The 288,358-nt window shown below is 42.0% G+C and overlaps 11 protein-coding genes, 1 long non-coding RNA gene and 8 other non-coding genes across 28 annotated transcripts in view; 2 read left to right on the top strand and 18 right to left on the bottom strand.

Moving 5' to 3' along the window:
• Positions 1-4,397: 4,397 nt before the first annotated feature.
• LOC115358191 (uncharacterized) lies at positions 4,398-5,545 on the top strand. The gene is made up of 2 exons (XM_030050054.1): positions 4,398-5,295; positions 5,443-5,545. The coding sequence occupies exons 1-2, from the start codon at positions 4,432-4,434 to the stop codon at positions 5,530-5,532; spliced, it is 954 nt and encodes a 317-aa protein (XP_029905914.1). The 5' UTR covers positions 4,398-4,431; the 3' UTR covers positions 5,533-5,545.
• Positions 5,546-15,777: 10,232 nt separating this feature from the next.
• Positions 15,778-20,478, top strand: rsph4a (radial spoke head component 4A). The gene is made up of 7 exons (XM_030049375.1): positions 15,778-16,034; positions 16,206-16,428; positions 17,258-17,560; positions 18,605-19,054; positions 19,303-19,447; positions 19,525-19,642; positions 19,739-20,478. Exons 1-7 carry the CDS (start codon positions 15,928-15,930, stop codon positions 19,971-19,973), a joined length of 1,581 nt encoding a protein of 526 aa, XP_029905235.1. The 5' UTR covers positions 15,778-15,927; the 3' UTR covers positions 19,974-20,478.
• Positions 20,479-23,127: 2,649 nt separating this feature from the next.
• rnf11b (ring finger protein 11b) lies at positions 23,128-39,023 on the bottom strand. The gene is made up of 3 exons (XM_030049374.1): positions 38,441-39,023; positions 25,779-25,948; positions 23,128-24,299 (listed from the first exon to the last, which is right to left on the bottom strand). The coding sequence occupies exons 1-3, from the start codon at positions 38,552-38,554 to the stop codon at positions 24,128-24,130; spliced, it is 456 nt and encodes a 151-aa protein (XP_029905234.1). The 5' UTR covers positions 38,555-39,023; the 3' UTR covers positions 23,128-24,127.
• A 745-nt stretch (positions 39,024-39,768) lies between these two features.
• ttc39a (tetratricopeptide repeat domain 39A) lies at positions 39,769-67,563 on the bottom strand. Of its 2 annotated transcripts, XM_030048866.1 has the most exons (21): positions 67,292-67,563; positions 65,915-65,965; positions 65,643-65,693; positions 64,657-64,710; positions 55,104-55,208; positions 48,577-48,708; positions 47,514-47,557; positions 47,091-47,158; positions 46,856-46,920; positions 46,571-46,670; positions 46,062-46,127; positions 45,532-45,640; positions 45,304-45,371; positions 45,153-45,212; positions 44,008-44,169; positions 43,296-43,387; positions 42,767-42,887; positions 42,404-42,515; positions 42,043-42,157; positions 41,747-41,863; positions 39,769-41,357 (listed from the first exon to the last, which is right to left on the bottom strand). In XM_030048866.1, exons 1-21 carry the CDS (start codon positions 67,342-67,344, stop codon positions 41,243-41,245), a joined length of 1,860 nt encoding a protein of 619 aa, XP_029904726.1. In that variant the 5' UTR covers positions 67,345-67,563; the 3' UTR covers positions 39,769-41,242. The 2 variants fall into 2 exon arrangements, with proteins under 2 accessions (XP_029904726.1, XP_029904727.1); XM_030048867.1 differs by lacking the exons at positions 64,657-64,710; positions 65,643-65,693; positions 65,915-65,965; positions 67,292-67,563 and adding an exon at positions 61,132-61,377.
• Positions 67,564-68,475: 912 nt separating this feature from the next.
• On the bottom strand, positions 68,476-96,605 carry eps15 (epidermal growth factor receptor pathway substrate 15). 4 transcript variants are annotated; one of them, XM_030048862.1, is made up of 25 exons: positions 96,539-96,605; positions 93,619-93,660; positions 92,603-92,692; positions 92,427-92,474; positions 92,231-92,326; positions 91,743-91,805; positions 91,348-91,473; positions 90,778-90,837; positions 90,076-90,306; positions 89,604-89,749; positions 88,864-89,020; positions 86,997-87,079; positions 82,918-82,990; positions 81,680-81,841; positions 80,001-80,198; positions 79,416-79,841; positions 78,994-79,062; positions 78,514-78,649; positions 78,083-78,127; positions 77,452-77,855; positions 76,988-77,057; positions 76,755-76,825; positions 75,910-76,045; positions 74,707-74,915; positions 68,476-71,304 (listed from the first exon to the last, which is right to left on the bottom strand). In XM_030048862.1, the coding sequence occupies exons 1-25, from the start codon at positions 96,563-96,565 to the stop codon at positions 71,164-71,166; spliced, it is 3,309 nt and encodes a 1,102-aa protein (XP_029904722.1). In that variant the 5' UTR covers positions 96,566-96,605; the 3' UTR covers positions 68,476-71,163. The 4 variants fall into 4 exon arrangements, with proteins under 4 accessions (XP_029904722.1, XP_029904721.1, XP_029904723.1 ...); XM_030048861.1 differs by having other exon boundaries at positions 78,514-78,652; XM_030048863.1 differs by lacking the exon at positions 68,476-71,304 and adding an exon at positions 72,561-72,694 and having other exon boundaries at positions 78,514-78,652.
• Positions 96,606-96,989: 384 nt separating this feature from the next.
• Positions 96,990-104,124, bottom strand: calr (calreticulin). 2 transcript variants are annotated; one of them, XM_030050258.1, is made up of 10 exons: positions 104,043-104,124; positions 103,833-103,945; positions 103,156-103,257; positions 102,045-102,248; positions 101,671-101,765; positions 101,252-101,461; positions 101,059-101,172; positions 99,109-99,252; positions 98,634-98,726; positions 96,990-98,386 (listed from the first exon to the last, which is right to left on the bottom strand). In XM_030050258.1, the coding sequence occupies exons 2-10, from the start codon at positions 103,924-103,926 to the stop codon at positions 98,162-98,164; spliced, it is 1,281 nt and encodes a 426-aa protein (XP_029906118.1). In that variant the 5' UTR covers positions 103,927-103,945; positions 104,043-104,124; the 3' UTR covers positions 96,990-98,161. The 2 variants fall into 2 exon arrangements, with proteins under 2 accessions (XP_029906118.1, XP_029906117.1); XM_030050257.1 differs by having other exon boundaries at positions 96,990-98,055; positions 98,115-98,386; positions 103,833-104,093.
• A 745-nt stretch (positions 104,125-104,869) lies between these two features.
• On the bottom strand, positions 104,870-111,832 carry tor3a (torsin family 3, member A). Its single transcript, XM_030050269.1, has 6 exons — positions 111,539-111,832; positions 111,088-111,210; positions 109,137-109,402; positions 107,582-107,757; positions 106,750-106,874; positions 104,870-106,109 (listed from the first exon to the last, which is right to left on the bottom strand). Exons 1-6 carry the CDS (start codon positions 111,702-111,704, stop codon positions 105,862-105,864), a joined length of 1,104 nt encoding a protein of 367 aa, XP_029906129.1. The 5' UTR covers positions 111,705-111,832; the 3' UTR covers positions 104,870-105,861.
• Positions 111,833-112,232: 400 nt separating this feature from the next.
• Positions 112,233-116,524, bottom strand: LOC115357370 (uncharacterized). Its single transcript, XR_003928105.1, has 15 exons — positions 116,467-116,524; positions 115,981-116,028; positions 115,765-115,809; positions 115,563-115,596; positions 115,119-115,161; positions 114,958-115,006; positions 114,743-114,769; positions 114,507-114,538; positions 114,279-114,320; positions 114,042-114,093; positions 113,793-113,843; positions 113,304-113,357; positions 113,100-113,127; positions 112,718-112,777; positions 112,233-112,375 (listed from the first exon to the last, which is right to left on the bottom strand). It is a non-coding gene; the product is annotated as an uncharacterized LOC115357370 (long non-coding RNA).
• On the bottom strand, positions 112,851-112,923 carry LOC115358540 (small nucleolar RNA SNORD47). Its single transcript, XR_003928186.1, has one exon. It is a non-coding gene; the product is annotated as a small nucleolar RNA SNORD47 (small nucleolar RNA).
• On the bottom strand, positions 113,199-113,263 carry LOC115358549 (small nucleolar RNA SNORD78). Its single transcript, XR_003928194.1, has one exon. It is a non-coding gene; the product is annotated as a small nucleolar RNA SNORD78 (small nucleolar RNA).
• LOC115358545 (small nucleolar RNA snR60/Z15/Z230/Z193/J17) lies at positions 114,164-114,244 on the bottom strand. Its single transcript, XR_003928190.1, has one exon. It is a non-coding gene; the product is annotated as a small nucleolar RNA snR60/Z15/Z230/Z193/J17 (small nucleolar RNA).
• Positions 114,386-114,467, bottom strand: LOC115358543 (small nucleolar RNA snR60/Z15/Z230/Z193/J17). Its single transcript, XR_003928189.1, has one exon. It is a non-coding gene; the product is annotated as a small nucleolar RNA snR60/Z15/Z230/Z193/J17 (small nucleolar RNA).
• LOC115358542 (small nucleolar RNA snR60/Z15/Z230/Z193/J17) lies at positions 114,612-114,692 on the bottom strand. The gene has a single exon (XR_003928188.1). It is a non-coding gene; the product is annotated as a small nucleolar RNA snR60/Z15/Z230/Z193/J17 (small nucleolar RNA).
• LOC115358552 (small nucleolar RNA SNORD79) lies at positions 114,837-114,919 on the bottom strand. Its single transcript, XR_003928197.1, has one exon. It is a non-coding gene; the product is annotated as a small nucleolar RNA SNORD79 (small nucleolar RNA).
• On the bottom strand, positions 115,660-115,724 carry LOC115358550 (small nucleolar RNA SNORD75). The gene has a single exon (XR_003928195.1). It is a non-coding gene; the product is annotated as a small nucleolar RNA SNORD75 (small nucleolar RNA).
• On the bottom strand, positions 116,112-116,193 carry LOC115358541 (small nucleolar RNA SNORD74). The gene has a single exon (XR_003928187.1). It is a non-coding gene; the product is annotated as a small nucleolar RNA SNORD74 (small nucleolar RNA).
• Positions 116,525-117,101: 577 nt separating the features above from the next.
• osbpl9 (oxysterol binding protein-like 9) lies at positions 117,102-152,789 on the bottom strand. 3 transcript variants are annotated; one of them, XM_030050348.1, is made up of 24 exons: positions 152,639-152,789; positions 151,189-151,239; positions 147,517-147,595; positions 138,078-138,154; positions 132,836-132,931; positions 132,102-132,149; positions 130,928-130,957; positions 130,772-130,822; positions 130,162-130,200; positions 126,191-126,284; positions 125,019-125,123; positions 124,006-124,165; positions 123,598-123,710; positions 123,028-123,146; positions 122,749-122,834; positions 122,213-122,393; positions 121,642-121,726; positions 121,041-121,151; positions 120,878-120,941; positions 120,637-120,777; positions 120,333-120,411; positions 120,018-120,109; positions 119,626-119,761; positions 117,102-119,350 (listed from the first exon to the last, which is right to left on the bottom strand). In XM_030050348.1, the coding sequence occupies exons 1-24, from the start codon at positions 152,747-152,749 to the stop codon at positions 119,276-119,278; spliced, it is 2,223 nt and encodes a 740-aa protein (XP_029906208.1). In that variant the 5' UTR covers positions 152,750-152,789; the 3' UTR covers positions 117,102-119,275. The 3 variants fall into 3 exon arrangements, with proteins under 3 accessions (XP_029906208.1, XP_029906209.1, XP_029906210.1); XM_030050349.1 differs by lacking the exon at positions 130,162-130,200; XM_030050350.1 differs by lacking the exons at positions 138,078-138,154; positions 147,517-147,595; positions 151,189-151,239; positions 152,639-152,789 and adding an exon at positions 136,289-136,867.
• A 1,719-nt stretch (positions 152,790-154,508) lies between these two features.
• On the bottom strand, positions 154,509-181,899 carry abl2 (c-abl oncogene 2, non-receptor tyrosine kinase). 2 transcript variants are annotated; one of them, XM_030050346.1, is made up of 11 exons: positions 181,509-181,899; positions 168,504-168,668; positions 165,083-165,378; positions 164,700-164,972; positions 164,353-164,437; positions 162,999-163,176; positions 162,686-162,870; positions 162,351-162,503; positions 161,773-161,862; positions 160,978-161,160; positions 154,509-159,485 (listed from the first exon to the last, which is right to left on the bottom strand). In XM_030050346.1, exons 1-11 carry the CDS (start codon positions 181,720-181,722, stop codon positions 157,645-157,647), a joined length of 3,663 nt encoding a protein of 1,220 aa, XP_029906206.1. In that variant the 5' UTR covers positions 181,723-181,899; the 3' UTR covers positions 154,509-157,644. The 2 variants fall into 2 exon arrangements, with proteins under 2 accessions (XP_029906206.1, XP_029906207.1); XM_030050347.1 differs by lacking the exon at positions 181,509-181,899 and adding an exon at positions 169,661-169,840.
• A 2,152-nt stretch (positions 181,900-184,051) lies between these two features.
• Positions 184,052-193,430, bottom strand: soat1 (sterol O-acyltransferase 1). Its single transcript, XM_030050517.1, is given in 16 exon segments — positions 184,052-185,165; positions 185,314-185,459; positions 186,262-186,397; positions 186,730-186,828; positions 186,948-187,045; positions 187,418-187,547; positions 187,658-187,703; positions 187,836-187,920; positions 188,077-188,155; positions 188,649-188,831; positions 188,833-188,929; positions 189,159-189,266; positions 189,678-189,737; positions 189,941-190,090; positions 191,617-191,675; positions 193,351-193,430. Coding segments are annotated over 14 exon segments (1,482 nt in total). The 5' UTR covers positions 190,072-190,090; positions 191,617-191,675; positions 193,351-193,430; the 3' UTR covers positions 184,052-185,081.
• A 42,540-nt stretch (positions 193,431-235,970) lies between these two features.
• The window catches only part of cacna1ea (calcium channel, voltage-dependent, R type, alpha 1E subunit a), a 95,582-nt gene continuing 43,194 nt past the window's right edge, over positions 235,971-288,358 (bottom strand). Inside the window, 44 exon segments of the mRNA XM_030049210.1 lie at positions 235,971-236,586; positions 236,894-237,075; positions 238,388-238,535; positions 238,783-238,911; positions 239,753-239,918; positions 240,107-240,213; positions 240,319-240,419; positions 240,623-240,730; positions 240,836-240,941; positions 241,740-241,836; positions 244,544-244,671; positions 245,804-245,978; positions 246,895-246,986; positions 247,928-248,110; positions 248,414-248,494; positions 248,596-248,706; positions 249,608-249,772; positions 250,511-250,712; positions 251,385-251,522; positions 252,561-252,721; positions 253,771-253,867; positions 254,105-254,116; positions 254,416-254,522; positions 255,166-255,225; positions 255,845-255,974; positions 256,302-256,413; positions 257,949-258,188; positions 259,182-260,122; positions 263,014-263,105; positions 263,324-263,391; positions 263,836-263,953; positions 264,193-264,262; positions 264,972-265,103; positions 265,330-265,442; positions 265,719-265,831; positions 266,055-266,264; positions 266,556-266,651; positions 268,013-268,054; positions 269,030-269,083; positions 269,356-269,471; positions 270,108-270,211; positions 272,812-273,002; positions 275,037-275,195; positions 276,056-276,159. Of these exon segments, the coding sequence (XP_029905070.1) occupies positions 236,023-236,586; positions 236,894-237,075; positions 238,388-238,535; positions 238,783-238,911; positions 239,753-239,918; positions 240,107-240,213; positions 240,319-240,419; positions 240,623-240,730; positions 240,836-240,941; positions 241,740-241,836; positions 244,544-244,671; positions 245,804-245,978; positions 246,895-246,986; positions 247,928-248,110; positions 248,414-248,494; positions 248,596-248,706; positions 249,608-249,772; positions 250,511-250,712; positions 251,385-251,522; positions 252,561-252,721; positions 253,771-253,867; positions 254,105-254,116; positions 254,416-254,522; positions 255,166-255,225; positions 255,845-255,974; positions 256,302-256,413; positions 257,949-258,188; positions 259,182-260,122; positions 263,014-263,105; positions 263,324-263,391; positions 263,836-263,953; positions 264,193-264,262; positions 264,972-265,103; positions 265,330-265,442; positions 265,719-265,831; positions 266,055-266,264; positions 266,556-266,651; positions 268,013-268,054; positions 269,030-269,083; positions 269,356-269,471; positions 270,108-270,211; positions 272,812-273,002; positions 275,037-275,195; positions 276,056-276,159 (6,625 nt within the window). The 3' untranslated portion in view covers positions 235,971-236,022.

Here is a 288,358-nt window from a genome sequence, read left to right on the forward strand (position 1 = left end):
ACTGCTATTGGCCTTGTGCCTTTGCATATGAATTTTGGCATTTGTAATTTTATTTTAGCATATTTACCACTGTATTGTCTGCAGTATTTGTTGATGATGACGATAATGCCAATTTCTCAGCAGGAATTAAAGGGGCCCCACCCTTTTCATTCATTCTTATCATAGTAACCTAAATAAGAGAACAAACAATATTCCTGAAAGTAAGATTTTGACACAGTATACTTTCAGTTGTGGAAACCACCCACTGCTTTCACGCTGTGGTGATTTTAGTGCATTGAGAGAGTCTCCTGCAACCCAGCTTTCAAAACTGCTCATTAACACAATATCAGCTCAGTCAGCAAAGTTATCATCGCAGCAGGGCCTGCTCTCAGTGATTTATCAACAGCCAAGCTGTTCGCACGGGGAAAAATGTGGTTGCAAACTGTTCATATAGCACCGAAAGTGAAAGTGGTACCAAGCCAACAGTTTATTTTAAAAATAGGTCAGGATGGCAACTGTCCCGCTCGGTTTGCCATAGCTCATGGTACAGATCTTAAATGCAGTGTGGCCCTTCGATTCGTTTGTGTCTATGAGAGACTATCCATCGTGTTCACTTTATAGAGCCACCATATGTGTTTCCCATCTGCTTTGAAAGATATTTGTTCACACAAAGAAATAGTTCACATTTTTTTCTCTCATTTTAAAATGGTCCGGTGGTGGAAATGTAATCCCTCTGTCACTTTCACTTCTCCAAGGCCGACATCTTTGGGAACATTTAATAACACAAAATCTGAGCCAGGGTATTTCATTATTTCAGATCAGGGAAGTCCCCTGACCTCATGGTAACCTCAGAGCTGCAGACTGTTATTTGTAGGCAGAATTGTATAGGCTACCCATTCGAAATGAAACAGATCAAAGTGCATCAGTGTGACTGTAACCTATTATTTTGATCTGTGCAGAGCCTAGGCGACTTCCAGGTTTTAAAAGTTTCGGTTTAAGTTTTTACAGCAGTGCATAGCACTAAAATCCTCAACTGGTAGACTCTATTCAGTCTATTTTGTAGCAAGAGTGAGGCGGGCCATGCATGCTGTTGTGTACTGTATTTATAAAAAAAAAAAAAAAAAATGTTTCACAACAAACAAACAAACAAAACAAAACAAAAAAAATCAACCAATAGCCTACATGTTTATTATAATGACAGTGATTCTGATTATTCATTCGGGCCAGTGATGGTGGAAAAAAACAAAATGATCCTTGCGGAGAAAGTCATAAAGTAAACAAATCGAAATATAAAAATAATAAATTACGATTAGTGGAAAAACTAATGCATGAAGTTTTATGTAATATACGAATATATTCTAAGATATTATGTGCTTTGACTTTATAAAGATGCGTGCCACCCAGCACAGGAGGATAAAGTGAGCTTTAATCACTCTTCATTCTGGGCAGCTGAAGTTTAGATCTTGACTTGTGCTAAAATGGCACTTGGTGAGTTGCGTGTAAAGGCACCTTTTAGGGAGGTGAAATACTAGCGTCACTGTGGTATAACGTCTCTTAGTGTAGGCCTGTGGGCGAGGCTGAGGAAGCGGGGCCTTAGCCGTGCAGGCAGTTCAGTTATAACGGGATGGGCTGTATGTTTAAAAAAACGAGAAGAGGAGAAGAAACGAACTTATATGGACTTCCATCCGGGAATCGGCTCACGTGACTTTACTGTATAGAGAGATGATTGGATATGACTGTGGGAGGAGGCCGCTTCACAGAGGACCCTGGGTAAGGCAAGTCCGCAGCCGTCAGCCCTGCAAGACGGAATGAAAAATATCTGGAATAACACAACTGTATAATTGTGACAACAATTACACCAATTATCTTAATTTCAGGAGATTTTTTGGTGTTGCAAGATTGCATCACCAGAGAGCTGCATGTCTTTGCAAAGGCCTACAGTTATAGAGGAGGTGTGTGTGTGTGTGTGTGTGTGTGTGTGTGTGTGTGTGTGTGTGTGTGTGTGTGTGTGTGTGTGTGTGTGTGTGTGTAGGGGGGTGGGGGGTGTGAATGTGCAAGCCTGAGATTATTTGCTCATACACCCTGTCATTCTGCGCCTGCTATTTCTAAGAAGATAATCAATACTGAAATCAAACCAGCCGTGATGTATAGCCTAGCCCACAGACTGCCAGAGATGAGAGCTCTCTCCCTCTGTCTCCCTCATTTCATCTGGTTTTAAATAAACAGGACGATAAAATAGAGTTTTAAACGTGTAATGACAATTGTGTATCCTCAGTTTAACGGCCAGTTTAACTTCTATGCTGTCAAAACATAGCCTTGTGGTTTTATATTGGGTAGCCTAGTCATGCAAGGCAATCGACGACGGCGCAGGAGCAGGTTGGATTTCCATTTGTGTCACAGATGTCTAAAATGCCTACCATTCAGGCCACATTTCACAATTTACAAAATTGCATTTATATTTTAGACATTTGATGCTCTAACTCAGAGTGGCTTACAATGCTGTGCAACAGTAGAGTGCAGGCCGAATTATAGCCTTGTAAGGAGTGGCTAAAGGAGGCACCTCAGTCGACTGTATGAACAGTAAAGAAGCATGTAAGTTTCCTGGATTCTGAGAAAGAAAAATAATAATGAAACAGTGTACATGTGCAACTTGAGGATATATACTCAGTGGCCACTTTATTTGTGGCAGCTCTGCCATAAATTTTACCCTTTAAGAAAGTTTATAATGTTCAGTTTTTGTTGACATTGTGGATAATGTGTAAATTTAATATGTTTAGTACACTGTAAAAACGAACTTTGTGGTCTAGTAAAATATATCAACCAAATGGTCATAATATCTTCATTGTAATATTAGGTTTCGATGAAAACTTAATACAATTGTGTAAATATTACACAATTCATTCATCCAATAAATAAACAGCAATACAAGAGTAACATTTACTTTAAATTCACTCATAATATTTACACAATTAATAGACACGGCGCAAAAACTAAAAATTCTAAATAAATTTTAATCCAAATGGGAGCCTGTTTGAATGTGCGCATGCTCACTGGACAATACACAGCAGCAGTCCGATGACAGATGCTTGGGACTGTTCTGGGCAGAGGCACTTTGGTCGGGTAAGTGTAACTAATCATTGAATTACTTGGTTATACATAGCTGCATTTACCCTGCCGGATCAACATTTCAGTTCCACATTCGTTCACCAATGTAGCTAGCTACAGCAGCGAGCTGGCTGGCAGCACAACGTTTAGCCGTCAGAGGAATTTCGTCTTCGTCTTATTTTCGTCCTCGTTAGCTAGCTGGGTAGTTAGCTAGCTAACGTTATCAGCAGTGGAGTGGCGTGACGTTAGCTAGTAGTGCTAGCTAGCTGTCTTACCACCACTGCTGCCACATATCTATCTATCTAACGTGTCGCCACCCAGTTAGCTAATGAAATGAGGGTGAACAAAGACGAAATTCCACTGACGGCTAAACGTTGTGCTGCCAGCCAGCTCGCTGCTGTAGCTAGCTAGACTAGCCAGTGCTAGCTAACTAGCTAACGCTAGTGCTAGCTTTGTGCTGACGAGCTCTAGTTTATCTGTCCACCTTTCAAGCTCGCTAATGTTGTTAATTTGCCAGTGAGCCAATTTGACTAAGCTGACTTTACAACCAGTATAGAATGTAAGGGAACCAGTTATGCTATTGACATGATGGTGGCATATGGCTCCACTGGGGGCTTGCCTGACTTTGCTGAAATACTGCAAATCCTCATTATTCATGACAGAGTGGTGTTTGTTCTGAAACTGCAGAGTGCATGGTACTTGGAGCATTTTAGATGTTACAAGTTGGAGTCCACTAGCACAGTCAAAGTATTGGAGCAGTCGCAACTCACTGACACATACCCCTTGGCTGCTTATGCAGTGGGAGGCAATCGAATGGTTTCTCTGAAACACCACATCATCTCAAACTAGGTGAGGTACGATTTTAAAAGCTTGAAACAATCCCCCCCCCCCCCCCCCCCTCCCCCCCTCCCTCCCTCCCTCCCTCTCTCTCTCAAATTCAAATTCAAATTTGCTTTATTGGCATGCATGTTTGAAAAAAAAAAAAAAACACAGTTGCCAAAGCATCAATCAATAAAATAAACACAAGCAAAACAAATACGTTTCATAGGTTCAATCCTCTCTCTCTCTCCCTCCCTCCCTCTCTCTCTCTCTCTCTCTCTCTCTCTCTCACACACACACACACTCTCTCTCTCTGCCCGCCTCTTTGCTTTTCTGTCTTTGCTTGTCTTTTCTCCATGCCTGCTTGTTTGTTAATGTTACTTGGTGGTTCCAAATAGCTAAATTGTTGCTGTTGTCGGAAACACTGCCATTAGCATAGCCTTTTGTGAGGAAAAATATTTGCTCTACCTATTTCTAATGAATTCATTTTTTTTTCTCCTGCAGTTCTGCTTGCCCAAGCCTGTGAAGATGTCTGCCCCCACTCAACTGCGTGTTATCATTGATGAGACTAAAGTCTACAAGTTGACCCTACCCATTGGAATCCCTAGCACTGTTGACGAACTTTTGATGGCAGCACAGGAAAACTTTGAACTCCAAGGCAGTTTCACTGTGATGTACATGGACACAGGATTTAATGACCAATTCTTCACTCTAGAGTCAACCGACTGGATCAAGGACAAAGACACAATCAAGCTAGTTAAAAAAGAACCTACTCCTGTTTTTGTTTTTGTCAGTGTTAATGAGGTGGCTGCCTCCTTCCCACCAGAGCCACAGGAAACCTCTTCCCAGGATGACAGTTCCTCAGCTTGTTCATCCGCTAGCACAATCATTTTACAGAAGTCACCGGGGTATCGAGATCAGCCATGGCCGACTGACTTTGTGATACCCACCTTCTCTGATCATGTTGAGGGGTACCTTCAAGATGGAAATAAGGCTTACGAAAGGGATGGCTCCCTGCTTCTGGATCCAAGTTTGAAGTCTGGTGTACTCGACAAGCTTGCTGAAAAAATCGTCCGCTACACGCCTTATCCGTCTGGTCTTCAAATTGATGCAGCTGCAGAAGCCCTGGTGACCAAGTACCCCTGCCTAAGGGAGCCTGGGACATCGTCTTCCGGCATGTATGGGTGGACGCAGCGACTCAAATACAAGATGGCCAACTACCGGTCCAAAATCAGAAGGTCTAATGTGCCTTGCCCAGAGCTGGAGATAAACTCTATGAGGAGGAAGCCAACAGGAGAGAAGTATCCTGCGAAGAACTGCAAGAGGCCAAAGAGAGCTGAGGTCAACTACCTGCCTCCACATCCAAGTGGAGAAACTGGCGACAGTCTGGAGGTATGTTGGTTTGGGTGTGTGGGTGCCAGTGTGTAGATGTGCGGGTATTGGTCTTGTGGGTGTTGGTCTGGATGTCTGGATATTGGTCTAAGTCTGGATGTGGATGTTGGTGTGGTGATCTGTAGGTCTGCCCTTGTTCAATTGGAGGTGGAGAGACAGGAGCTTCTCAGTTACATAAAGAAGAAGGACAACACAAAAGTCATCCAAGAGAAAATGGCCAAAACCTTCTCCTGTTGACGGCTAGAGGTTGTGAGCGGTACCCCATCTGCAGTTGTTTTCAAAGAGAGATGGCCTGCTTTGTTTTGTGAAGATGAGGTAGGCAGATATTTTAAAAGTATTTATCTCTTGGGAAGGGCGGCACGGTGGTGCAGTGGTTAGCACTGTCACCTGTTCTCCCCGTGTTTGCGTGGGTTTCCTCCGGGCACTCCGGTTTCCTCCCACTGTCCAAAGACATGCAGGTTAGGTGAATTGGAGAAGCTAAATTGCCCCTAGGTATGACTGTGTGTGTGAATGTCAGTGTTTGTCTGTCTGCCCTGCGATGGACTGGCGACCTGTCCAGGGTGTCTCACTGCCTTCGCCCTATGAGCGCTGGGATAGGCTCCAGCACCCCCCCGCGACCCTAGTGAGGATAAGCGGTTTAGAAGATGAATGAATGAATGAATCTCTTGGGAATTAGCCATTTGTTTTCAGAATGTGTATTGAGTATCGTTCAGGATTAATCACATTAACACATTAAAAGTATTATAATTTATCATTAATTAAAACCTACACCGTCTATAGCTGCTGGTATAAAGTCATAAATGGGCATAATGTGTGGACGCTATGTGAGTGATCTGTAGGGGGTGACAGACAGCTGGGTCAATATGCACAAATTGCACCTGGTTGAGTTAAATCATTTTAAAGGATACCTCCTCCACTGATACAAGTTTATTTCTAATAATTCCTCATCCCAAGTGTATCTCATTCTCGTATCTACTTGCTACCTAGCTAGCTGTAGCCATTTTAGATAATTTTGGTTATTTCTTTAAAAATTCATTTAAAATCATATGACTGAGTTGGTTCTAGTTCCTGTTTTTGAAAAGTTATTTTACTCGTGTTTCTGCATAATTTTCTGAGCAAAAAAGTCTCTCGGAGTAAGTCTCTAACTCATCCCTGTGATTTCTAATGAATTTTTAACAAAATAACTGAATTGATCTTAAATGGCCACAGCTAGCTAGGTAGTAAGTAGATATGAGAATGAATGCTGCTTCAGAGATACATTTGGGGTGAGGAATTATTAGAAATATACTTGTATCAATGGAGGAGGTATCCTTTTAAATGTTTTAACTCACCCAGGTGCAAATTGGGCATAGTGACATGGCGGGCTGGTGCCTCCTATGGGTCACTCTCATAGTGTGTGAATGTCTCACACGTTTGAGTGATCTCCTTTATTTGGCACCTTTGGCTCTCTAATATCTACATGGTTCAACATGATTAGAGTGACATACAGAAATTGCCCTCCAGTTCCTGATCATATTCTTCAATCCTGTAAATAATGTCTCAGCCTTTTCTCATAATGTAAATCCTATTTCATTTCAGAACAAGGAGGAGTTCAGGAGAATTACTACAATTCCCCTGATGCAGAGATTCCTGTCCAAACTGGACCTGTACACAACAAAGCTCATTGCCTACAAAAAAGACCTCTCCTGAGCAATCTGAGTCAGGTGTGCTTGGTTAAAAATTTTCAAGGAGACAACAGTGTCATCCTCACAACACACTGCTTCATATGTACAGTATTCATTCATAGCAAATGCTGTTGCACATTATAGGGGTATTTCTCTTTGAATGTCCATAGCATACCACCTAATAGAACCAAACATCATTCAACTAACCACAGTGTTTTTCTGTCTGAACTTAATGTATTAGCACAGTGTGTACTCCAGTGCTTGCAATGATGATGTCATATAATGTAGGTCAATGGCGCCAAGATTAAAGTATCCAAAAGACACATAAGGAAACCACTAGATATCACCGTACTGCTCCGTACATACTTTTTGCTTTGTAAAAACAACATTGGAACCCTGTTTTTAGCCTAATTTGAGCCTTTTTTTGTAGGCAACGCTTAAAAGTCTAGGCAAGCCAGAGGCTACAGTAAAGTTCAAAAAGTTCCAATCATGGTAATTAAAGTATTTTATGTTGGGGCTTCAAGACATTTGGTTCACAATGGACAAGCACTATGGTGATATCTGGTGGTTTCATTATGTCTTTTAGATGCTTGAATTTTGGCCCCATTGACTACCATTATATGACATCATCACTGCTAGCACTAGGGTAGGAGGTACATAATATGGTGAGATCAGATGGAAAAACACTGTGGCTATTTGAATGTCTATAGCATACCACCTGACCTAATAGAATCAAACATCATTCAAAGTGAAATATCCCTTTAACTTCAGTGGCCTGTATGTTCCCATATTCCACTTATGGCTCTGCAAATCGTGGCACATACTACTGTATGTTCTCACCCGAACAGTTCATTGTATTGACACAATATCAATCTGTTCACAGAACCTAAGCACTGAAGCAAGACGTGAAGCAGTTATTCGTGCTCTCATACTGTACCTTGGGGAGAAGGAGGAGGACCTTTTCGAATATTGCTGGGTAAAGCATGATTTTATTTTAACAGGCTAAAAGTACGAGTACATTTGGAACATTTGGTACATTTGACTTCATCAAACTGACTTTGACCTACGTGGTCCTTTTCAGTATATTGAAGGAATATTATATATTGAATGAATTGATGAATGGGACTTGCATTGAATATGAACATTGCAATTGCATTGGAATAGTCAGTAAACTGACCAGATGCATTGCATAACTTTACATTGTACACATGCTTATTTGACATTAGTCCATGATTTGTGCGCTGATGATGAAAGATGACAGCAACTTCAAATGATTGAAACAGTTCTATTTGTTTTTCTTGTTGATTGCATGTAGCAGGACAACCACAGTGATGCAGCTGAGCATACCCTCAAGGTCCTGGTGGTCCATGGGGCTCAGGGAGAGGATCCGGTCAATGTCTCCATCCTCCTAGAAGGACAGGATACACTACCTGCATGTGGCGACACCACTAAAGCCTGCATGCTGCTGATGGGGCTGATCTGTGCCTACCCCACTACACTGCGCTACACTTTTGAGGCATTTCAAAAACTTTTCCTCGAACTGGATGCGGTCAAGCTCTCCCCAAAACTTCAAACTTTGAAGGTGAAGTTACTGTCGTGAAGCAACATGATACACACACACACACACAAACCCTCATACAGACTGACCCAGCCCCTCATCTGTTCATTCTTTCCTGTCTTTTTTGACACCTGTTGGCTGATGTTCCTAAAGTAAATGCGTTGTTTGGAAAACATGCATTATAGAATACATTATGCTTTTAATAGTGCAGTAGTTCAGAACCCAGAGTGACTGTTGAATGTTGCAAATGTTCAGTTTCACAGTAATAGCACACAAACATTCCACACACAACACTCATGCTCTTGCACACACACATACTGTTGGCACACAGTATTCACACAAGCACATAAATATCATGGACTGGTGGTACACCTCACATTGGACTATTGCCCCAGCAACTTCAAATGATTGAAACAGTTGGACTACTGCCCCTCATGTTTCAGACAGACAAAACACACACAGTCACCCCAGTCACCCCAGTCACAGACATAAAGCTAAATGGCACATATTTACACATACAGACATGCATTATAATGGTTTTAGTAGTGCACGAGTTCAGAATCCAGAGCGACTGTTCAAATGTTGCAGTTGCACTGTTTCACATTGATGGCACACAAACATCCCACACAGGCAATGCTCTTGCGCACACACACTTGCATATTGGTAGCACACAATATTCATGCACACACAATATCATTGACTGTTGACACACCTCACTTTTCACACAAACAACACAGACACCCCTCATACACCCATACACACGTCTCCCATCTACTGTGAAAAGTTACACATTCTTACTTGAAATGCCTTTGAACTGTGAGCCACTGGTTGGTTTTAATTTTCACTGTTTTAGGACAAAAAATGCATGGTTTAAAAGTTATCTACCCAAGTCTCAAAATACGATTGCACAATTTGAGTGATTTGTGTTTTAAATAGATTCTACATTTTAAATGGTTTGCAATTATAATGGTGAATATTTTTTTTTTATACTGGACAGAAGGTATGTTTTTTAATTTATGTATTTTCATTTCTATATACATGCCTTATTGATGTATGCCAGGGATTGATACATAACATTTTTAATAAACCATTGCATTGAAAAAGTGAATATTTATCGGAACATTTATTTCAACAAATTTAGTAACAAGTACTTAGATCTATTGGGTTAAGAGTTCAGTGTAATTAAGTAAAGTCAAATAGAAAAAGTTAATACAATTACTTATTTCTTTCATATTGGTAATGATTTCATGTTTTTAAGATTTACTTAATTATTAATGGGTGTAACCTGATTACAATAACTAAATCTTACTACATTACAGTAAGAAACTTTATAATTAAGTTTAGTAAGAGTTACTTAATATTTTCCTACATGTAATCTTTAGTTGCATGTAAATGTTACTTAATTCTGGTGAGTAGGATATACTTGATATTGGAGCAGTAAAATTTACTTACTTGGAGTGAGTGCAAATACTTGCGAGAATTTTTTAAAGTAAATCTTACAAGTTGTTTTTTACAGTGATGTAGCCTATAGCCTGGCCCACAGACTGCCAGAGATGAGAGCTCTCTCCTTCTGTCTCCCTCATTTCATCTGGTTTTAAATAAACAGGACGATAAAATAGAGTTTTAAACGTGTAATGACAATTATGTATCCTCAGTTTAACGGCCAGCTTAACATCTATGCTGTTAAAACATAGCCTTGTGGTTTTATATTGGGTAGCCTAGTCATGCAAGGCAATCAACGACAGCGCAGGAGCAGGTTGGATTTCCATTGGTGTCACAGATGTCTAAAATGCCTACCATTCAGGCCACATTTCACAATTTACAAAATTGCATTTATATTTTAGACATTTGATGCTCTAACTCAGAGTGGCTTACAATGTGCAACAGCAGAGTGCAGGCCGAATTATAGCCTTGTAAGGAGTGGCTAAAGGAGGCTCCTCAGTCGACTGTACGAACAGTAAAGAAGCATATAAGCTTCCTGGATTCTGAGAAAGAAAAATAATAATGAAACAGTGTACATGTGCAACTTGAGGATATATACTCAGTGGCCACTTTATTTGTGGCAGCTCTGCCATAAATTTTACCCGTTAAGAAGGTTTATAATGTTCAGTTTTTGTCAGTCTTGTCCTGGACTACATTATATTGAGAGGTGTTCCTAATTTTTTTGTCTTCCCTGTTTATATACATGAGGGGGACAGAATAGTAGAAACACCTCTCAATAAAATACAGTCCAGTACAACAGCAGCACCAACTTTGAGCTCAATGAAAAAATATAGAATTGAGTGAACACCTCTATTACTGTGACTAAAAGAAAACCTGAGCATTAAAGGCAGCAAAAAAGTAAACAGAACAATTGGATCGGATTGGATTAGATTGTGCAGGTGGAACTAATAAAGTGGCCACTGAGTGTATATGTTCATATAAAGCACTGTGGGCACAAACTGGGCATTATATCTGAAGATGTAGGCTACATAATACTGTATACAGCATGCTAATCTGGCAACACACCTTTTTTTCTCAGCATCCCTGCTCCACTGCGTGTTTATCATTTCTAGATCATCATTTCTAGATCAAGCAGCTATGAGAGAGTGCAAAGGTCAGGGCCTTTGGTGCCCAACCAACTGTGACAGTGTGAGAGAAATGCCATGTAAGGGGATAAATGAGAAATCGAACAGAAGTAAAGGGGTGAGAAAGTTTGTTTTGGTTTTTACCACGTGCAGTAGATTTCTGTGCACGACTTCCACCTTTCTCAGAATCCTAAACCAACTGCTGTTTGTTTGTGTGTGTGTAGGCAGCTTGCTTCAGTGCTGGGCTCCCTCCGCTGGTTATATGTCAGCTGCCACTATAATAAGGCCTGTAGCTTCTCTCCTCTTACAGTTAGGCTATGGCAGACTCTGTGAGCAATATAGTGGCCTAATGTGAACACTGCTCTCACCTGGCCTCGTTAGTGATGTAGTATAGTATAATACAGTGTGAGACAAGTATCCAAAATGGTACCTTGAGGCGGACTCGTTTTCTTTCCCTTTTTTGTTTATTTGTTTGTTTTATGCTACTTATTATAAATCTACTTGTTCCTCCCATTATTAATTAACTTAATTAACTCCGCCCGAATCCAATCCTCCTCTCGGAGGGGGCGAGGCACAAGGTGTGCCGCGGCTGTTTGCAGCGAGACCAACCAAGCGTGTTCACTCTGGGAACGTGTTAACTCACATTAATTGCAAAATTTAGTGATGACTGTGTGCATTAGTGTGTTTTGCTAGGAATTAACCCCTGCACTTCTGGTGATAACTGGGAAATAGCAGTGAGGAGATCAGGGTGGCCGAATATTATTTGTCAAGACGAACTTCAGTAATCGCATCCAAAAATCGCACTCTTTTACCTCCTTGATTTGTCGTTCCTAGTGCCAGTGACATAGAGTGGGTCTCACAATTGCCCAAATATATCTATTATTTATATTGGAACTGTATAAGGGGAATTGCAAACGAGTGTATAATACAACTATTATTTTATTTTGCAAAGTGGCTGGATCAAGAGTAAAAGGGCAAATATTACAAAAGCCCATGCAGTTGGCCTTAGTGTTCACTGACACTCACAATGGTCAAGAGTAGATCTAACCTGTGAGTTAAACAACAATACACATATTTAAATGTTATAAATAGCTAAGCTATAAGCCTGTGTAGGCCTGGCATATTTAATTTTCCTTCGTAGCCTACTTAGATTTGCCGCTTGCTGCTTGCATTTTACCTAACTTAGCTTCATCTGTTTTGATATTGTAGTAAAACAGACTATAAGTTGGTATTGAAATATTTTCCACAAATATTATAAATGTTTTCATGACACAGTAAATAATTCAATAGACACCACTTTCATATAGGTTGGGCTTGTCCACAGCTTCTAACTGGGTAAAGATCAGAGTCTTGAATCTGCCGTTAACCTCCATAGCTTATAACGACGATTTAAAAATACATAAATAAATAAATCATGATCTGGCCTGTTGCTGTGCAGTTTAGCCTGTGCACATCAAAAGTGATTCGTCAACAGAATAGACGTTTCAGCCCTTGTTCCTCTGTTCAAAGATTAGCCACAGGACATTCATTTCCTTTTTAACGCTGCGCGTTATGGCCCATGGCGCAGCACATCTAAAATTAAGCTGATAGCCTCCTTCAACATTGTGCAGTCACAGCCCGGGTATCTGTATCCATGGGCTCATTAGTGGAGACTGCAAAGCGGATTTATCTATATGCATATAGCACCAAGTAGACCAGGGATGCACTGTATTGTTAACAAGGGGCTATACTCGTAAAAACTTTATGAATATCTATATTGTTTAACCCTGCTGTGTTGTTTTTCGCTATTATTATTATTATTGTTGTTGTTGTTGTTGTTGTTGTTGCTGCTGCTGCTGTTATTGTGTAGGTGGAGTAGCCTATCTTGTAAAGCACTTCTCAGTCCACACGTGGATGCAAATGACTAACTGCAATTAACCTTGTAGACCGTCAGTGGCAGGTCATTAGGTCCAGAGGATAAGTCATTACTTCATCCATAACAGTTTCACGTTATATATACACCTGTAGCCTACATTCTAATCCAATCCAATACAACTGTTCTGCCATAAAGTTTCCTTTTATGACGCCTATAATGCTCAGTTTTTCTTTTAGTCACAGTAATAGAGGTGTTCATTCAATTATATGTTTGGCACTGTACTGGACTGTACTGGATATTCTGTCCCCCTCATGTATATAAATGGGGAGGACAAAAATTAGAAACACCTCTCTATATAATGTAGTCCAGTACAAGACCTCTGCAAACTACAAGCTCAAAATAAACACAGAATTGAATTTACACATTTTCCACAATGGACAGTTAAAATGAAACTGCCTCTGATCATGGTATTGAGGAGTAGGCTATATAGGCTAAGTAGTGGTTGCCACTCCTTTCATGTTATATAAACAAACAATGGTCTACCAATGTAGGTTACAAGCAAATTTTATTTAAAGAGGTATAGAAAAACATATGTTCAGTACATGTTATACTCATAAATAATGGCACAAAAAGACATGCATAGGCTACATCAGAAATGTCTCCTTCTTTAACATGGCAGGCTATAAATAGTTTACAGAAAAGGCGACATGATGGTGTCCTCATTTAACCTTCGGGAACTATAGCCTAATGTTTTCAGTTCGTAAATCCATTTTGCCTCCGTTTGAAGCAAAGCTCTGTAGATCAGCGCCTTTCTGTTTTCACATGACTATTCTCCACAGTTACAGAATGGCGATTTTGTTTCTTTTTTCGGGGAAATGCTCTGTCACAGGACTCGAGTCTTCGGCCACTCTCGCAGGTCGAGTAGTGTGTATAAAAAAACTTATTGAATGAAAGACTGTCTTTCACTTTGGGGTCAACGACATGCCAGTGTTTCCTGGTGTTTGGCTCGTGTAACGCTGTTGTCCTTTTCTCTGACATACAGAGGCATTCATCTTGTGTGACTTTTCGGGTATTTCCACGGATCGTCTCTATTTTAATCTCTTGGGCACGTCAGTAAACTGAGTGAGAGGCGGCCCATCCTCGTCGTCGCCGCAGATCCTGGATGATCCTCGCTGATGGTTAGTTTTAGTGAAACTGCACGGTGCGAATCCGCGCTTAGTATTATTATTTTTTTTTTTTTTGATTACGTTTTCTTTGTAAGTTTGCACCAATCAGTCGCTTGCTCTGAAAATGGAAACCTCTCAAAAGTCCACACTAGGCTACTTTTTCACATGTGCGGGGACGTTTTTATACTTTTATTGTGTTTATTTGAGTCTTATCTGGTCCCCGCTTAAAAAAAAAAAAGAAAAAAAGAAAAAAAAAAAAGAAAAAGAAAAAAATAATACGCGGTCCACAAACCTGTGACTCTCTGCAGCAGATTATCTCTTCCTCAAACAGTCCCACGCAGCCCGGAGGAGCTGCAGCTCATCGGTGCACCCCTGCAGCAGGGCGCCTCCAACCTGCAGATGTCCGCAACTGTGGGACAGGGAACCATTTTGGTGAGTCGGCAATAATTCCTGTCTGTGTCTTGATGCGCCTCGTGTTTGGTTTCTGCACAAAGTGTGGTGGGCAACTATCCACCGGTACCTCAATTTAACCGAATAATTTCAACACTTGGTCTAGTTTTACACCCTGTAGCTATATTCAGTGAAATTACAGTGGCTTACCCTAGCAGCTGTTTCCAGTGATTATAACATGGTGGTAAAGGGGAGGAGTAGTGGTTGCCAGTTCCTCTTCTCCTTTCATAGCCAAACAATACTAAAAACTGTAAATTTTAATGAAATCATAGGTAAGATTACATCATACAAAATATGCAGTGTAGGTCTGTGTATATACCCATCACAACGCAAAATAAGGCAAAAAGTCAGCCATATAGGCTATGTAGGCCCGTCAGTATGTAGCCTAATAGATGCACGCATTAAGACCCTCTTGTTATACCACCACGTCCATGTAATTTCCTCTTCGCTCATCTGGAGGGACGTGGGTGTTAATAGGATCTATAGTCAAGACAATTACTGCAGGTTAGTTCCCCGTGGCTTCAAAATCAACCCTTTAATACAGCACCGCACTCTCCGCCCTCATCCCATCACCCACAGGGATCCTCCTGAGTCACTCCTGAGACCTCAGATGTCCCACAAGACGCGGGTCCCGGAGCGGCGTCCTGTTTCCTCAGTGAAATTATGTAGCCTAGTCCTTGGCTGGCATGACAATGGGATAGAGACCGCTCTTGCCTCCACTGTCTGCAGAACATGGTAACTCATCCCTGCTTGATCATCTGGCCCGCAGAGGCTCAGCAGTAAACCCACTTAGCCCTGCGTGGCCCCTGGCCTGGGTCTGGAAATTGACCCAATGTTAGGACCGGTTCGCCTGTCAAACTAATTGTGATGATATAATGTGTCAGCTTGAAACTTAGGAGAGCAAAGGGCGATTTGAAATGAATAGCCTATGTTTCCATTTAAGTTTTTTTATTTTTTTATTTATTTTTTTTTTTAATAAACGAACTTAGAACAAATTATTATTGTTGTTGTTGTTGTTGTTCTTATTATTATTGTTATTATTGTTATTATTATTATTATTATTATTATTATTATTATTGATCTAGGGCGCCCGTTATCCAGCTGAACCGTTTCCCCGGTTTGTTTTTTTTTCTGTAAATCTCGTTGGCTCACGAGCCTAGCAACCGTTCTGTTTACCGTAGCAACCGGACAACCCTGTCTGTGTTTCCACCTGTCCGTCGGCTTCACTCGATGCTAACACTGACGGTATTAACTCAAACCAGCATCCTAACGTTTTAATCTATCTGAACTTGTGTTTGTGTCTCCGGTAGTCGCCTTTTAGCCTCTTTCCCCTCTCGGACTGGCTGGATAAAATAGACCGAAGCGAGGCGCGATGGAGGCGCGGGGTGGAAAGCAGGACATGGAGCAGCAGAAGCTGCACACAGCGGCCTGCCTTAAAGCTTTCATGCTGACAAACAGCACAAAAACCAACCTGAACCTGTGAGTAGCCTATCACCTGATAACGCAGGCTAATGTTGCCTAGCCGTGCTAAAAAATCTTTGAATTCATGTAGGCTATGAGCAGTGGTGAGTGAAATGCTAAGCCGTGTGTGTGTGTGTGTGTGTGTGTGTGTGTGTGTGTGTGTGTGTGTGTGTGTGTGTGTGTGTCCAGCTATGACCATCTGACACGATTACTGATGCGGCTGATGGATGAGCGCCCACCGGATGCGGTGGATGTGATCGAGGACATGAGTCGGGATGTGAAGCGGGCTCTGTTTGTGGAGCGGCAGAGCACCCTGCGAGCCGCGCCGCACACCGCCGCCACCCAGCGCCTGGCGGAGCGGCAGCGGCTGCTCTTCACCCGGGGAGAGGAGGGCGACCAAGAGGACGAGCTGGTAGCTACTGCAGACACCCCGGGCCACCCGCACACACCCTGGCGCCCGGGGCAAACATCTCCGGGGGGCCCCTTAGGCTGGCCATAAATTAATCAATGCAGCTCCAAAACATAAACAAAAATGAAAGTTTTTATTTAATCCTTTGAACAAAATTCACTTTAGTTTTCTTTTCTTTTCTTTTTTCTTTCCTTTCCTTTCATTTATTTTCTTGTAATATATTTTATTTTATTATATTATATTTTCTTTAAATTACTATTATTATTATTATTATTATTATTATAGTTTTTCCGCCCTTTTAACCTTTTGCTAATTTTGTGTTATTTCTTGTTAATTTGCTCATCATCTTTGCCCCATGTTTTTGAAAGACATGAGGTGAATTTGTCTAGGGTTCAAAGGGTTAAATGTTTGTGAAAGCTGCATCCACACACCTTTCACACACACATCTTCGATTGACGTTTAGATATGTGATTTTAATAATCACTAAGTTGTTGTTTTTTTTTTCTATTTAGTTATGTTGTGCTTTTTTTTGTAATTTTCTGGTAATTTTTTGTATTTTTTTTTTTTTTTTTTAAATAATGCTCATTATCCTTTCCCCATGTTTTTGAAAGAAAGCAAATGAAAAGAAAAAAAATCTTTGGTTGCAGGGGACCTATACTGAGGGAGGTAGGGCTAGGCACTGTGCCAGATCTGCCTAGTAGGAATGACCGCTCTGGCCACCCTCACTCACACACACACACACACACACACACACACACAAACACACACTGTTTGACACTGTATAGAGAGCCAAATTGACATTATGTAACACTGATGGCCTATCTCTCCCCAGATTGAAACAGCTCTGCCTAATGTAAGTGAGGTAGGCTTCTACCTGGAGCAGGCCGGGGTGGGCTTGGGCAGAGAGGAGATGCAGAGGATCTTCCTTGCACTGAAGCAGCTCGTTGAGTCTCAGCCACTGCAGCATTGCCGACTATGGGGCAAGATTCTAGGAATAGAAAGCAATTATGTTATTGCTGAGGCCGAGTACAGGGAAGGGGAAGAGGAGGAAGAACAGAGTACAGAAGAAACAGCTGAGGAGGAGAGAGAGGCAGAGACCCGGGATGACGAGGAGGAGAGTGAAGCAAAGGAAGTGGTAAGTCCTCCATTAATATACCAGATAGGCTCATCATTGATCCCCCTAACATACCAAACATATCATAACATATACAAACAGAACATAACATACATATATAACACACCTGAACATACGTAATTTCTTACAGATAATCTGTCATAACAGACCCATTAATCACATTAATGAATACAACCTGTCATTGTAAAGTGATAGCAAAATCATTAACCATGTGCAGCTGCTGTCCTTTCGCAGGGCAGTTGTCCCCACTATTTGCCAAATGACACAGTGAAATATTCTTTGTGGTTAATGCAGGCAGCATAATCGTAGGCCATGGTCTACCTTAGATGACTCACAGGCTCACCTCTCTTGAGATTGCTCTATTACATGAATGATGAGTTGACAATTATGTCAACATTTAATTTCAGCCGTATTCTAATATGCAAAACAGAAACAATAAAAGTGCAAATCAGCAAACCCTCCATAGGCATTACAGGCGACAGGCTCAGGATGATTCCAACCACAAGGCAACAATTAATGAAACGCAGTGGGGCAGCACTCTGAATGCAGATGGATAATCTGTGAATGCAGATGGATAATCTTGGGATATACACTACCAGTCAAAAGTTTGGACAAACCTTCTCATTTAATGTTTTTTCTTTATTTTCATGACTATTTACATTGTAGATTCTCACTGAAGGCATCAAAACTATGAATGAAAACATATGGAATTATGTAGTAAACAATAAAGTGCAAAATAACTCAAAACATGTTTTATATTTTAGATTCTTCAAAATAGCCACCCTTTGCTTTGATTACTGCTTTGCACACTCTTGGCATTCTCTCGATGAGCTTCATGAGGTAGTCACCTGAAATGGTTTTCCAACAGTCTTGAAGGAGTTCCCAGAGATTTGCGTAATACAAGTTTACACTGAGAGTTCAAAAGAACCAAAGATAGCAGTGCGACATAGTTTTCCCTCAACAACTGTTTTCCATGTAAAGCACTGAGATAAATAGTTTAAGAGCACACCAGTCACTCTCTCTTATGACCTCTTTATTTTGTAGAGCAATCCACTTCCACAGTCAACCTATAAACCCCCACCTGTGGTGCCAAAGGAGGCCAACCGAACCGGCGTCAATAAGTTTGTTTACTATGTCTGCAAAGAGCCTGGTCTTCCCTGGGTCAAACTTCCTTCAGTCACTCCTGCGCAGATCACCGCCGCTCGCCAGATCCGCAAATTCTTCACAGGACGACTGGATGCCCCAATCGCCAGCTATCCTCCTTTCCCCGGCAATGAAGCCAACTATCTCAGAGCGCAGATTGCCCGTATTTCTGCTGGCACGCATGTCAGCCCCCAGGGGTTCTACCAATTTGGAGAGGAGGAAGGCGATGAAGAGGAGGCGATACCCCGTGACAGCTATGAAGTGAATCCTGACTTTGAGGGCATTCCGGTCCCCGAAATGGTGGAGTCTTTGTCCACCTGGGTGCATCATGTTCAGCACATCCTGCAGCAGGTAGGTTAGAGCTGAGGCTGGAGATCGGCAAGGACCTCACGCCACATGGGTCACCATACAATTTGTACAATACAATACAATATACTGCAATACTCTACAAAATTGACTGAAAATGTATAAATAGAACTTAAAATACAATCTACTGCATAACATCTAGGGTAGATAAAATCTACAAGATATTGTATGATAAATCAGGTGTGGGTAATGTATGTGTGTGCATGGCTGATGGTAAATCTGGACTCCTGCAGGGCCGCTGTACTTGGGTTAACCTAGCTGCCAAACCAGAAGAGGAGTCTTATGAGGAAGGAGATGCAGAGGAAAAGGAGGAGGAGCCCGATGAGCCCGAGCCAGAAGTGGGACCCTCACTCCTCACTCCCCTCTCTGAAGATGCAGGTCAGTCTTTGGACATTTTTGTGCCATAATGGTGACAAGGCATATTCTCAGTGGTGTTTAATATTTGTGCCTTTCAGAACTGTTCCATACCCCTCCCTGGAGCACCAGGATATCCTCCACGCTCACCTCTCAGTATGCTGTTGCTGTTCTCCGCTCAAACCTCTGGCCCGGGGCACATGCATACGTTTGCGGAAAGTATGGGAAAATATAGGAATTCTTGATTTTCTGAAATCATTTTGGTTTCACAGGGCAAAATTTACAATTAAACTCATCACCATTTTTTTAATTTAGGAAGTTCGAGAACATATACATCGGGTGGGGGCTGAAGTTTGCAGGGGACAGTTACAACCCGTCTGTCCCACCAGTGCCCCAGAAAGAATACCCTAGTGGTCCAGAGATAACGGAGGCCCTGGACCCGACGCTGGAGGAGGAGGAGATGCTGAATGCAGCCTTAGAGGAGCAGCAAGCTGCCCAAGAGGAGTTGGATGACATGGATGAGGAAGAGGAGGAGGGGGATGATGATTGAGTTAAAAAAAAATCCATACAAGAGAATTTAAATATTTGCAAGTATCTTCTTTGTTCACTGAAGTATTTATTTGTAAGAGAAGACCAAATAAACCCATTTACTCAGCAATGCGATCTGTCATTATGAGATTAAGTAATGTTGCTAAATATTTGCAGAGGGCAGGTGTTGTAAACATGGGGGAAGGCATTTTGGTTGCAGTGATGAAGGGCTTGCATTCTTTAAATATTTAAGACTTACTGTATATGCATGTGAAATAAAAGCCAAGAGGGACAAGTAGTAATCAAAGGATCAGTCTGAAAGTCACTTTTATCCTGTCAGTTGCCTCAAATAAAGTAGAGCTATAGCTTGTATGCATTCATACTAGATCCTTGAAATACAACACTTCTTTTGTTATGAAGTGATTGGAAAGTCTTTGAGACTCCAGCCGGGAACCACAAATTAGGCCAACTGGTCTTTATTTGGAAGCCTTTATGAGCAAACTTAGTAACATTAAGCAAATCACTGATTAAACAGTTAGGAAATTTAAGCATTTCTATAAATTGATGCCAAATTTCTATTTTTTTTTTTTAAACTGCTACTAGTGCCAAGGATCTTTTATTGAATTTGCACTGATTCATAACTGAAAAACAACCCTGTAATATGAAACACTGATTTTTACAGTGAAAAATGAAACTAACACTCTTCCTCTTCTTTTTAGTGTTGACGGGAAATAAATCACACTGACTAAAATTAAGTTTTCCGTTGCATTATCTATTTATTATTTGCCTGTAGTACATATCATATGCATATGTATGCTTACAAACAAGGAAAGTCTAACAAGCATCCATACACAAACATATCAACACACATACCCCATACACGTATCAGCAACCCTTGCTGTTCAGTCCTGTAATTAAAGGAAAAATGCACCCTAAAACAGCATTCACATGTCATTCCTGTGAATGTGGACATGTCAGTCTAGATTTTATTTTATAAATGTCCCTTCTAAAGCTTAAAGAAAGAGCCAGGACTTGGGCTGTGGTCAGACAATTTGTAGAGCTTTTTCATTGTCACTGTACATTGTTAAGCCTATTTGCCTATGAAAGTGCAAACAGTATGACTTCACAAAGTGCCTATTCATTTGTACAGAGGAGCTGCAGAAAATTGTCTTAATCAGGTGGGAAAAGGTTGTAATTTCTGGATTCTAGCTTCAGGAAGGATATGCATGCTAATTCCATTTTAAGGTACACTTTCTTTCTTTTTTTTTTTTTTTTTTTTTAATTTTGGGGCTGTGAAAGACACATACACAATCACATTGTTTAACTTTCACAATCCCTACAATCCCTCAATTTCTGAGCCCAGCCCAGCCTTTATTGGGTCCAGACTGAGATCAAAACCTCCTTCACTCAACAAAGAAGTTTGGCCTTCTGCCCTTGTATCCAAAGCTGTCATCCATCGCCCATGCTTGTGGTTACTTGGTCAGCTGTCATACCAGAGGTTTGGTGCAGGATGCAGATGAAACCAGCAGGAACCAGTTGCAAAATCCCAGTCAATTTCAGGGAGAAAGGCAGATGATCTGACAGAAATCCATTCCAAACATCATGATACACTGACAGTTTATTTATTTGTTCTGTGACAATGTAATTGGACACTTTTCAGCACAAACCTATTCTTCACAATATGACATGTACAATGATTGTGTAATTATCCAGCACTATTGCATATTGCCGGCTTGCCAGCAGCATTTGCAAACAAAATTGTCTGTGTATCATACGGCATTTTTTTTTTCTTTTTCTATAGTTAGCTGGGCTCTTCTCCACACATTAGCAGCCGATAACAACCCTCATTCACATGTAACCTAAGGCAATGAAGCTCCACCTCGATGATGGAGAAAATGTACAACATAGAGAAAGAAGAGTAGAGAAAAGTACTGTGCAAAAACCAAGGTGCTTACTGCCACCTCCACCCCCGCCTATCTCTCCTAAACATGCACACTTACAGAGGCAATAAGGCCTACTACAAAGACACACATGTACGCGTGCACGCCCCACACGCGCGCGCGCGCGCGCGCACGCACACACACACACACACACACACACACACACACACACATCACTAAAGGCGTGTTTTCACACTCAGTGTCATATCTGTATCATGCCCTCTATAAAGGGGGAGCTAAGATGAGTAATATTTGTACTACAATATGTCCTGCATAATTCAGTCTTAAATGTCAAAGCTACCAGGGAGAAAGAAAATATAAATGCATGTCTTTGTGCTTTTATAGTAAACTGGGTGAACTGGGCTATAGACATTTTAGAGTGTGACAAGAAAACCATGTAGATTGAGGCCTCCAGTTCAATGTGTAATGTAGCATAAAATAATTTTCAACCCCTTTCAAAAAATGATAGTATCTCCTTTATGAAAAACTTTCTAAACAGGGGGGAGCATATCATCAGCAATGTATAATCACATTGTGTAAATGTACATCCTCACTTGTACACACAGGCTCACTCAACATCATGTCAAACCTATCTCATATCTTCTCAACCCATGACCAATGTCTCTGTTTCTTACTTATATCCTCATAATAGCAGGTGCCAGCATTAACCGTTGCTTCCATGGGTGTTTGTTTTAGGACTGGTTTTGGGGTTGAGCCAACTGCCTCCTTCCACAGGGCAGGATGCTTCCTGAAGCGACGCTTTATGAATGCAAGCACCTCTGCCTCTTCGAAGCTCTTCTAGAGTCAAACACTCGTCCTTAGAATTTGTAGGATTCGTAGTTTATATATCAGGGGTCCCAACTGTGGAGTTCAGTCAGTAGTTTAGTTCACAACACCAGTTACAACTTCCACGAGCCACTCTTGGGGACACTGTGAGAGACTGTGGCTATCATTGCTGAGGTTTGAAAAACACTGCACTGATAATGGGCATGTGGCTGAAACAAACCACACAAAAGAAAAAACTGAACTGAATGCATATGCTGAACTCTTCTCATGAGTCCAATGAAGAAGTGCAAATATCTCTCCCGTCTGCATGAACGGCAAGCATGCCGCTCAGTTGATAGCTGATCTACAAAACTGCTTGTGCTTTGGCCATTAATTTGAGAACTCGCTGTGACTCAGCAGGTCATGAAGAGCACGTAGCTCGATAGCAACAGTATGCCAGCTATACATCACATTAGTGACTAAAGCACGCACTTCCTTTTGAAAGGTCTGCTGTTTTTTTATTTTATTTATTTTTTTTTTTTTACTGTGTTGTTGGTAAATATTGGTTTGACAGAGCCCTTATGACGACTCACAAAACAAATACAAAACAGACTTCACAAAGCCACAGGACAGTGAAATCAACCAATCAATCTTATATTTCTCACACAAGATCTATACAGACAGACAGCTTGTAGCCTGTGTGTAGAAGACAAGAGGAGGCCTATCATAACGTCTGCAGAAGACATCTGCTTGTTCGAGGCAGAGCTCTGACGGCTGTCTCTTTAGCTGTCTTTAAATCAGAGATCTGCGTCTCTGGCAGTCTTTGCAGCAGATAGGAGTATGTAGCAGGCAGATCAAAATGTCTGGAGCATCCTAGGATACCAGGAGAGGCATTCCTCATGCCTCCCACCCCTTTTCTTGCTCTGTGGACTTCCAGTAATCAGGCTTGAGTGGTCCAAGAAACACAATATGCAGCCTGACGATGAATCCACCTCAGTGAGTAAATAAAGGAAGTGTGGGAGTGTGTGTGCATGTATAAAAGCGGATGTTGAAAATGTTCATAAGAATTAACAGTCATTCCATTTCTGATGACTTCTGCCCTTGAAACTTGTCCTCACACATTTGCTGTTTTTTTTCTCCCTCCCTCCCACAGCTTCCTGCTTGTCCTTTCTTTCTTGCCCTTTCTATTCATCCCTTGACTCCTTTCCACACATGCAATCCTGTCCAGCAGGCCTAACAAAGAGCGCAGACGCACACACCCACACACCCGTCTTCATCATGCCTCCTTACCTCATCGCTTTGATTTAGCGTCTTACATCACCAACTCTGACCAAAGCCAGTCTATTGAGCGTTTCTGCTGAACAGGCTGGAGGGTGTGTGCATGTCCGTCTGTGAGAGTACATTTGTGTGTGCGTCCACTCTGCATCTGTGGGCATGTGTGTGTCTGTGGGCGTGTGTGTGTGTGTGTGTGTCAGTTGGTCTCATAGGAAGAGAGCAGTGCGGCGTCCACAGGCTCCATGCAGGAGGGGCAGGTGAAGGACCTCATCAGCCAGTCGTCTATACAGTCCATGTGGTAGATGTGCATGCAGGGCAGGAACCGGATGGGGTCTCCGTATACAAAGTCCATCATGCAAATCACACACCTGCACAGGGGGACACAGAGACATTCAGCTCAACAAAAAAACACTCTTGATCTCAGCTCTCTGGTCTCCTGGTTGAGAAGCCTGATTATCTTCTATGGAGAATACAGTTTCAGTAAGGCAACCTGGCTTGTCATTGAATGAGAAAATACATTTAGATTTTGACTGGCCCCCAGCACAAAATGACTGTAACATCATTGCAGTGGGGGCTGGCAGGATTGTTGATGAATGCCAGTGACTCAACGATTACTTTGCCAAATCTGTGCTCAGATGTATTGCTCAAAACTCTCTTTCTGGCCTGTCTCTGTCTCTGATTGGAACAAAAAACCCCATTTGGAATTTAAACCCTCCACCCATCCACCCACACAGACACACACACACACATACACACACACATTCAACTGCTACATGATGGGGACAGTGCTATGAGCTGGCAACCACTGCTGCAAGGCTATTCAGCTTCCAAGGCTAAAAGGTCTTGTGCTCAAGCCAGAAAAAAACAAAAAACAAAACACACACACACACACACACACAAAGCTAGATCTGCAACGATTAGTTGAATAATAAATTAATCACCGACAATTTTGATCATCAATGTTTGTTAATTTTTTGGTCATTTAAAGAAGAAAATTTCCAAATTCTCTTGATTCCAGCTTCTGAAATGTGAATATTTCAAGGATTACTTGGTGTTATGGACTATTGGTTGGGACAAAAACAAAACAAAACAAAACAAAAAAATCTATGTGAAACTGTGAACTTCATTTTTCACCATTTACTAACATATTATGAACCAAACAATTTGTTTTTTGAGAAAATAATCAACAGATGAATGTTGATTGATGACAGATGAATCAATAATGAAAGTAATCATTAGTTACAGCTCTACCAAAAGCAATAACACAAATGCTGAATTATTCTCTATACTCTCTATACTGATTTTATAGTAGAATTAGTTAATAGTTTGTAGTTTTTATATATTGCATTGGTGATCAGTCTCTTCACGAAATGTTTCTGTTGGATCTCTTCTGTAATTAGCTAAAAGTTTTCTCTCGCCAATTACAGGTTACTCTGGCTAAAGAGGACAGGGTCATGTAAAAGTTATAATATTACGCAGCACCCCAATGAAATGAGTAATTTCACTGTTTGCACACTATTTAGGTGCACGCACCGCATGCGATGACATCATGTGAATATATATGCATATAAGAGCATGACATAAAGTTGTGAGGAAGTTTCATAACAATACAAATTGTACTTTCTTTCAGCAAAAGTTCACAAGTAAAGAAGAGATGAGATGTGAAGAAAATTATTTTATTGATTGTGACAGGGATCGAACTAAGTCCTTGAATTTAGATAATTCAACTTCAGACTTTCAACTTCAGACCAAACTTCAATAAGCATCACCCAGCTGAGGCACCCTCCCAGCTGCTATAAGATGAAAACTGTCAGAACTGGGTCTGCCAGCCGAGTGTTTCTACTCACTCTCTGATCTTCTTTTCAGAGCCATCCCGTCCCGGGTCATACACGCCTTTGGGGAGGTGCTGGATGAGTCCAATGCGCTGAGCGATGCGGACCTGCTCCTCTTCTGTCAGCTGGGTGGCAAGCCGGGCCTGGCTGGGTGTCGGGTGGTACACAGGCACGCGGATCTGCTCCTGCAAGCAGCCAGAGGTTAGGGCTCTTACCAGTAATCAAGTCAACCTTGATCAAATTCTTTGACATGATTTTGTTTGGTAAATAAATATGCATACAGAGAGAAGTACTACAAATGATTTACACACACACACACACACACACACACACACACACACACACACACACACACACACACCCCTCTGGAGCAAACCTGTTTTACAGACTCAGCAGCTCTCACATATATCAATGAAATTCATGCTGAGTGAAGAGTAAATCAGTATACAGATCCAGTGAGCAAAACTGGAGAGAGAACTGGGATGTAAAACCGTAGAGATGATTGTGAAGAAACACTTTGTCTTGCTTATAGGCTAGAATTCCTCTTTCCTAAACAGCAGACTTACCCAACCTATCTCCACCCTTTATTCTAACAATATAAAATGTTATTTTGAAACAGAAAAACCACGCCCTTGTTTACATTGGAGCTCTTCAATTGACAGTAAACAGACAGACAGAACCACCATCTAGCACTGGCAGAATAAATTACCACCTTAACATGAAAATTTCCCTTTGGTTTGCTGCATATTTAACCTAAGGACAAGCTGTCTGAACTAGGATATAAGCAGTTTGTTTCAACACTGAGAAGAAGAATGCCACGGCACACCAATGCAGCAGTGATAAGCTTCACTGTGTCAATAATCGCTCACCCTAAAGGGGAGCTTTCACCTCAGCTTATTACACACTGAAACTACTCAGTTGACTGCGAGGCGGTTTCACAATTCACAATTTTTCAGCTTGCACATAAATATAATTAGCTGTCTCTAAGAGAAGGCTTGCATGACCGAAATACTCATAATGACTATTTGTCAATGAGTAATGTAATCGATGGTGACATAATCAAAAACAAACAACTCCTGACAGTGTTTTGTGGGGAGAATGTCAGCCAGTAGGTGGCAGTATCTCCCCATGCCCATCCATTTGGTAGAGCAGAAAGCTACATGGGCATTTTGAATTGGCTTGCCTGGAGATGGGAAATGCCTGTTACTGACACCATTAGAAGCATAAGTGAGAAGTTGGATAGTTGGCTTGACCTGACTTGAATTTGATCACCACGGGACGGGAACAGCTCTGGGGAATCTCTATAGCAGAATCAGACACCCTGCTAACTTTCACTTTCACCTTCCCTGGGAGAGCTTCACCTTATTAGAAAATCAACCGTTAATATGATCAATCAAGCCTAAAATTTCACTTTGTGGTACGGTTAGTAGAATACTCCGGAAGCTGCTGTGCACTAAACTTCAAAGAAGCCAGTTTCCCCTGTTCCTCCATGCTCTGGTTAACAGGAAACTCCCTTTGATTTACACAAACTAAGACTGAATGTGAAGAGTGACAAGTCTAAAGGCTTTCACTGTGTTTGTCAGCAGTGGTTGTTTTAAATAATAAATATAACAATAAAACTTATTTTATGTAGCACTTTTTCCAAAACAGTCTACAAAGTGCTTCACAGTACCAAAAGAAGTCAAGGCAATGAAACAGAAGGCAAGGCCAAAGCAATACACTTGCTCTAATAAAAACAAGTATTCAAGTAAAAGAGGAGTTGAAAATTTCACACACACACACACACACACACACACACACACACACACAGAAGATGATGATGATAGCCTATGTTCTTAGGTCTTTAATGCACATCAAAGATTGCTGGACAGTCACAAGAGCCCTGCCTGAGGATCTCATGCTGGTCTCCACCTCATAGGGGATTAAAGGTTCAGTAATGCAGCTTGGTGCCAGACTTGGCATAACGTGACGTGATAAGTAAATTTTTAAAATCAAGCCTAAACCTGACAGGGAGCCGTCGGCTGTGTTGTGTATGAGCTGAAAATGAGCCAGAGGCAGGAGCGTAGAGAATCAGACAGGAAGATAGCCAGTAAAAAGGGCTCGATGAGTTGGTGTTCAAAAACTCCAAGTGTAATGAAAGCAATAGAATCAGAACGTAACCAACAAGGTTTCAGTGTCAGATTGTAGTGAGTCACACATAAAACATACCTCACTGCACCCCGACTTAAGTCATAATATCATCACACTATACTGAATCACATGAAAGTGAAACAAAGATATAGAAGCAACAAATCACAATACTTAAAATGGCTTCAAAGCAACAATTACACTAGTTAACTCTGATTTAGATGTTTTCAAAAGCCATGCATAGTAAGTCCGAAACAGGGTAGCGGAGCTTACAAAGAGTTAAAAATATGACATTTTGCTGACTCAGTCTTGAAACATATTTTGCTGACACACTCTTCATATTCCAGCACAGACAGAAAACAGCAAAGTCATCAAAGCAAAGCAAATGATTAGGCTAAATGATTCTGGGGGGAAATGCATGACATACATGATCTGAACATAGATTTACATTTGTAAGATTTGCATTTATAAGTGAGCTTGACCTTTCGTTTTTGCAGTTTTGACATTTGATTAAATTACATTAATATGAAAGTTAATATACAACAAATAGTTCATGCAAATGCAGGGAAGATTAGGCAGTGATCACTGTGGCTCTCTCTCATCTCCTCATCCTCCTCTCTCAGGCCCAATCCCAATGTCCACCATCACAGACTCACAGACTTTGAGGTGTGCTCCCGCTAAGTCCGTGAGGGATTTGGGGTGTCCCACTGTCAAATCGTCAAGTGCATGAGGGCTCACATTTTGAGCCCTTATTGCACACTTTACATAAGTCTGCATCTGCCTGGGGGAAATACCCACAGTTCATTGTGGTGTGATGTGAAACATGGGGAAGCCAGGGGAAGCCCAAAATCGTTAAAAAAAAAAAAAAAAAGAAAAAAGAAGAAGATAGAGAAGCGGTAAACAAACAAGCATGGAAGAACCAACCAACCCTATTACAAGAAAAAAAAGAAGTTTTCATATCTGCCTAAATTTACAAAGAAACACTACATTAACAAGGATTTAAGATGTTACATAAAAAACGCATGAAATCAGAGAAAAGCAAACATATCCTATATTAGACTCCTAAGTTTATTCATCACTCGTTTCCTCGTCAAGATAACGTGATATGTGGAAATGTGATGTCCCATTCCTGTTCATCTGGAGCCCTTGCAGCCTCTGGCACTCAGTCACTCACCAGGTGATGTCAGTTAAGTCTGTGAGGGTTCAGGGCTTAGGCCTTAGGGGGGGACACTGGGATTGGGCCTAAACCACACTCGCCCCTCTTACTTTGAGTTCTATCACAGTGCTTCTGCCCCATCGTCTCCCTTCCCTCCTCCCTCAGTTCAACCTCACATTCGCATATCTCTTGCTCCATGGCGTGGACTTCCTCCTTTCCCTCCATCATTCAGTGCATTAACTCCCCCCTCTTCCTCCCCCCCCTCTCATACCTTCAGCTCAGGCAACTGAGAGGAAAAAACAACCAACCAGGTCGTAGATCAAGCCAGTCTACTGTTAACCACTGAGCTCCTTCATTATCTGAAGTGTGTAGGCTCTGACTGTATGACAAGAAGGAACACTGCCACACGAAAATACAAAAATAATAATAACAATAACAATAAAATAAAAGTCATTGCTCACTCACTGTCATTTCAGCCAAAAAAAAGTATGTATGTTTACATAAGACACAGCGAGTTAGCTAGCACAGCTCCATGTCAGCCTTCTCAAAAAGAACTGAGCTGAACATGGACTGCTTCTTTAGGGCTCCAAAAGACACAAACACAAAAATACAAACTTCAGTGTTTTCACTGACATGTGGGTGATCAGAAAAGGCAGTGGAAAAAAACTACCTCGGAGACAACTGACATCGACAGACAGAAGATGAAAGATAGGCCTAACCAGGTTAGTTTCTACGTATTGTAAAATGGTAACCTCTGAGTCTACTGAAAAGGATGTGTTTTATTCCTAATACACCTGACTATATATATTTGTATAGGTAAGATTAAGCTTTTTTTAAGAACAGAAATTTATGGCTTAAGACAGTAGTCACAGATAGCACTTTTCACCTCTGTAGCCTGATTACTGTAGGTTGATTGAGTGACTTTTCTCTTAATGCTCTGGTACACTTACACAGATACACCTATGAACTGGCAGCAGCATGGTATAACTACAGCCTTCTGCAGCTGGCTACGCTCTAACTCCATTAGCATCATACGGGCATAACAGTATTGATGATGAAAAGAATAACATGGGAAAACCTCATGCCATTTTGTCTTTTGTTTTACTTTAAGTAAAGCATGATACATAGTTTTCATTTCTACACAGCATAAGCCATGGCCCATTTATTATTATTTAGCTCTTGTTTTTTAGCACTAGTTATATAGATTATATTGCACTAGTTATATAGGCTATATTTTAATTATTTAAACTGCCCCACAATTCCATCTCGGTTGTAAACTCTAATGTATAGAAAATCAACTGTATTATCTTAAGTTCATGTGCAATCGAAGTGCATGTCATTATTTGAACATGGGTCTGTTTTTAGTCCCTGAAAAGTTTCTGAACTCAAAAGATTTTTATCTGAGATTAGTGGTGAAAAGCAACACTCATTTTCCGTGTTTTTCTCTTGCTGGAGAACTTGTGGCATTCAGACGTACTGCCCTAGCTGGCTGGGTCACCACTCAAAGTCCATGAACAACAATGGTGACTGGGCCAGCTAGCAGCCAGCCTCTCAGCACAGCAGCATTCAAAGCCATGAGTCAGCATGGTTTTAGCAGCTGAGGCTTTGTCAAAGGGCTGGGCCAGTCTGCCCCTGACAGACACACCCCTTGTCTGTGTCAAAAACAGACAGCAGCCAGGCAGTGCGAATAAAGCTGCAGACAGGGGCTGCAGGGAGTGGGGGCGGCAGCTGTAGTGTGTGTCTGTGTGTGTGTGTGTGTGTGTGTGTGTGTGTGTGTGTGTGTGCGCGCGCGCACCAGGGTGGCCAACTGTGCAGCAGTCAGCAGTGTTTTTGTTGTCATATGCCTTTCCCTGCTCCCATCAGCTGGGATGTAACAACTGCTCATTAGGTGACCTTGAGTTGACCAGAAGGACAGCAGGAAGAGACAGTGAGAGAGTGGATAAGAGCAGGGGGTGGCAGGGTGATAAGGCAGGCAGGAGGGACAGAGTAGGGAGCCTGATGAGCTGAAGAACTGTCCTCGGTCTCCTCTGCCGAGCATGCTGCAGGCAGTCGAGCCAGGCACACAGCAGCAGAGACTGTCAGCCTGCTTGTGGAGAAAAGGAAGGGAGAGGAAGACAGAATGAGTAGTGCACACAGACAGAGAGAGTGAGAGAGTGAGTGAGAGAGAGATTAGTGAAGGGAGATAGTTACCCTATCTACTCTCATCACTAATTGAAATACAGCAAAAGAAGAGAAGAAAAGTAGAAGACAAATGCAGTCTCAGCCACAAGCTCAATAACAAGCACAACAGCTCTGGTCACCACAGACACACACACTTACAGACACACACCATCACTCGCTTCACAATGAAGCTTTCTCTACCAGTGTTGTAAAGGGAAAGCCTGATCAACAAAGCCCAACATCCGTATGTGTGAATGTGTGTGTGTGTGTGTGTGTGTGTGTGTGTGTGTGTGTGTGTGTGTGTGGTGTCGGAGATGGTCTCATAAAAAAAAAATGGAAACCATGCCAGATCCACACAGTCAGCGTGATGAGATTTTTTTTAATCTCAAAAAATTTGTAATGGCTATTTTCCTTGGTGAATCCACCAAAAATCATCCATACCCATTGCAGGAAACATCTCTGTGCCCTACTTGACGACTTTAGCGCAACCTAAGCAGCATCAGTGTCCACTTATTGGGAAACAACACCAGAAACCGAAGCGCTTGCAGGGTCTGAAATCTTAACCCTGTGACTCCAGAGTAACAAAAAACTGCAGACACCTGCACACAATACAGCAGGCATGCACCACACACACACACACACACACACACACAGCTGAGCAAGCCAACAACATCAGGAGGAGGATGGACATTAGTATCACAGGATGTGTTTGTTGATGTGATAAAAGGAAAGGCTGACACTGTAACGGTATGTGTGTGTGAATTACATTAGGCTATTTCATCAGTCTGATAAAAGCATTAAGTCAATGCCTCTGTAAAGGCTCAGAATATAAACCATAGCACGGAGACACAAACGCATAAAGAAGCAAGAAGCAGTCTAGTTTCACGTGTACAGCAACTACTTTAAGGTTCTGATCGATAAAATTTCTTGGTGGAAATAAAACAAACAGGTGCAGTTTTTTTTTTGGCATTTCTGCTTTATTTGACAGTCACAGTAGAGAGAGACAGGAGAGATGGAGAGAGGGAGGGGATGACATGCAGCAAATGGCCTGATTTTGATCTCGAACCCAGGACGCTGCGATCAGGACTCAACCTTAATACATAGTGCACGCTCTTATCCGGTGAGCTACTGGGGCACCCCAAACAAGTGCGGTTTGAGTGTAAAAACAAATAAATAGACATAAACAATGCTGAACTCCTACCGCCTTTTTGCTATCAGCCAATAGGAAACTGTGCCTCAGTAGTGGCAGCCAATGAAAATGAGCTACAATGAGCAGTGACAGCCTGCACCAGGCTCCATAGACTCATACAAACACCAAAAGCCTTTTATTGGTTTTATTTCTTGAAAATATTAACAAAAACAACACATGCTGATCCCTCTGATCCGCTCCGGTAACTTTATGACAGGCAAGGACTTGGAGTCTGTGAAAAGTCAAGGAGAGGAGAGAAGAGGAGGATTCAGTGGCAGTCATTTGAGTCTTGGCCTTGGTGGGGAACGTTCAGGAACAGCAGCCTCTGTGTGGCCGACTAGCACCAAGTGTCAGCCAGCGCCAGCAGACTGTGTCACTGACCTGCAGCACAATAGCTTGTTTGTCCCCCTGTGTTCCAGTTACCATATCAGGACTAAGCAGTAGGTAATTCGTCATAAGGGCTCCCTGTTGGGGTGGAGCGCTGCCTTACATGGCTAAAAGCGAGACCACTTCTGATCTCAATGACTCACTCGTGCCTGATGGGAAAACAGAGAGCTTCAGTCTGAACTGATCTGTCCAACACATTACTGTTATCTGAACAAAATGAGGAAGTCTCTCAGTCTTCCTGCTGCCCCCCACCCCTCCAAACACCTGAACAGAAGCTGTGAAACCCCCAGTAGACCACAGCAGCGTTTACAATTAATAAAACACATCTGTGATCGGACACATTTTGTTACTTTTGTATATACATGCTCTGTATGGCTCTCCCTAGCTAAAGATTTCTTTGGTTGACCGAATCCCATATTTTACCACTGAAGAACTGACTGATCACCCCCTCATACCTAGGTATGTTTAGTTAAGAATTCTCACGTCAACCAACTGCAAAACTTTAAAGGGGTGGTAACATAAAAATATGTAATTTTTCATTAAAATCTTTTTGCTGCCGTAATAAAAACAAATAACATGATAAAGCTACGAGCATCTGTCCTTAATAAAACAGCTCTATCAGCTGATTTCTCCTGAATTTAACCATTGGTTTTGCAGGGGATTAAAAGCTACTTCCACATGTAAGAGTGGAGCGATCCCATCACAACATGGCCTCAGTTTTTATTCGTCCCAACCTTGTTTGATTGACTCTGCAACTGCACTTGTTATTTTCCACTCGTCTCAACAAACAGTACCTGTTGGCACACCAATTTTGTGCTGTTGCTGGACATAAATCCACCATTATCTAGGATTACTTTTCCAATCTACTGTTATCAGTAAAGGTTAGAGCTAGCAAAGCGCTTCAGTCTGATATGGAGCTTTAACTAGCAATGGCGTCACTATCTCACACCATCTCTACTACTACAAGCCTCCAAAGTGTGTTCAGCAAGTGAGCTCAACTGAAATTTTAGCTATGAAAACATTTCCACATATTGTTGCAGTGATAGCAGGATATTTCACTTTGCTGGACAGTTGGTTGGTCTTACCAAGGTCCAGACAATATTATTACCCAACAAGGTGAATTAAAGCCCATCTAGTGCTGCTGAAATGGACTACTGTAGAAAATGCAGCCCTTAAAACTCCATTTTGACTTTGAGAACTCTCAAATTGTGGTGGATGATATTGATACGACTGAAAATGCTAAATAAGAAAATGTTTGTTTTTAACTGGGTTTATCAACCTTTTACAATCAGGATACTGTTTCTTTTCTTTTGTGCAGACATTCGCCATCCAGCAACAGGGGTTACTGGTCCACCAGCTACAATCTTGGTCAACCAAGACTGCTCCCTGTCTGGCTAATTGAGTGATCGACCAAAAGGGGTCAGCCCTAGTGTGTTGTCCCTAGCTGCACTCATGTAAGTGTCCCGAAACAGACCCATGCTTAGGGTCAGTGCAGGCTCACCCACTCAGAAAACCACTCTAGTTTAATTTTTCATCTTTTCTCCTCCCTCACTCCCATGCTTTCTCGCTTCTCCTCTGCTCTCCAGGTTTGACAGCTAATTAGAAAGCACCTCCAAAGTAAACTTGCCTCAGTTCTTCTTACTGAGTTGGCTGGGCTCAAAGCAAACTGCTGACAACTAGCCTTCTCATCTTCACGGCAGCCTGTCTGGGTGATAGACTCTCTGCTATGCAACACTGTGTTTGTGTGTGAGTGTCTGTGTGTGTGTGTGTGTGTGTGTGTATTCCCCAGGACTGCTAACCCCTCTGAAGGGAGATTTAGTCTTGACTTCGACTAAAGAAGCAGCCGCTGCCTTGCTGTGTCTTAGATCACTTTCTACCCTTCAGTCGTTATGCCCACACAAAGTAAGTGTGAGAAACACCGAAAGGGGGCTGTATTAAGAAAGAAGAAAGTGTAGATACATGAAAACACACACAAAAACACACACCAAGTGGGTCTTTTCATGTCTACAAGGTGTTTGGGCCAATGAAGTCAGGTCATAAAGCAAGCTGACAACAGCATAATGGCATCTGCGCCAGACTGAGTGTGATCAATAAAAACTCCGGCCATTGCTCCCATCTCTTAGTGGGACGAGGGACATTTCTAGTCATACCAGGGGGCCATACACACACACACACACACACACACACCAACTCCCTCCCTCTCAAATACAAACACACAAGGGTGCCTTATCTCCTGTAGCCCAGTCCCTCAGCGATGAGTCAGCACTCTTCTCACCAGCTGCTTTCCAAATCACCACACACAACACACAACTCCGCTGTAAGCAACGCTCACACACATCTGTGCACACAGATACATACAGGCACACCAACTCCCTTCACGGCATCTGAACCACAAACAGAGCTGCACTTCCCTCCACTTTGTAGCTTCCTAAAGTGAAGGGAGACAAGAGACGTATACAGACGCACACACACACACACACACACACACACACACACACACACACACACACACACACACACACACACACACACACACACACACACACACTTTGAAATCATTTTGACAAGACGTTAAATGGTCTGCTAGCCTAAGTGGTGGGCTCGGAGGACTGATCTCATCCACTTAGCTTATCACCATCCGTCCATCTGTCCGTCCATCCGTAAGGCCAGCGTGCCTCATTTTTGGGAACCGGGGTCCTTGTATGACCCTTTCTTTGTTAGACCTATGACTCAAACAAGCCTTTTAGTACAGAAAAAGCCTGTCTGTGCACCACATCTTTTCAGGCAGGAAATTACACAACGGCACCACATGCAGCCCCCAGCCCAATGAGGGCAGCTCAGCTCCAGATGCTGGAATTCCACCTCCTCTGAATCACCGCTGATGCCAGATTCCCAGGAAACACAGTCTGATGGGAGGCAGCCGGCCAGACAGGCTCAGGGAGGAGCTGACATTTATGAGTGTCTGACCAGGGGCATGCAAAGTGTTTCATGTACACTGTAAGGGCAAAATTAATATCAACTGACAGTCTGCATTGGAAAAAAAAAAAGTGTGCGATTATGTGTGTCACTGCATTCTTTTAAACTTTTGACAATAGAAAAGCACTAAGTTAACATGGTCCTATGCTAACCTAAGATTTGAAATGTAGTGCTACTACTCTACTTTTGGAACTTAAGCAGAAACTGGGTTATTCAAGCCTCAGGGTGCGGCCAGACAGAAATGGATGAAATGAACTCAGTCTGTATACGGAGTGGATCTGTCATTCTCTGTTGTTTGTCCAACTGGAATGTGAAACAGAGACAGGGCGTTTTTGAAAACAGGCAGGTAGAGCGTCTCTAAAGCAGCAGCCTTCATGGTCTCTGAAGAGACAATGAACAGTTGATGAGTATACTTCTGTACAAAAAAAAGTTCAAATGGTTTCAACTTGTAACATGTTAAAATTATTATCATTTGTCAACATATCAGGCCCACAGTGAATACATTGGCTCAGTGTGTTTTTGACAAGCTTTTAACCCGCATTCCCCTAACCTCCGTCCCATTTAGTCCCTCTTTAAATACACCAAGGACTTTCAAAGTGAACTGAGCTGAGCTGTGCCTCAGGTCCAAAAAATGTCTCCTGTGTTCTCAGACTGGGTTGAGATATGAAAGGTGCTGATCACTGTGGTCACTGATCTAAAATGAAAGGATTGTTTTTTTTTTTTTTTTTTTTTTTTTTTTTTTAGAACTGACAGGTCTGAAAGAGACCTTTATAGGCAGGCTCTAACTAGTTGGTTGCATTAAGACTCTCTAAACAGCTGAAAGTTTCCTCAGAGTTCTTCTCAACAAGCGAATCAGTGTCTTCAGCAAGTTTAGGTTCATGTGTCATTTATCATTCTGTCTCCTTTCTATTATACAAGGGCTGGATGGCTTAGCCTAATTACACAGCGCTGTCACACCAGACATGACATAGTCTTAGCAAGACCTAGAAATAAATGTTTAACAAGGAATCATGGCCCCAATTAAGCTGTTATCTCTAACTGTTCCCTGATGCATCCCTTCTGTGTATTACACTCCATTCTGATAATCACTGACAGTGACGGTCAGAGTAACAAATTGACAGCGACTGATAGTCATTACCTGTAGAGAAATTACCAAGGGAACACTTCTGATGACCAAATCAATAATGGTACCTCATGTTAAAGGCTAAAACAGACTATCCACACCACCACTGGTGACTGGTCAAGATGTACTAGTGGCTAATGGTCAGAGCTGGGCAGAGCAAGCCAATCATCAGTGATTTTAATGTCTTCAACATGCAGTTAGCAAAATCAAGTCTGCTTTGCAAATGATTGTTGAGTGTTCACATTTCACCATTCATTTCACGTTAAACATATGTAAAAAATCTCCTTCAGTTTCTTGATTTTGCCAAAGATTTCCCATCACTGTGCTTTGAGTAAGAAAGTACATAACAAGTGTGTAGATATACAAGTGAAGATATTCATTTATGCCAGCAGCTTTGGAGTGAGTAGCTAGTTATTAGCTTTACACCATGCTCTCCACAAACCGTTTCCCAAAATGGCTGCACATCAGATCATGAGGCTTGAAGACCAGCAGACAACAAAGGCTGACATTCCTCACTTCGAGCAGACTGGCAGACCTGTTTTCAGCTCTGCTGTAACTAAAACTTCCTGAGCTTTTGCACTTGGTAAATTCAATCTGATGGATCTAGTAGGCTTAGGCCATGACTGTAACTATTAGGTGCCTTCTCCAATAAGCCAAGACAGAGCGCTCTTGCTATGCTGAGACTGCCTTCAGTTTCCCAAGCTTTAAAAAAAACACATATCTTTAATCTACAGATAAGGCTTTACTTAACCCACTAACAAACAAACTCTGTGCCAAGGCCTTATGTAAGCATGCCAGCCACTTCTTAACACAGAAAAACATACAGGGCCAGAGTAACACCAGTCATCATACTGAAGGTTACAGCATGGTCTGTGGATGAGGTCATTTTGGAAATATGTAATCTACAAACAAAATTGTTGCCCTGGGGAGATCACTGAAACAGCCAGCTGACAAAGTTGTGACAGCCCTCCCTTTACAAGACTATAAAAATCCCATTTCTAAAAAACACATTTCCTTCATGGCTCTGTGAATAAATAGAGCTGAGTTGAACTCAACTATAATATTTACATGTGCTTTTATTTCATACTCAATTAAAGCCAGAACAGAAACTTGCATTGCGGTAAATGAAGACAAAGATACTATGCTGCGATCATATCAATGAGAGATGAATCATTTAATGACTGCGGTGAAATAACACACAGAGACAGGACTTTCGGACATAACAAAGGGGATTAGTGTCAAAACCAGTAGTGAACGGGGTCAATGGGCTGGGTTTGCTGGTGCTGGACAAGGGGGATGTTGGATCTGTAAACAGCAGGCCTACCTTCTCATATCTCCTCGGCATGCATGTCCTGTCCTCTCCTTCTCTATTAAGTTACCTATATCCTGCTAAAAGCCGGTCATGGCCTAAAAATTGGTGAACTGGGCCAGAGCTGCCACATACCAACAAATTACCCAAGCATCTCAAGCCCAGACGGTTTCCTGAATGCTGTTAGCTTTGTGAATAAAATAAAAACAATAGCCAGCTGGTCATTCCGTTCACAGTTGACCAAAGTTACCTGATAGGGGGGCGGTGGCTCCTGGTCGGGGTCCCCGTAGCTGGCCCGGTCCGACTGAGATTCGTGCAGCAAAGAAATATCATCCGAGGTCGGAGATTTCAGACAGTTTCCCATCTCAGTCCTCTTCAAACTCTCCTCTCTGTGGGTCGCTTCACTACAAAGTGGGTTTCACGGGCCACCTTCACTGATATTTCAGTGAATACGCGCGACGTGAAGAGAGCCGAGTGGGTTTTTTGCCCATGCACAGCTGATAAATCTCCTCTCCCAGACGACGGGAGGGCTGCTCAGCTCAACAAAAACAAAACATCCTTCAGCTATCAGCTAGCAACACAAAGAGCTAGCCTGCTAACACTGGCTAGCATTCGTAAAAACGCCTAACGCTGCTCGTCAGCTAAAGCGACGGCTGAGACGGGTTCACATGGACGTGTGCCCCCCGAGGCGCTGCGCTGGCGGAATTGTTGGTATCCCGCACTTAAAATGACAAACCTAATTCCCGAAGTGGTGAGCTGGAGATACCTTGACAGGGACTTTCCACTTTGCAGCTCCCGAACAACGATAGAAGGTGGTGATGTAGCAACACGAAGCACCGCCCCCCTCACGGAACCGACCAATGAGCTCCCTGCTACATCAAGGAAGCTCCAATCAGATTGGTGATCACATTGCCTTCGCTAAAAACATAAACACAGTGAGCTAAAATCGATAATTATATGTCTCTGTATTTGAAATTTCTCTGCAATCCTGCTGTTACTGATATGGCTTAAAAAATATCACCCGCTCATCCCCTCCTTATTGCTTTCCGTGCTCCCCTCGAAGCCCCGTTTGTCTTCATTGAGAATCTGTAATGAGGTGTGATGGGTTGTACTATCCTCTAATGCCCCTGTCTTTTTTTCTCCCTGGCTGCCATTGGCGTGCATGTCAGCAAAATGAGATAACTTCACTGTATTCTTGTCTGGTGGATTAGATCACACAGCAGAGATCGATGAGTGCAGGTGTTTGCCTAGCAGTGCCACCTTTTGTTCCACAAAAACACTGTATTTTCGTGCACATGAGGAAGAAAACCCACACAAAGAGAGATGCTTTCAAGTTACTTATTTGATCTTCTCATCTTAAATTACAAAAGAAACATTCAGTATGTACAGGAATGTCGTTCTGCTCAGCGGTAGTCATGCCCCATAGAATATGCTGATCGTAAACATCACAGTGCCACTAATTTTGGTTGGAATTTCTTTGTACCACTAAAATTAAAGAAAAGGAGAAAAAAGCTTAATAGAATATTACAGGAAAATAAAACTGATTTGTCACTGGAGTATTTTAGACAGAGACAGCTGATAAAACAATATTAAGTATACATTTCCTCCACCAGTTAAGAAAAAAAAAAAAGTCTAAATTGACTCCTGGTCAATTTCTTTAATCCCAAACCCAATCATGAATAAATCAACAGTGCTCTAGTTCCACTTGAGACACCAACTTGAGACATCAGCTGAACTCCCAGCTTTTAGATATGCCGCTCTTGGACAGAGATACTCTGTTGTTGAACTCTGGGGGAAAAAAAAAAAAAAAAAACACCAGGAAAGGCAATCCTATTTTATCTTATCATTTCAGTTATTACATATAAACACTGGTCATATACAAATTATTATCAGACACACAAGATCATAACTATGATGTACAAGTCCTTCTGTAGGGGGTTCTAGTCTAGCATGGCTGACACAGGAGTAGCAGAAGATGTTTATAAAGCAGGAAGACTAGTGGTTGTCGCTCAAAGCTTCTTCTCACACTAAAGATGCAACAGGCAGACAAGCAAGCAGGCCTTCCTCGGTCCGCCTGAATGGCCCGTTTGTTCAAACTCAAGTACTGTTGGAGCCTGTCCCACACACCAGCAGAAGAAAAGGGGGGAGTCTGCCTTTCTAAAAGACACGTTCATCTGTCCTCTTAAAACAGGACAATTCTTGTAAAAGGTGTCATTTGCACTTAATATATAAAACATAAAGAAGAACCCTAACCCTAAGTCAGGTAGACATTTTTGGACTCAGGAGAGTTTGCATGGTTAGCTCTGTGCAGAAGCCAGTACTTGGGACCATGAATTTGAATACACCAGGATATAATGGTGGTGGTGGAGATTTAGTCATTTCTTCACAGAGAGACTGTACAAAATATACCACATTACTAAGTTTGTGTCTCCAGAATGTTCCAACGGGGCTTCAGGGAAAGGGAGAAGGATTCAAACTGAATAAAGATTGTGCACTGTAAAACACAGTGACTCCAAGACTTTAACAGAAGTCATATCTTAGTTGGACACATAGCATTTGATTTAAAAAAAACAAAAACAAAAACTTCAAACAAAGATGATAACTAACAAACATGTCAATCAAAACTTTGTCCAATGGCACAGGACAGAGTAAAGTAAAGGTCACATTATAGGCAATACGTTGGGTTTTGTTAAATTGGATCATATGACACAAACATATCTGGTTTTATGATATGTCAGTATGTAACTTCATTCTAATTTGTGTCATCTGACTTCAAATTGAGTCATTTCATTGTCTTATCTCTGATATCTACTGAGGTGAAGAAGGGGACACTGGCTGAGAACTTGATGCCAGCCTTGCTGAATGTGGCTGCTGGTTGGGTGGAGTTGGTGTCAGTAATTTAGAGGAGGGTTTGTTTAGTGATCTGGCTCTGTCAGGTCCATCCCCGCTGCCCTGTGCTGCGCTGCGTTGGGCTGGGCTGGACTGAGTGGTGCATTGTGGGATTGCAGGAACAGGAAGCTGTCTCTGGGTCTGGTGTGCCCTCGTCTGGCCATTAAGGGCTGGAGGGCACAAGGATCCCGTTCTCCCCCGTGCCCTTGGCCTTGTGCAGAGCTGCCTGGATGCGGAAGTGTGTTCGTGATTCCATGGAGTAGTTTTTGTAATTTTGCCTGAAACGGAGAACCAGAACGATGTGAAATCACAACTGGGGTTAACCTTCACAACTACAGTGTACATACACATTTATCTTTAATGCAGGAGCTCTGTGACAAACCAATGCATCTCAACGCATGCCTCACAAACAGTTTGCTTTGTCTTTTATTTGAATTCCAGCTCCAAGTTTAAACATACTGCCCCTGAATTACAGGAGATGAATTACACTCAGACATTTCAGCAAAAAAATTCAGCCAATGTGATGTCTGATAAGCACACACTATGTACATAAAGGACAAGTCCTAATTATAATTTCTTCAAAACAGAACCAGAAAGCAGACTCCCATCTGAGATACTCTGAGATACTAGGGTAACTTGAACATGGCGTGCTGCTTGCAACACTTACTTTGCTGCCTCTAGGAGTTTAACAGCCTCATCATTTCTGCCTTGCTCCAGACACAGCAGACCATGCTCCAGCAGGGCATTAGGAACCAGGTAGTGGTCGTACTTGATCTGGGACTCACTGTGGATAACATCAAACAAAACGGTGGATATGTATGTATTTTCAAGATCAGAAACAGAACTGCACAGGGAATTTTACCAGGCTAAATGCTGCTTCACTGTTGGAACGATGTGAATATGTGTCTAATTTTAGGTTTATGCATACATATGTGTCTGTGGACATTTGTCTGAGTGGCTTACTTGCAGAGGACGAGGGTGAAGTAGTGTTCGGCCTCCTCGCGGTGCCCCAGGTGTTTGAGACACAATCCCCTCAGGAGACTCACCAGACACTGGTCGTCTATGGAGAACTCAGTTCCTAGCGAGCACACAGAACCACATCAGGCATCTCATTCAAGGTACTATACATTTAATATTGTACAAACATCCACATTTATAATTATAACAATACTGTACTCGGACACTGAATCAGATTAAAGCAAATATCAGTATAATAACAGAAACATGCCACATAGAATCATCTTTGGTAGATTAATAAACAGAATGAGATTTTTAATGTGAGCGAGCGATCCTCTTGGATATGATAATAATTGATGTTGTTTACTTGGGCTGCTGTCGAGTTTAGCCTGTGCCTCGTCTAGTGTTTTCAGCATGCCTTCTGTCAGGTCTCTGTGTTTGCCAATGACTGTGTAGCCGTTCCAAATGTACATCATTTCCTGGACAACAGGCAACACACACACACACACACACACACACACACACACACACACACAATGAACATACAGGCACAAATAGTACAATACCAATAATCAGTTATTTTTTTCATTTAATCACATGAATCAGTGATCTCTCTGAATGAGGTGTTTCAAAGAAATATTACTGCAGTAGCTGAATCGAGTGCAGCAGCAGTGTGAAAATACAGTCATTGCACAGTATGGCATGGCAGGCAGCTTCGTCCAGCACTGACCAGAGGAGGAGCAGGAAGAGGAATGGGGTTTTCTGCTAGGTAGCGGCGGGCTTTCCTAATCGCAAACTTCTCTGTTGGCAGAGACTTGCCTGCTATTTTCTGCTTCAGTCCCGGGACCTGCCTGTAATATATATGATGCAACTGATAAACGTGAATGTTAACCACATGGGAAAAATATCCAAGAGACAGACAGTTTCTACTATCTATCTACATAAGGAGATAGAACAAAAAACAAAGGTCTAACTGGTTGTAGGAGTTATTGGAACACTAATGCATTGGTTGGCATCAGTAGATGCACTTGCAATAGATTCCACTCAAACAAAATGTCAAGGTGACACTTTTGGTAAACGAGTCCCCTCTTATTTTAGTTCATGCTCCCCACCCAACGCTTCCAAACAATCAGGTCTCTTCCCGCAACAGCTGGGAACTGGAGATTATGTCACATTATATGTTACAGATGCAGAGAGTCATGTCTGTTCATGTCTGGTAGGTTCTGCACTTTCTCAGATGTTCCACTTTCATTTCGTACCTGAAAAGAGTGAGCTCGGTCTCCCCAAACGTTAGGCAGTCATCCTTAGTCAGCATGCTGAGGTAGGCTGCTTTCATATATGCATAGGTAGCCTGAGGGAGAGGAGGGAGAGATGTTACTACTGCAGTCCCGCCTTTCGTTCTTCACATGAGCTGAGGACAGACACGCACCACAGTGGTGTGGAGTTTGGAGACCCAGCCGGGGATGTGGGACTGGGGGTCCAGACTCAGTGTTGAGTCAGTCTTGTGCCTATTTTGACTTGGACTATTAATCTCAGTCTGGCTGTTGACTTATGATTTTCCTATCTAAAAGTTTAAAATGCAGTTCATCATTCTTCTGTTTGCAGTTGAAGAATTACATGTTCCTCTATAGATTGAGAACAGTCGGCAACTTTTGGGTTTATGAAACCTTTTCATAACCGGTTAAATAACCTGCTAATTTACAATTTGACTATGATGCTAAAAATAAATCAAAGTTTCAGAGGTATGATATAGTCTTCAAATTGCTGTGCATTGATTATTCAGTTCCTATAGAACTAGTTCCTTGACCACTGAAGGATATAGTACTGCATCTATGTTCATCCTTAATTTCTTAATTATCATTTTTGCATTTGGAGGAACTTGTAAACATTTAACATGAGTTCACTGTACACATATATTGTTCTCGTTTGGTACTGTTATCCTCCTACACGTCACACAGAGTCACGGCCCACCTTGGACCAGGCGTTCTCCTTGCTGAGCAGGTCAGCGTAGAAGTAAGCCATCTTCCAGTGCCTCTTGTATGTGAAGCACCACATCAGCTCCCAGTAGCACATGTGGTGAAACTGCTTCCACTGCTGCTGGGCCTCACAGCATTCCTCGAAACGGTTGATAGCCTGGAAGAAACACAGACAGTCACTGGGGCACCTCAAAAATGTCCACAATAACTAGTTATTGCATCTGGCATCTACTGTTCAAAACTGAGTTTTCTTAAATGAGAAAATCTGCCAGTGGGCTGAAAGTAGCAATTTAGCTATGGAAAACATTTAACCCACTGCTAAAAATATGAAAATCATCCATTCCACAAATAAAATTAAAAAATAATTAAGGTAAAATTCAAGAAGTGTTGTGATAATGATAGGAAGTGTTTCAGTAAATATAATAACAATAACAATAATAATGTTCTTATTGTGTGCAAATGCATCATTCAGTAGCCCGTATGTCAATGCTGAGCATAATTATCCAAGTCTACAGAGAAAAAAAGTCTAGAGATTGAATTTGATTGAATTTTCTTTGAATGCATGAAAATATGCTACCCGCCGTGTTCACCAAGGGGTGCTGGGGGGTAATTCCACAAGGAAGGATTTGCAAGTTAGCTGGCTAACTTTAAAAAGTGTCACTGAATATGTTTTTGAATTTTTTTTTCTCTTATTAGCTGCTGACAGGAAAGACTGATATATCCTAACATTCAGCCTTTGTTTTATAGATTTAAATCACAATCACCAGGATATAGCATCATTTTTTGATGCTATATCCTACGTGACATGGAGGGAGAAAGACGGCTCCAAAGGAAATCAGTGAAATCAGTATTCATAGTTTTGACTGTTGAATTGTGTTTCCTGGTTAAAAAAAACAAAAAAAAAAGACAGCCCGTACAATTGAATCATTGCTCTGCTGACAGATCCATGTACACACACACATTCCCACACACAGGCACACAAAGCAAACCCAAACTCAAACTGACAGAGAGACACTCACACAAGCAAAACACATCAACAAATAAAAGCATAAAAGCGCGGTGTATAAAAAGCCAGCTCTTCCCACATGAAGAACGTGCTAGTGGGTTCTTTGTGCGGCGGCACAAACGACTGGCACTCACAGCATCAAGGTTGCCTTTGATCTCCTCTATTCGACCAGCGAAGAACAAGAAGATGGATCCCTGCGAGAGAGGCACGAGACACGGTGTGGTTTAAAATCACAACACAGCGCGTCATCACTTTCATAAGCCGCTGTGTTAAATGTCGGCAAACCTTAGGATACTTTTTGAGATACGGCTGCAGCAGTTTCTCTGCATCCTCCACGTCGCCCTCTCCAGTGCCTGCGAGGGGACACACACACACACACACACACAGAACAAAGCCAGCTATGAACTCCCTGGCTGTTTTTGTGGTTGGCTGCAATTATTTTCCTGTGGGTGAGTGTGTGTGTGTGTATGCATGTCTGTGTGTGTATGTGTGTGTGTGTGTGTTGTTTCTCACCCAGTATGAAGCTCATGAAGGTGTGATAGCAGAGCAGCAGCATGTTACACAGGAAAGACCTAAATGTGTTTTCTGCAGAACCCTCTTGGAGCTGCTGGAGCCCGAACTCCTGCAGGTGCGCGCACACACACACACACACACACACACACACACACACACACACATTTTTAGATGTGAAGGTCATGGTTAACTGTAGTCATTCTCTTCAGTGAAATTCTCTTGATCAAATGCAGCAAGTGCAGATAATACAATAGGGCATTAATCTGCACACAGCGTCACAATTCATAAGTCATCCACATACTTATCAGTGTATGCCGCAAGCATCTCACACACACACACACACACACACACACACACAAGACTGAGTTATTACACAGGAGGGACCCATAGCCTCACACAGCACAGAGCAATCCATCCGCTGTCAGACATCTCTAACTAGAGCCTTCACACCGGCCATTACAGCTCCAGAGCTCCTGTCAGTTCCTCCTTGTGTCAGCCATAACTAGCTCTCACTTGTCAGGAGAACTCACCTTATTACCAGAGAAGCCAACAAACTCCAGCAGTTTGAGCGTCCGCGTGGGCAACATGGAAATCATCTGCAGGGAGACAGGAAGCAGAGGGGAATGGCCGGCAGCAGATTCACATTTTTGGCTTCCTTTTTTTTTTTTTTTTTTTTTGTTATCATCAATATTTAAACATCTCATATGGTTGATTTATTTATTTATTTATTTTACATCTGGGCTAATCTTAGTTATAGCTCTGCAAGAGGTTCTTCACATAAAACCACATTACATTGTTTTTGCAAAGAGTTGTTAGTCCCAGATGGGTGAAATGAGTCAACAATGACAGGAAAATATGTGAAAGTCTAGTTAATATAATTTCCTCCCACTCACAATTAATCTGGCATTATCTATACTGCAGCTCTTGATGTGGTCCCACCTATGCTGCACCAAGCAGGATAATACAAACACCGCACATTGTTCCCAACAATTTGGTCTGGACTGATTACACACACTAAGCACTTCAGCCTTCGCCTTACCAGGTTAAAAGCACCCACTCCCAGTTTGACGCCGCCCTCAAAGTGGCCGTGGTTGTCGCCATGAGTGTAGCTGGTGGACTGGAGGACGGTGTGAAGCTCTCTGGAAGGCAAACATTAAGAGAAGAAGAGGGAAACACAGTGATTAATGACATAAAGAGGAGCAGTGTGTGTGTGTGTGTGTGTGTGTGTGTGTGTGTGTGAAAGTCAGTGGAGGATGGAGGAGGCTTGACAAGCCTGACGGGAGGAAAGGAGGAAATTGAGGAGTTCAGATTCTCGGATTCTTACTTGTATGTCTGGTAGCTATTCCTCACTTTGATCCCCCCTTTGATGAAACTGATCATGTTTTCATCCTGAAGGGAAAAAGAGAGACAGGAGCAAGAGGTGGGAGAGAAAGAAGAGAGAGAGAGAGAGAGAGAGAGAGAGAGAGAGAGAGAGGGTTAATTAAGCAAATCATGAGATTATGACTACAGGCAGACTGCATTGGGAGTCTACAAGTGTTTGACAAAAGCCCAGCTCTGACCTGAAGGAAGGTGAGTGCTGCCCTCTGCAGGAGACACTCCGCATAGCACACTTCAGCGTGGAGTTCCTCTGAGGTGAAAATGATTACATCACAGTTATCTTCACTCAGACTGCCTGAAAGCACTGGCTCAGCAGAGCTCGAGGGCTGCAGCCTCACACACACACACACACACATATATATACATAAACACACGCACGCGCTCACACACACACACACAAGAGGCATAGATTCAAACTGCTGGTCATTAGTGGTGACACATGCATACAAGCACGCATACATAAACGCATTCAAGCACACGCAGCACAATGTGAAACTGCTGCCTAGACACTGACATCTATTGGCAGTGAAAGTGAATTATGGTGACACACAGGGTATGGTGTCTGAAACATTCACTCATCGTGACATTGTGGGATCTATACTGACCTTCTGTGAAGTTTTTGCTGGTGAAAGTCGACTTCTTGCGGTGACTGAAGAGAGCAAACACAAAAATAATCATTAACTGCTGCTGGCTTTGTTCCGGTGGGAAATGTTCGGGGTTATTTTCCAGCAGCATCGCGCCGCTTTGTATTCGCCCGGTTATTTTCTTTCTATGCAAATCAGTCAACCCAGGCTCATTCCAGTAGAGACAGGATGCTGAGTTGCAGCAGGGTGAAGTTACCTCAAGGTGCTGACCAAGGACTTTCCCTTCGACCAACAATCCTAACCTTGAAAAGGAAAATTGCTGCTCTGACCTCCAATCAATTCCCTTTTTTTGCCTATGGCCCCTGAAGATGCATTTTTTTTAATCTATCTATATCTTATCTATACCTATATATGTATATGTGTGTATATTTATGTACGTATGTATGTATGTGTATAGATAGATAGATACATAGATAGATAGAGATATCTGTCTTAGCATTTTTTGAGTTTGTGTTTTCCAACCCAAAACCCCCACAAAGCATTTTTATAAAAAGCAATAATAGTTTAACGGAATGTAATGTTAGTCTTTAGGGAGAGGAGTGGTTCTGTATACAAGACATTTTCACACAGCAGTTAGAGAAAAAGCTGTGGGGGGCGGTTGTGAAATTCCTGCGGACAATGAGCTGGGACGATCCCAGCATGCTCCCTGCCCTTTGGTGTGATGTTACCGATGGGACCCACAGCTCAGCAGACACAGAATTATGTGCTGCGTCACTGCACGTCTGCTGAATCAATAAACCTTATTAATTAATTCATAAATCGTATTACTGGTACTTAGCCTCACAAAATCAGATAAGGAGATAACTTGACCCCAAAATCCATGGGTCACCTCATCCTAGGAATGCGCTGAATTTGAATATGGGTTTATTTGTTGTAATTGGCAGAAAGCTACGGGCCACAGTGGCTGGAAAGTCCCAAGATTCACCAGTCACTTTCACTCCTCCACCAGACAAAAAGGCTTTTGAGCTCAACCTCATTTGGCTGGTGTTTACTTTTTCACCCTGATACTGTGCGAACGTCTCACCGCTGACACACAGCCTGGGCCTCCTTCATGGTGTTCCCTGCTGCCAGGATGTGCTCCGGGTCAAAGGTCATCATGGCCTGCATCTCCAGGATGGTGGCGTAGGTCAGAGCGTGGTACATGCTGTCTTTGGTCCTGCGAAAAGACAGCGTTCGCTATTTGATTTCAGTTGCGCCGCCTTTGGCTTCGAAGAAGAAAGGGGAAGTGAGACATTAGACAATCTACTGAGTCAGCGAGATACTGCTGCAGCTCTGGTGTGGTGACAGAAATGACGGGGGGGCGGATTTCACATTGTTTCACACAGATAAGATGGATTTTGGAGGCAGGCTTTTTGCAAGTGGACGAAATGAGAGAGGAGCAATGTGGAGCAGAGGACGCTGGTGAGCTGTGATTGGACACCGGGAAGACACACCTCCACAAACACAGGAAAACGGTTAATATCTATTTATAACTGTGGTGGTTGGTGCATCATGTCACACCATGTGACTAAAAACAAAAAAAAACAAACAAAAAAAAAAAAAAAGAGAAGCTTGCCCTTAGAGAATCTAAAGTGAAAGTTTCTTGCGACACAAATATTTTACCAGTAGATGTACTTGTTGTTCCAGTTATGAACTGTTATTATTTCTATTTGTTCTCTGTGGTGTTTCTGTTGTGTTAAAATGATCACAAAAAAAGCGTGTCACTGCTGTGCACTGCACTTACAGTCGGTGGTAAAACTAGATTTTTGTAAGTTTTGTATTCCTTTCACCCTGTCTGTCGCTGTTGAAGAACGGGTCACACACATACACCTCTAGAGGCCGACACACACAAACACACACACGCACACACACCCGCACACAAACATGTGGAAATGCCAGAACAATACTGGTAAAACAGACAGAGGAGTGTGCAGAGGAATGCTGTGTGTCTGCATTATTGACATTTCACTGCCATTTAGCACAGACGGTCTCATGTGACTGGCTTCTGTGAAGTTACTGTGAGCTCCAACCAATCAACTGGCTCGTCTTTTGCCTGCTTTTTTTTTTTTTTTTTTTTTTTTTTTAATTCTTAGCTCTTAAGCCTTTATCATCTTAGGTCTATTTGGAACGGACACATATATAGATACATTAATTAAGAGATCTGAGTGAGAACAGAAGTGACAAACAGCAACGGATAGAGAAGAAATCGAGAGGGAGAGAGAGAAGCTGTGTCAACCACAGATACATGTGACTTCAGATGCAAAATGGCTCCTGGCCTGTAGGGGAGAATCTGGGTTTTTGTTTGCTGAGGTGTGGTGAGACTTCAGCTCTTTGCTTGAAGGAATCGGTATTATTAAATGTAATGCAGCGGGCAACCAGGAAGTAAGACAGAAAGGGGAGGTATAGACTTAAAGACAGAGAGAGAAAGAAAGAAAGAGAGAGAGAGAGAGAGCTGTGCCTGCCTCACATTTCCACTCTGTTATATAACAAGACAGCCTGAGCTCAATTTGAGAAATCCTTTTAAGATGGAGCTGTGAGGTAAATTGAATTGCTTGTAGGCGTGCTGAAAACAGCTGAGAATCCCAAATATTTGACGGCACTTGGAGAGTTTTCAGTCAACTCAGGCCAACAAAGGCCCTCGTCCATCTGACGCCACTGAAGCCCGCTCTCCTGCGTATTTTTAGCTTGGCGTTCCATGACGTGAGGGAGGGAGTTGCCCTGTACTTTCTAAGGGAGCATGTGTACCTTCGCCATGTGTTTGGGTTGGTAACAATCAGGAAGTGCGGCAAAGCATCGCTAGAGGCTGATCGTTCTAGCTTCTGTCCAAACACGCACTTGTTTTGACGAGGACAGTGTTATGGACATTAGGATTGCTGGAGGCAGCAGCTTAGTTCATAAAGCAATGATGATTATAATGAGCTTTACTGGTATAGCACTTTCCAAAACAAGGTTACAAAGTGCTTCATAATGAGTGTTAAAATTAAAAGAATCAAGCACATAAGCAGGAGAATAAAACAGACATAAAAGTTGTGAGATGAATAAAGCATCATGAACCAAGCAGAGTAGCAAAGGAATACGGTGAGAGTGGGCATCACGGTTTCCAAGTTTTCCTCTTGGATAGAAAAGTTTTTAATCAATGCAGTTTTTCTAAGTTGGAAGAGGCGTGACTGCACTGCTGAGATTTCTACCCGATGGGGAAAAAAACGTCACAATTTGACAAAGTGTCTGATAAAACCTGTGCAAATTGGATGCTGTATATTTTATGGATACTGAATGGTTGGTTATAATATAGCTCTTCCTATAAGTGCTGCCTGTAGGAGCAGGCCATAGCCAGGAGGGGTATGACATAACTGATCTGTACATGGTGTCAACATCCAGCCGAGCAGCCTTTCCCTCGACTATTGGTGTGCTGCGTATCATCACCTGTACACCTACAGCTCTATGTCTGTGTGGAACGGGGAGGGACAGCAGGGTGGGAGAATGAGCGTGTACCTTTAAAGCTGTGCCTGAGCCTGCTGGCGTGTTTGAACAAGGAGCCGGAGTGTGCAGGCGAAAAAAAAAAAAAAAAAAACAAAGCCCTCTGTCAGATACCGCTGATCCACTAAAACTGAAATAAATTAGATGAGGCTGCCTGTTCCCATAAAAATGTTTACTGTTTACAGTGTTTGTATGGAGGTTCACTGGGAGTGTTTCGACAGGAAATTAAACTTATGGAAAACTTATGATCCTGGACTGCTGGACTGTGACACACAGGAGAGGAACGAGGAAAAAGACAGCCTCATAAATCTGAGCTCTTTAGAGATGAAGGTCATCAGGCTGAGGGAAAACCCGCTCAAGGGCAGCAGCAGGGTGGCTCAGCAGCAACACAGATCTGGGTTTGATTCCCAGCTTTCAGTGCAGAATCTGCATCTTCTCTTTCTGTTAGTGTGGATTTCCTCCCACGTTCCAAAAACATGCAAGTCATGTAGACCAGACACACTAAAGGCATTCATACTAGTTATACGCAAGAGTGTGAGTGACTGTCAGTCTCTTTTTTATTTGCTCTGTGCATGATGGGATAGGCTCTCACCATCCATGAGCTTGAAAAGAAACAAAGGGGTTGAGAACATGAATAAAGGAGTGAATGAATGATTTTCATCACTGGCATTCAGATAAGCATAGCTCTCATGGCCAGGGACTTTCAGAAGGGGCTAAACGTTTTGGTGAAGAGGCAGAGCATGACACTGCACGTGTGTGTGTGTGTGTGTGTGTGTGTGTGTGTGTGTGAAGGTGCTTTTGGGCACGTGTGCATGCTTCAGAGATTCAGGCCCACTTATGCACCGGCTGTGTCAGAACACAGCCGGAGGAAGAGCAGGGAGGGAGAGACAGATAGAGGGAGAGGAAAGGGGGCAGCTGAAAAGGAGAAAAGGCAGATATGAAGTGAATCAGATGATAGAGAGGACACACTGAGTCCATGCAGGAGGAGAGGAGAGCCGCTGCTGCCTCTGCTGCTGCTGCTCTGACAACTTCAGACCCTTTTGTCTGGGTTGCCTGTCCCCTATAGATCGGTTGTTCTCTCTCACAGTGCAGTGTCATCATACCTTACATAACATTACAGATTAGGAGTCTAAAGCCCCGAGCGCACTGACATGCTCACAAAGTTTTTATTTTTTTTTTTCTGAGCAGCAGACAGGAAAATTCAAGTGAGGCTGTGGCTGTTTCTCAGTCTCGGTCTCATATAAACCCAACCTCCTACAACCCCCAAGGCCAGGTATCAAGTCAAAGCGAGTGCTGCATCCAAATGTCCCTGTATTCATGATATTTTTGCGTTCACTGATTTTTCTAGCAAGAAAACTGTAAGGGAATTTTTGAGGGAAGGTGAAAGTAAAAGGGACTGTTCAGAAATTTCTATGGAAATCCTGGGCATTTTGCAACTATCAGTAAAAAAACAACAACTGTTAAATAGCTAAATGAGACTGATAAAATACAGATAACATACTGTGTGTATTTGGCTATTCTGGCTTAGTTATGTCTCCATAGATCTGATATTCCAATTATTCTAAGTAAAACCTGGCTCAAACATAGATATGATGACATAGACATGCTATACACAAGTGAGATGTTTAAATGCATCAGGGAAATGGTGCTCTTGTGGCATTCTGCACAGTCAAAATGATAGACATCAAATGTATCATACTGACTCATGCTGTGACTGTATATTGTGCACATCATATATTGTGTCTTTGTTGTCGTATCGTGCATGTCTTTAGCTTTTTTAGTCTATGGTGGGGATTAATAAAGTTCATCCTATCCTATCCTAAACTATGGCTGTAAACTATTCTTATCCCTGGATTGCTTGGAGTATTTACTGAGTTGCAGGCATCAAGAAAAATTGTCAGTCACAGACAAGTATTCTAAAATCACTTTCACATAACATTAGTTTCCTGCGCCTGTCTAAAATATCTGGTCTGTTGTATGAGGCGAAAACCAACCATCTGGGAGCCAACAGCGAGATAAGGATTCAGGTGCAGTTAAGCCACTGAAAGAGGAAGAGAAAGAACACAAAGGACTGCAGGAAGCACTCGGAGACAGAAATGAGGACACGTAATGTCTTGACAGAATTCTGAGCAGCTAGAGGTGTTGCCAGAGCACATTCATAACACTTCCTTCTCTTCACAAATGCTAAACCACATTGCCGCACCAGGACACAGCTCCTTGTCAATAGATTAATTAAGTTAAGTATCAGCAATTTCTGTATCCAAAAAAATCTCCATAATCAGGTTAAAAAATGAACAAATTTCCTCACTCAGTGCTTTCTGGACACGCTGAGCATCATCAACACATTATGTTTATGACAAGGTCTGTCAGTCTAGCCAAAGTACAAAACCACAGGGAGAATGGAAGGGCGTATGAAAGCCTAATCCTGTCTTTTTTGCAAACGGGCCCTAAGGAGAGGAGCTTGGATGAAAAACTGGGGCTAAGGAGTGGCTGGCAACCCTGGAGAAAAGATACACGGTGCAGGATAATAGCAATAGAGTGATAAAGATCCTGGAAACAGGGGAAAGAATGAACAGCGAACAATGAGGTAACCCGATGACACAGTGTTGGAATACAAAACCAGAGTCAGGGCGTGAGCCTGGACAGCATGGAGTTTGTGATTGTGAACATAACTCTGATGCGAGCAGGGCAGCACCTCGATCAAAGAAACACCGCTGCTACAAAATGATCCAACCAGCATCAGCAGGGTCTTTCTCTCCTCTGCTTCTTCATCGCTTGGCCTTGGCACAGCCATGAAGTATCTCTGTGAGTAACAGTTTCCACACTAGTGCTCTGACTCACAGCTACTACTGTGCCAATGGCCGAGCACTGAAAACTCAGGCCTGCTGGTGCTTCACTGATATTGACAATAGTACCAGCTGGTATCTAAATGTACCAAAAATATTGTTGCACTCAAAAGGCTGGATTCTTACAATAAAAAGCCAGGTTTTACACTTGTTTTGACATTTTGATCGATGAAATCCACCCTGCATGTTCTAATTCTACATAGAAAAGCAGGTAGTTGTGTGAAAACCGTAAAGGAACAGTTCACCCAAAATACAAAAACAGAGATTTTCTCACTAACCTCCAGTACAAGCTTTCCATGCAGGTAGTTTCTGTGTGATTTGATGAGGTTTCCACTGTTCTGTGACCTTCCCCAGTACAGTGGGGCTGGGAGGGGGATTGTTTTGTGGTGCTCAAAAACCGTCAAACATTTTCATGTGAAAAGTTCAATGGCAACAGTTCTTTGATGAGTTTCTTTGGGAACTACGTCCTGCCAAAGAACACAGGCAAACTGTACATCCATCCATTCATCTTCTAAACCACTTATCCTCACAAGGGTCGCGGGGGGTTGCTGGAGCCTATCCCAGCGCACATAGGGCAGAGCAAACTGTACATCTGTCCAGAATTTGTAATCACTGGGAGAAGGCAGGGAAGGCAGGTAGGGAAAGACTGGAAACCTCACCAAATCACACAGAAACTATCTGGGTGAACAGACTGCACTAGAAGTAAGAGGGAGAATACTGTATTTTGAGTAAGCTGTTCCTTTAAACAGAAAGTAATGAAATGCATCAAATGTGCATTAAGAAATGGTATGAAATTTGTCCTGCATTTTTTTTTTAAATGTACATAAATGACCAAAGGAATGCACTGAATAAAGGTTTGCAATCAAACTAGACCTGGTGCTCAAAACTCTGGAGTGAAAACAACTAGAAAATCCCCCGTGTATCTCCTGTGCATGCTGTAAGAGACAGTTACCCGCTGAATATCTTGACTCTCTGAGCCTGGAGTATGCCAAATTGCTCAAACGTGCAACTGCATGAATGCGGAAAGGCAGCACAGTTGGATCTAATTCATTATGTTTGCCCATGATGGTTTAAGCCGGGCAGGTCAGTGCTTCACCACAGCTGCGAACGAGAGCAATCCTGCCCTGCTCCGACAAAGACGGCCTGCCCTTCAAGATGCCGGCACGCCCAATAAATCTTAGGCAAGCCTATGGGTGTGCAGCTACGCCCCACAAAACCACCCCCACCCCGTCCCCAAGCTCGCTCCTACCTGCATCTAAGCCGGACCTGCGCCTCCTCAAAGTCGTTTCTGAGGAACAGATCCAGAGCAGCCATGCAGTCCTCCAGAGCTATGGACAGGTCTGACCGTGGGCACCTGCAGAAACCAAGCACATAAACGGGACAAATAAGAGCAGGAAAAGGTAAAAAAACAGCCAAAAACAACCTTACTGAAACAATACACTGTTTTTAAACTTACTGCACACTTGACAAATACTCAAAAAGTCCCACCATAAAAAGGAAACTCAAATAAATTAATTAGTTTTTCACAATCAAGCAATAAAAATGTCCCAAAAAAAAAAATCCTCTTGACCCAAATGCATTCCATTATTTACCATGAGAAGATGGGCTTGCTCAACAACAAGAAAAAGCTTCACACTAAATAACACATTTGGTTTGAATATGTGAGCTTGACCATTTTCAAACTCAGAGGGTCCTATTGCACAGGGGGCATGACAGCAGGAACTTTGGTACTTTGGTGGCAAGATATGCCGGATGCATTTGGGAATGGGATGGGATTAATATGGATATAATCTCAGCGGGTGTCTTAAGAGCTGGGATTGAATTAACCAAACAGTTATCCTGTGATCCGTCCCTTTGTAGAGAGTGCCCTCTGTGCCGAGGTGCAGTGCCATGTTCTTGATGAGTGACACAGACACACACACATACACACACACACAAATTAATGTACATATTATTTTTGGAGTAAAAAAGTGAGATAAGGCTGCAAACGCTTTGTCTCCCTTCATTAATTTCTTCAATAAATGAATACATGCATGTATAAGTACAAAAACAACAGGGCTCAGAGGCAGATTCAGTTGCAAGGTTATCAGAAAGACCTACGTTACCTCCCCCCGCCCCCCCCACAACTTTCTGTCTCTCCCCCCCTCCCTCTTTCCCTCCCTCCAGCTCTGCTGCAGTGGCCCTGTTCTCATTTTGACGGAGGACAGTCGCAAAGACAATCTCCAAACCCGACCTACAGGACAGGAAGCAGGATCGTGATATTGTCCCAGTTTGTCTTGCGTATTCCTGCCCTCCATCCAATCCTTTCACTCCACAAAAACCTCACAAGAGCTCCAGAAACACGGCCACAAAATCAAAACCCTGCCAGCAACAGAGATAAACAAAACCTGGTGAAACTGGCAGCACTTAAAAATGAAGGGCAAATTCTGATGTCCTGAATGATTTAGTGCACAATCTGTTTAAAAAAAAAAAAAAAAAAGCTCAGCCCATATCCTATCCCTGTGGAAATGAGCAGTTACAATAAAGTTGCTGTGTATTGTGACTTCAGTTTATTACATGGTGCACATGACCCTCACGTGTTGTGTGGTGTCAGGGAGCTGCTTTATGTGAGGTGAGGGCAAAAGACGTACAAACTGAGGTCCAGCCTATGTTTGCAGGGCCTCATGTTCCCTCCTTGTGAGGATTTTATTCTTTAAAAAAATAATAATAATAAAATAAATAAATAAATAAATAAATAAATAAATAATTCTGGCAATGTATTTTTTTCAAACTGAAAATGATGTAATTTGTTTCCTAAATGCTATGTTTTGGCAACACAAAAAAGGACACATAAATACTTTTTATTTAAATAAAAAATGCATAATCTCATTATTTGTGTTGAGTAAATAATATATGAAATGGTGTTTACAGACAAGCCGCTTCCAAAGATACTGTCTTGTCCAAATGCAGATTTTATTAACATTATACATTATGATGATCTATTACATATGGAGTAGCAAAATACCCCTATCATAAATCTTAAATATCACTATACAAACTGCTGCTAATGCTTAAACTAAAAAACTGAACCAATGGTAACATGCTAATGCTAACACTATATTTACTTTGTCAGATACATGTGACACTAATACAGGCAAGCTCAGCTATTAGCATAATGCTAATGTTAAACTTTAATACTATAGCTCATGTTAGTGCTAATATAATAATGCTAATAGGCTAATGTTGACAGGCCTAGTAAAACACTAATGTGTTGACACAGAGCCTTTTCAAGTAAGCATTAATGACTTGCTACATGTAATGTAATTTGTTTAATTGTAGCCTACAGCAATTTGTTAGTTTAATTTGTTTTCTTGAATGCAGTTATACTTTGTTTCATTGACAAATAATTTGTTTTATGAAGTGTAATCATGTTTTAAACATTTTTTATTTATTTTGTGGCTTGCTCAAGTTTTGTGAACTGTGAACACTGTTCTCCATTTTATTCATTAATTTTATGAAATACAGTTGTGTTTTGCACTCCGAGCCCACCAGACCACTGGTCATTGATCACAGTGTTATCCCGTTTCCATGGCTTCCTAAACAGCTGATGCCCAGCCGAGTACTCCAACAACGTGATGTTGGCTACATGGAAAAATCAAGAATAATGTCCGATCAGAGGGCAACACAACAACATGGGTGACTCGCACACAGTGCTGTGTTGTGTTGTGTTGTGTTGTGTTGGCTGGATGTTAGTGACATAGATAAGGGCAGAGCAGAGAGCCACACTGACTAATCTTTTAACAGGGGTGACTAACAGAGTTCACTTTACATTCCTGGCCACCAGAAACACAGAACAATTCTTTATGCTGCACTACGCCTCTAAAGCCGTCCCACACACACACACACACACACACACACACACACACATACACACACACACAGATATATGCACAGATGATGTATCTGATATACTGAGGCCCACACAGAGACACATGCACATACTCCAGGTTAAAAAAAAATCCTGGTGCAGCTTTGGCTAATGACATGCGGATGACCGTAAGCTCCACCCTGTGACCTGTGGCAGGGTGTACTTCCTGCTCACCGTGCACAAACACACACTCGCTGCATTAACATGGATCCTAATAGTCCACTAATGATCAGAATAATAGCCCAATCCGAATAAAAATGCCTCATGTAATCACTCAATTGGAAGAAAGTGGCCCAATCTGAGGAAATGTTCAGTTGATATAACCCTTTGACAATCCACCATTCAACAGGAAAATATTAAAGCCTACTAATCATATAAACACTTAATCTGATTGTTTCTCTGTGATCGGAATGAATGTATTACGGCGCATGTTTGCCTCACATGGGGGGAACATCAGGTGATTGCGGGAGGGACAGAGACATGACAGTAACAACACACAACTGGTCTGTGGCTGATTTACAACATTTTGGTTGTAAATATTAGATTTTTGAAGGATTGTTGGACGCCTCCATGGATGAAAGCCTTGAACAAAGCCAGAATGCACCTATTCATCGACCAAATCAAAAACTGCTGGAAAAGTTTAAAGGCTGCCTGTTACAAGGCTAAAAGTCAAAATGCTACAAGTGACTCCCATCCTGCCAGTTTTAATTTCTACACTCTTATGGACGACCTGACGAGAGAACCATCATCGATGAACATGACAAAGCCTGTATTATAATTATATTCCAGGGTTATAAAACACTTCCCGGCTGGCGGAACCACTTTGCGCAGGTAAAAAAAGTTATAATTACTGAAAACTTACATCAGAGCAACATAAAATACATACGTTTATTATAGTAGTGAGGCACTAAAGTGGAAATCCCTGCCAAAGCATATGAAAAAACATATAATAAACCAGGTGCTGAAAAGGAAAGGGGTTGCAAAGCTGACTGTTGTGAGTCTGTGTTTTTGGACATATGGACTCGACTTTTTGAACTTTTCATGTTTTTGACTCTGTTGGATCCATATTTTTTGTTTCCCTGGTGTTTGTCATATCTTAGTTTTCTGTGCTCTTTGGTCGCTCATGTTGTCCCACAGGCTTGTTAACTTGTTGTCGCCTCTTCACCTGCCCTGCATCCTCTCATCAGCCCTGCCCTCATGCTGCCTGTCCTCAGCCGGTCCTCCTGTTCCCTCCAGTTGTATTTAGGTTTTGCTTTCCCGTCTGCTCCTTGTCCCGTCACTGTGTTTGCCAGTCTGCTGCGTTACCTGTTCCTGTTTCCCGGCTTTAGTTTGTATTAAAAATGTCTTCACTTGGAGCCCAGCAATGCTCACTTGTGACACTAATAACTGATACTACTGATACTACTGCACTTTCCATAACCCAGCGCCTATAGACGATAAATGAATCAGACATGACAAGGTCAGTAATACAGATATTAGAAATGGCAGGAAGGAATTAAAATGAGGTTGCGTGTGCGCGGTTACATAGCCATGATTATAAGGTTATATAGTCACATGTCCTTTCCCCCATTGGCCAGGCACTGAATCTCCAGTTTCTCTCCTGTGTCTTAAACACTCCCATTGCTTCAGAGCTAGAAGCAATGGGAGCTAGAGAAGTAGTAAAAGATGCCTAATGTCCTTGGTTATTATAACAAAACAAGATTATGCATGAGTAAAAAATGTGCCATGAAAAGTGATTTAAAAGATGAGATGAAGCCATGAGGATCAGTTTTGTCCTTGGATGCCTAAACCAGCACACACACACACACACACACACACGCATGTAGGCACACACACACACAGGTACCCAAGAGTCAAGCTGCGCAACAAACACACTTATTAGCCATTATTCAGTCCCACTGAAGTACAAGCATAAGCTAATTGAGTAAAGAGATCCAGATGACCCAGATTAAAAGTGTCATGTGACTGCAGTATGTTGGACAGTTGGTTTGCTTATCTGACAAAAACAAGATTCTGTGATCACCGGGTCCATCTGAACGTCACATACAGGCTGTGACAGGAAGCCAACGCACTTCAAGAGAATTTCTGCTTCTGAATGAGTTTCCATATCCAAGACCACTTTATTCATGAACTAAAGGCTGTGAAGGCTGAAATAGCCAGTAACATGACAGTAACATAAAAATCATTAAGCAGCAAAGCTTTTTGTCTAGTTTTGTCTCTGGTGTCAATTCTTGAGAGATGTTTACTATATTATATCAGACAGAATACAGAAAGGAGGAAGCAAGACAGCCGTCAGGGAAAACAGTAAAAGTCTCATATTAAATGGCACAAGTGCCGGGAAAGGAGGAGACAAGCTTTAGTAAAAGCTGATGGGTCAATCTGAAGGCGTGTTCAACTTGATTTACCCAAGAGACTCGTGTTATTTGGTTACATAAATGATATCCCAAACCTTTTATGACTGCTGTAAACAGCATGTGATAACCTCTTTTCTCACTCATCCCGTCGCTCCTGACTGACTGGAAACCAGGATGCTACGATTAAACAGCAGTTTCACACATCCTCAAAACGAAAGAAACTATTCTATTAATGACTTGAGAGATCCAGCTCTCAGCGGAGCCACGCAGCAACTCACTCAGATCCATGAGGAGGAGCCTGATTATTGCACAGTGCAGGACACTGTCCTTTCATTTAAGAGAATAATTGACAATTGAGTGAATAAAAGAAAAGGCATGATGGCCAGCACAATGAGGCGGGTCTGTTGGCTTCAAAATGTGCATACCATACATTGTCCCAATAATTAATTTAATTTCAAGTCAGCAAGTCTGAAATTGAGCTGATTTCTCTAGAGAGCAGCCTCGCACAATAACGATTACCACAGATTACCACAGAGGCAAATGCGCACACATACACGCTCACAAACACACATAAATCCCTGAGGCGCACACACAACCTCTATTCATTACATTAACACACATGCACAGCCTGAGAGTGACAAAGCATTAGTTTATCTACTTTGGCTCCCTAGATATCATCACACTGCTGGTGTCAGATGCTCCAAGGCCTCGCTGCATCTCGGCACACAATCTCTAACACAAAAGGGCCGAGCTGCTGTTGTCACAAAGCAATCCTGTTTGTCCACATGCCTCGGTCTCACAGCTAAAACACAGCCAGTTCCCTTCACACTGTTCACAGCTTGATAATGGCAGCAGTAATGTACTGGAGGGCGAACACACACATGCACACTCACATAGGCAGAATACTGCCTATGTGAGTTACTGAGAATCAAAAGACAGACAAAATGCTAACCACACACACACACACACACACACACACCATCCACTTTCTGACATGCAGCAGTGAAGTATCTTACCCGTTTGACAAAGTCTCTTCCGCTCCTGACATTAACATGTCGCTGAGTGTGTGTGTGAGTGTGTATGTGTGTGTGTGTGTGTGTGTGTGTATGTGTGTGAGGTGTGAGTGTGAGACAGAGACAGAGAGAGGAGAGACAAATAAAAAGAACTGCAGAAGTGAACGTGTGCCTCGGGCCTTTCCAGCAGCGCAGTCTAATGTACTGTATCTCCTCTACAGCAGCAGCAGCAGCAACAGCAGCAGCAGAAGGGCAGGCGGGCGAGAGAGAGAGAGAGAGAGAGAGAGAGAGGGAGAGAGAGAAGGAGGAGGAGGAGAGGAGGAAGAACGCAGCAGCAGCCCTTAATGAGATTGGGATGACTATCACACATGGGGAGAGAAACATTCTCTCTGTGCTGGAGCCTTCCGCCTGTTGTTGTGCACACACACACACAAACACACACACATAAGTAGACACACACACACACACACACACACACACACAAACACACAGAAGTACACACAGGGACAGTCCCTTACCATCCCACCTCTTTCCACCATCACCCTCACGCTACACTCTGCAGGCTCTGCTCTGATTGGTTAATGCAAAATCAGGGGCGTGGCTAAATGCCCACAACTCCTGACTCTGGGTTTTTCATATAAGATGCAAAAACAAGTAAAATACACACACACACACACACACACACACACACACACACACACACACACACGCATCCACGCACGCACGCACACGCGCACGCACACGTACGCACCCACACACCCACACACACACACACACACACACACATAAACAGAGGTGTGAGGGAGAAACAGTATGTTCGTAATGACTCAGTGCACTTGAGACTAAGTCAGTCAAGGCTGTAAGCATGACTCGGCCCTCTGTGCGCTTAGAGTCACAATGACGTCATCAAAACTTTGCAGTTGCACGTGACAGGTCCTTCGTTTCCTGACACAGAAAGACGTGGTGGTGACGGCTGCTTTAAGCACCGCAGCTAGGTGAGAGAGAAAGAGAGGGGAGGGCAGGAGGCAGGGTAAAAAGAGAGGAAATGAATGAGTGTCGGTATATTGAGCGTCTCAGCTGGTCCAGTGCACTGCAGTGGCGGAGACTGAGCACTGCAGCGACCAGACAGTCCAGAAATAGAATACATAGATCCAGATTGGAGCTGGTGCACAGGACAAAATGTGAATTCATGATGCAAATATAGCTGCAGATCCCATAGAGAGAAGAGAGCCAGGGACCGTTTCCGATGACGGATGCTATTAACCTGCAGGAGCCACAGCTTCAGGGAGCACGTTTGTTCGCATGTGCGTGTGTGTGTGTGATCTAGGTACACATGAGAGGGAGGCATCAGACAGCAGCATGGGGTTAAGGAGGGCTGGATGACCCACATCTCACACCACAAGTGCAGCTCAGATCTGACGCGTTCAGATCTGCGTAGAAACAGTCACTGCAAACAAATAAAATGTGTCATCCCTCACGAATGACGCAGGCATCCCTTTGGCCAGTTCCTCCTCCTGCAAAGAGAGCAGGGAGCACTTCAGCTTTCTCACTGCCACAGGTGCTCTTGGGGGAGAATCACAGCAAGAAAAAAAGAGGAATTATGATGTATGTGGCATACAAAAAATCGAAGTCCAGTCCAAATATAAGGTAACCCAGATGTGAACAAAGCCTGTGTCAAAGCTGAAAGCTGAACAGGAGTGGCTGCATCATTTCTAAACCTAACAAATGCAATCAGCTAGGTTTCAATGTTATTTTTTTATCATTACTATTATAACCTCGTACACAACTCATGCTTTTTTGCTCAAAAATCTACTATGTTTTGTGTTTTTCCTATTTTCAAGGACTAAAAATCACTTCTCATTTCATAGGAATGTTAGATTATTCCACAGTCCTATTATTGCTCAATCAGACCTGAGTGAAAATTTTGTTGAACGTCGTTTTTAAATATTGTGTTTGATTTATTCTGTTGGACACCTACACATTCTCAAAAGGAAACAAATCACCTGAAAGGAAGTTTAAACCCAGCACTGTATGTTTTTTTCTCCCTATGAATTCAAAATGTATTGATTTATTGTGCAGAGGTTTGCGGACTGCATGTGCATCTGTGGGGCAAACACACACAGATACAAAGGAACAGCTCCCTCATGGAGTTTGGTTTGATTTGTGAGTGGGCACACAGGATATTCATCTTAAAACACTCATGCTGAACTTTTTTTTTTTTTTTTTTTCTCTGTGGAGCCTGGGTAAAACTTCCTAAAACACAGCCTGTCTCTACAGAACCAATAACACACACAATTAGTCAAATTACAAACATAAAGAAATCAGAAAGATGACCCAAAATTAGGACCTTTTGCAAATGCGTTTCTTCCATCTTGTCTCTTATTTTGCGTGCTGTCCAGATGACGGAGTGAGGTCATGGGTCACGTGGAGAGAACTGGATCTGTGCCGGCCTCTTGAATGAAGACTCAGTACAAACCCAGTGCATAATAACTTCAACAATTTTTTTGTAAACAGGTTTCCCTTTAGGTGTGGTGGGTTATTTCCATGTAATTTCCTGCAGCACACAGGAAGTGATGTATTTTAATGTACAGCAGGTGTGTTTGTGATAATCTAGGTGATAGGACAGGGTTGTGTGGATGTTTGGGTGTTTTAAACTGCAGCATGCTATGTGTAATGTACGCTGGTTGTATGTTTCACTGATTCAGCTTCTTCATTTTACTCATTACAACTTCTACTCTTATACTGTGTTGTGTTATTATGTTATTATGTTACCTATGCACTCATGTTTATGCTTGTATTTTGTGGTATATTTTAAAAAAAAATGCAATAAAAAGAAGTACTGGGTAGTTTGTATGAGCAGCCACCATGACTGGGCACACAAAGAGAAAAGCACCACCTACGCAACGGACAGTCCTAGGACAGATCACACCGGCCACGCCATCCTCACACAGCAGTTCCCATTGTAGATGTCAACAAAATCAAAATGAGAAATGTCTGCATTTCTTGTAGCATTTCGCGTTTCTCAAAATAAGGATCGGATGTCCTGTGAGCTCCCTGTGACAAATCTTTGTTTATCCAGCGGGGTTTTCTGGCCACTCATGCTCTTCTGCAGTAATGTCACATACATTTGCTGAGCTTTAGGCTCCCACTTCCCCACTGAACACATTACAGACTCTGTGCTGTAAGTGCCCGCCAACAGATGGATTACGCTGTGGCATAAGCGAGTGCAGCTCAGTCCAGCTCACCAGTCATAACTTAGAGGAGTGGTGTTATTCACAGCTCCTTCTCTGCCTGAATTATTGATAGTGTGAGCAGCAGGGAGAAGCTGTGCTGATGCCCGCGCCCTTCAGGTGACCTTTACCTCACAGTTTCACTGATATGCCCGGCACACAGCAACATACAAACATGCCGGATGTCACAGTGGGGAAAAACCACAACTTTCCAAAACAATATTGTCCACATCAGCCAGAAAGAGGAATTTATGATCGGACACTGCCGTTTGAGAGCGTTTCCACTGCGCAGACTCACCCATTAGATGGTTTTGTTGACTCCAGAGCATCTTTGTCGTCTGGTAACTGTAACCTGAAACAGAGGCACAAAATAGAGGCTGTTTAGAGGGAGAAAGAGGGAGATCTCCAGGGATGGAAACCAGCTGAAAAGGAGGCTATTGTCTGAGGAACATGATCGTGAGAGCCACGGAAACATGGACACACACATAAACCTCTTCAGATTCTTATTTCTTTTTTAGCATGTATTTGGGGAATTACTCTGGGCTTTAACCTTTTGGTACAGTGAACACACCTATTTAATCAAACCAAACCGGAAACTGCAAATATGGAGAGTTTCTTTCAGATTTATTTGTTTAATTACTTAAATTTTATTTAACTGGATTTATTATTATTATATTTATTCTGCCACTTGGTCTCATGGGTTCACACTAACCCTGAACCTCCGTCGGAGTGTGTTGTCCCCCAGGTTTTAGGTTATTTTTCTTCTATTGTTTAAATTATTCATATAGTATTTTTCTACATTCCTTGTTTATAATGATTATATTGCTCTGTTGGTACTTACTATCTGTATATACTGTTTATAGTGTAAATTATGCTTCATATCTTGCTATCCACTTTGCTGCTGTAATACGTGAAATTTCCCCACCGTGGGACTAATAAAGGAATATCTTATCTTATCTTATGTTATCTTATTAATTTATTTTTTACTTTTGTTTTTTTTTCCTGGTTAACAAAAATGAATAAATGAATAAATTAAATTGAATTAAATTAAATTATCAATAAGAAGTAGAGAGAAAAAAAAATCTGTTATCCTCAAAAACAGAACTTATTTTGAGTAAACATTTAAGACATCTCAAAACTTTAATGGTGACCCAAAATATAATATTTAATTTGAATCATTTTAACTGAAAAATGGACGCGAATGCATGACTCTCTATGGAGAGAAATGCCTCGAAAAAATGATTGTAATGTCCTTGAGTGTAATTCAGTTTTGAAAAGACTTACTTGAAATCTGTGATGATGGGATCCAGGTCTGGACAGTCTATGACCGACAACCTGGGACACAAAGACCAAAAAAAGAAAAGAAATCAGTCCATGTCTGTGGGAGTTTCTACACACCATGATGTTCAGCTGTGTTATTACAGTGTACATGTGTGCGTGTGTGTGTGTGTGTGTGTGTGTCAACACGTGTCGTGTCATGTTGTTGTTCTCTAGGTTGTGTCACTGCTGATGGTTTCTGTCAGTCAGTGTGTTTGAAGTGAAGGATGTGCACCTACCGGCTCGGGGAGCTGGGGCCATTGGAGATTTCTTGTGCCTGCACGGCGTCCCTGAGGAGAGGTCAAAGGTCAACTTAGAGGGGACATAGGAATGGCTCTCACCTTGGTGTGATATGAGGATACTGGAAACCCCGTTCAGGGGCGGCAGGTGGGATTACACAGCATAACTAGATGAAGTGAAAAACCTTTCAACAAAACAATGCTGAGTAAGAAGAAGCGTGATGTCAAAGGATTACTAAAGAGAAAGAAAGAAAGTGGCGTCACTAAAGTATAAATAGAAACAACTGCAGGCAGTCGCTGGTGGAGGTGAACCGGTTCTTCTCTCAGGCATGCAGGTTCACTGAGGACCAGGCAGTGGCAACACGGCAGCAGCTTTGGGCTTCAATACAAAGCCCGGTGGACTCCATTTCTTCACTGCCTGCGCACAAAGTAACTGGGTCAAACTAAAAGATCATACTTCACTGAGAGGAAGAGCCGTATGAATTGAATGAAGTATTACACAAACTCCAGGATTTAACCAAGCTGGGTTTGTGGAAGCCAAATACTGTATCTTTTTGGACCAAAGCCTGATTGATGGCTGATATTTAGTGTGCCATTTCCAAAAGGCACACAGAATCAAAGCTTCTCCATGAATTTCATTCTTGTCAAGGTGGAAAATCATCTGAAACCACCTTTTGATCATCACAAGACACTAAACCCAGTGAAATCCATGCTTATGAAATTTTTAGGTTGGTCATTACAACGCTAATCTGTCTCTGTGATACATATGCAGAGGATCTTTTCTTCTCTTATTTCTTCTCTTATTCAACCCTAACCTGATTTGTCAGCCTATAGTGCATTGTGAACCTGCTGGATGACAGTGTGTTATGCAGTCTGGCAGGCTGGAGATTAGATGCAGGAACTCATCTGAGACCTTCAGTAACCCACACAGTTTGTAGGAGTCAAAGAGCAGGAGAAGAGAGACAAAAGGCTCTAAAACAAGGGACAGCAGCTGAGAACATAACGTTAATGCACACCTTTAGTGCGGCGGCGGCCCACATCAGGCAGAAATCTGTGAACAAGCTGATTATGAGCAGGTTTCCACTTGCCTGTCAAGCTTGTGAAATCTCACCACTGTTTTTGCCTTTAGTAGCCGGCACAGAGAGGGCATGAACAGGAATACTGGAGTCATGTGATACAGGAATGAGTGTTATGATCCGAGATCCCACTCTGCCTACAGCAGCTGTCCTAACTGAGGCTCTTGGGACAAAACTTGATCAGATGTGAGCCTGTGGGTTACAGCGGCTCTCCACTGAAACCACACCAGTGTAGTTTCACTGGGAGCCACACTAGTTTAAACACCTCTTCAGGATCAGGAGCTGACTCGAGGCTACTCACTTTTTGTTGTCATTTTTCTTCACGCTTCGCCTCCAGTTGGTGATAAAACTCATTCCACAGCGCTCGGATGAGGCAGATCAGCAGGATCTCCCTCACGGACGGACGGACGGACGGACGGACAGGCGGACAGACAGACGGAGCAGGGCTGCTAACTTTGCGCTGCTGGCATGTGGAGGAGAGGCGGCGGACAGGTGAGCTGCTCCGGGGACAAGTGACAGCGGGGACGTCGGGCTTCTACACGAGCGTCTTCCTCCTCCCCCGGCTGGAAAGGTGTGGGCCGCAGCCGCTCATCACCATGATAATAACTTTCCCATTTAAATACATCGGAATGTGGCCTGGGTAGGTGTGCGCTTCCTGGTCTTAGAGCACGCCATTTTAGTTCATGGGTGTAGCGCACATAGGTGACAGGGGCTTTCTGAGCCTCACACACCGCCCACAAACAAAACAAAGTGAAAATAAATAAATAAATAAATAAATAAATAACTTGGGGGTGCAAGTAGGTGACAGTGGGATTAAATAAGAAATTAAAAAAAAAAAAAAAAATTTCAACAAATGAATAAATAACGAATAGTCTGTGTGTGTGTGTGTGTGTGTGGGGGGGGGGGGGGGGGGGGGGGGGGGGGGTTAAAATAGGTCTCACACAAATCCTTGATTAAAATAAATATAAATAAAATAAATAACAACAATATCAATAAATGTAAATAATTAAATTAAAATTGTATGTGAATAATTTGCAAAAGTTGCAAAGGGGGTGCAAAGTTTGGTGTACATTTGCTAAAGGGGTATTTGTTAGTTTCGGTTTCAGCTTATTTAGTTATAAAAACAACAGACTATACTTTTAAAGTTTTACTAATGTAAAAATATATTCCAACTTAAAAGTTTGATTTGTAATTCATCATCCGTCTAGAATGGATGTCATCTACCATGTAAATTTTGTAGAAACTTCTACATATTTTAATTTTTTTATTATTTAAAAGGCATATTAATGTTAGATTTGTGTGTTTCATGTGTAAAAGTCAAAATCATTCATTCATTCATCTTCTAAACCGCTTATCCTCACAAGGGTCGCGGGGGATTGCTGGAGCCTATCCCAGTGCTAAAGTCACAATCACTAAACAGAATTATAACAGTATATTAACATGATTCAATAACAATAAAAAACACACACACAGAGAACCAAGCTATACTGTTTTATATTTATTCTGTTTTCAATTGAATGCATAACATATCTGACCAAACCTTCCAATAATGATTCTTCTTACACGTTAGAAAATACAAAATAAAATACAATTAGCTAGATTAAAAAAAAAAAAAAAAAGCCTTTATGGGTAAGCCTAGAGACATAAGTGGTTCTTGATTTTGTAAAATAGAGGCGTCTATACAAGTGACATGATAGTGCCTGCTGGCCTTTAAATACAAGAACATGGTGCTGGGACCACGAGAGTGAGCTGTCAAAGTGAGGAGCGGAGAACAGCTGACTGCTGCCCCCTCGTATTTACAAAGGATGGGGTGTGTGTGGATGACTGACAGCAGGAGGAAGTGCTGAACTGACCACACTGACAGCACACCACTCACATATGAGACAAACATGGCATGATGGTGCTACATCTAAGCAAGCCTGAATAACAACAACAAAAAAAGAAGTTGTCCATGAAGTTGTGCATTGTTTGGTCAGAAATTAGTGAAAAAAGGCCTCTTGCTTTTTAAATCAAGTCTTCCCTTGTCAAAAACCTTCTGTCACAGTTTAACACTCTTTATTAAGTAACTTAGTTTATGTATCGTTTCCTGGGAGAAACACTAAATCAATGCAAGGAGAAGGAGAACAGAACCAGCGCCAGGTGGATGGTGGATGTTACCAACCCAGTGGACACAGTGCAATGTGCAGTCGCCTCACCCTCCCTCGCCTCCCTGTCTTCTCTCTGGCAGCGCCGCAGGGTTTTGCAAGTTAAATCCCCACCGAGCCTGAGAGAGACAACAGAGGCCTTTCTGCAAAACACCGGGGACGCCAATCATCTTTTCCTCGTTTGTGTAAGACTTTGAAATGCAGTCAGCCACCCTGGGGAGGAAGCACCTCAGTGAAACACAAAACATTCTGGGAAAAAAAAAAAAAAATTCATGCAAATGCTAATACAAGCAGCAGCAACAATGACTTTGCAATGGGATGCCCCAAAATCCCCAGGCCTGCCCCTCAGAACTGGTGTGAACCTCATCTAAACGGTTATTTACACTGTAATATCTGACAGGCTTACTTCTTTGAATCCTATTTGTTTAACCGTGTGTTGTCCATCCCTGACCTCTGACCTTCCAGAGAAGCAGGGCGGGGGCAAGCCAAGAGGGAACTTCCCGGCATGAATCAATAAAGTTCACAACGTTATTAACAAACAGTAAAGGATACAGTTTTCCAAGCACAGCCTTTTCCGCTTTTACAATCCCCTTTTTAGTTCAGAGCGTATCTGTGTCTTGAAATGTCCCAAGTATATATCCTTTTCTGTACAAGACAATCAAACAGTGCCACCATACTTCTGCATTTCATTCTTCACGTCTTAAACATTATTTCAGCGACCCTGAAGCCATTTATTCAGTTAGTATTGCTATTATTACCATTGCCTCAGCTACTGTAGTGGGTTTAGGCAAATTCATTACAGGCTGAATTAATAAAATGTCTCGGAAAACTGCCCGGAAGTGAACAATTTCATTTTGAACAAGAGACAGCAAATTATCCAACTTTTGAATAGACAGTAAGATAAGTCTTTGGTTGGAAAAATAATATTTTTAACAGTGGATCATCTATATTTTCAAGAAATTGAGTGTTTAACTCAAGGCAGTGCTTTTTTTTTTTTTGGAAAATGGTTATATCTGAATGAATCTGTAAATGAACCAGCAAAGTGAAGAGTAAGCTGAGCAACCCACAGTAGTGTGCCCTGAAATATAAAGCAGAAACAGTGATTACATGTCACGAATGTAGTTTCATTCCTTTCAACGTCCCCGTCATACATAGTGCTCACACTGGGCGAAGCAAGGCATTAATACTATCAAGAGGGAAATTAAAGTATCAAGAGGTTAAGTCAGAGTTACTGTGGTTATGACAAATTTGTTCATCTGTAGTATAAACCTGCACAAGGGTTTCACATCTCAGAGGACGAGTAGCTTCCAGTTAAACATCTACACATGTTGAATACTACGACCCTGTCCTGAAAAATAAAACAAAGCAATCCCATAGCCTCGTCTCCACTGTACCGGACTGCACTTTACCAATGGGAAATAAAACTGGCAGGTGGTCGCTCCGCTCCAAGGGGACTCATACGTACACAATCCTGTCATATACAGGCGGAAGCTAGTGATGTCATCGAGGATTTAGTATAAATGGAGCCAGGTTGGAATTGCTAGACTGTATATAGTATGGTTAGTGGATAGGGAGATGAATCTTAATCTAGTTTAAATAAGTTATGTTGTAGAGATATAATGCGACATTGTGGTAACCTGATGCTGAAACCCAGGGAACATGACAATCTCTAGATCTGTGTTCACTGCATACCAAATTCAAGAAAAAAAAGTCCTTTTAACATCCATCTTAATGCTCTCCTGCAAGAGGATGGAATAACACGATACTGCAATGCCAGTGAGAAGTGAAAACTGTCCGAGGAGGACGAGTCGGAGGAGGAGGAGGAGGAGGAGGAAGAATCAAAGGTGGGTTTTGTTTCAGAAAGTCTCTTCATGGGGTCATCAGGCGTTGCTGACTCAGTCCTATAAAGTCCCCACTTTGCTTTGGTGCTCGCTGGACTGGGCCAGGCTGTGCTGTGCTGTGCCGTGCCAGGCCACTTGGGGTGGGGTGGGGTCGGGGTGGGGAGGTCGGGGGTGGGGGGAGTGGCTCCTCAGGAGAGTTCAGACTTGCTGAGGGCGATGGCCAGCTCCAGGTCCTCTTGTTCCTGCTGGGTGAGCCGGGCGAGACGCTCCTTTTCCTCTCGCTCGCTCTCTCGCTTTGCCCACTCTATCATGTCTTCCTCCGTTGGGTACTGCTCCATAAACACAGAGTGAACACACAGACACACACACACACACACACACACCATAGAAGCACATACATATGCAGAAAGGCATGACAAAAGAGTACAGACACAGAGAGACAGACAGACAAACACTTCTTTAAGCGATTCTCAAAGATGAAAAAGTGTGCTCAGAGCCGGCTAATGGCTTCCATGACGTATATATAACATCTATAATGAAAGCAGTCAAACGTCACTGATGTATGTGATATAGTAGAGTAGGTATGAAATGAGCTGCACTGTCAGCGTCATTTCAGCAGCAGGCGTCACAGTACAGATCCTTAAATGTACTGTGGCAGTTATTCAACAGTACAGTTTTATTCCTCTCTCATTAAAAAAGTCAATAAAGAATCTAGAGGTTTCCATAGAAGACTGCCACCACCTCAAAAACAGGCATGATATGCTCATGTGCAGAAAAAAAATATGATCACATGCTTAAGAATAACAAGCCATCCAAATTGTTTTCACTGGATCAAAGATCGTCATGGAAAGATTGACAGTCACTACCAGGATAAAGTCTTTTTCTGCTGACATGTGATCCAGATAATAAGCACGGAGGCTGGAATCTCCAGCTTGAGGAATAAATGGGAGATGTGTGACCAAAGAAGCCGATCTGGCCAAAAACAGTTCATTAAACCACCCCGGGTTTGGAGGTTAACATGGCAACAGGAAGCAGAGGCAGGGAGCTTTCAGATACACAGAGCACAAACACAGGTCAAGTCAGTAAACAATCATCACCACAGGCAGGAGGCAGACCCGTGTCACCACGCACATTATTGTCAATGAAGGAGAGACAGAGACATCACAGGTTATCCAGAGTGCATCCACCCATGCAAAGGAAAGTGAGCAGCGACGAGATGATGTTCAGCAGCAGGTATTTTAGAGTTGTGAGCTCGGTGGGAAGTAGTGCAAGAACATGCATGATTAGAACATGAAGGTGTGTTATGGATCTAGAGAACATGCATTCATCCCAACAGGAGTCATTTGCAGTTTACATAACGTTCCACTGCCACTCTCAAATCTGAATCAAGTCAACTCAAAGTGTGAGGCAAAAGAAAAGTTTTTTTTTTTTATTTATTCTATATTTAAGAAAGCCCCTCATATGTTTGTTTTCTGGTTTCTATTCTTGTACTGCGGCAATATGATGGGATTCGAGCAAACATATGAGACCGAGCCAGTTGCTGATGAAAATGTCACGGACGCAAATAGAAGCCAGAGAAGGTGCCCTTGATTCAACTCTTTATTCAACTTGTTTGACAGAGGAGAGAAGACGAGATGTGTAAAGACAGAGAGAGAGAGAGAGAGAATACAGGCAGTCTGTTTCTCCACATTGCAGTGCTGACCAGCAAATAGGAACAAACTGATGGATGAATGAGTGGATGGATAGATCGATGCATGAGTAAAAACAGATGGCAGCATGTGGAGGGAAAAAAAAATAAAATAAAACAACAGTGATTCCAGGAGTGGCAGAGACAGCTGTCAGAGTCAACGGGAGGCAGCCAATCAAACACAGAGACACGGTTAGTGCGTGCAGGTCGGGGTTCAGACGGACATGCGGGGTGCGGTCGGGTGACGGGGGCTAAATCAATCCTCCTCCCTGTCTTGTGCTAAAGCTGTTGTCCATCCTAAATCCACAGCCTGATACTGTAATTCTATGCACTATTATGAAGGGAAGATCTGAGAGCATTTCACTAGTGGTGTTTCATTTTCCTTCACATATTCACAAGGATTCAACCATTTTCCTCTTCCAACATAATTCCTTAAGAGTGCTTTCCTTGCTTGGTTACTTTCTGGCAGCACATTTATATTCATCAACTATGGTTGCTGTTAGTTTTATTTTATATTTATTTTTTGTTATATTTTTCATGTTCTTGGATCAAATGTTTCTATTTACATTTTTCAGAAGTGCGACAAGAGGAAAAGACTCAACATCGTATGTCCTCTGTCTCAATGAAAACAATACGATTATTAGAGCAAACCAATTTCTGCCAAAAAAACTGTTACTAAATGTCTCAGTATTTCTTTAAAAAACAAAGTGCAGTTAGGCTGCTAATTCTTTCACCTGTACAGACGACACAGTTGCCATGAAACACAGCCCAGCTGAAACTCTTGCTGACTCTGGTTTTTAAACTAGAACGCTGTGTACTGCATGTCGTCAGTGTCTAAGTTTGTAAAACAGCGATGGCTTCATCAAAGAGCTCATCTGAGGGCTGATGTGGTCTGACATGTAGCTTGTACTGCTCTACATGCACCCTGTTAAGGATGGTAAATCAATGTAATGCCTTTACACCAGTGTTGCGCAAAGTCAGAGACATCTGATCCCACTGACTGAGCTGAGTCAGCAGACCCAGGATAACACATTTCCACCAGTGGCACACCTGAGATTAATCTCAGGCGCAATTTCTGTGTAAAAAGGTGCATACAATAGACAAGAGGTCTTCCCTTTTTTCCCTTTGAAAAATATCATAATATAGTGACAAAATTTAAAAAACATTATAGATCAGTTTTTTAAAAAACTTTGAGAATCCTGTCTGCAAAACAAAGCGCACATCAACATAATTAAATCTATCAGTGGTTTTTCATAAGGTAAATTTCTCATTTGTGAGTTAGACTTTTAAGTACAAATATTCTGCAATCAAAGACCTTCCCAAGTGCATGGGATATAGTATCAGCGAGCTGAGGTGGGATGGCAAACACCAGCCAATGGTAAGCAGCCTCTCATCTCTCCATTCACTGCCAATCACTAACTCAGAGTTACGCAGACAGCAGGTGTGTGCATTTAAATTGTGTGGTAGCTTATGTCTGCAACTAGAAAGATGTTGCCTGAAAGTGAGTATTAATTAGAAGCTATCAAGACACTTTTGTACAATTGCTCATAAAGTAAGGCAAGTGCATCTTCAATCAAAGAGCTCAACTCAAGTGCAATTCCAAAATAAATCAGTAACATAAAATAAGTACAGGTATAAATAATCTTTACATAAAGCAATATCCCATTCACAATAAAGATATAAGATATACACAAGCAGCAGGTAGGATGCAAGAAAAAAAACAAATACAAAAATAGAAAATTTAATTGATTAAAGTCACCTTTGCTCAAGAAAATAAACTCATCAAATAAACATAAATGTGACAATCAAGCACCCGTGGTGTGTTGGCACTTCAGTTAGGCTAATTAGCTGAAACCTACAGGGAATTTTACTGGCAGTGGATGGAGCGATATACACAGCTGACCTGATTTGGTAGGTGGCTGTGGCTTCTTCGGACAAGTGGATGTGATTTATGAGCAAAGAAATAAAATGGAATGAAGAGAGGAGGGTGTGACTACTGAGAGCTGGGTGGAGGCGAGGGAGAGGGCGAGAGGGAGGTGCTCACTTTGTCAAAGCTGGCAAATCGGTCAGCTTCCCGTGCGTTGTGGCGAGGAGGGGAGGAAGGGGCGAAGGGGTCGGCTGAGGGATCCTTGGCAGGTAGGGAAGAAGAGGAGGAAGAGGATGAGGAGAAGTCGCCCGCAGTCTGGGAGAGGAAGTGCCCTCGTCGGTGGAAGGAGTCAGAGGAGTCTGTTCTGGTGATGGAGGATCTCTTACCTGGAATGGATGAGGCACAGACAGGCAGAGGTACACAGACACATTAAAATGAAAATAGAAAATGTGAGAACATACAGATAAGAGACAGGAGGTTATGCCTCCTTTACATATGATCTGTCTTTTACAAATATTAAACGTTCTAATACTGTGTATTTACTTAAAGACCAAACCAGTGATTTTGCATGATTAGCATTCTATGTAAAAGAATGTCCCGAAGCGAGCAGTCATTTCTCTGCCCTTTTATCCACCCATTGGGTTCCATTCATTCCACTATGATATGAAAATGAACTTTCAGAGACTTCAAACTTTCTTCACACCAGTATTCCATCACCACAATAAAGTCGTCCACATTAGTTTTCCTAAAAGCAGCAGCACTGATGTGTATTGATGACTTGAAATTGGGCGTAGTGAAATGGTTCCTCCGCCAGGGAAAATAGTCCCTGGGGCAACATTTGGTTTACACAGACAATTATCAGGTGTGTGGTTTATGAATGGCGATGACTTTGTTTGCAGCAGAAGCAGATTATACTAATTTGAAAAAGGAGGGATTCTGATTATATGTTATGAAATCTTTAGAATTCCCACAAGTCACAAAATGGTTTGTTGCATTCTCAAATGTTAATTATTATTATTATTATGTGAAATGTAATTTCATATTCGTCTAATTTCATATCTCTTCTGTGGTTCCTCGGAGGTGGAACGAGCTACCAAACTCCACTCGATCTGCAGAGTCCCTCTCAATCTTTAAGGAAAGGCTAAAAACCCAGCTCTTTGGGGAATACCTGCTCACCTAATGGATTGTGTAATCCAAAAACGAAAAAAAAAATCTGCCTCTATGCTTTCCTCCTTCCTCCATGCACTCTATATATTCCCTGTTTAACAGGCAAAACATTTAAAATAATTGGTATGGTCCCTTAAATGACAGGAAACTGAAAAAAGTGACAACAGAAACAAGGTCTTTTTCAGTTTCGTGCCAATCAGTTCCAACACTGACCTGGAGGGGGAGGTGGGGGTCTAGTTGGTGTGCCTGTTTTCGGCGGCAGGGCTGGGGGAACGTCGGGGCTGGCAGGCTGGCTGTCGTCATGGAACAGGTTCTTGTTGTTGGTACCAAATGCATCCGCACCATTAGACTGGAACAGAAGGATAAAATAAGTGACATGTCAACAATATACATAGGTATAACCACAATACAGAGATAGGCCTTAAAATACCCCAACCCCCCGAGAAAAAAAAAAAAAAATGAATAAGTGACAATATATTTGATGAGGTTTAAAAATGTACTGTAATATCAATCAAATTCATAATCAGCTATAACTGACTACACTATAAAACTCTCATTTTCAAAGAGCAACAAAGTTAGACCTCTACTATAATGCAGCTTTGCTTCAATTTCCAATAACTTCTGACAGTGGGAAGAAAGTACTGTAGTGTGTGTTGAAGGGGAAAAAACAGAGCCTCAAGTACCTCTTTCCTAGAGAGCACTACTTAAAGCGGTTTCCTCGGTTTCCTGGCCAAGCCGCAACTTAGTCACTAACTCTGCCTTCTTGGAGGTGTTGGTTTTGCTGCTGTAGCCTTATGCACTACAAGAGAGTTCACTGTGGTAGAGCAACTACTTCCACTATCTCAGATTGCCAGTCATTATTGATGAGTGAGTAGTCACTCCTGCCTACATGAACTCAGGTTTCACTCCGTCTGTCTCTCGTTCTCTCTGTCTGCCTCACAGATAAACTGACTGATGTGTAAGCATGCATGTGAAAGCTGACTGTCACTGCCACCCTATTCATTCTTAACTACCTCAAGTGCAGGGACATCATCTGTACAATTACATCTGAAAATTACCTTTGACAAGGCACTGAAATCAGCGAAGCCCCCACTGAATGATTCATTACCAAAAACAGCAGCAAATGGATCTGAAAGACACATGGCAAAGGGAGTAAATAAGATTCATTTGTAACTCTCACACTTGTCATATCTGTACCCACTATACGTACTATGCTATGTAATTGTTAAGGTATTTTAAGAGCTGCAGTGGCATTTGTCCCCAGAGGGTGGCGCCATGCTACAAGTCATACCTGGGTCTGAGCCAGCACTCACTGTAGTACCTCCTGGAGCAAATGGATCATTGCCTGCTGTGGTGTCCTTCTAAGAGCACATACAATTTAAACATATATGCAAATATGTTAAACTCAGAGTGAACATACATATTGTCAAACTTACTGTGACCAACTGTAAGTACAAGTAATCTAATTCAACAACAGAAAATTAATAATAATAAAAAAAAAGAATAAATTTACTATGCTGTCAGTCCCAGCCGCATATTTTGGTGAATCTACATAAATCGCGACGCCATGATGAGATATCACCAAGCATAAATTGACAATATTGCAAATTATCTATCTATCTAATTTTACAGATGTATCAAAATAAAACCTATGATTGAAAACAAACCTACATGAATGGTGCAAAAGGCTTCTAAAGAATACTTTTAGGGACATGTATGAAATCTTAATCGCTGTACAGTGACCATTTCACTCACCACTGCCATTTCATAGCTGGGCGGAGAGCAGTTGAAGGGATCTGCACCTCCTCTGCTGCCTTGAGATCCAAAAGGATCTGCCTCCCCCAGAGCGTTCATTTTGGCTCCAAACGGATCAGAATCAGCCGTACTGTCCCCTGTGGAGCTGAACGGATCCTTGGTTGCTGAACCTGTACTGGTAGTTTTGGAGGTGAAGGGGTCCGCACCTGAGGCTGCTGCTGTGGCTGTGTTGTTCAGCTTAGCTGCGAACAGGTCTGGCTCTGCCGCGCCAGGAGTGGTACCGAATGGATCAGCTGAGGCATTGAAAAGGTTTTCCGAGGGAAAGGGGGCACCGGAGGATTGTTTGAAGAAAGAGTCTGCAGCGAAGGGGTCTGTGCCTTTGAATGGATCTCCCCCAAATGGATCTGATTTAACAAGAACAGAGGGAGGCATTTATGATTTTGACATGGCAGAATCAGACTTCCTTTGTCATACATTTGTCAAATAATCAGACACAATATAAATAATAAAATAATAATCGAAATAAATAATTCTGGTTATCAAAACCAAAGGAAAAGTTGTTTTAACAGTTTTAGAGGAAATGGATTAGTTTGCTTGTGCATCAGTTGGGGTTTAAACTTAGAGGTCTCACCTGCTGCATCTGCTTTTCCAAATGGATCATCTTTGAATGGATCATCTATAAAGGAAATGCCATAATCAGTCTGACTCTATACAGACACATTATTCAGCATGAACAATATTTTGACAAATTCAATAAAAATCCATTATATCATGTGTTGGCAACAAGCTTCAACAATGATTGGTTGCTTAGAACTAGGGACTGGCCTTTGGGCTAATTTTAGTACCTGTGTAGACTCACTGGGATGGTTAATGGGTTAACTATGGCATTTTAATCATAAAGACTTACTAAATAAAAATCTAACACAATAACTCATTGTTGAATTAAACACTTAAATTAACTGCTTTATTGCTTATTGTTCTTATTTTTAACAACAAAGTATCTCAATTTGGAGAAGCACTCTTCATTTGAAAGCTGTATTTGAGAAGTCTGAGGTGACTCACGGTCAGTGAAGGGGTCTGACTGGAAGAAGTCCATGTCAGGCAGGGTCGGGGGGCTGGTCTGGGGTGGTAACAAAGTCGGGTTGGTTTCTGGGGACTCTGCAGAGTCCTGTTTGCTCTCTGGGTCTGGTGATGCAACCTGCTGGACAAAAACAGGGCTGCGCTGAGTGGCCTGAATGTTACAGACACAGGGTTGAAAAATCTTGGAGGGGGAAGTGAACACCCCCACCTCCCTCAGTAACTACAGTGATATGTGAGTGAGGCACTCAAAGTCAAAATGTGTCTGACCCCCTCCACTGTTGCTATAAATAATGAAGTGTTCTTAGAAAACTTGCATCTGAGTCAAGTAGCAGAAAACAGGAGGCAGCAATGTTATGCCACCAAGTCAAACACACACCGACTCTGTGATTTAGGAAAGTAAGAGTAGGCCAAAGTTGTTCACATTGTACTCGGGTTGTACGTGGAGTGAGTGAGGACCTTTACCTTTGGTGGACTGGCCTTCGGTGACTCCTGAGCCTCGTCTACAGCCTCTGGAGCAGGGCTGGCGCGTTCCTGGGGACACAAGAGGACATTACAGCACAGACTAACAGGGACACAGTATAACAAGTAGCATCACACCAGTCTCATATTCTTTTTAAATTTTGTTCAACACTGACACCAGATGAATGACTACATTGCTGTCCAGAGTTTAGAGCTCATAACTGATTGAAACCTGCAGGTACTGCACCCACATTGGCAGTTTTTTAATTCTATGTTTTAAGAAGCCTTGCTTCAATCAAATCAACAGTTTCCATCATTTTTGAGCAAACCGTATACATTGTTTTCACAATAGCATAGTGATCTCCTAGGCTTCAAAGTGGCTTCTTTTTATTTACACAAAGATTGACAGTGAGTGAGTTTATTACCGTAACAGTGTTTTCTCGTGGTTTGGTTAAGGTGGATAGATTGCCGTACATCTCATTGGAGGCTAGACTAGTGTACAGATCATCCAAGGCATCAGACTTTGTCTTTTCCTCCTCTGGCGTCTTTGGACTCTCTTCCTCCTTCTCTTCTTCCTCCTCTTCTCTCTCATCCACAGTTTCTTTCTGTTCTGGTTCAGACTGTTCTGTCTGTGGATGGGAGACAGTGGCCGGTTCCTCCTCCTTCAGCTCTTTAGGTTGGTCCTCCTGGTAGAGGTCTTGCTGGAAGAGATCTCCCTGACTCAGCTCTGCCATGGGGCCTGCTGAACCGTTGACCATGACAGGAGAGCTGTCCTCCAGGGCTCGCTTCCAGCTGAGCTGAGCCGTCACAGACCGCTCCTCCACCTGAAGGTCATTGAGCTTCTGCTGCACCTGGATGGGAGGATGAAAGGAGGGTGAAAGAGAAAGGGGAGAACGAGACAGAAAAAAGAAAGAAATGGGTTAAAATATGGGTCCTACAAAATCTGCACAGCAAGGAAATCTTATGGGATGCAGACACCAGGTGTTCTCTGAAGACACATGCAAACTGACCTGTGCTACCTGTGTGTACGAGTCACGTACAGACTCCTGCAGTGGTGTAAGCTGCTCTTGTGCAGCCTGAACCTTCTCCTCCAGCCTCCTGGTCTCCTCCTGCAGGTTGAGCAGCTCCTCTCGTGCCTGGACCAGCTCCTCCTCATACTGGCTTATCCTCTGCTCCTGCTCTTCATGCTCCAACTGCAGTGATGAGATCTGACATAGACAGAGGCATCCCTTAAGACACATGGACGAGCATGAACAAAACTGCCAGTCACATTGCTACAACAAACTACTTTCACTTATGTTTTTTTAAACCCTACTGATTCCTATTTAGTGGTGCTGGAGCATATCCCAGCATGCACTGTGAAGAAGTCAGTGCAAAACCCTGGACAGGAGTCCAGTGTATCAGAGGGCAGCACCAACATGATTCTGACTTGTGGGAAATGGATCTTTGCAGAGCTATTTATCATACTCTGTTGGGGTTTTATAATTATTATATGTATTGTTTTACATCTGAAGGGCACTCTAAACCTGTTTAATAAGGGTTCTGTGTAAATAAAAATGTTATTATACTCATTTAAATAATTTATCTACATGTTTTCTTTCATTTTCTGTGTATTTGTGTACTATAGTGACTCCAGCCTACTTGAATTCCTGCTTGCAATAGAAATTGCTGATGTGCTTCACCATTACTGTAATTAGTCTGTCAGTATTGATATGAATAGAGCAGGGAAGAATTCTGCTCTAACAGGAATAATAAAGCAGGAGCAAAAATTGCCACCCAGTGTACAAAAAGATAACTGCTGCATGATTGAACACCACATTAATGAGAGGGGTGAATAATACACATCATCATGGATCCAATGATGTGTGAGCATGCATGTGAAAGCTGCTATCAGCCGTCGTTCAATAGCTGTGTTTTGCACCACTCGGGCCGCTGTGGTGATCAGTGCATGTTCTCCACACACATCACTTGAACAACATCAGATGGTATGACTTCTTCCTGCAGCCAGATAAGGAGCTGCACTTAACGTACAAGACAGTCAGAGGCGTTTCACACCCAGGACGCCCTCTCTCTCCTTTAAGACGCCACACCCAGCAGATTCATTCACATCACTGAGCACACCACACTCAGAAAACTGATAACAGAATTTCTCACATGAAGACTACAATATACTTTTTGGAATTTTAAAAACAGGCCACTTTAGCAAAAAACTGCCCATTTACTCTTGGTTACATACATCATTTATTGCCTTTTTAATAAGGCTGTTAATAAATGATCAAAATCAGGTCTATCTGTCAGATATATTCTACATCTAGATTCACAGTATATTTCTAATGTTGGCATTAACACAAACAAACCATAATTTTAAAGTCAAATCCTTTACTAAGTGACTGTTAAGATGTTTTTTTTTTTTTTTTGCAGTGTGTGCTTGTTTGTGGGCGGGTGCCTATCAGTTGGTTCCAGACATGAGTCACAGAGCAGCTTCAAATAATTCTTTGTGTTTTTCTCCACAAATTGGTTTAGAAAATGGGTGGGGTTTATCTCATTGGGGAAAAGGGCATTCTTGTGCCTGGTCATATGCATTAGCCTCTGTTAAGACTTTCTTCCAGTAAACTACACCAGGGGCTCTTTTGGACTCACACGCAGATCACACAGAACACATTATAGTCTGATTAAGGCAGTGACATACCAGTTGGTTCTCATGGCTCGTCTGCTGGCGAATATGAGCCAGCTGCTCCTCCAGCGTGTTCCTCTGCTCATCCAGCTCCTCCAAGGCTTCCTGGACTCTCTGACGCTCAGATTGTAGCCTCTGAAGCTCTGTGCCCTCCCTCGCCACCTCATCTTGCAAGTCCTGTTGACATAGACAAGACGGAAGAAGAGAGTTAAGACTATGTCCCTTTGCAGACAGATTTAGGGGAGAGCAGCTTTGGGGATACAATGTGCAATACTCAACTTGACAACACTTGATGGAGGAACAGCACAGTAACTGTAATGATTACTTGATTTATATGTATTTATATGTTATGATGTGTGGTACAGAGGGAGCAAGCAAAAAACAGGTGTATGTGGAACAGGATATCAGAAAAAAGAGAGGTATTTTGTTGAAAGGAAGCTGTTGTTTGAGGAAGAAGAGGGGGTGGACAGGTGGGTTTGAGGCATAAAAAGAGGAGGAGGTCTGTGCAAGGAACCACAACAGCTGAAGCACACAGTACCTGACTCACTATAAGGAAACGCCTTATACACAACAAAAAGCACTCAGCCTTGAGGCTATGCAGAAATTCAGCTCTGTCAAACATGAGACTGCCCTGAGACCCCACCATCACACTCTGACGTCAGATATGGCTTCCAAAAGTGGAGTGGACTAGCCCTTTAAGCCATCAGCTCCCAAAATAGAGCTCATCTGTCAGGTTCAGAGCCGGCAGCCAGGCAGACACTCCTACACAAGGACACCAGCATCTCTTCCTTTCCCTGTCTCTATCTCTCTCTTTCTCTCCCTACACCTTATTAACTGCGAGTCTGACCGAGCATCCAAGCACTGCTGGCCTAATAGATTATTGATCGGCTTCTGTGTTCATCACGTTAAAATATTAATCACAGCAAAATTGACTTAACGGCTACTATACATTCCATCTGTTTGAAAGGGATGCGCAGACATGCACAGCTATGTGAGTACAGCTGCAACTATTTTCCAGCACCAGTCAATGTGCAACAACAAAAAGGGAATAGAGAAGCAGTGTTTCCATTCAACATCTTTACCCTTATCTCCTCCACTGCCTCTATGTTTCTCTCTGTCGGTAAACTCTTCTTGCTTTGTTTCCCTCCCTCTTCTCCTGTGGCTACTCTAACTAAAGGAACAGGGACAAATTCACAGAGGGAATAGGAGGTGGCAGAGAGAGATGGACAGATGCAGGGACAGCAAAGCCTTACCTGCACTTCGCTTGTGCGCTGCTGGATGGCCTCCTCCTTCTCTTTGATCTCCTGTTCCACACCGCTCTTCTCCCTGGGGGTCCAGCACAACAGACAGGAGTATTTAGCCACCGAAGCCAGCGAAGGGAGCCCCAGCCCACCCAACCCCAGCCAGCCCTCCGCTGAGCCTCGTCTGCTGAGCCCCTCAGCCACCACCTCCTCTCCCTGGGCCACCATGATCCCGGCGTGAAACCACAACACCACAACACAGACAGCCGGGCAGACGCCTACAGCTAGAGCAGAAAGTAAGTGTGTGACGCAAGCTGGAGAGAGGAGAGAGTGTGTGTGGTTTTTGTGAGGCTTCCAAGATAGGAAAAACTGAGGATGTGCTACAGAGCTGTATGTGTGATGAGTGTGTGTGTGTGTGTGCATGAGAGACAATGAGAGAGAATGAGCATGTGTTTGCTCAGTCAAATGTGTGGGAGAAGAGGAGTGAGGAGCAGATGGCTGCCTGGAGGAAGGGGGGAGGAGGAAAAGGAGGAAGGGAGGGAGGATGAGCTACACTTGATGTTGCAGCCAAGATGTTAATTGAAGTTACCTGCACTTTGCCAGTGTATTGCTGTATGGATACATAATTAGTGGCGTACAATAAAGAATTATTATTTGTGGATGTTGTAGTCAAGATGTGGTTTGAAGATACCAAAAGCACAGAAAACTAATTTTGCTGCTCAGATGCCCTGTTTCCCCTAAAAGAGTCATTATTTATGTGTGGTGAGACTGGGAAGGGGGTTAGTGGTGATGATGAAGTGTTTTCTGAGGTAGGGGAGCAAGAACGTGCAACACAAAACAAAAGTTGCTCTGAATTCTGAATTTCTAACATTTACTTTCCCACCTTACACATAAACAGAAATAACTACAACAAATCAGTCCAAATATAGTAGTAATACATCAGTAGGAAAGTTGGTTAGGTGGGTAGGTGGGTGATCGTATTTTCTATGATAGGACAATCATTGGATCATCAAGGCTGATCATTAATCGTGATGATATTCAGGATTTCAACAGCAAAAGAACTAACATGATCATTTTAGCCATAATCGTGAGGCTCAAGGGGCAAAGCGAGGCTAAATTTTGCATTGGCTGCATAGCTTCTTTGTAAATATCCATTTTTTACATGCCTTTTTTACAATATTTTCAGTTCAATATCATATAACATCATGCACACAGTACAAAAGAGCATTATATTAAGTGACCAAAACACACATCACCAAAAAGTAGCATTTAGTAAATATGTTGTGGAAAAAATGGATCCATTAAAACCACAAGAAAGTTCCTAACAACAAATATGAATCCAAAAATCTGGCCATTTATTCTAAGATCCTCAAGTTTACTCCTGAAGACATAATCAGATCAGTTTAATCACAAAATTAACTATCTCAATTGGCCTTCAAGATATTCATAGGACATTTACATGATTACATGGCACCACAAGTATGAAACAGGACTGCATCAGGAGAACCAAAACAGACTCTGTTTAGAGGACTAGCAAAAAAGACATCAAGGATAGCCTTCACAAAGCACTTATCCTTTGCTTTCCCAATCAATAACGGCCAAAAATAACACTGGAGAAGTTTCTAATGCAGCATCCCTTTTGGTATTCTGTCCTTCTCTCCCCTCAGCAAAAAGAACATTTTCCCTTGGGAATAGTTACATCTTCCTCCAGCAACCCTAAAGCCAACTCAGTCTGAGTGTAACTGTCAAATCTCCTCTTACCAATCATTGGCATCATCATCATCATCCTCATCACCATCAGGAACTGAGGGCTGTTGCCATGTTCTGAAGCAGTCACAAACACGTATCATCTTAGCAAGCTCTTCCTCGACTCAATCTGCTGCCATTCACAGCCACAAAACAATCAGTCTCTCGTATTTTCCTTTCCTACCCATCTTGCTTAGCTCTCCTCTCTGCCCTGAACAGCTGTCACCTTGCATCTGCGTGTGTATATAAATATATGAAAGAGGTGGAGGGGATGTACGGCTACTTCCTCACTCTCACCTTCCAAAAAAAAAGGGAAGCTAAAGCAGTGAGTTTTGAAACAAGTAACCCTCCCTCTCTCTCTTCTCTTACTGCACACACACAGATCCAGCCATCTGATTGGTAATCACTGCGGTATACCTATTTTGTGAAATACCCAGTTGTGATTGGTCAATTGGAACATTCTGCAATTCAATATTTCTGAATCATTACAAAAACCGACCTTTACTGTAGACGGTAACTTCAAGCAGAGTTGATTAAGGCTCTCACTTCATCGCAGAGAGCCTGGCTCATTTATTACTGATAAGGCTAGCAGGCAACTAAAACATTGTTACAACATGAGCATCTCTTTTAATTTATTTGGGGATAATCACAGATTTGATTCATGGTTGGAGACTGAACTACCAGCAGGAAAAAAGAAGAAAACAACACAAACAGCAAGGAAGAGGGCAGACTATACATCCTTGACGCTAACATGTAAAAGTAAGTTCATACTAATTATGTGGCTGAAGTGCTGCAGAGCTTTTTAACAGCAGTCACTTGGACATGAAACAGCAGGTGAACACAAGTGTTAGTGATGACACTAATTAAGGTTGTGTTATATTTAAATGTAGCAGAGTTTTTGCAGTGAGCCAGCAGGAACAGCAGCAGGAACCTGGCTCTGTCAGAACTACATGGACCACAACCTTATTTAATGTCATTGGCAACACCTGTGTTCACCTGCAATTTTGTGGCAAAATGACTGCTGTGTAAAAGGTTTATTAACAGGCTTAGTTATCCAGGGCTAGTTCACGTAGATGCTAATAGAATTTATTTATCTTTTTGTTCTAGCAAGTCTCGAACGGTACATTTTGTGTCAAATTATTGCATTTTTTCCCCACAAGCAGCAAGGGAATAAAGAAAACAATAGCCTGTAACACCAAGTGGCCATTATAGCAAAGTTATTTCCCTTATATGGCTCACACAGACTATTCAAAATTCCACGTTATGTTTCTGTAAATAAAAGCATGGCAAATCTGCAGATAGTTATCCTATGATAAAACAACACTGTCACCAGCTTGATTATTTAACTAGCTAGCTATCGCAGGTCAGCAACAGAGCATGGATGGATAATCTTTTTAAGCAGATAATTTATGTATCTACTAGATGCCCAGCAGACTGGCATGAGAATGGCATAAAGAGAATTTCACCATTAATTAAAAGTTTAAAATTTAAGTGTTAACAGTCTGACTCTTAATTATACTGATCAATCATAAGGCCAGTCAGTGTAATATGTAGGATGTGTACAGAAACTGTTGAGTTAATGGGGCTTGAAGTGTAGGCAGTTAGAAATGTGACAGACTAATCAGTCAGATGTCAGTTTCAAAATGTATTATCCCTCCAGTTTTAATCATAATCAGACCATTTGTGTCTGACATGCCACTGAAACATAAACTTCAGAGGTTTATAGGGTTAACCTTGATCATCTTTATATTCACATTTGAATATATCCTTTATATTTTGGGGGCATTTATCAAGTAAAATTGAACGGTTAAGCCTTTGTGAAACACTCTTCAGCTCACTCATTCTCACATCCTTCTACCTTTTGGTGTCCATATCACATTCACAAAGCAGCTACACTCTACAGCCATCTGCTCTCTTAAGACACCCTGCAGCAAAAACAAAGGTGTGTTTTTGTTCCTGAAATGTGGGGGAGTGAGTTTGACAGAGAAAATGCAGAGAAAGATACAGATCTTGTGCATGTGATTTTTTTTCCCCCACCTCTGCATGGCCTGCACCCATCTTTGCTGACTCAATATTAAACCTGTTCTTCCATGCTGGTTCACAAATATCAACGTTATTGAAAAGAGAACAAATTCATGGAAAAACACTAAGAAAAATGTTAAGCCCACACCCAAGTTAATCTTTTGCTTTGATAACACTTTGCCGCACACAGTCAGGAACAGACCAAAAAACCACAACCTTATCGTGTCTGCACAGTTTAAACGAGTAGGCCTACTTTTGTCACAATAAGCCAAACTGAACCGATGTGGTCACAGATTATAAGCTTTTTCTGAGTGACAGCTTACCGTTGTAGATCCACAATCTCGTTACTGAGAGAGTCCAGTTCCTTGATGGCAGAGAAGTCGGCTGCTAGGTTGGCAATGTTATTCTGGAGACGAAACAAGACAAAAAAACAAGTTAAAGGTGAATGTAAAGTCACTATTACATGCCAAACACCACAACTACAATGAAACCTCGTCATGAGGGTAAGATTTCATCACAGATTAATCTAGATTGTGTCTAAACTCATTTTGTGGAGCTAGAAAGATCCTGAATCAAATGAATCAAAATGGGATACTGAAGACACATTACACAACACATTCATAGCAAAGCATAAGCAAACAAATGACATAACTACATTAATGGTGTTTACAAAAACAATACAGAGCCACTAATGGAGACACAAAGGGTAGTCAAGTGGTAGTGATGTGGGGAGGGTCTGGATAGTGGGGTCCTACAGAACCTCTGGCTCTGACAGTTTCTTCTAACTATTAGTCAAGTTGACGGAAACTGAAACTACCTCCTGCTGTACTATTTATAGATTAATGAAGCAGACCTTGATTTCTTTCTTTGAAAGAAACAAATCACATCTACAACCAAGATGTGGTAGACTGGGTGGATCTCAAAACATAAAGAACAGCATCCTCTCCTCTTGTCTCCCTCCAAAACATCACCCATTGGACAAATACTGATGATGTTGTGTAGTGCAAAAGTAAATTTGATTTCATGAAGTACAAACATGAAATCAGAAAAAATTCCAGTGTGATTAATGGCAGAAGAGACACTGAGGAAAGGCAGCCACTTTAGAGACCTGAGATCTGACAGTTAGCTGGCACACACTCACTCAGCAGTGTCCCGTTAGAGGCAGATCCCAACGTGTTAAGTGGACACAGAGTTAATGTGTAAAGAGCAGACACAGAAGGAAGATGAACATGCAGTGCCAGATGAAACAGAAAGAGGAACAGAAAGACACACAGCTGCAAGCCAAAAGAAAAAAGAAAAAACAAAAAATGCAGAACACAAACAACAGGAGAAGGAACGGATGAGTCAAAAAACAAATCAAGTTTTAGTTTATCAAAATAATATGAAAAATGAGCAAAACATTATGCTAATGATAATATGTTAATGCATCAAAGTCAAACACGGCACTGAGGATGAACATGCCCACAAGGCAGAGATAAAATCATAAGTATATAGACAGATACATGTTAATGGGAAAATATACGTCAACATGCAAAAAGCAGCTAGTGCACGATTAGAGTGAAGGAAACCTCTACTCATCTGGGAAAATCTTCAAACCATATATACAACTATGCCATGTGAATGGACAATGTTTGGTAGCAGTGATCAAGAGATACGTCTCTGTCAGCACTACAGCAGGGCAGTATTATCAATACTGTATCAACATAGTGATCACAATATCAAGACAATACTGACATTGTGATATGTGACTAGATACAGTCTAGGATTTGGGATGTTGTTATATCATGACCTGACATGAGTGCTGCCTTGTCCTGGTCTGAAAGGCTGCGTTACAATAAAGACATCCAATTTCCTGAATTTATTAGACAGGTGCAGCTGATCTGTTATTTGCCTCTACCTGCCTAACATCCACATTGCCAATAACTGTTTATCAAAAATCTCTTGTGTTTAAATATCTTATGAAAGCACGAATAGTCATCCCTATTGAAATTGTGATGTATCGCCATATTTGATTTTGTCCATATCGCGCAGCTCCAGTCAACACTGTTTTCATCAACATTGTTTTGGTTGCATTAATAAGTAATTTGGCTTACTCTTAGGTTTGTTATTGCCAAAACCAATACTGTCATTACTTTGTTCTCCTGCTCAGCACCACTGGCCTGATGGATGGGTGCTCAGACGGTGACTCACCTGTTTGATGTTGTGTCTGTCAGAAGGGGGGATCATCTCAGGGGAGAGGGTCTGCGGGGGGTCCAGGCCTTTGGTCAGCTTCTGGTTGATCAGATGGAGCGCCAGAGCAAACTGCTCACGGGTCAGCTTCCCTATGTCTCCAATGTCACAAAGCTCCCTGACACCCACACACACACAAACACGCACAGACACACACACAACCATGCACAGACACGTTGCATAACAGAGTAATGATTTCCACCTCAGGCAAAGACTATTTTTGATAATCTGACTGGACATCAAGTTCAATGGTTATGGAAGCCGATATACAGACAGTCAGGACAGAAGCTAATCAGCCATGCAGAGATAAAAATCCATGTGATATGAGGATATGATGTGTTCTTATGGCATGATATGCTGTGCTGCTATGAAAACTGCACCAATGCCAGCTAGTTTTTGGTGTATATTGTTGATTATGATTATTAATCATGACCATTAGTTGTGATGATATGAGAAAACTGTTTTTCTACTTTTTTCTTTATGCACCTTACATTAACATTTCTGTTATTCTGAATTCCAAGTCAAAATAAGATGAAACATTCTATAATTATTACTTGTGGACACTAAAAACATGTCAAGTAATCAATTTTGCAGATTTATAATATCAAGAAATATTCATGCAAACTTATTGTGCTGATTATTTTAAAATTGCCTCAAATTCAGGCAGAGGAACTGATGGAGAACTTTCCCGCCCTGCTTACCAGATGCGTGCCAGTGTGGCAGAGGGAAGGCCCGTCTTGAGGAAAATATCTCTGACCTCGGGTCCGGACACCAGGCCGTCCATGTCGCCGTCCGTCTTGCTGAACAGCTCGTCGTACTTGGCTTTGTCTGCCGGGGAAACCACCCACTGAACAGAAGAGAAGAAAAAAGTTAAATAAGACCTTAACTACAACTGAGTAACTACCACTAATGTTTACTTTTATATCTACGGTTGGGATTTAGGAGATGAAATGACACTAACTCAATCTCAGAATCTCACTTACCTTCTCGTTCTCTTTCCTCTCATTCTTTGGAAACACACACTGAACAAGCCAATTTGAAATCATTTTGAGGATTTCGTTTCACCGTTTTCAAAAGTAAAATACAAATTGCCTAATAACACCTAATGGCTTTATACATATCCGACAGTTTTTCATATAGTTGATGCCCAGGAGTGATGAGTCCAGTACTCACAGGGGCGGCTGCTGGTGTTGGGGCGGGTGCCGGGGCTGGTTTAGGGGGATGGGGTATGGTTTTAGTCCCAGTGTGGGAGGAGCGACTGTCTTTGACGGACGGGGGTGAGGGTAACAAGGGCATCACAGGAGGCACAGAGGATTTTTTCCTCTTAGAGGGTGGAACCAGGGGAGGTGGTAGAGACATGGGAACAGGCTCACCCTCCAGAGCTCTGTAGACTAGATACATTGCCTGGGGAGAGGGGCAAAAATCAATGATTAGAGACCATTACCAAAAACCTGTCCTGTGTTTATCTAGTCCTCACACCTCTACACATCTTATATTCACATTTTCCACTGGAGAATTTGTTCCACTCCGGCCTAAAGGCATCATCCTCACAGCCTGTAACAGCTGCAACCATCTGGCTATTACATAAGCAATAAACACACACACACACACACACACACACACACACACACACAAACAAACACATACACTGGTGTAAAAATCCTCATAGACTGACAGCTAAAACGTTACTACTGTGAAAACCCCAAAAAACAGCATTTGAAATTCTGCAATATAACAGGGGCAATAGCACCGTATACAAAGTTGAATGTATCAGTTTAACTGTGTTAAACTGAAAGTAATGGGTTACATTTACAATGTATGAAGGTGTTTATTTCTGACTAAAGTTCCTTTTTGGGTCCTTAGCCCATTTCTTACCACAGCAAATTCATCTTTGTCCAACATGCCATCTCTGTCAAGGTCACTGAGCTCCCACACCTTCAACACACACAAACAGTTTTGTAAGGCATTATTCAATAGGCAAACACAGACCACATATTAGCACGTGTCCCTGAAAGCGCCAAGTCACTGCCAAACTCTCACTTCCTCATTGACTTCATTTTCCACAACAATGCTTTTAAAAATTTCACATCCCTTTGTACTTTCCACATTTTGTTTTCCAACTAAATGATTTGCCGTTGTGTAGATTCTGTTACAGGTGGCATTTTATTCTGCTAAATTTATTTATTATGTTTGCCTAATTCAGCCATTTTTGGTTCTCAAGCCAATTGTCTTTTGTTTGTTTTGAAGAGAGATGTGTTCGTAGTGAGCTCTTTGAGTTTTTTAATGCCAACTGTACAATTTTTAAAATCCTCTTTTCATGCTGTGCATATAAAAAGTACTGTATTTTCACTCTGATTTCATGACTTTGCCTCCATTTTTAGTCACTATGTAAATAAACTAAGCTGAACGAAGAATCGTCCTCTCTCTAAGTCGGGGGGGTCATACCCTGCCCAGGACGTCCACTGGCAGCTTGGAGTTGAGCAGGACAGGCTTGACCTTCTCTCCTGTTAGCATCCCTCCCACTGGACCCAGACTGTCGAAGATGGCATCAAACTTCATTTTCTCCTCAGCCTGAGGAATAAACAGACACATGCTGATTACAGCCTGAAGACTTCTACTTGTCTTCATCAAAATTCAAACATGTGCTGTTGAAAATTTACAAAAAGATACAGGACAGAAATTCAGGACCATCAACTGTGAAAATCGTTAAAAATATCCTTATGATTTTGCATTTCTAGTTGTACACTTGCTCCCTTTCCTCCTTTTTTGTTAGCATTTGAATTCTACAAATTATAAATATAATAACACAGATACTGAAGGAAAGCGTGTGATTGCCTCACCTTGACTACCCAGGGGATGTCGATGGCCACTCCACCTGGTAACAGTGGGCTGCTTGTGTCATGCTGGGGATTCACACAGTTCACTTAAACTCAGTGCAAACATGTACACGTGTTTATGAACTAAAGCCACAGAAATACGTTGATATAACAACAATATGTTTCAAAAATGTATTATTCCCCTGTCTCAATGCAAAATAAAACATTCAGTACAAAGGTAATGTAAGGTAAGGTAATGTAATCATTGTTTCAGTGAGCCAAAGTCCTTTTAATGTAACATGCAAGGAAACTGAGTCAAAAGAGCAGACTGTCAGCTTTTGCTTATGGGATTTCTTTCAGCTCCATGTTAAGTAACGTTTCAACAATGGCAACAGCAAAACAAGGACAATTTTAGTTCATTGTCCCAGCACTGTGCAGTCTGTTAAGAAGGAGCTGTGAATTATCAACAGTACTGTGTATGGACAGAGCAGAAGGAAATATATTGAACTTACAAACTTGGGGGGAGGAACAGCCAGATTGAGGCTTTTAAGCGCCACCTCCAGGCCATTCTGTGCACAGGCCACCAACCGCAACGCTATGAAGAATTGCTGAGGGTACAGAGGTATGATAAGTGATGTGAGCTTACTGATCATAACCATTTAAAGGGCTGCAAATCTATGATGTTGTAAATTCACAAGGCATTTGTACCTGTTTGTTGAGGCACCCTTTGCGTTCAGAGTCTGCCAAATCCCAGATCTACAAAGACAGATGCATTTTAAATTCTGGGAACTGCAAAAAGTGACTTAAAATCAAAATCTGTTTATCATCATCAAAATAAATAATAAAAACAACAGTGATGCGCTGCTGCTGTGTCTTCTGCTTACTTTGCCCAAAACAAGGTCAGCCAAACCCGACCTCTTCAGAAACAGAGCGGCATCAGCGGCTGCCACCCGCCCGCTGCCAGTCGGATCAACCTGCACATAAACACACGTTCAACAGAGCTCACTCCATTCCAGAAACATCTTTGGTACAGCTGTGCTGCTGGCAAACACTCTAAATTTCTGATTGGTCATGTGCTGCAGACTGGTATGGGTTTAAGCATTTGAACAGGTGCCGTTGTTGAATTCTTCACACTAAAAGTCGGGTCTGTCCATGTAAGGAAGGCAGAGAAAGAACAAGTCAAAAATTGTGACGAAGTCTCTGAGTCATCTAAATCAATAGTGATAATGTACCGAATTGATTTTCTCAGCCGTTTGTTTGCTTGGTACTGGGTGTAGGCTAACTGCAACACTTAGTACTCTTAGGCTGCCAGCTTGCTTCTCACACAGGTTCGGCAAAGAGGGGCATTATTTATTCATGGACAAGCTTCCCTCACTGAACACGAAGACTAGATCTGAGAGAAGAGAGATCACTGTTCACAACAGTGCCACGCAACAGTGGATTGGGATAGGTGACGCTATATGCAGCGCGCCTCTGGGTTCAGGCATTTCTCAGCAGCATGTTGTATTCTAGGCATTTAGCTGCATTCTCTAATCCAGGGCGATTTACAGTACAATGAACAGTGCAATAAGATTAACATTCCTTGACTGCTGACATTACAAGCCAGCAATAGTGAGGAGTTCAAGAGTCAAAGTCAAGCATTCACACAGTAAATTTAGCAAATATTTCTGTATCTGTCAAATAACACTGTTTGATAGGGATTGTGAGAAAATCACACTGTCACATATAGCTCTGTTTGAATTGAATCACTCCTTGATGGGTATTAAAAGTCAAACACACTTCTTACACTATTACTGATACAGACACCATTTCATCAGCGTGTGAGAACTAATATTTTGTGAGCTAATATAGCATAATCTGAAACAATTAATTATGTTGTAGTGAAGGTGTATTTGCCTACCTGTCGATAGTATTTGTCATAGATAGGATTTCCACTGGAGAGCTGTAAGGGAGGACAAAAACATTAAACACAGGTTCCTGAATAAAACAATCAACTTTATTTTCAACACATTTATCAAACTCCAACAACTGAACTTGTTTCTGCTGTAATGCTCTCATTTAGGTTTAGACATAAGGATCAAGAAATCACTAAGCTGGCCCTTAACTTTATTCAGATACAAAACAAACTTGGGTCAAGTACGTAAAAAGCGTTGCAACTTCTGCAGATCCAGACTACCCAGCTCAAATGATCAACAAGTGTTTGTTTGACTGCTGGCCAAGTGTGTCATCCGCTGTGCCAAGGCAGCTGCCAAAAACAAGGCTGATCCGTTACAGAAAGGGGAGCCAATCACACAGACATCATCCAATATGTTAAATATTGTCCCTATTTTCCATAATCTGGTTCATGTCAGTGACTTGATGTTAATCACCATGTGCGTTTGCCTGATGAACACGAACACAGTCTCCCTGATAGCTGCTAAGACAAAAAGATCAAAAGCAAAACAAACACAATTTTCAGCTTGCTGTGCAAAAGAAGAGCGCCCATAAAACCTGTTCCGCTGTATGAATGTCAAAAAGCAGCAGGAGCCAGCATTCCAGTTTTCCCACAACATATACAAATCATGAAGGGCAGCTTACAGGTCTGGGTAGGACAAGGCAAATAATGACACCAGGCATGACAGCATTATCTTAAGTAATTCCACTAATAGTTGTTTGAGAGAGGCACTCCTTATTCTGCAATACTGTTCAAACTCCAGATGTAATAGAGTGTGTCTCATAACGAATATGGTCCTTGTATGGGACTGCAAAAGGCTTCTGCTGACATGCAAGCACAGGGACCATGACTTGTGAGCTTCCTCTGACAACATGATATAGGTTACACTTCCTGAGGCTCTGGACAGTCACAGCAGAGCAACAGCAGGTTCTCCCTCCACAGACACCAGCTCATTTAGCCATTTGTCATTTCCTGCTTCCCGCTCCATTTCCTCTTTTAACTCAATTGAAGGTCTACGGCTGGTCTGCACAGGAGAACAATCACTGTGATTTTTTTGTTATGCTTGCAAATGGACAGGCAAAGATAGGTGAAGCGAGGGAAGAATGCCAGCAAATTCAACTGTGTTTACTCGCCATTCAGCCAACTGGTAAACCCTTTGTCTCAGAAGCACTCTTCCTTATTGTGCCGCCGTAAACCAAACCAAACCAAACCAAACCAAAACTAAGCACAGGCTTAAATAAAAGCAACAGAAAAGATCTTCCTGGATATCACTCTTGTTAAAAATTGAACTCAGACTCAGAAGGTGAGACTTGCAAGAAAAACATAGCCTACGCACAGCATGGATGCCTGTCAGCTATGTCAATTGCCAATTCATAATCTGATGACTATTCACACACACACACACACACACACACACACACACACACTTATCTTTCTCTGGCCAATGCCACTTTTTCTATGACACACAATGGTGTGCCTGGAACTGTTGGCGGCTGCAACACTGTGGTCATTGTGCTGGTGACTCTTTAATTGAGCATTGAAAAAACACCCCTCAATCATTCTCTAGCTAGCCTATACAAAACTGCAGCAGATAGCAAGATAGTTTACAGTGCAGGAGTTGACAGGCCAGTCTAGTTTGCTCTAGAAATTTCTACTCCCTGATCCACCAACAGCAAGGATACAAAAACATAATGTTAGTACCAACACTCTACAAGAGGACTTTATATTTTGAGGATAGACATTATCATCAGGTAGAAAAACTATGAGAATGAGATATAAATATATTTATTACTGCCTGAAAAAACAAAGACTCTTTTTTAAGCTTGTTGCAACTTCAGATATTGACTAAGTCTGGGAGGGTTTTAGTGAGTCATAGCCAATGTGGCAAAACTGCTTTGTTCACACTGCATTTCCCTACAAGTTTAAGGTTGCTGGCACAGTTGTTTTCTCTGTTGTCAGAGGTAACATTGGCCAAGGTAACAAGTCTGGCACTGTCAACCACTTATTACACCTGGGTGCCTACGGCGAAATCATGTAGTTTCTGCATTGTGCAAACCCACTAACTTCCACTCACTGTTTTTGAAGACAGCAACAAATTTGCGACGACAGATGTGAAGTTCACTGAAGTGCACTTCCTCTTAACCAGAAGCAAAACAGCTAGCACTAGCTAAAAATGGATGTTTTCTACTTTCTGTTCTGGCTGGACACAGGGCAAACCTCGCAGCCAACCACAGCAAATAAAGGCTAGTTGGTTTCCAAAGGTCACGGGCAGCACTGGTGAAGACTGTGCTCTTCTAATAATAGCGAGAAATAGCCTGTTTGGACCTAGCAATTTAAATAAGCAGCGAGGAGATGTCGACATGGACTGTGCAGCCTGTGAAGCTAACGCCAGAGCATTGCTGGTGGCAGGCGAGAGATAGCACTGGAATAGAAATTTTGACAGTAGAGCCACAACAAAACAACACATGGGGAGCTCGTATAACCTCCCCTCTGACCAAGACCCAGCCTGCAGCAAACTAAGACACCACAAAACACGACTAACGTTATTCACATGCGCCGGTCGAGTCGACACGGAGCGGCGTTTTGCTTGGTGTAAGTTTGATGAAGCGGCTCTGAAAACAGTCCCGTATCTAAGTACACACAAACTAGCAGTTAGCTAGCGGGCTAGCTAGCTAGCTACGCCCTTACGCAGTCCCCAAAGAGATTAGGCAGAAACTTTTCCCAGTCACAGCAAGAGGAAAACTTCCAGAAAGAAACGCAGGGGTCGCAGTACGCCCGCCTTTCTAGCGACCCGAATTAACTAACATTGTTGAAATGTTTGCGAGCGGTAGATGAGAGGACACGAAACCTCTCTGATGGTTATATTTGAGTTGTAAGACAGTGTTACCTGAGTAAGAGACAGAGTGGCAGCCATAGTGTTTCTGTTCCCACTGCTTTCATTCTGCGCTGCTGCCAGACACACACAGGGCCCGCTGGAAAACCCGGCACTGGACTTTAACAACAGGAATGACCCTGATACACCACTGGAATGCAGCCTGTGTGTCTGCGGTGGACTTTACTCATAAACTGTTTATATATTATTTAGTTAGAGATATATTCCCCCATGTGCAGTTCCAGCACAGAGCAGACTATATGGCGAAAAGCCTGCTGAATGTGAGAAATGTGGAAAAAGCTAAACACTACTTGAGTAAGAAATATATCAAAATGCCCTAAAGGCCTGTTGTATCCCTCTAAATTTGTTATGTGGCCGGCAATGCAAGCCAAAGCAAATAAAAGTCACCTTGTAATATGTATATATATATATAGATAAATAAAAGACTTACAGAAAGGACTTCTACTCATTTCCTTCTGGTTGTATTTATTGGACTGAATTCCTCTCTTTTTACAGCAAAAAATGAAAACATCCTCCCACTTTGATTACTAGCATTAGTACAAAAATGTGTCTTTACAAAAAGGACCGGCTTTCAGTCTGTTTTAGGACAGTGTGTTGGAGTACAGCAGTGCAGAGAAGATGACATCAGAAATGAAGGATTTCAATGTCTATCCACTAGGACAGGCCACTACTAAATTAAATGGATCTATGTACCGACGGACAGAAGCTGTTTGCTGCTACCCAAGCGCTATTAAGTCTCAGTGTGTGTACAGTGAATGCAGGATTAATTTAGACACATAAATATATCCGCACTGAAGAGAAGAAATGTTTAAAGTATACAGTACAAAACTATGCAGAGGTTTCCATCTCAAGGAAGCCCATGTCACCTTCCTATTGGCAATGGCAGTGTTTTTAAACAGGCCATCGCATGTCCTATTCACTTGTGTGAATCAGAGAGGATTGGGATAAGAGTAGGCAGGATAGCAGGATGACTCCATGTTATATCTAACCCTAATAAAACCCTCTGAGGTTTGCATGATGTGTGCAGAGGGCAAAGAGGGGTGTCTTGAGACAGGAAAAAAAAACCCACAGGACACACATTAAGACAAACAGAACACATGATGAGGTAAAATAAAACATTTCCAAGGTATGGTTCATTACCCAAACAAACAAACAAAAAAAATCATGTTACAAAGATGACAAAATACTTAATAAAAACTCAACTCTGTGCAGAACAACTGACAAGTTATTTTTTCTCTATTGCATATTAACAACAACAAAAAAAGTATGGGTATTGTTCTGGTGGTCTTCACAACATCTTCATTGTTTGCGCTACCATTACAACCTCCTTCTTTACTGACAGTTATAGCATATGTAAACGTGAAAAACAAAACAGTTGATGCCCTTTTTTCCCCCATCAGTTCCCTCGTCTTGTAAACAAATGAAGAGCCCACCCCACTCCACCCTAACCCACCCCACGGTGTCACACATGAAGGTCTTTCAGTCTCCAGCCTTGTTCCAGTGGCTCATTTCACACACACACGCACGCACACATACACGCACACGCACACACACACACACACACACACACACACACACACACTCAGGTTCTTTCCTAGCATGTTCCTGTTGAGAAGTTTATAACTCATCCTTGAGTTTAGAGTCTGTGCCGTCCTCTTCCTCCTCCTCCTGTTCGTCGTCCTCCTCCTCCTCCTCCTCTTCCTCCTCCTCCTCCTCTTCATCTTTCTCCTCCTCCTCCTCCTCCTCCTCGTCCTTTGCATCGTCTTTCCTCTTCTTGTCCTCCTCCTCACGCTTCTTTCTCTCCTCCTCCTCTTGGCTCTCCTTCATCTTCTTCTCAGGGTCCTGGAGAGAGGGCAGATAAAAAATAATTACCTGACAGCAATAATGCATCAGTTCAAAAAGTCATGTTTTAATAAGATTAACACTTGGAATAAGTGGGACAATGTGAGAAATGCATTAGCTTTCCTCCATCACATAAATACTGAAATTATAATGGGGCATCCTCATAAGTGTTACAGATATGAGCTTATTTCCTGGGAAAAAGCCAGTGCAGTTTGAAAACCGGTGAAGATGGAAGCTATGGACCGACCTTGGTTTGTCCCCATGTGTCTATGCCTACTTCCTCTGCCAGGTTCGGGTCGTTGGTGATGAGGAAATTGTCAAAGATGGTACCAGACTTCACCTACATCAAAAGCAAAAGAAACAGAACTGATATTTTACCAGCTGCTAATGCATACAAATCAAATACAAGAATCATTATCATGCTAAAAGACAAATCTAACCATAGATGGACTTCCAGGGTTTTGGGCATCAGCTTAAAATGTTTTTGTGTCAGACTAGCTCACATTTGAATTTGGCCAACGGCAAATACAATTTTACATAAGCTTTGACTGATAGAATATTAGCCACAGGGTACAGAGCTAGAAAAAAATATTACAATGTATAAATAAAACCAATTAAGAAATGCCACGTATAAATACTGGGCTTTTTGCTAACAACATAAATAGTAAGACAACACTGTACAGACTTGTTTTGCTTGATAAGTGATCAGCTGGCCGTTTTACCTGCCACAGGTCAAGTCCCATAACACCGATGCTACTGTATTTGTAGATCTCAGAATCCGGTGTGTACTCAGGGTTATCAATCTCAGGGTGGACCCACTTGCCCTTGTAGGCAGGGTTGTCAATCTCCCTGGGTTTCCATTCACCCTATGCAAAGGAAATGGACACACATCATGGTTCATTTAGAGAAATCACCGGAGCAAATGAATCTCCAGCAACAGTGTTGGACAGAGGTTATGTTTTCACCCTGTTCCATCTGTGAGCCTGTCAGTGGGGTGTCTCCAAAAAAGCTACAAATGGATTTGCATGAAATATATTCATGCAACACCATGAAACTGTGTGCCAGTGAGCAGACATTAGAGGCAAACCTTCAATTACTGGCCTCATCTAACAGCACAAGGGCACTGTGGAGCTTCTTTCCAGTTTAAATATAACTTCTGTGTCTTTTTTTCTCCAAAACTTGGCACAGTGGTAGAAGGGCAGCCCCAATGGCCACTGAAGAAATATCCTGCAGACTGGCCACAATAATCAGCTAATGCTTGAAAGTGGCTGCAATGTGAACAGGTGCATCTCATGTGAGTGCCTCCTAGTGCCTACTAGTTGCGCAGTCTATTTGAGAAATTATGTCATGACAGCTTCTTCATGCCAGGGGAAAAAAAACATCCCTGACACATGTATGTAATTGAAAATTAGCAACAGCACTGTAAATGTGACCAAAACATGTAAGGATGAAAACATGAAAACAGCTACAGAAGAGTATCACGTTAATGTCAAAGATTCCGATGCTCCTTAAATCTGACAAATTCAGAGTCCCTATAATAGGGCTGTGAAAGATGACCCAAATCTCATATCCCGATATTTGCCATTCCATATCCTGATAATGATATATATCACAATATAGCACATTTTCTGTAAGTTATATCAATAAATGCTATATTTAAAATGACCACATGGAAAAGCCTATTTCCAATTATACACTTGACAAATAAAAAAGGCACTTAATCATATTTGATTATTTTTCTCCTTTAATAATTTTCAATTAAGCAGTAAAAAAAAAAAAAATAACCCTATGTGAAATATGGGTGTACTGACTGAGATAATCTGTGCATGTCTCCCAGCCAAGTATTTCTGTGTTTAAGGCCACCACAGCTACAGCACAAGTGTGTGTGTGTGGCCCCTGCAGAGGCTGCCGCCAGGCCTTCCTGCACCTCTCCAAAACTCAACTGTATGTAGGGCGATTCAGGACCGCTTAGGTTTGTTACACCCCTCTGCGCTACTTCCTTGTTTTGTGCCGGCTGACTGCCACCGAATGAAAACAACATGATGCCGGTTGTCATGTCTCGTCAAACGGCTGGAACTGAGGAGGGTTTGCGTATCTGTTGTGATGCTGCCAGCTCTTCCCCAAACTCTACACAATGCAAGGCGTCACTAAAGTCACAGTGAGAAGTAAATCAAGATGTTGCTTTGGAGTGAACGTTTTGATTCAGTGAATGCAGCCATGACGTCTGCTGTCCTTATCTAACCATTACGGCATAGCTGCGGCAATACATAGACACAGGATTTAAATTAAGCTGCGTTGTTATGTATGCTATGCAGTTAGTTTATGTTGCCTCTGCAGAGGAAAACCTAAAGCATTGTCCAAATTACAAAAAAATTGTGACACAACAAAATAAACGATAGAGCATAATGAAATGACAGATATTTTTCTACCATCACACTATACATATATATATCATCGTATCGCACAGCTCTACCCTCAAAAAGATGAGACGTGGTTGGCAGAACATGCAATATACAAATAATTAATTCCATATTATTATTTTATCACGGCAAAGATCTTTGACATGTTGAATTTTCTGTGCAAACAAACACAAGCTGGGTTGTACTCAGGTTAGGAGGTGGTGCATGAGACTGACTATGTACTGATGTGCAGTGATAGTAACAGTGAGTTACCTTGTAGTCAGGGTTGGTGACCATGGGCGGCTCCCACTCTCCGTCCATCTCATCGTCCCAGTCATCAGGCTTCTTAGCATCAGGATCTGGGATGTTCTCAGGCTTGTCCCAGTCCTACCAGAGAGGCACAGAGGACAAGTGAGTGGGGGAATGACAATTAATATGATAAAAAACTAGACTAGAGCAGACGGACCTCTGGTTTCTTATCATCAGGGTCAGGAATCTTCTCCCTCTCGTCCCAGTCGTCTGGCTTCTTGGCCTCGGGATCCTTGATTTTCTTGGGAGGCAGGAAGTCCCAGTCGTCTTCCAGACTGCCAGACTCAACCTTCTTGTTGTCAATCTTCACCTCATATGTATTGTCAGGGTTGACAATCAGTGTATACAAGTGAGTGTACTCATCATCCTGCATGATATAAAAGACAGATGACGGAAGCCATGAGCAGTCAAAAATAAAAACAAATACAACATATCACAAAACTTAAACTGGAACAAGCTCCAGCAACTAATAATCAAAATGAGAATCAATTTCCTCGTGCAACAGGATATCTTTAAGTGGACAATTTGTCAGTGTTTTCTGTAGAAATGACAAGTGGTTCTGCATGTGAATCTCACCTTGCATCGGATGTCCTTGTTGATCAGATGGTTCTTTCCTTTGTAGTTGAAGATGACATGAACTTTCTTTGTGCCGGGGCCGCATATGTCAGGACCTGAGACGAGCACACAAACCACCACGGGAATTCGAAAACTGGGCAAAGCAAACTCTTAAGAAATATGTAAATCATCTGAGATACAGATATTCAATCTGCTATGTCAGCCAAAATGTGCACATATTTGAAAGTGCCTGAGGATTATAATAAATCTGTTTATCAAAATGAACCACGGTCATTTGTGGAAATCTTTTTTTTTCCTCCGGCATAAATTACATCTTACATTTCCATTTAACGCTACATGTGAGCTTGTTTCAGGAGTCAACGAGCCACACTGACCAAACATGATGTTGTAGTTGGAGTCTCCGTGCATGTCCTCCTGGTTGAGGTCGGAGGGGAACAGCTTGATGTAGCCTCCACCGCAGTCGATGCTCTGCTCATGCTTCACAGTGAACTGGATGACAAGAGGCTGGCCCTGGTTGCTGAAGTCCTCAAAACGGGATGACAGGGAGTAGAAGCGGGCGTCCTGGCTGGTCTGAAGACCTGCATGAGGAATAATGTCACCGGACTGAGTCGTTCATACAGATGCCTTTCTATTCTGTCTTAAAATAGTCACATTAAAACGGCAGGAAGATTTGGACGACTTTCCTCTTAACCATCCTGTTACCTTCAAATTTACTAACATTTTTTTTAGCAGTTGAGGTCAATTTGACCCCAGCTGGAAAATTATTAAATAAAAATTGTTTAAAATAGTTTAAAATAGTTTATGTGTCTTGTTGACTACCTGAATAGCCCTTTAAATAAAACATCACCTCCCCCTCTCACCCCTCCTTATACATCACAGTTCTTGTGGGAGTCATGTTTTTCCCTCCCAAATGTCACATTAACTATCAGTGGGTTGTCACACAACTACAGTGTGGTTCTGTTAGGTGAGGTTTTTTTTCCACGATTATAAATGGTATGTTATAGTTCGTCAGTGTCATCCAAAACAACTAAAGCAAATGTGTGTAAAATGTTGCTATTTCTTGTATGTTTTCTACAGCTAAAACAGAGACACACTGCTGACTACAAAATGTGTCCAGGACATTGAAAATATATCATGTTCATTTCATTCGTATCCACTTGTCACCATTAAATTAGGAGAAGTCATTAAATATTAAACAGAAGTGTTAAAACACTGAATGAAGTCAAACTGACCCCAAATATAATAGGAGGGTTAAATCTTAATTTAGGATGAATGTTTTATCAAAGTATACAAAAACAATAGGGTCAAGTTCCAGTCTGCACAAAGTCTCAGAGATCACACTGATTAGGAAGCATCATTCTGAAGCAGATACACACCTATGCAACACACACACACACTGACAATGCAAACGGTGTCAGCTGCGTTACACAAGAGCAAAAGGGTGACAGTGGGAGGACAAGCCTGGTTTTTCATCCCTCCCCTCACCTTTGTCTTTCTCCGCATCACCGTAGAACTTCCCTGCAGTCAGGATGAACTTGCCATAGTCCGACTTGTGTTTGGATTCCACCCAGCGACTCTTCCAGGCGTCTGCAAAAAAAGAAAAGAAAAGAAAAAAAAAAAACAGTTTGCACATAAGTGATGAGCTGGGTCACAGCCTGGCAGCCTTGATGTGTAGCTGCAGCTGAGATGGGTCTGGGCTGCAGGTGGTGGTGGGACACAGCAGTATGCACATGCCAGCTAGGTGCCAGGGGTGGCGGTGTGAGGGAGCAGGGGAGGTGTGCAGGAGGGGGAGGGGTATGGGAGGGGGGGATGCCAGGCGCGGTTAAATGATGCCCCGAGGGAAAAGGAGGGGATGGGGGGGGGTCAAAAGATGGACGATGCCCACTTTAGCTATATGCATCTCAGGAAGAGCAGTCTGCAGACAATACATCCCACCTCTAGCAGTGAAATAATAACAAGCATAAGCTGTCACGTCAAAGAGTCATTCCTCTGGGTGATGTGGATAAGGTAAGGTTACTAAATGATGCCGCAGGGCAGGCTGCTTTCACCTACTCAAGTCGGCATGCATGCATTTAATACGCCAATACGACAAGAAGCCTGAAATTATTACACTATCAACAAAAACAATGAATGAAAACATGAGTTTCTTTGAAGGTTCTCACCCCCGTCTTCAAATTGCTCTTGGAAATATACAGTGGACTCGGCCAGTGCAGCTGCGGCCGATACGGCCATCAGAAGCAGCGACAGGGCTGTCATTCCTGCGAGCTGAGGCGCCCTTTCAGATAGAAAAAAATAATACACAGGAAAACAAATGCAAATAAGTGAAAATACACGGTGGAGCACGCGTTATTCCCCCCTGCAGCCTCACATACAGTAACGATACAGTGGAGACGCTGAGGAGCCGCCGATGCTCTCCTCTCGGCTCGGAACAGATGTCTGGATTTGATTGGACGCCGGCTTCCAGCCTCATTCAGGAAGCGTTGACGCTCTCAGCCAATCAGATGAGTTGAAAGCTGAACGGACTGATCCCCGCGGCCAATGGAAGGAGACCACGCGTTGGCTTGATACACGCCCCGGGATGGATGATGCGCGGTGGGATAAATCTCCATGAACGGAATGAATCACAGTCACAAATTGCTAATTTGCAAGCAAACACTGTATGAAAACCATTACACATCCACTAATAGAAAAACAATTTATTGAAATATATTTATTTATTTTACAACACCCATGGCACAAGAGTCGGGCTTTATTAAACCTGCAAAAATAAACAGATCGGTGTTATGATGGAGGTCAGCCCGGACAACAATAAACACGATATTTCAATTGATGAAATATATTTGCTGAAACGAGTCCACAGAAATAATTTCATAGAGAATGTCACAAGTCATGTCAGTTCAATGGGAATTTCTATTTTCTTAAAATATACTCACTACTGTAATGAGACTTCTTCACAACTATTTTATGATTTGATGCCTGCCTGACCTTACAGGGCAGTGATGCAGACTTCTGTGTGTGAGTGTGTGTGCGCACATGAGTGGGTTAAATAAAGCAAGTCTAAATTTGATCACTTGCATGTATATAAAAAGTGAACATATGGCAAATGTGAAAGGAATGTATAATGGAGTTAACCATATGTTATATTCATGTGACAGTACTTGCAGTATTGATATTAAGCACAAAAAACTTACACCACACAGCCGACTTCCACATAGATTTATTGCTCTCAACATGTCGTTTGAATTCTTCTCTCCTGACTGTTTTCCAGTGACAGGTTCATCACACACCGTCACTGTACTGCATGTCAGCCCTGTTGCACATTTTGCACCTCAGTTCCTTTAAATATGTGTATGATGCCGAGTTAAAAACACCTAGTGTGCATTGAAACAACTCCACAAAAATGACCTCACTGAAAAATGTTTACGATCTAAGGTAACAGTAAAATAATCTTGGTACAGTAATAATGCTAAAATATGGTAATAAACAAATAATCACTGCCAACGAAGCACAAGTTCTGACATGCAAATGGGGTAAGGTGAAGTTGCCCTTGAGCCCTGTTCACATATCAGGTTTTTTCCCCCACATTAAAACAGTGTTGACTTAGTCCCTTTTCAAATTAATGGTTACGGTTTGTGTTAGCCAGGCGAGTGAGACAGTTTGGTTAAGATTAGGGTAAGATGAAAATCTGATTTGGGATCAGTGCAGATCGGGCAACTTTACCCAGGAGCCATGCAAATACTAAAATATCACTTTTGACCTGATACAAACTTAAAAACAGTGCATCTTAGAAACAGCGAGGTGACAGACATAAATACAGTGTGACCTAACAAAAATGACACAAGCACTTCCTTCTGTGCACAACCACAAGCACCGTCCTCAGCTCTCTGTCTTGGCAGCGTGTGGGGTCAAACCAGACAGGTGGGGACCTTCCGGCACGTAGATGCCCCCCTGCAACAGCATCCATGTGTGCAGAGTGGGACGCGCCGCTTTGCCCTGTGAGACTGGAACTGCCCTGCTGTCTGGCCTGCTCTGAGGGACCTGGACAGACACGTGTTGTATCTGAGGGGGGGAAGCACAGCGGAGAGGAGAGGACACGTCTCCACTGTGGCTCTGTATGCAGATGGGCTGGTAAGGAACCTCACACCTCCTCCAGGTCTCTCTCTCTCTCTCCCTCTCTCTCTTTTTCTCTCTCTACGGGAGAAAGAAGTTGATCCTCTGGGGTATGGACTTGCAGCCCTGCGCCGAGAACAGTCTCTCCTCTTTGGGAACGTACAGCATTGCCTTGGCCACCTCGTCCAGGGTGCCCTCGTCGGGCTCCAGGCCTCGTGCTGCGTAGGCGTCGCGGGCACAGAGCTTGACGTGGCGATACTCCAGGGGCAGGAAGGGCACAAAGAAGTCGATCAGGTGACCAGACATCAGCTCGCTCTGGGCAAAGCCACCTGCGAAAGGTATTCACACGGGAAAATGGTTAAGAAGCTCTCAGTCCCAATTAAGTTTGACTTTATTTGTACAGTGATAAAAAACACATGCTGAGAAAATAAAATGATAAAAAGCACAGAGAGAGAGGATAAAAACAACTAAAAGGGCTTGTAAAATCCTCTCACTGATTTGAACAGACAAGTAAAGTCAACTTTAGATGTTTTACTCGCTAGAAAATATTGAAATAAAAAAGAACATTTTTTTATAAGCAGTGATGCAAAAAGAAAAAAAAAAGGCTCTGTGTCTCACGTGAAAACAACACACCTTGGTTGTGGTCTTGTAGTCCACTTCAATAAAGAATTTTCATCTTTTTTCACGTGAGACACTATTTCTTTTTACATCAGTTTTTCCAGTAGGAAGAGAAGGATCCCATGTTTTGTAGTATCAGATTAATTATTTAGTTTGTCGTGCTTGTAAATAATGGGTTGCAACACATCAGTTGCAACACATCAGTGATGGCTGCAGGATTTTCACATCAGTTGGCAGAATGTTGTCTTGCACACACACAGGCAATGTCAGAGGCAACTTGTCTGCACAGCAAACTACAGGGCATCGATTGTTGTGTAGTTTAGATCCTGATAAAAATGCACCGTTGCACACCTTGAGACTCCATTGCTTCCGCGCGTAGCCGATGCTCGAGGTCCTCCATCCCGATATCTTCACGGTTCTGACCGGAGTGCCAGAAGTCCAGCGCTACATCGTTAATCGTTGCTCCACCTATATTACTGCAAAACAGAGCGGGCATGGCAACACTGAGCGATGAAAAAATCTCTGCATCTGTCCAAATCTCAGAGCCTCCTTCTTACTTGGGAATAATTAGTGGGTTGGTGACATGAGGGTTTGTCAGTCTAAATCATGTGTTTTATATGTATAATGTGTAAATATACATTCCACTTACATAAATGACCTTATATTAAGGCTGTGAAGTAAGTCAGTAGAAGTGTGACATGATTGAATAATGATGTTGAGCTATTATCATAAATAATTCTGGTGTCTAGATTTGTGATTAAAAGCAAATACCTAAGACCAAGACTAAACTTTAAGTTATATATAAGCACTTGTGATTATTGTGATATGAATTTTCTACATTTCACCCAGCCCTATCCTACATCATGTTACTGTTCCACAATGTTCTGGCAATAAATTTGTTTCTATATCTGACTCATTAGATCGCTCTTCAGTTGAAACCTGACATGAGTGACTGAGAACATGAAAAATCCATAAAGCAGGACTGATGGAGACAGAGGAAGAAACATCCGTCACTACAAGCGAGCTGTCAGAGTATCAGGACCGATGGTGTTTGGGCCTTGTTGAAATGATGGGTGGGGTTCAGCGCTGGGACGTTTTGATTGGCTGCCTGCCAAGTTCAGTCAGTTTCGACTCAAATACAGTAGGAGCGAATGTGAAGCTGGAAGTGCCTGGAGAGTCTAACCTGAGGAAGAGGAAGATGGCTCTGCGGTAGCTGACCCCGTCTACGTTGTCATAGTGATCCATGTAAGGTTTGATGGCATCGATGAGCCCCGGGTGGAGCTTCTCAGCCTCGTCGAAGATGAACAGAGTCTGAGGGCAGCGCAGCACCATGTCCCGGATCGCCTCTCTCAGCTGGCCCTGGAAAAACAAACACCAAGACCCACGGTCAAAAATCTCCCTGTGTTTGCACATCTGGGCACATTTCTTCACATGGATTACCTATATCTGTAATTTTGATTATGTGAATCAGACAAAAAGATTTTGCTTTAAACATTTCTGGATATGAGTTTTTTTATTTTTAGATCTGTGAATAGCAGTGATGGGGAAGCTATTCTGAAAGCTATCAGTTATTGCACTTTGGCAGAAGTCTGTAGTAGAGGAAATACATTTTTGAGCTCCTCAGAAAAAGTAGTTCAAACTAAATGTAAAAAAAAAAACAAAAAAAACATAATATCAGCTTCGGCAATGTCCTATACTATAAAATCACAAGTGCAGAAATGCAAATAGAAATAGAAAATAGAGGAAAAAGTTCACATTTTAACTTCATACAAACTTAAAACAAATAAAGGGTCTTTCCAGCAGCTTATATATTCATTTTTTTCAAGCCAAACCTATTAGTTGCAGTAGTAAAGTATATTTAAATATATATATATATATATATATCAAAATCTTAATTTAGTTGAACTACCATCACTGTTTCTACAAAATGGAGTGAAACCGCAGGCTTGATTGTGTGTAGTTAAACTGCTTCCCGACAAGGCTGAACAGTTAATGAAGCACACATGCACATCTGCTCTGTAGATCTAAAATTATGGACTAACCACTGATGCACATTTGCACACCCTGCACCATGTTGTAAATGCATTGATATGTAAACTGCAAACATCTGCTAAACTCTATATCTGTCCACAGTTAACAAAGCAGGGTTCCTTTCAAGACAATAGTTAACATCTTCAAGCTCTATATACCCTTTTACCCAATTCTCTAACACATTTTCTTTTAACTATTCTTGTCTATGTCCTATTCCTTCCTGCTGCAATGACCCAATTTTCCCCAAGAGATCATGAATGTTTGATCTAATCTGGGGAACCGACAGGGGAGGCTGAGATGTGTAATTCCTAAGGCCATGTTTGCAGTTTCTGATCATGTCAAGTTCTCCTGTCTACTATAACCTGTTAGTTCTCGGTCCATTTGTGTAACAATGTTGTGTCAACAGAATTTTGAAACCCAATGCAGAGATTATGTAAAAATTTATTTAGAAAAGGACCACGCTGGCAACCTGTGTCCTGGTTGGCAGACCTCCAGAAAACATACACACTGCCAATACATGTAGGGCGAGTGTTTGATGTGAAGCATTAATCCAAACAAGGCCAAAATCTGGGGCCATCACAAACCACACACATAATTGCACAACACTATGAAAGTTCCAACTAAGGACTCCGCAAATGGGGGCCCCATGAACACACTGTCTGCATGTTGCTGGCATGGAACAGCTCCATGCATGCCAAGTGTCTTACCTTGTACGTGTCCACCAGTCTGGCGTGTGGGAAGTGGAAAGGGGCGATGAACAGACGGACACACTCACTCTTGACCCCGTCCCGGTACAGATTATCGGCTACAATGCGGGCCACAAAATTCTTGCCAGTGCCAGACCAGCCGTGGAAGGAGAGGGTCAGCGGCTTGTTGGATTCCGGGTTGTTGATAAAACCCTGGATGGCCTTGAGAACCACAGACTGGGCCAAGTGCTGTCCATGCAGCTTCATCTGCAGGTCTCTGGCCAGGCCTGCATGGATGTGCATATAACACAAGACACACTTCAAAATGACAGAGTCAGATAAAAGATCCTCCCTGTGACAGTAAACTATTCCCACAATATATGAATGGCTTTTTCAAAACATGTGATGCATGCATGACCCATTTAAGTATGAGTTAGGAGGACAATTGTTAGGAGTGTTATAGAACTTCGCCTACAGAAGTGACTGTAACCCATCTTCTGTTCCTGCCCAGTCTGTGTTGTTCAACTAATGTCAACTGGACTGCCTTGCATGTCTTACAATGTCTGTTGTAGCCTTTACCCTCCTTATAACTGTAACCTCAGGAACAATATTCAAACATAAGGCTCACAAATTACGCTTGCATGCATTGCATCTTTCTTGTTTTAGTATTTTCCTTTTAGTATTATGTTATAGGGTCTGGTAATACAGTTTTCTTAAAAATTATTCTAGACTGAGGTTACTGTATTTTTTTTCTAAGATTTCTAAGCTCTTTTAGAGCAATGAGGAAAAAACAAATCCAAGGCACCTTTCTTCTTGGAAAAAAAGCTATAAGACTTTATTTTAGTGGCTAAAGCAGGCCACATGCTGCCTTCTTCAAATGCAAACTCCGTCCTGAGGGAGGCCAGTATAAGTGCTGCTGGAACTTTTAATCAGTAATGTCATGCATTATCTACTACCAGAAAGTCTGTTTAGCATGTTATCCAACAGCAGTGTGTCTTGGACTTGTTTTTGCTCATTGTCTTCTCATGTCTGAGCACCCCAACTTCAAATGAGCACCTCTAGTCTTCAGTGAGCTGTGGGGAGGGACACTAAAGGATCCCAGATATTCAATGGTAGTGGAAAGTCTGGGACAGACATGGTAGGCTGATTCCATTAAAATCATAATAATAAGTGAACAATTGACATGTTTACAATAAACAAACTGGATGTTTTTATGTAGTTGCACACAGTGCAGAACCTCAGTTATATTGGCTATGGACAACATGACTGGCAGGCATTTGATATTTACAAAAGACAAATATCACTACACTGGCAAACCAGGATATTGGCGTTACCCGGTGTAACCCATTTCACTGCTGGCTGCAACCTGCTGCATGCAACGTGGCATAATGCCCTCGGTGATGAGATCGGATTTGAAAATATTTACAGTGACATAACAGCTGTACATCTAGTCCTCTTTTGCAGTGGTTTTCAAAGTGTGGGCCAGGGGACCCACGGGGGTCCTAGAGGGCTTCCAGGTGGTCTTCAGCAAAATGAGGAATAGTTTAATTTCACTATAATTTAATCAAGTAGAAATTGATACAAAAAATTGTTTAATTTAATACATAACACAAGTCAAAATATATCTTCATATCAGGGTCTCTAGGGCAAAACCACTTCAAATGAGGGGCAGCCGTTTAATGAAAGAGCATGAAAAAGTTTGAAAAGCCCTACTCTACTGTATGTCCTACCCTGAATGTACCCCATCATTCTTGCATCAGTGCTGTCACTATTACAAGTATTACTGTTAGCTGGCTGCCTATCACCACTATCACTGTAAGAAATTTCTGCAGGTAAGAAAATCAGGGGGTTATGATATAGAGTTAGGGTTAGGATTAGTGTTTTCTGGCTCACTAGACTGACCAGCACAGTCAACGCACATGCACTGGAGCAGTACAAGACAAATGCAGAGCAACACAGTGGAGCCTGGTACCTGTGATGTTGTTGGTTATTCTGCAGTCCCCAGACTCACAGCACTGGCCCAGGCTACAGTACCACTGATGCAGCAGGCTGATGTAGTCCTGGGGGAAGCCTGTCCAGAGGTCCCTGGTTGGAACTGACATTTTAAGCACAAGTTGATATATCGTCAATTTGTCCGGGTGATTTAGCAAAATTATAATTCTAATACACCTAAGATTAATAAGGCTAGTACAACAGCGTTTATAAATGGGTAAATACTTTCATTACTTAATAAATACTTTCATTTTCATTTCATTACTGAGGATATATGTGATGCGGATGATAACCTCCATTCATTACATAAATCGCCGGACCTCTCCGCTAGGTGTCGATTATCGCTCTGATTCCTAACCTAAATGCTGATGATTAATAAAGCCCCGAAATGAGGTACAGTCTTGTTTATTCCGCTCAGATTAGCCTCTTACCTTGCTGGGTGGCATCGTCTTGATTTGGCTGACACTCCCCCTCCCAGATGTTGCAGTAAATATAATTAAAATAGTACGTGGAGGCGTTTGAGATGCTGTCGAACTGGAAGAAGTCTGCCTTGGCGGACAAAGCCCACAGGACAGGCAGGAGCGAGAGGACAAACATCGAAGCGGCTGGTGTCAGGTCTCAGAGCACACAGAGAGCGCCTCGTCCCGTCGCCGAGCCATTTAAACGCTGCCAGCCTGCCGGCCTGCAGCCGCTGTCGCTCAAGGGCCGTGAGCAGGAAGTGCCGCACACACACACACACACACACACACACACCCCACACATCTATTACGCCACTTCCCGTTGTTGCTACTGGACGGACGTACGTGACGCACGACCAGACTGCCAGGACAACAACAGGCACCCGGTGTTCATACACAAGCCACGCACTGTCCCATTTTTTTTTTTTTTTAAGTTTCATCTCGTAATTCAGTAGAAAGGTGTGTGACGCTGAGGGCATAGACCATTAAAAAATAAATAAACCTCAATATAGTACATTACTGCCAAGTGCTGCTCGGGTTGGCTGCAGCGAGCCCTGGGTGTTTAGTCCTTTATATAGTGCATGATTTAACCATTCTGATCGACTTTAAGTCAGACAATTTGATCATTAATCTCAAAGGCAGCTGTAAAAAAATGAGAACCACAGAATTGCTGTTAAGTATCTTTATTTTCACACAATCTTTCAAGTTACATTTCAAAAACTCCACTTTTCAGCAGTCTGACAATCTCAGACATCTTCAGTCTTCATCCCACAGATCTTGGGCAGCCGTCCGCAGAGCAGAGACCGGGTCCTGAAGAGTGAACAGATCACGATTAGAAACTTGGGTAGAGAACATTCACACCTTTGTCAATTCTTCCATTTAGACCCAGATCAGTGTTTTACAGCAGATCCTGAGATTTGGCCCTACTGTAGGTGGGACAGTTAAACCATTCACCTTAATTCACGCACCCTAAACATGTATCAGCTTCCAGTGAACAAAGGAAATTTTAACTATCCCTCCTCTAGTTGGAAAAGCTCCTTGAACTGGCAACCACTTGTCTACCCAACCTCAGAGAGGTATTCAGATGAAACTTGATTATTGCCAAAATCAGAACTACAATCATTAGAGTGAGCTACCAGTCAGAAAACTCACCCAGGAACCAGGTCTCTCCTCGCTCATCATGCCTGAGAGCTGCATCCCAGCACACCCATCCTTCAAAGAAAATGAACAGCTACTTTAGGGAACCCAATATTTGAAAATGAAAAATAACCGTTTTACTACTTCCAACCTCAGTCAAAATGGAACGGTAAGGAGTATAATCAAAGGAATCATTTGGCAGAATCTTTTCATCACAGGTTGAGAAGGTTTATTCAGGAAGTCACACCCAGAAGCCCATTATGGCAACTAGCAGTCAAAATTACTGCTGACTTTTATAAGACAAAGCCAGTGGCACTTTGTGCATTTTTATAAGTCCAGTTATTTTTCTACAGATGGGCAAGCTCCTGGATGCTGTCTTGTTTGTAGAACTGCTTACCAGGTAAATCTCAAGCCCCAGTTGTCACCTGAAGAGAGGGGAGAAAAATAAAGTCATAAGGAGTTTCTTACCAACCTGAAATAGATCTGATTTACAAGGTTGCTCAGTAATAAATTTGTCCACATTAATGTTCAGGTCAGACATTTGTAGAGACATCACTGAACCTCAGACAGACCCGATGTTGTACCAGTCTCTCATTCTCACCTTTTAAGATTCTGTCTTCTTCAGTCCAGTAGGTCTCGATGAATCAAGTCATACCTGAGGAGACAAAATTACATAAGACTAAACATGCACGCACTCATTAGGATGAAAAGTTAAACACTGACCAGTTCAGCTAGAGCTAATATTACAGACTCCATGGTATTAGTCAGTCTTTACTCAGTCATCACACAGGCCAGACTACAGGGATCTAACACCAAAATCCCAATTAATGACCATGAAGCACTTGAGACCCAGACATGAGTGTAGTGCTAGTATCTAGACAAATATCTGGTATTTTAGAGTGCAAGTTTTGTGTAGTGAATTCAGAATTTCCAGATCTTTTGACACAAGGATGGTTCATGTCCTTCTAGCAGACTGAGACAGGTTCTTGGTGATCTTCTGAACCAGTAGTAAGAGAAAGTGAGAGGTTCCAGCTGTACTAGTGATCTGGGTCTCAAGTGCTTGCACGGTCAGTCAAGTTTTGATACTCACCGATTCTGGGGACGACCTGTGTACGTCATTGGAAACAGATTTCCAGTCCCCCTGCAAAGACAACAAAACTCAGTTCCATCTTAAGCATTAACACAATTCCTGTTATTTGACTGCTTGACAATCGAGATCAGAATGAATGACTTGATTTCCTCAACTGGATCAGCGACCTGATTCAACAGCATCACATCTGACTGTCCATGAAAGTGATGTGTAGTGGTGTTAGTGTGTGTGGGGGGCCATGATACCCACCTAAAATCAACGACATCGTGACTCTCTCATCCATGTTCGTCATGTTGAAATCCTGCATTAGAAAATAAAGTCAGACGATGAGGATGGACACATTGGGAAGAGAGCTGTCTGCAGTGTCAAGACAGATACATCAACTAGGAGCGAAAGACAATTCATCTTCTTCATGGTTTGTCTGCTGAACTATGCAGTCATCATTGTATCGAGTGTTAATGAAGACTTCAATATGCCAAGTCTTACCATTTAAGGATGGCTGATTCTCAGTCAGAAGGCTGAACATATCTAAGAAAAAAGAAAAGGAAATTTAGTTTCCATGTTGTAACGTGAGGGCCAGAGGACAGTGGAGGACGATACATCAGCTAGGAGCGAAAGACAATTCATCTTCTTCACTGTTTAGTCTGCTGAACTATGCAGTCATCATTGTACCATGTATCAAGACCTTGCATTGCACTTCAAATGTTCACTCACCTTCATTTTGCCCTTCTACCGGCCAGCCATCACTGTTTGACACAGAACAGGGGAAAAAGGTTAGTGATCTTTCCACAGTCCTAGTGGTCTCACATTTCATTTAATTTGATACATCAGTTAGGAGCGAAAGACATTTTTCTTCTTCACTGAACAATCTGCTGAACTATGCAATCATCACTGTATCAAGAGGCTATTATAACAGACTGGCAAACTCATTGCTAAATGTTGCAGCTCACCTTTAACTGATCCAAAGACTTGTAGATCTGCAATAGTCAATATGTACTGTTAGTCTGGAGCAAATACATGCAACCGCAGAAATACTGCAGTATACACTGTTATCAGAAAAAAGGTATCTTTCACACTTTTTCAGAGAGATTCCCAATGTTTTAAAAACAAGATCATCATTAACAGTCCGGTTGTGTACAAGAGGTCAAATTTCTAGGTGATTTACCTGTCCTGGATGTAGAGGGCAACAGCTGATTCCTGTAATGTGACCACATCTGTGGAAATTAACATGAGGAATCAAGTCAGTCCAATGGAACAAACTACACAAGCAACACATCACTAAAAGCCTTTATTCCTGTGGTACTTTGAAAAGGTGCAGTTTCTTACATGGGAAGCAGTCAGTGCTGCGCCTGAAGGACGATCTCACCAACTGCGCGAGAAACAAAAACATTGGTGAAGCAGTCATTTCATACCTGAGGACGCCATTTCTAGTATCATCAGTGCCTCAGAAAAATGCATATGGTGGTTGCAGTTTCGTCATCCTGTCTTTGTCAAGAGTAGCAAATAAGAGTCATCACAGAAGCACGGGTACCATATTGGGATAATCTGCATGTTAGAAGGAGTTGCCTCATTTTAAACTTTCACATGAGCTATTAATGTGTCCCAGGACCCTCAAGTCAACCCAAAATGAGTTCATCTAAGAGCTGGAAACTCAAGGCACTGCCTGAACAGGACTGAGGTTAAGACTGAAATGTCCTGGTACATTAATATTCTGTGAATCCTTTAAAATGGGTAGATCTCCCCTTAAGGCAAAACTCAACAGGGTCTTACCTCATCAAGTTTCATTTTTCACCCCTTCAGATACCTGTTGAGAGACTCATGTCAGTACAAGGACACAAGTGTGTAAAATCCATTGTTTGAATACACAAGTCTCATTGTAGAATTCCTCAGAAATCACTTCTGTCCACTACTCTTATTTATGAATAATCGACTTCCAGCTAATAAACCAGGATGCACTGGTCAATCATCTTACCAGACAGTTTCTGATGACTCTCCTGAGCTGGAGACAAAGTCAAATCTGATGAAAAGGAGATGCTTTGTCAGTCATAACTCCTGCACATCATGCATTGATTATTATGACTTTGCATCACAACTTTCAGCTTCAACATTTTAGTTCAGGCACACGTGCAAGTTTCAGAAACCTCCAATACATTTTAAATCAGGTATAAACTCAAGTCTGGCTCCTTACCAGGTTATAGTCCCTTCTGGCTTTTATTTTGGAGTTACGTCGACGGCCCTAAAACAAATGAAAAAAAAAATTAGTTTGTTCATGCTCTCACCGGGTGAGTTGAATGTCTTTCAGGCTAAAAGCAACGTTTTCCCGTGTAGTCAGAAAAGTTGGCATTTCCTCAACTTGACTCAGATGTCCCTACCAACATTTTTTTCATCATTTAGACACGGGTTAACACGCAAAGCACTGAATTCTTGTGTTTGAAGAGGCCGGTTCGTTAGCTTAGCGGCTAACAGGTTAGCATGTGTGCGCGTGCGGCAGGGCACGTGGTGCGCAGGCCCGCCGCTAACAGAGCTGCTCTCCTCCAGCAGAGAAACACGCTAACAAACAACTGCACGTATACGGCACAGGACACAAGTAAACTACAAGTGAAAACCAAAACTAACACTTGTGTATCACTTACTAACATGCGGCACGCTACAGACAAAACTGTGAGGTCTTTACCTGCTGCAAGCGACGAGGGAGTGAGGGAAGAGGAAAGGGTGGAGGCTGTTTTATATAGTATGTCGCACAGGCTTGTGGGAAAAAATAGCAACTAGCGCCCCTGCAGGTTGCCTTTGTTCCTACAACAAGATTTGCATTTTTCAATCCAACAGTGATTTCATGGTTTGACATGAATATATGACTTTCCCAGAACATGTTTTGTCCTTGCATGAGCAATAAATGATAATAACATCCACTGCAAAGAAACTGATGCAAAGCACACATCTGTCTTATGTTGCAGCTGTGGTTCACCTATACAGAAATGTCACTGCTGTCATATTTTATTCAGTGTATGCTGCTGTGATACACATTCCCCATGAATATGTATGGTATTTAACCTTAAACAAACAAGATGTATACTCCGCATTATGAAATGGTTCTATTGAAAAGATAAATAATCATATGGAGCCCTTTCTCTAAATTGTTCTCTGCTCAAAATGCCAGGTTATCAGTCGACCAAAACTATGTCTCAGTTATTTGGGCCACACTGAAATCAGTGAGCAGTTCCTATTCCCAGCATTCCCAGCAAGAAGCCCTTCTTTTACAATCTGAGAACGCACCTCTGAAATGATGATCACAAAAAAATCACTCAGGAATAAACTCATGGAGATTTAATACTATGCATCAATAAACAGGAGAGTCTGATACAATCAATGGTTATGATCAGAATGAAATAAAAAATACATTTGTCTTGATTGTTCTCTATTAAGCGATACTGTATGATAATGAAATGTATGGCAAGGCCTCAATTCAATATAATTTACAAAGACATGACATGGAGGAAAAAAAAAACCCAACAAAACGTAATGGCTTTGAGTTTTTGTATAACCTCTGCAAATTTCAATTGCCTTGAAACAGTTACCTACCGTAAGAGAAGGGTGACATTCAACTTTTGCAACTGAGTACAAGCATGTTGTGATTTTCACCAAAGGTTTACGACCGGGTGTGCATGCAGCAACAGTAATATGCATCTGTCTGTCTTTATGGATCCTTTCACCGGGTCAAACACTTTGAAGATATTCTTTTCATTTAAAATTTTTCACATTGGCCAAATATATAAGTGTGGCAATGAACAAATCTGCGGCAACTCAAAAATAACAGGACACTCTGAAGTGAGCTTAGCACAGTGCTGTGAAATATCTTTCTTGGCAATCATCAGGTGAAAAATATTAACATTTCTTTTAGTAGCTCATCCCAGTAACTTTAACATTGAACCTATGCAGCAGTGAACAAGAGAATGAACAATGGTTTAAACAGACAGAGGCGTACAGCGGGCTAAATATCGCCCTCTATGTTTCTTATATTGAAAACCATTACTGGACACAGGCTAACATGGCAGCAGTCTGGACCGACCAAACAAATTTAGACTCTAGCAGCACTCTTCCAAACAGCAGCTGCGCCTCGCAAGTCTCCCCTTGGCTTCTTGTTTCCTCTCTCAACACAAGAGTGAACATCAGCCGAGGCGACCCCTTCTGGCTTCAAGGATTTTTGAGACAGACAACATGTAGAGCAAAAGGGAGACTCGGGAGACTCACTGCTGCTGTGACATCCTTGCCATACAATGATCCAGTAAAGACAAAAATAAGTAAACAATCGTTTGTTCATAAATGCCTTCAGCTGAAATAGAAAGCGTTCCATACTACTTGTCCTTGACGATAAGGACCCTGTCCAGATCAAAAACCCTTCAGCCTTCTCTTTACACCATTTAATCTTATTTAAAAGCATAGTGGATACCAAAATTTGACAGGCAATGTAAAAATCATCTCTATATTGCATATATTAAATAAATCTATAACAACTCTCCCAATCTATGTGTTTGAATGCTATGGCTCATGTAGGGCTTGCTTCTGGACAGCATCTTGGACACAAAAAGGATGGTGAAGGATCAAACAGGTGGCAGAGGCAATGTCAATGAACTTGAAATAAGAACACAATGTCCTAAAAGGGTAAATGGAATGATTCCTAAAGAAGTGAAGCCATCAAGTTCATATCATCAAATATTTTAAACTATTGCCAGAATGAAAAAATAAACAAAACAAAAAAAGAGCAATGAAAATAAAAAAGAGAATATATATTTATATATCCATCATATGTATATCTATATATAAACAACAGTTGTAACTAGTTGTAGGCAAGTCGAGAGTTTCTCCCCCCCGCCCCTTTTGTGATTCTTCCGTTCCACCGTTATAAGGCTGTCAGACTCTTGGAGGGGACAGCAGCTTTTCTTCCTCAGTCACCAGGTTCCCTGAGATGTAGAGCGCTGTTTCGTTTGTCAAGATTTATTTGCTCTGAACACCATCACCCCACCACCCCCGCCCCAAAGAGGACACAAAAGAACTCTGTGAATTAAGAAACGAGAGCTGCTTGGGGTCGTCCTGCGAAGCAGCTGGAGGGCGTGGTCGTGAAGCCGATGGACAGAGCTGAGAGCCGAGACGCATCGACATCTGCGCTCTCTGCTGCTGAGTCTTCTGGAGGGGGGTGGAGGGGCGTCGTTGGTGGTGGAAGTGAGGTTGGCCAAGTAAGGGGAGGAGCTTAGCTAATCTTCATTTTACATCTTAGACGTTTTTTCATGGATTTCATTCAATTCAATATTGTTTTACTGTCAAATGCAAAGCTGTGTACATATTCAATCACCAGTCAGTCATTCCAAGGCTTGAATAGGAAGTGGTTTTGCAAAAGAGTTCTTATGAAGACTCTTGTGTTGTGTGTGTGTGTGCATTTATTTATGCATATGTGTATGTGTGTGTATATCAGAGTGCGCACAGTCTCCTCAGTGCCTCTGTGAAACTATTCTCTTTAATAGTGGCTCATCGTAGACCCAGCACTCTCCATCCTCGTGGAACAGCTGGAGAAAGACACAAAGTAATGGTCACTTTTACAGAAAAGCCAAAATTATATCCTATTTATTTAAGGTGAACAAGTATATTCAGACTGCACTTTGCTAGCAACACAGTAGTCTGCTTTCACACTCGTTATGAAGAAAATAAATGACACAGTGACAATGAGGGTTGAGTACCTATGCTGAACTTGATTTTACATTCAGAAAATAAGAATACAAACATGTTAACGTCGACATACTTATGAAGCATGCAATGTTATGTTCTTTCCAGACAGCCTCACCCTAGTCTCCCACTGCCGCTCATTTTCCTTCCTCTCTCGGGCTTCGGCTCTTTGTTTCTCCTCCAGCCGGTGTTTGGCTTCTGTTGCTGCATCAATGTCTTTCAGCTTCAGGTTCAGTGTCACATCCTTCCATAGTCTGATGGGTCAAGGATCGAAGGTCACACACACACACACACACACACACACACACACAGGCAAAGAGAGAGACATTCCTTTCAGGGATGTGGGCCAGTACATGAATAAAAGATGTCTAGGGGTCCAGTATGGTTACGTCACACTATTTTTTGTGAAATGAGTTATGTGGCAAAATCAGCAGGTTGTGTTTCATTTCTGATTCAGAAGGACTGCAGTGGAGAAGTGTGTGTGCTATGGTCATGACACTTCTCTCTCACCTGCGGGACTCATACTCCAGCTGGTCTTCCAGCTTCCTAACCTTCTTCTTAATGATTCCCATCTTCTTTGTGTCAATGAACAGTGTGTTTTCCTGCCAGGTAAAGAAATGCATCATTATTATCACACAGCACAACATGAGCAGATTGCAAAGACTTTCTTCTCAAGGCTCCATGCACTAAATGCCAACAATTTTATTTTAGTTCAATCAAGTAAATAAATTATGATAAGTTAGCCCTCAGTGTGGATGCTTTAATTTGATTTGTGCCCAAAACAATCTCCTGCATTACATCCTGTCAGTTTAAAACTGAACTTACTCCAGTAGCCCACTTGGCATACATCACTCCGTTCCATTCCCCTTCAATGGAGCAGAAAGACTTCTTATCATTAGGTGCACTGCAAAAGAAAAGAAAAGTAGTGATGCATCAATAAAAAGACTAAAAAAAGAAAAGAAAAAAGAAACAGTGATTCACAGTGGGCTGAGCCTGGATTAGGCCTCCCTTTGTAGCACCAAGATCATTCTTTGCCCACTTGGGCACAGCAGGGACTTTTATCATGACCAAGCCTTTAAAAGTTTATCAACTATATTGAATTATGCAACAACAATTATTTTCCTCTTACAAAATCTCAGCGGTGATCCTGTGCTTTTTGCCTCCATAGAAAGGCTTGGTGTGGAACACGATGTTGGCACTGTAGCCCGACTTGGAGCAGGAGATGCTACACTCCCCGCCCAGCTCCACCCACGGCACAGTCAGGATTGACCTGGACATACAAACTCATGTCTAAGTAAGGGATGTTATGATGACCACACAGACGCAAACAGTGATGACAGAGAGACACAAGGGCACACAGTAACACGTACCTGCCATATCCATTAGGGAAAGTGAGGATGTAATGTTCGTCGTGCTCCAAACACGACACACAGCCTAAATCACAACCAGTGAACAATTATTAGAACGACATGCAACCGTGACTAATTAGTGTGCAAAAATGTCAAATCTGGAGTGTGTAAGGCAGTTCTTTACCTTGGCCGATATTATGAACACCTATGGACATCCCTAGGAACTTGGACTTTGTCCAAATGTGAGCGTTGAATTGGATCTTCTTACTTAAACACTCTGCATAGAATGCAGAAACTAGAGAGGGAAGACAAGAAATAATGAGGAGTTGTTCTCAGTGATAGCCCAAACAATGAATTAAGCAAGCTACTTTAAGAATAACAGCTAGAATCCTAAAAAAAAAAAAAAAAAAAAAAAAAAAATCAGTCAACCCAATGATTTCAGATGCTGTTTGTAAGACAACAATATTGTAATCCATGGCTATCCAAAATAAGATTTTTTTTTTTTTTTTTTTTTTTTTTACCTTTGAAATGTTTTAATTTGAGATATATTTGAGGAGTATTTGAGATAACCTGCTTATTAGGCTATTAACACTGTGGTGACAACAGACCACAGAGAAATTAAAGCCCCTTTGTTACATTTCTAAAACAATCAATGCCCAGTTCACTTCTCTTGACCCACCATCCTCAACGCCTTTCAGCCCTTGGCCCTCCGTGTCAAAAAGTTTCGCCGCCCCCTGCCTAATCCCTCAGCTGCTGCTAAAAGATAAAGACAGTCGGACACTCACTGGGTGGGTGATGAGAGACCTGCTCTGCTACAAAACACACACTGTTGGGTGAAGACCATGGAACTGGACCCTCTGATACTGTCTCCTGGAGGGGCACAACAAAGGAAAGATACTTAAATGGTGGCTCCAAGAGAACGGATGAAGGTTACAGTTTTGCATAACAACCCAGCACAACAAAATGTGCACTGACATGTTTTGTTATTATCATAGCATTTTAGCTGTGAATGGTGTAGAAAAGGGTAAAAGTTTCCCCAAAAGGCAAGATACTTAAAAAATATATAGAGAAACACTTCTAAAACAACAAAAGTGTTTCCAACACAACCATACTTACTGTACCAAAGTCAAAATACTACAAGGAACTTAATATTAGAGATTATTAGCTTGAATAATAAAAGTGTTCTTTTGGTATTACAAGTGGTTTTCTCTTCTTATTTTCCAAAATTAATACTTCATAGTGTGGCATGAAGTAAACAATTTGACATTGTGCTGACTATATATAAACTGGAGATGCATGAATCATCTGAATCCAGCAGGCCAGACAAGTCTCCACCACAGTGGCCTGTCGTCTCACCGTGTGAGGGGGAGGCTCCTCTGCCTCATTGGGCAGATCCCAGTGGCAGTAGAAGACTTCTCCCAGGATGGGGTTGTAGGGTTTCTTGGCAACTGAGCCTTTCCTCCCTGCATGAAAGGCTGACAGGTACCACTTCACCACCTGAACCATGCGCTCCCGGGGCTCTGGCTGCTCTGCGATGCTGCAGGAAGTCATACCACTGAGTCACACACCCTATGGTTTCTCACTTTCAGTCTTAAAATATTGGTCAAAACCCAGCTGCAAATATTTCTCAGTATTTGTGTTAAGTTGTCGGGGGTACTAGATAGGTACGATATGCTGTTATTGTTAGGCACTCAGTGTACAGCGTATGGTAAATCAAACATATCAGGCACCTGGGCAAAACAAATCTTGGAAGGTCTATGCAAAAACCAGCCAGGGTAATGCGGGTTGGTCAACACTTAATCTAGTCAAAGCAAAGCATTAAGTACGGCTCAAAGCATATACGCAGCTCAGATAATTAAGCAGAACGAAAAAGTTGTTTAAACAGCAAGTACCTGACAAACAAGTCGGGATGTGCAAAGAAGTCTGCATACATTTCTAACAAAGACCTCCGCTCTAGGATGAAGGTAGGCAGGACCACCTGTGAAATTTGATGAGAGAAAAACAACTAAGTCATGTTTGTGTGGATTCAAAAGACACTGCTCATATAAACATAGCTATTGAGTAAAAAAAAGAAGACAGAAATGGTGAGAAAGAGCGAAGAGCAGAGATAGCAATCAAAGAACAGAGACATTCAGCTTGCAGTCCTGCATAGCGACAGAAGGAGTTTTTACCTTAGTGAGGTCCATGCCCAGCCGGACCTGGGACAGCAGATGCATGATAACACTCTTGTGCTCCTCTACTGACTCCCCTTCTCCTTCATCGTCCCGATCATCATGGCTATCAAATAAGTCTGATAACAACAGCAGAGAGCACTCACATGAGCATTACAGTATTACAATACATTCACAACCCACCTTTTCCATTAGTTTGTTATCACTTTTTCGCATGCTTTAACTCTTGGTAAGCTTTAATTTTTGTAATCTTGAAGAATAAGGACAAACACCCAAACAGCTTCAAAAGAGGTGTGTGATTTTCTCATTGCTTTTTGAAGACTTTCCATCTATGCAAAATATATCCATACAGTATATATCTTTGTGATGGAGGCATCTCCAATAATAAAGGTGGTGCAGCACAGTTGGTGCACCTTTTGATGCAAGCTTTAGGAGGGTTATGTTAACTTTAAGAAGAGCAGAAAGCACCTCCACCTTAGTATGTGTTTGTTACAATTATCAATAGGCAGAGTGACGGTTTAAGGTCGAAAGGTCACAACAAACCAAAAATGTTGAGATGTTTTTGTGCACCTGCATCAGTAGTGCCATTGGACATGGAGGAGTTGAGGGACTCATTGGTGTCGGGCCGTTTCAGTGCTGTTTCTTCATCACCAAGAGGCAAGGCAGCTGCAGGCCCTGAAGGACTAGGGGGAGAAAAGGAACAAGCATGAGGAAAAGGAGTGGAGGCAGGAAGCAAGCATGACATAGGGGGAAAAAACAATTTCATAAGCAGTTTTGTTGTGAACTTATCATGGAGCAAAGCAGCTTATCCAGCTTTTTTTTTTTGTTCGCTCTATGCAGCACTTTCCTGCTGCTGCTGCTGCTGAACACTGTAATTACAAAGTGCTGCTTTCAAGCTGTAGATTCATTCTATGCGGCGTTGGAGGGAAGGCATACTATAAGCAGTGTGCAGTGTGAGGGGGATGATCCTGTACTCACTCTATGCAGTGTTTGGGGGAAGTGCTGCTCTGGTAGAACTCGTCAGCGTCATAGAACTCGTCCTCGCTGGAGGAATAGGAAAAGTCTGGCACCGAGTGGGAGGGGAGGGGGATGTGGGCTGGGGAGGTGACGCCACTACTGGGGCCTGACGGACCACTCCCTGACAGAGGGGCCGAGACAAGAGAGCCAGGGTTATTAAAAAAAAAAAAGCACTGATATTGCACTGCTTTACAGTAGTGATGCACAATTTACACAGTAGAGCTCGGGCTTCCTTATTCATTAAGCATAAAAGACATCCTGAACCAAATCAAACAGAGAACTCTGATTACTCCCATTTCTAAGAGCTCTTTCCAGCAAACTCCTCTCACACAGAGACATTAAACCGTCTTTAACATGGTGTCGGGCTCCTCTGCAGTGCATATTGACAGTGTTGCCCGACCTGGCAGTCAGCTCGCCTCCTTAGTGCACAGCACAGCATTTTAATAGTGCTGCCTCAGCAGATAGACAAACAAGCAGGAATCTCAGCCCTGCCTTGCTTTTTACTCGGCTTTTGTATTTACATTGTTTTTATGGACACTCCCCTCTGAGCCGGAGGAGTGCTATAGAAATTAAATTATTGCTGTTGTACTTTTCTTTTTGCTGTTAGGTTGATATTCCCTTTGCATCATGTTGCTTTTAAATAAGAATATCAATGGATAAAGACATGATGGCAAAGACAACAGCACTCTTTCACTAAGTTATCGATTTTCACTGCTGTTAATAAAATGATGAGAAAAAAGTTAACCTTCCGTCAAGACTTCAGTTGGGGCTCAACTAAAATATTTGTTTCATTTACAATCAAAGTACCACATTTTGCACAAACCTAAAAGAGAAAGATATTCAGTTATTGGGCAACAGTGCCAGAATGCCAAATTATTAATAGTTAAAATGTTGTTGCAGCGGAAGGTTGAAATTAACACGCTATCCATGCTCAATGCCACAGTGTGATTGACTGCTGGAGTGTGACCTTTCACCTGTGCTGTTGGGTGTTGGGGTCTGCAGGCTGCCCATCACCGTGACGACAGGACCCACCGGTAGCGTGGAGGGTCGTTGGTCTGATTTACACACCTGAGATCCGTCTGTAGCAGAGAGGGAGAGAGAAAACGAGTCAGCTCTAAAGAAGGGAAAACGACATTTAATCACGTTAAAGCAGCGCGGCGGCCTGAGTTCCATGAAACAGAGCCTGAGAAAGTGAAGGCGAATATTAGACGGTGCAGACAGAAGCCTGGACTGTGAATTGGATTACACAGTCCATTAAGAGAGGCTCTGAAATTAGACTGGCCTAATTTGCAGTGTTAATTTTCACAGTAGTTTTAAATATAGTCATAGCCTTTTGACCAAAATAGATTTTAAATTTAGTGAGATTTTAGTCATGGCACATTGATTAAATTCAGACAATTATTTTCTGATTAACATGGTCTAAGATAATTACATCATGTTTGAAGAAAATACATCAGCAATTCAATCTGAGAATTAAAAAAAAGCACCATTCTTTAAGTGTAGATTACATTGCAACTGCAACATTTTCCCATTTTTATGATTTTACCTTTATAAAACTTAACAGTTTCTTCTTTGAGAATAATGTCAGAAATACTAAATTTAATCAGACAAGCACAGATACTAAAAAAGTTGGTGACTGTGCTAAATCGTACACCTAAACTTTACTTATCTACACTATAAACAAGAAACATTCAAGCACTGAGAGATTTCTCAAAACCTTGCGGAAAAAAAAAAAAAAAAAAACATTTTCAAAGCAGTTTCACAGATACTGATAATATTCATAATGCCATCACTATGATATAGAATCACGGCCAGAGTGACTTTCAAAAAACATATTAAATATTGTCACAAGAGAATATTTACTCATCACAGAGTGCCAAAAAAATACAAAAGGTGCATCAGCAGGCTAGATGAGAATGGGAATAGCCTGACATGTGAACACCAGGGGGAGCTGTTGTTACCTTTCAGTGAAACTATGTTACAGTACCACAAAATATTGGAAATGTTTAGAATGATGTGAAGTCTATGACACTAGTTTCAAGGCCGCTGACATGTGGTATCGAGCACGTTCACACACAACGGCACATCTCTTGACCACAGCTGCTTGTATATGAGAGGCGACGAGCAGGCAGACAGGCGTCAGTACCTGTAGGTAGTGTGGTCTGTGTTGGCATGGTGGTGTTGACTACAGGAGTGTCCAGAGGCGGCTGATAGATCCCATCCACTGGGTTAATGGTGCTCTGGAGGAACACAGACAAAGAAACATTTCCGTCAACACCAAACATATCAGTTTTGCAGATCACGTCTGACACTTCCCTGCGACAGTTGAACACCAATGCCACTACTTCACAATTCTAAATGCTGTCTGAGGGATGACCAGTTTAGCTTCAGTCAAGGTCGATATACTGTCTGCAGTCATAACTGAAAACACCTGTGTGGTTTTGAATTCATGCAAGGTGTGGTGAGGTTCATTTAACAAAACAACACACAACATGACAGGCCTCACTCACCAACAGTTTTTTTTCTTAAATTTCTTGTTAAGAGAGATTCTAAGAAAAGTCTACGTGGGATTCATGATGCGCTCTAAAACTAAGTAACTGCTCACACCTGTGTACTTACACTGATAATTCTCACTGCCTTTGTAAACTGAACGCCCCCATGCCAGTTGACCCTAATTAGCAGAGGTAAGAGGACATGCGACTGCAGGGCTGTGCGCCCACACACAAATCAAACACAGAACCTGATCAAGCTCAGAGATGTCAACCATGCCCAAAGGCAAGTCTAAAGGGGGTGGAGCACTGGTCAGACATAAAAAAAAAAATAAAAAAAAATTCTACTGCTGCGAAATGGATGTACTGCTGCAGGAAGCAAGCACCTAACACCCTGTCATATATATATATATATATATATATATATATATATATTTTTTTTTTTTTTTTTGTGTACAAAAGTGATTACAAAACAAGTGTGGACAAGTGCAGGGACACATAAAGTGAGTGTCGTCGTGCACGCACAACGGCACAACAAGGGACGAGGTGACAGGGGACACTGCAATGGTGCAACGGAGCTGGAATCGTCCTGGGGGCAGAACCCAGAGCTGTCATATTTAATGTCAATACTGTGAATGATGTATCTGGTGAAGGCATGTTAAAGTTGTTTATTTTAACAGACCATAATGCTTTGCAAAATAATGACGATACTTAAAATATTATAAATTATATAAATATGAGTGTAATATCAATCCTATATACAATTATAGAACTGAAGAAAACAAAATAGCCAATTATTTTACAGAAACATGTCAGCACTCGTGCGTAACAGCACGAGTGAGTGTGAGTGTGTCTGTTCTTGCCCAAGAACAAATCTCCAATAAGAAAACATTGGTGAGTGCCAGAATCGTCTTGAACACTATGTGAGTGGGTTTTAAGAACAAGTTTGTTCTTATGAATGGTTGGTGAATGAGGCCAAATGATCTCCTACGCTCGTGTTAACAACAATGACAAACCATGCACTCAAAATTCAAATGTTTTCATTTTGCATCTAAGCCTTCATGCTACATTATGGCACTGAGGACAGTTACATCAGAGCTTGTGTACTCGCACATGGCCACTTAATGTCCTAACTAAGCAACAACAGGAACGGTGTAATGAAATATGTACCGGACCTGAATGAATCAATTGCTTTTCACTCTAATTCCTGGAAGGAGTGGAATTACCAGATTCCATTATTCTAATCAATATGGAGCCAACTACACACCATGAAATCATAACACAGGCAGGAGCTTCATACAGTCACTACCAGTGCCTTCTGAACTCTGACCAGCCTCCCAGTTCAGCAGGAGTTAATTAACTCCGCTGGGCTGCAGACTAAATCTGTAACATGTTTTGTCTCTCTGACTTCGGCAGCTGCCTGTGGTAAAAATCTGCAGAGACATGTTTATCTGCTGTGACCCGCCCTCATCGACACTGCTTTAGCATAATGTGCGCATGCGTAAAACATATACACACACCCACACCCGCACACGCACATACGCACAAATACAAAGCAGCATGTTGCCCCCGTGTAATGGGGTCACTGGCACCATTGACCCAGCTGGCTGGAACTCTGTCAACAACATGAGCTAAAGCAAAACCACATCGACCCCTGTTCCCAAACCACTGACCCTCAGGGCTCCTGATACCACTGTCAATCTGAAAGCGTCAGATGGACTTAGACCTACGTCAATATGATGTATTATCCCATTACTCATTGTGGACTTGTAATTGGCTGTTATTTTTTAATCTTTATTTACACAGGTGTTTATTCAGTCATCTGAAATCAACCAAAGTACACAAGGGACAGTGAGGTAGTAAAAAGGTGAGGATGGATTCTCCACCTGCACCCTGACACGGGGCTGGGAAGATGAGGAGGAGAGCCTGAGGAAAAGACCGAGGTTAGATTGGAAAACCAGAAAGGGATGCAAAAGGGCCTCCACAATCCCAAGATGCATTGTTGTTGAGCATGTTGCATGAAATGACCAGAGAAGAAGAGCTGTGACATGATCATGTAGGGTTGGTTCTCAGTGTGAAATATTTCTCTCCAATGCAATTTTACACAGATTGATGTTGCACAGGTGGACCAGTGAAGTACAATCTCTCACTTCCAGTAACATATTATTTGATTTCTCAATTTTATTTAGGATGCTATGTGTTCTTCTCTATGTCCAGGTAACTGCCACTAAATTGAAAAGGGCATGCAGAGAGGAGCAGTGTGAGGGCTCAGCTCAGAACAGATCTCTGTTCCCTTTGCATTTGCCCTGCTGTTCTCTCTTCTCTCTCATGTTCCACCTCCCCTCTCTCTCTTTGTTCCTTCCTGCCTCACCTCTGTTGCCAGACGCTTGCCTTATCCACGTGCCTTCAAGGAAAGTAAGGCAGTGGCTCCTAATTATAGCCAATTGCAGAAATATTGCTCTGTCATGGTGGGACCAGTGTGGCCTTGCAAAGCAAGAGATGTATCAAAAGCAGGGAAGGGATGTAGCTGGGCAGAAGGGGAGAAGGGGTACAGCCTGACATGGCCTTAAGCAATGGCTGACGATCAATATATTTATTTTACTGAATGTATTATTAATACAGCAGTTAACTGGAGCAACGGGGTGGGCCTAAACCAATTATAGTACATGAATTATTTCGAAGGACAAACACTGACATAACTTCTGGTGTGTCTGTCACTGTGTTTGTAAAACAGTCTTGCACAATGATGCAGTTTCAGTGCAATTTCCTTGGCAGCACTGTGTTTGACAATGTCCATTAGACATGCTTCCAATAATTGAAGCATTTAAAACCCTTAGACATATCAACATGGTTTACACTGTAGGCCTAGAGGCAACATGAGACAAACACTATCCAAACAATTAGTGTTTCTAAAGCTGGCCATATGCTGGCCACAAAATCGTTTTCCATATAAAGTGCATCTGTCGTTACATGTGAGCATATAGCTTACACTGTCCTATTAATACTCCATAATACTTTATGCCTATGAGATTAAGTCTGCTGTAAGAGCACTGTAGGCCTGCGAGCCTCCCTGACCCTGTGGGATTCTTGTGTTAAAACATAAAGATGGGAGGCCTGCAGAGCTGGTAAACAGCTCTCTGGATGGCCTGACATCTATTAGTCCTTGATGGTTCAATAAGCAGGCAGAGTGCACACGGATAAATCGATGGAGAATTAGTTGACTCTAATTAGCGGGGGCGGGGTAAGTGACCAGTAGCATCCTCTTATATATAAACTCACTCACATACGTGTATATGTACACGTTTACACATTATCTTGAATAAACCATGTCATATTTTGCTAATAAACATTGTAAACAAAAGCATATTCTGTGTCTTCATCAACAGTTCAACCATTGGCAGAGAAATTTCAAAACTGAGCGGAAAGCAGGAAATTTTTAATTTCAAAAGAGGATAGTGGTGGCAGATAAGAGGGAGATCTGAGACAGAGCTTATCACCAAATTAGATGGCATGCATTAAAAAGATCTGATTCATCATTTACTACAAGGTTGAGTAAATTAAGTGGAAAGGAGGGTTAGGAGTTTGCTTGATTTCCATATTTGTCATGGACAGAGGATGTCAAACTTACTATAAGTCCGTTTGCGTGTTGCTGTTCGTTACTTTGGTCCTTAAAATTTTGAGAAGACAATGTTAGACTACTTGCGTAGGAGGATTCAAGAGGCATTTTAAAAAAGCTCACAGGAAATGAAAAAAGCATCCTGAATATTAGGGGTCTAAAGTGCAATAAGATCCATCCCTCTCACCACATTGAGCTTCATAACGTTCACCATTGGCCGCATGCAATAATCATTTCATCACATGGTAAAATCCATTATCTCCTGATATCACTCAATGCCAGTCTCCAGAATAATTGACCGGTTTCTAGTGTCTCATTCGTCGGTAACTGAATTCCGAGTTAAAAAACTGACGAATGTCTCACCTAACAACCACATGAAGCAGAAATGATTGCTCCACTTCCTCTGAAAGGGGTGAATGGAACATGTGATGAAACGAGTACTGAGCAACAACCTCATCAACCACCAAGCCAGATACCAAGTATATGTGGGGAACTACTTTAGAGATGCACAGGAGGTAACACACAGTGCACAGGGATGTGGTCTCACAAGAACAATGACAGGCAAAGCCAAACTACAGAAATGGGAAGAGCTGAATGATACATACATTCATGGTGCATTTACCTTGGCAATTTGCAGCAATACAATACAATGCTTGATGGATTCTACCATACTCTGAAAGAGAAAGACAGAGATTGGAAAACAACACCTGATAGGCAGAGACTTAAAAAAAAAAAATGCAAGAAATGTAGGAAGAAATGAGTTTAAGTTTTGACTTACACATGTAGTCTCCTTCAAATTTTCAATTTTCTGAAAAAAGATAAAATAGATCACAAAATGAAACTACTTGACTAGCTTTCAGAAACTACGGATTTAAAAATAGAAAGGCTGATGTAGTTGGTTTCAAGGTGAATGAATCACAACATGAGCTATTGTGCTGAGGAAATTCTTTCTGCTAAAGAGACTGGTAAAGTCACACTGGCAGACTGAGCGAAATCCAAAACTAATCTTAGGGAGGAAGTGAATCACGCAGCTGCTGGGAAACTAGAAAAGGTAACTGACAAACTACCAGGGCCTGAAACTGGAGGCATCATCCACTGAAGCTATGACTAGATAACCACTGTAAATAATACTGTAGGCGCGTTGGTGCCCTCATATTTAGTCTCGAAAATGAGGAAAATAAGAAGTGTAAACACAACCTTAATGTTATTTGTGAAATTCTTCTTTTATCCCAGAACAATGAAGTACAGAAAAACACAAATCCAACAACTCACTCAAAGCTTAAGCTCTGACAGTCTGACTTACGTTATGTGTTATATCTCATAAATGCCTCTGAGCATCAGCCATTCAATCCCTAAATGTGCCATATTTAGCTGATGGGCGAGCAGTGTTGGTGTCTCTGATCAGGCGTCTGTCAGTCTGCCTCCGTGCTGTCAGCAACGGCTCTGATGACAGTTATCACAAAATTGTAATGAACAAATTCCTATCTTTGATTTTTTTTTTTTTGGTGGGACTGGACGTGTTTTTGACACCAAAACAGGTTCCAACAGGTTCCATACGATAACTTTCAATGTCTACTGAAAGCGCGTTTCAATACGCAGTGGAGCGAACTGTTCAGTGTCGGGTCTGCGGGTTCAGTTCTGGAATAAAAATCAAATCTTTCTAAAATCATCTCCTCAATTAAAAGACAATGCAGAGAAATGAGTGATAAATAAAACATCTCATCATGAGAATCCAACGTTTTGAAACTCTGCGATGCTCTTTGAGCTTTCTTGCCTTAAAAATCGACAGCGATACACATGAAAAATCTGTACCGTGTCGACAGCTATCGTTTTTCGCCGCAGCTCTGTGTGCCAGCCCGGCTCCCTGCTGAGAAGCGCGGCTCTGATGACAGCGAGAACAGTGGACCGGAGAGCCAGGGACACAAGGACAGAGCAGCACTGTGGGTACTCACCCTGCGTGATTCATCCTCTTTGCAGTCCTTGATCTTCTCATCAAACAGCTGTGTGAGAGCAAGAGCGAACAAGAGAAAAAGAGGGGAAAAAATGAAATGGAATATGAGCTGAGATGGGTATGCAGTCACACGAGTGTCTGAAATGATAATTAGGCAGATCTGTTTGGATGGTGTGGCTTGAGATAATGTGGCGGCAAGTAGGGAGCTCAGACACACAGCACTGGCACTGTATTCACTTTGCTTTTCTGACAATGTGCTTGGGCAAATATTAGACTTTATATCGTGCTACTTCTTTATATAACTGGGCATTTGTTTCAGAAATCAACATCCCAAGTCAGATCCAATTACAATTTAGTAATAACTTTAATAAGAATAAGAATAATACATTTTAATAACATTTCTGCTTTGTTAGAGAGTGGAAATAGAAAGGGATGACATATGAGAAAGGTCATGAATCATGAGATACAACACAAAATGTCAAAAGCATATGATATACATCTTATCCTTGGTACCACCTTTAAATGTGCATTTTTTTCTTAATTTTAATTGATCTGTGAGGAGATCCTTCCTTAAAACTGACTGTGCTTCCACCAGCACATTAACTAAAAGCACCCAATGGTGCTGTAGATATTCTTCATTTTTCCCAGAGGCAACATGAAAAGCTTAAAATATTTCAAATGAAAAGATAGCACTGTAAGAGAGGTGAGCTTGGCTCCATCTATACAGCATCCTACCTTTAGCTGGTCAATCAAAATCTGTAAGTAGGCGTCAGCTTCAGCTAGCTTCTTGTCAAAGTCTTGGACACTTGGGACAAATCCTGTCTCTGCCTCCTGAGGACGCAGACAAACAAAAACAACAACGTCAGTACAGCCCTGCATGCAACCTGCATGGATGTATCCAAGTCAGAAATAACCAAATCCATATCCACGATAAAGGTGTATGCTACTGTTTGCACAAAGTAAAATGTGCAGATGTTACCAATAATCCAGATAATGTATTCAAATATTATCCATTAATAGAGTTGTTTGTCTGTCTGTCACCTCCCGGCCAGGTAGGCATTGTAACTGTTCCACAAAATGGTGGACAGAAACATCAACAGTTTAGGAGAATCTTCCAGCAACACACTGTACCAGGGCAGATATGAATAGTATTGTTTAAAGGCTAGTCGACATAAAAGGCCAGGTCTGTCTGCCTGCCTGCCTCACTAGAGGTCAGCGCATTTCAGGTTTCAGCAAAATTGAATCAAGGAACTCAAGGCTAGAGAGAAATGAGCCAATGACAGACAAAAGATGATGTGCTTTACATGAGAGACAGGTTCTGTGTGTGTGTGTGTGTGTGTGTGTGTGTGTGTGTGTGTTTACAGTGCACCGAGGTGAGTAAATTCTGTGGTGTTTGTTGATTAGCCTACTTTAAAACCCCTGTCAGAAATCCAGACTCCACACACAGACACAGGTACAGACGTTTTCATTACATAATATCCATTAAAAAGTAATTACGAGGCTACTGGCTGAACAGACGTGGCCAGGCATCTGTGTCTCACCCAAGCACCCAGAACAATCCAGCTGGCTCCGGCACACAACCAAAATAGACAAACTGAACAGATGTACATGTGCACAGATGCAACTTCCCTAAATTCACCCCAAACTTCATGCCCAAGTTCATCTGTTGCAAGGAAACCAATCATATCATAATATAATGTTATGTTACTGACATATCAATAGCATAACCAAACAGCTAACTACTACTTAGCTAAGGTACAATTTAAAACTATTAGCAGTTACTGTGATTAAGAGAGAGAGAGTGAAAAAAAAACCCCTTAAACATCCAAACAAGAGTGCCTCTAAAATAGAAAAGCACAGAGAGCAATAACAAAAGCACTGCTGATTATGTTAAGAGAGGCCCCGCTAGCTTAGTAAATCAAACACTATCTTATCAAACCGTTCTGAGTGCTACTGTTGCTTTGGTTTGGCAGCGTCGCAGAGTCATGGTGCGTCCCGAGGAGGAGGGGGCCTTTCTCGTTGCTGAAGTGGATCTCACAGGGATGTGAAGAAAAGCCATTAACAACTGAAGAACATAAGCAGCCAACCAGTAACAGTCTGACTAAAGTTTGAAATGTAAAAAACATTACGGCTTTTTCTAAGAGCAAAATGTGACTTGGCCCACCAAGCATGAAGCCTGCAATAACTGCCAAAACTTCCTCAAAGGATCAAAGGTTCACGGGGCTTTCACAGTCAGTGTAAATGCAGTGTATAGCTGGCCACGTGGGTGCCTGAGTACAAATCAAGTAAACAAACAGAATAGATATGAGTGTCTTCCTCTGTGGGTGTGTGCATGCATGTGTGAACATGGAGAGAGCTGCATAGATTAAAGTTAATACTGAACAAACTCCAGATGATCCGGTAGCTCAGTTTGGCCTACTCCAGCCTATCCCATCGGAGGGCAAAGACAAGGTTTAATAAAATGAATAAAAATAGCACTTGCTGTAGATTCCTATGTCATCAGTCCTTTTCCACACAGGGACATGCAAAGTCATTGTAACACCAGTAGGAGTGGGAATTGATATGATTTTATTGATGCCAATGCCACTATCAATTCTGCTTATCAGTCTGATTCCTTACTGATTCTTGATCAATCCTCTGTGTCTAAAAAAATAGTTTTACTATTACTGAGCCTGAACACAGTGTGGAAACAGAGTAGAAAACAGGCATGCATGTGACTCAGGTGTGCAAGACCTCCACTGTTTAACTGCCAGTTTAACTTGGAAATGGTTCTTGATTCCCATCAGTACATCTAAAATGGATGAAGTGAGAATATTTGTACAGCAATTTATGTTAATTTTTATTTAGGTTCTTTTAGTCAAAGAAAAAAATCTGCCAAGCCTGTTTGTGTGGAGTGAATGTTATTACAACATAGGATATTTAGCGTTTTGCTAAACCACTGGCAGTGGCACTTGTGTGTAAGTGTCAAATATATGACATCCCTGGAATTTAAGCCCAAGTTGCCTATAGAGATGTTTCAGCATATTGCTGGTGTTTTCACGCTCACAGATATTACAACTAGTGCTGTTGTCAACTTTCTTTGTGAAATAAAGCCAAGCTCTTGTCACTTTGACACTGGCATGACTCTTTATTGTTGTAAGTTTCCAGCAGCGTAAAGTTTGACGTCATGTTTTGCAATGCACAGCTGTCAGCAAAAAACATGCCAGCATCGATAAAAGCAAATGATCCACTTGGAGGCATGTGATTCCGATCGATTGGATAATTTTGGATCATTTGGAACTAGTTCTCAAGTGGAATTCCCATCCTAAACACAGGGAAGCTACATCCAAAGGATTAGTTTTGGCCTGTCATTAGCAGCGCAGATTACTCGTAACATGACAGGTTCTCATACTAGCTTGAACACCTAGATTACGCTGCAAAAACACTTCAGTTTTATCAGGAAAGTGCTGCACTGTCACTGTTAGACCATAACAAGTTGAATATATAATGACCACCATGACAATGAAAAAATGGTACTGGCAAACATTGTTACTTGAAGCTGCTCACACAAGACTTCTACTTATGTAATACCACAGTGTTCCCGAATTCCTGCTACACAACTGGTCAGCTTAGCCTTTGGGATTAAGACAAACTACAATTAAGTGGACCCCAAAGCCACAGCAGGATAACACAACAAAAAACACAAGAAGAGTAAAGAAAGAGCCCTCATTATTATGTAGCAAACAATGTCTCTGTTATGTCAACACACATAATGGAGGGGAAGTATTTTTCAGCATGACCAGATAAGCTTGGAAACAGAGAGTCAGAGGCAGGTGGCTGGTTCAGAAACAGCCACAGCTTCACTTCTTCACTGTTCCTGAAATATCCTGAGCCGAAGAACATACTCTTGTCTGCACCTCCACTCCTACTCATCCCCGAAAGGAACGCTGTGAACTCGTGTGTGACCAGGGGCATAGCGGCGATTCTAAGAACAGCCTGCAAAGTCTCACACACAAACGCTCACACACCCACCCCAGAGCTTACAAACAACAGTGCCCTCCCACAGACCCCTCCACCCCCCCGTTTCTATTTGTCTTTCCACATGGTGTGACCCAGTTTACAACGCTGCTGCCCCAGCAGCGCACTGCAGCCGTTAAATTCCCCTTGCTGTGGTGCAGTGGTGAGTGTGTGTGTATGTCTTTTACTTACTGGATGCCTTGCTCCAATGGACATGCCTCAGCAAGCCCTGACCAGCTCTCTCCCGCCAGGCCAAGTCACTGGCCTGACACGGGATCTTTCCTCTTGCCTCTGCTTTTCCCTCCCTACAGAAGCAAACCTCCTGCTCTCTGTCACTGGTGAACTGAATGTTCTCTCTCCCTCCTCCACCCTACAAAAACAGAAAACAGCTCCCTCCTCTTGCTCTCTCTAGAGTCTGCCCTTAAAAACCACAGCGGCCTTCAGACTAAAGGCTAGCATGTCTGTCTGGCTACAGAGTATCCTTCAGCAGCGCTATCAGCTGAGCGTTGGTATGAAAGCAGACGGAGCTGAGTTAATCCTGGACCCTCCCCTGGCAGGAAACACACACTTCCTCTCACGCAGGCAGAAGAGAAAGAAAAAAAAAGAAAAAAAAGCCAGCAGCAGCCAGTGCTGACAGGGACAAGAATTAACAACAGCTCTGATTGGCTGAAGCAGTAGGAGCAGATGTTTGGTGATCGAGCAAGCAGGTCTTCGATTGAATACTGCTGGGTCACATGATGCTATGACAGCAGCGTGCTAACAGTCTGTGTGTGTGTGTGTGTGTGTGTGTGTGTGTGTGTTTACGTATGCGCACTCATGTAATTTCAAGCAAGCAGGCACATGCAGCATTTCTGAAGGATTTGGCACAGAGAACGGGAAGGTATGGCGAAGAAAGAGGGAGGGATGTAGACTAAATAAAAATGTTTGTCATGGGGAAAAAGAGAAATAAGATAAACACAGAAGAAATGGAGGGAGGGGAGGGAGGGAGGCTCAATTTAGAGAATAGCAGCAGGACAGAAAGGAGGTTAGAGACAACAACTGGAGGGCAGGAGAGGCGGGCAAGAGAAATGCCTCAGACATGCTCACTTATCCATAACGGTAACACCCATAAAGCATATAAATACTAACAGCAAGGAAAGAAAACAATAGGCGTGTTACTGTTGTGAATAACAGTTGTAAATCAAGTGGGAAAAAACGGTGCTACATCAAGCAGACACCAAGTCTAACAGTGCTACCAACATCCTGTCTTTTTACTGTTCCTCAGTGGCCAAAGGGACACTCGTGTTACCAGATTCATTTCCTTTTATACTTAAATGACTCGTCACTGCCCTTTCCTTCACTGTGCTGAGTAATTACCGATTAAATCAGGCACACGGAAAAACACATAAACCACCAAAGAGGTGATAATGATGATGATGCAAAGTTCTCATCATTATCGTAGTCATAATGTCGTCATCATATGGCTGACTTCGTTTATATTTATGATGTACATGCAGCTAGCGCTTTTATTTTGGGATGAGTAAAAAAAAAAAAAAATCCAACAATAAATGGATGCATTCTCTGGCGAGAATTCAATACATCCACAGTCAAACTATTGCACATTAACATCTATTTGACAATGCACACAAGTACAGTATACGCTTAAGGTGTTGTACAGAATGAGCGTTTGAACAGGAAAATAGAAGGTAAACAGAAGCTGACACAGAAACTGACATAAAAAAAAACATGTGACTAAGTACACATCAATGTACCGAGAAACCTAAAAAAAAAAAATCATACAACTCAAAAACAAGTGAATAAAGTGATACTTCTCACTGTTAATCTGTTCCTCTACTCTGGTTCCTGAAAGCTGCAAAATTAGACACATCACACTGGATCGCTCATGTACACACACACACACACACACACACACACACACACACACACACACACACACACACACACACACACACACACACGATTACAGGATGTGTGTACTTGCCCTGAGCTGGAGGGTGTGACGGAGGATAGTTCCCTCTAAGGCGTGGATCCACTTCTCCCGCTCGTCTGCATCTCGGGCTGAGGGCAGAAGCACACAGACACACCCAGTGAGCCAGGTTGTCCCTGCGGACACCAGCATTACCCTTCTACAACATACTAACGCACACATGGCAAACTCAAGGCTCTCGGCTAGGGCAGAGCAATTACTCAAAATATTATTAAAATCGCAACATGGCCAAGTGTAATATCCAGATGGAAGGAGCTACATTTAAAAAAAAAAAAAAAAAAAGTGTGTCAAATGTGTGACAGACAGACCATTGTTAATAAAATAATATGGTGTTACAGAGACGCTAAGGCCTACAAATTTTATTTTCCAGATGTAACCAGATGTAAGAAAACATGTTTCTTTGAACAGACCCCAGAAAAAAAAAAACACAATCATGAAATTGTTCTTTCACTGAAAATGAAAATCATAATACAAAAATGACCATCCCTGCTAAAACAGTGAATCATGTTGCAATCACAATATCTCTAAATTAACTACAATGTGATTTTTTTTTTTTAAACCACATTGTTTAGCCCTATTTGCAGGCCAGATCAGGCCGGTGGCACAATTATATCCATTGTGCAAGATGACTTGATTTTCTATTAATACTGGCCCCATTCCATTTGTCCCACAACACGGATACTCCAAACCCAAACATGGACTGCAATGCCCAGCAGGTAGCTTGCATCAAGACAGTTTGGCTTTGGGCTAATGTCAAAACTCAGAGTGGACAGTGAAAATATAATGCGCGGGTACCTGTCTGCTTGCGATAGCGACAAACCTTTCTGTCATGTGGACCTTATGTGTGTATAATGGAAGAATATAAGCTTAGAAGATATTATGAGACAGTTATTGTTATGTATTGTATTTTTTTGTAATTATGGCCACACTGTATTTTGATGTTTGACTCTTGAAATACTTGGGCATATTTTGACCAAATTACCCATGTGGTTTAACATGAAAATATAATTTTTTTTTAGATTTTTTTTTTTTTTTTTTTGGCATTTCTGCTTTATTTGACAATCACAGTGGAGAGAGACGGGAAAGGTGGGGAGAGAGAGGGGATGACATGCAGCAAAGGGCCTAAGGTTGGATTTGAATCCAGGACACTGCGCTCAGGACTCAGCCTTGGTACAGTACTTATATTTTCATGTATGCCCCCATGAAAATATAAGTTTTACTCCTAGTTGGATATGTGTTCCAGTGATGTGAATGTATGAGTAAAATATGTATGACTGTGGATTTCTCTTCAACAAAATATAAAGTGGTTGTGCTTTTTTAATACAGCCACTTTAGTGACTGAGTTTGACACCTATACCAATGGCACAAGAACAAAACTGGAATGACACTGAAGGTCCAGCAGATACAGAACATGTGTATTCACTGAGACATCACAGTTTGTTTCTAAGCAACTGAGATACTACCTAAATTGCATACATACATTACTGTATGTACGCAATTTCATGAGTAAGAAGAGTGATTCATTTAACTGTCTGCTTGGGTCAACCCTCCTGTGCCGCTGGCTGTTCTGACTTGTGATCCGGCACATGTTTGAGCAAGAGCAGAACTGCACCCTAAAATGAGCAACACACATAAAGAACAAATTTCCTTGTTTTGTGATTACTATACAAATATTCATTGGGGTAAACAGGTTTAAAAAAAAAAAAGCCCTTTGGGCAGTTGTGGCTGGCTGCCCTGGTTCCTAACCTGAAGCCTGCAGGGTTTGTGTGTGTTGCAGAACAAAGGAAGTAAAGGCTGAGCTGGGCTGCACCTCAGAGCAAAGTCAGAGAGCAAATACAGGCTGCCACTGACATTAAACAGTGACCAGACTACCACAGACCCTCGACACAAACAGCACACATACAGCACACACAAACACTGCACATGCAGCACACACACTTAACCCCCCACACACATATACAGATGCTGGGTGATATGGGTGAAAAATTAAATCTAATTTTCTTTTTCTCACAATTTTACAATCTAGATTTTTCTTGTTTTTCACTTACTACTATTTCTGGCTGATGGGAATCTTGGCTGGCATGAACATGTGATTTGCACATGCATTTCTGGGCATGCACGTTCTATGTGAGCATGCACATTCGCATGTGATGACTGAACTGAGTCTTGTTTAACAGAGCACACAGAGGCTGTTTTAACGTTTTAACATACAAAGCAAAAATTGCGATTTTACAATTCAGCTGTTTTTTGCACATAAACTCAAAGTCACTGATTTAACCAATTAATTGCCCAACCCTATCATACACACACAGAGAGTGCATGCAGATATGTCACAGTGTCGGAGGCATACAAAGATACAATATTTTGCCCAGTGGCATCAGACAGAATCACTTTGCTGAATTTTAAGCCACCCAGTCAGGTTGTAGCATGCTTGCACATGCCATAGACCTGCAGCACAGTGCCAACTGTTTTTGCTCAACCTTGTAACCTCAGAAACTTAACTCATAATTATCTTCCTTGACAGAAATATGGCACCATACACATTTTAACTGCTATTTTGTGTATTGAATCAGGCACTTGATTGAGTGCCTGATTCTATACACAATCAAGATTAAATTTATAGTAATTATAACAAAGTGCAACAGTATTCAAATTACAAAACGGCATTTGCAGCATTATGCAAAATATACCAGCATGTGACATATTGCTTGCGTGCATTTTGGAGCCAGGTTTGAAGTTTTAAAGACGTCACTATTGATTTAATTTACATTTGCATGTTGCACCAAAGTGTTTGACACATAGTCAAAAAAGGAATAATAAAGGCAGTCTACAAAAAGGTATGTATAAGAAAAAGAAGCAAACAAAAAAAAAAAAAAAAAATGACCTCAATACTCCATGCTACTGAATTAGCTGGCTGTCTGTATCCTGTGTGAGTGTCATTTTTCACTGAGCTGGGAATACACAGTTATGGTAGATGAATGCTCGTGCTAGCAGAGAGACTGAGCAGCACTACAGCAGAAAAGCTTTTAAAGACATTAAAGGCAGCCGGGGTTCACGTCAATCCACTCAGACAGCACCTCACTATACTCTCACTATACCCACATGGATTCTCCAGGGAACAGATTTCTGAGGCTAATGTTGTTTAGGTCTATTCATCAAGGCGGAATATAGGTAGTAACAGGACCATTCAGCAACAACAAATAACATCACAAGGCTGCATCCAACTCAAAGACTAATCCATGTCCTCATCTATGGATCATGTGCATGGGTCATTCATTTTCCCGGGTAGGTGTGAGCAGCTAGACAGCTATGTCACATCTTCTCAGGATAAGTACTGTGCTTAACCAGCGTATAGGTCGGCCGTTCAGTTGGCCAGTCAGCCAGCCAACCAGCTAGTCACATGAGGCGACACACCTCGATTTGTGACAGCAGCCGTCATCTGATCTGACCACCAACAGGCCATCTGGAAAGACACCACAACAGCATTCAAGCAGTCTCCGAGTTTTTTTTCTTAGAAACTTCTCCTTCTCTAGTTAGAGCAATTAAAGGAGGATAACAAGAGATTGTTAAAGGATGAAACAAGACAAAATTTAAGACAATCTGAGCACAGGCTAATATATTCGGCGCGCTTAGTGAGTCTGAGTGCACACTTCCAGATGTTGCTGATGGAGGATACTGAGACTAGTAATCATATAGTAATCATGAAAAAAAAAGGATCTAGGAAAATCAGGAATGTGGTTTTAGGAAGCATTTGAGGCATCTGGAAGGCATCTTTCTCATTTGTTGTTTTCTAATTGGAAATGAGCTATTTCCTGCTTCTCGATCACATTTTTGGTGAATCTGTTTAAACTTAACAAGACACCTCTCTTTGTAGCAAAGCAAAGCACTACTGGCTGTTGCTGTGCAGCTGTTATCCAATATAACAGAGGCAGAAAGAGACAAAAGTCTAGAAGTCATTAAGATATAGTTTATTCCTCTGTAACTGGCCTTAACAATGCACTCTGGAGCTTTATGATGCAGTTTCAACCCCGTAATACTGTAACATGGTCTCACAGCCCAGTCTGACAGTAGCGTCCTAACGGGGGAAGGTACACTGACTAACCCTATTAGGTTGTAATGCTTCCCCTCTACTTAAGGAAAGGAAAGCAGAGAGGCACAGCAGGGCCATTAGGAGAGCAGACACTCACATAAGGTAACTCACACCAATAAACTCCAACCTATCCGCCCACACACACCTCATTACATACAGACCCAGAGTACTGCAGGACGACCCACAGACATACAGAGCTCAAACAGAAACTGGATTCAATGCAAACTTCTTGTCATCTACACACGGGAAATAGCAGAAAATCTGAATACTGACACTAAATGAAAACTGTTTCCACAACAATACATTTCCATGTATATATATATAAAAAGTAACTTGCAAAGCCATTTACAGTCAGCCTCAAGTTGCTGTGCTTTGGTGCTCTTTGGGACAAAAGGAACACCAGATAAACAAATTTGGTCCTGCTAATGGATTTTTATTTTAATTTAATCTTTGGTTTTTAATCACAAAAACAACCACAATCCTCAATGACACCTTATTATGACTATGTCCCTAGATGGCAAATCTGAAAAGATTTGCATAAAAAATTGATGTTATCACATTACCACATATTTACAGTTTCCACATTCACAAATTCAAACTTCAACCTGATGGTGGTGCTAAAGGAAAAGTCCTGGGGTTGCAAAAATCAATAGGGTTCTTCCTCTTGTAGTCATGAAGGTGAATAGCAACTTTGAAAAGATTAAAAGTTAGGATCTGCAGTGGTGGACACAGCAGTAGTCAGAGCAAATCCATAATATCCCTGACTCATAAGTTCAGGAATAAAACTTTTAGTTTGGCAGGTGACCAACCAAACTTCTTTCAGTGGCCAGCTGCCTATTTGTGCCTCCAGATACTCTTCAGTCCCAAATTTGCATGTTCCTTACTGTACTGGAAATCACCTTGGTTAACCTTAATGTCAAACTCAAGTGCTTTTCTAATAAGCAATCTTGTAGGTGAAGTATGGAAATATTTGCTATGTTGAGTCCTTTACATTAGACTAATACCAGACCAATAACAGACTATCTCCCCTGATTCTTAATAACACTGATTTGACTGTTTCAAGAAAAAATATAGTGCTGTTTTGCAGAATAACATATATAACGTATACAACCTTTGTTGCTTTCATCTACAAAATTTCAATAAATAATTACCGCTGTCGTTTTGTTTCTACTGTGGGGCAAAACTACAGCCCTAAAAGACATAAACAATCTGTACTCATTTGTTGTCATCTGGGTTTCTGGAAACCAAATGACAGACAATGATCCACTTTAACAAAACTAAAAGGTTTTCATGTTCAAACTCATGAGAAACATTTTCCCCTTAACCTTGAGTCAGTCCACTGTTTTTCACTTTGCTCACTGCTACAATTTTTCCAGAGATTGTTTCCATTAAGTTGCTCTGCCTACTTCTCCATCTTAACTTTCATTTCAGACACACAGGTGCACACTGGACATTCACAGGTTGGTCACATGTAATGAAAGCACTTAATAAACCACACTGGGACTTTCAGAAGAACTGAAACCATAGCAAACACTTCAATATGTTTCCAGCAGTGGAAAAATAAAATCGCTATTTATGATTATCTGTGACAAATTGTGAAGGTCTACGCTAATGTATTTATGGAAAGGAGCTTTTGACAGGGTCAAATTGGCAGCAGACAGGAAGTGACACCACAGAAAAACATGTACAAGTATGCACTGCATACACAACACAACCACACACACACACACACACACACACACACACACACACACACACACAGATACCTTCCCTATCCTGACAAACACACTTGTACAGATAAGCAGAACGAGCTAACAGCACCTCCATGCATATGACTCCATCTCCCATCTCAGTGGTCAGGGTATCCATCACACACACATTTCCTTGCACAATGCTCTGTCTCTTCCCACACTGCAGCTGCTGCTCCTTTATCCCAAAGGACCCTGTGAATTATTTATTCTTCCCCTCTTCCTCCTCCCGCCATCATCAGACAAACGAATGGAGCATTCTAGTACATGAACAGTGTGTTTGTGTATTCCATACTATGAAGTGATACCCAAATTTGGTGGCAAACACAAGTATCATTGCAAGATGACATATTCTGGTACATGCATAGGAGGTTATGAGGTAATATGTGATCTTGTGATTCAGTGCAGTGGTACCCGTCTCGGTGGGAAGACTGGGCATCTTTTCAGAACAGTATTCTTTTTTTACATTGCTCTAAATAAGCTCCATCTAACTGTGAAAAATGTCGAATGAATAGTGTGAGTCTTCCCTTGAGGACTGTATGACACTAGATATTGTCAGCAGTACAACCAATAATATCTCAATCAATTTTGCATCGACTGCTTTGCATTGACTGATTGATCGTAAGTGCTGCATCAATAACTGAGGGGAAGCTTGTAATACAAAGGACTAGCTGCAGTCCTGAGGGAAAGGAGTGGTGGGAAAGGATGAGAGAGGAAAAAAGGGAAGAGACAGGGCAGTGCAGGTGAAACAGGGGTGAAGAAGAAAGAAAGAGCAAGAAGGGTTCTCTCATCGGGGTCTTACGCTCCAGGCAGGGCTAGAGGGCCTGACAGATAGGGAGGAGAGGGAGATGAGAGATTGATAACTACTGTAAAAGAGGAGCAGAGAAGAGGCGGAGAGTGAGAGCAGAGAGGGTAAGAGGGGAAGCAAAATGGCTCTCAGGCTACTCTGATGCACCGCCGGGGGAGCTGGGCTGATAAATAATGGATGCTTCTCTAAATAGAAAGACAGTACAGTACAGAGCTGCACTCCAGCCTTACTCGGTGGCCAGCCAGTCCCAAAGTGTACTTCGCCCCATGAGATGGTGACAGGGTGACCTAGTGGTGAGAGAGACCGGCCCCTCACAGTAAGTCTTGTGGCTTCGTATACGTCCATGTGTCCTAGCAAACTGTCCTTGAAAGACACTGAATCCCAGCCTGCTCAGCCAGTGTGAGTGACTCTGAATAAGAACATGAGCAAAATGTCCCATCCTTAAACCATTCACCTTAACATAACTCCTGCAATCCTCTGCTCAAAGTGCACCCCCTACTGCACACACACACACTGTAAGCCATTTGGAGGATGCTTCTTACTCCAGGGTACCTTATAGTACTACGGCTGCATTTCATTTCATTTGATTTTTTTTTTTTTTTTTTTTTTTACTATTCTCCATGGAAATCTAGTCCCTATCCCTGGCAGTCATGCTCTACTGGTCTCACACTGGGTCAATACCTTACCCCTGCACCAGCCTGTACGGAACGGCATTTGTGTGTATGTCTGCACACACAGACAGAAACGCAGCAACTAAACTGTGAATGTGGGAAGCTTAAATGCGTAACATCCGCAGGCAAGGATCATTTACAGCAACACAGAAATCTCATCTCTCTGACATCCGGTGCATCTCTTCATATCTACACTAACATCTGATGTATCCAGTGTCCCATGCACAGGATGCATTTAGTGCTTCTCTGCCTGCCCCTCGAATACAAGTGACAGCACACCAGCCCTTTGGGTATCTGGACAAACATATGTCTTAAAACAGAAGTGAAAACAGAATGACGATCCCCTTGCCTCCTGTCAAACTCTGAATTCATGAAAGCAGAGCATCATTAACATACAGTGCTGATATTCTCCTGTCCTGTCAGAAATGCATTTTTCATGTTAACTGAGATGAGACAGACCGTACATAACTGAGGGAATGCACCTTAAACTCATGGAACAGTAGAGCTGAAACAGAGCACACAGATTTACTGTAGCATAGAAAGTTCCAGAATAAATTAAGAATGTGACCTTTGAAATGGCAACATCATTCACAGGCAACAAACAGAATGAGACAATGTGCATACAATTATCCCTGTGCATGCCTGGAAAGGACTGACTGTTCAGATTAATGTATGGCAAAACTAGCAAAATGCTGTCAAGCTATTTGCTAACAGCTTCAGTGAAAAACAAGGACAAACACCTTAACGATAAACATTTTTCCCCAATAACACCACCGAGCTGCCACAAACACTCAACTGACACTGGATACCATACGCACATCTCACTCTGTCACAACACCTTACAGCCAATGGCTACAAAACAGCCCATTTAGCAGCGCTCTGAACTGTCCTTGAACCTGAATAACAACCCGATACACCCCAGCAGTGAAGAAATACTCCGCCAAGCACATCCCAGAAGGCAAACAAACAACGCCTCACTTCCACCTTGTCCACCGTCCTGACTGTCTAACGCAGGACTGGCATGCACGCGGAGTGGGAGAAGTGCATTGTTTTCTCCTTACCCTTCCTCCTGTAGAACCACAGCATGCAGCTTCGGAACACAGACATGGGATAGGGCATGGAGGAGGTGAGAGGGGCGGGGGGCCCATGGACGGAGGCTGGTGACCGGGATGAGGTGGCAGTGAGAGGGTGCTGATAGTGGACGGAACGTGTGTAAGGTGGGGGTGGAGGGGGTGATGGAAACAAATGGACAGATGGAGGAATAGAGGTGAAAGAAAAGTGGTGGAGGTTAGTTTAGGACCTGGCGGAGTGAAAGAGAGAAGGGGGTCCGCGGTGGACTGGACAGGTCCCTGTCAAAAAGGAGGTTTTTTTTGGGTGGGGGGGATTGTTGTGAGGGTTGGCGGGAAGGAGGCGTATGGGGTAGGGTGGGGTGGCAGCTCCCAGCAGAAGCCAATCCCGTCCCCTGTGGAGTGAGTGGTTGTCAGATAGTGAGCAGCGGCAGTATAGCAAGGAGCGAACGGCGGCAGCAAACAGAAGAGACAGCTCAGCTTCTAGCTCAGCAGTATTCCCTTTATTATTCCCAGAGGTTGAGCAGCAAAGGAACACAAGCAGCAATCTTCCTCATCAGCCACGGTCGGGAGGGGGAAAGAGTGGGGGGAAAAAAAAGAAGCCTCGTTTGCTTGTTCTGTTCCAGAGGAATCTCTCTTGCTTGCAGTGGAACAAATCGTATTTATCTACAGATTATCTGCAGAAATGTGTGTGTCAGTCCAATTGAGTCCCGCACAAAGCCACTAGGATGGAGGCACGCTGATGGTGACACAGACAGGTTCCAGAGGAAGAAAGAAAAAGCTCAGACATGCACAGCATGCCTTGACACTCTGCTATACGCCTATGTGCATGTGTTTCCTGGCATTAGGGCAGAACAATCCTCCTCCATCCTCTTTAAAAGGCAGGGAGGGGAAAAAGGAGTGTGTGCGAGTGTGTGTGTGAGAGAGAGAGAGAGAGAGAGAGCACGTGAGCCACAATGATGGATGCACAAGAAGACACAGGAAGGTGAGAGAATTATTACAGGAAAGTAAAAAAAAAAGAGCACAAACACTAGCGAGGGGCATCTCACCTTGAAAATGGAAAGTCTTCTGGTCCACAGTAATGGTGAATGTGCTGTCGTCCTCATCATCGATGCCGATCACAGCTCCCTGGGAAACCAGAGAGAGAGAGAGAGCGGGAAAGGGAGAGGGAGAAGATGAAAGGGGGAAAAAGGGAGCAGGCAGTCAGACAGAGGGACACGTCATGCTCTACTCTGCATTTCTCGCTTTCTATCTCTCTGCTCTCCACATGTTCCCTCACTCCCTGCCTTGGTCTCTCAGTGTCTGTCTGGTAAATTACCCTTGGTCTGTGCAACCACCTCACTCTCTCCCCTTCAAGAGCTCCATTTCCTCTTGCTTTGTTGCTTCACCATCTCTTTCTCACACAGTCTCACTCTCTCCCTCTCGCACACAAGTGCAGCCTTTTGGAACTCAGGAGAGGGGAAGGGAGGGGGAGGAGGTGGGATTTGGGAGAGGGAAGGAGGAGAAAAGCAAGGAAGGGTGGAGAGAAACAGGCACTGGGGACCAGCAGCTAGCAATGAACAGGAAAAAAGCACTGCAGAGCAATGGCTTACTAGGGTATTAGCACCTAGCAACTGAGGCATGGTTTGTGATTCAGACCTGTCTAATAAAGCCAACCTGTAAATAAATAAAATAACACCGAGATTATGTGGTAATCCTTGAATCCTGAATTGGAGCGATGACACTATGATCATGCCTTGAGCCATGCTATAAGATGAAAAAAATGCTTAAGGTACATTGCACAAGGCAATATTTGGATAAGTCTGAAATGGCTCATTTGACATGGCACCTGAATAAACCCGCCAACAAACAAAACAACAATTATAGCACTTAAATTACATATTTTAAACTCAAGGCCTGCAAATCGTGGGCCAGATCAGGCCTGTGGCATAATTATATCTGGCCTCCAATGTGATTTTTAATTTTCCAGGTTCTATATAGCCCACAACACTGATGCTACAATCCCCGACATGCACTCCAACATCCTGTGCTATGAACACGACAAAATAACTGTGACCCCACCCCCTCTTCTTCTTAATGAGCTCATCAGCAGCCCAGTGGGATTGCTTGCATCAAAACCGTTATTAGCTAGTTAGCTCGCTAACAAGCAGGCCAAAAGCAATGCCAAAATGAAAAGTGGACAGTAAAAAGAGGTGTTTTCAAGACAGGTTGGATGTCGAGGATGTGTCTGCTTGCGATAACAAGAAACCTGCCTGTTTCATATATGGAGCTGATGTGGGCATGATGAAAGAACATAACCTCAGAAGACATTATGAGACAGTTACTGTTATTGTAATTTCAACAACATGGCTCCATTTTGATGTGTGACTTTTGAAATACTTTGGCATATTTTGGCCAAATTACTCATGTGGTTTAACATGAAATATTAGTTTGATTTCTAGTTGTAGCTGTTTTTGCATGCCAGTGTTTATGAGCAAAATATCAGTGTCTGTTTATTTTTGATTCCACATTACAGGATTGAGGGTTGGCTTGCAGATACAATATGGCAGGAAAAAGGACTGGTGCAATAGACTCTTTCCACTCTAATAAGCTTGGATGTGGATATTCTTGCTTTGTTTTATAAAAAGACAATTTTGTGGAGGAATGTTCATACTTGTGTATGAATTATTTTTATACAGGACATATTCTGATCAAAAGAATGATAACTTTGGTTCAAAAGCATTTGATAAATATAGAGCATGTATGGCCCTCACAATCTTTTAATACAGACCCTTGAATGATGAGTTTGACACCATTGACTTAAATGATGTAGCTAAGGAATGCACTGTTATCTGGAAAAAAATGCATTCACCCCACACAATTGCAATTGTTTGTTTTCCTGTAATGTGTTTTACACATTACAGGAAGCTGCATATTTTCTCCATGGAGGGAAAAGTATTTTGGACAACTTCATATATCATGTATGTGCTCGCGGGATTAAATAACCAAAACAGACAAATAATGCAATGAGAAATATCACCTCCTTGATTTCATACTTCATTGTATGAGAAATAAAAAATTAGCCAGGTAGACTTGGAAGTACCTGCAAAAATAGTGAGTGTTCTCTCACTCATTTACTTGATATGAGAAACAGTTGTCATGTGGCTGGCAGAGGTTGGCAGGAACAGGCTCTGGCATGGGAATGCTGCTCTAGATTCAGAATAACTGCCAAGGGCCTAAAGGTTAACAATGTGCTGTGCAAAGATGGGAATTTGGATGAGGAAGACACAAAAAACTAGATGACTACAGTGTAACAGTACAAGAGTGTTCAGGAAAACACAAAGAGAGGCTGAAAAAACACACAAGCTAAAAGTGGACAGCAAAAAGACCAAGGTCACACAGAGATTTCCAAAGAACACCAAAAACAAAAATAGCAAAAACAAGGTTGAGACATATCAGGAGCTGTACGGCTTTCCAGTGGCTAAAGAGGTAAAGAGGGCAATTCCTTTAACACACACACACACACACACACACACACACACTTTGGTTTGTGTTCACAAATTAACTACTTACTACATGCGATAATGTCATCTAAATCCGTCCATACCCAGCCAACATTAACATGTACATAACATGACAAGCAAAGATAGAGCCCTTTGTTATGATTTTATAAATACATAACAGATTTTTACTGCTCAATCACTCACCCATCTCCTTGAACGCTCCACACACTTCCATTCGATCTAAATAGTTTAGCGAGGCAGAAAGCAGAGGTGTCAAATCTGCAAATGCCTCCAAGTAAACTCAGCTGCAGCCTGGGCTTCAGCATTGGGGCACATGATACACTCCTCATACCACCTGCATAGGTGTGGTCAAGAAACAAATGATGTCCACACTCGGCTGTGTCATGCTGGCCTACCTTTAGCCGGAGTCCTCTAATGGTGTCTCCAAATACTCAATCACATGTCCTTGTCTCTTTACAGGATAAACATAAAGATGCGGGGCTATTTTCTTTTTAGGAGAGGATAGTTGATTCCTTCACTAAAACTGTAGACAGTCCTTTGTTCTCATGGGGTTCAGAAGTTATGGCAATGTGAAATCATGAGTAGTTTAAAAAAAAAAAAAAAAAAAATCTGACTATCAAGGTGCCATAATTCATTTAAAAAAAATCATTCTGCATGTAAAGTAAGTTTTTCTTTCTCTTTTTAGCCACTACCCATCCCTTCCCCTCAACTGTGTAAGTAATAAAACATATAGTAGTGTGATTGCTGCCATCTACTGGCCATATATTAATACTGAAACCCACAAATATTTCCGGAATACATAAAAAGTGGAGCAATATGGTTTGGAAAATGGCTGCGGGCAAATCTTCAGATCCGATGAAATAGGCCAACAAATCAGGCAACAAGCATCGCTATTATTGTCATACATACCTGAAGCACTCAGCACAAAAAGTCTCTAGTAATTCATTCTTTCACTTTGATCAGATAGATTTAAACTGATCCATATTACTTAATGTGCAACACCAGATTTTTTGGCCAAACACTGTGTTTGGCTAAGCTTGCCTTCTCCATCAGAGATCAGACACAGGATATGTCACACAGTACATGACATTAATATGCCTTCAAACTATACCAAATACTTGAGAAAGCAGGCCTGTAGTTCAGTCTTGTAATATCTACAGGAGTGCCAGAGAGAAATATGTATAGATGTCTGGATAAGCCCCAACCTGCATATCTTACCCTGAGACGAACACAGCCTCTTCTGGATCCTCGCATCATCTTGTCCTTGGACTGCAAGACAAAACAGACAAAATCAAGGTTAAAATACAATATATTGGAGATGCTTAACCATCTCTGAGTATGAGCTGGATACATTTGAGAGATATATTCCAAAAAATGAGAAAAACACAAATCACATGTACGTGCAATCAAAAAACGTTTTTGTTGTTAGAAAAATTAAAAACCAAACGCACAAAAAATAGTTGAGGTGAGATGGTTATTTAGATTTAGGGTCACCAGAAACAAATAAACAAACAAACAAACAAACAAACAAACTCCCTTGTCCCTTATCTCTCCTGTTCTGCATGAGATCATCACCATCAGTGTGCAATTTAAGCCAACTATACTATAGTCTCCAATTTCATCTTCTTTATTCTATTTACATGTAACAATTTAAAAATGCCAGTCGTAGACTAATAGCAAAAACATGAATGATAAAATTCATACTGCTGCTGAGGCACACTAAAAGCTATGATTTTAGCAAGGTGTGTTGGTAAGGCTGTCCTTCCCATCTACCTGGCATCTCAGAAGTATCTCGTACATCACACTGCCTGCTATTTCAGCTAATGCAGGTTAAAGGTGTTATCTAACCTAATGCATAAGTCAACCAGGGATCAGGCACAAGTCTACTACAAGTTAAAAGGTCCTCGTATGCAAAAGAGTTCACTTAAAATACATGTTAGCAACTACTTGCCGTGCCAAAGAGTGGCAAAGCCGGCGAAGGTGTGACCCCATGTTTAGTTTAGTTTTGACGGGTCAAACACTCAGGAAAGAGAGGAGTGAAGCGCGTCGCTCAAGTCAGCTACCTCACTGCTAGTAAGCTTTCTTGAACAGCTGATCCGTACTGATGGTAGGCTATAAATCGGTGGCCAGTTTCTCACTGCCCTGCCACTTGTCAAGCAACAAACTGGCAACCAGTGTCTCCTCCCGTGTTGTCATGTTTGCTCGCTAGCTAACAAACCAGCGAGCTCACATTCACACTCCAGTTTTGGAGTCCTCGGGACACATAAGACCCTCCAATGTACAAAATGAGGTGTTATTATACAGTACATACTCCAGGCTTTAGCGACAAATACGGCACAACATTTGTAACACATAGGTCGAGAAGTCTCTGACAGTGTTGCTGCTAAGGTTTTTTGCTATTAGCTTGGCTAGCTAGATTACTCTGGAATGTTGACTCCAGGAAGTGGAGACCATACTGCCACAGGATTGGCCAGTTGGTCGTCCGGCTTCGCTAGGATTGGTCAACGAGAGGTCTGTCGCCTGAAAATCCCGCCTCTTCGAGCCAGCTGAGACTCCCAACTCCTGACAAAAAACTAGGCCCTTACCCCATTTGACAACCACTGGCAACTTCTGTAGCTTCTCCTGAGATTATCACTATAGCGAGTACCAAACATTAAAAACTGCATACCGTGTAGTACGACAGTAAGCCCGCGTTGTAGTCCAAAACAAACCAGCGGTACTGCCAGCCTTTCATGACGTTAGTCCACTTGCTGAGCGGCCCCTCCATGATGGACGCCATCTTTACAACAGCACGGCCGGGGAGGAGTCGGCTGTGGTGCGGCCGGCGTCACGGCCGGGGGGCGAGGCTGTTATACACACCACACACACTACAGCACACACTACAGCACACACTCACTGTGACTCACACCGTCCGCCACAGAACACTACAGACAACTGATGTAGAAATAAAAGTAGACTATAGAAAAAAACAAGAACACTGAGTGAAACTATGTTGTGTGCTTACAAAAATAACTACAATAAAATAAATTAAAATATACAGAAAATGACTTTAGCTTTAATCTTAGTCAGTTTGGTCAAATGTGTCAACACATGATGTGGAGGTGTTGGTGCTGATGTTTATTACTGAGACTGGAAATCAGCTGCCCTCACTAAACTTGTTGAATCTTACCCCTGACAAATACACCCCATATTATCATAAAAACAAAAATAAAACTAATATTAAAACTAAACTAAAACGAACCATTTTAGACAATAAAACTAAACTGAAATGAACAAACCCACTCCGGAAACTGACTTAAACTAAAATTAATTGAAAACAAAAATTCAAAACGAAATAAATATAAACACTAATGAGAAATACAAAACTATAACTATACTGTAATGCTCTAATAACTCTGATATAGAAACAACACTTGGTGAAGGCAGTTGACTCACAGTCATTTAGATGTCACAGTCTCAATAATAGCTAACAACTAAAGCTAAAGACATTTTCTATAGATCTTTATTTTATTTTAGTTAGATTTGTAACTACACATCATTTCAGTTAGTGTTCATTATTTTCTAAAATCTAGTTTTTATTGTTTCAGGTGACAAAAATGCTTTTTTTCACACCTAGTTTTAGTTTTTAGCTGAGTTTTAGTTAACTATAACAGCCTTGAATTAGACACTCTTGTTTCCCTCACATTCCCGTCAAGATGCAATGTAGTTCAACATAAAACGCCTCAGTAATTGTAGTGCAGTCCACTGAAACAGGCCAGCAGATAAATAATTAATCAAAAACTCCACAGTATTCATCAATATCTTTATTATTTACAATAGGTTTAACACTGATAAGGAGAACTTCACAGTAATATAACATATGTGAGCTTTAAATTAAAAAAAAAAAAAAACACACAAAATATATATTTTGTACAATAAAAAAGTTAATATGTTAACATCTCTGCCATTTTCATCCCTGTTTAGATTCACATATTCCTTTATGTTGTGTTTCGGTTCTCATTGCACTCGTACAACTGAAGAAGTGGCCTTTGGTATAATGATGTGTACAAACATGTTCTCCAGCACTGTTCTCATCAAACAGGGAGAGAGGGGGGTGGGGGGAGGAACTGATATACAATATAAATACAGGCAGCATAAATAAAGATAATGCGAAAGACTGATCATGAGAATGAGCAGAATATGGATATTTGTGATCGGCTCAAAGACCAGGCCTAAATGCAGCATGGGGTTTAGATATCAGGCTTGAGAGGGGAAAAACATGAGCACCAAATATTTGTGTCGATGATGTGATTACATCGAATGCAGGGCTGAACAATTAATCGAAACATTATCAAATTGCAAGGGACACCCTGGCCTACAGATTGTATTTTTCCGGATATAAGAAGACATGTTTGTTTGGTACAGACCCCAGCAAAAATGATCTCTTCATTTTGGAAGCGTTTATCAGTGAAAATGAAAATTAGAATGCAAAAATTTTCATTCTGACTACAATCATGGGTCACATCGCAATCACAATAGTGAAGTTTGTCCCAATGAGATTTTTTTTTTACCATATTGTTCAGCAACAAAAATGAGCTTCACAAGAGCCCAAATAGGAATCAGACGCTGCGCTGGATTCTAGATAATTTCAAGGTCTGCGACTGCCATGTTTGAACGATGATGAGAGATGTTTTCACTTTTTGATGAGGCTCGATGTATTTTGTGGAAGCAAGCTCCATAGCAGAGATGCACTAAAAACCAAACATAATAACACAGGCAAATAGGCCAAACTGGTATTAGGCAAGGAAATTTATAAACAGCAAACACTGGAAATAAGTTTTTTTTTGTTGAAGTGATCAGATTATGAGACATCAGAGCAGCTCGGGCTCGGTGCACCAGACTCATTTGTCATTTGTCGGAGAGGCAACATTACAACAGTAACTTATGGCCACAAATAAATCAAATACATAACCAAGTATCCCTACACATCATCTAAGAAGACAAATTGCACTTTTCTTTTTCAAGTTTGTGTCTGATCATAAACCTCCCAATCAGAGAAATGCATGTTGCTCATGGCAAGCATTAGTTATTGGAAAGATGATTAATACAGAATGTTTCAACGTTGTAATATTACACATTGCCATACCTGTAAGTTCTTGAAGTGATAGTGCATGATACATAAACTTTTTGTTCACAAAAAGGCACCAAGAATCATAAGGAAAATATCACTGGATATATGAAGTAACCAAATAAAAAATGGCGTTTCATGTTCTCTTGCTATTTGAACCTCACAGTGAAAAGAAAACAAACAACAGTTTTCTTTCATGACATCCTGTTTGGCAAGAAATGGGACATTTTACTGACACACATGCTGGCTGAGGTGGAAGTGGTGGACAGGACTCGAAATGTACCACGAAGCTGACAAGAACTTCAGTCTGGAAATCTATCAAGTGTCGTCAACAAATACGTTTCTGAAGTGTTAAGAGACCTGTAGTGTTTATACATGGAACAATTACATCGGTAGTATCTGGATGCAACATGTGTCAGTGAACCAATGTGTCTGTCGCCTTATCCAGTGTACGTTAAGATTTGAGCCAACGTCAAAACAAAAAGAGGAAAACAAAACCACAGATAAACGTGGCGTATCTGATATGGAAGCTGAGTGTTGCATATGTGCATATGCGCATGGCACGATACAAATTTCAGTTTGTACAATGATTTTTTTTACTCAATTATTACATCTCAATGTGACCAAAATTAGAACCAAAATATCAGAAAACAAAATGGCACTTTCTTTCTCAACCTAAAGGGATTAAAGATTCATGCAGATGAACATTCGACCTGGTTCAGAACTGAAGAACAGAGGAACAATACATTCATAAAGCAGATATTCAAATGTGGTTGAATGGGCCTCAGTCTTGCAATACATCTCTTCAGTCAAAAACATTACTCTTTATGTTTATGTGACCACGCATAAAACTTTGTTTCCTGGATATGAAATAAATCAAATATTTACATAACATTTTTTTTCTTTCAAAATAGGTCTGTGCTTTTAATTAAAAAAAAAAAAAGAATAATTTAAAATTCAAGTTCATATGTAAAGACATTCTAAAAAGCATTTTCTTTGAACCAAATAAATGTACAAATCGCTCATGTGCTGAAGACATACTGCAGTTTGTTTGTTGAGAGATCAGTACTGTGATTATGGTGAGTAGGTCGCTGTATTTTGCAGTGTTCATACATTGAAGAATCTGAGGCACTGAGGCCACGACAAGGCTACAGGGAATCCAGCACTGTCCATACTCGGAAGGACACTTACAGAAATACCGTCCCCATTCACCTGCTCATGCGCTACCCTGTGCTCTCTCTCTCTCTCTCCTCTGCGACTGTCCAATATACGAGAAGGAAATGTAGTGTGCAAGAATAACTGGACATAAATATTGAAATGCTTTAGGGGGCTGGGGATTTCCCCCTACATATGTGGCACTGTGTTAAAGTGTGAACTAGTCAAGTCACCAGAGAAAGATAAAGATAAATGCTCTAGATAGGATAAAACGCCTCACACTCGTTCACTGTTTTAGCAGTTGTGCAGGGAAAAAAACTAAACCATTCATGTAATATTGCAAAATATCTTTCCTTGCTTTAGTAATTTTTCAATTCAATAAGCATGTATTAGGCGTTACTTGAAGGTACAGTTTTCAAATCTTATTTGAGCCTCTTTACACACTTGTCAAATTCTTCTAATGGATATTTCAGTGGTGTAAGTGATCCCTTCCCCTTGTCCAATCTTCTTTCATCCCTCCCAGCTTGTCAGGAAATGTAAGAATCAAACAATTTCAATTGCAAAATGACCCTCAGGCTTAAAAAAGTATTAACCACAAACCAAGTCCAGCTGTTTAACATTTACTAACAAAGGCAGTTTTGGGGGAGTTAGACGTACTAACATTATTTCATTGCTTTTATTTCCTTTGTTTAAGCAATGATGACTGCAATCTATGAAACTGAAATGATCTGAGAAATAATCTGCACTGAAAACAAAACAGCGCCAAATTAGGCACCCCAAAACAGGGAACCAGTGGAATTTTCCTCAGAATGTAATGGCTTTCAAAGATGGCTTAAGTCACTCAGCTGCTGAAACACTGAGCAAAACACTGCACTGTAAAGCAAAATACTCTCAATGATCCCCAAGGATGTGTGAATCGTATTGCGTGATCTTAGTCAGGGAAACAGGTGCCTAGTATTTTCAGTAAAGCTGGGCACAACCTCCATCGTTCTTGCTCAGTGTATGACAGACTGACACATAAACAGAATGAGCTTATTCTTCACCTACTTTCTGTGCTGGCTACACACCGCTGATACACTCCACATTCATTTAACAAAGAGGCCTTTATCACAACCAGGTGGAGACTTGGGGCAAAACATTTCATGGCGTGACTTAAACCACATTTAGTTTGGTATAAACATTTTTTCTTTATATGTACAGGTCAGAGCAACATTATTGTCCACACTGGCATCTTATGAAACAGTCCTCTGTAAACAATAAAAGGATAACCAAATTTGTAGTGATTTCTCTGAGGTACTTAAGAGATTCCTCTCAATTCGTCCCCCAACAAGCTGAACCAGAAACATAAAAAAAAGGGAATATATGTGGTCTGTCGGGTGGTTGAGGGGTGACGGTTGGTCTTGTTACAGTGGCTACCTCTGTACTACATCACTAATCTCTTTAATACAGCTGTGCAGGTTGTCCAAGGCAGGGCTGGGCCCCAGACTGCTCAACCCTCCACCTCCTGAAGACGAGGCCCTCAGCTCCTGCAGACTGAGCTCCAGCTTCCCCACTGCCTCCCGAAAGGCAAACTTGTTCCTCATCTGAGGGATGCAGTCCACATAACCTGAGCAGTAGTCTAGCAGCTGGTGGCCAGCGTCCAGCACCTGGCTGCTGGAGGGGCTTTCAGAGCTGGCATGGAGGGCGCTGCTCAGGCACTCAGCGCACTCCAGCAGGGCCTCGCGGCTGACCCGTTCCAGGGGCACCCTCTCTGCCTGCTGTCTGGTCCGCCGCAATGCCACTTTGGAGCCAGCAGTTGGTGCTGTGTGTGCAGAAGAGGCAGTGGTGGTGGCACCGTTGGCCATTTTGGTGGGAGTCGTGTTGTTGTTGGTGGCAGAGGAAGATGAGGAAAAGGAGGAGGAAGGCGCAGGAGGCACTTGTGGTGGTGGCACCGACGGTCTACCCGTCACCGCTCCGCCCGATGTTCGCCCTGACCTGTGACCTTTCAATGTGTCACCGTTGACCTCCACGGGCACTCCTCCTACCTGCTCCTCTCCGTCACCGCTGTAGGAGTGCTGGAGGCTCCGCAGTGTGGGAGGGGGCGGAGGAGCACATTTGGGTTTGACCAGTCGTGGCCGGTCGCGGTCTGCTTGATGCTCAGACAACAGTTTGAAGCGGTTCCCCTGAGAGTCCACCCCAACCAGGTGCACATCACCTGGGCTGTGCTTCAGCGTGGGGGAGATGAGGACTGGGACCTTGTGGTTGTGGGTTGGTGCACCTGCTGCTGATGCGCCCGAACCAGAAGTCTTAGAAGGAGACGACCACCCCTGCTGCCTGTCTTGCCCTCCCCCACTTTCCTCTCTACCCTCTCTAACACGGGAGAGACTGTCCGATTCCCCGGCCTCCCCTCCTACTCCAGGCGCCCTCACACCTACGGCAGCGCCCCGGGGTAGCAGCTTGGCTTTGGGCCTCTCCCTGATCTGTGCTGTCCCCTCATCCATCCTCCTCAGCAGGGTTTCTGAGGGCCGTGCTGCTCCATTCTCTGGCTGAGATGTGGTGGAGGCAGTCCTTTCTAGAGGGGGTTTAGCACTACGGTTTCTAGGTAAAGTCAGAGCCATACGCTCCAGGTCTGGAAGCCCAGCTGACATGGAGGAGGTAGAATTGGACCTGGGAAAGGGTTTGGGCCCTCCAACCATATTTCCACTCTCCTCTGAACAGGTCGACTTTCCTGTCCGTAGCCCCAGGGTCTTTTTGATGAGTCTAGGGGTGAAAAATCCAGCCAAGCCCCCCCAACTGCTGCTACTCCCCACTTGAGAACCAGGACCTCCACCGGAAGGCTTCTGGCCAAATGTGGCTCCACAGCAGCGGGACTGGGTTTGGGTGGGCTCCCCATGGGAGTGGGAGGGGGAGGCAGAGAAGCCCCCAAGACTGTCTGACTGGGGCAAGGGAGGAGGAGCACTGAAGGCAGCTGTGGGCTCATATTTCTTATGAGGTTGTGTCTCCATCTCCCGGAAGGAACTGCTCCTCTTGGGAGGTGTCGGAAGGTTCTGTTGGAGCTGGGAGGATGGAGAAGAGGAGGAGGAGGACGAGGAGGAAGATTTCTTCTTTATGAAGGAGCTAAAGAAACCAGTCTTTCGGTCACGTGTGAATGTGCCTGTGTCCTGTACATCCTCCAAAAGGCTGCTAGGAGATTTATCACGTGGCTGCTGTTTTCGAGGCAGAGCTGGGGAGCTGCCTGATCGACCGTCCCCCCCAAGCAAAGTAGAAGCCAAACCTAGAAAGACATCAGAGGAATGAGTTAAGATAACAATTCTTGGCTGCATTCAACAAGAGCATCTACATCTTCATTCAGTCAGAGTGCTTAACATCTAACTAGACTTAAGCCACAAAGGATATCTGACTAAATTCTATTATTTTGTTTTCTATATACATTAATGTCACTCATTCTATCAGGCAACTGCTGCAGTAATAAGATGGATTTCTATTCTCTTTGTCTCTCACTAAAAGCTGTTCTATCCTCAGGGACTCATGAGGAGCGCAGAAGAAGCATTTCAGAGAAGGGGATGGAAAGTTTTGAGAGTACACTAGTTGCACACATGCGCACAACTGAAGCAAGCCTAATGATTTATGACTAAGCTCGTAAAAGATAAGATGATGACTATCCTTTGGGGAGCAAGTTTGTAGCAGTCACCATTGATAGAATGAGAAAGCATGCCAAACAGAAACTGTCCGTCCCCACTGTTGGGGATGGACAAATGATGTTGTGTAACTTTGGATCATGTGGAATTTTCACTAACGAGAATCTGAAATAGGAATAAATATGCAGCAGTGGTGGGCAAATACACCTGCCAGACTACAGCTCTTTAAACTCTGTCCCATTTGTAGCAGAGGACCTACTCCTAACCTTCATGAATCAAAAACAACTAAGTGTGATCTCATCTTTTCTAGTTCATAGCTTATATCCATAAAATTGTTCTGGGGAATGATTAAGGACACATGCAAGAGAAGATAGTTAGCAGAACAACTGAGCAGAGTCCTTGTCCTAAAATCTTTTAATGGGGTTTATGACTTTGGAGAATTTATGGTATGTTCACAGCATTTGGTGAACATTAAATTTAACTTTATGTGAACCAAAAAGTAAAAGCTTCATGAAAAGATAGATATGATTATTTCTCACATATCAAGAAATCATGCAGTTGAAGAACATTTTATTTTCAAAATAAAAACAAATAAATAAGCAATAAATGAAACAAACAACAGACAAATTTGTGTAAATTTAATAGTAGTATCAGTCAGTTTTAATCGTTAATGATTGTTAATGATAATACTGCAATATGGAGGACAAGACAGAAAATGACAGATCTTCATTCTTGTGTTAATTCTCACCACAGAAAAAAATACAAAAATTTGCACAAAAAGGCTGTGTGCCACCTTGCGAGATGCAATACAGATGTTGTATTGCTGCTTTCATGAAAGAAAATGAGTGTTGACATGTTTAAGTGTTTAGGACAATGTGGTGAATCTTTCAGGCTGTGCTTGCAGTGCCACTGTTGTGACAAACTGGACTGGTTGATATAATGGATGCGAGACAGCTGGGGAGGCTGGTCATCATTTGGTCAGGAAGATGACTGCCCTTCTCCTCAGACGGCGGGCTTGGCGACGCTGCAGCCGGCTGCTCTCTGAACGGGCATCGTCTGGTATACCTGCAGAAGCATGACTGTTTGCACTTGATTGGTTGGTGCGGTGGTAGGCGTGGCTTGCTGTACCTGAGTGACTGTGCGTCCCGTGGTCGGTTCGCCCGTCGAGCCCGCCCTCGATGTTCTCCTTGTTCTCTGTGTGCTTACGGAGTGTGCGCGATTTGGAGGGTAGCAGCGGCATATCGTGGCCAAAGGAGTGCAGTGGCCCGCCATGACCAGAGGAGGCGGTCTTGCACAGCTCCTCTGCTACCTCTGCAATGAATAAGGGAGACAGAAGTCAACATATGGCATCACAGAAGCATTACTTGCTGACCAAAACTACACAAATGTATATGAAAATGTCACTGTGTCAGTCATCTCCAAATAGTTTATGAATAACTTGAAACATTTCTGTGTGTTTTAAGCATTCTTTCTCTCCCCCTCCTGACTTCTTACTGGACACGCACTGAATCATGACTTATCCTGAATACATTCTTCACTTGCAATTATTTCTTGTACTATTTATCCTGGATACGTGCTCATCCTCAAAATATTCTTTAAATTTTTGGCTGTACTATCTCTAGTATTCTCTATTTCTTCTATTCTTATCTATACTGTATTCTTTGTGGCTACAATGACCCAGTTTCCTTAAAAAGATCATTAAAGTTTCATCTAGGACCTTTCAGCTTCCAGAGGCTTAGCTGAATAGACTGCTCACTCTTATTAAAATAAATAAATAAAAAGTGAAAAACGCTGAACTGGGATCCAGTAAGCCTCTTAAGCTTAATCAGGGTTTCTATTTTTAGAAGCTTTATAAAAGCAGGCTTTGAGTGACAAAAAAGATGGACTTCCTGCCAACTTAAGATAAGCTACATGTTACTGTACCTTCAGATATACTGGAGTCATGGAACATTGTCTCAAAGGCTTGATGGATCTCTGCAAATGAAGGCCGGTCCAATGGGCTCCACTGCCAGCCTGACAAAGAGACAGAAAAATAAAGTTACTCAAACAACACATAACTGCGGAAGTGTAGTGCATTCACTTCAGAAAAAAAAAATCTGTTTTTCTGAATTAATGAGACAACTATCTCTGAATTCTGATAATAGTTTTCATGGAAAAAAATCTCTTTTATTCTTTATCTTGTATTATTATTACCCTCCACCCTCCCACTATCCATTAAAATGATAAACAAATGTGTTAATACAACAAAGATTTGATGATTAAAAGCTTACTGAAATGGGTTTTTAGCATTTTAGTAGTGTTTTTTTTAATAAGGGTAGTAGCTATCTTGCTAGTTAGTGTTTTGTTTGTTTAGAATTGAGTGAGGTGAAACAGGGCTGACAGAACTGGCAAACCCAAATGATTTATATCCTGTGCACTCAAGGTCAATTAATGTTTTCCCAGCAGGATAATGCAATCACTTAGTGGATTTGGTTGTGGTAGGTAAGTTAATTAATACTCACATGCTCTCATGAGTTCGTAGACCTTGGGTGGGCATCCTTCAGGCTGTTCCATGCGGTAACCTTTCTCCAGGAGGTCGTAAACTTGAGACAGGTCGATACCCGGGTATGGAGACATGCCATAGGTAGCGATCTCCCACAGCAGCACCCCAAACGCTGCAGGGAAAGAAGATTATAAAGAATCAAACACGAGTATAATAAAATTGAGAACCAATGTAAGTAAGAGAGTAAGAGAACCACTGAATGCTGTGTATGAATGTATGTGTGTGTGTGTGTGTGTGTGTGTGTGTGTGTGTGTGTGTGTGTGTGTGTGTGTGTGTGTGTGTGTATCTGCTCACCCCAGACATCAGACTTTATGGAGAAGGTGTTGTATGCGAGGCTCTCCGGTGCGGTCCATTTGATAGGAAACTTGGCTCCGGCGTGGGCAGTGTAGGTGTCACCAGTCATCAGCCTGCTAAGGCCAAAGTCTGCCACCTTCACTACATGATTCTCCCCAACCAGGCAGTTCCTTGCTGCGAGGTCCCTGAGAAAGGAAGAGGTAGAGGGGGAGATGAGGCAAATGAGGAAATACGGAAGGAATGATGAGGGGGGAAAAAATAAAACACATGCAAGGAGAGGCAAACACACACAAATGGCTACTGAGCCCCTTACCTGTGTATGAAGTTTTTCTTCTCCAGATACTCCATGGCAGAGGAGATCTGCGTGGCCATGTAGAGCAGCACCACAGCGTTCACCTCCTCCCTGTCACACTCCCTCAGGTAGTCCAGCAGGTTGCCATGGGGCATGTACTCTGTTACGATGTAGAAAGGAGGCTCCAATGTGCACACACCTGGGGGGAGGAACAGAGGTCAGAACAACCAATCAGACTCATACCCCTTTTCCACCAGGGCTGGTTCGGAGCCGGTGCCTGACTTAGCACCAGTTTTTTGGTTTTCCACCGCCCGAGCTGGGGCCAAACTGGTGCCAAACTGGTTCCAAACTGGTGCTAGGCAAGCACCGACTCCGAGCAGGGGCTAAACAGGAGCCAGAGAAAGAACCGATGACGCGGCCCACCGCGTCATTGGTGGGCGGGGTTATAAAACAAAACAGGAACTGCGAACGCTATAAACATAAACAATAATCCCCGAGAAGCCGTGGGTTATACTGATTTTACAGCGGCATGGAACGCGGCTCGGCAAATTACATTTAAGGGTGAGAAGCACCCGTTTTATAACTAAACATCGCTGTCATTCGTTCCGATCGCGAATCCGACAGGTAGCCGGCAATAATTGTGTTTTTCGCCTCTGTATTGAAACGTAGGCTTGTAAAGACACACGCAGTATTTGCATCGCTAATAAATCCAGATCCTGCTCCACCCGGGGCCAGAAACTGTATCGGGAAAGCAGCATTATATGCTTGACTGAGACGCGGCTCACGAACATCATCCCCGACTCACTGATCAGTTTCACCGGCTTCAGGACAGGACGGGCGGACAGAGACAGAGACGCTGCAGCCGCTGGACTGTATGAGTGTGCAGTTTTATGTGTGTTGACGTGATGAAGCTGCCGTGACAATGTAATTTCCTGCAGCGGATTAATAAAGTATCATTCATTCATTCATTCATGATGGTTATTGTGATTCTGAGCGGGCGTCTCGCGCACCCGTCATTACGTTTTCCGAAGACGTCATGACGTGGCTCTGACTTGGCTCCACTTTGCTCTTGGCCGGTGGAAAAGCAAACCGGTTCTTCGTTGGCACCAGTTAAGCACCGGCTCTAGCACCAGCTCCGAACTAGCACCAGGTTTTTTCTGGTGGAAAAGGGGCATCAATGTTTCGACCAAAGTCATCTCTAGAACAAGCTGAGGAGGTCAGAACCTCATAGAATAACTACTGAAAAAAACACCTGTGGCATTATGCTGTGATGTATTGTTTATAAGTGATATATTAATTTGAAACTTCTGTCAACAATGACTCAGCATTGAAATTCACAATATGAAATATAGCCAGCATCACCAAAATTACTGACCTAGTAGCTGAACAAGGTTAGGATGTTTAACCTCCTTCATAACTGCAGCCTCTTTCAGAAATTCTTCAACTTCCATGGTGTCTTCCTGTCATCATGAAATTGAGAAAGAAAAAGGAAGAAAAAATTGAATGGTTTGGATGCATTCAGCAGGTGGAACATAAAACAGAGTATCTACAATGTTTTCACTTGCAGTACCAAAGTCCACCTGCAGGTGGTGATCTATAACCACTGTTAACCACTAAAAAGGTGGCATGGAGAATGACTATCATGACCAATGTTTAATGGGATAGGTCCACTGTCCTTTCTAAAACAAGACTCGCATGAGGAGAAGGAGAAGGCCTGCTAACCTTTAGTGTTTTGACAGCTACTGTGAGGTTGTACTTCTTCCACACTCCCACGTAAACCTCGCCGTACTGGCCTCCTCCCAGTTTGTGCTTCATGGTGATGTCAGTGCGCTCCATCTCCCACTTGTCATGGATGGGTGATACACCGTACACCGTGGGCTTGTTGCATTTGGGTGCCGGGTAGTGCAGTGTGGTGACCAGACCGTCGGCTACAGTGGAGTGGTGGTGGACCAGCTCGGCCAGGGTGGCAAACCGGCTCTCGGCCGTCACATATACCTGGGAGAGGGGGGCAGAATACTGGAATATCAGCAATAGCTAAGTACTTAACTTCATCTACTGTTGTTGACAATAATATTCCAAACACCCAAAACTCTCCATGCTTCTACCTTTCCATCGGAGGCTGTGTTGATCCGGTAGTGGTAGACTCTCCCCTCATAGCGGAGAGAGATGGACAGCTGCCCAGGGCTGCTCTCGCTCTCCCGGACCAGGAAACTGCCATTGATGAGGGAGGAGAGCAGGTACTCGGCGGCGCTGCGGGACACCGGACCGTGGTACCAGCTGTGCTTCTCCAGGCTGTTTACGGGCGTGATGTAGTTGGAGGGCACCCAGCCCTGACCGTTCTTAGAGCGAACTTCACTCCACTCACCATTCTGGTTATAGCCTAAAACACGCAGCTTCTCACCTGGACACACAAGAGGGAACAGTTGTAAAACACTAGACTGGATGGTGATCTCATCAGTGGCAGTTGTGGCCTGGTGATCAGAGAGACTGGGCCATGTGCATGTGAAGAGAGGGACTGTGTCCACAACATGTTGGTGCTGTTAACACTTCTTGTCATGGAGCCCAATTAATAGAGGCTTTTTATCTTTTTGTAAGGAGTGTGTGCCTGTGCCTGACCTTCTAGTCATGCACAGGCACACACCCCGCCCTCAAACAAGCACTTATGTTTCCAGCCTATTACAACCTCATGCCAAGCCACATTCCTTTCCTGTGTAACTAGAAAGGTTGGACCACTGGGTCACAGGTGTGATCCCCACAACAGCCATGTGTCTTTTCGCAAGGTACTTGATCTGTACTTGCTCATGCTTTGCAAATTGTTCTGCTACACAGCGTCAGCCAAATGCCTCAAGTTTAGATTTAATAGATACATTATCTGATGATAAATTTAGGGAGAAAGTGCTTATAATGTTTTATGTGCTAATTAAAATGTCCAAAGAGGATTCAGATTTTCATTCATCCAGTGTTTTTTTTTTTTTTGTCCAACACTCTGTCTCTTTCTAACCCAGCTGAAACAAAACAAACAAAAAAAAAGTATGGAGAAACTCTCTCATCAGGTTCACACCCTGGTCATAATGCCTCAACATATGACATCCAAGGGAGAGGAGTCATGGATACGGCATGCCTCTTGCTGAAACTACATCAAAAGATGTGGAACAATGAGAGGGTTGGGCGTGCGGCCTATCTGTCATAGAGGTCTCTGCAAAACTAGGCATGTCGTGACTTGGTCTGCTGTCTCTGTCCCTGTCTCTGACGTCAGTGCCGGAGACAAGAGGGAGAAGGGCGGCTGGTGTGCCGGAGGAATGGAGGAGGAGGGAGAAACGGAGCAGCAGCAAACAGAGCTGACTGACTGACTACAGGCCACTGAAGAGCAGAGACCAACCACTGCCAGTCCTCTACTTGCCTTCAGGGAGGGATGGAGCAAGGGAATGGGAGAGGAAGAAAGAGTCAGTGAAGAGTAAGAGCAGTGGCTGGCGGGGAGTGAGGTGAGCCAGTCTGACAGAGAGCAGACGGCTGGACTGCCTCGTGGGAGAGGGAGATTGTTTGGGGGGGGAGGGGCTAGCAGGAAGTGCCAGTCTGCCAACATCTGCACTTCCAACACACTCATCCTCTGTTGTGTCTTCTTCTCTTGTCTACATTTGTCGTCATCTGTCCCTCCACATAGGCACAAATTTTACAGCCAAGGTATTGTTAACCCCCTGTGATTAACACATTAACATAACAACTGTTCATTCCTAAAGTCATTTTCTACGAGGCTCTGATGGCTATAGCGTCTTAGCCTTGAGGTTATCACGACACAGTAGCACAATCCCTGCTAAATTATGCCTACAAGGACAGGAGAACATGAACAGCTACGTGGGTTGTGTAATCTAAAGTAAGATTAAGCCCTATGGAATGTAATACTCTGATGCTTGTAGAGTAAACATTGTCCTAATGGGAATCAGTCAGTTTAGCCTCCTGATAGGCTGACATGTAACAGTCAGCCAGAGATGCAGGTCCTGTTCTTTAAACTAAACACGCTATCATAGCAATCTACACTCCTACATTAGACAGAGTCGGCAAGCCAAGACCAGCCCTCTAACCCACCAGTCTCCTCTGTGTCTGTAGTCTGTGGGAGTGGAAACACTGACTGCCTCCCTGCCTCACAGTGGGAGCCATGTGTGCCTTAAAGCAAGGCTCTGGCCTGGCCTGGTTTGGCCTGGCATGGAGAGGAGACAGTGATTAGCCCCAGACACAGGCCCGCTAAGTCCCTCTCTGTGATCAGCACCAGCCCGCCGCCTTCATCCACCTGTTATTATTACAGTTGAACGGATTCCATGGTAATGCTGCATTAGAGGCTATGCTGTGGTGTGTGTATGCGTCTTAGAGAGAGAGAGAGAGGGGGGAAAAAAAATGGAACGGCAAGAAAAAGTGCAACAGAAACTGGAAGGGTACGCGCACATGTGCATGCAGGCGGGCAGGAATCTCACATTCACACAGTGAGTCAGGGTCCAAGCATCATTTCCATCCCAAGCAGCTGCCGTGGAAGTCTTAAAATGACGGATAATTAACACAGCACGCCATGTTTAACACTTTACATTGGTTAGGGAGACAAGCCTGGCTGTCTCTGGATAATATTATGAGGTTATTTTAAGCTCATTACTCAGGGGGCAGCGGGTTGATTGGTTAACTGCTGCTTGCTGAGAGAGAAGGGGGCTTAGACTAGAAAGAAAGAGACGGGGCGAGATTAATAAATAAACAAAAAGGGGGTGAAATGACTGTTATCTTCCAACCTCCATGGTCAAAGACAGGAGTAAAATCATTGGTATCATGCTTATTTCATCTACATGGACTTTCACTGACTTGTCCATTCACCCGCCACAATGAATGGTGAATTCCCAAGATTGAAGTGCCACTTTGAGTTTTTTACAAAATTATTTTTCAGCCTCCAGTCCAGAGAATTGCTGGTTACCTGTTAAATTATCCGGCAGAAAATGGCTGGTATTAATTTCCCTCCCTGCTTCTTAGACAGTCAAACTACATTTGCACGGTTGTTTTAGCATCACTGAGAGCCTGAAGAGTCATCATGGCCTGGAGGCGCCCGCTGATGCTGCCACAAGGTGAAATTACAGGGGTGGTTGGGTAACCTCTATTGACACACAACATTCCTCTGGCATAACTACACTACTGTTCATTAAACATTCTCATAGCAATACAGTTTACATTTGTAGCAAGAGTATTGTACCGTTGCTGCAAATGTAAACAGTATTGCTCAACAAGGTGTGGTTGGGAATGAGTGAGTTGAAGAGATTGCTATTGGAGTAACATCACACTGGGTAGCCGAGCAACAGCGGTTGGTGATGATGCTGGTACGAGTCAGCTGGTACAAGTGTTTATGACATGACTAAATTCTCCCTGTGCAATCACAGTTTGTGGCTTGGTAGCAAATGATTGACAGACGACACAGATTAAGACAGTGGCTTAATCCTTTTTTTTTTTTTTTTAATCTGAATGGCTAAGAAAAGAGCACAGCTCCATGTGACTGTTTACCTTTAGTGATGCTGAGCGTGTTGTCTCCGCTGGCTACGAAGTCGTAAAGTGCAACGAAGAGGTTGGGATCGCTTTCCGCTGCCCCCAGCAGGTTCTCCTTGGAGCTCCAACGCACGGCCTCTGTCAACGCTGCCGAGTCCAGCCCAAACGGCCGGTGGAGAGCTTCTGCAGGGAGATCAGGAGTGAGGGACAAGGAAAGAGGGGAATAAAAAGAGAAGCACAGGGGAAAAAGTGTCACTGACAATGTAAAATTACTCCCAGCTTGAGAAAACCGCACCAGTAAATAGTGAACAAAGACACACACACGAACTCACATAAACACAATGACACACATCCACATAAAGCACAACGAAAAGTAGTTTTGAGGCAGCTTGTCAAAAGAACACTGCTCCAATTCTCCAGGGTGGGTTAATAATAACCAAGCAACAACCTGAGGCTGGATTCATGAAACCTTGTTAAGGAAAAAAAAATGTTCTAGTTCCATTTTTTCATATCTTTTGCCTTAAGACAAAAATTATTCTCTCAAAAACATCTTTCAAATTTATGTCTGATTTTTTTTGTAAGAAAAAGAAATGGCATTCTTGAAATGAAATCTCAAATTTGTTATTGATTTTTTTCTCTTAACTTTTAGACAGCAATTCCTACGACAAAAAGGTAAACCTCTAACTTCAGACAACTAGGTTATAATTCAAAGTCTTATACCTAACACTAACAGCTTTTTTTTCAGTTGTCTCATCAACTGAAAATTTTAAAGTTGGGACTACATTTGCAGGCTTTGGCAACCAAAGTTTACATCTTTTCATACACTTATTTAAGTATAATGGATTTAGTGATGTGATGCGATGGATTTATAGCCTAATATATCAAACCAAGTTGTCTATCACCCCATGGGCATGCTTAATCTAATCAAGGAAAATTTCAATTTGTTTCCCTAGCCTCAATAATAGTGAGCCTAAACTTAACCAACATTAATTCAAGTCCTATTTTGAGAAACTGATACCGTTTAAAATGTAAATGTACAACTAGATCTTGGTTTGCAGGGCACAGGGTTAGAGACAGTCCTATAACCAAATGGTCCAGATTCAGTCCTCAATAATCCCAAGTGACCAGCCAGCAGAACGTTCCATAAGAAAAAAACCTATTCCAAATATGTCTACCTGTCTGTCTGGGCCCATTCACCTCCCTGAGCCCCGTGTGCAGTCGACCAGTCTGTGGTGCCCAATCTTCCTCAAAACTGCTGCTGGCCCCCAGGCACCTCAAAAGCATTACTTTAGTCTATCCTCTCTCTGAAGCACAATATTATCACTGGCTGTACGCACAAACCTGCTGTGTCTAGCCTGAACAGGTTGGGAATGAGGTGAGAGGGTTTGTGTATGTGTGGCTATAAGGAGAGTGGGAGCTACGGGGAGGAGCTACACAAACGTCATAGTAAAGATACTGCTTCTTTTTTACGGTGACCACACAACGCACCCACACACATAACTGAACATGAGCTAGTGCACGCGTCCTTAACACACGCACAAACTACAGTCAGCAGCTGCCGCGGAGCTCTGCTGCATGTCTGGACAGCTGCTGAGGGAGTGGGAGCGAGAGGTGGTGAAACAGAGGCACAGAGAACAGAGGGTACAGCACAAGAGCCTTTAAGACTGATAAATTCTTACATAATTCATGCACAAGTCCTGCAGCGCTCATTGTAACAGCAGAGTTAAACATGGAGAGTGGAATAGCAAATGCAAGAGATGTGCAAGGATGACAGAAACTTTTAAAAAAAACTGATGTAAAACTTAGCAACTCGTAATCAGAAGCCGAATTCCTGTGACAAAAACAGCCGACGATGAAAAGAAAAGAACAGAAAGACTGCAGCTTTATACTGTAATAGCTGCAGTTAATGCGCAAGTGATCACACACAGTAATTACACAAGTGGGTACACAAATTTGCATACATTTTCAATGCCACCCATCTTCTCGACATCAGAGTATAATGAGAAAGTAAGCGAGGAAAAACACTGCTGCAGGATTTCCACTCTAATCTTCTAAAGCACCATGGCATGGCTTTGATTGTGGTCAAACCAAGCTAAATACTTGATTTCACCATAGTTAGGCCAGATTGGGCTGGCCCATGCAAAATCTGAACACTGCCACAGGTCTAGTATCCTTCTCACAGCACAAAGCTGGCTTGGAATTGAGTTCAAGAAAACCTGTAGCGTTTTCCATTGTTAGTTTACACACCATGTGGCAGCTAGAGGCCATGCAGCGAGAGCAACATGTGAGCTTTCCAGGGTTATCTTCAAATCCGTGTTGTGCGATATCGAGACTAAAATAACATCAAGTATGACTGAATATCTTTCTCCTTTACAAGATAACTGAGCTCGAGCTTTGTTTAGTTTACTCCGCCACACCTAGAGATCTCGGCACAGGCTCTCCCACCTTTGTTCTGGACCAGCATGCACTGCAGCGTGGCAGTGGCCGTGACCTGGCTCAGCCACAGTTCCCAGTACATCTTCTCCCTCTGGTTTGGTCAGCTAATAGTCGCAGTATCCCGACAAAAAACAGTGGCTTTCTCGATCCACGGCGCTGACTCAAAGTAAGTTGTCTTTAAACTTGACTGCGTCTAAGACTTGACAGACTTCCTGCAAGCTTACATGTCCTGGCACAAAAAACCCACTCAGGAGCTTGTCTCCTTCACTGTGGGAGGACAAGCGCTGCACGCGAAGGAGTCAGCGAGAGACGGAGACCCCCCAGACAAACTATTTACCCACGCTGCCCTTGAATTAGAGCAGCTAAGCGTCTGAAGCTGCAGCAGTGACTAGCAGCCTCCTGTGGAGAACTCCCTACTGGCTTTGATGTGGCGCAGGAGAGTCAGGATTTCCAAGGTCCATGTGGAGAGCGTTGAGATCCATGACTGATGTTCTCTGTGGTTTTGCAGACTGTGAGGGATGGCAAACTGTGGCAGTGGCGAGAGGGAGCGAGGAAGGCGTGTGGGCGGGGGGAGTGAGGAAGGGGGTGTATGTGGGTAAAGAAGCTGAGGGAGGGATGGGTGTACGGTATGGAGGCAAGTTGAAATGAATTTGGTGTGCGTGTGTGTGTGTGTATGTGTGTGTGCTGGCCTATAGGAGTGTGTGAGGCATGGGGCAGTTCTGTGGTCCACAGCAGATGGCTGGTCTGCTTCCTCTTAGGGAAGAGGTCCTATTGACCCCCCCTTTGCCTCTGGGGGGAGTGTGTGCGAGTGTGTGTGCATGAATCCAACTGCTGCGCTCGGGCTAGGCCAACTGTCCGAGCTCCTCCTCTTACATACCTATCACCATGCTCTTCCCTAGTATGCTTTTTTTTTTTTTTTTAGCCATAAGACAAACATTAGCAAAAAGACTCAATCTAAATGTATCCTCCTCAACTGGGAAATCTCAATTCCAGTCAACAAAACACAAAGTGAAACTCAACCATTGATGAGTCAAGGTCCCAGGCTGCTTGCCAATAAACAAATTAAACGGGATATTTTCCCCCACCATGATTCAATTTCACAAACTTGATCATATTTCTTAAATCGCTTTTAAATCCTTCTTAGCCCTTGTTGGTGATTGATAGAAACAAATAGCTAGATGCCGTTCTTCTTGGCCAAGCTCAACCCGCAAGTGTTGAGACGTTTGATTGAGGGAGCAGTTGGTCTCCATGGGGTATGGCGTGTGTCCGTCCGGGTGCCTCTGTCAATGTGTGTGTGTGTGCGCGTGTGTGTGCGTGCTGTGAAGAGCAGCATGAATGTTCTGAAGAAACAGCGGCTTTGTGTGAGAGCCGAGGGCTGAGGGTGTTTGCGCCTGGCAAGCTGACCCTACACTCCCAAGACAGCTGGGACAGAGGTGACCCTGGGCCTGACATACGCTCTCACACACACACACACACACACACACACACACACACACACACACACCTCAGTAGTGATAAGGAATCTCCTCAACTGCCCTAGGACCCTGCTTCTCTTGCAGCTGTTTGTGTTCGGAGCTGTGTGTGTCACAATGCATCTAGGAAGCCTTCACTCCACCAACCAACAACCCTTGCCAAGGTATTAACAACACCACCATAACATCATTTACACACCCTAATCAGAAACAATACTGAGCATATCTGCAGCCCTTGGCCGGTGGGGGGAGGGGTGTATTTTTAGCCGCTGGAGAACAAAACATAGCAGCATGACATCCAGAAATAACCCTGCAGAGCATAGCAGAGTGATCAGGGTTCGGAGATAGACAGCTGGCTGCCTAGAGGAAGCCCTAACAATGAGCCAAGACAATGTCACGGATGAGATCCTCGTACACAACAAGACATTACACAATCCTATAGTGCAGGTCAGATCCTGTGGCAGCCGCAGACAGACAGGGAAGGGAAGACTGGGGGAAATTTACAGATACCTGACAGAACAGGAGGAGTTGGAGCAGCCTGGGCTACTGTACGCCACACATGACAAACTCATTCTCTTTTACTTGGATTTATTTGTCGTTTCTTGCTCTGTAAAGAACACTGACAACCCTTTTATGTTACATAAATATGGACAGAGTCTTGTCTAAACTAAAGTCGCTGAATGAGCATTACAGTCCTAACTTCTTGTCAGTGGATTTGTTGAAAAGGGATTGTTGACTCCCAGTCCAACACTAATGGGGTTTTGGACAATAGATTCCAGGTGGCATTTCATTACACCGGAATCCATCCTGATGAATCCTTTGTTTCATTTGACACTTCAGTCTAAAGGAATTCACCAATAACACTTTCTCAGTTTCGCTAATGACTCAGTATAGCTACTAAACTTTAGTTATTGACTGATTACTAACACACTACAGAAGTCACAATATGCCCAAGTACAATATCCAAATCACAGGACAGGAGCTGCATTTTTTTTTTGATAAAGGTAAAATGTATGAAAACATGTTATTATAAATGAAGCATTGTCTTGCTACAGAGATGCCCTGGCCTATGAATCAGTCTCCAGATGTAAGAAAAACTGTCAAAAAACAAAACAAAACAAAACAGATCTTCATTATTTTAATAGTTTTTTTTTTTTCAGCCAAGATCAAAGTGATGTTGTAATAATTAGCATTCCCACTAAAATCCTGAATCATGTGTCATCTGTCTAAATAATTGCAACATGAAGTCTTATCGTTCAATCCTATGACTTCAAACCTTTTTTCCCTTGACAACAAAAAAGAAAAAGAAAAAAAAAAAGAAAAAGAAAAAGCTCATCTGTCACAATACCGCATTAGTTTGGGGTATTTGGATTAAGAAGAGAGATAATCTTCCACCCTTTGAGAGAATTAATGTCCCTCTAGGTGCAGGAAAATGCAGATTGCTTTGCTTCGATTTGGACACCCTGCATGCGTCTCTTGGTTTCCTGATGTCAGTACTGAGAAATGCTCTGATGCCAATATCTTGTGCTAGTTTAATATAGATATATCTGACACCTGCATCAATCTATTAACTAACACAGTCCATGAGAAATTCAGCAGCAGTCCATAGAGTAGCCGCTGCTGTAGTGGAGAGAGGGGAGCCAGCTGTTGTTCATGAGGACAGGACACAGGACAATAGCCCCATTGATGCCACATCACAAGTGTGTGTGGACTGGATGAGGAAGGCATTCCCTTGTTCCTTAGGGCCCCATATTCACCCTGTCAATTCAATCGTAATAAAGCCCGTCTGCCTGCTGATATCGGACTGTCCGTTAAAACACTGTTCAGCTCAGTCTGTATACATACTTTGCAATCGCGTACATGTGTGCACTTGTTTTCGTACAGGTACCTCTTAGATACCGACCACCGTTAACACATCCTTGTGACGTAAATCTCTGTGAGCAAGTAATTACATACACATTGACACACACACACACACACATACACAGGTCGTGCCAGGAAACACCTGTGGATGTTCTCTATTCATCTCTGTCTATACAGCCACCATGTCTGCTGCTCAAATGGAAATGCACCAATTAGGGAGTGGACAACAGCCAGTCTGGGCCTCAGGGCCAGTGGATCATCAGAAGAAAGGAGTCCTAGCCCGCAGCTTATCTGGCCCTGCCCTGCCTCTCTCAGGGCCTGTTATGGGTTAATAATGGCCTGTAAGTGCTTCCCTCACTGTGTGCTGACAAAATAGCTAAGTGCTGCTTTATGTGACAGCAGAGAGGAAGAGTGGCATTTGATGACTAGAGGGAAGTTCTCGTACTTCCACTCTGATTTGCATGACTCATTGCCTCGGCCAGCCTTACAACCTAACAAGCTCATGCTGTCGGTACATCTTTTTGGAGATAAATCATTCCAATATCACGTACAGAATTTATCTCAAGCCAGTCAGTCTCTCTGCTCTGTCCCGTAACTGTCAGCCTGTTTTTGGTGCACAGTAAAGGGATGTTTATGCTTAAACTCTTTATTTTTAGTCACCCTGATATGAACAAAAAAAACAAACAAGCAACATGCCTCTGAATTGCTGACAGGTATTTCCACTTTGGCCTTACTCAATCCCCAACTCAAATGAAAGCCTATTGTTACTGTCCAGCAGACAAGCATGAGTCCATACAAAAGTACAGAGAATGGAAAAAATTAAGCTGACATGACTACGGTCGATGTCAGAGCGCTGTCCTCACTGCAGATCTGCCCGCTCTTGTTAAATAAACCACACGACCTGGATGATGTAAAAAGTTTGGCTGAGGGGTGTGTATGTGCAATTTAGCCAACTCCCGAAATGACACAGGTAGAAAGGTGTGTTCACCACAATATATGTCTGCAAAACCCAGAAGGGTACTCTCCTTTTATCCTCCTTGCCCTCTTTGCGCTCTCTGGCGAGGGCTTACAGAATATCCCAGACTAAGCTTGATGTCTGACCAGCTAATCTGTGTGTGGTGTGCTTAAGCTGTTCCGGGTGTAGATTTAATCTGCTTTGGAATGACTCTCAGTTTAATCGACAGATTGGAGCCCTAACCAAGGATTTCACTTCCACAGTGATAGTAGTCAGATAGCTGAGATGCCACCAGCTGCCAAACCAGCAAAACACAAGTTCAACTCCCATGACATTCTGTGATTCACCTATATGGTTTCTCTGCCCATTTCACACACTTAAATTTAAATGAGCGTTACTATATAGAACACCTAATGTAACGATAATACACAATGTGACACTGGGATTAGCAGTGTGTGTCCTTCAGCTGGAGGACAGGGGTTCAAACCCAGAGTTAGGGGTACAGTATTACAGATCATCCTTTTCAATTTAGTCCATACCTCAGTTATTAGGCCATAGTTCAGCTTGTATCATGATCTGCCGAGAAAAAATTCAGCTGACTCCAGTCCAAATTCAACCTCTTTCTTTTCAGCTTTAACATACACCGGCAATTCCACACATAAAGACGAATGATGCTTTTACCAATGTTCTGAGAAAGTTAGACAATGTAGCAAAGGAATGTCTTTGCATGTAGTTTGTTGAAAAGTTAGTTATTCAATTTAAGCTTATTATTAAACAAAAGCAGTTTTGAATGTCAAAACTGCTACAATATGAATGAGTTTGCTGTCACTTCACACCCAAACAAACCTTCACATGACCGAAGCACTGTGAGAAAAAATAAAATCACAGCTCACCACATACGTACAGTTCAGTGAACCAAGGGCAACAGAGTTACAGTTTCTGGTTTTGGTGCAAAATCATTACACCCCTAGTGAGCATACATCTTTGCTCAAAGTGCCCTTGAGCAAATTTCTCTTTGCCAGAGCTAGTTAGAAAACAGGGACCAGACCCGTCTCTTGGACCTGCTTAGTGGTGCAGCAATGCCACAGGCCTTCTGACTGACTGGTCAGCTGGTGGGCTATTACACTGATGGGGAAAAGAGAGAGGATGCACCACATGATCCTCAGACAGAGCTGCACCCAATTACAACTTCACTAAGACAGTGTGTGTGTGTGTGCCAAAATGTGAGTGCCTATATGTTTAACTGTCTGCAAGGGTGCACTTTGAGCCAAGTCTCCAGCCTGCAACCCAGAAGATAAGCAGCAGTGATAATGCCAGACACAGAAGACCAATCCTGGAAGCAAATCAACACTAAACAGGCTTGGCACTCAGGCCCCCCCTCAGCATATCTTTTTTCCCCTGCTGCACCAACACAGCTTGAAAGTAAAAACTGTGATTTAACCATTGGCCACTGGAACACTGTCTGCCTAAACCTCTTCACAAAGTTTATGATATTCAGAGTGGTCAAGTTGACAGATGTAAAGGACCGTTTCACCATCTGCATAGCCAATCACTCAGTAGCTCTGCTCTGATAAATCCTCTCTCTTTAATGATATGAGCTGCAGAGAGCTGTGGCCAGGGGATGAGGACTGGAGCTGTGGTTTTGGGAGCTGGAGAGGGCTGACTAGTAGCAGATGCTGAGGCTAGTGGCTGCAATGGGGGGTTGAAGAACAGAAGCACGCAGTCACCAGCACAAATTTCAGGTCTGCATTAAGTAACAATAAAAAAAATAAAAAAAATCAGCATGTGGGGATCTGAAACCTTTTCTAACCTTCCATGATTCTACTGTTTCTACTGTTGCTGCTGGAACACCAGAATTTCTACTGTTGCTGCTGGAACACCAGAATTTCCCTGGTTGGGATCAATAAAGTATATCTATCTATCTATCTATCTATGATTCATTTGTTCATTTTCCAAGAGCACGACTTAAAGCCAAATCAGTAAACTCTCTGCATTGCTGCAGGGTGGAGTGTGTAAGCAGTGTGGCAACATTAGTTTATGCAACAATGTATCATGAAGCACTGGGAATTATTGGGGGTTTTACTGATTTTCAGTGGCACAGCTCTTCATAGATAGATGTGTCTGGGACTGAGGCCAGTGGCAACAGCCAGGGACCAAGGGGGGGGTGGGGAGACCAAGTGAGAGAGAGAGAGAGAGAGATGTAGAAAGGCATGGGAGCTGAAGAAAGGCAGGGCTGGTTGACTGCAGAGGCTAATGGCAGAGGCTTAGGCTTGGGGATATTACATAGGCTTGGCAGTCAGAGGTAGCTGGGACTTGGGCTGAGGCTGAAGGCATGGAGAGACATAAATTATTAAACAAGCAACCATTACAGAGAACACACAGCTACATGCCGTCTTCAGCTATAAACCATGTTTCATTATATTAAAATAACATAAAGACGCATACATTCTTATCCACACAGACACATCGTTGCATTCTGTGCTTGAACAAACATGTCTGTCTGAGGCAGAGCATCTCTAATCACAGTTAATGCCAACTCCACTACCTTCTCATCAGCTTGGCATTCATTTTCACCCAGTTTCACCTTGAGGAGGTATGGCCATGGCTCCTCCTAGTGGTAAATGCCAGACTCTAGGAGTGACCACTCCACCTCTATAAAGATATAATCTTTACTTCAGGATATTAACTTTGAAAACCTGTTAAAATGTTGCCCGTAGCCACCAAGGTCTCTGAAATTCAATTTCCCCCCACATAGTACTCAGGCTGCTGTGTGACTTAGCCTGGTTGTTGGGGCTTTTGCACATATAGCCTACAGAAAAGTGGATTTGTCTCTAATCTAATTTCACCCCTGATGCAAATCAGCTTAGGCCTTTGGATCCAGAATCCAGGCATCTCTCTTCTCTTCTGGGCAGCTTTTACACTGCAACACTTCAGGCATAGTGCTGGCTCCACCTTCGCTATCGATGCTGATGCCAAAAACTGCTCTGATCTGCTCATCTGTCCCAATTTCTGTGATCTGTTGAGAGTAAAAATAGATGCGCCTAACACTTTGATGGCGTGATTATATAAATAAATATCAAAATCAAAAGGACCCTTGCTGGTTGCTATTGTCAAAGGCATTGTGCTTCAGTCAATACAGCAATGAAACTGACATATCCACATTTCTGTAGTAGAGGATATTGTATAAGAGATGCAAGATATAAAACATAAGTGAGGCACAATTAGTAATTTCCCTGCAGATTCATCCCTCTATGGCCATTCAATAGCGATAGACTCTTCCCACTGCAGTACGTGTATCAGATGAACCCACTGCAGTGAGGAGGATCTCTGAACTCCTGACACGGCTAAAGTGGGTGCAACCATCAATAGCACACTGCCGTGACTTCAACCAATACTGCACTTCGACCAATATTTTCAGTAGTAGCTGGCCGGCTGGCACCCTGTGAATCAGCAGTGAGGTGGCTTGTACTTCATCTATCCTGTTGGCTCAGTGGTTTCTAGCCGGGCTGCCTGTCTGGGGAGTTACACACTGTCTTGTTGGAAGACAGGGATGTTGAATTAGTGATGAGCTGAGGAGACTGACAGTGACCTGAGCAGGGGACAGGAGCTGACTCACCTTGCCTGGAGGGGACAAAAAGACAAACTAATGCAGGAATGTGCGCCGAATGATCCTCTACTGCTGAGGAAAGAGACACAAAGGACAGGGGAAGGCAGATGCTGTTGAGTTAGCAGGCATATCTGCAGCTGGAATGGTTGCTTATGTACTGTTTTCGTCCCCCTACAGAAACTCACTGGTTTCAGGCAAAATGGGAAGAAAGTCCAGTGGAAGTATGTGCACATATAATACACACTGATACTTTGTGGGAAAAAAAAGCTGCAAAACACAAGTGTGAGTTCAACAGACGGACACATATTCCTTACAGAGCCTGCAGCTTCCAATTTCCAAAAAACAAAAGTCATCATTTCATGCTGCATAACATTAAGAAGTGGGCTCATCTATTACAAAGTGGTACAAAGCTGGATTAAGCCAACCACTCAAATGTGTCAATCCCTGACAGCTTTAAGTGGGAACCACCCTGAAATCACCTTGCCTCTGGAAAAAAAAAAAAATAATAATAATAATAAGAGGATGAATTAGCTTTGCTGTCAGACAAAAACTTCACCCTAATACTCAAGGTACAACTTCCTCTCACAAGACCTGGTGACATGGTGTCTAAGCCAGAGCAGGGCGAAATCAAATCTAGCCATCTCATCAGCACCATCAACACTGACTCCCTCTCTCACTGAGACAATCAAAATGGCCTCATAAAGGAAGTCTCAAGGCTCCAGTATTACCCACCAAAAAAGTGCAAGGTAATGCTGCATCATTATTACTATAAATAGTTGGCTATAAAATGGGCACTTTGATAGTCAGTAGAAGAGTGAGTGCACAGTCCAAAGCCTCCTCACTTAGAGTCATTGTTCTATTATTGTGTGCTTTGAGGAGTAGCAGTCTCTCTGCAGAGTGGCTATGTGACTGCACCCTGGCTGCTATAAAAAGGCTACTCCTGTCCTGACAGTGGAGGGAAAGGAACAGTGCCGACAGCGAGTGGTGCTGCACTTTGCAGGTCTGTCTGTCTGTCTGTCTGGGTACGCGCTTCAAGCTGAGGAGGTTCGCTGTGGAGATGTGACAGCCAGGAACGGCAAGCACGTTCCATTCCCGAATGCTTGAACCTTCCGTGTGTCCTTGCTCGCTGCAATAGTGTGGTGAAGTTAGGTCTGTGACAAGGGTGGAAACTAGGCAAGCCATGCCAGTAGCTTTATATCTATGCAGTGCATGTGGAGTGCGCACAAAGAGAGATCCATTGGGGGAAACATTTCAGAGAATAACTTCGTATAATGGTATGCAGGCAGCCCAGTTCTGTCTCTCCAGTCGTCTATCCTGACTGCAACAGAGACAGACAAACTGAAAACATGCCACCAACTTTACAAAGCAGCAGATGTCACAGACACACACACAGAAAGCTAAACCAAGTCTCCCAGAGAACCTGCGTACAGTCAGCAACACCACCTAGTAGACGAGCCCTGTCATCCTCATCACCATCATGATTCCAGGCAGGCGCTGAGTGGCACCGCCTGAAGGCACAAGCCTGGAAGGACTGGGGGAAGTCGATCCAGGGCACAGAGAGGTTAAAGCCAGGCTGCCTCTCCTCAGTTCAAAGTATAGATGTATCTGTGCTATTTTCCATGCTTCACAGAACAGATAACAAAATGAATGCACAGCCAAGGCTCTGGTGGGGGGGGGGGGGATACGGGTGATGGGACAGTGGGTGATGGGTGGGGTGACCGCTGCCATCGCTGTCTTGTAGTTCTCCTTCTTTCTATACTATTAATACACATTTGTCTTGCTACGCACAATTTATTAAATAAATCTGATCGACCACATGACAAAACAAAGAATTAAAGATACATGCTAAGATGCTGCATGAGGCATTAGCCTACAGTAATCCCGTGCTGACAAGGAATTACAAAGCACAACATCTGCTCCCAACCATAGCTTAAAACGTTCATGTTTGCATGCTTGTAATCATAAAGAAACAGAAGGTAACTTCAATTATTCACAAACATTCCCACAGGATCAAAGGGTGCAGTCAGCCTGGCATTAATTGCATGTGTTGCTTGCTGAGTGTGTTGTAACGGTACACATTATCACACAGAGGTTGTAAGCGAGCATGTGAAAACCACTCGGTGTAGTAATGTGAGCCTGTGGTAGCTGCTATAGTGAGTTAATGGAGTGGAATTGCAACTCAATCCCCGGAGGCAAAGATCATTGTTTACCAAGCAAAGTATCACAAAGAGGGGCCTTAGAAGTGAACTTAACCAGCTAACTCCGAGCCAGGTCCCTTAGGCAGGGCACAGCAGGGTAATCTTCAGATGGGTCTTTCTTCTTCTGGATCATCAGCATTATCTCTGTCTCTCTCTCTCTCTCTCTCTTTCTCTCTCTCTGGGATCATCAGATCTCATGCAACACTAAACTGCTGCCTGAGGCTGTCAAATGGAGCAATGTTATTCATCTTCTGAGTAAACTGTCTCTTGTATGCATTCCCTGAGATAACGGGTTAACAAATACAAAGTACAAATGGATAAGACATGGATAGTACTGCTGGTTGGCATGGTCATTTCCGCTAACGCGTCGTTGTCAGACTAGCATTCACTCGGTTAGCAGACGCTAATAGCAGCAAACAAAATCAAAGTAAAATCAGAGTCCCTCCTTGTCACCACACCCACACCTCCTTTGTAATGTAGTTCTCTCGCTACCTGAATGTTGCGTGAATATATTGATCCCTGGGTCGGGCACGTTGACCGCAGCTGCCCTGCCTGGTGGTGTCCCGGTGCTGCTGGAGTCTCGGGGTCTCCTCCCGGCGCCGCTCCCCCGGTTCCCCTTCCCTTGGTGTGGCTGTGACGCGTGGGGCTGTGGTGGCTGGAGTCCGGTCGATGTGCCCTCACCGACGCGGCCTACCTGTTGTCCCATCCCGGTAGTTTGGTGTAACGACGATCGGGACTAAGCGAGCAAACCCCTGCGCACCTCTGGTTCACATCCCCCAACCGGAGCGGCCTGGTCCGAAGTCTCCCTCAACCCCCCTCCCCGCTCTTCTTCGCCGATTCGTCGCTAGCTAACGTAACTAGCCCGTCTTAGCTCGCTAGCTAGCCACTTAGCTAACGTTAGCAGTTATCAGTGAAACCCACCCACCCTGCCTCAAACAATAAAACTGTAACCCCGGCGTATGACAGCGATTGTCTCTATTCCAGTGGTCCAGAGGATATCCAGGCGGAAATTTACGGTACCCGACGAGCGAGATTCGGTGAAATTGGGACTGTTTCAGGATCGTTTTGCCGTTGTCCGGCCACTACGCGCCCCCTCTGACGCCGCCATCTTTACCGCAGAATAGAAGGAGATGTGTTTCACAAGGCGGGGGGTTCGATGCGAGCCCCGGTCACCGTGATCCTCCACCTCCCCTGCACCGTGTCCCACTGCTCCACGGCAGCGGTTCCCAAAGCAGGGGCCGGGGCCCCCGGGGGTGCTTGACAGCATCCGACAGGGTCCTTAAGAAAATGCAAAAAACTTAAAACTTTACCATTACTCATATTCCATTCACTAAGCAGGAACAATGTGAGAAAGTGGAGGGATGCGGCTGCTTTAACCACAGGTCTCACTTCTCCAATATTATCCACCTAACTGTACACAGTTATGTAAGTGTTTCAGGCATCATCAGCTGGAACAAAGGACACTGCAAAGACGACTGTGAAACTGTAAAAATTTAACAATACAAAAATTAGTACAATAAAGGAATTGCATGGGCAGATCTTGACGAGAAGCAGCTCGTTATTTTAGATTAATATACACATATAAGATAAGCATTCTCTACGTATATGACTACGTCCTTATAGCTCTGTTAATCTATAGGAGGTTAAAAAAATATAATTCGCCTGCTACAACCTCACTATCAAGTGCAATGGAAGTGTCTGACTGTTGGGCTCTAGTTACTTTGCTTAACAGATGTTGATATTAGAAATTTTATCATTAATAACAGAGTGAGTTACATGCGAATACACTATCAGTGCTTCCCTGTTGTCCAAGTAAAACGCCTGCAGGCTGCCTCGCAGGGTTCAAGCTATTTACACAAACGTGCATCAAAGTCCACGTGGCTGAGGTAAAATTAAACAGTTTACTTCTAACTTTGTATAAATAGTATGGAACAAACACCATTATCAACAGTAGGGCCACAGATCAAAGTGGACAGCAGCGTTTCAGTACACATTTGTTTTTATTCTCAGTAATTCATACTTTGGTGTCCGTCTCTGCGGAATGCATCGGAGACAAAGTATTTGTCTACATCCAAAAAAAAAAAAAAAAAAAGACAGATCACAAATGAGAAGCATTTTGCATTCGTTACTGAAAACAATACTCAGGACCATCAAACACACACAGGACGGTCAGTGAGTGGGCAAAACTGTTGTCCAAAACTAACATCTTGCGGTATTTCGGCAACCTGGTTGTTGTGAGCATTATAAATATTCTGCGGTTCAATCTTGACGCAAAATCAAAAGAAAGATAAGACATCAGCCAAATACGTCTCAAACAACACAAGAAATGAAATTCCAGGACCAAAAAAAGAAAATACTGTAGTCCAATAATTATGGTATAGTAACAACAGACATACAAATATTCCTCCCACTGTTACTTGTACACATTTTAAAAAGTTGCTGGTATTCATGTATGTCAATAGTAGCTTAGTAAAGGTCTCAAGGAAAAATTCTCTAGCCCCTACATCAGAAGCACCTCGGCCAAGATGAATGGAAGAATAAAAACTAGATCCTTTTCACACAGTGCCACCTTGTGGTCACAGAGTTCTTCGAAGTGCACAGTAACTCATTGCTGGTTTTCACTTTGTGTTGTGCATTTCATTCTACATAGACCTAAAATAGTCCCCCTGCATCAGAATCTCACACACTGGCAACATTAATTGTGCAATTCATGATTTTGTTATCTCTTACAAAAGCACAGGAACACAGCTGCGTAAACATACATTACTTTAAACCCACAAGAATTAGAGCACACAGAACGTGATGTTCCTAATACAATCAGTGTCAGTCTGTTCTGTGTAATCTACTCTTAAATAATTTAAATAACAAAACTGTCTTCGTTATTGTAATCTGTATCTGACAGTGACATACTGTAGATATTAGTGCTAATCAAGTATCATGTCTCACTGATATCAGTTAACATTTAAGCAGCCAGCTGCAAATTACAGTAGTAGTCATAGATTATCACCAATCCCACATGCAGCTGAAATCACTGTTAGACATAAAGCTCTCAGCATCGCTCATAAATAAAATATACATCATTTGAGTCCACAAGAAACTTTCCCCTCTGCAAGCCTGGATGTTGATGTGTAAGAAAATACAAACGTAATCCAGAGCACATTCAGCTCTCACTTAATCTATTAACTCTATAGATTAGTGTTCCTCTAATAATCATTCTTTTGAATAATTTCTTGGCTTAAGGTTCAGTAGTAATCTCAAATTTATGGAGTTCATGTGCACCACAATGGTCTGAAAGGTCTCCATGCAAACATCACATTTTCACTTCTACCACAAAATGACCTCCAATATATGCCAGAATATTGAGTGCTGCCGTCACTGTCTGCTTCAGAGAAGCAAGTATCACAATCTTAAAGGCAGAATACGGCACCCACTGTAGTGCCGAGACTTCCTCAAGATACAGTAAACTGAACAGAAGTTGTTTGGCAGGTTCCCTCACTCCTGTTAGCAGTCATTATAAATAACAAACATCTTGATATACAATATATGTCTGTAGAACAATTAGAGTAGGAACTGCTAATCTGGTTAAATATAAATTATTACTGCATACCCGAGTATGATGTAAATATTTGCATTCAGCTGCCATCTTGTGATTATCATATTGGCACAAAGAGTGATTTCACAGAGTTGATCAAGGCAAAAGGAATGGCAAAACATCTGAAAAATAAATAATACATAAAAACAGTTCACATTTGGATTTCATGTGAACTTGTAATGGGCTTGTCTTAACAAATTAAGAACAAAAAAAAGTAAGGCATCGTTGTGAATTGGCTGTCACAGACGGACATTTTGGCAGACACTGATACAACTTTTTCCATACATTCATATGTAAATCAGTCATGTCAACTGGAACTGAATCTCAACGCGATAAAACAAAATGGAACATAAAAGAGCACAAGTCATGACAGTAACAGAAAGGCTGACACCTCCCGTCCCTCCTACTCCACTTCCTGGTCAACTTTCTCCTGACTGGTGTTAGTCCATGTCATCTGTAGGCCAATAACTGAGTCACAGCCTGTCAGAGTCTGCCACCAGGCCCTTCTGAAGGTGGCAGCTCCAGGAGCGAGGTGTCAACAACTCCAGGAAGGAAGGCTGAAACAAAGGACATTCATTTTAAGCCAAAACTGTGTCTTAGCAAAATAAGAACAACTGAATTTTAGCTGAAATACAGAGTATTTATGTATTTTGCAGCATTCCACCAGACTGCCGTTCAGCTGTTGGCACGCTGCAGAGACTGTACCTCCTTGACGGGGCAGTAGCGCTGGGCATACCACTCCTGGGAGTACAGACAGATAATGACCCCCTGGCCCAGGAACAGGGACGTCCACATGATGATGTTCCAGATGGGACCCTTCCTCTGGTCATGGAGGATGAAGTTAAACATCACTGTGAAAACATGAAGGAAGAAGAGGAGGGTGGAGACAGAAAAATCTTTACATAAAGGGTCACACTCATAGTGTCTCATGGTTTTATTTCCTTCAAATTTTGGCAACATAGCCTTCATCAGCGTGGAGCCATTTTGATGTGAAATAGCAGGGTAAATACAGGTGTTTCTAATGACCTAAGATTGTATCTTATTCAGGTGTACCAGCGCCTTTCCTGTGACTCAGCCTGCACAACACCAGGACCCTGACTCTGTTTGATGTAAATAGAATGGGGCCTGAAGTCATGTCATTAGGAACACCCGCATTTACCTGGTTATCTCATGTAAAAATGGCTGCTGTTAAAAAATGTCTATTGTAATGAGCCTCCATTTAAAGAGGGATTGAGTGAGAGCAATAAACAACATAAAACAAATAAATAACAGGCTGGATATAAATTGTTCTGTCAAAGGATATCTACAGTGATGACTCTCATATTGCCAAGGGTCATTTTACTGAGGCAAAATGCATGTTTAATTGCTTAATGCAATTTGGAGGATTTGTCAAATTAGAGGATTAAGCACCAAGTACATCAAGCGCAGTGGTATCTTGAAATAATGGCATAAAAAAAAATCCTAAACTGACCAGACTTTTGTGAGAGTCACAATACGGACAAATTAAATTCAACACCAATGTTAGAATTTAATAACATACTGAAAACCTACAAACGTTTGAAACTGTGTGGCCAATTTGGGTCACATTTCGACATGTTGTTAATGTGTAGTTATAAAGTGGTAAAACAGTGGTGTGTGCGTCTTTCTCCTTACTTCCGAAGCACATAAAGAGGCAAAAGAGTACAGGATAGAAGAAGCCAAAGCAGATTGCTAAAATGTATTCATGGACCACCGCAGACACCGTGAACACAAAGAACATGGCTGCCGCTTTGCAGCGCTTCTGGGACATCTGCAATGACAACAGGAGAGAGAGAGTGGACTAGTGAAAACACCAGCGAATGGGAAGTTGCTCATAGATGAACATAAGCCTGTGACTGTATGTTTTCCTTGACAGCTGGTGGCTCATCAGCTTTACTCTGATCCACGTGTTTTTGAATCAGCAAAGAACTTGTGGACAAGGTGCTGACAACATTTTGAAATGTCTCATAGTGAAGACATAAATTGTGTGAATATTGAAAAAAGGAAATAAAAATCATCATCAATATGCTACAGCAGAGTGTTGCTACTGTGTTTTTAAAGACTGGTGGCATATATTATACATCAACAGGAAAAAACACTCACCCACAGGAAGTCCCTGTACACATAGTAATACAGCCAGTCATGGACCACCACATTCCACGTGCGATAGTAATTGGCAAAAGAGGTTGAATTCCACCAATCCTGTGAGGTGTAATTAAAAATTAATTGGGTCAAGTATAAAACGCATTACAGAACTTAATTCCATTTCTGCAGCAGGTGACTCTGAATGACTTTCGCAGGAATTTCTCTCAGTAAAGTACCTTGTAAAACATCCTATCAGCAAAGCGAAGCATCTCAGCAAATGCGTTGAGCCAACAGTGGAGGAAGGCAAAGAAAGCCAGGAAGAGAACCAACACTCCTGTAGAAGAGAAGCAATTTTTCATGTGAATGCACCTCATACCCAAAACCTTCTGCACCCCTATTGAGGCAATATGGAGTGTTTCACATTTTTTTGTAATTTAATTCACTTATCTGCTGCTAGTTGTATGCCTTCCATCATTTAATTTATTATTCAATTTCATTTTTTTTTTTTTTACATTTATATATATAATTATATATATATACATTTTATTCCTGTATTTTACTGTTGTTGCTATTGTACTTAACTGTTTGAAAGTACTGTTTGTTTTACTGACACAACAGTATTGGTAATGTTTTCAAAGATGCTAAATGAATACAGTTATTATTAAAAGATATAATTAACAGTTTATATCCTTGGATCTGGCCGTACCTGGCAGTATGGAGTTAAAGACACAGAGGACCATGGCTCTCAGGTCAAACAGCTGCAGACTGATGCTGCGGAACTGAGGGATGCACAGCCGCACAAACACGTAATAGGCATAAAACAGACTGCCTAGTACCTGAGGGTTGAGGGAGACAGGAATATGGAGAGGTATTGTCAGACCTGAAACTGGTCCATAATTCTTTTGTCTGCAGTCTTGAGTAATGAAACACAAGTAGAGGTTGGTACCTGAAGTAATTTAGTTGCCACATAGCTCCACCTGATCACTGGGTTCCTGCATTAAGTCAGAAACAAGGCTGCATTTATCACATGGCATATTTTATGCAACAAGACACTGTGTTCTGTGTGCCGTTATCAGATAACATGAACAATGCCAGCGGAAAAAACAACGAGAGGCTGATTTTACCTGGGATAGCTGTCTCTGTAGATGAGAGTGGGTGCAAACAAGAAGTAGAGATACTGAGAAACCTGAGGGACAACCAGACTGGGACCTGAAGATGACACAAGAGACTGCTTATCAATCGGGGAGAGATAAGGGGCAGAAAGCCAGTAGCTATGAGAGAAAATAAATTGTACTGAAGAGCAAAGAGAAAGAATACATGCAGACACAATACAAAAAAGTAAAAAGCAAAGAGAAGGTTACATACCAGTCTTGTCTTTAGCTCTGGCCAGGACTCTTGGGACATTCTCCCTAACATAGGAATGGGCTTTCATCATCAGACGTACCTGGAATGAAATAGAGAAACAAAACCAGACAGAGGCATTTTTTTTAGAAAGCGTTACAACTTCTACCACAGCCTCTATTCAACAAGTGTGTTAAAGTATCAATGCTGACTCCCTTATTTGGACAGAAAACCCCAATTTTAGCTCCATTGTATTATTCTCTCTAAATATAGCCTGCTTAGCTTTGAAAAATATTTCTTTTCCTTTCTCTCTGATGTGTTGTTCAAATGATGGCTAAAAGTAAACAAAACATGCACAGAAAGCTGTTTCATTGATTTTTTTCAGTGGACCAAATCAGACTTACATCTACCATGTACTGTAGGAAGTTTATGTTTTTAAATTGTATGTGATCCCTGTTAAATAAAATAAAATAAAATAAAACAAAGCAGAAAACATTCATCAAATTTCAGGCTGACAGGTTCAACATGTCCTGGGAGTGTGGATCAGCCTTGTGGCCACACTGATCACACCAGATCCACCTATAGTGGTCAGCTACCTGTTCCAGGATGATAATGAAGCAGGACGCAGGCGGCAGGCTGTTGCTGACCACCACATAGGTCGGCAGGAATCCGAGACCCAGAGCTTGGTAGAGCAAGAACGTTGAGCCAAACAGCAGACTGCACAGCTTGGGACAGCTCCAGGACTGGCTCTTGGACCACAGGTGGAATAGGGTGTAGGGGAACCAGCAACACAGACAGGAACATGCAGATCCACGTGCACACCACCAGGGGGAACTGTCCAAATGCATAGACCAGCAGGTCAAAGTCCAGCACCAGTCTGAAGCAGTGAGAGTAAATACAGACAGCAGAGATGAGGGACTTGAAGCCTCTGCTTGAGACATTTTATTGGTTTTAGGTTGCAGCCCTCAGGTTGAAAGGTGAAATCAATGTAATGCATAGAACAGAAAAAAATGATGGGTAACTAGTCAAACACATTGACTCAACAAAAATAAACAGATGAAATAAATTTGTATTTCGGAATATGCGGGCCATTGTTTATATATTACCTGCCTTCATCAATAAAATCTACCACCAGTGTGCTGAGGATAAAGAGAATGAGCAGGGCGATGAACATGTGGTAGATGGTCCTGATGTGGTTCACCTCAAAAAGCTCACTGTGGGGAAAAAAAGGAAACATTTAAGTGTGTATGTCTGGACACCTGAGACCCACTCGTATGCAAGCAGGTAAGTGTAAATACAGGTTTCAAACCACAAAGATTACAGTGGTCAAAACAAATGTTGCAATACACTTCAGGCAGCTACACTATATGGACAAAAGTATTGGGCCACCTACACATATCCTATTACATTACTATTACATGCTCGAATTCAGTGAGCTCTTTGGAACGAGCCATTCTTTCACAAATGTTTGTAAAGGCAGACTGCATGGCCAGCTGCTTGATTTTATACACCTGTGACAAAAGGACTAAATTAAACACCTGAATTCAATGATTAAGAGTTGTGGTCCAGTGCTTTTAACCATATAATGTATATTTAATTTTAATTACACTCAAGTCTCAACTTACTCCAACAGGGACCTGCGGCTGACAAACTGCTTGCCCTGGCCCAGGGGCGGCCGAAAATGCCTACAGAGAAACAGAGAAACAACAGTGGCAAGTGAGTCTGTTTTGTTAGAGTGAAAGAGGAAGTAGAACCAAGAGAGAAAAAGTGAACTGATCATCCTCACATATCTGCAAGTCAATGCAAGCTAAAACAAAAGTGAATTTGATTTACATCTGATGGGCCTAAATGGGTGTTTGACTTGAGACTGGAAGAGAAACTGCAATACCTGAGTTTGTTCCTCTCCTTGTCTGACAGCGGTGGTGAGAAGACAGCAGGTACAGGAGCAGGCTCCAGGCTGGCCGACTCCTCAATCAGACTGTCCATGAAGTCATTGACCTGGCTCTCAAACTGACGCATCAAAGTCACTCTTCAGGTGCTGGGCAATGGCAAGAGACAGACAGAGCTATCATTTAAACTCTGCAAATATTACAACAAGTCCAGATTGAGCGCAGTTCCAGAGCACATTTGTGGCAAAGACATATATTTCTGTCTGAATACATGAGGAGGATGTAGAAGCTGTGTGAGAATTTGCTGTTAAGGTGTTGTTTTCTTTTTTATCCTTATCAGATAGGAGATAGGTACTGTTTAATAAACATGTTTTTTTTTTTTTTCAAGTGCTGCTGAAGCATCCTAGAGCAAGCCATTGCATCCCTACCTGCTCTGCAGTCTTTGTAAGTCACTCTGAGCAAAAACATTAGATCAAACAACTAAAATCTAAATGCAGAAACATGAAGTGTGTATTTTTTTTTTAAATGGCACAGGGCTGTAGCATTTCGATCTGTTCCATAAATCAAATAATGTGGCAGCTATACACATTTGCACACTCTGCATGTATATATGTGCGCTTACGCTAGACTGCCACTTTTTTTTAAGCATTATATTATTATATAACTATTCATCACTATATCACTTGACTTTAATATTGTGTATCTGCCAAAGTGTGACAGCATCCATCCAATCAGCCCCAGAGGTTACTGGGTTTCTTTTACAAATGTCAGTTGACTCTTTCGAGATTGCTGAAGGCTTCATATGCCCTTTTAATTTTGTGTCACACCACACAGTCAATCGTGCATTCAGTTTCTGATAAATACGGCATTGTATTTTAAGTGTCACTCTGCTTCTTTCTTGGGGCGTCATAGAAACTACAAAGTAAAACCAAGTTCCACTGAAGTGGATGTAATTTCATCATAGCACCAGCTAACCAAACAAAACTCAACGCATTTCTCATCATCTTGTAACTTCCTATTCCTGACAGTCTGTTAGTCTCTTTGTATGAACCCAATTAACTTGTGGCAGTTCTCCCTCTTCTAGTATTTAGTTTTTTATTAGCTTTGTACCTTCATATATAATCCATAGAGTCTACTGTCAGAACCTGTTTATTAGCTCCTTTTCCTAATGTTGGAAGAATTACAGGACTTAAAAAGACAAATCAGATTGCCAGGGTTTAATGATAAGATTGGAGCTCATAAGGGATTAAGAGAGACAACATGACTCTCATGGGGATTGAGTTCCACGATGGATATCTAAAACAACATCAACGTTTGAATAAATCAGCCAAACCATACTAAGAAGTAAATAATCCTATCAGCTATATCAACTGGACTTTTGGATAAAACTATAACTTAAAATGTGAGCAATTATTTTATGAGATTAGGTTACAGTATATGGTAATATTCATTCTAGAAAGTTGAGTTGGCCCCAAGATAAATTAAAGCTGCATCTCTGACTCTGGAGGTGTGCTGTAGCTCAGGTTGTGTGCAGGTTGGTCCAGAAATCACATAGCCTTTAGACAAAAGCCTTGACTTGAGCAGCCATTGGTTTGTCCGTGCTTTTTTTTTTTTTTTTTTTCTTTTTTACATGTAGGTGAGGTCTTTTCCAAACCCAAATTATTGATGGACTAACCTCTGCTTTCCTTTTCAGCTGTAGTTTTTTACTGATCACATGCTCCACTTCAATTTTTCCTGGAATTTCAAAGAGAAAAAAAAAACAAAAAAAACACAGTCAATGCTGTGAGGCAAAAAAAAGTTACCCTGTAAGTGATATGTTATCAAATATAAAGCTGTCAGTTCTTGACAGCAGAACAAATGGAGTTGCCAAGTTACCCTGTCTAAAAAGAGCCTTGACCTGTGAAATGTAAACACTGACTCATGTTATATCAAATATTTATTTAAGAGTCCAGGAGATAACCTGCAAAAGGCTCTGTGTAAGGCAACTGAAAAGATGGAATATGAAATCAAAGCTCAGTCTACCACATGCAGAATTTAAATCTTTACACTAGTACAGGCAATAAAAAAAGACACTCTATTTTACTAATTTTGAAACATTTGACATGATGTTAGTTACTGTGACACAGGAAGAAAGATTAAGAAAATAGCTTGAGTCACTGCGTCACCTCTGACTCACATCACAATTGTCTTTACATCCAATGCTGCAAAACCACAAAAAACAGACACACCTCAGTTCTTAAGACAGTGTCTGATCAGGAACTAGTGACTGTCTTTGTGCAAAGCGAATTTGACCGATTGTGTTGAAGGTTAACTCCAGTCAAACAGACAAACTGCAACCAGTCATACTTAGCAGCCCTCTTCCTTTCTGACCTGACGACTGTCTGATGACAATGTGAAACATCACTCATAAACATCTCATGACTGGGGACTTGGGCAATCTTTGTGAGACAGCTGACCTCTGACTATAAGGGGGAAGGAGAGTTCATTTGAAATTCACAAGAAATGCACTGCTGTAACAATTCCAGTTCAAGCCATGGGGCAATGGTTACTGAACCAAAGATCAAATCATACTGAATGTCTAAAATACATAGTAAACAAAATATTAACCTCAAACTCTTAAAATTCTTAATGTATCTTGGATGGTTTTATTGTGTCTTAAAACACCAATAATGCAAATAACCACCAAATAACAGTTAAAAAATATTTTAGTGCCTTAAGATGAAGCCAGAGTAATGAAACCAATAAATTACAGTTCATTGGCACACCCATCCAAAAAAAAAAAAAAAAAAGACCAACCTGCCTTAACTCATCTTACCTTACTATAATAGCTCTAACAACTAGCCTCCTTCAAAAACTGCAACAAAAACAACTTGCTGGCTACAACATTATGACGCAGACAGGTGGCCTATCAAATTACACATTTTACCTTACAATAAACTACTACCCAACGGTAAATATTTCTACACCTTTGCCACTTTGCTGCAAAGGTAATGAGAGTTAAAGTTACTCCTCACTGCTCCGTGGGACAGTGTTGGACTTTCACTTCCCATGATCACTTCACTGACCATTGTTTCCTTTCTGTTACACCACAAAGGAGTATTCACACTGGATAAGCTATCATTTTATACTTTTGTTAACCATGCCAACCAAACCCAAGATAGGGATTAACAGAGAAAGTGAAATAATAATAATTTTAAATAAATAATAATATTAAATGAAATAACTGGGAAACTACTCAAATGGTAACAAGGGGAGTGATGAGGAGACAAAGGGTTGTTTTCCATTCACGTCTCTAGAAGTCACCAGCCACCTTGCACAATGCTGCCTTCTCATAATTTGCATCAACAAAAAGAAGACACCTCTGCTTCCCCTGCACCTCCTGCTGATGAGGGAGCTCAGTCTGTCTCACCATTGCTGGTTATGTGGCTGTCTTCTTCGCCTTGCTGATCCTCTGTTAGACTACATTCCCCAGCAACAGGGCTACTTGCTTCAGGGAAGATGGGCATCTTGGGGAGGGCTCGGCTGCGGGACCGGAGACCACTGCTATCCTCACTCTCCATCCTAAAACGAAGATGATGAAAAGTTTAGAGGTTAACAAAACAACAGCGCTGTGAAACAATCCATTTATGCCTCAAGGACGCAGGCAAATAAGCAGGCTAATAGCCAAAACATCGCTGTCAATGCTATCACACATGGACACAAAAAATGCCAGGGATTTCTTTGAACGCACCAGACAAAGAAAGGGCCAGTTGACAACCAAATCATTCACGCATGATGCACATACGCAGCAAATAGCTAGCTCACGACAGCAGACTATAGGCTCAATGAGACGGACAGTGACCCATTACTATGCTGAAAAGCTGCTCAATTGTCCTAAAAACTCATTTTCTGAGTCGTGAACTAGAGCTGCTCTGTGTCGGTGAGCAGCTCCTGTCTGCTGCCTGGCTGAGAGCTTGTCAAATTAGCAAACTTTTGATGTTACCTCTCGATAGCTAGCAAACAGGTTGAGGGAAATGTTAGCCTGCACTTGCACCAAGGTGACAATACATACGCTGTTCTCTACATTTCCTCGATACTTACTCGTTTCATCGACTGGTCCTCCCCTGTGCAGTCGACGTCCAGCGTACCAGGCACCACTTTCAGCTGTGCAACTTATGTTTTGTCAGAGCAGCAGAGCGGACTCACCTTCTCACCGAGTAAATACTGAAGTGATGATGAAGGAGCAGCCGCTGCTGATTGGTCAGAAGTCTCTCCTCCTTTCTACGTCACGGCTCCTCATCCAGCTCATCATCAATATGATCAAAAAAATATACAGATCAATATCATGAAGCTGCACGACTGCTCATGGAGGTGATTGATCCTGTGACTGTGAGGGGAAAACTTCCTGTGCTTCTTTTTGGTTTGATTTACAGAGTAATTTCTAAAGAAAATTTCGGTAAATGAAACTTATTTCATTCATCTTCACTTTGGCTAAATATTATTTACATAAAACGGTTTGGCTTAAAAAATATTTTTAAAGATTCTGATTTTAAAATGTAGCTGAGTATTACTGAAAATGTAAAACTCAGAAATCACAAATTGGCAAAAACTATTAAATTACTTAGACATTTACAATGCACTCCAATTAGTTAGCAGAGCCTTTCTTTCTTTCTTTCTTTCTTTCTTTCTTTCTTTCTTTCTTTCTTTCTTTCTTTCTTTCTTTCCTTCCTTCCTTCCTTCCTTCCTTCCTTTCTTTCTTTCTTCTCCCTACATTTCATATTTGGTTCTTCATTGTGATCTTTTCTTCTTGTTATGATTTTTATACTGAATATATTTACAGAATCATTTCTGATGAAAAATGTATGCAGCATGTATACTTCATGTACTTGACCTGAATTAAATCAAATCAAGGAGAAAAAATCTAAAATCTTCAATGTCTCCGTTCTTACAAACACACTCTCACAAATATTTTAGTCATTTTAACAACATGGTGCAACTTAAGATATTCCAAGACATTTTTTAATACATTATACTCCACCTCTAAGTAACGTATATTAGCTGTAATAAATCATGCTGTTAAATGATTTGAATTGGTCTTATCAGTTGAGTGTGGTAAATTAAATTAACTGCATTTCTGAATGTTTTTTGACAAACAAATTATTTCCTGCCATGGTAACCACTGCATGTGACAGTAGTGCACAGCCACAGATCTGCTTCCTGTCTGTGATGCACATGACAGCCACAAGCAAAATGGTCCCAGACAGTGTCCCTGTGTTTTGGCCAAACCGAGCAGTAAACATCACCAACCGCATTATCGGCTTAAATTTACACTTGTGCATATGTTCTCTCATTTCTACTGTGGTTAAACTAGTGAATGTTGCCTGAATATTATTTTTCTCCAACCTTTTGTCCTCTCACACAGCTGCATGCAGAGACCATATGTAGTAGAGAGATTTAGAGAGAAGTCATGTTTTTGTCTGTGTAGCTTATAAGGCGCTTACAAATTTGCAACCCAATTTTTGTTGATTAAACCCCGAGGATTTATGGACAGCATATAAAATGAGTAGATGCCAGCATCAACACTATTAGAAAGCTTGAATGCCTGTTTGTTTGTTTGTTGTTGTTGTTGTTTAATACAGTTTTTTTCATTCGCTTTTTCCAGTATAATGAAACTGGGATCCACTTTGTCATCATCTTCACCTCCAAACCACAGCAGAAGTTTTCTTTTGCAAATGTGTTCATACCTTTTCATTGGATTCACACATTTTTCAGGCTCTTTTGCACAACACCTCTCACATGTGTCATTTACATGGCCCTGACTCCATTGACTTCACTGTGGTGGTCAAAAGCAAAACATCTGCTCACAGCTGATAGAAATGACCTGCATCACTGTGAGATCACTAGTGCACCTGCATCACTACCCTTTCCATAAATCACCATTCACCAATCAATCAGTATACACCTACAAAAAAGGGTCCTATAAATTGTATTCTGTATTTTTTTTAGAGTTTTTCTGTGTAATACTGTATGTGACTTGCCGTATTTCAGTTTTTGCCATCAATACAGTATAATTTCACTTCAAAGTCTTTCTGAGTTTGGATGCAGTTCTTTACTGTAAGTTCACATTTGAATGTGCAGCTCACAGGAGAACCTGGTTCAAACTGACAGCTGTATTTTGTATTGTGCTGTCAGCTGTGTTACAGTACAACAGTAGAGCTGATTGAAGGAATCTACTCATTTGGGCAGAAGTTGAGTTGTTTGAGGGAAATATTGGATTTTGCTTCTTGCTTTACAATATGTAACTATGTAAATTGTCAAAAATATGACTGCAATACACACAGGAAAAAAGTAAGGTTGAACCTGCTCAGACTAAAAAAGGTGTGTTGCATTTTGGTGTTGAGTATGAAGTGAGTGAGTGGCTGGATTATGTCGCTTGACTGCGAGTTGTATTGGGCGGTGACAAAATGTGCTTTTGCTGCATGTTTGAAATGTTTTGTCATGGTAAGAGCCTTTTGCAAACAAAATGTGTTATTTTGGGAAGTGCACCTCTCATTAGGCCTATGGATTAACTGTTTTGATACCAGCATTTCTGAGTTGACAAAGGAGGTAAAGCGATTGAAAAAAACTGTAACATTAACATATTAGACAAGATTTTTGGCTGCTTGTTTCTCTACAATATGATGAAAATACATATAAAATGCATTCAAACCTAATTTCTGATTTTTCTCCATTTCATCATACAGTTGCACTAATACAACAGAGATATGGACATTCGTTTTTTAAGTTGAGGGAACATAGGATTGAGGGACCAGGGGTCATTGAGGGGAATAAAGGACCCTGGATAAATAACGTGGACCCCCCATTTTGCCCCTTGGTTAACAGGGAAGTGCTCTCCATACCCATGTTGATTGGCTTCTCATACTTTCAAATGTCTTCACATGCTGGCAGTTAGCTGGTTCAGCAGGTTCGAGTGTGCTCGCTCTTTTTTTGCAGAGACACGTTTCTGTAGCACAGAGCGTGACCAGCTTGATGGTATCAGTCAGGCTGACTGCTGCTGGTTGGAGTGTGCTCTCTCAACACCGGGGCCACTTAGTTCACCCGGATGCTCTCATTCTTTGTCTCCCTGTATTTCAGCATTTTGGGCTTGCCTGGCTCGCCTGCTGTCTGCGGTTATTTTCATTGTTTCTTTGTAGCCATTTGCTACGCTGGACTTTCTCTGTTGTGGCTCTGAGCTTTGCTGCTTGTGTCGATCACAGCATTTGAGACACAGACACTGTTTGAACTACTGCCCTGCTTCAGCACCTTTAGGCTGATCTCACCGTGCTGTGTGTTGTGTCATCAGAGTGATTCACCATGTTCTCCCAAAGGCAGCAGCTCATAAGAAATCATGAGCTAATAAGAAATCATGAGACGACATGCGTCATTGTTGGCAAAAATGGCCAAGATAAGGGTGATTTTTCTCAGCAGGGTGATACTGACACTGCACCCATGGTACCTCCTGGGACCATCTCTCCAAAATAGGAGGACATCAACCTGCCTTCAACTCTTTAACATCTCTTTTTTGATATTATATCCTAACAACTGTAAATTATTCTGTATTGGTGGCACAGTTTCAATATAAGTCACACAGATGCACGTGGCTCTGCATCATTCATGTTGAAAATGATCTTTTTAATTTGATAGTGCTGTACATCATGCCTCTGATGATGAGGAAATGAAGAAATGGGTTGGCTTGCAGTAAAACCATTCTCAGCTGCAAGATGACTTCATTTGATAATTTAGGGCTACATAAAAACGCAACAATAAAATAATACAAACATGTTCCATATGTGAAAATCAAACAAATCAGTGAATCAATTTGACAATTAAATAAATATACACAACATACAGAGCAATCCTATAAAAAATGTTCATGCAAAAGATCTAAACATCATATATCTCCTCTTTTTTATGTAAGATGTATTTACATGATTTCATTTATTCATGCTCATTAGAATACATTCTGTTGCATTTCCATTGCATACATAGGCACACATATGTATGCACACATACACACACACAGACATGTACACTCACACATATACATGCACACACACACATACTCATTGGCTACAAGAAGCAGAGGGGTCCCAAGACAGCAGTGATCTCAGGGCCATGGTGTGTTGCTCCGCTCGTCTCTATACCCAAATCTCTGACAGGAAGTAGCTGCATGTCACCTCGATGGAGGTCGCTACTCCCCCGAACTCTCACCACCACCTCCACCTGGAGAGGGGCAAGACAGAAAGAAGGACATAAGGACATTTAGACTGAGACAAAACAAATATTAGAATTATAGAAAGTACCAAGATCTGTGATGTTCTCTGATTTTAAAGCTCTTCTAGTGCCAGTAGAAACTTTCTGGGACTTACATGATATTTGACTCTTACCTCACAGCCTGTCCTGGACACTGTGGTAAAGTGTGAAGCAATCTCTTCGCTGGAGTCTCCCAGGAAGTGGAGAATCCTGTTAGCTGAGTTAGTTTTGACAGCCGCCCAGGAGCTCTTTACTGGGCAGCTGATGGTCACACTCTGAAAGGACATGTGGCTGTGTAGCCGCAGAAACCTCAGCTGGACGACATCCAGGCCAGCATACTCAAACTACAGGAGACAAAAATCATTTTCTCAAGTCAGAGAAAATGCTAACTGATGTTTGATTTATTATAGAAAAATAGGAGTTCCTCAGTCAACCTGCATCTGTGTCAGTGACTCAGTCTCACCTGGCTCCGACCATGTTGCTGACTAAACCACTGGACGGACTTTTTCGTTTTGGTCTCTGGTTCCCATCTCCCTGTAATCTACAGAAAAAAAAATGTCAAAGCTCATCTCATGAATTTTCATGTCAAATGAGGGTGAAACACTGTTTGAGATACTGTGTCAAGTCAAATGGAAATTGTTTCTCACTTTAGACTAATCAACATTAACTTAAGGGACCATATCAGTGATTTTGCATGTTAAGCGTAATAGCTGTAAAATTTATACTTAACATTTCTGCAAATCTTTTCCCAAAGAAAGCAGTCATATTTTAGAGTTCTAGTATCATTTTTTTTTTTTTTTTTTATCATTTTCTCCCTTTTATCTAGCCATTGGTTTCCATTAATTTCACTGTGATATGAAAATTCGCTTTCAGAGACTTCAGACTTTCTTCACATATTAGCATAACATCATCATAATATAGTCATCCAGCAGCACTGGTGTGTTTTGAAAATTTGAAATTGGGTGGAGTGAAACGATCTCTCAGAAAATAGTCCCTGGAAACAACTGCTTTACACAGCCAATTATCAGTTCTGTGGTTTATGAATGTTGATGACTTTGTTCGCTGCAGAAGCAGAACATTATAAGGTGGGTGTTTCAACCTTTTTGATTATAAGCTGTGAAATCTTTAGTGTCCCTGCATGATTTGCAAAATGGTTTGTTAAGATCTAATAAGAGCTTAAGAAAGTATGTTTATTGATCTCCTGAAGTGGAAATTTGATTTCTTGTGCATCATCACAAGTGAATATAGCTAATATCAAAGACAGAAATTCCAATAAACAAGAAGGAAATTTGTATCATGTGCAATGTAAAATGTGGGCAAATTATAGTCAATGGGCCAGACATTCAAAATCACCAGTATGGTCCTTTAAATGGTTGACTGTAAGTGTACCTGTGACTGTAGAGGGTCTATACATGTTGTTCCTCCAGCTGTGAAGTTACAGAAGACCTGCACGGCGTCAAAGGGACAGCCTTGGTTGGGATCCATGTAGAAGTAACCTGAAAGATTATCAACTGTGGTTTTTCCTTGTGTGTGCATGCTCCCTGCAAACTGCTCTGTATTTCAATAAAGGCACTTATGCAGCATGTGGCTAATAACAAAATTACTACAACACTGGGAGAGGTTCATTATAATTGATGAAAAACTGTCAGAGCCTGCCCTTGTTAGCCTCATTACAGAATTACAGCATACAGTGCCATCTTAAAATGAAGCCCTCTCTTGTTTCAAGTTGGCTCTACAATTTAATGAAGATGATTTCAAGAATAAGCAGAGGCTCACCATCATTCAGGTGCGGGTGTATGAGTTTCAGCTCGTGGCAGGTGGTCGCTGGGCTGTCCTTGGTTCCCTGTGGCAAGCTGAAGGACTCCTCAGCCTCATCACTCAGCGGTATTGACCATCTCCTGGACGCTGGCCTGGGCCGCTACAGAGGAATCCATCACTCAGTCAGCCAGCCAATCAACTTATCAATGTATAAATCAATCAATCAGTGAACCAACAAGAAAGCCAGACAGTCTGGTAGACTGCAAACAAAACAATTAACCAATCAACTAACTGTTCAACTGCAGTATAGCTCCTTTTGTGTCACACAGCATATTGCAAATGAGAAGTCAAAATGACAACATTGTGTGATATTCCTTACGAGATGAAAGCTTGTACCAACTTTTTGTTGCCCTCTCCTTTGTTCAGGAAGGCTGAGTCTTTTCCCAGGTCTTGGTAGAGTTTTCAACCCAGGTCTTTTGTTGGATTTTGGTCTGGGCCTGAGCTTAGTTCTTGGGTGCAATCTTGGCTCAGGTCTTGATCTGTGTCTTTGTTTGGGTCTGAGTGGGCCCGGGGCACCTCGTTTTCCCTGTGAAACAGAGGAGATTTCTTCAGCTGAGTGGCGCTTTGATTCTGTTGTAAACCTCAGGCACAGTAGCAGTCGAGCATAAGCAGTACTCAGTGCCATCACAACTCAAAAGTACTGTATTTCAGTCTAAAACACTGCACATTTAAATGGTTGATTAGATTCAACAACTGTTCATTAGTTTATTTATACTGTATTGTATGAGTCACATGTCTTACTGGAAGTCCACGCTGGCCTTTCACTCCCTTTGGGCCTTTCCTTCCTTTTACGCCTTTCTGTCCCTGTAGAGAACCAGAAACACTCAGCTTCTGTCTACAGACAACCACTCGTCTCTTGCATAAAAACAGTCATGCAGATTTGTGATCATTCATACAGGGAAAAAAAAGGTTAAACCTTAATCTCACCCTTAACACACTAGAAGATAACTAAAGATTTTAAAAGCTTTTTAAGCAGAGAGAATGACACAATGGGATCTGCAAACACAGAATTAAAACTAGACCTGTAATTTCACTCTCCTGTACCAGCAGCTTTGAACAGACTAATTCAAGTCTGTGCACAACAACAAACCATAAAAGATGAACTTTAGCAAAGGCTGCAAGAATAGTCATTGTCACTATAAGACAATTAATTTGAACTGGCTTCTCACCTTCTTTCCAAAAGGGCCCTGTAAGACAGACAGAACAGAAACGACTTGAAGAATCGAATCAGTTAAATTTCTTTGTCAAAATGTAAAAAACAAAGGTGACGTACATTACGTCCAGGTAAGCCTTGTCGCCCAGGTGGACCTCGAGGACCAGTGTCTCCCTGCGAAAATTAGCCAATTAATTATCCAGTTAATCACCCAATTACTTATTATAAAAGCGATGTGAAAAGCAATGGAAACGTAACTAACCTGAATTCCTTCGGGACCTATTTGTCCTTTCAGCCCTTGTAATCCAGGATTCCCCTGAGATAAAAGACAGAAATGTAGGACATCAGCATGAGTTGATTCTTTATGCAATTAATGCTGAGACACAACATGCTATTTCTATTATCTCTGTATCTTGTACATAATGGACATTTTCAGATAGCTTTGTTTTTTAAATCATTTCAACCAACTTTTAGCCCCTGTGGTCCAGTTGGCCCCAGTATCCCACTGTCTCCTGGGACGCCCTTTATATGAGGAAAAGGAAGAGAACAGGAACTGGTTAAAAACTAAATCTCCAAGGAGATGTTGAATGATTTTTAACAGTTTGTGTGGTGTTTCACTGTTTCTCTTAAACTGAGGAAATTCTTAAGCCATGTAATCGATCACAACTGATGGACTAACACAGGATGAAAGTATCGATCCAAATAAGGGTCATATAAACATATATAACAGACATTTTCAACACTTCAACATGTAGGTTGAGTATGCAATATGAGAATTAGCAAAATCGCAGCAGTAAAATTTACAGGAACAAAGGAATTTCAGAGCATGTCTATGACCTGACAATATGGAAAACAAAAAGTTTAATCAAAACTTCATTTCTACACAGATAACCTGTCTCCGGCATGATAGTGAATCTCTGATTGTTTTTTACCTTTGGGCCAGTAATTCCAGCGACCCCCTTTTCTCCTCCAACTCCTGGAATACCCTGTGTCAAGATAAGAAGCGATGCAGGGGTTTGAATACATTAACCTTTGCGACCCTTCACATTATGCAGCTGAACAATCCTATTTACCCTCGGCCCCTCTGGCCCAGGAGGTCCATGTTTTCCTTTTAGTCCAATATTGCCCTGGAAAAAACAATAAAATGTTAGTTACCCACATATTAAAAACTGTATCTTCCTCCCTAATCTAAAAAATTACACAAAAGAGGCTATTTCTGTGTGTGTACAAGGTGAATGTGGACATAAACATATAATTTATCTGAGATTTACAAAAGGGACGTGGTGTTGTACCTTAAACCCTGTTGATCCCATGTTTCCTCTGATTCCAGGCTGCCCAGGTTTTCCCTGGAAGATAAAATAAATCTCTTTAATATCACAACACACACCTGGAAGCCAAACTATGATGGATTCTTATGAATGCCACGCCATTATTACAGTTTTCTGTCGCAGGATTGTGGATAACTTACCATCACACCTGGCCTGCCAGGTGTTCCAGGAGCTCCTCTGTAACCAATATTACCCTGTGAAGTAAACAGCAGAAGGATTCACATTAGAAACATATTACAGAAACAAATAAATACCAGGACAATAATGTTTTCTCACCGGATCTCCCTCGGTTCCTTCAACCCCGAGTAACCCATCCAAACCACTGAGGCCCTGAGAACATAAAAGCAACCAATCATCAACATCATTAAGCTCATGCTCACACATCGGTCACGTAAATCATTTTTTGTGTGTGACAAAACAGTCACATCATAATAGTTCACATCAAGTTTGCATATAGAAACATCTTGAGTTAAATGTACTGAATTGACGACTGATTTCATGCAGTAGTGATGATTAGGTGGTGTGTGTATTTCTATCAGTTCGGTCAGTGGGGATACTTGCGGGCTTTCCAGGTCTTCCAGCACGGCCTGGTCTCCCCGTGGGGCCTTGGGCTCCCTGGAAAACATATTTATGTCATGAGATTAGGGCACAGTTTTCTAAACTTTTCAGTAACTGGATTAAATCTGAAAATTCAGAACTGATTAATGAGATCATTCAGATTCAAAACTAAGGGCAGCTCATGATAGTTTGGGGATAGTTTGGATTTAGAGACATGAAGAGCATTGTAAATACCCCCGAGAAAATGTTAATTTTGAAGATGTGGGAAAAAGGGGAGAAACTGAAGCAGTATTTAATGTTTATGAAGTGTTTATTAAATAAAAAAAAAAAAAAAAGCTTGGATGGATCAGCCGGATGACCAGTGAGACAAGCTGTTATGAACCTTTATTTTGAAAGGGTCCTTAGATTAATGAATGAATAAAAACAACTGTATTTGTATAAGTATTTATGAGGAACCATTCAGATTGAACATTATGAAGAACTGGGTCCATTGCTATGGCAGTGAGTTGCACTGTGCAGAGAGAAGTCTGAAACAGAACAAAAAAAGGAGAAACACAAGAAAACTAAAAGTAATAAAACTCACAGTGTCTCCAGAGGCTCCCTTGCTTCCTTTTCTCCCAGACAGGCCTTTCTTTCCCTTTATAAAGAAAAGGACAGGAAATAAACCACAGAATCCAGATAATAATAATAAACACCAAGAACTATGACTACCAGTTAGCGGGAGAGTGTGACGCTATTTTCAAGAGATAATAAAATCTGTTTTTTTTTTTTGTTTTTTTTGAGACTGCTGACCCTCATACATTATTAAAATCCTGTAATAGGTTTTGAAAGGGTGGTATAAATTCAAAAGTGCAGAGGGAAATTTACTCAGTCCAAAAAGAACCATATTGTCCTTTAAATAAAGACCAACAAAAGAGATCGATACAGTCAACAGGACAGTGTGCCTTGTGATATGCTCCTCTTACCTTTGGCCCCTGAACTCCTTTAGTTCCTAGAGGACCTTGAGGGCCAGAGGGTCCAGGTCGGCCTTTAGCACCTGGAGAACCTGTGAACCCCAGCTTCCCCACTCTCCCCTGTGAAAGAAAGTGAGACTCTTTAAATGACACCATGATATGACATGGTCAGTCTTTCCAGCATATCCTTTGGGATAGAAAATATTGGAACCAAGTAGATCACTGTTGCTCCAAAGACTTCAGACTGGCTCCAGACACTGACAACTGTAATCCAAAACTTTGAGAGTTCAAACAGATTGACTCACTGCAGTGCCTCGCGCTCCAGACTCTCCTTTTGCTCCCTTTTGACCTTGAAAACCCTGGGAATCAGAGAAAATAGGCCACTGAGGATACAGCCCTATTTATTTATATGTATGCTCAACAGCAACTATCAGGATGCAATAACAAACAATAAAACGAAATCCCACCACATCTCCTTTGATGCCTGGATGGCCAAGCCTCCCAGTCTCACCATGATCGCCCTGAAACACACAAACACACAGCACAGACAGCATTAAATATCACCACTTCAACTATACTGATCACACTTGGACACTCAGTAATACTGCATCTTAATGAATAAATGGTACATTACACCTTTGGCCCAGGCAGTCCACTTTTGCCATCAGCACCTCTCTTGCCTGGCAAACCCTGAGAAGAAAAAAGAAATCTGATTCTATATGATGTTTTTTCAAAATGAAAGCGTAATGTAGTAAACATTACAAAAATATTGAAATATGTAATTGGATGTATGTCATGGGCCAGGCTTTAAGCCAAGTCATTTCTGTTTGTATAGCCTTTAATCACAGTTATTATCTCAAAAGGCTTCACACACCCACAGTTTAAGGGAATGTTAATAAAAACATTTTAGGCAAAATACCTTTTGTCCGACTTTCCCAGACTGAGAAATAAGACAGCTTTGGAGGTGCTCTAAGTTTATTTTTTCACTTTGACAGAGCTAGGCTAACAACTCCCACAGACTTCAAATCTTTATGCTAAGCTAACACAGAATGCTATGAAGCAAACCACTGGATGTACAGAGATGAAAATGGTGTCTGGGTAAATAAAAAAAAGGATATTTTGCCCAAAATGCTGGAAGATTCCTTTAGCACACTACATGCAAAACTAAATGCAAAACATAAATATTGAAGGGTAAATATTTTAAATGTGTACTGTGTAAGACAGCATTGAAGTGAGGACCCTTTACAGTGAACTGTCTAAAAACAGAGGAAAAAACATCAAATTTGATGATTGAGTCCACATGGTTCTCATCAGTAGGTACATGATGCTGACTTATTAGACTCAACTGATATTATAACTGATCAGTTGAGTCTAAACGATCCATCCCACAATCAACCCTCAGTTTTGCATAGTGCAACTATAATGTTCTGCAAAATCAAAAAAACTTACTGGTACTGATGGTCCAATTGGTCCTTGGGGTCCCAGACTGCCGCGGGGGCCCTGGAGAGACAAAGCTCACAATGAACACAGTCTTCATGTCCACCTCTGTTATATTCAACCAATAATCTGTACATCATCTAAATCAAATGAAACCGTTTCTGACTAAGCCTACATTTTAAGAATACTGTGACACTTGTAAAACAGGCATGCTTGCTGATAGGATTTAGAGATTGTTCTGCTGCAGAGCTAACATGATGGTGGACTGCATCAAAAAATCTCAGTCTGTTACTCACATTTTGTCCCTGGTGCCCCTTCTCTCCTTTGGCCCCTGCGGCCCCTGTGCTGCCTCCCGGTCCGTACTTCCCAGGCACGCCTGACGGACCCCTGGTGCCTTTATCCCCCTGTGAACGTATCAACAACACCATCATCATCATCGCCATTCATCATCTGCCTCACTGTCTTCATCACAAAATGGTGTGTGTTTTTGTTTGTTTGTTTCTCAGCATTAACTTTGCAGAATCTGAAACCCCCTGTGGTCCAAGTTCATGCATTCTCAGGTCAAGAAGTTCATCACTAGTCCAACAGTTTTTCAGCGGACTGACCTTGAGCCCCAGAGCTCCCTGTCCCCCTCTGTCCCCTGGAGCACCGCTGTATCCCTGGAGGAGGGTTAGACAGAGAGGAAATCTGTTTCAGAGAGATTTCTTCCTCTTAATTCACTCTTGCACATTTGGCAACAGTAAACCTAAAAACTCTTACGAACATTTCAGAGATCAGTAGAAAGGCCAGAGTCTCTAACCTTTGAATTTTTAAGATTCTCAGAAACAGACTTGAGATGTCCCTGGTGGGTTAAGACTGCAGCCTTCCCCCTAATCACTGATCTCATGTCAGAGGTACAACACAAAATTCCAGCATTTTAAACTACAAGAACACTTCTCACCTCTTTCCCCGGTGGCCCCTTTGGCCCCTGCAGCCCTTGATTTCCTCTGTCTCCTTGAACACCCTTTACTCCCTGCTTTCCGGGAGCCCCTGTTTTCCCCCTCTCACCCTGAAAAGTATGCGAAAGAGTTCATTTCAGTGTGTTCTTGAAAAAGGTCCAACTCAAACTGTATGCTTATATTAGATACAATTTTAACTGTCTATGCTGCCTTTTGAAAATTTAAGACAGGTTGTGAAGAATGTATAAATGAAAAGGAAAATCATCATTTTACTCACAGATATGCCTTTTTGTCCAGCAGGTCCCTCAGGTCCCCTCAGTCCGACTTGACCCTAAAGCACAGCAGCACTGTCTGTTTTTACACATGAACATGCTTAACACTGTAACAGCTATCTATACCTGCACATAGGCCCGTGCTCTTTCTGGTTACACTAAGTTTGGTAAACTACCGCTATACCGTATATCAGAGATTTTGTTGATTTTCCAATCAGTTCAATGAAAAAACAAACAAACAATAAAATCAGATCTGTGATCAATACAGTCTAATCAATCTACCTCCTCACCATCGAGCCCAGGAACTCCCTTCTGCCCCACGGCTCCTTTGGATCCCTGAAGAGACGACATGAAGACACAGATGAACAGAGAGGACCGACTGATCAATCACCAGATTGATTTTTTTCTGAGGTGGCTGCACACACTCAGTCTTCCAGTAAATTATGCTGAATAATTTACAGGTAGAGTATCTAATAAATTATTCACAATTAATTCCAATGATATCAACAAAAACTTGATACCTGAACGTAATTCAGATCAAACAAGCCTGATGAAATAACATGTGAAATGCCTTGCTTGCCATGTTTATTTACTTGTAGAAATAAACTGATTAAGTGGGTCTAAAGCCTTGTTGGTGCATGGCAAGATTTTCTGACCTGAGCATATCTGAATTTTTCCTGAGCTTGACCAGCACCCGAAAAAATGGTAATTTTCCCATATCAGATTAAGTCAGTAGAGGAAAAGCTTTACCTTATCTCCTTTGACACCAACTGATCCAATCTGTCCTGGAGGCCCTTCTTTACCCTTTGGTGGGGAGAAATTAAAGAAATGTTAAAGGCGTCCAGCAAAGGTCTGTCAAGCACATGCACAGCCAGGGCGCAGTGCTGATTGCTTTAATTATCAATAAGTGAAAATATTTCAAAAAGAGGATCAAACTAGCCGCCTAAAAGTTTATATTCAGTTCAGTGTTGGTGCTTGGCAAAAAGTCCAAAAATCTGAATGAGCTTGTACTTACTTAATTGCTGTCATATAAAATACATGGTCAGCCAACAGATCTGTCCTCTTAATGACACTTTGAAATGCTATGGTGTTGTTTGGTTAAGTTGAGGACTGTCTCTACAAAAACATATTTATTTTATTTAATGATTATTTCAGTTACTTTAATCTCTGCCATTTCCAAAATACTGCTTGTTTAATTCTTCATTCTTTAGGATATGAGTGAACAGTATCTCAAAATAAAGACTGGGATATCATTTGATGCATCAATAAATAATAAATATATACATATATACATATTGTATATAGGTTTCATGTCGGTTCAGTAATATGATTCCAAAGCCATCAACATAGAGTCAAATGTCTCGCTGAAACTGCTGGACTACTGTGAGAAATCTGTGAAATAACAACAGACCCATGGAGAGGGTAAACAGTTTTAGCAGATAAAAGTCGGGTAAGAGCCAAAAGATAAAAAATTATGCTGTTTATTTTTAAAAACTATCAAACTAGGAAGGCTCTGCTGATGATATGTTTGATGTCATTTTTGAAAGTTAATGTCAGTAAGAAGGCTTGCAACTCTTCAGAAAATGATCGGGCTTTGATATCATAACCTCTAGCAAACTAAATTTCATGAAAAATCATGAAACTATTTTTTTTGAGAGTGAATCATCCATAGTTAAAGTCTATCCTCCAACAGAGATGCCACAAAACAGTGCTAAGGAGGTAGAAACGCCTTTCAACAAGTCCATCTTGGTCGACATCTGGGTTATTCTGAGGAAGACTCAAACACTGAGCTCTCTTCCTTCAAAGAGGATGCTCAAAAGACACTATGAAAAGCTGTCTCACACTGTAATTGAGGATCCTAGGAATCCAAGAGCTCTCAAGATGATCCTGATCTCAGTACAGGACATCTCTCTGATACCCAAGAGGGTCACCCAAACTGCAGAGCTGACTGAAGAGCAGACTGTGTCAAAGAGAGGAATCAGCGGAGGAAGAAACACATCTGTTTCTAGGTACAATTCAAACTCCCAATATAATTCTGCAGAAATTACACAGAAATACATCTTAGGCGGTAATAAACATTCAGAGAAAATCTGCTGTGACAAATATTTAGTGCCCTTGCTTCCTCCTTTCTTTCTAAACAGAATCAGTCTTTGAACAGCAGCACCATCTGTGAGGGTTGACGAATCAATATGTTCTCTGTGATATGCCACTCTGGTTTATTGCTCTTCGGCGGGGAGCCTTCAAATGACTGCAGCGAGACATTCAAGGGGAGCTGTGTATGTGTGTTTGTGGGGGTGTGTTCATCATGAGTCTCAAAAATATGTGTACAGTGACACAGTTTTCAGATGTTGTGGCTTTTTACGTTATGGACTTGGTAAGGCGAATCATCCGACAGAGCACGAGGGAGGCTCTCTTCCCCTACACAGAGTGTCCTTGTCAGTATTTGAGTCACAGGAAGCTTGTCTGCATGAAATCATCCTGTAGGACATGATATATGGCTGACTCACAAATCAAAAAAAAAAAAAAATAAAAAAATCACAAAATGAGCAAGAAACATTTCCAGTTACCTCACTAGTAAGGTGGTATTATGTTTGTCTGATTTCTCATTTGTTTATGTTGGATTTATTTAAGAGGACCTCTTTTTTCATTTTACTTGTAAGCTTTGTAACCAAGGAAACATCATCCCAGCTGATTCATCTGGTGCTGATTCATTCATACGCTCTATATAGGGCAAACTGACTCTGAAGGCTGGAGCCAGCAGCACGTAGTCCAAAGCAACGTTTACCAGGAGCTGATTCCTATTTCAAAAATGTCTTTGCATGAATACTTGAAAACAACAGACGGACTTACTGGATAACCTGTGACCCCACTGGGGCCAATTGGACCTCGTGGTCCTTGGTCACCAGGAAGGCCACGGAGCCCCATCTCACCCCAGGGGCCAATATTACCCTGTATACCCTGGAGATGGATAGACAGATATAGATAGATAAAATAAATACAAATAAATACATATAAATACAAATAAACACATACATGTCTTTAACTGCACATTAAAGATGTAGGATGATCTTTCTGTTTCAACATCATATGATCTATGTGTTTCATTTATAGCCTCATTAGACTCATTCGGAGTTCAAGCAGTCAGAAGGATAAATAAAGAGATGTGGCACCTCATTAGTGAACAGCATGCACGATTCAGTGAACTATTAACATAATAGACTGCAAGCTTCCGAAACATAATTGGCAGCAATCATGTAGTCATATTTGAGTACATAATATACTAGTATATACTGGTTAATGGTCATGGTGGATATGTCTATACTGGATTGATTTTGAGCTGAGGTTGCAACAGTTGTATGAGTGAACTCCTTAAAAAGGCTGTTTTTCTTTTATTTTTTTTTGTACAAGTTGTTGGATTTATCTGGAAGTGTGAAACCAACCACTAGTGTTGTGCCACAGCTGTCAGATTTATTTTTGCATTTTGGTGCTGAACAAAGTAAAGCTGACAGAAGCACATCTGTCATGTTTGCCTGTTAAAGAGACTGACAGATGTGTTGGGTTATAACTGTGAAGTGTTTGCCCGTAACAGCAATTCAATAGCAGAAGTTGAAGCTGAATGAATAAATGGATGAATGAGCAGACAAAAGGCCAAATAGATGGGTGGAATGACTGAAATGATCTTACAGGAGGTCCTCTGTATCCCTTTGGTCCAGGCATGCCCATCTCACCCTGGAAGTCAACAGCACACGATGTCAGTGAGGAGCTCAGAAATGAACCCGAGACACATTAAAGTTGTAGAAGCTGACAAGTGAGAAAATTCACTCACTGGGGGGCCTCGTTTCCCCCTAGGTCCATCTTCTCCTCTGTTGCCCTTCACAAATAAAACAAGACTCAGTGCTACCAAAATATTAAGTAAAAGATCTGTAAAAACAAGTAGCCAAATTAACAAAAGTGTCCAACTTGATAGAATGATGAATTGAACTCTGAGGTGGTTTTTGTTCGTTGGAAGTTGATACCTTTAGTCCTGGGCTACCTGGAAATCCTTTGGTGCCTTCTTTACCTTTAGCCCCCTATGAGAAACCAACAGTCCTTTTATTCTGAAACTCCCAGAGTTTTATACAATACTAATTTTGTGTCCCCTAACCACAGTGTGCTGAGCCATCATTAAAAAAGACACCTCCTTATGTAAGTACATAATTTTTACCCTTCTGAAGAACATTGTGTTGTGGCACCCCAAGGGCACTGATATGGAGCATATTTGTCATGAAAAATTATTCACCAAAGATGGTTGTAACTTACTCTCACTCCTGGCTTCCCTGGTTTCCCTGTCATTCCTCTGCTGCCGGCATCTCCCTGTTGACATGAATCATCCGTTAGATGATTTGACAGCTTCAATCTAGACCAAATCATAACATAATTTAGTGTGTGTAGTGGCCAGCAAGACTGTGATAGGCAGCATTATATTACTTGAGTCCTGGAGTCCTGATGTTGATGTGTAATGACTTGATTCAGACTTTAATACTGATGACTCAGACTTTCCATGTCACCCCCAGTTTGTACCCGATCCTTGATAAGCGATATGAGCCTACGTGTAGAGGCCATGCAAATGAATGTTACATGGGTTTTCCATTAAAAAATGACTGAGCAAGGAATTCTGCTTAAGGGGGTGCTTTTTGGTGAGAAATTTAAATTAATATGTAATACAATGAAAATGAAAAGCCTTTATCGCTGGATGAAGGGATGCATGGTTCATTCACCCTGATGAAGATAATTCCTGCTGATATGCTCTGATGTTTTTTTTTAATCATGGGATGTAGCCCTAGAAATAAAAGGACTTGAGACTCCTCTTGGACAAGACAGTAGTGACTTGAGTTTGAACTTGGATTTGACACTGAGGACTTAGGACTTGCAGTTTGGTGAGTCAGTGGCGTTACACAACCCATGTAATAAAATACACGCAACTTATACAGGAGAGTTAAACTCACACTTTTCCCGACTGGTCCTTGGACCCCAGACGCTCCTGGCTTCCCAGGTATTCCCTGTGAAAAAACATTCACCCACAACAAATTGTAGGTAATTAACTGCTGACATTGTGAATGTCTGTGCAGTCAGATCCACATGTTCAACATCTGCTGGAGGAGTGAACCATTTTACCTTCTGTCCCAGAGGTCCAGTGTCCCCGTTTATTCCATTTGCACCAGTGGGACCCTGGAGGACAAATTATTAGTTCATCATATTCATAAAACCCGTCTAATGACAGGCTCACCAGGAAATTTTACAGCTAAATGTAGGCCATCAGTTTTGAAATATACTGCAAATGAAAAATGGTAAATATGCATTAAAACTTATAAAATAAATATTGCAACAGGCTGAATAAACTGGGAGTATAATCTATATGGAAAGGTGCAGTTTTATTCATGCAATAATATAACTAAACAAATTTAATCTGCCACATGAATAACGCTATGAATAGGATGCAGCATAATGTGGACTGGCACAGGTGGTTTTAAAGGTGAGAGGTATTGAAATTTATGGACATGGATATATTTAAAAAGCATATGATTGTGAAGCTAATGAAAATGTGGAAAAAAATACATGTTCTAATGTAAAGAAAGTAATGGGTGTAACATCAAATGTCAGCGGTTCAAATGCTGGTCTTACTGGGGCTCCATGGGGTCCATCCTGCCCTCTGCCTCCAAAATTACCCTGTAGTCCCTGAGAAAGGACAATATATATAATAATATAAGGTCATTTCACATGTTTTTGTTCTAATGGGTATTTGCCACATACAAAATGCATTTGCTCAGGGTGAATGAGAGTGCCAGACATCAGTTTTGACAGAAAAGCCAAACTTAAGTGTTTTCAAGGTCTGGCGCTCAGGATAGCCAATAATATTCAATAAGGTTTGGTCTCAGTATGTATCATTTTTCAAGCGGTGGATTTTTCGTTCTGGAATTAAGCTATTTCCTGTAATATCAGATGGATGCTGAAGGTTACCTGACAAAATGAAAATTTATGCAAAATGAAATTTTATCAGTGATGATCACCTTGTGGCCTTTAGGTCCGGTAACCCCTGGGACTCCAGGTGTTCCCTATACAAGCAATGCAACATTTTTTAAAACATGTGGTGCCATTAATACTCCATTAATACATACATTACAGCATGTATCTTAACATTAATCTGAAAGATATATTTGACAGTTTGTATGACCATTATAATTTGGCTATAATCACATTGCTCATGAGGAGTTGACTTACATATGGAAAGTAAGCCATTTACGAGTTTAAAGGCACACTTTGAACTTGGTTTTGAACTTGAGAACAGATGCCCTCCTCTGTTGTCTTTGCTTTTCCTATTTCATTGACAGTTGCAGTACTTTGTTTAGGGTGCTGAGGGCGCTATGGTTCCATATAACTAAAATCAAGGAGTGTGCTTTTAAAGGTGCACTAAGTAAAAACTGCACCGAGGTGAGGACCCTTCAGACTCAACTGACAATGGAAAATGGAATTAGCATGAAATCTGAAGCTTGAGTCTACATGTTTTTCATCAATGGACCAACAATCAGGACCCTTTAGACTCAACAGGAAAAAAAAACATGGAATAAGCATGAAATTTTAAAGTTGAGTCCACATGAGTCTCACGGTTGGCCTGACTGGTCAGTTACAGTAAGTGCTTATTCCATGTTTCTCAGTTCAGTATCAATGGTCCTTACTTGAGTCAACCTTCAATTTTGCAGGGTGTACCTTTAACAGGTCATGCTAACTTTAAACACAGATGTTACAAGTGGAAACATTTTTCACAGTTTCACAGACATGTAAAACTGCTGTTGTGCTGTCAGATGTGGTCAATCCTCTAATGAATAATTTATTTTCTGAATAAAAATAAATCTCCAAGCCAATAAAACACTATATCAACAGAAGCAGAGGTGACAGTGTTTGCACAGGTGGAGCCGTACTACAAAGACAGAGAGACTTTGGCCTTTAACATTTTGAGGGGAAAAAAAGAACATGTTGTGACTGAATGTGCCATGTTTTGCCAGAGGTCAAATGTTTTAACCAAATGATTAATATTAGTGAATATCCAGCATGTACTGACTGTGCAGTATCGCAGTAACATGAGTGTAGAATAAGAAGTGTAGGTACATAGGAACCTTAATACCGGGTTCTCCTTCAGGTCCTCTTTCTCCAGATTTCCCCATCTCTCCCTGTCAGCAGAAAACACACTCAAATCACTAATATTTATTACACAAATTACTTTTCCCACTAACATGACATCTATCTCAGAGGTCTTCAGGCACGTTATTATGGAGCCCACCAGAGTTCTGGGTGTGATACGCCTGCAAGCACTGTGACTGGTCATAAAATTTGCCGGCCAGTTGCCCATTTGCTAAAACAACCTTGACAAAAGCTATTTTTATCTTGCCCAGAACTCTGGTGGGATTCATAATATCACCACCATCCAAAACAGATGGTGGGTGTCTAAAACAAATGAGGCAAAAAGCTCTGTTCCCATTTGGTGAAAATAAATGAAACGAAGAAGCGCTCAAAACTGAACAGCACTTCAAAGCGACACAACAAACTGGCTCGGTTCCCTGCAGCCACGATAAAAATAAGCAACACATTTCAAGCTTGGCGCTCTTCCTCAGGCTTCACCAAATCACTTTATTGTGCTGTATTTGCTTTGAAGTGCTATTCAGTTTTCAGCACTAAAAATGAGCAAATAGAACTTCACATCACATGGTTCCCACCTTCTTCATTTCATGTATACATTTTACATAAATACTGTTACTTACAAAAGGACCAGGCAATCCAGAGAATCCCATTCGACCTTCTCGACCCTTTGACAGACAAATAAGCGTAATTGTTTACAATTTGTCCACTTGCTGTGTGAAACTGTGTCACAGTATTGGATTACATTTCCACACAAATATGGGGAATATTACCTTACATTTACTTCATTATTACATTATTTTCTGCCATCGATACCAAATAATAGATATCTGTTACTTGAAACCTTTAAATCCCCATTAAAACACTTGGGTTAACTTACCCAGTGTGCAAATACTTTATTTACACTATACAAATTGAAGTATGTATCTGACACTTCTTCCATGATTTAACTCACTAAGTACCGATCCTTTTCTTACCTTGTCGCCTCGAGGTCCTGGAACTCCTTGAATGCCGGTTGGCCCTCGATCTCCCTGGAAAAATGCACAAACATTAACTTTTATTTAAAACAAAGAAACCATAAAAGGTGAGCCATAATTCCAAAGCCTTTCTAAAACCTTTACCTTAGGCCCATCTCCTCCCTGCTTCCCTTGCTCTCCAATGATCCCATCCAAGCCCTACAGAGACAGAGGTAAGTACAAAAAAAATGCCATTATTGCATAGGTCCATGTTCATTCCTTAATGAACATGTCTTAATTTTTATAATTTTTGTTCCACTCACACTTGGTCCAGGAGGTCCTGGCAGCCCTGTTGCTCCTGGCAGTCCCTCCAGTCCTGATGGGCCACCATGCCCCTTAAATCCTCGTTTACCTGGAGGCCCTGGGGGGCCCTGTATATTAAAACATGTAAACAAGGACTGTGACTGAAAGGACTGTGACTGAAAGAGAAAATGATAGACAGCCATGAACACGCATAGATGGGATAAAACTCACCAGGTCCCCCTTAAACCCTGGATCACCCTTCTCACCCTTCTTAGCTTTAGGCCCCTGGAGGAAAAATGCACACACGCACACACACACACACACACACACACACCCACCCACACACACACACACACACACACAGAGAGAGAGAGAGAGAGACACACACAAACACAAACACATGCACACAAACACATGCACTCACAAACAAACAGACAGGCACAGCTACACATTTAGCTCAACAGTCTGAGTAATATAAGAGACAATATAAAATAACTGCTACAGTAAAAAGGAGAAATGGGGATATGATCCAATATTATTTGACATTATATCGGTTGCAAACATTTTAGCAGGAGTCAATAATGAAATTGCTTTAAGTAATCTTACGGGTTCACCTGAGGGTCCAGGCTTTCCTGGCTTCCCATTGGCTCCCTGAAACGAGAGAGAAAAAAGAACCTCCAATGTATAATGCTATTACCTGCACTGAAATGCTAACTCTAAGTACATATATTCTGTGGAAAATAATTTTGATTTTCAGATGTTTAGATTATTGTAAACGTCTTACATTAGGTCCAGGCAGTCCAGGTTCTCCTAGGGCCCCCTCATTTCCTGGAGCACCCTGGTGAAACACACTGTGCTCAGTGACAGAGTCACCCAGAAATGAGATGATGACTACAATCTAAAATTAGATTACAGACTGTATTTCCTTGTTGGGAGATTTTGTGATATCACTTGTTTATTCTTGTTTTCTATGCACTCACAGGATCTCCTTTAGGACCTGGAGGACCGTCTGCTCCTGGTTTCCCCTATGGAAAGAAATATTCAGATGTGCCTCATACATTTTGTTTTGACTGATTATACTTTAGTGGCGCCAATTAAATTTAATCTATCTACAGTATATGAAGTTACTATTCCTATGCCATAATCCAAGGCAAGCACTCATATAGTCGTCCAGTTTAGAGTTCAGCAGAGAGATATACTGCTATGCAAAGGCGGATTTAGGGGGTGGCATGGGTGGCAGATGCCACCCTGCCTTGCCACCTCAGCTGTCACCACAGTTTTGGAAAATCTAAAAAAACAAAAAAAAAAAACAAAAAAAAAAAACCAAAACGTATTGTTTCTGTTCAGTAATGCACAGTATCAAATCTCTGATGTCCGTGTTCAAGTCACCAAATCAGGTGTGTAGAAACCTGTGGACAGAGGGGTGAGACTATGTTGTACTGGACTTGTCTACTTTGTCTTATGGCATGAAAAGATACATTGTTTCGTTAGAATAGAACATGTAACACACATGAACTGATACATTCAATCTAAAATGTGTCACTTCATGCAAAACCTGCAGAGAGAAAGCCCAGCCAAAGCCTCTGACTGCTGTGAGACAGAGAAAACATGTAGTACAGTCTTTTGGACATCAGGGGCAGCATTGAGCACTTGCTAAACACCACTGGCCAGTTTTAGCACTCTGTGTTGCCCCCTGGAGGTGGCCACAGGTATTCTTGTAGTGTTTCCATTCTAGTAATTTCAGCAAGGCAAAGCAGAATATCAAGAATGTGCACATAAATTGGATCAATTATATAAAAAAAAAAACAACAACAACAAAAAAAAAACAAACCCTGATTTGATCTGATCTGACCTGATGTTAAGACGAGGTAACGTTGTGTTGCACGTAGCGGGTATAACAGGTTTAGATTATATAAATTAGCAGCATTTTGGTGATTCTACTACTAATTTGGACCAATATAGCAGCAACTCTTGGTCCCGGTTTGGAGTCACTGTGATCTCTCTGTAGAGAGGATCCCTGAGGAATCTGCCTCTTTAATTGCAGGGATTTCTCATGAGGAGCGGTGGGTAATTACATTACTGCACCTCCAGTCTAGGTAAATCGAACTCATTTACATTAAGGTTGCTTGACTGACCCATCACCCCCAAACCACCCAGGCGAAACTCCATGATAATGTCTAGATTCACCACGGCTGCTATCCAATAGAGTATCCTTGAAAACCAGCTACCTTACATACTCTGTTTTCCATTGTATAGAAAAAACAACATTTTACAATGATGCATGCACTAATTAAAAAACAAAACAAAACAAAACAAACAAACTGACACTCACTCTTTCTTCTCTATGATTGTTACAGTTAATGATATGGCTAATTCATGAGCTTTCCTTATAGAATAGTTTTTTTCCTCCAAAATGATTAGGTGTATTTTCCTGATCTGTAAATATTTAATTTCCCACTATTATTAACTAATCAAATTCCAATAGAGAATTGTGTCCATTGTGTGCAGGAAAGAGTCATATTTTCTCCTTTTTTATTCTTTAAAATGTTTTTATACCATACTTTACTATAGTTTTATATAGTTTTATATACATTTTTTACTTATATGCACCCTCTTTATTATACCACACTTGAAAGACATGAAACACATTTCTGATATAAAAAATTACCACTTCTTTATTTTCAGATCATAAAATCCCTTGTATATGCAAACTTTAAAAGTGATTCAGGTTCTGACTCAGGTTCTGTAACAACATGAACTGAAACCATATGTACTGTAATTCATATGATCTTATGATACCTGAGGACCACGGACACCTGGAAACCCAACCACTCCATCTGGACCAGGCTCTCCCTGAGACAACAGATGCATAAATGGAGGTGAATAGGTTATCAGTGTAAGTACCATAGCTTAATGATTAGGAAAAGCCTCTACTCTATTTGGCTATTCATTATGAGGAGTTTTAAGAAAAATGCTGCCGTTGCCGTGCCCTCCCTCAGGTTAATGAAGCATGACTAGAAGACCTTTTATTCCTCCATGGAGCAGCCAATTTCAATCAAAATCTAAGAAGCTTTCCAGCCTCCGATTTGTTTTTAACAGGATAATCATTATTCAGTCTCCATGAGCAAGACTTCATCATTAAATGTCTTTCACCTGCAGCCCAAATGGTCCTCTGAAGCCCAGTTCACCTGGTTGGCCCTAAGGACAGAAAAAATGATTTCCATGGTATAATAATCTCCATTTTGCTGGTTTGACTTTGATCTACTAGATATGTACTCACTGGGGTCCCATTTACTCCTGGGACACCTTTTCCTCCCCTGGGACCCATTTTGCCCTAAGGAGAAGACACATAAAGATATCCTCATGTTTCTTACTTAAAGTAACAGCTTTTTGTTTACACCAACATAACTATGTTGTCCATTATAATGACTTGGTAGTAGTGTGATATTATTAGCACTGACCGGTGGGCCTGGTGATCCAGTAAAGCCCTGAGCGCCCATCTCTCCCTGAAACATAGATCAGTTTTTAAAGAGCTGATTGATGATGTATCTAACCTGAACATCAGTCCCATAAAAGGGCTATGGGTCTCATGTTCAAACGGGGGTATATTTGTATTGGCATCGTGAGGATAATAGTCGACCAGTGAGCTGAGAGACACTGACCGGAGGTCCTGATGGTCCTGGAAAGCCAGTCGGACCCCTGGCCCCAGGCAAACCCTAAAAAACAAACAAACAAAAAACAATTTGTAATACATCACTCTTCTTTATATAATTTGGAAATGCAATGAACAGCTGCATGGGAACTATAAATTCTATTTGGCAAGCATTTCAAGGTAAAGAACCAATGATGTGCTTCTTGGGATCATTTTAAGACTTTTCTGTGACACCTCAATGTATTGCATACAAGAATCAAGAAAGGTTTGTTTAACCGAAGGTTTATCTTAGGATGAAAATGTAGCCAAGTAAACTAAATTTTGGTAGGTTTACCCTCCACTACAAACATCAAACAACTTCAGCACTACTCACTATGTAGCCAGTAAGTCCAATGAAGCCTCTGACTCCTTTATTTCCCTGGTTAGACCAAAGACAAGGGAATTAGAATCACAGACAACAACCCTCTAATCCTGAAAAAGACAGTGTGTACATGTGTGTGTGTGTGTGTGTGTGTGTGTGTGTGTGTGTGTGTGTGTGTGTGTGTGTGTGACCTGACCTTGTCTCCTTTACGCCCTCTGTTTCCTTGTGGTCCGGCCTCCCCTTGATAACCCTGAGGGCAGGAGAAAAGGAGATATATCTATGATTTAGCCTCACCAGCTGAGTCAGACAGATAAAGACAGAGCCACAGGGCTGATACTGTAACACTGTAACAACTCTCACTGAGCCCTTGAGCAAGGCACACTTGAATTTGTGCAACTGAATGAGTCTGATGCAGCACTCTTCTGGAAAAGACCATATAATGAAAAAAATAACCAACTAATACAATCAATAATGTATATCGTAATAGACCCTTCTCACAGCAGCCATTTTGACATGAATAGCAGGTGAACACAGGTGCTGATGACATTATTTAAGTGTATCAGAGCCTTTCCAGTGAGTCAACATGAACAATACCACATAAACAACGGCCTGACTCTGCTAGACCATCAAGATCAAGATCAAGATACTTTATTAATCCATAAAGGAAATTGATGTGTCACAGCAGCAGCATTCACACAGACAGACACAAAAAAGACACAGCAACCCATAAAATATACAATTAAATAAACGACCATTAAATAACCTAAATGGAACTGAACCTGTGTTTACCCTGCTACTTCATGTCAGAATAGCTGCTGGGGAAAAATGTCCATTAGACGTCTACAGTTTAAATCCCCATAACATTAGAAGTCCTGGCCTTTCTTACCCACTCACCCAGCTCCCCTTTGCTGCCCTTCTCTCCTCTGTAGCCCTTGGGACCCTTTGGAGACAAACAGAGAGAGGTATAATTATCAAGCTGCATCAATAACTGCAAACTACATGTAAGAAGGGTTTTTAAAACTACTTGACAGCCCTACCTGATCTCCGGGTAAGCCGGGGGGGCCTGGAGCGGCATTTTCCCCAGGAGTCCCTTCTGTCCCAGGCCGGCCCTGGGGCCCCGGCATACCCTGTGGTCCATGCCTGCCCTGGAATAAAAGACGAAATATATATTGTCTCATTCTATATTATTCCTTTAATATTCCACATTGTTTACTATCATTCCATAATACATTCTATCATCTTCATTATTCTGTTCTGTTCTGTTCTATTCTATTCTATTCTATTCTATTCTATTCTATTCTATTCTATTCTATTCTATTCTGTATGTAATATTCTGCTCTGTTCTGTTGCATTGTGTTCCCATCTTGTTTCATTCTGTTTTATTCCATTCATGCTTTTTGTGACATTATATCAGATGCATGGCAGTAGGTTTAATGTAGAGTTAGTCAGACTGTCATTGTTGGAGTTTGTATTTCTACAATGATGAGGCTCCTATTCTATTAAGATACAGTGCCAAAATATTTTGTACACCCCATTGAATCTCTTAGCCTCTGTAAATGAATATGTTACATTGTCACTGGAACTGTTTTGGCCAGCTTCCCAGTCTGTCTTGTCGCTGTACTGAGTGTGTTTGTGCCTGGTGCAACTAGCCAATAGATGTTTCTACTAGGGAAGAATTATTCTATTCTATTCTATTCTATTCTATTCTATTCTATTCTATTCTATTCTATTCTATTCTATTCTAATGGGTTCTCTAATTCATTCAATTCATTCATTCATTCAACTCAAAAGTTACCTCAATAACTATCCTCATCCTGATGATTATGCTCCTGATCACAATGGATTTGGTGATTTTAAAATGAACAGGATGCTGTACAATTCAGTGTGATGGACTTTGCAATCTAAAGTGATCTTAAACGGGTAACATTGGGTTAGGTTAGGGTTAGGGTTAGAGTTCAAAGTAGAATTTATGTAACTGGGAGTGGGGAGACTATAATAATATGCAAGAGGCTTGATATAATAATTTTTAATGTCTGAAGCTTGGGTGATGTGAAACATGCAATCTCCACTGATCTGGTGTGATGAAGGGAACTCAGTCCCCATTCAAACATTCATATTTAGAGTTTTAGAGTGGAATCAAAACCTCATTATAGACTCCTATCAGGTACAAATAAAGCAGAGATACCTACGATTTTCCCTCGATCTCCTTTTCTTCCTTGCTTCCCAGTAATTCCTGGTGGCCCCTAGAATACAAACTCAACCATGAGAGTTTCTTCACAGTCAACCAGCACTTAACGCTTTGCATGGCCGCTGTCAGTTAATCTGTGGTGTTGTACTTACAATCGGTCCGTCATCGCCAGCAGGTCCTGGAGGTCCAGGAGACCCCTTCCGTTTCTGAGGATGAAAACATCCATCCTGTTAAACCTCAGTAACTGTATCCTATTCTCACAAAATATCAGTCTGTACAAAATATCAGACCAGTTCTGCTAATATTGATTAGCACATGCTTTCACAAAATCCATGTCTTTGTCTTTGTCTTCCTCCTCCTCTTCATCTTCATCAGTCATGAGGGTGTTAAGTGAAATCAATAAAAGATCACAGCTTTCACATTGGTTGCACTAAGTTAGTGTAATTCACTGAAGGGACTTTTGGTTTTAATATTTTGTATACTTTATCTCTTATAGCAAAATATTCTGTCTAAGGTTAATTATGCAGCTGGTAGTTTTTGAATCCAGCAAAGTAAAAACAGTCTTATAAGTGAGTTCATTTGTCAAAAAGCACACCTACCGGCCAAGAAGAGACCAGCTTCTTGTAGATTTTCTCTTTCTGCAAGCAAATGGGAAAAATAAAATATATATCTGAACGGATAGTTGAATTTGCAAAATTAATGTAATGACACTTTCTATGGGAATTTCACACAGATTCTGAATCAACTATTAAAATAATTAAATAAATAAAATCTAACACACTTAGTCCCCAAAAGCATTCTGTGATGGGATTTTAATGAATGTTTTGAAATGACTGAAATATATTACCTACAGACTGTGGCGGTTCAACACGTACAACATGAATGCATATAAATTGTGTAAATCATTGTGGCTACCATTTGCATGCTTGCACTACAACTGAATGCAAAAGGACAAGAACTTTCTGTATAATTACGTCCATACTGCAGGAAAAAACAATAATTAAATAAGGTTAGTAAAAAAGCATAATGATTTTTTGACCAAACACCTTTGGTACTTGAAAATCAGTCAAACATGAGTGCCAGCAAACTGTCATGCATCTTATGTCATCAAGCTCATGTTCATACTCTCCGGATAAAACCAAGTTGCGTACTTTGAAAGCCTCCCACTCTTCTTCAGAGGTTTTGAACACAACGATGGCAGGCATGCCAGGAGGGCCGATGGGACCTCTGTATCCTGTCCGCCCGGTCCGGCCCATAACCCCCGCATAGCCCTAAGAGCACAAACCACAATATGACTGCCCACAATCAGTAAGTAGAAATAGGAAACATGACATTATCAACACTGATAAACCATTTAGTTAAATTGATTGGATTTCATATAATTAGTTGATTTAGGTTACGTTACTTTATCTCCTTTGGGTCCAGGAGGTCCTGGTAGCCCAGGTGGTCCCTGTGGTCCCTGAGGAAATGTCAGTATAACATTAATTTAATTATCACCAGCAAAAATAATGTACTGTAATCTATTAATTGAAGGCTTATCATTGCAAAAGGGCGCAGTTAAAAAAGTGTCAAAACCTCAGCTGCATTTACTCGCACCATTAGACAGAGAGCAGTGGAAATGCAATAGTCGTGGTACAAATAATGACAAACCTCAAATTATTTGATGGAATACCATGCGTTGCATATCTCATGTCTGATGCATATGTTCATTATCATCAAGCATTGTTATTTAATTTCACATAGGCATTTTATCCAGTGGTACTTACAAAGTCAGCAGATAGAGAATTAGTGATTGTTAATGTGTCTGGTTGTTGTGGGAATCAAACTTGTGTTCTTGTACCTTGTTTTTGTTCCAGTCTTTCTAACTTCATATTAAACATGTTTGTTGTCATAAACTATATAATGTTCACTGGTCATACATATATAGTGTTGATATTTAACACCTGAGGTCTGCAGAACCTCAATTCAGCCAGAGGAGGGAGCTCGCGCCTTTCACTAAAAGATACCAAACCCACTGGTGGATGCCCCTCCCTTCTAGCACAGACTCTCTCTCTCTCTCTCTCTCTCTCTCTCTCTCTCTCTCTCTCTCTTTAATAAAATGGACATAGACATATACCACCACCTCAATAATCAAATCAACTCCCCACAGTCCAGGCTAACTTTCGTCCAAGGACCTCACAGACAATGAGATCAAATATATCACAAAATGTGAAGAGAATCTACATTGTGGGGTTGCTCAGACAAATACCATTAATATGTTTTCCTCAGTATCACTGTCAGTAAAACTTGAGTTTAAAGGATTAAAGATATATGTACTAATGACTAAATCACTTGATATGTGATTTTTTTAAAATTTGATTATAGATTACCTCACAGTTACTGAAAATTGTTATCAATGTCTTACCCTTTGACGTCTGCTCCCAGGTCTTATTCCCTCCCCTTGCTGTCTGATGACATGTTTAGGTGGCTGATTGGCTGCTTGGCCTTTCTGCTGTGGGGATCCAGTCTCTGGTTGGATGGTAGTGTCCTCAGTGCTGAACTGGCTGATCCCATCCGGTGTTGACTGATTTTTGGCCTCATAGATGTCAGTGTCATCCTCATTTCTCTCTTCTTCTGCCTCCGTGCCTGTTTCCACTTCCACCTCCTTCTCTAAGTCATCTGTCTCTTCATCTGTCTCATCTGTGTCTGCCTCATTCCCACTCTCTTGCTCTTCACGTACTGGTATTTTTGTGTCAGGTGAAAATGTATCTAGCCTGTCTTCGATCTCCTCTTCTTCTTCTATCCCGCTGGCGGAAACTTTACCCGTCTCAGCCGCCGTGCCAGCGCTACTTAAAGATCTTCCACTTTCTGTCGAAGTTGCATCGGTCAGAACATGAGTTGGATCTTTTCGAGGTGCTGCAAAATCCTCTGTTGCTGCTCTCTCCAATGCTGTATCGTCTTCACTGCCTGCCAGTGGACTCTGGATGACTGCAGTTCCACTTTCCACCTTTTCCTGCAAGATGGAGACATTCACTTGATGGCACACTGGAGCTGGAGGTGTAACAATCGCTGTTGGTGGCACTTCCTTTGCAAATCCCCCTCTCGCCTCTGCAGAGGTGGGGTTAACGCTTGGAACCACAAACCCTGCTTCTGTGTAGGGGGCCGAGATAAATGTGGGTTCAGGAGAGAAATGAGAGTCCTCTGACCCTTCAGAGGAAGTCCTTTCTGGGCTTGAAGTTTCAGTATCTCCCGCTGAAAAGCCTGGGGCGGTGGGGATCTCAAAATGAACATTCGGGCTTAAAATGGACGTCTCAACATTTTCCAGGACAGACACATCAGTAATTGTGGATGTCTCCTCAACTGCACTGGAGGGATAATGAACTTGTGTTTGGGTGGAGAGTTTCTGGGTTATGATATCACCTTGTGTGCCGAGTGGCTCCCTCTTTGTCCCTAATGTGTCTGCATGCAAAGCAGAAGACTGCTCATTAGATTCTCCATTGCCTGTCAGCTTATGAGATGTAGGGGGGAGAGACTGTGGTTCTGAAGTTTCATTGTGGCCTTTTGTCTTATTCACAGCCTTTGGTTTGTCTTTGTCACTGTCTATTAAGCTTACAGTCGGTCTTTGTTTTCTCGCTGTCGCTGTGTCTGAGTCTGGAGAATGGTCTGACTTGTTTGGCCTTGGCTGGACCAGCGGGGAAATGCTGCTTACTGGACCCACTTCCATTGGTGTCGGCTCACTGTGGCCAGCATCCAGAGTTGTGTTTCCAGAGGAATTTCCATGTCTGGATGACACTCTGATCCCAGGTTGAAATGTCATCTCATTAACATTTCCAGCCTCCTGCAAAAGGTTAATGTCCAATGTTACCTGTAATGTATGCACTGATCTCACTGCAACCTACAGTCTTCAAAGTCAGTTGGTACACAATAGAAATTATGAAAGAAGTTATTCCTAAAGTCTCACCAAATTAGATAAATAGATAAATAGAAACTCTTTCATGTATTATTATTAAAAATGTCCTATTATGTAATTACCATTCATTTGTATGCAGCTCTAATGCATTAATGGATGAGTCTATTCAACAAAACTATGTTAACTAATAACTATAATGAATACACAAGGGTGATTTTGTGAAAACTGGCACATAAGAATAAAGACTATACTTGTCACATTTCAAAGCAGATCAGACAGTTCAATGTTGTATTTGCTTGGTAATGTGAGTCAGCTCAGAAGTGGCAACCCCTCTGAACTAAAATGGCCCCAATAAGATCACACACAAACATGAGAGGAGCGCATCACGAGCAGGCAGCGTCCAAAATAAATCCATTTTTATGATGGTCCAGCCTCTCAGACAGACACACACTCCTGGTGTCTTACGGAGCTGGCAGACAGCCACGAATGGTGCTACCTCAGACAACAGCAAGAGGTGCACTGTCGCTGCTGCATGTTGAGAGGCCAATACATTCACAAAATAATGTCCACAATGCAAATTATAAAGAGCACAGCTACTAGGTGAAAGCTGCGTTTTCAGATAAAGCTTCCTACCTTAGTTGTAGAAAAAACGGTGAAATGAGATGAGGGTGAAAACGATTGCAAACATTGCAAATGAAAGGCAAAATTCATGTTTATATTATATCTATTAAAAAGAGTTGACATGATATATGTGAGGGTGCTCTCTCAGTTTGAAAGGATCACAACAAACATTTTGCTAATGAATTATACTGTCTGTCATGTCTTGTTGACATTTTTAACATATAGATATATAACGCCTGTATTGGTTGTATAGTTTGTAATCTTGTGAAGACTTAAAGAGCAACAGAGCAAGTGTTATCAGGATGTAATTTCATGGAATAAATTCTGCAGATGAGACCGGGTAGTTTGTAGTTTGCAGTCGAGCCTTGTACCTGTGTGTGTGTCAGAGCAGAGCAGGTGGTGTTGTAGTCCTCACAGTGCTGTTTGGCTGCTGCGGGATCTCCCAGGACGAAGCTCATCTGCTGGATAGTGCCCTGCACACAGCGCACATGCAAGAGGATAATACATAAAGGGAAACAAGTTAAAATTTTTCAATCCAAAGCTTATGAGTTAAGACAGATAACAGCACCAGTGTTACTCAAATGTGTATTTTGTCCATTATTCCACAGCATGGTTTCAACGTTTCTGATGAAACTGTTCATTTCTTAGTGTTTAGATCATTATTTTCTAAAATAATGTTTATTAGTGTTATTATGAATATGCAGAAATCACAAAAAATCCTAAATTTCACAATTTCAAAATCAAATCAATATTGGTAATGGAGGATAGTAACTGCCTTGGAATATATAAGCTGGAGGTTAAAATCCCAATTTAAACTATGTTTCAAGGAGGGAAGTTTATGATCTTTATGGCTAGAGAGAAGAATGGATTTGAGCTATAATAAAGACTTAAAAGAATTGAGTGTACTGTATGATTCAAAAAATAAAAACTTCATACACATCTGTGAAACGATATCACACACTATAAAACGCAGTCACAAAAAATTCACATGGAACATGCATTCAATTTGTGGAACTCCCAAAACCACAATTATATGCGATATAAGACCTGGAGTGAGCAGATTCAAACAAATGTAAGCGCAGTCAGACAATAAAACTTCATGGTGACTTGGGCAGTTTTGTTATTAGAGATAAAACTGCAACATAGCAGTGTGGTTCACAACAGACAGCCCCGCAGACTGGAAATGATTACTGAGCTGAAATTGGGTTCGACCACATAATAGTGATGGCATTTAAGAAATAATCATATCATGTGTTAAGGGGTTGCACAATGTTAATGGTAATGCCAGCATCTTTATCCTTGTTGTCAGCCAGTAACAAAAACTAAATTGTGGTCATGTCAGACTTAGAATGGAAAGCACAACATCAGCATGAAAAACAAAGGAAAGGAATCAGACATTAAAATTACAGTAGAAATAAATGAGAGGAGGATCATGGCAAAATAGTGATATAGGCAAAAGTCAATGTGTAGCCTTATGAGTGTGCTCCAAGAAATATATCTATATTTGGGGCATGCATTGCTGGTAGAAATAATATTTGCATCCCTCTCAGTCTGTCTCTGTTTGGTGGTTGAGGGCAATGTGAAGGTCAAGGCCAAGAGTTTCTAGAGCTGAACACTTCTCCCTGCAGGGCTGCCACTGCGACACGTTCCTCCTGCGTGTCTGATATTTGCCACGGCGAGAAAGAAAGAGACGCTTTCTGCACAACAATTTATGAGATTTGCCTCATCATTGCGAAAATCTTCCCCTGTCTCTCATCCGCTCGCATGCCCCTGTAAAAAGCCCTCAGACCTGATCCAGGCATATTTGAGCTATTGGTGATACACCGTGTAAAAACCACATGAAGATGCTGGGGCACGGCCACTACTAGTACCTACATTTGCAGAAAACCACTTAAAACCCCATGGGATGTGCAGGGAGAAAGAAAGTAATTTGATGCATAGATTTGGAAATGATTTACTAGCATTCTACTTTTAAGAAATAAAAGATGAGATGTATAGAGACTTTAAATTCCATACAGTGTACAGGTATGTCCAGCATGCAGCATGCGAAAAAATAAATTGGCAAAAACACAACAGTACTTCCACTTCACCCAGATGTCTGAGGTAACATTAGAAAAAATCTGTTTTGAAAATGAACTTAGGCCTTAAACCATACAAGGAATCTGCTGGAAACACTTTAAAACTTACAGTTTTGCTACATTTAGTGCCAGAGTCCTATGCATACAATGTCTAAACAAACCATATATAGACTACTCATATTTATGCCTCCCTTTCTTATGCAAATAGTCATTTTCAGCAAATTAACTGGAATGCATCAGCAGTGTTTCCAGAAACAAATCATACAACAGACTTACGCAGCCCAGCAGTAGCAGCAGCAGCGCCATGAGGAAGCCGTGCATGACTTCTGATAAAGTTGACTTCAGGACTCTTCTGACGGCAGAGGGACAGCAGGCATCTGTAAGTCACAGACCCTGCCTGCCTGCCTGCCTGCCTCACACACTATTCTAGGGGGCTCCACTAGAAGAACACACCCCTCCCTGGAGGACTGGGCCCAGCGCTGGCCTGGCTGCCCACACATTTACTGACCATAGCAACGATGATGAAATCAACTGGGAAAAGCAGACATCCAAATTCAAGGCTAGAAAATGGTCTCATACACAACACACATACACACACTCATTCACGCAAATATATCTACTGGGTGCTTCCTGTAGCAAGACAGTGCCAGACAGTTAGATCAGCGTCCAGCACTCGATCTGCAACAGCTCAACAAGTGGCTACTGTCCAAGAGTCTGTTGGAAACTTTGTCCAGACGTTTGGGTTTGTGCTCTGGTGGACCTGATGCTGCACAGCAGGTAGAAGTCCTGGGTTTCCCAAGTGCTCCAGACAACCAGAGCTGGGCAGCTGGAAGGTGAGACTTTAGGCAGTCTTGTCATGTACAGTCCCTGTCACTGATGTGGACCTGGGATGAGAGATGAGATGCTCTGACCCTGAGAAATTTGTTTCCCCATCCCTGTCGTCATCACGTCTTCCCCTTGTGTCAGCACAAGGGTTACTGTAAGTCAAGCTAGACCACTTTAAAGGTCTTGCGCCTGTTCTGATATCAAATATGAAGTAAATGAAGCTTCAATTTCCTTTTTCCCCCCACAAAGTTTTTTTGTACTATCTTTGTACCATCTCCATAAGGATTTTTTTTTTTATCCTCTTTTGTTTTTACTTTTTATTGTTTTTATTGTTTAATCGAGTTATAGTTTACTGATTTTCTTTTTTTTTCTTTCGCTGTTTTACTGTTGTTACTGTGTTTAGTGTAAATGTTTTTTGGGCTCTGAATTACTATTATTTTTTTACTTTTACTTTCTATTTTTATTGTTATATGTTGCCCTTGCTGCAAGCCAAATTTCCCCTTGGGGACAATACAGCTCTGAACTGAACTGAACTCCAATATTTCAAGGGGTAAATAAAGCTGTTTGTGTTATTTACCACTGAGCTATACATTGAGCTTTCCTTTCACCTCCCTCTTTTTCCTCCAGGGGAGGGGAGGGAGGACTGGGCTCCAGGTGAGGAATGTGGCATGAAGGTCAGAAGAGCAAGGGGCTGTTGCCTGAGGTGGGCAGTGGAGGGGTGAGGTTGGCGGGGGCTTACGGTAAAGGGTGTGTGGTGAGGTTGTGATGCTCCTCCCAGCAGCGTCAGGCCTAAAGTGTTGACTAGCAGACCTGGGTGCTGTCGCCACCGGGTGCTCCCCTGCAGGCTGCAGTCCAGGTATAACTCAAGTCCAGACAAAGAGACAGACAGGGACAGGCTGTGCCATGCCCCGTCCCAAAGAGCACCAGCAGGAAACCTGGACACAAAGGGCATGAAGTAAACTTATTGTAGCCGCAAAGCACAAAATAACCATTACGAATAATATTTGTATGTCAGGAGTTGATAAAATTGTTGATCAATGCAAATGACATAATGCTGAGATGTCTGGCTTCAAAACTCAATTTCTGTTTTTCTTTTTTTTTTGTTTGTTTTTTTTTGGTTTTTTTTGATCAAAAGCTTTTCCAATTGAATTTCAAGACCCCCCCCCCACCTTCTCATTTCAGTTGCAAAAGATGAAAAGGCTTGTTTTCCTTCCAAAAAAGTAAATGTCGAAGCACGATTAGCACTACAGTGTTTTGCAAGGTGATATATTTCCTCTTTGCTAAACGTTTCCATTGGATCCCTGCTTTAATTAAATTGCTTATATACGGCAGAGTGAATATCTGTAAACTGGAAAACTGTGACAAGAGGGGGGTTTACTCCAAAGACCTGTGTAGGTTGAAATAATTTGCACTGATTTTACACTTCCTAATAATCACCTGTAGAGGTAAATAAAGACCACAGACCATTTAATGCTCCTTTACAGAAAAAAGGTTATGATTTATAATGTTACCATTGTGCTGTGTATCCTTCAAGTGTGCCTTCTACACAGTTTTGTGTGTGTTTTCTTACTCGTAGTGCTGCTCCCAGTTGCTGATGACAGTGAAGAGTCTTGGTCCCACCTTCAGCTGCAAAAGCTCCTCCCCTTCCTCCCCTAACACAGCCAATAGCATCCGCTCCTCAGGCCAGGAGCGACACAGACTCAGACGCATCAGGAGACTCCATTCATCTGGAAACCTGACATCAACATTAGCACATGTACAAATAAACGTACGCATAGTCGGATAAATTCACCCCCCCCACCCCCCCCCCCCCCCCCCACCCCCCACCACACACACACACACACACACACACACTCTTGTGACCTTTTATATCGTCATTCACCAGACATGCACAGTTGTCAGATGATACAGGACAGTATAGACTGGAGACCCACGGTGTGGCGCCTGAGACAGAGTGACGACTTTCCTCATGGAGAGCCGTTTCACAAGCCAACGTAAACTTTACCACAAAGCTGACAGATTCAGACGGCATTAGTACTCAGCGTGTCAACACTCAAGGTCAAGTTTAACACCAAAGCCATGAGGTAAATCCTCCAGACCTACACTTCATGGGAGGAAAATCCACCCTAGGCAAACAGGCTCACTAAAATCAGGCATGACCTTGTCAGTTCTTTGAAAATGAAAAATAAAAATGTTGCTGTTGAATGTATTCAGACCAAAGAGGAATGACAATATGCACGGTATCAAGTGTATTTTGTAGGCTTTTTGCATGCAAATCTGCTCTAGAAAGCAGTGAGACTTAGTTAGATGATCATAAATAAATTGTGATAAATTGTGGGTCAGGCAACCATTATACCAATAGGAGAAACAGAATGCAAACTAGTCGAAGGTCCCCAGAGTAAATTTAATTGTCAAAAATCTTTGCTAGAGAGTGATCCATCTCTCAATTAATCAGTCCAGTCCAGTTGTTAGAATTTTAGGCGATTAACTAATCAGAGAGTTTTAGCTGATTTTATAGATTTTGTGGTTGAAAGTATAAATACATTGCTGTCATCTAAACAGTATTTATATACAGTCGATAAATGTATCCATTTGCATGAGTGCAGGTATTTGGGAGAGAATAATTCAAGAAAAGAATAAATGAAAAGTGAATGAATTTTTTTGCACATTTTTGTATTAGGTGTATAATTTTTGTATTAGGTGGTCTGTCCTACAGTTGAGAAGATGCCATTTACTGTTGAGAGCATTGGTGACATTATAAATTGTTGGGTGTAATGCTGATGATGAGGTGCAAATGTACAGTATAGACAAGCATAGTACTAATCGGTGCCAGGGGAGTGTTTTTTTGGACACAAGACCTTCCTTTTGATCCTCTGAAGGTATCATGGGACTAATTCAGTGAAATGTGATGGGAAGTGCCCAACGGCAGAGAGCTCCTGCCAAACCATTTTTGTAATACCTAACATCATCTGAATCATAATGCAAACCCAATGCTAAGATGTCTTATAGAAACTTACTGAGGGCCAAATGCTGTAACTGTGGGCAGGGACAGCGTAGCGTACTGTCCTATCTGATATGCTGGACAGCCTCGATCATCCTGAGCTGCTGAGACATTGTAATGAGTGGCTGACTGCATGTCCAACATCTCCATTAGATCCACCTCTGCAAGGAAACACAAGGAAGTATGTATTATTAATGAGATATCTGAAAATAAACTGGCTCCTTCTCAAAAACATGGATATTATCAAGATCACCCATTGATTTTTTTGTGGCTAAGAAAGCTGGTTTGCATCAAAAGTAAACAGATGTCAGTACTCCTGATGACAAATGAACAAAAAAGTATAAGCAACCCTGATTTCATCATGTTCTCCCCCACCAGTGTGACAGTGTTATTCCTAGAGCAGAGAGCTTGACTTACTATTGGACCAGCTCGCTGCTTCAGCTATGGCAGATTGTTTTCAGGAGAAAAACAAAGACTTGGAGCTCCTGCCATTTTCTAAAACTGTGTATTTAAGTAGAATCCCACAAAGTATGAGGCTACTGCTATAATATGTTCATATATTCTCATATGAAGAAGGCTGCTGAGGAAAGCTGGATGTTTTTTCCAATTCAAGTTGGATTGTTGAAAGTATGAAGGTCACATTCTCACTAATAGATCCCACAATTATCTGGATGTCAACAAAATGAGCTACTATCAAACAGAGTCTACCATACTGAGGATTGCAGAAAGATGTTATTGTTTTTAGACCTTAGAAATCAAATTATGCCATGCATCAAACACCAAATGCAGCACAGTGTGCCACACTAATCACTTCTGAGGATCACCAGAATATCAGAAGACAAAAAAAATCATTCATTTATTACCAGCTGTTCTGATATGATGAATGCAACAGTGAAGAGGCAACTCCTTGGGCACTGTTGTCTGTTATAGTCGCCCAAAAGCTGTTTTGTATATCAGCTGTAGCAACACTGTTCTTTCCAATATTTTCCAATTTGAACTGTCAGATATTTATCAAGTCTTGAGGAGCTACTTACTTCTCACAAGTGCTGATGTTGTGTTTCCTTTGTTCTTCCCATGATCCTCTGCTTCGTGATGAAGAGGGCACCACTGTGGTGTGTCCACTTCCTGAGACAGTCTCTCTGCTTTCACTGTGGACAAACAGGCTTGAACCCCGAGCAGCAGAAGCAGCCTGATGTGGATTCCTCTGTAATTCCCATTGCAGCTCCTGGGACGTGTGCCACGCAGATGGAGCCCGGTGAACATCATGTTCACTTTTAACAGGCAGACAAGGACTGATGCTGCCTGCACATCTCTGCTGGAGACAACAGCAGCGGCTGCTGAGGAGGACCAGAGGGGCTGGGCCTCTCTGGCATCACTGCTTTCCCACTCTTTCTATTGCTCCACACACGCACACACACTGCTTAAATCCTGATCTCTCATCAACAAACTACATATCTCACCTACTTCTCTGCTAGGTTTCCCGTCTTCTGAACCTTTCTCACCTGGTTATTTTGGGTAGGCACACACGTGCAGAGTCACACACACACACTCACATGCACATGGTTCTTGAGCAGAATGTGTTCAGCTAAAACTACGAAATTTCACAATATCGTAAAATACATTTGAAGCTTTGGCCTACGCGATTTATCCAACCACAGACTCGGGTTGCCATTTCCACTTAGCTGACAGTTGAGATTACACAGTGGGAAATTCCAGCTAGGTTATCTGATTGAGCAAAGACCCATTTCAACCACATTCCCAACCATATATCCCATATTCTTACGTATACTGTTTTTTTTTGTTTGTTTGTTTGTTTTTTAACTTTTCAGGCTTACATTAGTAACCATTTAAAAAGCAACAAAACTGCTACTGAACTGCAGTTGCATCACCCAGTACAGAAAAGACAACTGGTGTTTTTTAATGGTCCTTTAAACAGATATGCAAACACTTCTTTTTCAAAGTCAAAGACAGGCATCATGAGTAAAATACAATATAAACAATGCAATAAATTAGACATGGGTTTATTTTGTACAGTGTATCCTACATATTTACCAGAAAGCTTCTATATCCAGGAAATCCAGGCTCAACAGGGAATTCTTTGGGTCAGTTTCCCCAGGCACAGATTAGGCTGTTCTGTACAGAGTGATAACGAGGTTAGTCCTAGGCTGCACTTTACATGTCAAGCATGGTCCTAGAAACTGTAGGTTTAGCCTAATCCTAACCTGTATACTGTATAAATCAATCCTTGTACTCAATTTCACACACTTTGATGGAGATGTCTCCACTAAAAGAGATCTTTTTAGTCCAGGACAATCTGTGTGGGACACCAGCAGGTGACTGTGACAGAGGGGAAAGCCTCCTCTGGCCTGTGGAACCTTGTTCCAGATATGTCCTATATTCACATTTCAGAAACATGTCAAACTCAACATATTACAATAACACAACAGCACATGATATAAATATACATAAACTATCTTACTTAGGGGGAACAATAACTGTTCGAAAGCTGGAATGTTCAAAGATATTGGTGGATTGGTGGATGGAAAATAAGATGCCTAAATGTTTTTCTGTCTGTTGTTTCATGAAAAAAACAAAAACAAAAAAAAACTCTAACTGGTTTATAGACCCTATATAACATAACAAATACAGTAAAAAAAAAAAAAGAAAGAAAGAAAACAACAACAAAAAAAAAACAACAACAGGCAGCTCTAAAATAGGCACATCTTTCATCACCATCATCATCATCACTACCATCATGCCAGTGGAGATTTACTCTTCAAAAAGACCAAGAAGCAGATCTAGTGCAGCATGATAGAAATGGTGTGGCAAATAACATCCTGAAAAAAAGTGTGCCTGTGATTCCTCTTCTGTAAAAACATCCATATTGTTGAAATCATTTGCATCACATGTATAAAGGACAATTAATTTTCATCATCATCATCATCATCATTATCATCATCACCATCGTCGTCGTCGTCATCATCACATGAAAGAAGGCAACACATCCTGAAGAAGACACATCCTCGGCTCTATGTACAGGAAGAAAAATGGCTTTAGTCGACTTTCAGATGTGGCACTTGGCAGTGCACAAGGTGGACAGTGGTTATCCAGCACAGGAACATTTACTGTGGAATGAACATCAGTTTGCCCTAAGCATCTTAACGGTACCCTGACTGTCCCGTTGACAGTCATACCTCAGGCCAAGGTCACTATAGTCCATGGACAGAACTAGATCTGCAGTGGTGCAATCCTTGTGACGGCCTGGTCATAGTGCTAAGAGACTCAAGTGGTCTCGCCAGTTTTCACAGTTCTTCATTTTGGGTCCACGATACACCTCTTACAGTAGATTTCAAACACGGCTCCGGTGTCCTGAGGCAACAAACGTCTTCAGCATCTTTTTCACACTGCAGTGCTAACCTAGCCTTGCACTGTGCAGCTCCAGATTATTATTATTATTTTTTTTTTTCACACTGTCATCGCTATCAGCTAGGGCAGAAAAATAACCAGGCCTTCACTGGAGGGTTTTGCTCAGCTTAGTTTGGTTTATGTTGTAGTGGTGGTTTGGAACTTGAGGATTTATCCATTGGATATGAAACTGTATAATGCCCACAGACCATGTGGATGCTCATGTTGTTTACAGTAACTGTTGGTTGGCTGGTTGCCAGTTGTACTCAGAATCACCCCGTTTCGCTGCTACTCGTATGACTACGCACAGGAAGGATAAACAGCAACCTTTTACCCCGACACATAACCTGGACATAAGAACCATAGACTAAAATACATTCCCCATATTACAGTTTAACATGCTACTTTTATGTTCACCTACAATGCACTTAAATCAATTTCTCAGGTCCAACGAGCGGTTAAGACACCTCGAATATTTGCTTCGCCATGTTTTGTTCAAATAACAATCAAAACACCAACTTGGCACCGTGTGCGTATGCCTGCAGTGAGCTACTTACAGTACAGTCGGACAAACTTTCTGTCTTGAAAGTACACATAATTAAACAGACACAAACGCACGCATCCACACATGAAACACACACACACACAAAACCCTGACCCTACACCTAAACCACCCAGCCCAAGCACCCAACAGACACACACATCCACACACACACACACACACACCCATGGATATGGATAAATGGTACAGGCACTCAGTACTGGCTGTTATGCTACTAGTACTAAGATTGTCCAGTTCTCAGAGCTGCAGAGGTGCCAAAGTCTCATGAGTCCCATGTGGAGGAGCAGCTCTGAGGTGACCAGTCACTCTGTCCGTCCTCTTCTTCCTCTTCACCTCTAGGTCCTAGCAGCGGTCATCCTCGTCCGTGTCACTCAGCAGCTCGCTGGGACCAACCGGACTGGCCTGGCCCAAGTGCTTCCGGAAATGCCCATTAGGAACCTGCCAGGAGTGTCTGAGCTGAGGTGCGGAGCTTATGGCGTTGGCTCGCCCCAGGCTTGTTGCCATAGCAGCCTCAAAGGTAAGGGTCTCCTGGTTCTTGCCTGCCTCGCCACTCTGGAAGTCCTCATGGAACGGGAGGTAGGGCTCTGAGATGTAGCGGTGAGGGGATGAGTGACTCACCCCTGAAATCTGACCTCCCTGACCTCCGGACGGCCCCTGAGCTGCAGTCAGTGGTGCGTCCTCCTTGTCAGGCCTCCATGGGGTCTCCGTCAAGCCCCCGGGGCCGTCCTGAGGCTGGGTCTGTCCCTCGGAGGAGGCTGCTGGTGTGCGAGACAGGTGTGCTTGGCAGACTAGAGGGGAGTAGGAGATGAGAGGCCGCGGGCGAGACGGGGTCTGGGGCAGCTGGCGCCGACTACGCAGTGTACCGGAGTCTGAGGCTGAAGGGGCAGGGCTGTCAGATGTGTTGACCTGCAATAAACACACACACCATGACCTTATGCAATTATAGGAATGTGGAAAAAAACAGTGTGTACTACAGTTTTCCAGGAAGTAAAAGCAGCAATAAAAGCAAAAGTAAAAGCAGGAGTATCAGGAGCTCATGGGGACTTTAGCCCTTTTTTTGGGATCTGGAGCACCACTGGTTGTCTATCATACCAGCATCCAAGGAGTAAAACAGTCCCTGATTTGATGGTTAAATGAAAATCAGAGGGGCTCTGGGTCCCAAGGACTGGGACTGACACACTGCTTTAGTAATTTTATCCTGTTGTCCTCCCACCTGTCTCTGTAAGGCATGTGCTCGTCCCTCGCTAGGTGAGCGAGACTGTCTCCGCTCTTGCGATTGGTCCTGACTGCGCTCCTCAGAGTTGCAGCGTGACACGTCAGGAGACAGTAGGTGGCGCCGTTCTTTCGACCGCCCCCTCTCATGGGCACCCGCTTCTCTGTGATTGATTCTGGGGCCTGAGAATCAGCGTAAGTTTCAGTTAGTCCACAAAAAAGATGAGAAGAAAAAACATCAGCTTTTTGAATGCAAAAGACAAAAATATCTTTGTACCACGCTATGCATCACATCCATTATCTAAACAAAATGAGCATTAAAACCCATTTGGTGTATCATCTATTGACATTATGTAATAAAGCAGTGTACCAGTTAAAGAGAAAGGGTTGTAAAATCATTACAAAACAAAAAGGAACACAAAAGGCAGAGACAGATTAACTTAGTTCAAGGGCAGTGTTAGAGATTAGATGGAAGATCACAGAAAATACAACTCAAATTTTTTATTTAATTTTTTTTAAATGTGCCTGTAGGCTGGAGCTTGAATTTAAGGCTCTGACGACTAACATGAGGTCACAGTCTTAAGATGTTACATGCAGGGGCTGTGCCTGATTTACTGGCTTAAATCGTACTAGGTTGGGTGTGTGATGCAGCAACAAACTAGATCTGTAAAGCAGAACGACAATGATGCAGCTGTGATGTCTACATGCCTTGTGGCTGCTTATGTAATGGAGAGAACAACTGCACTACTGCCAGTAACCAATAACAGCCTTCGTTTACACAACGCAGCGATTAATGAGTTCTTTTCATTGCTGTTCCATCACTAGTCCACAATGCTGTACATATCATCATTATTTTGTCACTGTCTACATTCAAATGTTACTTTTACAGTCAATTTACAAGTTGTAACTTTTATTCTGGCTAGCTACAACCATCATTCAGGACCTACATTCATGTAATCAGGAGCGCATTGTTTAGTCATGTGAGTTAATTAAAGGTAGATGCACCAGGAGCCCTGCAGGGTGTTTAATACATAATAAACATAGAACAATTCTCTTTCCATAAACATATTCAGTAACAACAAAATGTCCACCTAAGGGCCTATTGACCTATCAGATGCCAAACAAAACAAAACAAACAAATACACAAACAATTGCTATGCTGCGGTGCAGGAAAACCCTATCTCACTGGCAAGAACACTAAATTGAATCACCAACACTTTTTGGATATAATTCATTGCAATTTATTGATGATTATGCATTATTGCGACCCGGCTCAACAATCAGCAACTTGAAGCTAGTGTTGGCTTTTAATATTAAAGCTTTCTTTTTCCACAAGAGTTGCTGAATGTTCATGAACTTTGGAGGAACTGAAACTTAGTTTTTGTTGTTTATAACTGAAAACCGAAAAAGTTTTAGATTCCAACTCTTCTTCAGGTTTGCCATTACCTGAGAAATCCTGAATCGAGCAGCTGAATAAGTACGAAGGGTGACTGACCTCTGTAGCTCCTCTGCCGCGGCCTGTATGTGCGGTCAGGACTGATTCTCTCCAGAGAGTGCTCCTCTTGCCACAGGCCGTTCACACACTGGTCCCCAATGGTGGAGAAGGAGCGCTTCATCAGCTTACTGTCTGCTGCTGTCCCAGGCTACATACGTACACAACCAGATGAGGAAACACAAAGACAGCCATGCATGACACCACACAGACACAGAACACATAATGTGCTGAGAAAATAACACAAATTGAGACCATAACTGCTGTTTTGACAATCCACTCCAGTCCAGTGCAGTAAATCTCTTGAAATCACTCCAGTGTGCCTCATGCAGATGTTGATTGTTTCATCTTTTGTATCCTGTGACACAAAATGTGTGCTTTTTTTACTCTTTTGTTACCTGTGCATCAACAGCCAGTCTGGGCATGGAGGACGCTCTGATAGACGCCGTGCGCTGAGGTGATCGCATGATGGTGGGGTCCTGCCTGGCCTGCTGCATCACGCGGTTATACTCCACCACCTCTGGTACCTGCACAAATACCACAGACAGGCAGGCTGGATGTGTCTCGTTCAGCTGAAGAGTCAAACTGCAAATGTTGCAGACACAAACCATCTTCTCTAACCTATGTGGACCCCAGGAAAAGAAGCTGTTACCACTTGTAAAGGCTAATTAGGAAACCACTGATCTGAACGAAGTGAAATGAAACAACACAAAACGAAACATAACAAAACAAAACAAAACAAAATCTGCAAAATAACTGACTGAATATTTGACTTCAGTCAGTTATATTAGAATAGGCTTCAGCTGCTGCAGGTTGTTCTCACTACATTAACACTAAACTTTACTTATACAGTATCTTTCATAGGTGTATGTAAAATGCAGCTCAAAGTGCTTCACAGAAAATAATAATGCATGAACAGAAGTTATATAAAAAAATTGTTCAAGAAAAATAAATGAAGACAAGAATATAAAAAAGACATTAGAATAAAAAGACATAAAAACAAAGGCATAAAAACATAAAGCAATAACATCAAGTTTTTTAGGAGTATAAAAAATAGCAGTAAGAAATGTGAGAACTAACATGATGCAGCATGCAAAAATATTATGATTTTTTTTTATTTTGCAAAAGAAAAATAAAGTAATGCAAGGCTATTCTATTCACACTGATTGCAATTGTTAAGCTTGTGCAAATTTCAGCTTCCACAACTTTTGTATAACAACAAACTAGAAAATAAAGTGATCATGGCCATCATGAGTCACATTTCTCTTGTTGTAGAATATTTTTTGTATGTCTGGCGACCAGTTTTATCATTTGCTAATGGTGACTCGATGTGGAGACATCCTTGTTTTCTTCAGACCAGTTCGTTACCAGTGTGTGTAAGTGGTGGTGCTGGTGATGATGTGCGTGGTGGTAGTGGTGGTAGGGCAGGTGGTAGTCCTCCTCCTCCTCTTTCTCCTCCATGGTGTGAGCCAGCGGCCGCAGGAACATCTCCTGGGGAGAGATGGGGCTCAGAGCAACGAAGCCTCCTCTGGTGCTGAAAGGAAACACACAGAGAGAGGGACACACACACACACACAAACACAAACAGTTGTTCATTGTTGTTAACGGCGATGAGGGAAAACAGGACATCACATGAGAACAACAATATTCGTCTTCTCCAACTAGCATAAATAGCCACAAGCCAGTGTTAACTTCGAGGAGACATGAAAGCGGATGATTTACAGAGCGGATCCGGCACTGTGCGTGAGGAACGGCAGCGCTTTGGCACTGCACAGGATTTCTTGAGGGAGAGATGAGGCGTCCATGCGCTGGAACATAGGAGCGTGTTTCTATGAGGAGAAGAAGACGTACAAGAGAGGGATGTGAAATTAAAATATGCTGCGAACAGTGTCTCACCATTGGAGTGGAAAAACAGCTCCAGATGTGCACAGTACCTGTTCCTCCAGCTGTTGTCGGAGCTTCTTGGCTTTGCTCTGCTTGTAGTAGTCCATGATCATCATGGCGGCGTAGATCTTCCCTATGGTCATGTCACTAGCTGGAAGAAACATAGCAGAGGGTTTCCCCAGCAGCAGAAATGGTCAGGCCATACTATAGAAAAATACATACTAGTGCTATTATTCACTGTGGAAAAATGAAATAAAACTTTAACTACGACTACTATTAGTGCTATGAATCATTCACAATGCTGCACATATGAATCAATCTACTGTACAGTGGCGAGTGTATTGCTGATGTCACCTTTGTGGATGGGAACCAGCAGGTCCAATGTCTTCTGAGAAAGGTGAGGCCAGATGACACTGATCTCCTTCTGCAGGTCAAGATCCATCTGACCTCGGTCCTCCCCTCCTGGAACAGAAATACAAACAGCCAAAAATGGAGACAAACACACAAACTGTACATTGTAGGATGTACAATTGTTGTCTACTTTTGTCAACACAGTTTTTCTCCAACCTCTGGCTATCTTGACCTCCAGCGCTGTGCGGATGAGGGCCATGAGGGTGGAGGTGAAGTGGACCGACATTTCTTCATCCACAGGCATGTTCATAAGAACCAGCCTCTGACAGCAGGAGGCACAAGAGACGCGGTCAGTAACAACCCAGCATCCCAAGTAACAATGATGCATACATTTGATAGTTAAAGATGCAGGGAATGGGTGTAAAAACTAGCTGACATAGCTGTTCATGTACTGACTGAAGCATATATGTATTGTTAATCTGGTTTGGCAAAAAAACAACAGAAATGGAGACTCACACAACACATTGTGCAGTAAGAGAATAGCTGCGATCTGCGATGGAACATGCATGCAGGTTAGGAGACTCACACACACAAACACACACACACACACACACACACACACACACATACACACAAACAGTCATACACACACTGATGAAACACCGGGCTGAGGCAGGAGGCACATGCAGACAGGTATATGTAAGAAACAGAGAAGGAAGAATGAAAAACGTGAACATTTGGAGCAAACGTCTACTGATGACAAGTTTTAGACTTGAGATTTTTTAACAACTTGCTGATTAAGGCCTTCAAACTGGCTTAGAAAAATAAACTCCACCACGCCTCTTTCATTAAACAACAGCAAACAGAGAATGGTGCCTTAGCTCTCCGCCAAGATGCAAAGCAATACCAAAACAGGCAAATCATTACGACAGCACTCATCATCTGCCAATGAAGAACACTGGAACATAAAACTGTTTAAACAAGCAATAGACCATCATATACTCAACACATAAAAATGCTTTGCATATCCAAAGTATGACACATAAAATGTGGCTTTACAGTGTTTATCCTCATTGACTAAAATATCAAGGCAGTGCCTGGCTCTCTGTGTTTAGTCTACCTTATATGCCACCTTGGAGGGGCATTTCTTGCCGAGGCCTAGGGGTGGCGACATGTTGGTCAACATCTCATACATGTCAGTGTAATGGATACGACCACTGGGGGCGCCAGGTAGCCATGAAGATGAGGACGAGAAGGAGGATGAGGAAGGGGGAGGGGGGTGATGGGAAGGTGGAGAAGACATTGAATAACGGTGGAGGAGTCAGGAAGTGCATTCCCAAGGAATGGAAGAAGAAAAGAGCCCGGGGGAGGTAAAAGGTAAAAGAGAGAAACAAAATTGGAGAAGATAAAAGAGAAAGTATTATTCCATGTCATCAGACAGAAGGAGAGAGTAAAGAAAAAAAAAGAAATAAAGAAAACAGGCTGTATTCTTTCTATGCTGCAAGCAGGGCATAGAAATCTGGGAAAGGAAAAAACCTAGGACAGGATGAGCAAAGGAATGACAGTCTCATTGGATCTGGTGCAAATACCACATACTTACCTTGTAGATAATCTTTGTGTGTGTGTGTGTGTGTGTGTGTGTGTGTGTGTGTGTGTGTGAAAGCACTGAACACCAGCTTTAAGCCAGATCCAACAGGTAGAAAGAGACAGGCTTCCCCAAATCTTTACACCAAATGCATCCAAAGTGAGCATTTTTAAAGTGCTTTGATTAAATACAACTTGTCCACTCATACATCTGGATAAATTGGGGATGTTCTGTGCCTTAGTACCCTGAGACTGGAGCGTCGTCATTCTTTGACCCAGCAGGAGCTGAGTAACACCCCCGAGAAGGTCAAGCAGGGTGGTGAGAGTTGGTGAAGGGAAGGAAAGGAGGGATAGGGGGAGGTCAGGAAGAAAGGATCCCACAAGGAAGAGGCAGAGGGGATTTGTTGACATGGGGGAACCAAACCTTGCATGCCACCCTGTGGGGGCAGTTCTTTCCAAAGCCCAGGGGAGGTGAGATAGTGCGTACAACTTTGTACATCTCCTTATAGTGGATCCTACCACTGGAAAGAACACATGTCTTTAGTTGCAAGAAACACATTCAACAGCAAGTGAGTGAGGCCAAACTGAAGCGTGTGTCCTCTGGTCCTTTGACAAAAAACAGCTTTAGGACATAATAGTAGCATCATAACAAAGCAACACTACTTATTAGTGAGCACAGATATTAACATTCGAGAAGACCGCCGGTCACATTACATCAAGAAAAAATGAATTGCTATTGATTTTTGTAAAACAGTCTGATGAAATCCTTCTGGCAGTCACTTGGTCCACATGCTCGATGGCAGCCACCATTAACGTCTGCAGCAACTAATTCAGATGACGTTGGCTGAAATGTCTCACCCCTTGATTGTTTTACACATCTAATGCTGCCTGTACTGTGACTTCTCTACCACTCACTATAAATACAGAGGGTGACAGATGATGTGATAAATTTAAGGTACCTATTTAATTTTTTTAAACAACTTCCTTAGGTGTCCTTAAGTGAGACATTTCTCAAGTTAGGAGTGGGGAAAGGTAAAGTTCTTTGTTAATTTTCTTTAACAAAACATACTACGGAAGTTATACTGATATACTAACTTTGATACCAACCAGTATCAATTCTGTAATATCTCAGTGGCCTCATGTAAGGTCTGTTTTATACTGTAAATTACAGCTGCAACATAATGTATGCTCTGCCTTCATGCACAAAGGTTTTTAACTGTACAACACTGTCCTGGTCCTGCAGTCCCTCTACCATTTGGGTTACTATGTACTTACTTTACTCTATTAGTTGCCTGTAAAATGCTCCAACAACAGTCCTGTATTTTCACTGAACTTGGTGAATATGATATAACATAACAGGGATTGAATGGTAAGATACTGTGTGCAGGGCTGGTAAAAGCACTAAAATGCTGTATGCTATTCATGCGGAGAAAAGGCACTATTTTTTTTGCTGAGCATTTAATTAAGTAAGATAAAAATGTTGGTGCCAAAATGTACTTAGGCACAAGTAAAAAGCAGCAATTTTAAAACCTACTTAGAGTGGGAAATAACAAAAGAGAACATTGTTGCATGATAGATTTCCTCCATGGAAATCTAAAAGGCCAAGAGGACAGAGTTCAAACTGGATTTGAGTAAATGGGACAAGAACAAAAAAACAACTGTATAAATTGAAATAAACCCAGATCTATCTTGTGTTTTAAGCTGAATGACCATTCATTGCAAATCTCCGCACATTTGGCCCAATTGAAGACTATCTGATCTGTTTCACTAGGGCAGTGATGAGACGTTCAGGGCTCGCACCGGAAACATCACATGCAGTAACAGTAAAAATACAGACAATACAGACTGTTTTTTTTTTTACATTTCATGGACTATTTTCAGTCTGGTACCTGGGTGTGCGTGCTTTTTGTCTCTTCTTAATTAGCTATTCTCACCCTTGAGTGTGTCAGTGTACCCACTACAATGATAACTATAAAAACATCCAAAACAATCATCGGAACTATATTTTTGGATCAGTTTCAGAGCAATTTATGGATGCAGAGACAAGACTAAAACATTTTCAATCTATCACATTAAGGGTCTAAGACAGAGGGAGTGGAGAACTGCGTAGCTCACTGCAGTGCTGCTTTGTGTGCTGAGGAGCTGATCACAGATTTTGTTCCTGTGTGCACACTAAAGCCACAATGTATTGCTATAATTTATACTTAACAAGACTTGAATGTGCCTTAAGACTATAAACCAGCATCAATAAGCATGCCTCAACAGTCCAGTCTGGTAGCATTTACACTTGCAGGTATGTTTATGCTTGCTGGTACAATATAGAGATTGAAAGACACTGACCAGGCGGCGCGGTCATATTCCCCCCAGATCCGGACAAACTCATCCAGGTGGTGCGGCCCAAGGATGGAGGAGTCTCTAGTCAGATACTCAAAGTTATCCATGATCACAGCCACAAACAGGTTCAACATCTGGACAGAAGAGAAATGGCAGAGGAAGGAGATGCATGAGCTGAGAAGAGATCGATGTCTACTAAGGTGGAAACTGTCCCTGAGCTTCCCGCAGTTTGTAGGTGGGAAGGCATGGGCTGAGTGCACAAAATAACAGGAATGCTTGCTTTCTTGCTGAGAAGATGAATCCTTGTGTGCGAAGCATGTGAGAGCATTGAACCCGCAACTGATGTCATGTGTTTAATCCACTTCAACTGTAAAGGTTAAGGAGATACATCTCCTACACCTCATCTACTCACCTGTCGAACACATACAGTTTTGATTTCATGCCTCCCAGAGAACAAAGGTTTCAACAACTGTGGCCATTTCAGTTAGAGTGGAATTGACTGCAGCAGCCAAAATGATATGAAAACATCTATTACAAATTCTCTGCAGCACAATCCAGGACTTGACTTTCCATCCTTATGTTCAGTAAATACCAAACAAATGTACTTTTGCTGGAAAAAAGCTAAAAAACACACCTGTACATACATACCTGTGCACGACTAAGACCCAGCTCTGTCTTGATCATTGGTCAGAAATCCTACTCAGTCATTGGCTACACTGACGATACAGTTTAGCACACTGATAAATCCATTTCCTGTTTGCTTTGCTGTTTGTTGAAGTCACCAATCAACTCCATTGTAACAGAAATGAATGCAGTTTTTGGAACACTGCTGCTTTGTGAGGCATGCAACCAAAAACCTTTTTCATCAGACATTCAACACAACCGACTGAGTAAATGATACAAAGTATATAGTTTTGGGTTTAGTATTCCTTTAAAGCAGGATTTTTAAAACATAAGGCATTCATTGCATGTAAGGGGTTGTAACACAACACCAGGATATTAGACAGACTTCTGATGAAGCTAAAAATGTATGTGGTTAAATACAAGTTTGACGTATCCTGGAAAATTCCTGGACAAAAAGAGGAGGAACTTCCTGTTTTATATAATGTTTCACATAAGAAACTTTCTGAATCCAAAATTTTGCTGCAAAAGCCACATTGCCAATGCATTAGGGCTACCAGTGAATTTTTGATTGTTATTACCTGGAACAACCTGGATACAAATGGAGATACCTGTTTTTGCAAATGAAGTCTTCGCCTGTCTTACCAGGAAGGAACTGAAGAAGATGAATGAGACAAAGTAGAAATAGGCAAAGTCTGTGCCACAGCCCCCATCCTGGTCATTCGTCACTGGTGTTGAAGGAAGAGAGGGGTCCATCTCACAGTGCTGTCCCCCCAGACACGACAGCATGATCTCCTGCCACGACTCCCCTGTGGCACTCCTGGGCGCACACATCGCACAACATGAGTCACTCATCTCACAGTCTATTCTCAATTCTGCCATCTGGAAAGCGCTATCAAAGCATCAGAAGTCGCACCAACCGCTTCACTGACAGATTTTACCCTCAGGCACTCAACATCATGAATAGCGTTCATGCAGTCTGTCACACACATACACACATGCATTAATGCTGTGGAGTTGTTGTTATGCTGCTGTTTGTTGTTTTTGATGTCCCTTTAAAGCTTTTTAATGTCCTTTTTAGGCAATTTTTATTTTATTGCTGTTTTTGTTATCTTTTTAACACAGGTGCAATACACCCAGTATGTTTCATGTGCACTTTCGCCATTTTAACAGCTGTAAGCTGGGTTATAAGCTTTTCACTGCACTGAAATGTAAAGGCTTTATTTTTTTCAATACACAACTTGACCTTGAACAGAGAGAAATAAAGACAATGTCACCACCAAACACTCTGGCCCTGTAAGCCACTTCAGGACTTGATCTGTATCTTTTTGTCAGCAAATGCAGAATTCAGCCAGTATCTCAAAAGCTGTTTGTCAAGTGGGATGCTGCCGCATCCATCACCCCTTGATACTGCATGGCCCCTTGAAGGTTTGGCCGGCAAAGTTTCAGCACTGTAACCTAGCAACATTCAAATTCAAATTCAAAAATCCAGCATTCAGATTTGTTGTTATTTAGCGAGGATCAAGTATGGTTTGGATAAGTGCCAGATCTCAGTTCGACAGAGAAACAGCAGCTACATGGGAACGCTGAGGCTGAGTGGCCCCTGGATCATGTGCAGTCTTGAGAGGCCCAGTCTTCAATGTCAGATTGGGTAATACATTAGCTAACGAATATTGTCTACAACTTTATGTAAAGAATACATAAAGAATGGGACAGCAGATCTTATGGTGTCCTACCTGAAGAGCAGCATTAGAGCCCCAAAGAAGGTCTTGAAGTTGTTGTGCTGGTTAATGTGAGTCTCCTCATTCAGCTTGATGTTCCCAAACACCTGATTAATACAAATAAATGATTGATTCTGGAGCACACAAACCTACAGTTAGTCACAGACAGACAAGAAACACAGATACACATCCCAGTTGGGTAGAAACCTTGGATTAAATGGTCCTCTGTAGGATAAGAAAGTTCTACAGTCCTTGACCTGAAGTCCATTCAAAACCAACTCGATAAAGTAAAAAATGCATGATGGTCAAGCTAAAGATGACGCTATTTTACCTCAATATGAGTATTTGATTTTTTTTCCTTTCTGGCAATGAGAAAATGCACTGGCACTGGCAAGTTTCTATGTTGATAGACCACATTTATAATAATTAGCGCAATCATAATCACTCATAATCAAATACAAGAGAGTCCTACAAACATATTTAATGCCTAAGACACCTGCATAAATATTTTAATTGGCAGCCAATTTGAAGAACCATGCAGCGTTGCGTGAATAATGAGCCAGCACTCGGGTATGTTTGGTTATTTGAAGCTCTTTTAATGAACTTCTTCTTTTAAATGTGGACATGTAAATGGTTTAATTATGAATCAGCTTAGGTCTGAAGAGAACTAATTTCACAATACTTTGGCTGTTTCTGCTGTGATTTTTTCTTTCTTTCCAGGATATATTTGCAACAGCAGCCGCGCTGTTGAATTACTATAGAAATATTATAGGAATACTACAGGCAGCTGTGTGTATGTGTATGTGCGCGTGTGCCTTTTGATCTGTCTGCACCCACGTGTTGGCTACATTTAATCTATTTGATTGTGGCACAGCACACAGTGTCAAGGGGTAAGCATTTAGTTTCTCCTGAAGCCAGCCATGCTAAACATATATGCAGTCATGGTGCCATGAGGAACATTGGATAAAAATGGTATACATTATATATAAAATGATATATCTGCAGAGAGAAAGAGACTGCTCCTGGATCTATCTGTGCTCCTCCTGACCTGCATGCCAATGATGGCATAGATGAAGAAGAGCATGGCAATGAGCAGGCAGACATAGGGCAAGGCCTTGAAGGACTGGACAAAGGTCCATAGAAGAATCCGGATGGTGTAGCCCTGCCTCAGCAGTTTGATCAAACGAGCTGCTCTGAACAACTTCAGGAAGCTCATGTTGAACTGAGCAGACTGGGAGAGAGAGAGAGAGAGAGAGAGAGAGAGAGAGAGAGAGAGAGAGAGAGAGAGAGAGAGAGAGAGGTAGAGGGAGAGGTAGAGAGAGAGAGAGAGAGAGAGAGAGAGAGAGAGAGAGAGAGCTGGCGGTATCACACCTGATATTCACAGTTACACAGTATTAATGTTAGATAATGTTACAATGTTACAATGTTACATAAATACTAAAGAGTCAGGGAGAGAGAAAGAGAAATCCATTTTTCTGTGCACGCTTCACAGTGTCAGATTCTCATTTACATTTATTCATGTTTGTCTCATTACCTGCAAGTCTACGACTATCTCACTGATGCTGCCCAAAACGGTGATGAAGTCAAAAATATTCCACGTGTCTCGAAAGTAGTTCTGTAGAAATAGGGGGAGATTGCATAAATCATTTCCAAAGTACAACAACGTGATCTAAGGTTGTGTCCACGTTTAGACTGTGTCTAGCTCTTTCATCTCACCAGAAAGCCGAAGGCCATGATCTTGAGGACACACTCGATAGAGAAGAGAACAGTGAAGGCTGTGTTCAGGTGCTTCAGTACAGCATCATACACCGGTGGGGCAGAGTAATACTGAAAACACAAAGGCGGCAGAGGTCAAGCCTTAAATAATCTCTGCAAGGAATAAAGGATAAAAAGTTGAATATTCACTGTTCCCTGCTGTGTCTCAACCCCTTCCTCTGCTACCTCATGATACCAGCGCTCTGATCACCGGACCTGAACCTTGCAGAGCTGCGGGTTGATGGAAGATTCCTTCAGACCCATAAATAGTGCCTTAGTCTCTGAACCTCTCATCTGTGGCACTATAAAAGGAGTCATTCCTCTGGGGGCGGCAGCCACAGTTAATGAGGTCATGCTAAATAGCAGCCCCTGGACATTATAGATCAATATTTAATACAGGCTGAGTCACCGTGCGCTTGTCTGTCTGCCAGTCTGTCTGTCTCAACAACCAGCACAACCCCAGAAAAGGCCAGTTCTGGGAATAAATAGTGGTGAGAGGGGGTGGAAAAAAAAAAAAACATGAAAATATCAGCAACCAGCATCTAGAGGCCAGATCAGCAGACCCAGATGCAAAAAAATCACAGCCCATGGAGGTGGTGCTCGAGCACAACCAAAGAGGATGTGTCAGTTTCTACACATCCATGTTTCTAGTTAGGGATGACACATCTTGGGTTACTTTAAAACCGACGTGCGAACAGTCTCATGGCCGTAAAAGTGAATGTTGCTGTGAAACCGTTTACCTATCACAGCTGAGAAGCAACACAAGACGTGTTGTGCCTAATAATAAAAATGGGACATGTAGATGAGATGCTATTTTGATCAAACCTGAGAAGTGGTTGATTTATCATCCTTTTACTTATTAGTCATCATTTTGTCTCATTGACGACAGTCCTAGAAATAAAGGATACATTTAGGCGGATTTAAATCGATTCATCGGCTCATTTTTCTTTTTGTGTTTCTTCATCATCCTCACCTTCATCATCAGCACAATGGTGTTGAGGGCAATCATGGCCAGGACGGTGTACTCAAAGGAGGGTGACACCACAAAATGCCAAAGACGATACTGGAAAGTGTGTCGATTCTGGGGCATGTAACGGGTCAGAGGCTTGGCACCGATGGCAAAGTCTATGCACGCCCTCTGAGAACGGAGACAAGAGGAGAAGGGAGAAAAAGAAGAAACGAACCAGTGAGCAAAACAGTGCGGCTGTCTAACAATGTGGCTCTCTGTTCAGTATGACAAGGTTCTTTGTGTTTTCTGTTGATGTTTGCCCTCATGTTTCCAAGATGAGACAGATGTTTTCTACGGGGACGTTTATGCGTTTTCAAAGAGAGTCTGAGTGCATCTCGTTTATCCTGTCTGAACAGACGAGACAGTGGTTTCACAGCTGCTGCAAATCTTTACTTTGCACAAAGGAGAGAGACAGAGAAAGAGAGATGGGAGGAAAGAAACGAAGGTGTGACCTGACTCACAGCTAGAAAAACACATTGCAGTAATTCTTTGAAATGAGAAGAGCTAAGACCATACTGCCGGGTGACTCGTATTAACAACAGCAATCCTATATTTCTCTGTTTCACGTGAAAAAGTTTTCTCTGTGTGCTGAATGTGATTTTCTTGTCTACTGACCACGAATTTCCATACGACTTGTTTCATGACTAGTGTGCTGACAGCCAGGGTCATCATAGTGAGTGTGTTACATTCCACCCAGCTGACCTGATCATCAGCTACCACCTACACTGAAGCTCTTCCATCTATCACTGTGCTTTGGCTTACTGACTGCTGAAGCTGAATAAGGAATGATAATATTCAGAGCCATATGTAAAAAAGGCCGAGACAGAGGGAAGGTTTGCTTGTTGTGAATTCGTCGATCTCCCTCACCTCATTTTTCTCTAGGCTGCACTCCTCCATCATCTTATCCCCCTGTTCTTGAAAGGTGATGATGATGAGAGCCACAAAGATGTTGACAAAGAAAAAAGGAAAGACAACAAAGTAAATGACGTAGAAGATGGACATCTCCATCCTGTTGCCACGGCTTGGACCCCTGTCCTCCTCTGTCACATCTACAGAGTGCTGCAGGACCCTGGAAGGACAGGCAGAGGAAAAGGAAAAAGAAGAAGAAGAAGAAGAATTACTTACAGTTAAGGAAAAACATCCACAATTCTGTCAGTGAAAAGCTGGTCAGCAAGATAGAAACAACAAAAATAAGAGTAACTTCATCTTAACAATATAGATTTAGATAGAAAAGACTCTAGGCTGAAATTTGATTAAAATTCAGCTCAGCAGTTCAAGAACCACTGGAAACACATTTGAAAATGTTTACCATGTGTTTAAATGCCCTGAGGGTGAGCCAGATGGTGGGAAGGCAGATAGCTGAACAGATTGTCTGCTTAAGAGAGGCCATAGTGGCACCTCACATATGTTAAAAATGTACAGCAGCCAGTCTCATCAATTCATATACACTACAGCTGTTGCCAGTGATGCATGCCATGTATTTTATTAGGTCTGATGTGCCCCACCATGAAAATATTTAACATAAAAGTCAATTAACCGTGGGTGAATAGTGTAACCTTGCATGCATCAAAGTCAGTTTTTACTGTTATTAAAGAACCGGACAGGTGTTTGAAAGGTTAACTCATAAACACAGATGAGCCTTCAAAGCCTGAGAAGGCATGCGCTGAGAAGCTCTGGTTGTATTTCCTCATGCATCGTATATTCATGAGCACCTATCCACTTATTCAGGTCAGAGACTCACTGTGGCCATCCCTCTCCAGTGGAAACAGTAAAGAGAGTGAGCAGCGCCCAGATGATGTTGTCGTAGTGAAACTCGTGCCTCTTCCAGTCTCTTCTCTTCACCTCCTTCTTATCCTTCCCATAGTCAATGTAGTAACCCCTAAAACGGAAACAGAACAAAGTGTTAGACCTGGCAGATGCATCATAAAACACTGATGAAAAATTTCAGAAGGAAGGAGGAAAGGAAGGAAGATGAAGATGATGGTAACAAATCAGTAAGAATGGAGGAAAGAGGCGAGGAAACACTCAACCAACCATCCAACAAGTCAATCAGCCAATCCATAAATGAATCAATTAACAAACGAACATATAGTCCAGTCATTTTAGGCCAAAATTGGGGTCAACCTAGGACAAATTGCAAGAGAAAAAAAACTCTACTGATTTTGTATCCTCAGTTTGTCCTGAGTGAGGGAAAAAAGTCCCAAGGAATCCCATTGGTGGAAAGTTTTGAAAATCACCTGTATATGACCACATATTACCAAAAAACACCCTTTTTAATGCACAGGTGAAAGGGGTTCAAAATTTTACTTTCAGATATCACTATAAAAATTCACAAGTTGATTACACACATAAAGACAAGACAAAAAGTCAATTACAAGTTCTTTGATTTATTCTGTTTACAAATGCATATCACACATTATCTGATTTGATATGCGCTAATTGGAGTAAATGCCAGAAGAGACATTTAAACAGTGAATTAAAAGGTTACTATATATATATATAGTAACCTTGAATTAAAAGGTTACTATATAACAGTGAATTAAAAGGTTACTATATATATAGTAACCTTTAATTCACTGTGTAAACAGTGTGTGACAGAATGTAAACAGAATAATTCAAAGAACTTGTAATTGACTTTTTTTCTTGTCTTTGTGTGTGTAATCAACTTGTGAATTTTTATAGTGATATCTGAAAGTAAAATTTTGAACCCCATTCACGTCATATATAGGTGATTTTCAAAACTTTCCACCAATGGGATTCCTTGGGACTTTTTTCCCCTCACTCAGGACAAACTGAGGATACAAAATCAGTTGAGTTTGCTTCTCTTGCAATTTGTCCTAGGTTTTTTCATAAAATGACTGGAGTAATATACAGTAACAGAAATTAGACAAACGACTGAGCAAGTCTGCTCACGTACTGGCAGTCCTTCTCTGTGTCCTTTGAACCGTCAGTGCAGTAGAAAAACTTTCCCTTGAAGAGCTGCACGGCAATGACGGCAAAGATGAACATGAAGAGCTTGTAGACGATGAGGATGTTGAAGACGTTCTTCAGCGACGTCACCACACAGTCAAACACCGCCTGGGAGAGCAGAAAAGGAGAGATGGAATTAAAGACCATGAGGGAAGGAGGTGGAGGTTTGGATGTTGTAGGGGCAGTCGAGCAAGGGAAGCCAATGTCTGAGTCCATGGAGTAAAAGTAACGATTCAGTCTCATATGTCTCCAATTCCAATGACTTCTCCTAACTATTTATCTTTTTCAGTGAGTGGAGATGCTCTGTTATGTCTACTTCTGGCTGCAGGGTGCCCCATTCCCATGATGACTACCTGTTATCACACTCCCCCATGCAGCAACCCCCCACTTCTTATCAGCCTGCTTCATTTCCTGTCTTCACTTCTCTCGTCCTCTCCTCCTTTTGCTTGTTCCCACCTCTCCTCTCATCTCTCCTGTTATGTATTACTTGTTCTCCTATGGGGATCACACTGTAAATATGTATCCTAAATATTTTCATGCGTTATCCTCTGTGTATGCATGCGCATGAATATTTTAGCATGTGCGCTTTGGCTTTCTAAAAATCCCTCTCCTCTCTCTTTCTCTCAATAGCGAGAGAGAGAGAATAGGTGTGAGACGTGGCGATCGCAGCCCTGACAACATCTCTTCATGCTCTGACGCTCACAGTTTATCACCTCATCTGTCTTCTTGCCCTCTCTTTGCTCTCAGCTCTACAAATATGACACAAGAAAGAAGAGGTGTCTCAACAGAAGCGGTGTAGGTTTCTGTGCCTTTGTGTGTGCATATGCGTGTGTGCATGCATAGATGTGTGCACATGTCCGAGCGTTATCACACAGAAGCACACTAAAATGAATATGGGTTTGCAGGCACGTACACACTCACACTCACAAACATCCTTGATGCAGATCCAGGCAATGAATACTAATGAACTTTACGCTGTACAAATGGTCCAGTGTGTGAATGGAAAGGGAAGGGAAAAATACTGATGAAAAGAGCGTCTGTAGTTAAATGCTAAATACTCAGATCCAGGCTTTATTCGCTAGTGCATGCTATTAACAGAAGCACAAGGGAAAAGCAGTACTAGAAAAGATTAAAGACAAAGAGAAAACTTGTCTGACCTTGAGCTTAGGGAGCCTCTTGATGGTCTTCAGAGGTCTGAGGACACGCAGCACTCTGAGAGATTTGATGGTTTTAATGTCTCGTCCTTTGTTGTTTCTATCCAGGAAGACAGACACGGTCAGCCTCATACCACAGAACAATTATTTCCGGATATATTGCATTGTTGGAAACACTGTTCTTTGCAGAGCTGCTTATTAATCCTCATTAACCAGTCTCTATGTTTCATCTGAGGGACTGAAGGCTACTAATACTACATTTGGAATAGGGTACACATTTAGTACATTATGTTCAAGGACGGCATTAATAATGACAGGTAGACGTTTTCAGCTTTACCCCATCACATTGCTGCTGGTCATTCCCACAGTGGTACCATCCACAGAAAAAGAAAAACAGGAGAGAGAGAGAGGGACATGAATATCAACAGCTATAAAGCCATAAAACAATGGAAGAGACAACCGCATTGCAGCGACTGTGGCCAAAGTGCATAGTAAGACATGAATTCAAAGTCGGGACGCTGGGTGATGGTAGAGATGTGAAATACCTGTTTACAATGTAAAAGCTGTGTGCACAAGATTTCTAGACATTTTTGTGCTTAGACATATGATTAGCCCATGTGAGAATCTGAAATAAGTCACGTGACTGACGTGAGGGCGAAAGCCACAAGTGCTCCGACCACGACGATGAAGTCAAGGATGTTCCACAGGTCTCTGAAGTAGGAGCCGTCATGGAGGATCAGACCCTGGTCAATCATCTGCGGACAACACAGGGACATAAAATTAATAAAATGTGTATTCTCCCGTGTGGTGTTCAGGGTTGGAGTCAGTTTGCCCTCAAATCACTCATCTAATGATGTAATATGAACTGCTCTACATTGGTTAATATTATACCATTTATTTTCAATGTCATTAATAAAAGGGACACATGCATCTGTTTAACAAAAGTATTTAAATTTTGGTATGTTTGCCCCACTGGCAGGCAGGACATAAGGATGGTTGTGTGATCGCTCATCCATTCAACAACATATCATGAAATATATTGGCTGGATTGCCATGAAATTTGGTGAACACATTCATGCTCCCCAGAGGATGAATCCTGTCAATGTTGGCAACCTCATGACCTTAACTGTAGTGCAAATCCAATTCTTTTAGTACTTGCATTCCCCCAACATGCACCCAGCCACTGGGCAGCCATCAGCGCCTTCTTTATGAAAATTTACCACCTGAGTTTGTGTGAATTGACCCTGACAAAACTAATGTACACTATCATTACCTGGTTTTGCTGTATTACATCTTTATATGCGATCAATCATCACACAGCAACTCATCTTCATCACTGGACAATCATCTCACAGTAACTCATCTTCATTATTAGACAATCATCTCACAGTAGCTCACCTTTATAATCATTTCAAAGGTGAAGACTCCAGTGAATACATAATCAAAATATCGCAGGACCTGTAAAAACAGGGAGTGAGTGACAGAATGAAAAGGGAAAGAAAGACAATGAGATCTGCCGTGGACAGAACAGGGAATTCATGTGTTCTTCACCAGAATCCCCTCTTTTCGCCTACTTCATCTGTTTCATGATTTGAAGGGTTATTTCCCCCCACAGTCTCCTAACTGGTGGTTTAGTATGACAGAAACCCCTTGACTGAGGCTAATACAACACAGCGTGATTGCCCTCATTTCATCAATAACTAACCAGGGTCACTGCATCTCAGGCTCCATTTGCCTCAATCATCAGCAATTTAATTACCCCCCATCATGTCACATCGGGATGTTTAGCAAAACGATTTGGGGAAACATTTGCATTTTTTGTTCTTTGGCTGCTTCGGGAGCAAAAGGAGCCGTGAGACCCAAGCTGTGACTAAGGGCCCAGATACATAGTGATTGAAATCCTGAATCAGGAGTTAACAAAATGGCACAAGGGATAATGAAGTGAGTAAAACAGCGGGACTATTCTAGGTTTAATTAAGTCGTTAATGTTACAGCTGTCCGTCTGAATTTGAGAGATGAATGCTAAAATATTTGCCTAAATGTGTACGCACGCACACACCCAGACACAAATACAAACCTTATTCCAGTCAGAGGAGGTGGCCACAGGGTCCTCAGCAGCCAGCGCTATACTACTTGCAGCTATGACCAGCAGGATGGACATCTCAAAGTACCTGAGGTTCACGACGTAGTGGCATGCTCGTCGCACCCTGAGCAAGAGGAGACACAAGCAGAAATGAAGCAGTGGACAGGAGGGGTAATATAACAAGGAAAGCAATAATGAGACTGTGATTTGACACTGGCTGAGAAAAGATCATGCCATAAGGTAAAGGAGAGAGGAGACTCAGGAATAACAAGGCAAATACAGCACATCAAATCTCCAAAGAAAGTCTGTATACTTTGCAAGTGCTCCAGGGGTGTAAATTCCCTCTGACCACATGCGGCATATGGAGTCCACGCCATTTGCTTGTCGTGTGTCTGCTCTGACAGGTGAAGCAATTAAAGGAAGAGCAGAACGTTGAGTGACAGGAACTTACGGGTTGTCAGGTTTGAAGATGAACATGCTATCTGGGGTCACAGTGTTGACAGGCTTGGTCTCCTCTGCCTCCTCCTTCTCTGACTTGCAGGCTTCAGGGTCTTTACTGTTGACTGAGAGACAGGAGAAGAAGATAAAGTAAGGAGAGTTGGGAGAAATAGATGAAAAAGAAATAGGAGGAGAGGAAAGATTGGGTAGGAAGAGAAGTGGGAAGAAAAGAGAACTCTTGTAATAAATGATATCATTTGAGCATCTGATAGCGAGAAACATTGTGCTACTTCATTAATTGATTTATCTAAGGCTTTTGATACAGTTAATCAAAAACTTCTTCTGCATAAACTGGCGTCTCTAGGGTTTGATAGGCAGCTCTTAACTGAATTAAAGATTACCTTTCCATTAGAACACAATGTATAGATTAATTTTACAAAGAGAAAATGGTTTTCCATTTTCCATGCCATTGTTCACGTTGTACATTAATGATATCCGTGCCTCTATGAAAGCTTGCAAAGTTCACCACTATGCTGATTATAGTATTCTTTATGTTTGTGCGCCAATAGACAGTGTGCTGTGTCACATCTTCAAAATGCATTTGACAGTGTGCAGATATCTTTAACGAAGCTGAAATTAACTTTGAATGAGTCAAAATCTAAATATATGCTTTGTTCAAGATCCCCAAACTGTGTTGACAGTGCTCACAGTGTTTGTTCCTTAAAATGGACCCAAACTGAGCACAATGCAGTGTACAAATATTTAGGTATTTTGGTTAGCTGATCATTTAAGACCCATGTACTTGAACACACAAAAAAGTGAGGATTAGACTTGAAGCATTTTACAGGACGAGCTCTTTGTTTTTCTCCTGAAAACAGAGCGGAACTGTTCAGGCACCTATAATGTCAGTTCTACATCATGGAAACACTGTGCATGTTGATGCAACTCCACCTGTGTTAAAAGTCACTTGACACAGTTTACTATAAGGTTAAATTTTTTATTAACAGGGATGGCTTCAGGAATCATCACTGTGTACTAAAAAAAATCAAAAGTGGATGGTCTTTGCTCAGTGACAGAAGGGAAAAGCATTGCCTTCTTTTTATTTACAAGGTATTGCTGAGAAAATTACGCTTATATATTTCATTCCTTTGAAAGCACAAATCTGTATGTCACGAAACACACTCTCAGGACATTATCACTCTTGAGACCCCTCAAATAAATACTGATCTCAGGAGGTCAGCTTTCAGTTTGTCCCAGATAGATGGAAAAAACTGCAGAAATGCTGAAAGTAAACCAACTTGTGCCTTTAAGCTGTCTGCTCTGTTGGTAGATGTGCTTATGAAGGAATATTCTTGTTTTATCTGATTAATTTTCTATTTTTTTGTTATTTATTCATGTATTTATAAGATGTATATATTATTTTATCTTTTATCTTAATTAGATATTTTTTTTATCTGTACATTCTATCACTATATTATCTGTTTGTTATTGGTGTTTATCTGTACAAAGTATGTTGCATTTCTTGGCACACTTGTCAAAAAACATATTAACATATCAACAAAATCTAAAGTATTTCAGAATGTCAGGATATGTAGCAACACCACCCCTGATAATGTTTAATGCAAACTTATTATTCAGTCAGTCAAAGCTGCAGCTGTACCTGTGATAGTGGAGAGCTCCAGGCCTGACTGCACGCTGGGCACCTCTATTATCACATTGGAGCTGAGCAGAGATTTCTCCTGGTCCACACACACTGCTGTGCCGTGCTCTGCCTCCGTGTCTCCCTTATCGCCCTCTGGGATGCCTGGGGGCGAGCTCTGCTGGAGAGTGGGCAGGTCTGATTCCTGAGAGGGTTCCTCGTGGTTCTGAGGAGAGGGGGCTCCCACTTGAGTCTGGGTGTCTGGCGGGTCATCGTCCCCTCCCTGGCTTTGGTCGTCCAGTCTGGAGGTACACACAGAAAGACTTTATTGGATAGATATGAAGAGAGAGGCATGTATGTGTGTTGTGCACTGATGTTGATGATATTAAACCAGCAAGGTGACAACAGTGAGACAACAAAACAAATATTCTCTGAGTGAGGTGTCTCGTAACCTCAAGTTTTGTAGACTTCATATTAAACAGATATTTGACACACATGAGGGAATTATTCACCCAAAAACTACATATTTTGTGTCATTTCCTCACCACAAGTTGTCCTGAATGTTAAAGCAAATGGTTTGGAATAGCCTCATGGAGAGTGAAGGTTCAAGAAAGTGTAGCCACTTCTGTTAGCATAGAATTGATTGTTCAACTTTGAAAAAAAAAAAAGCAACAACAAAATACATCCATTTCAAATTCTTAAACTACTACTTGCCCTTGAAGTCTGAGAGCACAGATTACAAATCCGTGGGCATGGATTCATTTGCACAGATTTCTGAACTGAGATTACAGATTTACACATGGGTGTTTTTTTCATCTGATCCCAGGGGGCTCCATATCAAACTCTCTGTTCAGCGTTCTCCAAGTCTTGATGCTCCTTTCATATGTTCGGTGTGTTCCATACCAATCTTCTTTTGCTAAGAAATAGCTAAATAAACCACTTAGGGAAAATGCCTGACTAAATTGCATGATCGCCAAAACGAAGACCACATCTAGCTTGTCCATTAGCCAAGAGCCCTGCTCACACATTAGCTGCAATGATGCTTGTCTCAGTTCACTGACTTGAATTATGCTGCATGAAAAGTTGGAGACTTTTAAACAGACGTTTTCACAGCTTTTACGTGGTTCTTTGTCGAAGTTGCCGATAAACTCAACTCAATTCAGAAATGGCTACTGTTTTCAATGAGCCATGTGAATTAACTTATTTCATTTCAGATATAGAGCTTTTGGGAGAGGAATTCCTTTAAGTGAAAACCTCTTAGATGAGCAGCTGTAGATCTGTCTCACCTGCTCTCTTCAGGTTGGCACACCTCTCCCTCCTTCTCTGTGCCCGCTTCCTTATCCTCTGCTTCCCCTGCGTTTCTTCCCCTTTCCCTGCTGGCAGACCGACTAGCCAAATGGCTTCCATCCCCCGGAGAAGACCCCTCAGTCTGTGGTTCGCAACGATGCAGTGCCCTCCTGCCCCTGATACCACGATGACCTCCTGCCTCAGGGGTCGCCAGGGTGTCGCTGTTATCTGGCGGCCTGAACTTCTTCACGGCTCTGTGCCGCCGTTCGCCGTTCAGCCTGGGGCTCCGATGTTCACTAAGAGGGTTGTGGCTTTGGTTGACACCTAGCTTTCCGCCGTCAGAGGTGGAATCTGATTCAGCTGGCTCTAGTATGGACATTGGGGGGTCAGGAACAGACATGCTGGTGGGATCTAAAGACTCTGGCACCAACACTGACAGTGGCGGTTCAGGTATGCTACCAGACAGACCAGTATCCAGAGGCATGTCCATGTGGATTGGTGAGGCTGCAGTCTGCATCTCGGCAGTAGGAGCCGGGGGGTCTTCCAGGCGCTTGAGGCTGCTTGAGGGAGTACGCTGAGTGGCCTTGCGGCACTGTGACAGCGGGTGTCCAGGCTGGCCCTGGGCTGAAGCGGGAGGCCCGTCCTTCTCCTCACTGGGGCTGCTGTACAGGATCTCGCGGCTGGACATCTGGCGCTGTCTCCGCAGCTGGCTGGTCCTCTGCTCCCACACTGACATGGTCATCCTTCTTCTCCTCTCCCTCCTGGACATGAAAGAGTTAGAGGTGTTGAGAGGTGGGGGTGGGCAGCCCTCCCTGATGCTGCCCTGGGCCTCCTCCAGGGAGTAGGAGTAGGCAGGCCGGCTGCGGTGGATGGCTCTTTTCCTGTACAGGTAGGGCCGCCTCCTCCGGCTGCCACTGAGGAGAGAAAGAAAAAGACACAATGTCAGAACATAGCAGCAGCCTGAGGCAATTTAGCTATTTTATACAGTGTCAAGTTTAATAAAGGTTTAAGTTTAAATTAGATGAGGTTAGTATTAGTGTTAACCATTGATTTAAGAAATTTTATAGTGTTACATATTAATCCAAATCTGAAGCCTTCATTTGCATCCTATGTATTCGCCTGAAGACTCAAAACAGCATTTGCAAATGTGCTTTGATGGACTCAAATTGCTACTTTTCTGCTTTCCTTTTTGTTTTATGAATTTAAATTAGTAAAGAAAATGTTTATACTGCGAAATGAGTACTACACAGTGTTAGCTTTGCTCTGATGTGCAAGCGCTTCATAGACAACAACAAGCAATTTCATTTCAACATGAAGCAATATACAGCATCAGTGAAGATGTTTATGTGATAAATTAACCAAACCAGGCGGGGTTGTTGTGTAACTACAATAAAAGAAGTGAAAAATGCACAATGAAATCAGTGGAGTAGATAGAGAGATGCTAAATCAAAAAAGATTTGAGACTGTATAGGATCGTGAACAGAATATTATACAAGAAAATGAGTCTAGGACATTTACCCATTTAAGAAAATCAGGAGGGCGTTTGTGAGAGATTCAGAGAGCTGAACAGACAGTGTTACTTACTGGTGCGTGGACTCTTGTGTGGTCCGTGTTATCAATGAGCGATTGGTTGAAAACAAGACATTAGTGCTTTTGTGAGCAGAGACAAAACAGGCCAGGAAACACACAGCAAAACAATCCTCAAAATTCACAGACTACCCTTGTACACAGAGGCAAATGAATTTAACTGCATTTGCTGTCAGTACCATTTATATGCTGCTCCTAATTTGTCACTCAAGTATAAACTAATCAAGTAAAAAGGCTTTACAGAGGACTTTGCAAAATTAAATATTAACTTCAAACACATTTAATTTCTAATTAATATAATCTCTTTGTGAGGAAATATTTCCATTGCGCACACAGTATATTTTTCTAATTCATTATCAAGAGCTGGAGGCTAAATTTTGTCTGGACTTGATGCTTTGGTGTGTGTCTCCCCTGGAGCCAAGCGGCACATTGACAAACAAGATGGTTGCAGTATTAGAACAACCTGAACAACATTCATAAACATCAACAATAAGCGCAACATTGATAGGAAGACACCTCAGGTAGATTGAGATGTTGCGGACAGTCAGAGCTGTAGTGTGGCACAGGTATAAAACACAGAGAGATGGGCTCCATCAGCAAACACACCAGCAAACACAGGAAAGGAGGACATATTTAGATACCCAAAACAACCACATACTGGGATGCATCTCTGAGCACCGTTGCCACCTCAGAGCACTGACACATGAGCATTCTTTCAATTCATGCTAGCAAGTTCGGAGAGGGAATATGTGTGCTGAGCTTCAGAATATTCAGATCAGTTCAGAATGCTCAAGAGCATCTGGGTGAAGGATTAAAAACTATGCGCAAAGGAAGAAAAAGTCCACACACAATGGAAACATTTACCAAATACATCAATCTTACAGTTTCAATCGCTTGCATTATATTTGAAAAGGGTGGTCATAGAGTGTGTGCCACAAATTGTATTTCTTCCTTTGATCATGCTGACCAGATACATGCGTTTTCCCTCTTTCACTGAGCATCACCCTCATGCAAGTTTCACCAAGGTCAGCAGAGGCAGGTACTGCCAGGGTTTCTTTGCTGACATCAGGGATGAGACCAGAAACCCTTAAAGTTCAGAGAGTCCATTCTGAATACAGATGCTAGCCCACATGACCCTGTGGTATTCCTCTCTCCTCTATGGCTTCTGACAAGAGCCTGACCCTCACTATGTCAGCTGCTTGAAAATTGGGTCCACTGACACTAAGGCACAACTCTAATTTTCTTTATCCTCAGTTCTGTCTAGCTTCACTGAAATGGGCAAGACTTTAAAAAAAACAACAAAAAAAAACAACAAAAAGAGAAAACAACGAATTCTAGCTTGGAAGTTCTTTGAGAATGTCACGCTAATCAAATGTGATCTTGTCATGTCTTCCACATGCCCATGCAGCAAACTGCTCTGCTTTCAATACACAGCGTGCATACAGTCAGGGGTCCTCACTTCTGTGCATGCACATGCACGTCCACCGCCTACAAAAAGGCACTATGCAGCCGTTCCCTGAGACAGATCATCCATACTATTAACCTGGGCACTGATAAAACAAAGTAACATTGCTGCATGAATCTAATTTTTACGAGCAACTACAAGATCAAATCCTTTCGGACACTTTGTTACACTTCCTTATACTCCGTCCTGGCAGCATAATCTTCCCAGAGAGTGAACAGAGAGTCTTTGCTAAATTACTGTAATAGGCTCCCTTTATTAATTTGGACACGAACTAACCCTGTCTCCATGACAACAATATAAGCACACCCCCTCTACCCTCCCCTTGGTGAAACCAGTAAGCCTGCCAGTAACCATGGAGACATGGACTTCAATTTCAGGCAAATTACACAGCTGGGAGCAGAAGAAAGACAAGATAGTAGACCTGTCAGTAAAGACGTAGCAACACCTCACTAGTGGGACGGCCTGAAACACTGAAGCTCTCAACAGGCGTTCACTGAACCACAACGTCAAGTTCTATAGTGATGACCTTTAGCCTCCACCTATACATGTTGTTTCAGCGCTAAGACAAAACTACTATGCTACGTGATAGATTGGCTGGAGGCTACAGTGACTCCTGCTGGGAGTTGGTACCGCTGGTTAGTCCTATATAGACAGTCCCTGGGGGGAGGAGGGAGGGAGAGAAGGAGAGAGACAGAGTGAGGAAAGGAGGAGGTCAGGCAGGCAGAGCGGCTGCATACAGCAACTTACTCTGAGGACATAAAGGAGGACATCGGCCCGACCTCCTTGGCCTTCTGGAGAGCATGTTTCTCGTTGAAGGCCGCCTCTGCTTCCTCTTCATCCTGATTGGAGGAGAGAGGATGGAAGAAGAGAAAAGACCAACATGGGACTGAAAAATTATGACACCTCAAGTCGGGATTTTAAAAGCGTTGAGCAGAACTGCAGATACGTTCGAGATCCACAGCTTTAAGGAGAGGGCTCAGTCAAGAAACAGAAGAATGAGACAAATGGATCCAGGAGTTGTTCATTCAGCGTGACTAAATATATTGTTTTAATTTACCTTGGTGAGCTCTTGGGCATTAGCAAGGTTATCCACAGCAATGGCCAAGAAGACATTAAGCAGTGTGTCTGATCACAAATGGGTTAAGGACATGGTCAAGTGCTACAACACTGAAAAAAAAATAAAAAATCATGATGTATTCCTTTTAAAGGATGTTGACTTACATCTCATTACCTCATTACTTCTAAAGAAAACTTTATTTTCAAGCATTTCTTTTTTTTTTTACTTCTGATAACCCTGGAAATTGCACATTCCTTTAACTACCTATAAATTGGACATGACATGTACTCTTATGAAACAAATTGCACAAAATTTCAGAGTACTTTTAAGGGCAGTATTCAGAGTATGTTACCTACTGAAGAGTAGTTCTGTTTTTATGGTCTGAAGAAGGAGCTTGGTCTCCAAAATGCCTCAGCCTTGTTTAATATATACCTTGAAGGCCATTTTTTCAAGCACCAAGTACTAAAAATCAAATAAAAATGTGTCCTTGAAGGAAGGATGGAGAAGGATACAGTTTCCAAACAGAGTGAGGACAATGAAGTAGATGGAAGACCACATGCCGGACTTGACCCCTCCTTGAGAGCGAATACCGTTGTACATCACCTCATTCCAGTCCTCCCCAGTCAGGATCTTAGAAAACACACAAACACACCAACAAACCAACACACACGCACATATAAACACAGAAGACTAACATTCAGAGTTATCCTAGCTGGTAGCAATGGTTTAGCAACGCCACCTCCACATTTAGGAGAGTGGCTACAATGTAGTTAAAAAATAATAACACATTTTTTGTACTATATATTCGCTTCACAGGTTTGGGGGAAACTAAGTGCAATAAGACTGCAGTGACTCCTTTCTTTGCAGACCTGAAAGACAGTCATGATGGCTGCAGGAAAGGTGTCAAAGTTTGTCGGGGTGTAGTCGTCGAAGATGAACCTGGGAGAGAGAGATAAGACAAAAATTGAGCCAGGTCTAGTGTTTTGGATTACTCTCTTTCTGTCAGAGAGAAATCAATTCTCCTCCTATTGCACTGGCTGGCTGATGGAGTGGGAGCTGTTTTCTGTGAGTTCTGTATTCTAGGGGCCAGTTCAAACACAAGGCCATGCTCGTCTTCCTCGCCCAGCCTTTATTGAACTGACAGCTTCTCGGAAACAGCCTTCGACTCAGGGGAAAACCAAGGAACAATGGCTAAGTGTGTGACAAAGACAGAATCTTAAATCTCTAACTGAGCTCACATGGTCTCCTGGTACCAAGCAAACAATTACAGGAGACAGGCCTAACACAGGACAATCTATCTTTTCTTCAGCTGTGTGAGGGCACAAGAAAAGATGAGGCAGAGGAACGGGCTGGGGAGTTGACAAACACGATTTGAAAATTAACGCACATGTCTGTGAATGTGTATTTATTGGAACCAGATAAGAAATGTTTACCAAACTGTGTGGGAGAGAACAACTGTCTATATTTTCTGTCAAATTAATTTCACGTCTGGCTCTGCCAGACTAGTTGCTAGCTTCACTCCATTTCGTTATGGACTTGTAAGCAGTGATGCACTGAAAGCATTTTATATAAAGATCCTTCTGCTTCAGCAGGACTTCAGCAGTAATATTTGACTCAGACACAACTTTGTATGAATATCTACTCCTACCTTCCACCAAAGAGCTGCATGCCAAGCAGTGCGAAGACGACGATAAAGAGGAAGAGGAGGAAGATTAGGGAGATGATAGACTTCATGGAATTCATCAAAGAGACGACCAGGTTTCTCAGAGATGCCCAGTACCTTGACAGTCACAAAATGCCAAGTAAGTGCAAGAAGCATCTCATATTAATGTCAAAATATGTCAAAACAGTCTGTAAGGACAAAACAAACAAGTACAGAGCTTACAAACAGGGTCCTCAACATTTGCAGATAACACTGCTGTCAGGTCTCACTTTCTGCAGTGACGTATGAATGTATGTGATTAGTGGAAAAAACACCATAAAGTGAGGAGGGCTGCGACACTAACTTAGTGATCTTGAAGATCCTAAGCAGACGAAGGGCACGCAGGACACTGATGCCAAAGGACGTACCAGGCCTGAAGAAACCCCACAGCACCTCAAAGATGCTACCAACAATTACCTGAATGTACAGATATAGAGAGAGATAAACAAAGAGGAAAACAGTAATGAGAATACATTGGTACAAATCCACATGCATTTACATTCATCAGAGAGTGAGAAATAATGAGGGACAGAGAAGGAAGGAGGGAGACGCAAAGACAGAGCAACGGAGATGGATACAGAGGAAGAGAGTACTGATGCTGCATAATTTAAGTACACATGTACTTGTGCGAGAGAGAGAGAGAGAATCAGAGAGAATGAATCAGAGATGTAGGGGAGGCGAGGGAGTACTGACACTGCAGTCAAAGCAGTTGAAAGAGGAGTGGAAGTAGAGGCGCGGTCCCAGGCTGTACATCTTCAGGAACATCTCAGTTAGAAACAGAGCCAGGAACAGGAACTCTGCATAGTCTGGAACACAAACAACACAAACAGGCATAAACACATCATAAAATACAAAGACCCTGACAACTATAATGATAATAAAACAATGGTAAACAACAAATGTCAGAGCCATCGGACAGCCCTTATAGTCGTGAGACAAAAGGTGTACGGGCTGCTTCGGGACATCCCACATGTGGAGATAACCCTGTATGCTGCGGGACATGTGAGGATGAAATGAGGTTAGACTCACAGAGGAAGTTGGACAACCAGAGAGGCTGGTTATGGTGAACAATTGCCACACACAGCGTGTTGAGAGCCACCAGGCCCAGCACCGTCCAGTAGAAAGTGTGTGTCTTCACCATGCGGCGGATGGAGATTCGCAGGAGACGCTCCTTGCGGCGAAAATACGCCGTGGGACCTCGCTTAGCGCTCCTGATGCTGACTCTGGCCATGGGGATGCCTGGGGGGTGGATGGAGGGGCAAAGAGAGAGAGACAGACAGAGCAATTATGCTTTAACCAACGGCGCCTGTGTGTGCCCAATACCAATCTTGAATTGTGCTCGCGGTGGCGCAATGTTTACAGCAATGTCAAATCTGCATTCCCAAACCTCCAAACAAGACTGCAGCAGAGCTCATGCCTCAGTAGACTCCTCCTTATTGGATGCTACGGCGCATTAATTTTCAAATCATGTGCCCCTGTGCACCACAGTTTATGTGCCAAATTTATAAGCCTGCTCAGACTCCCACTCACCTACGGAGGAGATGTCACCATATTGTTCCTCTCCTGATTGCCCATGGCGCACCACGTCCATCCCTCTCCTTTTGATGGTGGTGGCTCTTTTCAACACTGTGGAGACGGGGGGTTGAACATAATAGTCCCAAAACACACTGTTCAGACAATAAACGCCGCACACACTGTGAGATTAGATGAAGCGCACTGTGGCAGGGACACAAGGCAGGCTTTTGGGCAACATGGGTGAGCAATAGTGCATTATTGTTTTAATCACATAACAATGCCTTGTCGTCAGGAAGCCTTTGAACTGATTTTTATCTAACTTTGTTGCCTGTTGCTGGTAGCATTGCCCAAAAATTGCCATGTGGATGTCCACCTTAACACTATCAAGATACCTATAAGTCAATACAGGCAGCAATATGCAGGGGCGGAATCGTATAATGCAATGAAAAGATAATTAAAAAAATAAATGATAAGGAGAAATCACAGTCAGGATCGGCTACATGACAAGCGAAAGCCTGTAAAGTTGGAGCTCGGAGCAAAACTTGTGCACATTAGCGCGCGCAGTTGAATGAAATCAAAATGATAATTTAATGTTTGTGTAATGATCCAAACAACGGAATGCAAACCCTCTGCTGGTGTTTTATGACACAAGTCTCAGTTGTGGCAACTCATGCTCGGAGGCAGCTTGACGAGCCATGCGTGTTTTTTTTCTTATGCGAGCCATGTCTGTGCCGCCATACAGTTTCAGGCTACATACCATGCAGTGCAGGCAAGCCATAGTAAGTATGATGAGCATGTTGTGAACTTTCACTGAGGGAGTTACAAGGATGTGTCTATGATTACCCTTCATCCACCCCCCCAACCCCACCCACTACCTTGTGATTTTACAAAGTATTTGTGGTAAATATTTGCTTGAGTGCTTTTGTTTTTTAATAAGCCACTGATCAAACACCCAGACAAAACACACACACAGATGCACAAAAATACTGCTGCCATTTCACAGTGTTTGCTAAAGGCAGGAACACTGAGTCCTGTCAACACAAACACAACAGCACACACACACATACACATAATCGCACAGACACACACACACACACACACACAGGCTGCTGCCTTTTCAGACCATTGGTTGCTAAGGCAACAGCAGTGCGCCACCTTTTCCTTTTAATCAAAGCTATTAGAGCTTCTGCATTTATTTCCATCTCAACAGCTGGGCCCACTATCTGCTTTCATAAGAGATCAGTGTTATTCAACACTACGGCCCAAATTTCTTTTTACCTGAAGAGGTCAGAGGCTCTTTGTGCCTCAAATGACTGAAACAAATTAGCCCGTTGTTCTATAAAGACAGGTTTTACTTATCCTGTGTCGTGCTCATTTGTGTGTGCATGTGTGTTTGTGTGTGTATGTGTGTGTGTGGTAAAAGGGGTGGTGAGGTTGGTGAGGGGAGGAGCAGAGGAGAAGACGGTTCTCACCATAGTTACCATCTTTACTCCACTCTGGGAGCCTCGTGAGAGCTGCCAATCAATCAACATTAATAAAAACCCTGTTGGCTCTGGAAAGGTCAGACTAGCTGATAGGGTCAGAGTAGGCACTTAGCAGTTTGCGGGGCGCGGTGTCTTATTAATAGGTTTAGCAATATTGGTGCCAATTCTGCTTGGCATGGAGAATTTGATTTTTAAGATGCAATGGCTCCTTTTTTTAATCTGAAAAAGGTGCAAAGACTACCTGTGTACAGGTGCACCGCAACAAAAGCAACAAAGAATATTCTTGGCAACGTTTGCCCTCAGTCAGTAAAGTGTATGTTTTTGTAATAAGGGAAAACATTTTTTTCCTAGTTTTGGCCCCAGTTGTTTTATCACAAATTGGCCTCATCAAAAATCAACCAATCATTAATAATCTTAAATTTGCATCAGCCCACTCCTGCTTTAACATTCTTATGAGGCACGTCTAACAGACATCGTTAATACCAGGGAGGAGGGCGGGATCGCCAATACTACCAGCCAATTAAAAGCCAGTGGCTCGTTAATAATGAATGAATGTCTTCCAAATGGCTTGTTAGAGCCTAGGTGCAAGAGGAGCCCTGGAAAACAAGTTCCATAAATATTTTCTCAAAAATATATTTTCTAATAATTATATTTTTATATTTGTCATATAAAATCATCTTCAAAACATGATAAAAAAAATATGCCCCTTTATTCAAATAAACAATGAAATAAAATTAAAAAAGCACAATTCAGCTTCTCAATAAAGGATCGGTATGTAAACAAAAATCACAGATAAAAAAAAGATTGATCAGATACACAAAAAAACAGAAAGTTCAATAGCATTTACTTGAGTGGACTTTAAAAAAAGCACCTTTGCATAGAGTGTACATGCTGGCATAAAATAGATATAGTTTAAGCCAAGAGAGATAGCAATGTAAGGATACAGAGGCAGAGAGAGAGTGTGAAAAGTGGAACTGGCCAAAGCAAAGGCCTTTACTGTCTTACCATCGAGGGCAGAAGGTCCTGAGTTCTTATTTTCCTCAGCAAGCATCACCTCCTCTGGAAAGACAACATGTCAGTAAACGACAGAGGCTCAGATGGGCGGTATTTCAGTGAATATTTTAGTGTGTGTACTCATGCCAGAGTTGTGCCATGCCAAGGTTTAATTGTGGTGAAATGAACAGTGGATTGGAGGAGAGCGGGCAGGGATTAGCCCTGTGTTCTACTATCGACACGATCAGTCTTAAAGCTTCAAGTGAAACATCTATTTCCTTTTCTAATCAGGAGCCAAATCCTTGGCCTCCCTGAGCAGTGACTGAGACTAATCCCACCTGCACGGTCAATCCAGGCTCGATAGCCGTTGAGCTCTCTCTCAATCTGTTGCTGGCGTCTCAGTTTCATGAAGGCCCTGCGGTTCTCCACCCTCTCTCTCTCCTTGGCAAACTCCCTGCAAAACCAAAGAAAAGCACAGAATCATTTATTTACTCTCTGTGTGATCTCTGCGGTATTTATAACTGTGATCTCAGAGAAATGCGTAATGTCTTTTACAGGAGACAGTCAATGGGGAAAGAGCTACGGTCGCTGTGAACTGACCTCATCATTCAACCATAAGAAAGGAGAGGAGAGGAGAGGAGAGGAGAGGAGAGGAGAGGAGAGGAGAGGAGGCGACACAAGACAAAAGCAAACGACAAAGGCAAAGGAGGTCTTTGTCTCTCTCACTGAGGAGATAATGACAGTGTATTGCCCATTAACCTTTCTGTAAAACTCATTAACTCGTATAGACTCTGACACCACGTATATAAACGATCCTGTCCTGCTTGACAGCAGCTAGTCGGCCAGCCAGTGGACCGCTCAGTGAATTAACCATCCCGCAAGTTCTGTTGTCTAGCCTCGCAGGATGTATTTGGTATCCTGGGTAACCTTGGGATCTTCACTAGAATTTAAAGTAAAGTTGGGGAGAGGAGTGTGCCATGCCAGTATGCTGCCCCCACCCCCAACCACCCATCCATCTGTGTGTAACAAGCAGATCAGTCCTCGCTGCGCGTGAAAACCAGCCAGAGCTCGGTCTGCACTGTGCACCTACCCAGACAGAACTCCCAACACCAGATTGAGGACAAAGAAGGAGCCGATGATGATGAGAGGGATGAAGTAGAGCCAGTTCCAGGTCGCGCCCAAGGCATCATTGGTCTAGATGAAAAAATGGAAAAAAAAAAGGAAAAGAAAACAAGAATTTAATTTCCAAAATTCAGCAAAGTGACGTCAAACTGAACTGAGGCAGATTTGTGCTGCAAATCAAAAATAAGTGTGGGTGTTTGGGTGGCTGAAGATTGAAACCGGAGAGCAGCGAGGGCACCAAACAGAGACATCATGGGTATTGATCTGCTGTGGCCTAACAGGGGGGAGACAGAGTGTGGAGGAGAGTAGAGGTATCCTGCACCAATAGATTTTGCTGTATGAGACTAGTATAGAAACAGCACATGACAGCACCTTGGGAGAAAACTGATGAGTAACTGTTTTAGTATGAGTAAGTATGTTTTTTTCATAAGTGTCTTGTGTGTGCATTTATGTGCAAACATATTTAAGTATTCATAAAGTATGTTTCACTGTGTACATGTGCACTTGTGAGTGTTCAATACAGAAAACAGGAGGACTTTAGGGTTTGTATGTGTAGTTATACTGAATATATTTGTGTGTGTGTGTGTGTGTGTAGGGAAGCCTTTAGGGTCAGCAGCTCCTCTTCAACAACAGCAGCCTGTCATTCCCTGCGTTTCCTCCATCTTTCCTCGTTCATCAGCAAAGCCCATTCAGCATCACTCAAGGCAACATAATACAATCAAATCATCTGCGTTCATCCATCTCAATAAAGAACTGAAAGCGCAGGCGACCGCAAATTATAGCTTGGCACAGCAGTTGGCATGTGTGTATGTCTCTCTGTGTGTGTGTGTGTGTGTGTTTGTGTGTGTGTATGTGTGTGTGTGTGCACATGCTTATAACTGCCTTTCACTAAGATAATCTGAGTTGGAATGAGCCAAACGAAATCAAGTTCACATACTGTATGAGTATGTGTTCATCGCCGTCTGTATAAAATGAGCAAAGAGGAAAGACAGATGAGTGGGTGGGTTTTCAAAACAAAAACAACCTTCCCTCGCCCTATGTAAACACTGATTTGCCAGGACTGTTTGCCTGAAAATGCTATTCTGCTATTGATTTCACAGGAAAAGGAGTTTGTGCAGTATTGCTATCTGAACAGGACCGGTTCAGTCCATGTGGCTGCAACCGGAGGTGGACATGATTGGACTTGATTTGCTGGGCGGTCACGCAGGCAAGAGCTAGATCAGATTAGTGGATGGTGACACTGCTTGGCTGCCAGGCCGGTGCATCTGCTTCCCTGTCTGCCTACCTGTCTGTCAGCCTGTCTCCCTGCTATTGTCCATGTCAGTCTGACATAGTTAACAGTGCAGCAAAGTAAAGCACAGCACCACAACATAGTCCTCTCTGGAGAAAATGATCTGGCGGCTTTCAAAGTTTAAAAATGATTTCAAAGAATTATTATTATTTGTGTCTTTCAGCCCTGTTAGCTGTTTCCACATAGCAACTTATCTCTAGTTCACCTTTGCTTAAAATACTAAGAGTGCATTACACTGTAGGACCAGGAGCACAGTGATTATGGTCCATTTATGTAATTACTATTTAACACATAACATGAACACAGAAGAAAAAAGACATTTTTTAACTATGGCTACAGGACTGAAATTCACAGAGACTTATGAAGAGGTTATCGGCTACATTTTCCCTTTGGATGGAAATCATGCACCTAAAACACTAATACTTCACTCTAATATGGTTTTCCCTGCTGAAATAATCTCCACTCTAATACCACTGAATATAGCATATCATTTAAATATCTATGTATCTATCTAGGTATTATTGTTTTCACTTGCTCACTTTTTTTACTTACGTTTAATTTACTTGTCTGATTTTTTTTGTAAAAAAAAAAAAAAAAAAAAAAAAAAAAAAAGACAGATACTAAGCTTCACTAAATGAAAGAAAAAAAATTGTGTATGGAGAGTGAGGGTGAAAAAGGATTGGCTAAATCTCTAATAGTTGTAATTACAGTGGAACAGACTTGCGTTTTGAGTTATAACACCTTAAGACCCCACTTTCCACGGGCAACTCAAACTCCTGGAAGTCATATCAAGCTTATATAATAAAACCGTATACAGTCATATAGATTGCAGATTAAATCTTGATTCTGAAGATACTGAAGAATGTCATATTTCATGAATATTTGCTCGGCAGCCTTATTCAATATTCAATTCAGGCCTTCAAACGCACAGGGTTATACATTTCTAAGGACCGACTGAATATAAATGAAAAGCTGACAGTCAAGCTGAGAGCAAAGCAGGACTCAACACAATGCTCTGCAGTGCCAATATTGAAATCATGACCCTGTTACCCCCCCGCCCAATTTCCCCTCATGCCGCTTTGCCAAATCTACTTCTCCATCCGTCGGCACACAGCCTGAGGGAGAAGGGAAGAATGAGTGTGTATGTGTGTGTGTGTGTGTGTGTGTGTGTGTGTGTGTGTGTGTAGATCCAACTGCCATCAGCGTGTGGGAGCCAAAGCCGGTCTAGTTCATTAGGGTTAATGGGGTCTAAATTGTAACACAACACCGCTACACCTCAATGATTTGCAGCCATCCAGCAAGAGATTATGACTGACAGTGTGTGTTTGTGTCTGTGTGTGTTTGTGTGTGTGTGTGTGTATGTATGTGTGAGCTGTCTTACATTATAGAGCACAGTGGTCCATCCCTCCATGGTGATACACTGGAAGACAGTGAGCACAGAAAACAGGATGTTGTCAAACTGGGTGATGCCGTCATTCGGGCCGATCCAGGTGTTATTACAGTCGTACTTGGCAGGACACTGACGCACGCCGCACGGGAACTCCGACTCAGACAGGTCCACCGTCTCATTTTCTGAACAGAGAAAGTGGACATACAGGTAGAAAAAAAAATCATCACACTTACTTTGCTTACTCTTAAGCCATGTTGCCCATCAACATTGCTCTAGAGTCATTTCTTGAGGTTTATTCTCAGACAGAGCCTTCAGAAAAATCTTTGTGGAAAAAGAGTTAAAGGACAGGTTTGGATTTTTCAATGCAACTGTTTGGTCTCATCATTTATAATAGGACATAGAGTAGGACAAACCCCTATCTGGCTTGAGTGACAAAGAACGTTTTCAATTTTCAGTGGTGCAAACCATGCTTTCTAACAAGTATTACTTGTATTTAACATAAATTGCCTTGCACATATCTTTGATTTTATGCTACCTTCAACCTTCCCGACTGCTCTACATAAGTCTACAAATGTTTAGGGTGCACTGTGGTTGTTGTAAAAGTAGTTCCAAGACATAGTAATGAACAGTGGTTATGCATTGTGAGACTCCCGTGTATAATGGTTTTTGAGGCCAAAAATGAGGCTCCTGTCGCACTGTGTTAACTCTTTATCGGGCAAGTGACTATTTTTGGTAATTTCAAAAATTTTACATATCACGCCCATCCCCTGACTCAGTTAGTTCAATAATCATTTGGTCTTCACCCAGCCAATCAGCAAAGATCGCTCTACATCCCAGGTCACATGATTGTGGCATTTGACCAATCTCATTGGCTTTGATTTTCTATAGGAAAATGAAATTTTTTGAAAAATTTTATAAAAGTAATAGTCATGTTCACTAATAACAGTCTAGGGTTTTTTTTTGTTTGTTTTTTTTTTGAATTTCAAAGTATTTCAATGAGTGCCCTATAAAGGGTTAAAGGCTAGCAAGAAGCTGCAGCTGAAGTTTCATGTGTCTGAAGCTAGTTGTGCTAAGTACAATTACAAATGATGGGATATTTTTAAGATAATTTGTTTTTGCATTTGGTATTTTATTTGACAGTATAGAGAGACAGCAAAGGTAGGGGAGAGAAGGGAAGAAAAAGCTCGGCTCTGAGTCGATCCAAGGCTGCTGTGGTAAGGACTTTACTTTTGATATTTAGCTAGAGGCCCATTCAACTTCATAGTGATGGAAATGGCTGGGAAGTTAATAACAGCTGCCAGTGTATGTGCAAAATAAGCCATTGTAGCGCACTGCATTGTTGGCTTTAATTATATAGGACAACACTGCTGGGCTGGGTCGGGCTTTATCAAGTCTCCAGGTGCAGCCTGGTGTGCATTTATGCCGTACATGCATATGCCGTATGCGTGTATGCGCTACACCCTTGCATTTGTGATTATGACAATAGACCTCATACATAAAGAAGTCAACACATGCACCACACACACACACACACACACACACACACACACACACACACACACACACACACACACACACACAAACAAACAAACATGCACCTACAATTACAAGAATAACAACAGCAACAGTTGAAAGTCAGTCCTGCTAATGTGTTTTTATCATGGTGTAAGATGCTTTTTATCATCTCAGAGGGAAATAATTGCAATTGTAAAACACTGCTTTTAACATTTTTTTTTTCATGTTTATCTACTGTTTATGAATTATTCATGATTCTACAACAATTTCTGTTCCTTTCTACAAAGTAAACAGCTCTCTCTCATGTTTTATACACAGTCTATCTGTGGCAGAGGTGTAGTCACATTCTTCAGTTCTCTGCAATGCAATTTAAATAAACTTGACTTGGCTGAAGATGAAAACACTATCAGAGTGATTGTAGTCAAAGGATGTAAGTGTTGCCTGTCATAATGAGTAGAGAGAGCTCTGGCTCAAAATGATGAAAAATGGTAATTGTGTGCATGTGTATCCTGACATACACTTAATTTTATGGGCTCAATTCCATCTCATCATCTTCTTGTCTTCACTGTGTTATCTGTATGAAATATGTGTGTGTACAGGTAGCATGCAGCTTTTGAAATAGACATTTAAGTGCAGCACCAGTGAGCACCAGTGTGCTGCACACATGTGGTCTTCATGCTATGAATTCAGTGAGTTTGTACCCAGTATCCCAGGCACCGGTTTGCAGGTTTTGTGAAGTTTTCCGCTGTAGAACTCCAGGCCAATGATGGCAAACATGAGGATGGCAAAGAAGAGCAGCAGGCCGATCTGCAGCAGAGGAACCATGGCCTTCATGATGGACTTCAGGACTATCTGCAGGCCTGCAGGTAGAACACACAGCGACCAACAGAGTATATATGAGACTCTGGTCAGGAAAATTGTTCTAATGATGGACTCTCCCTTCAGTGATTACAAAATAAAAAAATAAAAAATAAAAAGCATATTAAATTGGAAGTAAAGAGTAATGTCTTTGCCAGACTGTGTATGACTTTTGAAACAAACCGACCTGTATAATCAAAACATTAAATCTCTTTAATATCATGTAAAAGTTTTATGTTTTATGTTAGCTGGACACCTTATGGCTACTGTGATATATTGAGCCAACATTAAATTAAATATCACATCAGCCAGTCTTCCACCTCCAGTACAGTACAGGTTCCTCTCTGACCATGGTTACATAAAAACAGTCTGTAAAAACAGAAATAAAATGTAATTCCCTTCACACATTTTATTTGCGAATCTAATTGTTCACTTATGATGCATCCCGGAGTTTACTCTATCTCTAAATAGGAGGAGAGGGACATCCTGCCTTAAACACCTGCTAACCCATGAATCCTATCAGCATGAAACTGATTCAGTGAACACTTTCATAGTCCCATGGTGGTCTAAATGCTGTGTTAGAGGCTTTTCCATGAAGCCAGATACAGATTTCCATAGGGATACGCTGGATACATGCATTGTTTTCTTTAGCACGAAAACTATTTGAATTTGAAGATGAATCTTTGCGCAGAATATGCCACTTCAATCCACAACTACAGTCCTTGGTATCCTTCAAAAACCTGGACTGGTCCAACCCTAATAGACCTTCTTTCTTTCCTTCAGCAAAAGAAAACAGCACTGCAGGGAGAACTGCCTGCTTTTACAAGAAGAGGATTTGGAGCTGGTAATGTGAAGTACTCACTGGGGATGCCTGACACCAGTTTAAGAGGTCTCAGCACGCGTACTGCCCTCAGAGTCCGCAGGTCTACAGGGATGTTCATATGTGCTCCTGCGGTGGCCAGGATCCTACACACAAGTGCACACAAGTCCATACACACACCCACACACACATGCACAAAGAGAAACACAAGACAGAGAGCCAGAAAAGAATGGTTATTGTCTTGCACATGCACATGAGCACCACAACTGAGACAACATACTACATTCTGTTCAAAACTGTTAAAAACCGCACACACACACATACACATGCATACACACACATACACACATACACACATATAGACACGTGCACATGTAGCTGCAGGAATGCTGCAGTGGCTCGATATGGAGTGTGAGAGCGTGAGGGTCTGCACCAGCAGGCGGTGAAGACGAAAAGAGAAAACAACAAGCGTGCTTTTTGGGGCTTTTGGCTGTTTCCCTGTGTGTGGGAGGATGGCTGTGACAACTGCTATTTAGGAGGAGAATAAAGAAAGCAGCTCCATCAAGGGGACAGCAGGACAGCCTTAGGCTGGAGACACATGAAACTCACGGACAAAAACATGCACGGACACGCACGCCACAAACACACATCGATCCGGCTGTTCGCACACAAACACACACCAATATTAAAGCCCTTCAAAAGTTCGAGTTTTACTTTGTCTGTTCTGTCTCTCCTCTGTGGCCTTCAGCCCTCAGACTGATGGGGAAGAGAAAAACAAACGTGGATGACCCCCTCCCCGCTTGTTTTCTACCCTCCCACTTTCACCTTCTCCTACTTGCTCCTGATACCCTTCTCTATCCTTTATTTCTCCCTAAACCTGTTTCCATGTTTTCCTCCCTCCACCTATCCTTCAACCTGCCTTTCTTGTGTCCTTTCCCATTACTCTCCCTCTTTTTCTTTCCTTCCACCCAAACTTGCACCTCTCTCTCTCCAATGTTCCTCTATTGACCTGAGCACACATTCATCTCCACTCAGCTGGACGCCTAGCGGGTACAAAACAGAGATGGAGAAACAAGACAAAAAAGGAATGAATGATTTTGCCGAAGATAGAGAGGAGAGGCATTTTTTTCTTGAGAACTTGAAGTCCAAGCTTCAAAAGAATCCCATACTTTTGACTCCGTAACTTCAACTTCTCTTCTTCTCTTCTGCGTCTGCTCTGAAATTACCCAACCAGGTAAACCCAAGTAAACACGATAATCCCTCATTGACTTACATATACATATGACTTACATTAAATCCACTTAAGTCATGAAGAGGAAATGTAGATGAAGGGGATGAGACATATTACAGGAAGATTATGAAGATGCTGCATGTGCCAGTGCACACATACAGTGATTTCCATACAGTCTTACCATGCTGCTGTGGCATAATTTGCTATAAGATGATTTTGTGTTTGAGCAACACACAAGCTGGCAACACAGAAACACAGACCCAATTACATTCCTGTGGTATAGCAGTGAGAATTAGTCACATCCATAGTGTTAGGAGACAAGGGGTGTCATCTGATTTAATTAAGAGATGATAGAGAGAGGCAAGAGAGAGAAAGTGAGCGAGAGAGAGAGAGAGAGAGGGATTAAAATAGCTCACCATCATCCACACAAATATAGAAATGGAATTATCCTCCTGAGCCTCACATAGCCTCACACCTCTCTCTACCTCCACGTCTGCCTGTTCGGATTGCCTCCCTCCCCTTTCCACCTCCGTCCCATCCCTCTCTCTCCACTCTTCTTCTTCGCCCTACTTTATCTCTTGTCCTTCCTCCTCCTCCTCCCTTCTGCCCCCCCTCCTCTCGCCCACCTCTGTCATCTCATCCCCCTCTTCCTCCAGCTCTCCATCTTTCTCCAAACCATTAGTCAGTCCGGGCTGCTCTTTAGTTGTTATGGAGACTAGGGGGATGGAGGGTCTAAAAATGGCCTCCTCATTTAGTTCACTGTTAGTCAGTGGACATCCTGGTTCAGACTGAGTTTGAAGCAGTAATTTTTTTTTTTTTTTTTTACCCCGATGTGTTTTCCCATCCTAAGAAGCAGAAGCTATGAATCACTTTAGTGGTCTACTGGGGTGCCACGGCAGACTGGAAATCTCATCCAGACACAAAAATTGTCTGGATGGATAGATTACATTAGGTGTGAGCGAAAATCTCTTTTTTTTTTTTTTTTTTTTTTTGGTCTTTTGGGTGAATTGTTCCTTTAATGGGTACAAGAAATGTGTTGTCTCTGCAACCGTACAGAAGGAAGAGTCGGGCGGTCTGATGGACTCGCTGGAGGCCACTTCGTGAGCGCTTTAATTGATCCCCCACAGACAGCACGCAGCAAACCTGCAGCTGTGTGGTAGAATAGTCACCTTTAGTCACCAGGAGCCGTCAGACCATCACACATTTCACCGTGGCAAAACAGCATCTCTCACCTTGCTCTCATCTGCAAGGCACTGTGTGAGAGATCCACTGTAGTGAACTGAGCTTATCCCCTGGTCAGTTGTCAGCCTTGATAAGTGAGTAACACTGACATACCCTGCAGTAATGACAGCTTCCCACTGCGTGACAAATCTGTCATGACAACTGCCAAGCCATGATACTGATTACGCTGTGACTTATGCCCCATGTCACTGTCAAGCAGCAAACTAATATGAGATGAGCGCACCTTGACTATTGTAAGAATATTAACTGCGGAGTGTGAGTTACTTCAACCAAGAAATTAGAATCACGGCTCGCTCTATTTATTGTACCGAGCGGAGTAAATGCAGGTTTGGTTAATCAGGTGCAAGAACATGAAAGCATGTGGGGATTCACTGACATGCAGGGTTAAGCAACAACAGTAGTTCATATTTACTGTAAAGCGACAGAACAAAACATACAACACACAGCGAACACATATCACTATACAGTCTACATATGCGTAGTCAGGATTGCACAATCCAGCAGCGTGGCTTGCAGCAGGTTGCATCAGTAGGGGAGCGTCCAGCCGTGTGAAGGAGCAACATACCATGAGATAGCAGTGCAGCAGTGGATGGAAATGCATGGAATAAATTCTGTGTCTCATGGAGCGTGAATGTAGTAGCTGATGCAGGGTAGTGTACAGAGATACATGTGGATATAAGAGGCGCTGCCTGATTGAACTCGCAACTCAAACTGAGTGATAGGAATAGCATGGACTAGGCTCTTAATAGGGTAAGAAATTACTGTTGTTTTTTTCAGAGGGCATTATTTACCACCTTGCAATATGTACATTTTTCATAGGCAAATTAATTGAACGATGAAATAATGCATTGACACTGCATATCAGCAAACAAATGCTCAATTGGTGCAGTACCATGAGGTCAAGATTTGTCTTAACCCATTACTTGAAACAGGTGGCACTATCCTTATATAAGAGGATGGTGCCGTTTCCCTACTCTCTGACCCCAACCCCTCCTTCTATCCCTCAACAATTTATTTATTATTTATTTATATAACTACTATTCTTTTTTTTTTTTTTTTTTTAATAATACTCCCATTTACATTTTGTTGACACAGTGGCTTCCATGGAGTCCTAAAGCTGGATGCATGGTGCCAACATTTTCTATGGCTTCTGATTGTGTACTCAAAAATTTGCTTTTTCTCAAAATGCAATGGGAGGAATGCTCTAGTGACAGCTTCCCCAACTTCTGAAAGTGACCAAGTTGAATTTATACATGATTTTTTTCCCCCAAAGATGTGACTGTAAATTTCATCTGCACTTAACAAAGCTTCAAGGGAATTTGTTGCCCCAAGGCCCCATAAATTTCTGACTCTGATGTTAATAACACAGGGACTACGACTGTAGACTGGTAGCATTTCTGTGGATACAGAGAATGTTGCAATGTATTAAGAAAAAAGGAAATTCAACTTGATAATGACATCAACCGATGGTCTCCGTGAGCAATCTAACAACACCATATATAGGTACATTTGCTAGTTTATAAATGTTTGAAGATAAGTTACTGTGAAATAGCAATTTGAGTGTCCTTGAGCAAGACGGTGTATCCCCATAAGCTCCAGGGACGCTGTAGTGCAACGTGAACAATAGACTTGGACACAGAACTTTCTTTTTCTGAAAATAGCAAATTGATTTTAACAACAAAATCAAATGTTAGAGCGATTTTTCAAGGAGGAAGCTGCATCAGATCCTGTCCTCTAGCATGCGCTCCTTACCCCATGACACGTTGTCAAAATTTCCTCCAAACTTTTGAACGAGTTGCATTTTGGACCCCTTGTGACTATTTTTGACCTTGTGGAGGGAGGTGGGCAACTGAAGAGAGAATTTCTGTTTGGGAGCAGTAACATGTCTCATATTTCCCCTTTAAGAAAACCTGCAGGACAGTAAAAAATTAAAAAATGCTCTTGGGACTGCAGTGCAGTGGGTGGTGTGTGTGTGTGTGTGTGTGTGTGTATAGCAGATTGTCTTGACTGAGTGAGGAATTGTGCTGAGGAACTCCTACACTGTGCTGCTCTGGTTGGTTTAGTTGATATAAGCCTCTATGCCTCCCACAGTGTGCGCTCTCATTTTTTTTTTTTTTTACTCGCTTTTCTCTTCTTTCCTTCTTTCTCTCTCTCTCTCTCTCTCTCTCTCTCTCACACACACACACACACACACACACACACACACACACAGACACACATATACCCACACGTATATGCATTCAAGTTGTTATGCAAGAGGAAGAGTCAGTGCACCATATACAGTATCAGTACTGAGTCAAACTGGCCAGGCTTCATGTGTATCAGTTATCTAAGTGTTAGCCTGCATATTGGTTTATGTGTCAGTTAACTAAATGTTTGCTCTTTGGCCAGAATGAATAATTAATTTGAGTAAATGATTTATTAGCCATCTGTTGAAGGGGAGAGAAAGAGAGAGAGAAAGAGAGAGAGAGAGACTCAATACAGTGCAGGAAAGAGATGTTGGTGCATCAACTCTTTATAGGTCACTAAAGTTCAGGTACAAAATATATAACCAATAATAGTAATAATAACAAAGTAATTAAATAAAAATCTACATGCACCATTCTTTATCTAAATTAATAATTATTTAAATTAATAATTATAAATTAATTGTTATTTGTTTGATATTGCATTCAACAAATTTGGATTTTGTTCTTGCGTTCATACAATAGAAAAATAAAAATAAAAAATAAAAATTTTTTTTTTTTTTAATTTAAAAAGGACATTTTGATTGTGTGCATTATGATACGTTGTATTATACAGCTTTTTTACACCTTTTATACACCTTTTATGGACAGGTCTACCTCGGGAAAAAAAGGTTCATTTGCATTCAGAGTACATGGTTTAGTAAAGAAAACAAACATTGAAATGAATTCCAACAATTGTATTTAAAATAGAAACTGAGCTCTGTGCATTTTGGCTTCAAGTGCTTTTTTTTTTGTCACACATTGCTTATTGGCAGTGATGCAACTCTCCACGCAACAGCACCCAAGGAGTTGCCTCAGCCCTGCTGCTATAATAACACTGACAAACATGTAGCCAGAAAACATCTGAATACATTTTTGATACTGGGGAACATTTTATTGTCTGTTGCCTACCTGCCTGTATTGTCACCTTTTTGAATCTTAAAAATGTTTTACTTTTTCCCAATGGTGCGTTTTCACTGGTTCACAAAGGCAGATCAGAGCATCGGAGAAGGCTGAATATGAGTTTCATATTCAGAGTGCAATATCTGCTGATGCCTATTGATGGCTGATTGATTGGAGCATCATGATGATGTCATCAGCAGCCATACTGTCTGACTGGCTCCCGCAGAGCTCAGAGGGGATTTCCCACAGGTCAGGGTCCGTGATAGTAAACAAAACCTGTGTAATTCATCACTGATTCAGGCTCCAGACTTGGTGAAAGAATCGTAATGATTTTTCTTTCCTAATTTAACCCAACAAATGTCATGAGCAGGTTACTGAGCTGATTTATCCAAACTAAGATCCAGGCTCAATATCTATCATATAGATGACAGCAGGGTTAGCACCTGACCTGCATGAGTGTTAATGCTAAATTTGTGATGCAGCAAGCACTTTGTACAAGTTGGATTTTTTAAGTGTGTGTACTCATTTTGTGTCGGCAGCTTGAGAAATGTGTTAAATCAGCTGAAGAAAACTGTGATCCATTTGTTGGCCACTGAATCTCAGTTTCCCTCAGCACACTTTGAAAAGTTCAAATGAAACAATCACGCTCCGATCTGGTGATTGTTAAAAAGTTAGAGAGGGATTTGTGGTGTGTTACATTGAATATTTTTTCTGTGGTCACTTTTGTGGAAAAGAAACTAACCTGCCAGCAATTTTCCTCGCTAGAACATCAAATAATGCAAAGACCAGTTTGGAAAGAACAGACTTAGAAAACAATACCAAACAGAGGGATAATAATTGTACTTGACAATCCACAAACATTTTTGTGCAACTAATTATTCACTGTGGGGGACTTCTCCAACCACAGTGTACTTCATCTTCAGCTTCAAGAGCTAATTCTAACAAGAGCTATGGTGACTGTAACAATTAGAGTCTCTTGACTTCCTCTTTTCGGTGCAATAAACCCTCTTCCCCTCTGGATACTCATCCATTCAGTCTAGTTAGATGTCGCAGGCACTTGTGTGCGAACTTTAACCAGGTAGGAAGAGATGACACGTGGTATCGTATTGAAAGTGAAAAAACAATTTATCCAAAATGTCTGCTTGAAGCCATGGACTTCAAATCCTGCCTTTCAGGGAAATTGTGCTTTTAATGTAACAGCAGCGGATCTTTGCTCCATTTCTCTTGCCTCTGACACTGTGGAGAGTCAGTGAGAAGTGATTTCAGATGCAGCAAATATTGATTTTTCTTAGAAGACATCTTGTTGGTTAATTGGCTTCTTGAGATGCAACCACAAAATAACGACTAACAGTTATACAATTCATGCAACCCTCCCATCATTTACAGTCATACACTAATAAAGCCCTATAAAAAGTAATTACTTTAAATAAAAAATAAACAACTAAAATTGCTTTAGCTGTAGTGAAGCTATTTTAGAATCATTAGTTATCTTGATGAATTTCGCAAAAACAGCAATCCATACATCACCCAATGCTTTCCACATTTAATACATAGCACCTCAGTTAAAAACGAAACAAAACAAAACAAAAAAACATTGAAACAAATAATCTAAAAAAGAGCTACCTAATCAATACAGTGTGTGTGTATGTCTCTCTCCCTGTTGACTGAATCAGGTCTCTACCATTTGGGCCGAGGTGAGAGAGCGCAGCCTGCCAGTGCTGACACCTGCTGTGCCTCCATCTCCGTCTGTCTCCACAAACATGTAATTTCATTCTGAACTCTGAGTGACGAGTTTCAACAATATTTCAAGCTGCGGGGGAAACAGTGTGCCTGTGTGTTTCCATTAGTAAGTCTTTTACCAAAGCCTTTTACAAGAACAAATGTCAAACTGGAAACTAACTGATATGTAATGAAATTGGCCACTTTTATAAATCAATAATTCCACTGAATAATGCATGTCTTTTCTCCCAGAGATGGTCCTGTATTGAGACAAACATTTTCTTGAAAAAGCACTATGCAAAATGAAACCATTTTGCATTCAGTTTATGAACCGAAATTGACAATTCCCAAATGGGAAAGCTTCCTGTGTTCTTCAACAAGGAGGGTTAGTCTACATTTATTATGCTTTTGCAGTGCTGATAATGTAGATTTTCACTCGTAACTGAATTAAATTGAATTTGACTTGAGTTCCCCCTAGCATCAGGGCTGCTTTCATCTGAATGCAACACCTAATCTTCTCTGATCAGGTACTAGACTAGACTGCATAAAGGCCCTCAACACACTCTTTGTTTCACAGCCCACTCAGCCCCTTCACAATGCCTAGAAGAATTAAGGGGGAGAGGAGGGGCACAGAGGGAAACAGAGAGGGCTTATGTGACTGTCAAGTACTTCAACACCATCATCATTATTCACCAAATTGATTCAGAATCACAGTTAAAACACTACTTTTTCTCTGCAGAGGGCATGTCATTTGAATGTCACTGACTAAACTCTCTCTCTCTCTCACTCTCTCTTTCTCTTTGTCTCTCTCTCACTCTTTATCTTTTCCTCTTAAATATTCATGTTTTCTGTTTGTGAGTTCTGCATACTCCTCTTGGATCCAGCCCTCTCTTGATTTGTAAAACAGGGGCTTGTTAAAAATGAAAAAAGTGGCTCTAGCACTCCTCCTCATTCTGTTTCTCTCTCTGTCTCTCTGTCTCTCTCACACACAAACACACACACACACCCTTAAAGAGTACGTGCATAGGCACATTCCCTATCATCCTCTTTCCATCTTGCTTTCTGCTGAATCAAAGAGAGTAAAATATCTGGATGAAGCTGTAGTTCCCCTGAAAGAATCAGACAAATGTCTCCTGGTTCAAGCTAATTGTAGAGATATTGACCAGGGAAGCAGCAGGACAGGAGCCAGTGACAGGCGGACCTGGGGCGGGGTCCTCGGTTGCCACAGTAACCGCTCAGGGGGACACACACAACCCTGCTGTGTCCAAACTCATCAATCGATCAGACAACAGATGGATAATTAGATTGGCTAGGACACGTCTGTCTGTGCTTATATGTATATGTTTGTGTGTGTGTGTGTATTTGTGTGTGTGTATGTATGTGTATGTGTGTATGTGCATATGCGTTCTAACAGGTGTAGGACTGCCAAACAGACAGAAGGTGTTATTGGCTGGCACTGCACTGTAAGATATGCAGTAGTGGCACATTTGGTTCACACACATGAATGCACAACACACAAACACACACACAGACAGTCACACACACACACACACACACACACACACACACACACACACAGACAGACACACACCGTTCTCTCAGGCGGTGGTTTCAGTGAGTCAGGTACAGCACGGTTTGGACGCACACACACGACCTCTGAAATAATATAAGAGTGAAAACATTACAACTCAACATCAGCAGCAGTGGGTTGGAGGAGAGGGAAAGAAAAGAAAAGAAAAGAAAAGAAAAGAAAAGAAATGAAAGAAAAGAAGGGAAAGGAAAAAGAAAAAAGGAAGGAAGAAAGGAAAGAAAGGAAAGGAAAGAAGGAAAGGTAAGGAAATGAAAGAAAAGAAGAGAAGCAAATGAAAGGAAAGGATGGGAAAGAGGAAAAAAGAAGAAAAAAACCCAAAACAAAACAACAAAAAAGAAAAAAGAAAAGAAAAGAAGGAAATGAATGGAATGGAAACAAGCTTGTGAAAAGTAACCTAAATAAGTAAGTAAGTAAGTAAGTGAGTAAGTAAATAAGTGAGTCAGTAAGTAAAGGGTAAATGATGGTGTGATGCGGCCCGGCCCTCCTGCAGGCTGGCGGGACGTGTCGTGGCCCGTGAGAAGCTCTCTGTTAGCAGTCCCTCCTGCCCCTCCTCACAGGCAGGACTGACGGGTATAAATAGCCGCGCTCTGACACCCTGAGAGGACTAATGACTGATGACTGAGGGCTCTGGCATCTGCCTGCTCACACACTGAACCAGCCACTCCCTCGCCCTCTACGACCACATCATATCCATAATGTGAAAAAATAACACCTGCTCCTTCAAAATGTTTAATAACAAAACACTTTTTAAAATGTGGATAGTGCATCACAGAAATCCTTAGGAAATTCACAGATAAACCTGGGGCTTTTTTTCAATAATATTTTTTGGGGAAAAAAATGACTGTCTGTAGGATTCAACAAGTTAAATGTAATATTATGAAATACAATTTTTATACATATTTTGTGACAAAAAAATGAAGAAGCCCTGCCTGACATGGCTAATTTGGAAAAAAGCCCAGTGAGAAGACAACTGAGTTAAAGGCGATGTTTTTTTTTTGCTTAAGTTATGAAGCTTGATTGTCAGACAAATTTTTCAAATTTGGGATGTGAGAGCCCATCTGAGCTCCTCTAAGGAGCATCTTTCTTGATCATCTCTCACTCCCTCACAACAAGTCCCAGAGATATCTTAATTTGTCTGCTGGATCAAAGCCTCGCCTCGCCATCTCCTCTCGCAGCATCTTGTTCTCTCCTCTACGCCTTCCTCAACTCTTCTTCTTTAGATCTTTTCTCCCCATCTCCTCTCTCAGCAGGTTCCTCCTCTCTCCGCTCCTGTCTCTCTGCATCCTCTCCTTCCCTCTCCCCATCCCGTCTTTCCTCTCAGCTCGCCTACTCAGTGCCTCTTGTCTTTTGCTCCTCTGATTTTGAGTTTACATTTTAGGCATTGCGCTGACACTCTTAGAATGAAATCTACAGTAGAATAATCTCAGATTCCTAGATCAACAATTTTATAATAAAGCAGAGTAGGAAATCAATATCTTTTTCTCTCCCAAGGCCATTTTTGACCTGTTGATCTGATTTTTAAGCACATCACATCTGCAATTTTATTTGCATTGCATATTGGCAAGCAAACACCTAATTTGCACCACTATGATTTGTTTTAACTTGTTTTCCCTTACAGTCCATCTTCCACCCTGTTGACTTATTCATGATACAGGATTTTTGTTTTGTTTTGTTGGTTTGTTTGATGCAGAACTTTGCGCCTGAACATCTTTTTCTTCTACTGCCAGCTGTGTGTTGCCAACATGCGCGACTTTTTTAGGCTTTAGGCTTGGTTTTCGCTCAAAAACTCCATTTTTTCCCACTGAAAATCTGAAAATGCACTACAGGGAATGAAATGGTCATTCGCTTCCACCGATCAACTATGGTGGCCCACAGGGGACGATAACAATCAAAAAGGTGCATGTGAAAAACTCAACAGCAACAGGTCTCTCCCAAAACAAGCACACAGATGCCCAACATAAAGAACAGTGGCAAACTGGATCAGTCCACCTCCTAGGAGTACAAATCCCAATAAAACTCTCGCTGAGTGCAATGACGTTCTTCCCTACTAGCACATACCCGCCTAACTCCACTGTATTTGGGTGAAGGGAAGCAGGGAACACCACAACACACTTGGAAATACTGCCACATTTAACAGAAACTGAATGGACAGACTGCAATAGGTATAGGTGTATTTTGGGTGAACTGTTCCTTTAATTTCTGGCTCTGCAAGAAACCAAAGGCAACGAGAGCAAGGGTCAAAGCCGCAGCAGCTTGACAACAGATTTAACAGAAATTGCTGTGTATCTGCAGTGATCCTGGGCATCTAGCGACGTGTGCAGCAAAGAAATAACAATCAGGGAGAAAAGGTCCACAAGGTCTTTTCTTCCATCCCCTCATCTTTGTGCTCATCCAGCCCCTGCGAGTGATCCGTCTCTCCTCCCTTCTCTCCCATCCCCCTCCAGAGTCTGGCACATAGCGGTGACACAAGCCCTGGGTGGGCGTAACCCCACTGCCAAGTGTTGCCAGTCTAATGGAGGGCTTGCCAGCTCGCAGGACTGCCAAGGTGCCAATTAGTACCATTACACATGGAGGCACCCTTCTCATCTCCTCCCATTCGATCCTGTCCTCTCTTGCCTCTTTTTCTTCTCTCTTCATCTTTGGTCTCTCCCCTTCCTCTCCTGGTTATCAAGTCCTCTTCTCCGCTGTGGCTCTCCCTCACAGCTTGTCAGCATGGGTAACTGGCTGGGGAAAGCTTGTGTGATCAGACTGAGGCCTGACATGACCCTCAGCCCTTATATATGTAAATTTAAATGACCACCGTCTATAGCGACATGATCACAGCCTTTAAGACGAAACAGCAAGTGCCAATCTGATTATTCATACCTCCCTCCCACTCCCTCTGTGTAATACGGGGCATCTTGAAACACCAAGGCAGCGTGCTGAGGTAATCATGGCCTCCAGCGTTGACACTGCTAGCAAATGCTTCCATAATTACACATGTTCACACATTGTGTTGAGTGGAGAGCGTTAGGGATATCCATTGCAAAAAGCCTCACATGCACAGTCGTCTGAGTTAACAGTCATGTGTTATGCCTCCATGGGCAGCATCTTCTAAAATACAGTTAAATTAACCAGGCTTGCTGCCAACGTGAGGCAGACTCTGGTGCAGGCCACATCAAACAATAATTGTGAAAACCTGGCAACTCTACATTTCTTTCTCCCAATTTTATCACTTTAATTGAAAGTTCACATGGCTCTCTGTGTGTAAGCCAGGTTTCATGTCCCCGGGACTCATAAAACATTCAAAACACATTCTGTAATTTGGAAAATACATCAATGACTGTGAGGAAATCTCTTTTTAGTTCCTGAAGCTTACAATTTATGAGCTTTTCCATTCAGCGGTAATTTGCCATTTGGTGCGAGCAGTGCTGCAGTGTCTTGACAGCATACAT

The sequence above is a fragment of the Myripristis murdjan genome, chromosome 4, assembly GCF_902150065.1.
Source record: "Myripristis murdjan chromosome 4, fMyrMur1.1, whole genome shotgun sequence".
Classification (NCBI taxonomy): Eukaryota; Metazoa; Chordata; class Actinopteri; order Holocentriformes; family Holocentridae; genus Myripristis; species Myripristis murdjan.

Coding starts and splice junctions, on each gene's coding strand:
- ttc39a (XM_030048866.1), bottom strand. CDS start 67,344: ATGAGTTTTATCACCAACTGGAGGCGAAGCGTGAAGAAAAATGACAAC. Junction 65,694..65,914: donor GGCCCCAGCTCCCCGAGCCG/GTAGGTGCACAT, acceptor TTTGTGTCCCAG/GTTGTCGGTCATAGACTGTC. Junction 42,888..43,295: donor ACCGAGCTCACTCTTTTCAG/GTACGAAATGAA, acceptor TATATATTACAG/GCAGGTCCCGGGACTGAAGC.
- rnf11b (XM_030049374.1), bottom strand. CDS start 38,554: ATGGGAAACTGTCTGAAATCTCCGACCTCGGATGATATTTCTTTGCTG. Junction 25,949..38,440: donor AGCCACCGCCCCCCTATCAG/GTAACTTTGGTC, acceptor GGCTGCTTGCAG/GAGCAGATCCGCGTGCCTGT. Junction 24,300..25,778: donor TCTGAAAAGAAGATCAGAGA/GTGAGTAGAAAC, acceptor CCCCCTGTGCAG/GTGTGTGATTTGCATGATGG.
- eps15 (XM_030048861.1), bottom strand. CDS start 96,565: ATGGCTGCCACTCTGTCTCTTACTCAG. Junction 90,838..91,347: donor CAGTGGACGTCCTGGGCAGG/GTATGACCCCCC, acceptor TGTGTGTTGAAG/GTGTGGGAGCTCAGTGACCT. Junction 74,916..75,909: donor ACCCCCACCTCCCCCTCCAG/GTCAGTGTTGGA, acceptor CATCCATTCCAG/GTAAGAGATCCTCCATCACC.
- tor3a (XM_030050269.1), bottom strand. CDS start 111,704: ATGTTTGTCCTCTCGCTCCTGCCTGTCCTGTGGGCTTTGTCCGCCAAG. Junction 107,758..109,136: donor GACTGGTGGACACGTACAAG/GTAAGACACTTG, acceptor TTGTTTTTCCAG/GGCCAGCTGAGAGAGGCGAT. Junction 106,875..107,581: donor GCCATCTTCCTCTTCCTCAG/GTTAGACTCTCC, acceptor TCTGTTTTGCAG/TAATATAGGTGGAGCAACGA.
- abl2 (XM_030050346.1), bottom strand. CDS start 181,722: ATGGGACAACAGGTAGGCCGCGTCGGTGAGGGCACATCGACCGGACTC. Junction 168,669..181,508: donor TATATTCACGCAACATTCAG/GTAGCGAGAGAA, acceptor ATCTCCCTGCAG/AAGCTCTCCACCGGCCGTTT. Junction 164,973..165,082: donor ACACAGCCTCCGATGGAAAG/GTAGAAGCATGG, acceptor CCCCTCTCCCAG/GTATATGTGACGGCCGAGAG.
- rsph4a (XM_030049375.1), top strand. CDS start 15,928: ATGGAGGCGCGGGGTGGAAAGCAGGACATGGAGCAGCAGAAGCTGCAC. Junction 16,035..16,205: donor ACAAAAACCAACCTGAACCT/GTGAGTAGCCTA, acceptor GTGTGTGTCCAG/CTATGACCATCTGACACGAT. Junction 19,055..19,302: donor TTCAGCACATCCTGCAGCAG/GTAGGTTAGAGC, acceptor GGACTCCTGCAG/GGCCGCTGTACTTGGGTTAA.
- LOC115358191 (XM_030050054.1), top strand. CDS start 4,432: ATGTCTGCCCCCACTCAACTGCGTGTTATCATTGATGAGACTAAAGTC. Junction 5,296..5,442: donor AAACTGGCGACAGTCTGGAG/GTATGTTGGTTT, acceptor GTTCAATTGGAG/GTGGAGAGACAGGAGCTTCT.
- calr (XM_030050258.1), bottom strand. CDS start 103,926: ATGACAGCCCTGTCGCTGCTTCTGATGGCCGTATCGGCCGCAGCTGCA. Junction 101,766..102,044: donor CAACTACAACATCATGTTTG/GTCAGTGTGGCT, acceptor TGCTCGTCTCAG/GTCCTGACATATGCGGCCCC. Junction 98,727..99,108: donor TGGGACTTGACCTGTGGCAG/GTAAAACGGCCA, acceptor CTTTTGATGTAG/GTGAAGTCTGGTACCATCTT.
- osbpl9 (XM_030050348.1), bottom strand. CDS start 152,749: ATGGCGTCCATCATGGAGGGGCCGCTCAGCAAGTGGACTAACGTCATG. Junction 151,240..152,638: donor GCTTACTGTCGTACTACACG/GTATGCAGTTTT, acceptor TTTGTCTTGCAG/TCCAAGGACAAGATGATGCG. Junction 122,394..122,748: donor CATCCCGACTTGTTTGTCAG/GTACTTGCTGTT, acceptor GACTTCCTGCAG/CATCGCAGAGCAGCCAGAGC.